The 282,274-nt window shown below is 52.0% G+C and overlaps 6 protein-coding genes and 2 non-coding genes across 27 annotated transcripts in view; 3 read left to right on the forward strand and 5 right to left on the reverse strand.

Moving 5' to 3' along the window:
• Positions 1 to 13,061: 13,061 nt before the first annotated feature.
• On the reverse strand, positions 13,062 to 28,257 carry LOC119063114 (cytochrome c oxidase assembly factor 8). 2 transcript variants are annotated; one of them, XM_037164269.2, is made up of 5 exons: positions 28,085 to 28,253; positions 20,338 to 20,535; positions 19,247 to 19,310; positions 16,203 to 16,293; positions 13,062 to 14,121 (listed from the first exon to the last, which is right to left on the reverse strand). In XM_037164269.2, exons 1-5 carry the CDS (start codon positions 28,205 to 28,207, stop codon positions 14,016 to 14,018), a joined length of 582 nt encoding a protein of 193 aa, XP_037020164.2. In that variant the 5' UTR covers positions 28,208 to 28,253; the 3' UTR covers positions 13,062 to 14,015. The 2 variants fall into 2 exon arrangements, with proteins under 2 accessions (XP_037020164.2, XP_037020165.2); XM_037164270.2 differs by lacking the exon at positions 13,062 to 14,121 and adding an exon at positions 14,133 to 16,109 and having other exon boundaries at positions 28,085 to 28,257.
• Positions 28,258 to 28,277: 20 nt separating this feature from the next.
• BAG5 (BAG cochaperone 5) lies at positions 28,278 to 31,581 on the forward strand. Of its 6 annotated transcripts, none has more exons than XM_037164262.2 (2): positions 28,278 to 28,593; positions 30,004 to 31,581. In XM_037164262.2, the coding sequence occupies exon 2, from the start codon at positions 30,032 to 30,034 to the stop codon at positions 31,373 to 31,375; it is 1,344 nt and encodes a 447-aa protein (XP_037020157.2). In that variant the 5' UTR covers positions 28,278 to 28,593; positions 30,004 to 30,031; the 3' UTR covers positions 31,376 to 31,581. The 6 variants fall into 6 exon arrangements, with proteins under 6 accessions (XP_037020157.2, XP_037020161.1, XP_037020158.1 ...); XM_037164266.2 differs by lacking the exon at positions 28,278 to 28,593 and adding an exon at positions 28,613 to 28,834; XM_037164263.2 differs by lacking the exon at positions 28,278 to 28,593 and adding an exon at positions 28,846 to 29,073.
• Positions 31,582 to 45,970: 14,389 nt separating this feature from the next.
• On the reverse strand, positions 45,971 to 170,685 carry MARK3 (microtubule affinity regulating kinase 3). 10 transcript variants are annotated; one of them, XM_037164233.2, is made up of 19 exons: positions 170,023 to 170,685; positions 144,863 to 145,054; positions 134,812 to 134,865; positions 112,675 to 112,723; positions 110,746 to 110,811; positions 105,832 to 105,902; positions 100,945 to 101,001; positions 97,746 to 97,982; positions 97,466 to 97,585; positions 97,121 to 97,220; positions 96,649 to 96,761; positions 95,735 to 95,888; positions 92,026 to 92,243; positions 88,276 to 88,379; positions 79,805 to 80,062; positions 71,057 to 71,186; positions 51,287 to 51,644; positions 48,818 to 49,084; positions 45,971 to 47,001 (listed from the first exon to the last, which is right to left on the reverse strand). In XM_037164233.2, the coding sequence occupies exons 1-19, from the start codon at positions 170,071 to 170,073 to the stop codon at positions 46,742 to 46,744; spliced, it is 2,859 nt and encodes a 952-aa protein (XP_037020128.2). In that variant the 5' UTR covers positions 170,074 to 170,685; the 3' UTR covers positions 45,971 to 46,741. The 10 variants fall into 10 exon arrangements, with proteins under 10 accessions (XP_037020128.2, XP_053521994.1, XP_037020135.1 ...); XM_053666019.1 differs by lacking the exon at positions 144,863 to 145,054; XM_053666020.1 differs by lacking the exons at positions 45,971 to 47,001; positions 48,818 to 49,084; positions 51,287 to 51,644; positions 71,057 to 71,186; positions 170,023 to 170,685 and adding exons at positions 71,761 to 72,302; positions 74,738 to 74,782; positions 76,102 to 76,128; positions 146,259 to 146,351.
• CKB (creatine kinase B) lies at positions 57,313 to 60,407 on the forward strand. The gene is made up of 8 exons (XM_037164243.2): positions 57,313 to 57,401; positions 57,716 to 57,920; positions 58,084 to 58,238; positions 58,306 to 58,438; positions 58,678 to 58,849; positions 59,428 to 59,551; positions 59,735 to 59,924; positions 60,012 to 60,407. Exons 2-8 carry the CDS (start codon positions 57,728 to 57,730, stop codon positions 60,188 to 60,190), a joined length of 1,146 nt encoding a protein of 381 aa, XP_037020138.1. The 5' UTR covers positions 57,313 to 57,401; positions 57,716 to 57,727; the 3' UTR covers positions 60,191 to 60,407.
• LOC119063126 (small Cajal body-specific RNA 11) lies at positions 104,506 to 104,644 on the forward strand. The gene has a single exon (XR_005085101.2). It is a non-coding gene; the product is annotated as a small Cajal body-specific RNA 11 (non-coding RNA).
• Positions 170,686 to 189,069: 18,384 nt separating the features above from the next.
• EIF5 (eukaryotic translation initiation factor 5) lies at positions 189,070 to 198,227 on the reverse strand. Of its 2 annotated transcripts, XM_037164260.2 has the most exons (12): positions 198,122 to 198,227; positions 197,794 to 197,987; positions 196,604 to 196,883; positions 196,414 to 196,495; positions 195,879 to 196,051; positions 195,445 to 195,556; positions 194,574 to 194,719; positions 194,186 to 194,344; positions 193,680 to 193,841; positions 193,193 to 193,357; positions 191,871 to 192,005; positions 189,070 to 191,281 (listed from the first exon to the last, which is right to left on the reverse strand). In XM_037164260.2, the coding sequence occupies exons 3-12, from the start codon at positions 196,673 to 196,675 to the stop codon at positions 191,192 to 191,194; spliced, it is 1,296 nt and encodes a 431-aa protein (XP_037020155.1). In that variant the 5' UTR covers positions 196,676 to 196,883; positions 197,794 to 197,987; positions 198,122 to 198,227; the 3' UTR covers positions 189,070 to 191,191. The 2 variants fall into 2 exon arrangements, with proteins under 2 accessions (XP_037020155.1, XP_037020156.1); XM_037164261.2 differs by lacking the exons at positions 197,794 to 197,987; positions 198,122 to 198,227 and adding an exon at positions 197,296 to 197,519.
• Positions 195,060 to 195,185, reverse strand: LOC119063125 (small nucleolar RNA SNORA28). Its single transcript, XR_005085100.1, has one exon. It is a non-coding gene; the product is annotated as a small nucleolar RNA SNORA28 (small nucleolar RNA).
• A 70,640-nt stretch (positions 198,228 to 268,867) lies between the features above and the next one.
• TNFAIP2 (TNF alpha induced protein 2) overlaps positions 268,868 to 282,274 on the reverse strand; it is a 14,597-nt gene continuing 1,190 nt past the window's right edge. For 2 of the 4 annotated variants that reach the window (XM_053666101.1, XM_037130318.2), the window contains exons 2-12: positions 280,356 to 280,623; positions 279,380 to 280,013; positions 277,353 to 277,467; positions 277,079 to 277,201; positions 276,859 to 276,959; positions 276,168 to 276,266; positions 275,517 to 275,628; positions 274,573 to 274,695; positions 274,171 to 274,326; positions 273,917 to 274,038; positions 268,868 to 270,522 (exon numbers count right to left, since the gene is read on the reverse strand). In XM_053666101.1, coding sequence (XP_053522076.1) covers positions 270,381 to 270,522; positions 273,917 to 274,038; positions 274,171 to 274,326; positions 274,573 to 274,695; positions 275,517 to 275,628; positions 276,168 to 276,266; positions 276,859 to 276,959; positions 277,079 to 277,201; positions 277,353 to 277,467; positions 279,380 to 280,013; positions 280,356 to 280,572 — 1,944 coding nt within the window. In that variant the 5' untranslated portion in view covers positions 280,573 to 280,623 and the 3' untranslated portion in view covers positions 268,868 to 270,380. Of the gene's footprint in view, positions 270,523 to 273,916; positions 274,039 to 274,170; positions 274,327 to 274,572; positions 274,696 to 275,516; positions 275,629 to 276,167; positions 276,267 to 276,858; positions 276,960 to 277,078; positions 277,202 to 277,352; positions 277,468 to 279,379; positions 280,014 to 280,355; positions 280,624 to 280,826; positions 280,981 to 281,043; positions 281,629 to 282,274 lie in introns of those variants that run through there. The other 2 variants (XM_037130320.2, XM_037130321.2) reach the window with 2 other exon arrangements.

Raw genomic sequence — 282,274 nt, forward strand, 5'->3', positions numbered from 1 at the left:
GCTCAACTGCAGGCAGCAAGGGCACAGGGGTCTCAGCAGTGGAAGAAAGAGGGTCACGTCCCTTCAAGGAATTGTGCAATATGGAAGAAAAAGTGCTGGGCTTCCCCTAACACGTGCGTGGGGACCGACCCGTGTCCGGTGCTCAGCTGTTGGAACAGGGTGGGCCCGGCTGGGAGGGGGTCCGAGAGGAGATCCTCACTGAAAGGGTGTCAGTGTGGCATGTGACACTGTGACAGAGAAAAGGAAGGGGCCTGGGGGCCTGCGACCAGGGACCTGTCCAGGGAGACTGACGTTCTGCACTGGGACTCTGCCCTCGACCTTTTATTATGAAAGTATTCAAACACACGGCAAAGTTGACGGCACGGACGCCCAGGCACCCACGCCGGCTCGGTCCCTCAACTCGTGAGTCCATCTGTTTCCTCTCTCATTGGGTGTGTTTTGAAGTTGCCAACATCAGTACACGTCACCCCCAGACACTTAGTTAGCATGCATGTCATTAACAGAGTTGAGTATTTGTTCATTTTTAGAAAAAATTCACACAATATGAAAGGCACACATCTTTTTTTCTTAAGTCTATTTTATTTATTATGCTGTTACAGTTGTCCCAGCTTTTCCCCCTTTACTCCCCTCCACCTGGTACCCCCAGTCCATCAGGCAATCCCAGCCCTTAGTTTCGATCCATGGGTCCTGCTTGAGTTCTTTGGCGTCTCCATTTCCTACCCTGTATGTTACAGCCCTCTGTCTATTCTGTACCTACCGATTTGTACTTAATCCCTGCACCTTCTCCCCCCACTCTCCTTCTTCCCCCTCCCCGCTGATACCCTTCCATGTGATCTCCATTTCTGTGATTCTGTTTCTGTTCTAATTGTTTGCATAGTTTGTATTTGTTTTTAGATTCAGTTGCGACAGTTGTGAATTTCCTGTCATTTTACTGTTCGTGGTTTTGATCTTTTCCTTAAATAAATCCCTTGAACATTTCATATAATAAGGGCTGAGTAGTGATGAACTCCTTTAGTTTTTTTCTTGTCTGGAAATTACTTTATCTGCCCTTCCATTCTAAAGGATAGCTTTGCTGGGTAGAGCAATCTTGGATATAGGTCCTTGCCTTTCAAGACTTCTAATACTTCCTTCCAGCCCCTTCTTGACTTCAAGGTCTCTTTTGAGCAATCAGCTGACAGTTTTATAGGAACTCCCTGTAAGTAACTAACTTCTTTTCTCATGCTACTTATTTTTTTAAAGATTTTATTTTATTTTTAGCCGGGGGGAATGAAAGGAGAGAGAAACATTGATGTGTAGTTGCCTCTTGTGCGCCCCCTACCCGGGACCTGGCCCGAAATCCAGACAAGTGACTGGGAATTGAATCGGTGACCCTTTGGTTCACAGTCCACATTCAATACACTGAACTACACCAGCCAGAGCTCATGCTGCTTTTAAGATTCTCTCTTAAGGGCTTCCGCCAAGACGGAGGCGTAGGTGGCAGCACTACCTTCTCACACAACCAAGTTTAAAAACAACAAAGTTTTAGCAACAAAAATGCAGCCAAACCACAGAAAATTGAACTACACGGAAGTCTGACAACAAGGAACCCTTCACCCAAACCAGTAAGAGGGGCAGAGCCAGCAGCACAGTGGAGTCGGGCAGGAAAGATCCACCAGACCGACCCGGGCACTCGACCCAGGTGCACCGGCAGCCGCGGGCCGATCCCAGGTGTGGAGAAGTGGGCGGACCCACTGAGGGCACAAGGTGGCGGACCCACTAAGGGCTGACCGCGGTCACACATTAGCGCATAGATAAACTGGTGAAGGAGGAAGCAGTGAGATGGACCGGACCTCGAAGGCCCCAGCAGCGGGAGGCAGCAGAGGGGACCGCCATTGTCCCTCTCTGACCCCGCCCCCACATACAGCGTCACAAACCAGCGACCTGGTGGCCCCGCCCTAGTGAACATCTAAGGCGCCTCTCCTCTTATGCAACAGGCACAAACAGATCAAAACATGGCTCAAGAAAAACTCAGAGCCCCAGAGCCGATAAATCTAACTGATGAAGAAATAGCCAAACTTTCAGATGCACAGATCAAAACACTCGTGATCAGGATCCTCACAGAACTGGTTGATTTTAGTCACAAATTAGAGGAACATATGGAAGCTAAACTAATTGAAATGAAGGGAAATACACAGGAAACCAATAGTAATGGAAAAAAAACTGGGACTCAAATCAAAGCAGTGGACCAGAAGGAGAAAAAAAAAATGACCAAACAGAAAAGGATGAAGAAACAAGAATTCAAAAAAATGAGGAGAGGCTTAGGAACCTCCAGGACATCTTTAAATGTTCCAACATCCAAATTATAGGGGTACCAGAAGGGGAAGAGGAACAGCCACGAGTGGAAAACTTATTTGAACAAATAATAAAGGAGAACTTCCCCAATCTGGCAAAGGAAATAGACTTCCAGGAAATCCAGGAAGCTCAGAGAGTCCCAAAGAAGTTGGACCCAAGAATAAAAACACCAAGGCACATCATCATTATACTGGCCAATATTAAAATGAAGGAGAGAATTCTAGAAGCAGCAAGACATAAGGGGACAGTCACCTACAAAGGAGTTCCTATCAGACTGTCAGCGGATTTCTCAAAAGAGACCTTCCAGGCAAGAAGGGGCTGGAAAGAAGTATTCTAAGTCATGAAAGCCAAAGACCTACATCCAAGATTGATCTATCCGCCAAAGCTTTCATTTAGAATGGAAGGGCAGATAAAGTGCTTCTCAGATAAGATCAAATGCAAGGAGTTCATCATCACCAAGCCCTTATTATATGAAATGTTAAAGGGATTTAACATTTAAGAAAAAGAAGATAAAGAATATGAACAGTGAAAGGACAGCAAACTCACAGTTATTAAGAACCACACCTAAAACAAAAGCAAACTAAGAGGACAGCTAGATCAGGAGCAGAACCATAGAAATGAAGATCACATGGAGGGTTAGCAACAGGGGAGTGGGAGGAGAAGGGGGGAGAAGGTACAGAAAAGTAGCATAGACAGTAGATAGAAAATAGATAGGGGGAGGGTGAGAATAGTAGGGGAAATATAGAATCTAAAGAACTTGAGACACATGGTCATAAACTAAAGGGGGAATGGTGGGGGAGGGGTGTGCAGGGTGAAGGGGAATGAGGGGGGAAATAGAACAACTGTAATGGCATAATTAATAAAATATATTTTTTAAAAAATTCTCTTTATCTTTAACCTTTGGAATTTTAATTGTGATGTGTCTTGCAGTGGGCCTCTTTGCATCCATCGTAATTGGGACTCTCTGTGCTTCCTGGACTTGTATGTCTATTTCCTACACCAAATTATACAAATTTTCTTTCACTGTTTTTTCAAATAGATTTCCAATTCTTGCTCTTCTTCTTCTCCTTCTGGCGCCCCTATGATGCAAATGCTGGACCTCTGAAAGTTGTTGCAGAGACTGCTTACACTATCCTCATTTTTCGGAATTCTTTTTTCTTCTTGTTGTTCTGATTGGTTGTTGTTTGCTTCCTTATATTCCAAATTGTTGACTAGATTCTTGGCTTTACCCACTGCACTGTTGTTTCCCTGTAAATTGTTTTTTATTTCAATTAGTAATTCCTTGGTTTCTAAAGAGTTCTTCTTTTTAAAGATTTTATTTATTTATTTTAGGGAAAGGGGAAAGGAGGGAGAAAGAGAGGGAGAGAAACATCAATGTGTGGCTGCCTCTCACACACCCCCTAATGGGGACCTGGCCCACAACCCAGGCATGTGCCCTGACTGGGAATCAAACTGGCGACCCTTTGGTTCACAGGCCAGCACTCAATCCACTGAGCCATTCAGCCAGAGCTGAACCCTTGGCTTCTGCCTGGATCTTTTTTATACTCTTGAGATCTTCACTAAGTTCCTTGAGTGTCCTTATGACCAGTGTTTTGAACTCTGCATCTGATAGGTTGACTATCTCCATTTCCTTTAGCTCTTTTTCTGGAGTTTTGATCTGTTCTTTCATCCGGGCCATGTTTCTTTGTCTCCTTGTTTTGGCGGCCTCCCTGTGTCTGTTTCTGTGTATTAGGCAGAGCTGCTTTGACTCCGTGTCTTGGTCGTGTGGCCTAATGTAGCAGGTGTCCTGTAGGGTCCAGTGGCACAGCCTCCCCGTCACCCAAGCTGGCTACTTGAGGTGCGCCCTTCACGTGGGCTGCATACACCTTCCTCTTGTAGTTGAGCCTTGGTTGCTGTTGGCAGATCAATAGGAGAAATTTACCCGGGCCAATCAGCTGCAAGGACTGGCTGTGACCACTGACCACTAACCACTGCCCTCCATGGAGGATCAGCCGTGCACGGGCAGGGTGGTGGTTCTCCAAAGTGGTTTGTTGCTGTCCACTGGGTGCACTGGCCCTGGGGTTTCCTGGGTGGTGCAGGCCAAGGTCAAGGTCAGCTCCCACCTGTGTTTTGCCTGGGGCCGCCCTGCCTGAGCTATAAAGCAATCTGAGATGGCTGCTACTTGTGCTGGGCTTGGAGATTCCCAGGTGAGCCAAACTGTGCATCCAGGCTGGCTGCTGCTAGTGCCAGGCCTGGGGTCACTGAGGCCAGCTGCTGCTTGTTTGAGAGGATTTAGGAAGGTAGGAAGCAGGAGCCAAGACCATCCATTCATTTGGAAAAGCAGCTTGGAAACTGGGTGGGGTGGAATCTGGGAATCTCCAAAGGGGATCACACAGTGTGAGCCAGGTTGCTGGAATCTCAGATATGATACCAACTTGCAGGCTCTGTGAGGGGAGGGTTTACTGAAGAGACAATGGCCTCTGCTTGCCTGGATGTCAGACACTTCAGTTCCTCCTGTATACCTTTGGGGCCTTTCAAGTTGCTCCCTGTGCTGGAGCCCAGAGGGAGTCCGTCTGAGCAGGTGAGTCCGTGTGCAGGTTCTTTAAGAGGAACTGCTTGGGGCTCCAGCAGTTCTTCTACCGACTCAACCCAGAGACAGAGAGTGGACTGGTCCCTCACCCATGTGTGATGGGTAAAAATTTGGAAGGAGCCCTGGCTGGTGTGGCTCAGTGGGCTGAGCGCCAGCCTGGGAACCAAAGGGTCACTGGTTTGATTCCCAGTCAGGGCACAGCCTGGGTTGTGGGCCAGGTCCCCAGTGGGGGCCGCGTGGGAGGAAACCACACAGTGACGTTCCTCTCCCTCTCCTTCTCTCCCTTCCCCTCTCTCTAAATAAATAAATAAAATATTAAAAAATATTTAAAAGAAAAATTCAGAAGCAATATCTTGGGATTGAGGAGTCCCAGCCCCAGACCGGGCCCCGCACCCCAGGGTTCCAGGCTGGGAAGAAAAACCCCCACAACCTCTGGCTTTAAAAACCAGCGGGGATTGTGGGGGTGCAAGAACCTGCCAGGGTTCACCACTTAAAGGACCCACACAAACTCCAGGGCAGCAGATGGGGGGAGCGCCAGTCACAGACAGGAGGTGGGTAAAGCGACTGGAGGCGGGGCGCGCACCGGCGCCCCCAGAGGCCAGGCAGTGGTGGCGTTCCCTCTGTGCCCCCCACACCAGCAGAGCCTCCGAGTGGCGAGGCGGGCTGCCCCGCCCTGCACAATTTATAGTTGCCTTTGCTACATTTAAGAAACAGATCAAAACCATGAACAATAAAATGGCAAAACTAGTTATCAACAATTGAATCTGAAAAACAAATGAAACAAACAAGAACAGAGACAGAATCATGGATATGGAGTGTTTTGATGGATGCCAGATGGACGGGGAGTTTGGGGGGATGGGGGAAGAGGTGGGGGAATTAAGAAGTACTGATAAGTCCTCACAGAACAGCCACGGGGATGTAAAGTACAGTATAGGGATGGAGTGGCCAAAGAACTTACACGTATGAACCATGAACATGAACAACAGTGGGGGCATTGCTTGAGGGAGTGGGGGTTACTGGGTGGAGCTGGGCAAAGGGGGAAAATCAGGACAACTGTAACAGCATAATCAATAAAATATAATAAAAAAATAAAAGCCAGTGAAAACGTGGAAAAAAATGAAAGTTAAAAAATGCTCCTGCCTGTGTAACTGACTGCTGTGCAGAGAACTCCATGTCCCAAGGCCAAGGTGTCTTGGCCGCCCCCGGTCAAGGGCTCAGACTTGTCCAAGGACACAGACAATGGCCACTTCAGACCAGCAGACAGACAGTTCTCCCGGTTTTGCACAAAACGAGCCACACAGGTGCCAGGTCTGCCGGGGTCAGCACCGGCCGCTCCCAGCCCTGGGCCACACCTACCTGGAGCCAGGTGCCACCCGCTCAGCTCAGGCGCCTGCGCAGCACCCGGTCTGCCCTGCTCTCTCCATAAGACCAGACTCCTCTCACCCCTGTCCTGAGTCTCCGGGGCCCAGACCCCACCTGAGTGCCTGTGGTAGCTCCTGCCCCTTCCTCCTGCCCACGGACCTCGGACCACAATCAGGTTCCTGAATAGAGTGGCTCTCAATCAAGGGGGGCCAACAGGGAGGGAGGAAGGAAGGGAGGAAGGGAGGGAGGGAGGGAGGGAGGGAGGGAGGGAGGGAGGGAGGAAGGAAGGAAGGAAGGAAGAGAGGAAGGAAGGAATCAGCCAGTCACAGGGGACAGTCCCCATCCGCCCAGGTGCTGGATGTTGCTGGTGCGGACAGAATCCTGGTCCTCGTCTGCTCCTCCCCGCGCTCTGCCCTGCTCCCTCGTGCAGCAGCCTGGGGTGAGGGCCTGGGGAGCTACTGCCAGGCCAATGCTGGCCTGGCTCACGGATGAGGCTTGTCAAACCTCCCTGGCCCTGTGTCCTGCCCACTTTTCTCCTGGACCTGCAGACACACCTGCCAGGTAGGAAGTGCCATTGTGGACCGTGGTCACACCAGAGATCTCCCGTGGCGGATCTCTTGGTCCCTCTGTGATCGGGTGGTTCACAGTCAGGTTTCGGTCACTCCGCCCCTCCTGCCAGAACTGCCTCCGTGTTGGCCCAGCCTGGACCACATGACTCCGGAGCTGCCCCTGAGAAAGGGCACCTGTGGGTGGGAGGCAGCCGAGGTGGACTTGGAGGGTCCCCCAGGAGCAGCAGACTCCCAGCCACTGGGACAGCCACTGGGCCACTGTGCAGGGGAGAGCCAGGCACGAGGAGACCGAGGCGCCGGCAGAGTGGCCACCTGCCCACAGGAAGGGCTCTGGGCCCCGCCAGCGTCCAGTCCCGACCGAGCACCGGGCTGTGCCAGGCTCAGCTCAGCTCCGCAGGACAAGATGCAGAAGGCAGGCCTGCCTGACTGAGGAAACGGATGCGAGGCTATGTCACCACCAGGGGCTGGAAGTGGAAAAAGCCAGCCTTCCGGACTCCGCAGGTCCACCCACCTCGACCGGGCCGCACCTGCCACCCCGTCTGCAGACACCGGGTGACCACAGGCCAACCTCGTCCCTCGGGTTGGCACAAAGCACCTCCCACCTGTTTCCCAGGCCCTGCCCATTTTACACAGGGGCAAACCGAGGCTGCACGGGTGGAACTGACGGCCGGGCCTCCCTCACCCAGACGAAGCCATCGGACTCCACCCCGGCACCCGCCTCACCGCAGTAAATTGGCCGGAGCTTCCCCCATCCTGGCTCTGGAGGGCGGATCCGGGAAGAGGCTCTCAGCAGGGCTCTGGGAAAGTTGCCTGCATCGATCCACTCTGCAGGCCGCTGATCCATCAGACGTGAATCTTGTTCTTTCCCAGGACGGCCCGCCGGCCCCATCTCACTCCACAGAGCACTCAGCTCCTCCCACTCTCCCAGCAGAGTGTCCCTGTGGCCTCGGGAACACGCCAGGGGGCTCACCTGCAGACACTTGCTCTCTCACCGTTCTGGGGCCCAGCAGTGGAGAAGCCAAGCTGTGGGCGGGGCTGACCCCCCAGTGGCTCCGAGCGCCTGTCCCAGCCTGTCCCCAGCGTCTAGTGGCTCCGAGAGTTCCTTGGCTTAAAGACCCGTGACGGCCCCCACGCCCACGAGGCCGTCCTTCCCTTTGAGTGAAGGGTCACCCTAACCCCAGGGTGACCTCACCATGGCATCCTAAACGTGGTTACCTCTGCAAGTCCCAGTTTCCAAAAGAGGTCACCACCCCAGGTTTGAGGGGTCAGGGTGTGGACACATCTTTCGGGAGCCGGTACGGCTGGTCCCTTCTGCGAACCAGCCGGTCCACCTGCTGCAGGGAGCAGATGGCAGGTGCCCTTTGTTTGCGGCAAATGACGCACTGAAGCCACACACACAGATGAACCACAGTTCCGTTCTCAAGGCCTGTGGACTCGGAGGGAGGAGGCATGAAACCGCCCTTGGCTTGGCCAGGCAGATGCTGTGCGGGGGTCCCCCAACACGGGCCAGTCACTGCCCCGCCTGTCCCTGCCCCCTTGTGCCTGGACACGGCAGCCCCCTGGGGCTGGAACCCACCCGGCAGCAGCCCAGCCCGAGGCGACCAATGTGAGCCCCCACGGCTTTGAACAGCCTGAGGAACTGAAGAAGGAAGGCGGTGAAAGGGCCTGTTAACACGCAGTCGGGTGTTCTGATGGCGAGCTGGTCTTCAGGTGCGTGTGCTGGGAAGCGGGGGCAGGAGGGGGTCCAGGGGAGGTGATAAGCCCAAAGGCCTGAACAGAAAGCATCTGGATGCCTGTCCACCTCGTCCCCTTCCCCAGAAACCCTGCCTGTACTTTTCCACCCGAGAGATGACTCAGGACAGAGGAGGACAGTAGCTAATGCGAATCAATAGGGAGGAGTTACAGATGTAGCTGGAAACAGCCCGAAGGTTTGGGAACATCAATCGATTCCTTTCACCAGCAGGAAAGAAATTCCTTTCCCCAGCGAGGCAAGCAGAATGGGAAAGCCGGGACCCTGCCCAGCACTCCAGGTGGGCACAGGCCCTGGGGGCACGAGACAGCAGGGTGGCCCTCGAGGGCCCGCGTCTGTCAGTCAGCCGCCGAGGGCAGTGCTCCGGAGTGTGTCTGTTCAGCGAGTGCAGGGCGAGGACCCAAGCTTCCTCGGGCTGCGGGGCCGCACCCTTGTCTGCAGTGGCCTTTGAGGCTCGGAGGGCTCCAGGGCAAGAGCCAACCTGGGACTCAGGGCCTGGTGGGCCACAGCTGGGAGGACCCGGGGACGTCACACTCCGGTCAGGAAAGCACAGGCGCCACATGACCCACTCACACGAGACCCTGGAGCAGACAGGTTCGGACACAGAGGCGGACAGTGGGGCTGGAGGCGGGGGGAGGGGAGCAGGGAGCTGGTTTGTGCCAGGGACAGCAGCTCAGTCTGGGAGGATGAGGACAGCCCAGGGAGAACAGTGGGAACGGCTGCACGGCCGTGCAAGGCTGCCTCATGCTGCCGAGCTGCAAACTCAGAAATGGCGGGATTAACGCACATCTTCACACACAGACACGCGCGCACGGTCGGTCTCCCATCCCTGCGGCCTCCGGGCCTCATAGTGTCCCCGAGGGGAGGCTCACCCACACGAGGAAGCAGGTCTCCCTGCAAGCCCTCCCCCAGCACCCACACCTCCTCCTCCCTTCACAGTGGACGGGCCCCTACTGGCAACCTGGGGACCCCCTGCACCGCCCATACTCAGGCACGGGTGTGCTCCCCTGGGAGGTGAGGGGTGCAGCCACTCGGGGCCCCGCGGGCACCCACGCTTTCCACAGGCTGGGAGGGCAGTGCCCTGGGGCCCTGGGCCACTCAACAGCCAGCGGACAGCAGAGTCCCCAGGACAGTGCCAGCCCATGCAAGGCCTGGCCAGCTTCTCTGGGGTACGGGCCCTGCGGACAGCGAGCTGCTGGCTGCAGGTGCCGGCACAGGGCTGAGGCATGGGGGGCCAGAAGGCAGCTGTGGGGGACGGGGCCCAGGAAGGGCCCACACGGTCGTCAGGGTCTCCACTCGGGAAAGCCTGGGCTTCGAAAGCCGGCTGTCCACCCAACGGGGTTCTTTTCTTTGTGACGCCAGCTAGAAACCGCTTTTGTGGACCAGCGCACACTGGATGGTGCTGCAGCGGGTCAGGAACGAGGGGCTTCTGCTGTCGGAGGTAAGAACATAAGCAACAAGGAGGCGTCCACGTCGCGGCCCGTGCCCAGCAGAGCAGGCGTCCAGGACACGCGGTACAAACAGGCACTCACAGGTTTTCACTTCCTTCTGTGCAGCTGGCCAGAGGGGGGAGGCCGGGGCCCGAGGGGGGCCCACGAGAAGCGAACCCCCAGGCAGACGCTGCTCCCACGGGCTCCCCAGCTACGGGATGAAGGATGGCCTGCTGACACTCACGAAACACTCCGGGCACAATGGAAACCCGATGGGGAGGCAGGAAGGCTTGTGTGCAGCTGAGCGATCGCTGGGAGACAGAACTCTGTGGAGTGACGGCCGAGAGGGCCCCCAGCTCACAGGACCCAGCAGCCCCGCCACTGGCCCAACTGTGGGAGGGAAGCACCCACAAGCCAAACGCCCGCCTCCCCAGGAAGGCCCGTTCTCCGGAGGGGAGCTGGTCCTCGCGCCTGCCCCCGCCTCCCTGTTCTGACCGATGCATCCTTAGAAACATCCTCGGAAGACGGTTACTTGCACTTTCCTTCCTGCCCCAGTCTCTGGAGTTGGCGGGGCGGGGGGGGGGGGGGTGTGCAGGCCCGGCTCCAGCGGAGGCCCGGGACACAGACCGCCGCTGCCCCTCAGAGGCTGGCAGGCGAAGCCGCACCCTGGGGGGCTGATGAGGAACCTTGGAGGCTGAGGCCATACAACCCGGCCTGGCATCAGAACGCAGGTCTCTCTGTGACCAGGTACAACTGTTTTCTTGGAACAGGTGGCCATGAGGCCACCGGCCCAGAGCCAGTGCGAACACTTGCGGAGGTGGACAACAGACCCCCAGCACTCTGTCCGTAACTCCCAAATCCACCATGTCCAACAGCTGGGGGCAGGCAGGAGGACACCGAAGGCTAGCCTCCTCCTCCTCCCTGGCTGTGTGGAGGCTCTGCTCCGACCCCCGGTGGGCCGGCTTCCATCGCCTTCCCGGCTGAGGCCTCCACACTCAGGGGCCAGCCCTGGAACGAGACCATCGGTCACTTCAGTCCAGCATTTGTGCAGAGCCTGTGCCTGGCAGCCACGGGCCCCTGCCAGGGCTTGGCCAGGTGTGTGCCACAACCCAGCAAGCCGAGACGCGGGCAGATGGCCAGCCCAGTCCCACTCGGTGTTGAGGGTACGGCAAAACACCGGCGGCCCGTGTCCTGAGCCAGCCACTGCACTGCTGATGGCCACACCCAGATTCTCCTTTTTTAAGTGAATAGGAGCAATTGAAAAACCAATGTCCACAAACCACAGCACCCAATACACAGGGAAGAGACTTGATTTCACCTTTTAGTTCGGAAAACACAAGCACTTGATTGTATCACGGAGGCTTCCTGGGGCAGCAGAGGACACGCGTGGCTGACGGCCTTGACTCTGTGATCACTCAGACGCCCCCAGAAACGCTTCGAGTGAGTGTGGCGGGGGCGGGGAGTCAGGCTGGAACAGCCCAGTACTTGGTGAGCTGGGTGTACAAATTCGAGGGTGGAAGTGCCCCCAATCACAATGTATTTGTGCTCGTTTGTGACAAAGCAGTACTTCCCACAAGCACGGGGTCTCGCAGGGTTAAGATCCCAAGAAGAAAATGGCACTGGCATCTGGGAATCCACTCAGCCCACCTGAGGGTCACCACGCAGCCAGCGCGGCCTCGGGCTAACGGTCCGGCGGGAAGCTGTTCTCACCCAAGGGCAGCGTGCAGGCCACTGGCGTCCAACGGCCCCGCGTCCCGACCCGAGGTGCTCAGACCCTCCGCCAGCCCCCAGGCGTGAGCGACAGGGCGGAGACGACCGAGAACGGCCGGAGCCTCGGTCCGTGCGGGCACCTCCAGGACTCGGAGCCCATCCGGCCGCCCAGGGCGCCGGGTCACCCACCGTGGGGCCCTGCCTCCGAACACAAAACGAACATTAGCTTTTTTTTGGATTTTATTTATTTTTTACAGGAACTAACATGAAGGGCACACGGACAACGACTAAGGGGGTGGAAATGAGCACGGGGGGGGGGGGCTGGGAAGGGAGTAAAAGAAATACTGTAGTTGAAAATAATTTTAAAAATAAATAAGTAAGAAACTAGGGAGCCTTGCAGAGAGAAAAAAAAGATTTTATTTTTTGAGAAAGGGGAAAGAAGGGAGAGAGTGGGAGAAATAACAATGTGTGCTTGCCTCTCTCTTGCCCCCTACTGGGGACCTGGCCTACAACCCAGACATGTATCCTGACTGGGAATCGAACCACGATCCTTTGGTTCACAGGCCAGCGCTCAATCCACTGGGCCGCGCCAGGCAGGGAAGCCACCCTTCAAAGTGTCCGTGGGCCCTGGACGGCAGCAGGTCTGTGGCCTCAGATCTGAGGGCTCTGGTGGGCGTGGCCTGGGACCCTAGGCCACACTGTCCCGCCCCCACCCCCCACCAGAAGGGAGACAGCCGCCTTCCCACTGTGAGGGCTGCTGTTCACGGCTCAGCTTCTGAGGAGCTCTAGCTGCTCCCGGCTGCCTGCCCACCCCCCACTGCCCTCGACCAGAACTCATTTGAGTGAGTTTCTGCCCCCTGCAACCTGCAGAGGCTGCTTCTAGGAGCCTCGGGGTCTAAGCAAGGAAGTTGGGAAGCTGCCGGGAAGGAAAGGGCCTCTGGCTCTGGTCGTGCGTCCTGCGATGAGCCCACGAGCCCAAGTGTCGGGGAGCAAGCGCTCTGGGTGCCGGCCCACAGCCTGGGCCACGAGGTCCCCGTGCCTCCGAGTGGGTCGGTACACCCAGGGTTGGCAAAGGCCCTCGTTCACACGCAGCACGTGGGTGTGCCGCCGTCCCAGGGGTCACAGACACATCGCACTCTGCACGCCCTCCCGCTGCCCGGCAGGTGGTGGCGTGAATCCCCTGAGACACCTTTAGTGTCGGAAACAGTGCAGCAGGCACACCTGCCCCACCAACTCGGAGTTCACTTTCCCGGAACGAACTTCCTTCCAAGTGACCGTGCACTTGGCTTTGCTGTGAGGAGGGAAAGTCGTTAAAACCTCTTAAGAATTGACGGGCAAAATGAATGAGAATCGACAGGACCAGAAGCAGCTATTTATTCCAGCGTCGCTTTACCCAAGGAGAGGACCACCTCAGTGACCTTGACAGCAGTCCGTGAACTGGAGGAGCTAACAGCAGGGATTAAAATCTAAGAAACAACTCCTGCCTCCCAGCCCACAGGGACCTTCCCCCTGCCGAGGCCACTGTCCCTCATCACTGGGCAGACATGGCGTCTGTCACGCGCGGTGGTGACAGGCCCAGGACCTGCAGCGAGTGGCAGCAGAGGGGGGAGAATTCACTGTTACTTCCGTGGAGCCGAGCTCCATGCTGCCTGGTGCGTGACCCCACTCCCTGGTGAACAGACACGCGTGCTCCTGGGCGCTGGGCCGACAAGCCTCCCACACCGCCAGGCACCGCCCTTACAGAGCACCCAGGGGTGACACACTCCCTCCGGTTCCTGCCATTTCTCCCTGGGTATCACCTTCGGTGGCTGAACTTCACAAACCACAGAAAAAAACCAGTCTTCCTACTCTGTTGCCTCATTTTGGAATAAAAGCTGTTTGCCAAGTAGCTTGGCAACTACCAGGCCACACACCTACCAAGAACACGCTTGCCAACGTGGCCCAGCTGCGGAGGCAGGTGTCCCCTCCTGTCACCGAGGGCAGGTGGCCCCACAGCAGCGTCCCAATCAGTGTTGTTTAAGGAGTCAAACTTTTCAGGTGACATTTTATTTAATGTCTTCGTTTCCTCTACCTCAAATTGGTATCGTAGCCCTTCTGCAGCCAAGAGCCGGCTGGGAGTCCAGGCAGGACGAGCCTTGTGGCCTGGGTGCACCAGGCCCCGCCTCCTCCCAGGGCGCCCTGTGGTGACGTGAGCCCAGGGCCCCAGGAGGAAGGGGTGGGACTCAGGGCACTCACAGGCTTTCAGGTCCCGCCGCAGCTTCTCGGGGAGGCCTGGGTGCCTCCCAGGGCGGGCACTACCCGCCGGCCGTCTTCTGCCCCAGGCCCAGCTTGTTCCACACACGCTGCAGCGCCACGCGGCCCATGAAGAAGGTGATGGCGAAGTTACGCCTGTACCAGCCCCTATGGGGAAGCAGGGCGGCACAGTCACCCGCTGGACGTGCCGCCAGCCTCGGGGCACTGGGACCCGGCGCCCTCCTTTCCCCCCTCGGGAAGCCACCCGCTGCACCGGAACGTCACCAGGCTGAGGAGGCCCCACCTGGGGGTGCCCGAGCCACACAGATCCCGCCGGCTGTACCATCACCGCTGGTTTTTGCTAAAAGGCTCCAGAAGCCCAGGGGCCTGGAGAGACTCAGTTACTGAGGTGGGGCCGCGGCCAGAGGCAGGGAGGCCTCTTCTGCAGCCTCCGCCTGGTGGGGTAGGAAGCCCTCCACGGGAGAACCACCCTGTGTTCCCGTCACTGACACTGCAGGTGGGAAGCGGTGCCCTGAACGAAGGAGCGAGGCAGCCAGGAGCCCTGGCTGGTGCAGCTCAGTGGACTGGGCGCCGGCCTGTGCACCGAGAGGTCGCTGGTTCAATCCCCAGTCAGGGCGCAGCCCGGCTTCGGGCCAGGCCCCCAGAGGAAGGGGAGCAAGGAGAGTGACTCTCACAAATCGATGTTTCTCTCCCTTCCCCTCTCTCTAAAAGTAAATAAATGAAACCTCTGGGGGTGGGGCAGAGAGAAAGGCTCCCAGGAAAGACAAATGAAGCCGCATCCCGCCGAGACCAACGTCCTCGCCTTCAGAAGAGATGCTGCTCCGCCCACACAGGCGACCTCACAGGACAGGGGCGGGGCCGGGGGCGGGGCAGGGGGCGTGGAGACGCAGCGCCTCCTGTGTCCACAGGGGGGCAGGACAGAGGCTCCAGTGCCGGGGACTGTGGCTGAGGCTGGTCCTGTCCCAAGTGCCACCCGGGAGGACGTGAGGTTCAGAGAACCCAGGAGGCACAGAACCGGGTCCCCCTGCCCCCACCCCCCAGCAGCTCAGAGTCACAAGCGAGGGCACCAGCACCTGTTGCCCTGGGGGGCTCACCTGACCTTGGCCACCAAGCTCTCAACTCAACACTGCCACCGCCCGTCCCAAGCTAACCTCCGGCATCAGGCCCATTTCACAGGGAAACACGCATGCAGAGTACGTCCCACCTTTCCTAGAGACGGCCACAGCGCCAGCACAGCACCTGACAGAGCCTGCAGCCGACCAGGGCCACCCAGGACCCCCCCCGCCCCCCGCACAGGCCCTCTGCCCGCAGTCACAGGGGAACCTCTTTCCCCACAATCCTAGTTATTTGTTGGAACTGAATCCTCTGTCCTGCAGAATTCCCCACCCTCGGGGGGCTGCAGCCTCAGACTGTCGTCCTGACACAGTCCTCCGTGAACCCCTCACCCCTCAACACGTCCTTTCACTGTCCTCCTGAGAACTGGTGTTCCGGAGGCTGGGGGGCCTGACTTGGCCCCCGTGGTGCTCGGCCCTCCGCCCGCACCTCAGAGACACGGCCCAGGGATCCCCGGGTGCAGGGCGGTCCGCTCCGAAGTCCCCGTCAGCTCCCCTGCCCGCGCGTCCCAGCAGCCACGAGGGAGGACCAGTGCCCAGGCCCATTTCCTCTGCGGGGACAGGTGGCTCTCTGGGCCCTGCACTCCTGCTCCAGCTTCTGCCTCTTCCAGAGGCCGTGCCCGTTGCTCGGCACAGGGACCCTGGACGGCCAGGTGCTCTCGGGTCCCCCCCACCTTCCTCCCTTTGTCAATCTTCAGAAGAGAGCTGACTGCCTCATGGTCCCCAGAGGTGCCCCCACGCCTGTCGGTGTCATCGTGGTTGCAGAGATGTTTCATATATTTCTCATCCACCGAGGGCAGTTTCTTCGGCAGCATCTCTGGCCTGAGGGAGCCCCGTGTGGGGCCACGTGGCCCCGGGGCCTCCTTGCTCTCAGACCCAAGAGTCCTGGGCTCCTCCGGGGCTGCCCCTCCCCCGAGCCAGCTCCGCTTGGAGGGGCGTCCAGGCACCGCAGGGCGGCCGGCCAGTCACTTTCAGCGTCGACCTTCTCTGAAAGTGCGAATCTGAGTTTACGGCGACTTCCACCTTCGGCATGAAGGTCATCAAATTCAGGTTAAAAAAATCCTACCCAGTACAGACACAGTACTACAACCTTTAGGAGAAAGAAAAAACACCTACCTGTTATAATACATATGCTTCTGAAAATTTTTACTTAAAAACTCCTTGTAAAAGTCAGCCATTTCTTCAGCACTCAATGTCAACTTTTGACCTGAAAATAAATGTCAACTTCAGCATTAATACTTAAGGGAAAGGAACCCACACAAGACTATCAATCTAACAAATGAGTGTAGGCCCTGGCTGGTGTAGCTCAGTGGATTGAGCTCAGGCTGCAAACCAAAGGGTCGCCGGTTCCATTCCCAGTCAGGGCACATGCCTGGGTTGCAGGCCAGGTCCCCAGTAGGGGCCACATAAGAGGCAACCTCATACTGATGTTTCTCTACCTCTCTTTCTCCTTCATTTTCCCTCTGGACAAAAATGAATAAAATCTTCTTTAAAAATTAAAAAAAAAAAAAAAAAGCTTACAAGGTTGCAGGACACCCAACTCTGTTTCTTTGTTTTTAAAGACTTTATCTATTTTTAGAGAGAGGGAAAGGGAGGGAGAAAGAGAGGGAGAGAAACATCAGTGTGTGGCTGCCTCTCATGTGGCCCCGACTGGGGACCTGCCCTACGACCCAAGCATGTGCCCTGACTGGGAATCGAACCGGTGACCCTTTGGTTCGCAGGCCAGCACTAAATCCACTGAGCCTCACCAGCCAGGGCCCAGCTGTGTTTCTACACACCAGCAATAAACAATTTGGAAACAAGGTTAAAAAAACAATTCTATTGACGAGAGCACCAGACAGAACAAAGGACTCGGGACTGATCTGAGAGGGAGCGGAGCCCGGCCCGCGGGCGGGGTGAGGCCCCACTCGTGGACCCGAGGACCCGCTGTGGCTGGTCTGCGGGCGGCGCAGCCCCAGGTCGGCACGTCCACTCCTCACAGGGGAGGCCCGGCCGCCCGGCCAACACCTCAAGTGACCAGGCAGACGGAGGCCGGGAGGAAAAGGAAAGACCTGCTGCCCGAGGAGCCACGGGAGCCCAGGGCCTCGGAAGGTGACGTCTCAGCTGGGTCCCCAAGAACGACCAGGGTCCCGCAAGGCACAGAATCGGGCAAAAACTATCAGGGGCTATGAACCGGCACAGGCCTAAGACGCAGGCAGGTGAACCGGTGGAGGGGCCGGCCGAGCCAGAGTGGGAGGCGGGCCCGAGGAAGGGCACCCGGGCCGCGGGCCCGAGGGCTTCAGTGCTGGGGAGCAGGGCATGGGGTGGACCTGGGTCCCCATGGTGCACCTCCTGAGGGGCAGCCGAGCCCCCGCTGGGCCGGCCCAGACACCCCACGTCCCAGCAGCAGGCAGGACAGCAGAGGCCCAGGTTCCGCACACAGGTCACAGTCTGATGCTGGCCATCAAGCAGAAGCACCGTGAACACCGGCCCACACCCCACACCTGTGCATGGCGCCGGGCGCTGCTGGGCCTCGGTGACAGGAAACAGGCCGCGCCCCTGGGAGGGCCAGACGCAGAGAACCAGGCCTGGCCGGCTCTGACTCACGGTGTACGACTCGGGGCCAGCAACTCCCTCCTGGTGGTCACAGCACCGTCCACCGGTGTGTGGTCACGTCTACACCTGCGCTCGGCTTTCTGTGAAGTCCAGCTGCCCTTCGCCTCGGCTGCACACCCCCACCAGCATGCTGTTCACACCTAACTCGTCTCCCGGACACGACAGTTTGGCCCTCAGCCCTCGGGTTTGCCAGGTGCCGTCCTTGCAAGCCCCCCAGGCCTCTGCTTCCAGGGCACGGCCTGACCCCTGGGGCCTCGGGCTGCCTCCTCACACTGGAGAGCAATGAACCGAGAGGGAAGCAGAGCAGGCTGAGCAGCGGGGTCAGAGGAACTGGGACAGGAGGGTGGGGGTCCCGGGTTCCCTCTGGGCCGCCAGGCTGGGGGTGCAGGGTCCTGGGTCGGAGCCACAGACAGGTCAGAGGGCATCCTCACCAGCACGCCGCTCCCCCAGAGAACGGTCAGCTTGGTCTGTTAGACTCTCTACAGCTGGGGGCTACGTGTCTGAACTTTTAATCCATAAACAACTGACTTTCAATAATTAGCTTTGACTTGTTTGGGGTATATTTGTATCACAGGGGACAGGAAACCAAGTGAGTTCTTCTGGACCAAAGTAACTGGTTTCTACCACGTCATTTACTGAACATACCCTCCCTGGAGTCTGCGGGCCCGACCCACTGTGTCCTCTGCCCACTGGGGGGGACAGCCTGCCCCCCACCTCCCCGTCCGGTCGCCATCAGACGGCTGATGACACCTCCCTCTCCCGCAGCCTCTCCTGCTTTACCCAGTGAACCTTTAACTCTCAGTGAACACCTTGCCCTCGGTAGGAACACCTTGACACCATGGACGGGACTCGAAACGCCCCCTCCCGCGCCACGAAGGGTGGTTTGTCTCCAAAGCAGCCCCCACAGACCCCACCTGACCCCGTCGACAGACTTAGGGGGCTGGCACCCTCCGACCTTGGCCCTGGTCCACGCGGGTTCGTGGCCCAGGCGGCTGGAGGCCTTGCTCCTCAGCTCGGCCAGAACAGCAGCCCAGGCGAGCTGAGAACCGCTGGGGCCGTCCTCGGGACCCGACCGCACAGGTCAGAGCCGAGGGCCTTGTACTCGACCACCGCAGCTCTCGTTAAATGACCCACCCTCACCCGTGAATGTAAAAGGAACAGCACCCACCTTGCGGGTCACTCGGAAAGGAAAACAGACACACAGGCGAAGGGCCCGGCACAGCTGGAACTGGAAGCTGAGCCGCCCCCCACCCCAACTCGAGGGGCCAGGCCAGCGACGGAGCCCAGCTCGGGGTCACTCCACGCCCCTGCCCTTCGCTCTAGAGGGGCCCGGGCGAGGCTGAGGAAGGGCCGGTGCCTTGGCCCAGGAACAGACTTGGCTTTTGGGGTCCATGGTTTTGGACTTCTCATCAGAAAGTTTTTTGGGGGAGGTCAGAAATGACCCAGGGTCACCAGAGGGGGGCGGGCAGACAGCTGTTGCACAGAGTGGGGGACCCTGACCGGCCCCTCCCGTTTTCACCGCCTCATGCAGTCACTCGCCCAAGAAACCGACCCAGTGGACTGACCTGACTTGGCTCTCAGTCCCGGGCCTTTAGCTCTCAGTCTCGAGTGGATAAACTCTTCTTTTTCCTGAAAGAAGACAACATGGAAGGGCCCTTCCGTCTCCCGCCTCTCCAGCCAGGACGCAGAGCTGTTGGGAGGCCCGGGCACGGGTTTCCGGGGAAACGGCCTCTCGAAGCCTCTGGTCCACCTTCTGAGTGGTCGCAGGTCTCCTGCTTGAGACGGGACTTGAAAGCGAGCTATCAGCACACTCTGGGGGCACTGTCCACGGAGCACAGGACGAGATGCGCCCGCCCCGCCCCACGCAGCCCACCGAGGCGGATGGACCTAGGAAACCTGGATGTGCTCCTGCTGGACGAGGGCAGCTGTGCTTGTTTCCCACGCAGCTTGTTCACGAGTGTGCTGCCGGGGGGTCTGCACACCCAGAAGGGACGAGCACACGCCACAGAAGCCCCATCTCAGGAACCTTGACGGCCGTGTTTTGGTTCTGCTTCTCCCTTCCCCTCCTCCAAAGTCTCAGGATTTGTGACCCCGTGACTGATTGATACGTTCTAGGTACAGCTACGTGTTGTTTTAAAAAGTATATGCAGCCCTGGCTGGTGTGGCTCAGTAAACTGAGCACCAGCCTGCAAACTGGAGAGTCGCAGGTTTGATCCCCAGTCAGGGCACACGCCTGGGTTGCAGGCTGGGTCCCCAGTAGGGGGTACATGTGAGGCAACCACACACTGATGTTTCGCTTCTTCCCTTTCTCCCTCCCCCTCTGCCTAAAAATAAATAAATACAATCTTTAAAAAAGGAAATCTCAGCCTTGACAAAAATAGTACAAAGCCCACCCATACATCTACACACGCACAGGCGTGTGGGGGAGGCCAGGCTGAGACACGGGCATCGACAGGTTCTTGGAAACCAGCAACACGCGACCATACCGGTTTTGCAGGTCGCCTGACATAAACAAGACTTAAATGCCCAGAGCGCGGAAGGAACCACGGGCTTTCCAAGAACCTGCGGTAACTGAGAGACAAAGCAAACACTGAAGACTTAGCGCCCCCAAGTGGCCGCCCGTGTCACTGCTCCTCCCCAGGGGACAGACCCTCACCTTAAGAAAGGTCACGTTCTGGTTCGCCCAGAACCGCTGGTTCCACTCCTGGGTTTCTTGTCTTAATTCTCTGAGCTTCTGTTCCGCTGCCGATTCGTCTTTGGGGATGTAAAAGTGGACGGGCCGCAGGTTGGAAAGCTTGTCTGGTGGTCCAATCCAGTCCCGGTGAGAATGGCTAGGGGGGCGGAACCCCGAGGCCTGCAAGGAAACGCACAGTCAGCCAGACGGACCTCCGGCGTCGGAACGCGCAGTCCGGGCCGACGGGAGGTCCTGGGGGGCGTCCTCCTCCTCCTGCAGGACTGTGACCAATGCGCACATTCCCACCACGGCAAAGGGATTCAACGCGTGCACCGGACCCTCAGCCCGGGCCTCGCACCACATGCAAAGGTGTCCTCCCGGCGGACCCCAGACCTGAGTGCGAGACCCGCTCTGTAAAACCTGGGAGCCGCAGGGGAAGACGGCACGATCTGGGGTGAAGCCCCGATTTTCTCAACACGAAAAACAGTCCAGGGGACTGGGCGGCGCCGGGAGGAGGTGTCCGCTCTCCAACGAACACAGCGAAGCCAGTGAGGACAACCCGCAGGCCGGGAGAAAACACCGGCCCCCCCCCCCCCCCCGCACGCAGTCCAGCACCCCGCCCCCCCGCCCCATGTCTTTATCCAAGGCAAGAGTTCTCACAAAAGCCTGTATGTGAGGCTTTCTTCATGACCACCCAAACCTGGGAGCAGCCCAACACCCCTCCTCCAGTAAGTGACGTGTGCGCATGAGCACACCGCCCGGCCACGGAGAGCCTCAGGCGGCCCAGGGAGGCAGGCGCACTGCGCCACGCAAGCAACCGCCATCCAGCGTCCGCGTGACCCTCCGCCAGTGAGGACGGAGGGGCTGGGCAGGTACAGAGGGATCTCCAGGGCCATGAAAATGTTCCACGGACTGTGGTGCGCATGTTTGTCAGGGTGAATTTTAGTGAATGGAAACTGGATTTCAACAAGCCTGATTTTTAAATTATTTTTTCAATTTTATTTATTTTTAGAGAGAGGAGGAGGGAAGACAGAGGAGAGAAGCATCAGTCGGTCACTTCTCATGAGCCTCCCAACCTGGGACCTGGCCCACAACCCAAGCATGTGCCCTAACTGGGAATTGAACCTGTGACCCCTTGGTTCACAGGCTGCTGCTCAGTCCACTGAGCCACACCAGCCAGGGCTGATACTAAAATTAAAAAGTTATTCAGTTAATCCAAGGACTGCCTTTCCATTGGTCTTTTGAAGGATCGATGTAACCGAAGTTCATAGGGGAACACACAACTCCAGTCGGAAGTCTCTACACCTGGTTTTCTAACAAGCAAGCCCTGCAGAGCACTGGGGGGACCAGGATTCTGCCCCGAGCCCTCCCTCCAGGAAGAACCCTCCCTCCACAGCACCAGACAGGGGCGAGCCGCGGACCCACACACAGCATGTGGAGGTCCCAAAACAACAGAGAACCAGGCACCAGTGAGGGCAGACCAGGTGGCTCCACCTATGTGACATTCTGGGACAAGTACCCAGACCAGCGGTTGCCTGGGGTGGGGAGAGGGGGCCTGGAGGCACCATCTTGATCTCACCGGGGTGGGGTCTGCAAAGATTCACACACCTGTCAGAACGCACCAAATGCACCCTCACAGCGGGTATATTCATTTTACTGCATATAAATCACACCTTGACAAAGACAATTAAATGCACATCATCTTCAAAATTTTGATTTAGATAAATGATTTGGTGGACAGAGATGTCAAGTTTACAGATATGCCAATTACTGACAAACTAGCCTCAGAACGCCCAGGAGTTCTGAGCGAGCCAGAATTCCCCACCGTCAGGAGTGCTGTGGCTCAGAGGGTCGAGTGCTGTCTGCAAACCCAAAGGGTCACCAGTTTGAACCCCAGTCAGGGCACACGCCTGGGTTGCGGGCCAGGTCCCCAGTAGGGGGTGTGTGAGAGGCAAGCACACACTGATGTTTCTCTCCCTCTCTTTCTGCCTCCCTTCCCCTCTGTCTGAAAGTAGATAAAACCCTTGAACGAACGAGTGCCCTTCCATAGCTGCTGGTCTTTGGTGAGTATCTGTTTCCGCTCCGCCCTTCCTGCAGACTCAACGTCACTGCAGGCCATCGCCACCTCGGTCTGGTAGCTCCGCAGGCCTCTCCCGGTGTCACTGAGAAGTAACACTGGGCCCCTAAGAGGCACAGCCCAAGTGGAAGGTTCCAGACGAAGGGCTGGCACAGCCACACGGGCAGGAAGGAGGGCACCCTCCCTGAGAGAGAGTGACAGGGCCCCTGGTGGCAGAGCCACTGCCCGCTCAGACCTGGAGCACCTCAGACCCGCAGGTCGGACCGGACCGGTCCAGTCGGCTCCGGGCTGAGCACCCCGTTCAAGAGGCGCAGGCAGGACTGGCCTCTGTGGGTCCGCACGTCACCATCCACCGTCAAAGAATGGCGTCCAATCACAGCTGCCTATTGGCTTGTGAAACGAAAAAAGAGCTTTTAGAAACCACTCTCTGCAACTTTTTCTGGACCTTCTCCCCCCAGGCCCTTCTCAGAAACTGAAGGCAATGCCCACAGAGGCCCCCAGCGGGCAGAGGCAGAGGTCCCGGCAGGGCAGGGCTCCTGCCCTGCACCCGCCCCCTAACAAGTCTGCTCTGCCAGCAGCAAGGAGCAGAAGGGAAGAGTTCCCCCCACCCCAACAGTGCTGATCACCTGGTTTCCACCTTCCCAGGCCGCCCCCAGCCCCCACCCCTCAAAGTTCCCCACCAGGAAGGGTTACAGGAGCCACCCCAGTGGTGCTGGCCTCTTCTGGCCTCTCCCAGCCTCTCCAGGCTCCCGGCAAGTCACCCGAGCAAGCATGACACCATCCTCCGCTTCCCTTACAAGCTGGGAGGGCTGTTCCTCTGGGCTCCCCACAAACATCTCGCCTGCCTCTGTTCCCCAAGAACTGCTATTTCAAAGGGACAAGGGACTTGTGGGACGAGGGAGAAAGTCCTTTGTAAAAGGAAACGTCGCTTTGAAGTGAATAATTACTGTAATTTACAGTTCTTGCAGCACAAGCTTCCCCAGAGGAGGGGACGGGAGGGGCCGGAAGACCTGCTGCGACCTGACAGCCCTGGCCTCCCCCCCCCATCCCCGGGCCCCATGGGTGGGGTGGTGCGTGCCCTCACCTGCCTGAGGGCCCCTGCAGGGCTGCGCCTGCGAGCAGAGCTTCCAGCATCTGTCCCTCCCTGTAACCTGCCAGCTTCTCCGGTGCAGCCACCAGCCGCCAGGCTCCAGCTCTCTGCTCCCCCATAGGCTCCAGAGGCCCGCAGCACACACCCACCCTGGGGCCTCCCCTTCCAGAAGCCAGGACTCAGGGTGGGGACCTGTCCCAGCACCCTCTTCCCCACAGGCTCCCAAGGACAGCATGCGGAGCACCTGAGTCCCAGCAACAGGCGAGGGTGAGAGGAGCGGGACCGGCAGCCGGAGTGTTCGAGGGCGTCCCTGGTCCCTGGTTCCCGTCTCGCCTCCTCTGAGAGGGGAGCCAAAAGCCCCCTTTTTCCTCTAGAGGGTTGGAGACGCCCAGACAAACCAGCACATCCGGGCAAAGGGCCGGCACCTCGGGACCAAGATGACTGGATACCAGGGGCGCAAGGCTGGTTTAACATCAGAAAAGCAATCAATCCCGATGGAGCAACACACCACCAAGGAGCAGTCTTCTCAGAAAAAGAAAAAAGTCGAGTATGAATGAGGATGAGGCTCCAGGACACAGCTGTCAATTCACAGGAGACGCATGGTCATGTTAAGTCACACCATGGGGACGGGACCAGAAAGATCCAGGTGGCAGGGACTTTGAATGGGCACATCACATCCTTTCCCTGCCCCAAATAAACTGCTTTTCTTTAAAAAAAAAAAAAAAGGAAAGGAAAGGGATGGAGTCAAAACCTAGACATTAAGAGAAATAAAAGCACATCAACCAATCATAACACGTAGACCTCCTTCCACCCTGACAAAAACAAACTGTAGAAGAAAACAGTCCTGCCCTGGCCAGTGCGGCTCAGCAGGTTGAGGGTCGCCTTGTACACCGAAAGGTCACTGGTTCGATTCCCGGTCAGGGCACAGGTCTGGGTTGTCAGTTTGATCCCCAGTTGGGACACATGTGGAGGCAACCGATCTATGTTTCTCTCACATTGATGCTTGTCTCTCTCTTAAATGAGAATAACATAATCCTTTAAAGAACAGCCATTCCTGACATTTCTGAGACAATCTAAAAAAACCCAAGCATTGCCATTTACTGGAGTTAAGGAATCATTATCATATTTTTAGGTGTGACAATGGTCTTCTGTTTACGTATCTTTTTTTAAGGCCTCATCTCTCAAAGGTACTGAAATAATTGCAGATGAAGTTCAATGTCTGATGACTGCCACTGAATTACCGGGGACCGGGGTGGGGTGCGGGATGGGGGTCAGGACGAGACGAACAGTGACCAACAGGCCAGTGTAGCAGTGGGTACTGGACACAGAGCGATGACGCCTTGTCTTTGTCGCTCTCCACACGCACTTTCAAAGGGTCCTGAGCACAGGAACCGAGTCAGTGAGCCAGGGTGATTCCGCGCGGAAAGAGAGGGGTGACTCGGGCCACTCCACTGGGTGAAGAAAAGCATTTGGTAAAGTCACCAAGGCCAACCGTGGGGGGCGGAGCTGCTGCTCACCACCTACCCGGCAAACCTCCGAAGACAGAATTGGGTGGAAAAGATCTTTTACTTAATGGCAAGTTTCTGCCTAAAACAGCTGGGTGACGACAGTTGGGGCAGAGAAGTCAGTCCAAGGACGCATCAGGAACAGCCGCTCAAAGATCTGCATCACAGCGCGTGCAGAGGTTCAGGTTCAGGAACCGAGACCATACGGGGAACAAACTCCCGCTCCCAGCGCTGGCTGCCGTCACCAGGGCTTTGGGAACAACGGCAAGCATCTGCCTCACAGCCGTCCCTCCAAGACACCCAGAGAGAAGCCACCCTGTCACCTCGGCCAGCACAGTCCAAGGTTGCGCCGGGAAGCCCTTCTCCCACCCAGGTGCTGTGAACGTGGGTGGCCAAGCAGGACTCGTCGCTGTCCAGCTCGGCATCTTTCAGGAGCCGCTGCCCCAGGCCGCAGCACAGGCTCCACTGGCCACCACTGACACCGCCCCCACAAAGGGGATGGAACCACCCGCCCTCCTGCGCCCTGGCGCTCAGTTTCAGAAGTCCTCTCCCAGAATTCCATGCGCCCCCAAGCCAGTGGGTGTGTCCGGCCCTCCAACCTACGAGGGCCAGTGTCCCTCTCCCAGCCGCCATGTTCAGCAAGGGGCCACGTCTCCAGTCACCCCTGCGCAGAGCAAATGCCTCCCCCACTTCCTAGGGCATGGGGGGCCCTGTTACAGCGACATGAGAACCCTGGGCTGAGAGAGCAGAAAACCGGGCGGGAGCTGGCCTCCACGGCACATCACCAGGCACGTCACCCGACCGCTCTGGGTTCTAAATTCCTCACCCTTATGACAATGGAGCGGAGCATGGTTTTTGAAGTCTTCCCCTCCAGCTTTAATTTTTTCAACTAACTGCTGAAACCCTTTGTACTAGCAATGCCACGTTAACTTTAATATCCCATGAGACCTCTCACTGGTGTCTCATCTACTTTGAGTTTCAACTTCCTCCTTAGAATGTTTATTCTACACTTCGGGGTTTGCAGAGCATTCTCTGTACTGAAAATCTAAGCAAACCATGAGATCAGACTTCCATTCTTTGTTACCTATAAGTGCTACCCGTCCACACAGAGGGCCAGCTTCTTTGTTCCTTCTGATGCAAAAATCACTAGAAGAAAAAGCTCATTCCCTCTCTTCTGGATGTAACCACCGCAAGCACACACACTTGCCGTGTGCAGATGTGACGATCTCGGGACAGGCACTCAGTCTCCCAGTCCCCGAGTTGCCTCACCTGTGAAACGGGGGTGGCAAGAGCAACGACTGCGTAAACTCTGAGGGGCCGTAAGTCAAACCACGTAGGACTCTCGGAACAGCACTTGCAGGCGCTCAATGAACATTAACCATCGCCACAAAGGCCAGCGAACCCAGCCCACTGGGGGAGTGTGAAAGGCAACCAACTGATTCGATGTTTTTAAATAAAAATAGATTATATTTATGTTTAGAGAGAAGGGAAGAGAGGGAGAAAGAAAGGGAGAGAAACACAAGCCCCCCAACTGGGGACCTGGCCCACACCAGGCATGTGCCCGACGGGGGATCAACCAGCGACCCCCCACTTCACAGGTGGGCGCTCAGTCCACTGAGCCACAGCAGCCAGGGCGCGCTGTGGTTTTCAGTCTTCTCCACGATCACGATGTGCAGACAAGTTAAACAATGACATTAAGCTACACAGATGAGGAGTCAGCAGGCAGGAAGCAGCTCAAGACCACTTCTTTGGAGCGCCCAAGCCCAGGTTCTGCGACACTTTCCTAGCAGGAACTAGAACCCGGCAGGAGGTACACAAAGATGGGACAGAAACGCAACACCAGCGGCCCCAGGTGAAAACGGCCTTTTTCTGCCCCTGCTGCATCTAGGATAAGGTGCCCCACCCAAAAAACATCACCGGTGCCATCGTCGTGCTGAAGCCGGGCAGGGTCTCTCGGGCAGGGTCTTTCGCACAGGTCGCCAACTCCACCTCCACAGGGCTGTGGCCCAACAGGTGCTCAGCACTGGACTGCCACAGCAGAGGGCAGAAGGGGGCCCTCCTGGGGGTCCGCACCCCTGGGGGGCGGTGCTGCCTGCCCCGCCAGAGCACTCCCAGTACCTGCTCAAAACCTCTCTGCGCCAGGAGTGGGGTGCTGGGTGGGGTGAGTGGGATGACAGCGTATGTGAATCGAGGTCAGAGCTGCCATCCTGTATCAGGGGCCCAGCCAGGGGCCCAGCCTCTGGGGGACCCGTTGCCCTGGTTAACTCCTCTAAACTGTCACCTAGACAGACTTCCAAAGCCACATTTACAAAAGAATGTTAGTAACAACAGACCAAAAGGCACGAAAACTCACAGGCAGACACATTTTCGAATTCTTCAAACAGGCTCTTTTGTCCCCTTATTTAATGACTGTTGCAACCAGGCTTTCCAGCCCCCCTCGTTAGCCCGTCAGCAAACCTGATGTTTGGGTGCTTTGTTTAACTATTCCATTAGTCAACACTTCACGTGGCTGCTGGAATAAAGGCCTCCGACTCCCCGAAACACAACATACTTCCCCGGAGAAGTGCAACTCACAGAACCTGCCTGCCGGACACAAGCCTTGGCGGCTCTCTGGTCAGGAATACACGCACGTGCGCGGTTTCCAAAGAAGAAAAAGGGGTCAGCGTGAAGTCCTACAAAATACGATGACGAAGTTTGCCAGCGCTTGAGGAAAAGCACTAACGGTCTTTTTCTTGATACTAAAAATCTCAACAAAATCAAAATACAAACAAACAAACAAAAAACGAGCTGTGCGCCTCACGAGTTCTTTAAGGAAGTCACCCTCGAGGAGGAACGAGGCACGTACCAACCGCCAGCTGGCCCTACGACAGCAGCAAGTCCATCACCTGCGCGGGCGCGTAGCCTCAGCTCCCCAGGCCAAGGGGCGGACCCCGGACCCCGGGGCTCAGCGGCGGCCGCCGCAGTAGGGCGCTCAGGTTGCCGGAGGCACAGGTGTTCCAGGGGCGCGGCCTGAGCGGGCACCCCTCCCGGCCCAACCCCTCCGGGAACCCCGCTCACCCGGCTGGGCGCCGCATCCCTGCACTCGGCGCCGCGCTCCGGGAGGAGCCGACAGCTGCTGCCGGCGAAGGCGCGGCTCAGAGGAGCGTGACGGCTCTTTCCCAAGGCCCGCCAGGCGGCCATGGCCCGCGTCCCCCACCAGCTCCCACAGCGCAGTCGCGACGGCGCGCCCGGCTGCCTTACGACGCGTCGCAAAGCCAGAGGGCGGGGAGCTGTGGGCCGACTGTGCTTGTTCCCCGTGTCGGATGGACTGCGGGGGCGGCGGGACGGCGTGGGCGACCCCGGCAGCCGCTTCTTAGCGGCGGCCACTCCAGGCTGCAGGACACGGCAACTAGAAGCGGACTCCGCGCGGAGCGCGACCTGACGGCGGAGGACGTTTTCCCAGGATCGTGGGCGTTTGGCCCGGGGCGGGGCTGCTGGGCGGGCGACTGTCGGAGCCACAGAGTCAGACGGAGTCGGCGGCGGTACGCGGGAAGGCGCAAGCGCGCGCGATGGCGCACGCGGCCCAGGTGAGCGCGGCGCGCCGGCAGCGCCAGCTTCCTCCTTCTCCGGCTGTGCGCACCCCCCACCCCAGGCGCGGACCCGGAGGACCGCTCCTGCCCGGCGCTCGCGGAGCTCAGTGCAGCCGAGGCCTCTGGATCAGCCGCGGGCGGGGCGGAGCCGGATCTCCGAGTGGGACTCGCATCTCCTCCCTCCTGCTCCATGGGCGGGCGGAACGCTGCCGCCCCCACCTCCGCGGGCCATTGTGAGGTCAGGCTGGAGAGCGCGTCCGGGGCCCGGGCGACACGCCCGGAGCGGCCGCCAGGGCTAGTACCTGCCACCGCCACCGCCGGCCCCTTCACCCGCTGCCCGGTTCAGACCTAGCCGGGAGGGGCGAGAGGGATGCAGCTTGGGGCCCAGGGCCGGTGCCGCACCCCGTAAAGGGCTGATCTTCCACCTCGCCACTCACCTACGGGAAGCCAAGACCAAACCAGTTAGCTCTCTTCTGGGTAAAGTGCCGGGCGGGAAGCGGAACGCGGAGGAAAGAAGGCGGGCAGCCTGCCCTTCGTGGCCTCCAAGAGGCGTGTTCGCGGCTCGGACACCCGCGAGGGACTGGTTTCCATCGATTATCTATTTCTTTCCAGTGAGCTGTTTCCTAGAAACCCAGGAGCATGACGGGAGGCTAGTGAACTCGTTATTTAGTTGTCACATTTTGGGGGGGAGGGGAGGGGAGCATGATAGGGCCGGGGAGGTACGAGGCTTCCAAAGCCCAAGATGGTGCCCTTTGGCATAACCCCGCGCCCTTCCCTCCCTAGGGAATTTCACATCCCGCGGGGAAGGTCTGTGAGGTGCTGGCAGGGTCGAGGGAACAGAGGACCCTGGAAACGGCCCTTCAGGGGCGTCTGGGAACTGCGGGTGTATGTTTCTCTTAGAATTACTTTTTCCGGAAACTCGGACATAGATAGCTTTTGGCCAGATGGAAGCCGAGATAGGCTGGTCAGCCTCGAAGGCCGCGGAGTGGCTAGTTTACATTCCACAAACCGGCCCTGCCAGTGCCGACCAGCAGTGTCCAGTGTTAGACTAAGGATGCCTGCGCCGTCCGGGCTGAGAGGTCAGACACGTTCAGGCCCCACGCAGCAAGAGCGCCCTACTGCTCCAGGGGCCCCTGGAGGGACTGGCGCACTGGGCCCGGAGCTGCAGCTCGCAGACCACAGTCACCCACTGGTCTGGGGCACCAGGCGGTGAGGGTTCTCAGGAGCAGGAGTCAGTGAGTCCCTTCTTCCTGCCCCTGTGCCCGCTGTTCCTGGACTGCAGTAGTGACCGGCCCTTTTGAACATAGCTTTTCAAAACAAGCATTTTAGAATCCATTAATTAATACGTGGCTGCCATTCGGCAGAGATTCTGTCGTGTAATAAGCTGTGGCTCTCGTCCTCTTTCAGTGCTTGTGAAACCGAACCCTCCCAAAGCATGGACATGGGAAACCAACACCCTTCCATCCACAGGCTGCAGGAAATCCAGAAGGAAGTGAAGAGTATGGAACAGCAAGTCGTCGGCTTCAGCGGCCTGCCAAATGACAAGAGTTACAAGAACTTGGAGAGGATGCTAATGAAACAGCTTTTTGAAATAGACTCTGTTGATACGGAGGGGAGAGGAGATGTCCAGCAAGCCCGGAAGAGGGCGGCTCAAGAGACAGAGCGGCTCCTCAAGGAGCTAGAGCAGAACGCAAGCCACCCGCACCGGATGGAAATACAGAACATCTTCCAAGAAGCCCAGTCCCTGGTGGAGGAGAAGATCGTGCCGTTCTACAGTGGCGGCACCTGTGAGACCGTGGAGTTTGAGGAAGGCATCCAGGACATCATTCTGCGGCTGACGCATGTGAAGACGGGTGGGAAGATTTCCTTGCGGAAGGCGCGGTACCACACCCTCGCCAAGATCTGTGCGGTGCAGGAGATCATCGAGGACTGCACGAGGAAGCAGGCATCCCTGCCGCTCCCCGAGGATGCGCACCCTTCAGTGGCCAGGATCAATGCGGTCATGTGCGAGGTGAATAAGGCCAGAGGCACCCTGATCGCACTGCTCATGGGCGTGAGCAGCGACGAGACCTGCAGGCATTTATCCTGCGTGCTCTCTGGGCTAACAGCGGACCTGGATGCTTTGGACGTTTGCGGGCGCACCGACGTCCGGAACTACCGAAGAGAGGTCGTGGAGGACATCAACAAGCTACTAAAGTACCTGGACCTAGAGGACGAGGCAGACGCCGCCCGCGCCTTTGACCTGGGGCAGAATCACTCCATCATAGAAATAGAAAAGGTCCTCACAAGAATGCGGGAAATTAAAAACGAGCTGCTGCAAGCCCAGAGCCCCCCTGAGCTGTACCTGAGCTCCAAGACAGAGCTGCAGGGCCTCATCGGCCAGCTGGACCAGGTGAGCTTGGAGAGGAACCCGTGCATCCGCGAGGCCAGGAGGAGAGCGGTGATCGCGGTACAGACGCTCATCACGCACATAGACCTGAAGGAGGCCCTGGAGAAGAGGAAGTCGTTCACGGGCGAGGAGCACCCGTCTCACAGAGCCGTCTGGAACATCCTGGGCCACCTGTCCGAGATCTTGGGGGAAGTGCTGTCCTTTGATGGGAACCGAACCGACAAGAACTACATCCGGCTGGAGGAACTGCTCACCAAGCAGCTGCTGGCCCTGGACGCCGTGGACCCGCAGGGCGAGGAGAAGTGCAAGGCCGCCCGCAAGCAGGCCGTGAAGCTGGCGCAGAGCATCCTCAGCTACCTGGACCTCAAGTCCGACGAGTGGGAGTACTGAGGCCGCCGGGCCCGCTTCCGGGTCTGCACTTTGCACAGGCGCGCGCGTGCGCGCGGGGCGCTTCCGGGTCGTCGGGCCTGCGTGTGACTGACGCGTGCATATTTCAGTCTCAGTATTTATGATTTAAGCAAATTATATTCAGTATCTGCTGCTTCCGATGTTGCAAAACAAATGTCATTACAGCACACTGATTTTTTTCATTTGGATTATCTGCATGTTGTGTTTTGTTTTTCCATCTGAAAATGGAATAGGGGCACCTTCTGTCATTTTTAACTAGGTTGTGCAGAAGCAAAAAAATGCATGTTCCAGAATCTGGAAACAGCCCCAGCGAGCAGGTGCCTTGGTGGGGGGGGGGGGTTGGTCATGTGCCAGCTCTGAGCCCCCAGCCGAGCTTCTGCACTTCGCCAGCCAGAGTGAAGCCCAGGGACTTCCTGTTTATAAAGCCCAACGGGTCCCGCCCAGTCAAACTGGGCGGGGCTGCTTTTTTCAGAATGGTCTGTTCTTTCACAAGGTTTGTCTGAAAAGTGTATTTCTCCCCATACTCTGCTTGGTGGGGGGGGGGCAGTTTTTTGTGCGTGTGACAGGAGAAATGATGAGAATCCATAGCAAAGAAACCTTTGAGACTGCTGTGCAGGGGACCAAACACCCACAACTTAGAACTACTTTCAAGTTGTTTTTTGTAAAAACTTAGTTTTCCTTAGTAACTCACAAGGATGGGAGCATTTTGATGAAGTCGAGGGACCTTGAGAAAAGGACCACCCTTCCATGAGGCGGGACCACGAGGACAGGACGAGTGGCCGGCATCCTGCATAGGTGGCATCTGACAGCTGCTTCCGCCATTCATGCTGTGCACGGGCGTGCTCATGAGCCATGGCCAGCCAGGTGGAGCGGGCGCCATCTGCAGCCGCAGGACCAGACCTGTGCTGCTGGTGAGGCTGTTGGCCATCAGCTTCTGGCACCTTCAGTGTAGCACTCCAGGGCCCAGGTTGGGGACAGGGCTCCGCATGCCTGCCGGGCCCCCTCTGCTCATGTGACTGGCTCGGGGCTTCTCCCCGGGTGGGAAAGAGCCAAGACAGCCTGTCAGTGTGTGGAGTTCTACTGCTGCTGCCACAGGGCACGTATTCCCGTAAGTTCTTCCTGAGGCCCCGGGTTGCCGGCGATGAACCTCGGAGTCCCCAGAAGTGCCTTGACAAGGCGATGCAGCCAGGGTCACACTTCCAGGCCACCCTTTCTGAGATTGCCTTTCACAGGGTGCCCACATTGCACTTCATCTTTGGAACTCCAGGCTTCTGTCACCTCTCAGTAATTTCGTAACTTCGTGCAAACAGCTAAATATAGGGCAGGTCGACGAACAGCCCCGTGTTTCCCCACCGCACCTTTTGTGAGGTGACAAAAGCGTGTCCCTGGGCAGACCACTCTGCATCTGCCTGGCCTTCCAAAGCCCTCACTGGTTCCTTCCTGCTAGCACAGGGGTTTGCTGGCCTGTCAAGGTCCCCAGGAAGGGAGCCCCTCCCATTTGCACACCCAGCTCCCAGCAACCGAGTGCGCTGTCTCAGTATGAGTTAATTGGCGGTTCACTTTGGCTAAAGTCACCGTGGGATCACTACTCTGGGTCGTAACTGGAGGGTCCGCACAAGCAGCTGAGCTGGGGCGCTGGGCCTTCCCTGTGAGGCACCCCAGGCACCTGCCTCAGCCGAACTTCAACTTCACAGCCGAAGGTCATGGGGCCCTGTCTCCTTCAGAAGCATCATTCTTCACTAACAGCTCTGCCTGCTGTTCATTTCTCAGGCTTCCTGCAGGCTGTGGAGAGCCGGCTCCCCAGGAGCGTGTGGGGGTGGGGTGTGGAACCCGGCCACTGTCCCCTGGCTGTACTGTGAGTCACCAGAACAGACCAGCCTTGAGGGTCGTCATGGTGTGGGGCTCCCGTGTGGTCTGTCCAAGTTCCTTGTACTACACTTTCCCATAATGAGCCCTCGTGACACATTCCTGACCCCCGTCCGTGCCGAGTCCTCTTTAAGTCGGGCTTCTCACGTGCTGTGCATTTGTGATCTGACGTGAGAACCTGTATTAGAAGTAAAACCTGCCCCCTAAGAATGCGTGGCCAGCCTTCGGCAGTGTCATCCATATTTGTGCAGAGCCCAGCTGAGGGTGTCTGCTCTTGCCCCGCCCCCATCGGCCCAGCCACAGCAGACAGCCTGTTGCCATCCGAAAAATAAACGCAATCAGCATTGTCAGCCAAGCTCACTTCCGTGCTCTGTTCCTCCGCAATGATTCCGCACGTTGAAGTTCCGCCGGTTTCCTCGGTTGATCCATCTGCCAATTTCCCCCTGGTTTTTAAGGGTCTAAACTGACCCTCTACATACGGTTTTTTTAAGCAAAGCTTTTCCGCTTTTGACTCATCGGGCACTTACAATAACTGGAGACATAGTCGCCATCGAATCTGGTGTGTGCCAAAGGCATGTCACTCCAGCATGTTGGTTCCTGTCCCCTCTGTACTGACCATGTTGCTATCCTAATAGTATGTCTTAAATATTCAGGATCATTCAGGAATGTACATGTTAGCATAACCTGAATTACTTAATGAAATTTTAAAACCCTTCAGCTGCCCTTTGTAGTGGAGATTGGGCGGGAGCCTGTGTCGATGAGTCCTCTGCCGCAGAGAGCGCCGAACCCCACCCAGCCCGGCTTCCACACGGGACCCCCGGCCACCAGCGCCTCCCGCGCAGTCCAGGCCCGGAACCCGTGAAGGCCCCTCATGGGCCTGCACAGCAGCAGACAGCTCGGGCCTAAGCCCCGCAGCCCCTGGGCTGGGGTCTGCCTGGCCCTGCTCTGTCTGCTGACACGGGGTCCTTCACACCCAAGGCAAAGGCTGTGGCCTCATGGAATCAATGCGGCCTGAGCTCCAAAGGGCAGGACCGCTTTTCACGGGAAGCAGAAAGGCTGCCTTGCACCAGCGTCTTTCTCTGCCCCGAGTCTGTCTTGAATTACAACTGGGAAGTGGGTCCTCCAGCTAGTCCTCATGGTGGGGGTGGTCTTGACCCAGCACCCCGGCCCCAGGCCCCTGGCTCCCTCCCTGTCTGACAAACACAATTTGCCTCCATCTTGTCCTCGTCCCAAGGTCATGGTGAGTGGCTGGGTCATCGGCAGAAGGACCTTTCGGCTCCTGAGCCCTACCCCACTGCTGTCCTCTCACAGTCAGGGCTCAGAGGCCAGCTGGGTCCGCCTGCCTCACTTCCCCGGGGAAGCCCTGGTTCCTGTCCCGCCCCCTCACCCCTGACCCAGCCACTCAAAGGAAGGGCAGGCGCTCTAGGACCCACAAGGCAATTGGGGCGGCCCTGCGATGGGGGGGCCACGTGGTCTGCAGAAAGTGTCCAGCCTGACTCTGCCGCCGGAGGGCAGGATGCCACGGGGCCACGTTGGCTGCGGGAGGAGCTTTGGGCGCCTGGGGAGGCAGAGTTGCTGGGCCAGAGACCCCCAGAACAGAGAGCCAGGGTCCGCTGGCCTTTGGAACCGGGCACTCCTGGGGGAGCCCCTCCCCCGGCCCGAGCAGCCCTAGCAAGCCTGGCCTGGTGACTTTGGCCCTGGATGTCGGCCAGGTGCTAGGCCTGTACCCCAGCGTCCCAGAGTACCCCAGGGAGTCCCTCCAGACGAGACCCCAAGAGGCTTGTCTGAGTTTCAGTGCGTTGGGGGGCCTGCCCGCCAGCGGGGAGAGGGCGGGCCCTCAGCACGAAGCACCTCCACCTTGAAGTCTCCAGGCTGGTTGCGCCCCGCCCGTCTGCAGGGTCTCCGAGCGGCCGCCAGGAGGCACCCACGGCCCGGCTTGGCGGAGCTCCGGGCGAGGAGTGCGCAGTTCGGAGCTGGCAGGCTGCCTACGCGCAGTTGTCGCGCCTGGGCCCCTGCCGGGCGCACCTGCTTCGCAAGGGTGGCCAGGTGGCCGCGGCGGTCTGGCTGCACCTCCTGCCCGGGAGCGGCGCGTGCGCTTCTGCTGGGCCGGCCCACAATCCGAAGTCCCTGTGAACCCTGTGGGTGTCACAGATTCCAATTCGCCCCTCCTGGCCCTGGTGTCCAGCAGGCCAGTCTCAGGCCCTGGCCAGCTCAGCCCACGTGGGGTGACAAGCATGGGCTGGGGCCGGGAGGTCTGGGCGCTGGGCCCCAACTCCAGGGAGCCTCATCCCCACCCCTGGGTAACTGACCCCCGACCTCACGCCCACACCAAATTCGACATCACTGCCAGTGCCACCGCCTGGAGTGCACCCGCAGGCTCTGTGGTGCTCTGGACTTAGACAGACCCTCTGGCTGACCATGCTCCGCCCCTGGGCCCCCTAGGGCTGCCATGTTTTGGGGTCTGGGGCAGCAGGGCTGAGAAAGTTAGGGAAGCTGGAGAGAAGGCAGGGCCCCAGCATGTGGGCAGCCTGGACCCTCGGGGCAGGAAGGCTGCTGTGGGCAGTGGGTGGGAGGCTGTGGCTGCCCTGCTGCTCCTGGGGCTCAAGGAGCCTGCCAGGTCCTGTCCTTCTCTGAGCCTCAGTGTCCCTCTAAGAGTCCTCCCAGGGCCCACCCCGGCCGACAGGGCCCCCACACTGTACAGAGGGGTCCACAGCGCCAGGACAGCTCAGGGGACAGCTGAGGTGCCCCTGACACGTCTGGAGGCCTCTGGAGGCTGGCCCCACACCGCCCCCGCAGCTGAGTGGGATGGGGGTGGGGTGGTGGCACTGGTGCCCATGGCTGAGCCTCCTCTCCTGGGGCCCAGCAGCGCAGCCCAGGGCACAGCTGGGGGGGGGGGCTCACCGCTGCTCTCCAGCAGCTCCCTCCCCAGTGCTCAGGCTCCACCCTTTGATATCAGTCTAGGGCCAGACTCGGGTGAGCCCCATGGTCACTCCCCACCAGCATGTCTCTGGGCCCCATCTGTGACGTGGGCAGCGAGCTTTGTGGTGAGACTGAGTTCAGTGAGATGCACAGGGAGCCTGGGGGTGGGGGTGGCAGCAGCCAGCGGGGCCCCCACCTCCTAGAGGGGAACCCTCACCTCTTCCCTGTAGGCCCGTGCGGACCCTAAACCCCAGGCCTGCAGAGCAGCCGCCTTCTCCCTGTAGTCAGCAAACAGACAAAGCAGCTGGGCGGTCCTGGCCCAGGCCTCTGAGGCCGGCTCCAGGCTGCACCTCCCCTCCCCCTGCTCTCCCTCCTCCGCCCCGGAGGGTGTCCGGGAAGCCCTCGGAGACACGAAATGCAGGGGCTCCTGCAGCTTCACCCAGCACCACATATGGTGTGCATGCATACTGTGCATGTGTGTGTGCACGTGTGAATGAATGTGTACGTGTGTTGTGTCTGCATGCACATGTATGTGTGCGTGTGGCAACGTGAAACGGACACGCCCTGCTGTGATGCCTGGCTAGCCTGTGGGTGGGCAAGGGGCCTGGGGGAGCGAAGGGCTGGGAGCCTGGGAGCAGCCCCCGATGGGGACGGGGCCAGCAGGGTGGGGGGGACGCCTGGCATGTGCTCAGGCGTCCTGGGAACGAGGCCCGGGAGGAAGCCCGCAGAGCAGCGCTGGCGGGGCCATAGCAACGCAGCACAGAGCCCTGGCCTACTTACTCCACACACACACACACACACACACACACACACACACACCCCTGCCCCCGGCCCGGCTCCCTGCTGTGGGCGGGGGGCAGGGCCTTTGGGCTTCTTTGGGCCCACATGCCCTGGCCTTTGGGGCTTAGTGTCCTGCAAGCTTGGGGCCTCCTCCTGGTCCCCTGCAACCCAGGTTGCTGGCCCAGGCCCCGGAGAGTGTTTCCTCAGTCGTAAAGGGGGTGCAGAGATGCCTGGCACCCAGCGGGCAGGCACCGTGGATGTCTCCAACCCCAGAAATCTTGGGGCTCTCTGTGCTGCTTGGGTGACTGCAAGCCTTGGAAGTCCCTGTAACCCACAGGGACCTGTGACCCAAAGGCCTCAGACCAAAGCCCCCAAGTCAGGACAGAGTCCGGTGGCAAGGGTGGCTGGTCACTGAGGACGGAGCCTGAGCCGACCGCACAGCCCCTCAAGAAACAGGGCCCACGGCAGGGGGCTCTTCACACAGGACACCCTCTCGCCTCTGTCATCGGCCTGGCCGGGGCTGGGAGACAACCACTCTGTGGAGGAGACCCCTTGGGCCCGACACTAAGGCCCCTGGGCTCACTGGGCCTGTCTCCCAGATGGACCTGGCCTGCCCGCGCGGACCAGCTCCCCACTCACTGCCTCCTCCTGCAGGAAGCCTGCCCGGCCCAGGGCCCCGGGGAGAGAGACCCTCGACTCCAGTGGGAGGCTGAGCAAGCCGCCGGACGGGACGGGTACATTTGTGGGGCAGCTCCAAGGTCTCTGGGGGACCTGTGATGTCCATGTGGCCCTGCTGCCACTGGCCGCCCGGGGCTGCCCCGACGGGGAGGGTCTAATGTGGGGTCACCTAGGTGCAGGCTCCCTGAGGAGGGAGGGCTGAGGGCCAGCAAGGCTGTGAGGACCCTTTGTGGAGCGCCGGGCCCTGGGGACGCACAGGAAGTCCTTAGCCCCATGGGTGGCTGTCACCTGACACCGTGCTCGATAACCAAATGTCTTCCTGCCTGCACCTGGGGAGCACACCGGGCTGCTGTGTGAGCTCAGGCCTGGGCTCCTGCTGGGCCTCGGGGTCCCCACGGGGACAGACTGGGGCGTCGGAGAGCCCGCTCCGCCAGCTGAGTCGCCCTCGCCTTGCCCAGCCCAACCCTGGAGCCCGGGGGTTGTGGCGACCCCCCCACATCTGTCCCCATTTCCCTCCAGAGGGTAGCGCCCGCCCTACACCCAACTGCTGGCTCCTTCACCGGCCAGGCCCTCTGCGCCCAGGGCCCATGTGAGGGACGCGTGAAGGAGTCGGGGTGTATGAATGAGTGGCCCAGGCAGGGGGAGGGGCAGCAGCCCCCGAGAGTGGGGGCTGGGGGTCACTGAGGTGCGTGTGTGCCCCCCCCCCACCAGACGCAGCTACCCACCCCTCCCCCTCCACAGCCCCCCCTAATTTATGCCGTGAGGGGGTGGCCACATGCTGGTCCCCCGAGTGGCAGTGGCTTTGTCCCCAAGCGGATTCCCAACGGCTGGCCGCCTTCGGGAAGAAAGGGCCCTTCTCTGGCGGGCGATGAGGTCACCGTCCACTGCTGGGCACACAAAGGCCCGGGCCCCCACCCCGCCCCGCTGGCAGCTGCCTCTTTGTCCTCCTTCTCCAGCCCAGGAGAAACCCTGGCCCCTTCCCCACAGTGGGAGGAGTGGGGGAGGGGACGGGCCACCCCCCTTTCTGGCCTTGCTCCTCATGAGTGACGGTCCCTGCTGAGGGGCAGACTGATCCCACACCAGAGCCTGCGTTGGGCCCAGGGCCCCCGTGAGGGCTCATCCCATGGGGGGGTCTGTGTGCAGTTGTCTGGGTACCCGGGGTAGGAAAGCAAGTGGGGGCCACGGGAAGGAGAAGGGGGGCTGCAGAGTCAGCTGCTGAAACTAGAGTCTGCCTGGACCCAGGACTCGTGTTCCTGTGCTCTGTGTGCCTGCGTGTCCCTGCCTGTGCTGCGGGGGCGGTGCTGGGGGCCTCGGCCAAGCCAGCTGCCCACCGGCTTTTCTCTGGGCCACTGTCTATGAATTGGGCAGCAGCACCCACTTTGTCGGGGGTTGAGAGTTCCGTGAGGTGTCCCCACGCACTTCTCCTTGCACGAGCCCAGCTGGGGCACGAGCCCTGTGGGTGCCCTGTTCCTCGGGGTTGGGGGCCTGAGGCTCAGGGAGGACAGGTCCTTTCCCCAAAGCCCCGGGCTGCAGCGGTGGGGCTGTGAGAAAGGCGCAGCCCCCCGCTTTCCTAACCTTCCCCCTGGAGCAGTCAGGCCAGCACCTGCCTCCGGCTGCAGGGCCCACGCTGGAACAGGCCAGCCCAGCGGGGGTCGGAGCCCCCAGGGCTGTAAGCCCTGCATTGGGGGACGGAGGGGGCGCAGCGGGGCCTGGGGGCTGTGCTGCTTCCCTGGCTGCACAGACCAGCACCTGCTGGCTCCGCCCCGGACGGAGTGGGTTTGGATACGTTCCTGGTGGAAAAGAACATGGAGTTTAGCTGGGACCCTGGGCACTGCGGTGAGGGTCCTCACCGTGGTGAGGTCAGAGACAGGCCTCGGGGGCGGGGGGATGCTCAGGGCTGTGGGGGTGCTTCGAACACCCCAGTGAGGGAGGCCTCGTCAGGGTAGGGGGCCATGGAAGGGGGCAGGGCAAAGGCCTGGTGACGGTCTGGGGGGGGCGGGAACGCCAGCCCTGAGCCCTCCCCCGCCAGCGGCCGCCCTGGCAGTCTTTCCGCAGAGCGAGGAAGTGGGGCACTGGTCCCAGACAAACAGGCCAGGCTGGACACGGAAGGCGCGGGGCTGGGGCCTGCGGGGCGGGGGTAGCGGAGGGCTGGAATCCCGCCCAACCTCCCCGCTCTGCCCGGCCCCTGAGAGCCCCGCGCTTTGCGCGGGAGTCGAGGGAGCTGGACGCAGCGAGGCCAGGCAGGCGGATAGGCCGTTGGGGAGGGCAGGGCCCCGGGTGTCCCAGGGTGGGGGCTGGGCAGCCTGGGCCCCTCCTCCCGGCCGAGACGCGGCTCCCTCCGCCTGCCTGCTGCCGGGAAGGGCCATTGTGCTGGTAGCCTAGCAACAAGCCTGGGTGGCCGCAGCCGGCCGCCCCCCACGTGGCATTCCGGGCACCACCCGCGCCCCGCCCGCCGCGTCCGCTGGTGCCGTCGGGCTCTGGGTCGGGTCCCCGGGCGGAGCCTGCGTTCGGCCGGGCGCCGTCCGTGCCCCACGCCCCTGCCTGATATGCCCTCTCCGCAGGCGGAAGAGCAGGCGCCGGAGGCAGCCTGGGGCCTGCGGGGCAGGGACTGGGAAGGGCGGCGGGCTCCGCGCCTGCCAGGCCGCGCCTGCCAGACCGCGCTGTCCGCGAGTTAAACGGCAGTGGACGGAGTTGGAGCTGTTTTTCGGAGGCGCTGGGCCAGGACAGCCTGCGGGGGTCGGCAGGGCAAGGGTGGCGACAGGGCTGCCAGGAGGGTCTGCAAAACGAAGACAGGGTGGCTGTCTGGAGTGCAGAGTCCAGAAGAGGGGCTGCCTCCCAAAACTGGGGTCCTGGGGGCACCTTGGAGGCCCGTCCTCCACTGAGGCCAACGCCCCCGAGTCGGTGGCCATCGTGCCTGGGGGAGCAGCGACTGGCCGGCTGACTGTTGCACCCGTGGAGGGCCAGGACAGGCCACCTGCCCCTCAGAACCTGCTGCCCCTCGTACCCAGCCAGAGAACCGGACACACCCGGCCCCGCCCCAGGGTGCCCGGTGCCCTAGCGGGGGGAGGCTGGAGAAGTGACCCCCCCGCCAGGCAGGGCAGGGATTTCTGACTGACTGCTTCCCCGAAGAGCCACTATTGCAGTGGCCTCGGGCATTTTCCCTTTGAGCAAGTCAACACCCTTCTACCCTTTAAAAGGTCACATAGGTGCTCCCAGGCCGCCTCTCTGCCCACCCGACGGGCCCTCAGCAAACCCATTCGTGTCTGTACTGTCCCAGGTTCTCGAAGAAAACATGTGGTGTGTGCTCAGATCAGGGCCCAGCACCTTGGCTTGCTCGAGACCTGGGTCCTGGGCACCTGTGAGATGGAGCCCCCCAGGGGACACAATGGCTCCTTGAGAGAGGGGCGGGGGGACCCCAGCAAAGGCCACCACCAAACGGAGGGGGTTTCAGTTCTGATGAACAACAGCACAGATAGTGCCGCAGGTTCCCAGAGTCCCGACCGAGCCGCTTGAGTTCATAAAGGTGTGTTTTGTTTCATGAAATCAAAGGAAGGAAAGAAGACACCTGAGAGGCTCTGGTCCCCCTGGCGGTGACCGCGGGGCTGCCCCACCCCCAGGCGCCAAATCAGCTGCTCTGGGGCAGAGAACCACATGTCACTGGGCAGCCAGGTGACCCATTTGCAGAGCCCGCCCGTCATGAATGTGCCTGTGGAGAAGGCTGAGGAGTGGGTCGGTCTGTCACCTGGAACAGTTCTGGGTTTGTAAAGATCAAAGAGCCCCAAACAGCTCCTGGGACAAGTGTGGCAGAGACGACGCCGCTGGGTGGGTGGTGGCCGCTACACTGTCGAAAGCATGGCTTTGGCATCCTGATGGGCCACTTGGTAGCAGTGTACCCAGGTGACAAGGTCAAGTGGGCTGCAAGGACCCGTGACATCACCCCCTCAGGCTACCTGGGGGGTAAGACATCAGGAAAGAGCAGCAGGGAATGACAGGGACACTCCTAACAGGCGGCAGCTGCTCCGGGCTTTCGAGTGGTGGAGATGGACACAGACCAGCTGACCAGGCCTTTCTCTGCTTCTCACTTTGATGCTCGAGCCCTCTGGGAGAATGCACTTAACATGCACTTTCTGATCAGGAGGTCTGGGAGGGGGCCCAGGTTCTGCCTCCTAAGTAGCCCCCTGGAAAGGGGGCACCGCCATCCAGGGACCCCACCCAAGTACAGCTCTCAGGTCCCTGGGAGGGAGAGAAGCCGGCAGGTGAGCTGTCCCATTACTGCGGCACCAAGAACCCTGTGCAGGGCGGGCACCTGGCAGCACCCAGCCGGGGTCACATCTGGGGCTGCACCGTGGGCCACGAGGGTGGCCAGCAGAGGCCTCAAGGCCAGGACAGAGAACCGCCTGCTGCCTGCCGCCGGCTTGGCAAACCGCGCACAGGGGAGGGTGCACTGTGATGTTGCTATGGAGACAGGAAGTGGGGGAGGCGGAGCTTTGGATCCTGTCAAAAGGCCAGAGCATCTCTTCTCCTCCGAACGCAAGTGTCTGAGGTCAGGCAGCCAGGGACCCGGCTCCACATTGAGTCCCAGGACGCAGGCTTTCTGTCCTGGGGCTCTGGACCCTCAGTCCTGCTGGCCGTGTGGGGCGGGCTGCCAGAAGGGTCCCAGGGCCGAGGGCAGGACCAACAGGGTTGCCCTGTGCCCAGCGCTGGGGCGGACCCACGGGAGACATTGTGGGGAGGGAAGGGCCGCAACTCCCCGTGTGGTCGGTGTGGGAAGGAGAGGCGGCCTGGCAACAGGGCTTCGGGTCCGGAGGGGGGGGGGGCCTCGGAGAGGCAGGCTGGCCCACTCCCACCACCGCCTCGATCTGCCCTCAGAGGAAGGAGCACGCAGGAGGGACTCAGAGGAGGGGGCCTGGGGTGTTGGAGGGCATGTGGAGGGCACATGGAGGGCAAGGTCGGAGGGGGGCGTTGGTGGGAGGGCGCTCCACCGTCCGGGCTGAGGCAGGCCAGCTCGCCTCACCTCCTGGGGCGCGACCCCACCTGGCCCATGTGTGGGGGCTGGTGGTCCCAGTGAGCCAGGCGGGCAGGACGGGGGGTGCCTGCCGGGCAGGGGCAGGAGAACAAAGGAAGCAGGAGGAGGGACGGAAGGACAGCGGTGAAACACACTCCCCTCCCTGTCCCTGTCTCCAACATGGGGACACTGTGCCCACTCCTGGCCTGCCCCTCTTTAAAGGGACAGATGTCGGGGAGGAAGCCGATTATCCTCAAAGGCTGGAGGCTGTGACCAGAACGCTTGGTTAGAGTGACCCAGTTCCGAGCTATTCTTGGCCTGGTGGGAGCTGAGTAATTCCCTCCGGCTGATGCCGCCCTCCGCAGGCAGCCTGACTTTGAAATGCCCTCAGCTGGGCACAGAGACGCAGCCCAGGGACGGCGGCCAGGCTGGCCGGCCGGCCGGGCCCTGCAGTCCCTTCCCTCCTGCTGGGGACCCGCTCTGCACCTCACTCGCTGCCACTGCGCCCCGCCCCTGTGCCTATGGCCACGGGCCCCGCCCTAAAACCTCAGGTCTCCCCAGGCCCTGCCTCGAGGTTGGGCCATGTGAGCAACGGCTTGAAAATGGCCCCATGACCGGCCTCACCCTTGGCGTGTGGAGAACATGAGAGGGTGTGCCCGACTCTCTGGAGGGGAACACTTCATCTCTATCCCCACTTGTGAACGGGCTTGGCTGAGGTCGGCCAAGAGCCGCCAGGCCACAGGCCCCAGAGGAGCCGGCGGCTGCCTCAGGCGTCTGAGATGATTTTCGGAAGTGGGGGGGGGGTGCTTGTTATGCAGCACGTCTGTGGGGAGGGCGCGCAGACGCAGAGCCCCGGGAGCTGTGGAGGTCAGCCACAGCGCCCCCCCCCGCAGCCGGAGGCTCCCCGTTCGTGGCTTTATTATGCAATTAACTAAACACAGTGACCAGATGACCTGCGTTTGCCAGAAGTCCCCACATCCGGTCCTCTCTCCCCATGAGCTATTCAAACACCCGAGGCAAAAAGCTATTCAAGTGCCTCAAAGCACAAAAGGCAGTGTCAGATGGACCCAGAAGCGGCCCCCAAATTCTGGCCTTGGAATCTGCTATGCAGAGTGAGGGGCTCCTGAGGAGCAGGTGGCAGCAGCCCCACTAAAGGTGACAACTGGGGACAGCCCGTGAGCACGCCTGTGACTGATGTGGCACTTCATCTCTCTCTGGCCCAACCCTGCCAGAGGGGAGCAGTGACCCAGGCAGGCCCAAGGCCCTCACTGGCTCACATCCTGCCCCCCCCCCCCAGGGCAGAGTGTGGCCTGGCTGTCACCCTCCTCTTGTGACTGCAGGGGCCACCTCCTGGTGAGGAGGCCTCCCTGACTGTCTGTAACCCCTCCAGGCCCAGGGCCCGACCCCTCCCCTGCGCTGCTCCCACCTGACTGCCTGGTCCCGGGGAGCCCCTCAGCCAAGGCTGCCCTGACCTGCCGGACCCAGGGTGCAGGGGCTCAGGCATTTAGGGTGCTCGTCTCACTCCCACTGCCCGAGTCCGGAGGACTAGGCACATCCAGACCCCAACAGCACACTTCCCCTGGAGTGCATCGGGAGCCCCGAGGGGAAACAAGGACATGATCTGGCTGGCAGTAAGCCTAATGGCCCCTGGGCAGGGCAGCCCTGGGCCCGGTGACCAGCCTGTGCTTCGTGGCCTTGCAAGCAGGGCAGGCGGCGGGGGCTTCTCCTGCTGGTCCGAGGTCTCTGCCGCCTGTCGGTCTCTGCCGCCTGCCTGCCCCGGCCTCCGAAGGCCTGCTCACCCTCTTCCACCGTCCACAATCCCCTCCGGGCCCTGCATAGCACCCTCTTCTGAGCCTACCTACGTGACAGCAGGAATCTCTCCCCGTTCTGGCCTGGGCCACACCCTAGGGGGACATGCTGGGCAGGGGCCTCTGATCTGGGAGGTCTGGGTGGGCGGGGGTGTGGCGGCCTGGACCCGTAGCGGAACCTCCTCTGGGCCTGTCTCCCCACCTGTGCAGTGGACTCGGGTGGGGTAGGAGCCCATCTGCCCACCAGCCAGAGGCAGCAGGCACGCGGCCTGGATGACAGACAGGCTCAGATCAGGGAGGACCAGCATCCAGCACCAGGGCTGAGGAAGACAGGCCAGGCTGGGTGGGGCTTCCTGGGGGAGGTGGCGGGAGCTGGTGTCCTGGACTTCAAGCCAGGCGCTGGGGTGGGACCCTGGCCTGGGGCCCCGAGGGCCCCAGAGAGTTGCACCACATGCCTCGGCTATTCAGCAGGGGCAGGGAGGGGGCGGGGCGGCACAGGGCAGGGTGTGGGGATTTCCAAGGGAAAACTGAGGGCCTCCGAGTGTCTGGACAGGCAGGGGAGTTGCCGGCTGAGTCCTTGCCCTGTGACCAGCCCCAGGGGGTTGATTCGGTGACTGGTGTGACAACTGGTCACTCACTGGCTCTGCCTCTCCGGGCATCAGGCTCCACCTGCAGAACTGGGTATAGCTGGGCCCCCTCCTCAGCCTGCAGGCTGGCAGCCCCGTGAGCCAGCCCGAGGCCTGTGGGTACAGAGCAGGATGCCCCTGCCCCGGAGTGGGCGGTGCGGAGACAAGGTTGAGAGGGGCCCTGAAGGGTGCACGGGGGGCCGGCCTGGTGCTCTGTAGGCCCTGGAAAGCCTGCCAGCAGCGGACACGCCGCAGGCCTCGCCCAAAGGCCAGGGCGAGGCCAAATCCCTCCTCCGTCCCCTAGGCCAGCCATTTGGTCCACGGTCAGGGCAGGCCCTGAAAGTGGGGGTGGGAGCCCTGGGGCAGGACTACTGGTTCCAGGGACTCTGAGAGACCCTGAGGGAACAAAAGTGGACAAAGGTCTTCCCAGGAGGCTGCACAGGGGAGGGGAGCAGGGAAGCCACCTAGCCTGGGGACACTGACACAGGGAGACGGGGCCTCCCGCAGGCCTGCCTCGCTTGGCACCTCTCCAAGGACCAACAACACCCCGGGGTGGCCGCGGGCCAGAGTAACAGGTCTTGGGGCCCGTCAGGGGACGCGGGAGGCAGCAGGGCACCCAGAGCTCTGGGGCCCAAGGGCCACACTCCACTTGCTCCCTTCTCCCTCACCCACCCCAGGGACAAGTGGCCCTTTTTGCAGCCTGATGGGGGTGGCCACACACTTGCTCCTTTGTTCCGGGTGGCTAAGACCTGGCCCTGCAGTCTGGAGCCCTGGGGCGCTTGTCGTGGGACCAGAGGACCAGCGGCAGGAGGGCTGTGCACACCAGGGTCCTGCCTGGGTGCGGCAATTGGGGCGGGGCTCTAGCCTCTTGGGACCCCAGAAACCAGTCGGCACGCAGGGCCACAGTGTTTATTTCTGCACCAGGCACAGTCAGGGCCAACCCCTCGCAGGCACCGTGCCCTGGGCTTCCCGGCCTATGTGGGGAGGCAGAGGCCCTTCATGCACAGTGGCGGGCAGGGACCCCAGCCCCACAGCACAGAGCAGGAGGGGGGGGGCACATGAGGCAGGTAGGCAGGGCCGCTCCTTGGACTGGAGGGAAGGCAGCCGCCCTCCCCCTCAGGAGCAGGTTGGGCAGCAGGGAGCGTAGCAGGGTCCCCTCTCCCTGGGCGCTGGGCCAGCCTGGCCCCGCCAGCACCTGGGATGGTGGCGGAGAGGCCAGGGCAGGGCTGACCCGGAGACGGGCTGGTCTACAGAACTGGTGTGGCAGCTGGGCCTTGGGGGTCTGGGGACCATGGCAGCACCAACCCCCCGCCCTCTTCCTTGAGTCTTTGCTCCCCCACCTCCCTCCCTGTGCGGGGCCACCTGGGAAGGGGTGAGACCTGGGCCCCACCACCCGCACCCCTGGGCTTCAGCACTTGGAAAACCTTATGGTCGTGGGGACTTCACATGGCAATGAGCAGGAGAGGAGACGGGGCAGAGGCCTCCCTCCCTGGGGACCGGAGGCCTGGGGCCGGCTACCCCCTTCAGCCACCTAGGAGGCCTCCAGCCCCCGCCCCGCCCCACCCCACTGCCCGTCGACACATGGGTGCGGCGGCGTCCACTGCCCACACAAGGTGGCCTGCGGCAGGCTGCGCCTTCCTGCCTGGGTCTCCTGGTGCGTAGCCCACTAGTCAGGGGTCTTGGTGGCAAAGGTCAGGTAGCCAGTGTGGCCCACCGCCTCCTTCATGGGCGTGCCGCTGCGGAAGGGGCCGGCGTCGGGGCCGGGGGCGGCCCCCAGGTCCGGCGCCGGCAGGCTGACTGTGCGCACGTTGTACAGCTGCGGCAGCACCTCCAGCGTGCTCAGCTCCAGGAAGCCTCGGGCCGCCAGCGCCTGGCACGTGCGCTGCACCTGCTCGATGCAGGGCGAGAAGGAGCAGAAGCGCCCACCTGCAGGGGGCGGGGCAGGGCGTCAGGGCAGGGAGCCTGCCAGCACCTGGCCTGCGGGGCGGCCTCCTCGGGACGGGTGTGTGTGGCCGGGAGGTGCACCCCTCCACCCTTCTAGGTGGGGGTGCTGGTGAAAAAACAAACCCAGTGAGAGTGAGGACAGTGGATGCTGGGCCAGGCCCTGGGGCTGGCAGTGGGCTCACTCAGCCACAGAGAGCTGGGGTCAGGGGTCAGGGCAAAAGCTGGGTTGGGGTCAGGTGGGGTCTTGACGTGGCAGCCGCAGGCATGCTGGGCCCACAACAGCTTTTGCCACACAGATCCCTCACCACGTGTCTCTAACCACACACGCAGGCACAGGCGGGGGCGGGGTGGGGGCACTGCCGTCACAGGGAAATTAGAGGCTGTCACCGGCTCCTAGAACTGGAGGTGCCTGCTCTGAGCTGGGCCCCAAGGCTGAGAGCGACGAAGTGGGGGTGCCCACCATGCCCCTCAGCCTTGTCCAGAGCCAGCCCAGGTCCCGACATTGGCAGGGAAAGTTTGGGACACCAGGGCAAGGAAGGGGTGTGACCCGGCAAGCCCTCGAGGGCCTGTGAGGTGAGGTCACCGCAGCCCTGACCCGCCAGGGATGCAGGGTGGTCTGGGCTCAGAGGAGGCCTGTGTAGCTGGACACCAGCCCAGAGAGGAGACGGTGTCACCCTCAAGAGGGGGGACCCTGCCCCTGTGTACCTTGCCAGGGAAACTGAGGCCCCAGCAGGCAAGGGTCTGAGGCTGCTGGCCAGCCCGAGGTCCAGAGAGGAGAAACCGCACCTCACTAGGCTGGGCTCGTGCAGCAGCGGGGGGGGGGGGGGCTGCTGGAAACTGCTGGGAGACGCCGGCCCCACGAGAGAGTGAGTCAAGAATCTCTGGGGCCAGAACAAGCAGATCCAGAGGGAAAAAGGGCCCAGAGCAGGGGCTGAAAGGGACAAGGAGGATGGGCACAGCAGACACACGGCACCACAGCCAGCGACCAGTGTGGGGTCTCAGCAGGGGGGAGTCTCAGTGCACAGCAGGGGGACGCTGGGCAGCCAGCTCTGGCCTCTCTGGAACTGGGACCTGCACCCGCCAGTGTCCACAGAGCAGTGGGCAGGGAGGGGCACTGGTATCAGGGCAAAGCTGGGGAGGGCGGAGATGCGGGGGAGTCAGGGCTACCCCTTCCCCGGCCCCCTCGGCAGAGCCCAGAGACCTGGGAGGCCAGAGCGAGCCTGAGACAGCTGGCAGGGGACCCGCTGGCCACTGCCTTGCTGTAGGAGCCACCGGGCATCTGCCTCTCCAAAGGGCAGCCCCTCCCCACCCCGCCTGAGTGCAGGCCCAGCTGCTGGGAGGGGGCTGCTGCCCGATCGGCTCCTTCTCCAGAAAAGGGAAAGACCCAGAGCCCAGCCAGTGCCTTGCTGGCTCCGAGCCCGCTTTCCGCCTCTGCACCAACTTCTTCCCTAAAAGGGGCCAGCTTGCCTGGCTCCTGGCTGGGGGGAGGGGCGACTCTGCAGGGAACTGCTGGGGTCAGGGGCTGACCTCTGGCCTCTGGCACACCCTGCTACACAGGGCTGCCTCCCCCACAGGAGGGGCTGCCACACTCCCCAGGGCTCCAGACATTCCCACCCAGCAGGCGCCCAGCTGGGGCCCCGTTCTCACATAACTGCTTCCTCTAGCCCCCACTGGCAGCCCCCACTGGCTCCCCCCGAGGCTGCCCAGCCAGCCCATGGGACCCCTTGCTCGGGCCCCATGCCGTGCGGCCAGGTCCGGCTCAGGGCCCAGGGCACGCCCCCTCCAGAATCCCACTCACCTTCAACCTTGAGGGCGTCCCAGGCGTGGCCCACGGCCTCCCAAGGCGACGGGATGTCCAGGAAGACAGCGTCAGCCTCGTGGCTCACGCCGAAGCCGCTTCGGCACACATCCTGGTTGTGAACAGTCACCCAGCGGCCCACGCGGTGCTCCTGGAACTCCTCCCGAGCCTTCTCTGCCCGCTGCTGGTGGAACTCCACCGTGTGCAGGTGGCCCGTGGGCGCGATGGTGCGGATGATGGCGTGGGACACGGAACCACTGCCAGTGCCTGGGGGACAGGACGGGTGTCGGGCAGGACTCCTGGGTCCACCCAGGAAACAACCCTGAGAGCCCCGAGTGACCCACAGAGAGCCCGCAGGGCCAGCCAGCCCTGGGTACCAGTGCCACCGCTCAGCCTGGCTGCCCTCTGGCCTTGGGCTGGGGTGGGCAAGCAGGAGTTGACCACGTGTCTGCCCTGCCCAGAACCAGCACGAGAGCAAACCCCACTGCGCGGACCTGGAGACTGGGTTCTGCCAGAGGCTGGGACTGGCCCAAGGCTCCACAGTGTCTGCTCAGAGCAAAGTGGCCTGGGTCTGTCCCATCGCCTTCCACACGGAGGCTCGTCCCCAAGTCTCTGAGCTCATGCCCACTCAGGCTGGTCCATCTCTCTGTCCCCCAGCCTCCTCTGCCCTTGCCTTGCTGCCCCTCCGGGCACCATGACACCAGCTTGTCACGGAGCTCCTCTCCTTGCCGCACAGCTGCCCCTCTGCTGGGCTCCCTGTCCTGCAGCGCCTGGCTGGGGCCTGGGTCCCCCACCCACCCCCTGACCTCCCCTCACCCTACAGCCGTAGCTGCCGCCTACTTCATGGCGACTCCCCAGAGCCACATTCCTCCACTTGACTCCTACCCAGCACCCCCTGCACACTCGCCACCTCCCTGCGACACCCAGAGCTCGGCACTGACAAGTGCATAGCTCAGTGCACAGCGCGGCCAGATTTGACGGCAAGTCCACTCCCTGCCAAGCCTTCCCCAACCCCACCCACCACACCCACTGCTCAGCAGACGCTGTGAGGCGCCCTAGACTCTCTCCTCTCCCACCCACATCTGATCCACCAGGAACTTCTTCCACATCTCTCTGGGACCCACGACTTGTCTTGTCCCCACCTGCCTGCCAAGTCCGCCTGGGCCCCTCCCTCCTGACTCTGCAATCGCCCCCACAGCCCCATCGGACCAGGCTGGCTCTCTCCGCACAACCCGGCCGAGTTCCCTCTCCACGAGGAGTGGAGTCAGACTCCTAATGATGCTCTGAGCCCGGGCCGCTCCCTCCCCGGCCTCGAGGCTCCCTCCTGCCATGCTGGCCTCTGTGTGCCCCTCACCAGGGGCCTCCATGTGCTTCCCCTCAGGGTGACATTCACCTTTGGCTCTTGACAGATACCTCCTCCTTCTCATCTCCAATTCAGTGTCCCTCTGCAGACAGGTCTCCCCTGACCGCCAGAGCTGCAGGGACCCTGCTCTGAGTGCCCCAAACGCACAACCCTGTCTCCCGAGCCTCAAGCAGAAACAGTCCCACCGAGAAGCAGAAATCGGGTCTGTCTTGTCCAGGGCTGTGCCTCCGGTCCCTAGAGGAGAGCCAGCGCACCAGAGGGGCCCAGAGCGTGCCCACTGACTGTAGGCGCAGCAGGGGATGGGCTGGAACCGCCTGTGCTCTGCTGCCCACCTGCCACCGGCACCCTGGGCCCTCATGCTGAGGACTTGGCCTGTGCCCAGCCCACCCACTCCTGGCCCAAAGCCTCGGCCTGCGTCTGACTCTTTCCCGTTTGAAGTGTTTGGCTGGGCAGCAAGGACCATCCAACCATCCACATGGAGAGAATGCGGTCCAGAGAGGGACAGGGTGGCCGCTGGCCCTTGGAAAGCTGGCAGCAGTGGCGCTGGGGACTCCTCGCGACTCCTGACCCCAGCTGTCTGCCCATAAGGAACATCTGGGAAGCTGGGGCGACTAAGCCTGGGCTGTTCTTGGCCAGGCTGCAGCGTCCACCCTCGACCATCCCAGTGCCTGGGCTCCGTGACACTGGCACTGGTTGGGGATGTGCATGGGGCAGGCTCCCCGTGCACCCTGAGCACCTCCAAGTAGCCCTGGCCTGGGGCCCCCTCTCGCAGCAGTCTGTGACACTGGGCCAGCCACCCTCTGCCTGCATCACAGGGCTAGGGAATGGCGGTCAGCACCAAGCAACACAGTGGCCCCAGCCAGGGTCACCTCGTTCGGACCCATCCTTGGTCAGATCCCATCGACTCTCAGATTACAGCGCCAGCCACCTGACCGGCTTCCTTAATTCTGCCCTCCGTCCCTGCAGTGAGCTCCCCAAAATAGTCCCGTTAAAACAGAGACCGAGTAGCATGCCTGTCTTCAGGAAGGGCCTGCTGGACCTTGCCCGAACACTGGGGCTGACCTCCGCCTTCCTGTCAACTTCCAAGGCAGCACCGAGGAACTCACCGGACTCACAGACCACAGAGCCGGGCCGCAGCTCCAGCATCATGGTGAGCAGGGCGATGTCTGTGGAGTAGAGGATCTGGGTGCGGTGCGGCAGGTTCAGTGTCCAGAGCTCAGGCGTGGGGTGCAGCACGTATACCCAGCCGCCTCGGCCACAGGTCACCTTGGAGCCAAAAGGGCGGCCGATGAGGTCCACTGAGTGCCGCAGGACACCGTGCCGGGTTTGGGTCTGTGCCCCACGCTGCACTCGCACCGCCATCATTGCCCCGTGGCCCAGCGACAAGATGGCCGTGTCGCCCTCTTTGATCAGCTCTTCGTAAGCCACGAAGCTCATGGTGCTGCTGTCCGGTGGTGCCGAGGCCTTGGGAGGAGGTAGAGGGTCATGAGCATGTGGAGGAGCCGGGAGGCGGGATGTGCCTGGTGGCTCTCAGATCCTGAGCCATGGGGTGGGGGTGGGGTGGCTGGCTCAAGCCCTGGCTCAGTCCACCTGGGGAGCCTAGTAGGGCTGAACAGGATCGGCATTTGAAGCCCTTCTTGGTCTGGGTCATGAGGCACAAGCCATCAGCCCAAATCACAGATGGAGAGATGGGGGTCAGGCAACAGCAAGATTTCCCATAAAGTCAGGACCTGACGCCCTCATCGCCCTTCTCCTGGGGCCTGGCACCCATTCTCCGGTCGTGAGAAGCCACCTCGGCTCCAGGTTAGATTCAAAAGAAAACTCCTCACCCCAACCTCCCCCAAGGCGGGCTTCTGGGCGGATGGTGGCAGGGGGATGCAGGAGAGGCGAGGGGTGGGGACGTCTGGCGGACTTAAAACTGATGCACCGGCCCGACCCGTGCAGAGGGGGAGCAGGCCAGGCTAAGCTTGCACCGGGCTGGGAGGCTGAGGGACGCACCAGGTCCGCCGGGCGCCCCCGGCCCGCACACAGCCGCGTGGCCCCCCGGAGTCCCACCTGCACTGCCTGACCAACTACAGCCGGGGAGGCTCCGCACGTGGCTGGGGTACCGCGGCTGCAGCTCTTCCGCCTCCGGCGCGGCGCCTACTGATGACGTCACGGCGCCTCGCCGCGCGCGGGCCCCCCCCCCCCCCAGGTCGCAGGCGTGCTTTTCCTGAGTTGACACTAGCCGCTGGGAGAGCCTCTTGGAGAGCCGCAGGACATCCCACGATCTCCAGAGCCGACCGCCGCAGCTGCGACCAGGCAGGGACCTGGGCAGCCCTGCAGCCAAGGGCCAGCCGGCCGGCCCGCCGCCTGCTGCCCCCAGGAGGACCCTTTTCGTGGACGCTTTGTCACTGCAAAACACTCTACAACACCCCTGACTGGGCTCCGGGGTGCCTTCCAGAACATGGAAGAGGGTCGCAGGGCAGAGGGTCGTCCCAGAAGGCTTTGGCTGGGGTCAGCGAGGCCGCAGGAGATTAGGGGTTTGGCGGCGTCTGCGAAGTGGCTTCCTCCCAGGCCTGTCCCGCAGGGCCACAGCCTCGGAGGGCGAAAGCTGCTTACCGGAGGAAGGCGGCGCTGGGTTCCCTTAGGGCCCAGGGTGCAAGGAGAGCTGGATGAACTGGGACCTGGGCGCATTGTGGGCTCAGTGGGGATGGAGCCGGGGGCTGGGGGAGGGGCAGAAAAAGGGAAGGTGAGGCTCTCCTGAGTATCTCAGCAAGGCGGATTCCTAGCTGGCTCCTGTGGGAAGTGAGGGGCGGAGTGCAGGGAGAGGGGCCCCAGACTGTCTGCCTGGGGCACTCAGCTTTCTGCAGCCAGAGCTTGTCCTGTTAGCCCTGGGACTGGAGACCTCGATTAGAGAAGCGCCAGTCCACCCCGCTATCCTGGGGCTTAGCCTGCAACCTTAACTCAGGGCCAGTTAGCAATGACCCTAGACCACACTTTGAAGGCCCAGCTGCTCCAGCCTGGTAAAATGGGAGTGGCCAGGCCTCTGCAGAGCCAGCCCCTCCCCTGGGGCCAGGACTGGCCAGTCTGTGGCCCTTGCCATGGGTGCCTGGGAGTCCATGGTGGAGACCCAGGTGCCTTACCTCAGCCTTTCTGTGCCCTTGGCCCAGCTGGGCCTGGGTCTGGGAGCCCCGGGGTCAGAAGGTGAGAGGCTTTCGGTGCCTCCTGCCCTCTGTGGGTTCATGTACCTGTGGGGCCAGCACTCCGGCCACCAGATGCCTGGGTGGCTGTAGCATGGCCTCCCTGCCGCCTGCTCTCAACATGTGCGACAACCCAGCCCTATCCACACCTCTGTAACCTCTGTTCCAGGAGACTCGGCTTCACCCAGCCCCCCCCCTCAGGTGACACTGGGCCTGAACCACCCCTAATTGCTCCCTGGGGAGATCTTGATTTTCCACTTCTCTAGGTGCGGGGTTCCTCTTTTCCCGGCCGCTCAGCTGTGGTGTGGAGCCCAGGCAGGGCGCCCATGAAGTCTAAATTAGGGCTGCATGACTGCGCAGTGGTTTCCTGAGGTTCCAACTTCCCATTTTGGCAGTTACTGGCTGACCAGCTCCTCTGTTGCCCCCTCCTCCAGGTAGCCTTCCAGAGCTGCCCATCTGCACTGGCCTCCCCCAGGCCTCAGCTGATTGCCCAGGGCCCAGTTTGTGTCTTGGGACTCCCCTAACAGTGACTGATGCCACATGAGCCCCGCGGAGTGTCACTGCCTGGACTCCTGTCCGCAGCCCTGTGAGGGGCCACTTTACAGATGGAGAACTAAGGCTCAGGGAGGTTGAGTCATTTCCTAAGGTCACACAGTCAATGTGGCCAAAGTGGAATTGGGATTTAAAGCCAGTAAACCTGGCCCTGGCTGGCATGGGTGTTGTCCCACAAATGAAGCCGCTGGTCCAATTCCTGGTCAGAGCACGAGCCCGGGAGGCAGGCCTCGTTTCTCTCCCTGTCTCCTTGCCCTCTCTCTAAGTAATAAGTAAAACCTTAAAAACAAAAAACAAACACCAGTAAATTTGGCTGCAGAGGACGAATGGAGGATTTGAAGGAAAGTGGAAACAAGCAAGAGGAAACGGTCAAGGTCACCCTGGAGGAAAAGGAGAAGCTCAGGATGCCCATGGGGTGGCTGCCCTGCCCACATCCCTGGCAGGGGTCATGTGACATGAGGACCCTCCTCTCTGGCCAGCCCAGCCTAGCACTGTGCTTGGGGACTTCAAGGCAGCCCCGCCCTCCTGACCACAGCCAGCTTCCCCTCCGGGTCTGCAGAGCTCAGGGCAGGGCAGAAGGAGGAAGCAGCAGCTGCCTCTGACTCCAAGGGTGGCCCCCGGTCCCCAGCCCGGCCCTTGCACCTAGCCCACCTCTGCCAGCCCTGCTGAGTGGCGGATGAAAGGCCAGGGACTCCTTTGAGGCTCCCCTCCCTCTCCAGGGCAGGTGTGATTTCTGAGGACCGTAAACTGGCCAGGTGATGTCACCCAGCTTCTCTCCTAGACGCCACCAAACCAGCTTCTGCGGGCCCCGGGGAAAATGGAGGGTCCGGATGGCAGCCAGGCCAGCCAGAAGCACCCTTCCGGCACCGGCCCCTGGCTGCCCTGCTCTGGGACCACCCTGGCTCCCAGACAGCCACTGCCTGGGACGGGGCCTCACCAGGACATTCGGGTCTACATGCCTCAAAGGCCTCCTCCGCTTCCTGCATCGTAGCTGTTGACCACCGTTGCTGTCAGTCTGAGTACAGCCCCGGTTGGCCTGCCAGAGGTCTGCAGGGTGGGCCCGGGCAGGTTACCCCAGGGCCAGCCACTCCAGGGCCTGCGGTAACCTGAGAGATCGCTGCACCTCTGACCTGGCCCCCGTCACCACTTTCTGATCTCCCCTTTGCTTATTTGTAAAACAGGGACAAAACACCCACCTCGGAAGGCTGAGGAGAGTGCCAGGACCCAGGCAGGACATCCCCAGGGCCCGACCTTGGCCAGGGCAGCCCCAGGCCTCCGGACCCTCCTCTCCAGTGTGGACCTTCCCTCTCCCCAGCCCCCAACACGGCCAGGTCCTCGGTGGCCTGAAGGTGGGGGTGGAGGGGCGGCCTTCTGAGAAGCCCAGAGGCTGAAGACAAAGAGGAAGCTCTGAGTGACCGCCCCTGTTGGGGTCTGAAAGTCAAGTCAGTCCCAGGAGCCAGCAGCTCCGGTTCCCAGAAACAGAAACTTGAGCCCATCAGGCCTTCGGGGGTGGGGAGGGTGGCCGCAGACATTTCTAAAATTGGGGGAAAGGGCTGCGGGGGCACAGACTGCAGGGATTCATGGCTTAAAGGCACCTGCTGTTCCACTAGCCTGGACCATTTGCCTTTTTACAAAAAAAAAAAAAAAAAAGGGGGGGTAAAGAAAACCCAAAATGCTGACTGGGGACAGGCCAAAGCCTGCCAAGGAGCGGGGGTCAGGGGGAGAGAGCCAGGAGTGCCCTCTGCGGTCACCACAGGGACAGCGAACAAGACTCCACACCCTTTGCTGCCCACACGGGCAGGGGAGGGATGTGCCGGCCGACCCACCGGGCTCCCCGGCCCTGCCCGCTGCTCCCAGCCCCGCCATCTCCTCCCACTGGTGTGTCGTTCCCTGGGCTGCGTGCAGGCCCACTGTGCGCTCACCCTGCTGCAGGCAGCGCTCACTCCCGGTGCAGGCCCAGGAGGGTTTTGTTACATATGCATGCAGATAAGGGCTCTCCTTTCTTGCTTTATTCTCAGAGCTACGTATGGTGGACAGGAACCACAGAAGCGATGTGGTTCCTTTTTTTAATTTTTTGAACCCCCAACCTTTTGGTGCAGGAAATGGTGATCCTCAACCAACTGAGCCACCCAAGGGACACTTTTTAAAAACAGCTGTATAGTATCCCACACTAGGAGCAGGCTTCCCTGCCCCTGGCTGGTGTCCAGGCGATGGGCATCGGGTCATGTCTGTGCTGTTTTGTGCGAGTGTTTTCCGGTGTGCATCTGTCTGTCTGCAGAGAGACTCGAGGCTAGATGCTTTCTACAGGCTGAATTCCTAGAAGTGGGATCACAGGGTCATGGAGTGCAGACATTCTAAATTCCAATAGATACTGCCAAATCACTTTCCAAAAAGGATGTAGCAATCCACAGTGGCGGATGCCTGCCCCCCCCCCCCATCCACCCACAGCCAGCACTGGCTGCTGTCAATCTCTCTCAGTTTGGATAATCTGGGCGTGTTGGGGGGAGTGGAAGGTGGAGTCTTGTCGTTTACATTTGTGTGATTCTTACTTTCAGTGGTTTTCAAATCTCACACATACTTACTGTTTGTTTGTGTTTCCTCGAGGTTTTGCTAGCCAGCGTCTGGGCTGACTGCCTTTGGGGGCGGGGTGGTGAGGTTGAACGTGTCCCCTGAGGAGAGGGCCCTGGGCGGGGGTCTGCAGACTGAGACTGAGCACTCACCAGCAGCCTCTCTGGGCGGCAAATACCAGCAGAAGCACGGCCCGGGGAACTCTGGCTCGGACTCCCAAGAGCTCTCAGGGACTTGCCCAAGGTCAAGGCATCATGGGTGCCTGGGGCTGGGCCACAGCCAGACTGCGCCTCTGGTTGCCTTTCACTCTGCACCAAGATCGCCCAGGAGATGCCTGCGGGCACCTTGAAGAAGGTCGGCTTCTGGGAACCAGTTGGGGTGTGAGGAGGGGGGTGGGGTCAGGAACTGCTGCGGCAGCCCAGGACGCTCTAGCCCGCCCCCCGCACCCCCCCCCCCCCGCCGCCGTGGGGACTGGCGGGAGGAGCGAAGTGGGGGAATCCAGGATGTAGAACAGCCCGAGAATCCTTAAGTCCTCAAGTGCCCGGTGGCTCTCCTGCCTCAGTTTCCCGCCCAGAGGCGGGCCAGGGAGAACTCCAGGATGTCCAGGGGGTTGAGGTTCCTACCACGGGGTCCAGAGGCTGGCGACTGGTGGGGTAGGCGGACTGTGCTGGGTCCCGAATAGCGGGGTCCTTAAGGTGGGTGGCCAGGGGGGGGTTGGTCTGGGGCGACGGGCGGCGGACAAAGGGGCGACACCACCCTGCAGCGCGGGCCAATGGAATGAATGGGCTATAAATAGCGGCCAATGGGCGGCCTGCGTTGGGTCCCTTAAGAGCCCCGGGAGCGCCGAGCAGCCGCTGTTCTCCTGCGCCGCTCCAGAGCTGTGGAAGGAACGAGCGCTCCTTGCACCACTGGTCGCCGGGTGAGTGGGCCCGAGGACCGGGACCGCAGCTGCGTTGGGTGCCCGGGCGGGGGCGTGGTGCACAGACGGGCGTGGGGACCGCGACATCATGCGCTTTGGGCACGACAGGGGTGGGGGGCCGGCCGGAGTGGATGCGCCCGCAGGGCCGGGGTCCTGGGCGGTGCAGTTGCCCCCTGCGCGTGCGCCGCGGACCACACTGGCCTTGGACGCGCGTCCTGGGTTGATTGGGGGCCAGGGCCGCGGGGCGCTGGTGGTCTGCAGGTCCTTGGGAGGCCTGGTGAGCCGGGCCCTGCTGATGCCAGCGTCTCCCGCAGCCCGCCGCCGCCATGCCCTTCTCCAACAGCCACAACGCGCTGAAGCTGCGCTTCCCGGCGGAGGACGAGTTCCCCGACCTCAGCAGCCACAACAACCACATGGCCAAGGTGCTGACCCCTGAGCTGTACGCCGAGCTGCGCGCCAAGAGCACGCCGAGCGGCTTCACACTGGACGACGTCATCCAGACTGGAGTGGACAACCCGGGTACGGGCGGCCCAGCCCCGGGGCCAGGGTGCCAGCGCCTCACCCGCAGGACGTCCCCGGGGCCGGGGTCTCCGCGCCCCTTCTCTGTGCGCAGCTGCATCGTGTTCAGCGGTTGACTCAGGCCTGGCAGTGACGTCACTGTCCCCGTTCTGCCCCCCCCCAGGCCACCCGTACATCATGACCGTGGGCTGCGTGGCGGGCGACGAGGAGTCGTACGAGGTGTTCAAGGACCTCTTCGACCCCATCATCGAGGACCGACATGGCGGCTACAAGCCGAGTGACGAGCACAAGACCGACCTCAACCCTGACAATCTGCAGGTGCGGGGCGGCCCGGGGGCGGGTTGGGCTGGGGGTGTCCCGGCGCTCACCTCCACTCCACCCGCAGGGCGGCGATGACCTGGACCCCAACTACGTGCTGAGCTCGCGGGTGCGCACCGGCCGGAGCATCCGCGGCTTCTGCCTTCCGCCGCACTGCAGCCGCGGGGAGCGCCGCGCCATCGAGAAGCTCGCCGTGGAAGGTAGGGGTCCCCGCCCCGGGCTCCTGCCTTGTTTACCGGTCACCCGAACCGCCGCGCGCCCTTATCTGCAAACGCGGTCCGGTTTCCCAAGGGACTGATAGCGGCGTGGAGCCCAGCGAGGTCACCACCTCGGACCGCCGCCAGGAGCGCGTGGACTAGGCTTCCCACAGGGCTGGGCGCACGCGGGGAGGTGGCGGGCGCGTGCCGGCGGCGGGACCCCTGAGCGAGCCTCTCCGCAGCCCTGTCCAGCCTGGAGGGCGACCTGGCCGGCAGGTACTTCGCGCTCCGGAGCATGACCGAGGCGGAGCAGCAGCAGCTCATCGACGACCACTTCCTCTTCGACAAGCCCGTGTCGCCCCTGCTGCTGGCCTCGGGCATGGCCCGGGACTGGCCGGACGCCCGCGGCATCTGGTGCGTGCCCTCCCCACCCTCCTCGGGCCTCCCCTCCCCCCTGCTCCGCCCGCGCTCGCCGACGCCTCTGAGGAAGAGGGAGGGGCCGCGCTTCTGGGGCCTGTGGGTGCGGCCCAGGCCTCCTCGCAGGTGACCTTGAACGCCCAAGTGAGCGCACGGCGCGGCTGGTGGAGGCCGCCTCCTCTGGATCTTGGAGGTGGGGGACAGATCGTGCTGGCTTCTCCTTTCCACCCGCCTCTTGGGACCTGGAGCTTCTTGTTTTCCTTCTCACCCGCTTCCTGACCCCTCCTCCGGGACTCTGTCAGGTGCTGGATGACGCAGCCGCCTGCCAGTGGGGGTGGGGAGGCTTACAGCCTCCTGCCTGCCTTCACCTCCTAGGTGGGCACCCTGCCCCCCTCAGCGGCCACCCCCAGGAACATGACTGGCAGGTCAGGGGCAGCTCAGGGCTTTCTGAACCCTTCCCAAGGCATCCTGGTCTCCCTACTGGGCCCCCCCAAAGAACACCTCAGAGACTTGTGAGACTCCTTAGGCCTGGGGACCCCCTGGAGTGTTCCTCTGTGATGTGCCTCCTCCCCCAGGCATAACGACAACAAGACCTTCCTGGTGTGGATCAACGAGGAGGACCACCTGCGGGTCATCTCCATGCAGAAGGGGGGCAACATGAAGGAAGTGTTCACCCGCTTCTGCAACGGCCTCACCCAGGTCGGGCGGGGCCCCCCCGCTGCACTGGAGCTGGCACGACTTGGGCTTCGGGGGGCTTCGGGGGCCTTCGGTGCCGGGGAGAGGGCAGGGCCAGGCCCCTGAGTTCAGGCCCAGCTGGTCCCTCAGGGGAGGGGTGTCTCCCTGCACAGGCCTCGCCTCTCACACCGTCTTCTCCACCTCCAGATTGAAACGCTCTTCAAGTCTAAGAACTTCGAGTTCATGTGGAACCCTCACCTGGGCTACATCCTCACCTGCCCGTCCAACCTGGGCACAGGGCTGCGGGCAGGTGTGCACATCAAGCTGCCCCACCTGGGCAAGCACGAGAAGTTCCCGGAAGTGCTCAAGAGGCTGCGGCTCCAGAAGCGAGGCACAGGTGCGTAGGGCAGGGTCCGCCAGCAGTTCCCTCCCCCTGGGGTGGCACCGCTTCAGCCCTGCCTACCGGGTTGGGTTGTCTCCCCAGGGGGCGTGGACACCGCCGCTGTGGGCGGGGTCTTTGACATCTCCAATGCCGACCGCCTGGGCTTCTCCGAGGTGGAGCTGGTGCAGATGGTGGTGGACGGCGTGAAGCTGCTCATCGAGATGGAGCAGCGGCTGGAGCAGGGCCAGGCCATCGATGACCTCGTGCCTGCCCAGAAGTGAAGGCCCGGCCCACACCTGCCACGGCCACCAGCCCTGCTGCTTCCTAACTTATTGCCCGGGCAGTGCCCACCACGCGCCCCGAGGCTCGCCGCCTGGCGGCTGAGCCCTTAGCCTCGCTGTAGAGACTTCTGTCGCCCTTGGTAGAGTTTATTTTTGTGATGGCTGAGATGTTGCTGACGCTGAAATAAACTAGGGTTTTGGTCTGCCCAAAATCTGCCCTTTCTGCCTCGTTCTCTGTAGGATGAAACAGTGAGCAGCAGGCGGTCACCCTGCTGTGTCTGTTCAGGGCCAGGCCATCCTGTCCACCTGGCTGCCCTGCAGGCCTGGGGTTGGGGCACAAAGCGAGGGAGGAGCTCCGGGGTGGCAGAGCCCCAACCTGAGCATCTAAGAGCATCTGGGCCTGGGTGGAGCTTGACACTTTGCTCAGCCCCATCTGTGGAGTGGGGGCAGTGCGGATGCTGCGAGGAGGGGAGCAGGAGCCCACAAATCTCCCCCCAATACGCCATCCCATCCCCCCCCCAACACCTACTCTCTGCTCCATTCTCTCCTCTTGGGCTGAACTGGCCCCACTGTGGTCCCAGGCCCAGCCCTCCAGTTCCTTCCAGGAAGCCCTGGAGCCCTTAAGTCTCCCTCCTCCTTGGAGCAGCCCCCCCTTTTTACTAGTTTTTACATTTTATTTATTGATTTGAAACATAAATATCAATTTCTTGTTCCACTTATTCATGCATTCACTGGTTGATGCTTGTATGTGTGCTGACCAGGAATTGAACCCGCAACCTTGGTGTATCAGGGCAATGCTCTAACCAACTGAGCCACCCATCCAGGGCACAAACTCCTCTCTAGGAGCCTCAGGTGCCCCAGCCCCTTGGCCTCCCACAGTAGGTGCCACCACAGGGTCCACAGGATGCCTGGCCAGGAGGAGGACTGGGGCTGTCTAGCCATGCCCCAACCGCCACAGTCCCTGACGGGTCTCTTACTCGGGCCCCCGCACCCTGGGCCCCCTGAGGGACGGCCAGGGCTTGGGGAGCAAGAGGTGGGTCTGGTCAGTGAGCCAGGGCCCAGGCTGCTCCTTCTCTAAGCCTTCAGCCCTGAGAACAGTCTCTGCTGCCACCTGCTGGCCAGGGCCGCCTGCTACATCCCCGCCCCCTCCAGGGTCTGTAGTTCCCCAACTCCTTGAGCTTGGTCTGGGCAGACCTCACCCTCCCAAGGTTACGCACACCCTGTCCTGGGCTGGGCAGTCTTGCCCACTGAGGATGGTGGGCGCTCCTTACCTGAGTCAGGTGGGAGTCGGGCAACTTGCCAACCCAGGCTCTGGGGCTCAGGACAGGTGGGGCTGTGGGGGCAGCAGTGGAGCCAGAGTTGCCAGGGTGTCTGGACACAGGCCCGAGGGCTGGCCCAGTCTGAGGGGCCCATGTGGGCGGTGCCCAGGAGCCTTTGCAAGTGGACACCTGGTGGGGCGGGCCCCCTGGTGCACAGGGCTGGCAGGGAGGGGCACTCTGCACCCACACTTTGGGCCCTGGGCTACGCAGCCAGGAAGGGTCAGGCCAGGGGCACGGTCAGACAGGGCTCCCGTTCCTTGGCCTCAGTGTCCCCGGCCAGGGGGGCTGGAAGGCACTGCATGCAGAAGGCAGGAGCAGCAGTGGGACACCCTCCTCAGCCAGTCTCACCATAAGGCTGCCGTTAAGGCTCTGCTGTGCAATGACCACACAGGAACCAGGAGGTTCCCGGCCCATGTGTCTCTGCCCCTCCTCGAGGAGAGGGGCGATGGGCATCTGGTGGCCTGTCCGGGCCGGCACATGGCGTCTCACTGCCTGCACTGTCAGACTGGGCACTCCTCTCTGCGAGGGCCGGGGGTGGCAGGGCCGAGCTCAGCATTTCCCAGGCAGGGAAGCCACTCCAGCCGCCTCCCCCGGGGTTGGAGTGGCGGAGCCCTGCCCTCTCCACAGGGCCCTCCGGGACCTGGTCAAGCCGGCTCACTGCAGCAGGGGCTGCCTCAGGCTCCGCCACGCCTGGCTGGACCCCAGGGCTGCCCTGCTGGGCCTCTGCCTTCGCCCTGCTGTGGGAGCGCACTCTCTTGGGCTGCCTTACCCCTCCAGGCAAGGCCTGTGCTCAGCAGTCCACATACAGACCTCTGGCTGGGGCCCCACAACCTTCCCTTTCCTCTGGACTCCAGAGACCTTTAAAACAGGGGGGAGTTTCATTTTCCTTGAGATTATGGTCGGACACAGGAAGCCTAAGGAACACTACATACACTACAGAGGGAACACACTTGGCTCATTCACTGTCTTGGGTGGAGGACACCGGCCAGCCACACTGGCGGCGTTCAGACCAGGCACTGCTGCTGTGGCTGGGAAAGGAGCCCACTGCCTGGTCCCACAGCTGTGGCCCCAAGGACATCCGGGCAGGACTACTCTGTGGGGGCTCACCGCCGGCCCTCAACTTCTAGATGCCAGCAGCGTGGGGACCAAGACTGCCCCTGCCAACACTCACTGCCCTACAGGAACAGTTAAGAGATACAATTACTCAGAACAGGGGAGAACGGGTCGGGACTGCCAACTGAGAGGGGGGGGTCACACACCCAGGACACCTCCCCCGACGTGCTGCCAGGCAGGCACCCACAGCAGTGTGCAAAGCTCCGCGAGAGCGCGGCCCACGTGCTTCGGGAAGCTGACTCGGAAGTCGGTTACAAAACAGCCTGTCCTCGGATCCCACACGGAACATGTATGGAAAAACCCAGGCACAGCAGTGAGCTGTAGGTGGTGAGCTGACAGGTGACTTCCTTCTTTAAAGTACTTCCAAACTCCCCACAAGGAACATGCATTAGTTACATAAGCCGAGCCGAATTCTTTTAAGTGTCTTTTTAAAAAGTGCCCCCATGTGTCACATTTGTGGGAGACCACTGAGGCTGTTGCCACCCCTTGTCTGCTCTGCTCGAAAGACCACCACCCTGTGGTGGAAACTGGGAACGGGGAAACTGAGGCTCAGAAGAGGAGAGCGGGCAGGCTGACCGCTGGTCCCGAGCCTGGGCTCTCCCGCTGCCCCAACACGCCCCGCAGCGCCCCGGCCCCGGGCGTGCAGAGCTGCTGCTCTGGGCAGGAGCTGAAGAGGCGGCGGTTGCCTGACGGTTCCTCATTCTGCATTTCTATTTGGAGCACCCAGCTGACACCAAAGCCTCCTACAGCACCCTGGGGGCTGCACCCTGGCCTACCAGGCTCCTGAGTTAATCTCCTTCCCCACAAGTAACAAAGGGATACAATCTTTTTTTAAGATTTAATTTATTTGTCTTTAGAGGGGAAGGAGAGAGGGAGAGAAACATCAACGTACCCTGCTGGGAACTGGCCTGCAGGGAACTTGCTTGCAACCCAGGCATGTGCCCTGACTGGGAATCGAACTGCGATACTCTGGTTCGCAGACCTGTGCTCAATCCACTAAGCTACACCAGCCAGGGCGGGAGACAATCTTTTGATGACAGGAAGTCCTGTTTCTGGCTGAGGTTTTCAGGAGCAAGGGACAGCATCTCAGCCGGGAGAGGCGAGGCTCCACAGAGAGCTGTCTGCTGTGCCCTCGGGCGGGCTGGGCCCAGAGGACGTGCGCAGCACGAGGACTCCTATCCTCGCGCTGCCCTGAGCCTGTCTCTGTAGGTGCGGTTCTGCTCGGTCTCAGAGGTCCTGACTTCCACTCACTTCTCAGAGCTGGGGCTTGTCAGAGGTGAAGGCCTGACTTCAATAAATAACTGAAGACCCAGAAAAGCTACACACTCTCTCCAGCCCCTCCCACTTCTGATGAATCCGTGTAGCCAGTCGCTGGCCACGCAGGAATCACCTACCTACCCTTCTGCTTCCCTAACAAAACCTGCTCCTGAGCCTCCTCCTGGCCTGCAGCCACCCAGCAGGAGCAGCAGGTTTCCAAGGCCATCACCGTGGGACAAAACATCCCTGTGGCTGTCTTAGGATGATAACACAAAGGCCCTCAGCTTGGTGCACACGAACAACGGCCAGCACTCCTGACTCGGGGGCTGGGACTGGGGCTGGGACCCCACTCTGCCATCACTAACCCTCCTGGAAGGGTGGGGCCCAGCTAGGTGCTTGCTCAGGGTCCTGCAGGGCTTGCAGGTGCAACTGTCCAGGAATTTAGTCAGAACCGAGACCAACGGCTGCAGAAACGGCGTGCCCTCAGGCACCCGCCACGTCCATGTTCAGTCAGGGTGGCACACGCTGGGCCTGTGCCTGATGGAGGTGGTGGCACCACCTTCAGGCCTTTGCCGTTTCGGTCTAACCTGGGGCTCCCTCCTGCATGTCTCTCTCTGCTGTCCGCACTCTGCCCTGCCCACCCAAAGCCCAAGGCCCACCTTTGCTACCCACCTGCCCCAGCCCTCCTCCTGGGGAAAACCTCTCCCTCCCCCACCGTGCTCCTTGGGAGGGACGCTCTGTCACGCTGCCCAGTCATGTCACTGCGTCCCTGGGGTCTTGGTCTCTGAGAGTGCGGACTGAGGCTCAGGCTCCGGGTCTTCCCCCACTCATCTGGTCCCAGCCCACTGGTCTGCTTCGGTTACTGGTACACGCGGTCTGTGTTAACATACATACACGCTCAGATTATTCCAGAAATACATAAACTGCTCAGCACTTCGAATGCTTTTCAGCTCCAGGAAGAAATTAATAAAGGCTTTATGTGGTCACCCACACTTGGAACTGCTGACACCGTGCGTGAGGGGCCACCTGCACTGCTGCACAAAAGTCACCTCGGCAGCACCTGTCTCAGTGGGGGGCCTCCTCCTCCTCACTCCTCCTGGAGACCAGCCTCAAGGACACAGGATGACACCACTCTCTTCTCCAGTCCAATTCCAGGGTTTCAGTACCCCTTACTAATGACACAACGGTGAGCCACGCAGCCCGGCCACGCACCTGCACACTGAGAGACCCCAGGACAGGGTGTGCAGCAGGCCCTCTGGGGGGGGGGGCAGGACTCCCACCACTACTGCAGGCCAAGTGCTTCAGGACAAGCCCATCAGGATTCTGCAGAACAGAGTACGTTGAGAGGAGACCCAGGGACAAGGGACAGGGTGGCAGAGGAGAGAGGCCAGCTGAGCTGGGGCTGAGGGTGAGAACCCCTGGGACGGGGAGCAGCAGGTACGGCTGAGCGGGGTGCTGAGGTGCCAGAAGCTGCCTGAGGGCCCAGCAGAGGAACCTGCCCCACGGCACCCGGAGTGCACAGTATGCTCGGGCCTGGGGGCGCGCAGTCCCGGTGCCTTATGAAACGAACATGACACGTGTGCTATTTCCCAGCTTATTTCCATGCAAAACATGCCTGCTTTGACAAGGGACCGCATCTCTGCCGCCTGCTGGCACTCCCTCGGGGGGGCAGGGCAGAGGCAAGTTGGTGCAAAGCTCACTCTGGAAGGAGCCAGCGTGCCAGGTGCCCCACACCAAAACGCTTCCTTTCTGGTCCCCAGGGACCTGGCTTCCCACCCAGGGCAGTGGTGTCTGTTTTGGTCTGGGGGCGGCAGAGGTCCACCCCGAAACCTCCTGGGTCACTCCCGAGGGGTGGGTTGGGCCCAAGCCCCCTTCACAGAACAGAGGTGTGCTGTCGGAGACACACCGCACTGGGAGACAAGACAGAGCCTGCCCTGGACGGCACCGGCCTGTCTGGCCCAGTCGCTGCCCTCCGCATCTGCTCCTCCCCCGCTCAGATGTTCATCTGTACGTGCCAAACCCACCCAGACCTGCTTGCTGCTCAGCCTTGAGCCCTGACATTCCTGCACCCAGCATGGGCCGCACCAGGTTCCAAGACCGTACCTGTGCTGCTGTCTTGTGAGAAAGAGCTTCTAGAAGACAGGGCTCTACCTGGTTTGTTTCTGGATTCCCACGGCTCAGCACAGGGCCCTCTGGAGCAGCTGCTGCTCCACCCTAGCCTGCCCCAAATACATACGTGGGTGAATGAATGGAGGACAATGATGAAAGTCTTCAGGTCTCTTCCTGAAACACCTGAGAACTGGGCTTGACTTGGAGAAGCAACCCTCAGGGATGGAACAGTGTTTATCTCCAAACACCCGAGTCTCGCTCGACCGGAGCGCAGAAGGCGCCACCAGGGTGGGACAGCCGGCACTCCTGCCCAGCTACTGAACCCCCCCCACCCACCGGAGGGATGGATTCTAGATGCTTAAAATAACACGGAGAGGTGGGCTAAACGGGTGGGAGGAACAGCGTGAGCAGGAAATACGAAAGGCACAGGCTGGGGGAAGAGCCGAAGTCTGATCCCCTCTCTTCTCAGTGATGCCCCACGCCGGCCCCTATTCATCATCCCGCAGGGCGTGAAGGTGCCCCACCATGGCCAGAAGCCACAGCAACTGAGTGTCTGGGGATCTGGAAAAAGATGAGAACCTCAGAGCTTGTAACCAATCGGCCCCATCACACAAACAGCAGCAAGAACACAGATGCAGCCGCCCAGTCACGAAACCAAAGCTGATGGCAACCGAAGGGCACACTGTGGCCCCCGTTTCTCGGCCTTCACCCTCAGAGGCCCAGACCCAAGATCTTAGCAGGCACTGGTCTAGTCTCCACCCCCCGGTGACCCCTGAGGACCAGCTTCCCTACATCCTCAAACTAGGACTCCTGCTCAGCAGACCTCCCTGAGGGACTGGAGCCCAAGACATGGCGTCCAGAGGCGAAAGCCACTGTTAACACCATGACTCTCACCCTGACGCTAAGTCCCAGGTTGAAACCCAAACACACTGACAGTGTGACTCCGTGGTAAGGGACACAGATGAAGGCACTGAGCCAAGTCTTTTAACGCCGGTTCCTGTCTGATGGCAAATGTCATCTGAGGCAGGGCCCACTCCTGTGCCCACCCATAGCACCCGCCTGAGCTGAAGGACACAGGGCGGCATCAGCTGTGCAGGGGAAGAGGGGCGTCTGGACCCTCGGAACCCCACTCTGTGGGTTCCTTGGTGCACCCCAAGCCTCGGCTGTCATGCAGGAAGGGCATGACGGCTGCCAGAGCCACCAGGACCTCAGAACTGATCTGACAGAAGCCACTAAAGCTGCCTGGTGCTTCTGAGGCCTCTCTTGCCTGTGCTTTATTACGTTTGAATACTTACTTTGTACTATGTACCAGGTACTACCCTGGGTACCTGGGATATAGATGGGAAAAGGGATGAGGATCTTTGCCTTGTGGGGCTGACGTTCTAGTAAGGGTGGGAGGCACACACGAGACAAGTCTGTGACGGGTGCTGGCCGCTAGTGCCATAGGAGGGCTGGGACTGTCGAAAACCAGGCCAGAGCAGGCCTCTCTCGGGAGACATGGGCCACGCCTGCAGGGGCGGAGGGCGCAGTCCACCTTCTCTGGGCCCTGCCCGTGCTCTTATACCAGCTCACCGCTCTTCCTGCCCCCTGGGGATGCCGAAAGGCATGGGGTCAAGGAAGGTAGTGGCACAGGCTGTCAACTTTTTAACAGCAGGCTCTGTGGGAGACCAGTGCCCTGTGCTTAGGGAACTGTGGGGTTTCCTTCTCCGCCTGGGCTGGAAGGGCAGAGTCCAGAGTCTGAGCCCGCTGCCCTAGGGCTCAGTGCCTCCCCCAGCTGGGAGCGAGCGGTGGGGCAGGGAGGGGGACAGCCTGTGGTCCTGCACCTGTGTGAGTAGCTGTCCTCACCAATACCTGCCGGGTGCCCTGCCCTGCACCTGCTGTCTGCTGGACCCTGCCGACACCCCAGAGGGAGATGTGACTACCATGCTGACTTTCTACGGGAAACCAGGCTGCCTGGGTGAAGGGTGTACACCTCAACCATGAGGCCGCACTGCCCGAGGCACCTTTAGACAGGGCTCTGCCCTCTGGGTGGACTGAGTCCTCTAAGAGGCTCTGCTTTGGAAGGAAACCCAGCCTGTGCCAGCCTTTGTGTCCACACAGACCCAGCTGCAGGGACCCAAGGGGCAGGCCCAGCAGCTCTGCTCCTCCGGGCACACTGCCTGGCACGAATCACCCACTCTGCTCTCGACTCTCCTCTCTGACACGCTGGCTGAAGAAAGGCCTCAGCCCCACCCACCCCACTCTCCTTGTCCCCAACCTTCCCCATCTACTCTCCCCCGCTGCTCCTCCTCATCCTGTCATCTCCCTTTCCTGGGGACACAAGACGGCTCCAAGGCCCGGCCCGAGCTCTTCCTGACCCGAGGACCGCAATGCTGCCAAGACACTCTTCACCCTGAATCCCATCTGAACCCATCTGCTATACTGCCACCACCTCTGAGGAAGTGTCACCTCTGCCTGGTTTCCAGTGCCTCAGAGCGGCAAACCAGAGACCACCGACAACACCGCTGGGCTCAGTCCTTCTCCCTGAACACAAGGACGCCTAGGTCTCCCTCGCAGGGAGTCAGACCTGGGTCCCTCTGTACATTGTCAGGACACCTGAAAGACGCGTCATTTGCTTCACAAGACTCCCTTCAAGGCCAACCATTTTACCCCCATGAAATGATCTCATGGTAGATTACCAATTTAAAAACCCCAAACCCTGAATCAATAACCACCAATAACAAACCCCCACCAAAGCACAGTTGTAAGCGTTGACCCAGGCCCGTCCTGACCCCTGGCTGCCCACACACGTCCCAGTGCTCCTGCGGGCTGCACAGACCAGGGGACGGCCGCAGGCCCCTGTGCTTCCCGAGCTCACTGCGCCTCACTCACTGAGCAGGAACTGCCCGACAGGGGTCTCGGGGGAGGTTTCCACAGCAGCAGCACCTCGCTCCTAATGCACACGCGGGAAGGCTTTCCTCTGAAACTCCGCTGCTTGCCAGGCTTCGGGAGAGACCTCCTCTGTGCCGCAACCGCAGCCGCCCTTCCTTCCGCACGTCCTCCGCGTCTCAGCAGCTCTCTGCGTGGGTCTCCAGGTGCAGAGACCAGGACAGTCCGGGAGCCTGTATGCCACTTGGGATCGGTGCCTCGGGTCCTCGTGTGCTGACCCCAACCAGAGGCAAGTCAGCACAGCTGAAACTTGCACCTGGATTCTGGAGCAGGACAGCACTCTGCGGGTGGGGTACGTGACACCAGCAGTGCTGCCGGCCAGGTCCCTCTCACCTCACCTCACCTCACCTCGATTCCAGGGAAGTGAACAAGGGAAAAGTGGGGCCTTGTCTTTGCTGCTTAAATGACTTTTAAACACTCTAGAATATTCCTTTTCAAAATTCACTGTATACAGAGAAGGCAGCATCTAGAGGAAGGGCTGGGCCCCTGAGGAATGGGGGAGAGTTCACGTTTCATCCTCAGTCCAGGAAACACCCTGCTGCCTCTCAAGTCCAATCCTCACCGGTCAGTAATAAAGCCCTTGGCTGTCTGACTGCCTCCGACGACGCCTCTGGATGGACCTTGTCTCTCAGACATGCCAGTCACTCACGAGATCAGGGCCGTATCGGAATGCAGACAATGACAGAGAACCACACCAACTTTTCTTTTGCACGGTGGCCACTTCATCAGGGCATGTGGTGACCTAACTTCTCTTAAAGGAGTTTCACTCACAGTGTTCACTTTGTCCTTGAGGACATGAGCAAGGAAAGCAATCTGACATGTGTCCCAGGTGCACAGACAGGAAGAGCAGGCTGCAGCCACACCTGTGCTGGGCAGAGCTCAGCCGCATCTTGCAGCGTCTGCAGGGAAACCAGCACAGGGGCCCAGGCACGGGGAGCTCAGTCAGAGAAGCCCGTCGGGAGGGGACCTATTTATTTACGTAACACAGAAGGTTCGAAATGTTCTGGTAAGGTGAAAATGACACGCTCCACACTTGGTCAAAGAGCACTCCCCCCACCCCCCGGGCTCCACTTCCCTCCCTGGATGCCTGTCCACAGGGTGCTCGGGCTCAGGGCGGGTCCTCTTCGCTTCTCCAGAGAACCTCCTTCCCAGCTTTCAACAGGAAGCAGCCAGACCCTGGCCCTCCAGGGTCTCTCCAGTCTCCACCTGGTGTGACCACCTGCCCTCCTCCCCCACCCGGCCTAAACCTCTCCACAGCAATCTGCCCTGACCCACCCCACGCCGCATTCTTTTTCCTGGTCACACCAGAAATTGAACAGTAGTCCTTGTCCTTTTCTCACTCACCTGTATCTAACCCCAGAGCAAATGCATTCGACTCTTATTTTGAAACATACCAGGAACCCACCCACCATCCCACCAGGGTGTCACCTCCTAATTACCGCCAAGAGCCTCCAAACCTGCTGGGCTCTCTCTGCTCCCAACAAGGAAGTCGTAACACAGCTGCTATCGTGGTCCCGTGCTGGAAACTCCCACTGGCCCACGTCGCACGAGGCCCACACATGCGCAGGGAATGGCCTACAAGGCCCAGGTGGGGTCTGATGGCGTTGCCTGCTGCTCCACTCCAGCAGGCTGGCGTGCAGCGGCCTCACACCTCTGCTGGGGGCTTCCCTTGAAGTCCCATGTCCACTCAAGCACCCCACCCCACCTCTCACTCTATTGAACACAGCACCTGTCCGAGCCCTAGGACCTCTGGAATGCCTTACCCTGTGCTGTGATTCTGCTCATGGCTTTTACCACTTTGTTCCACAGTAGGGACTTCACTTCTGACTGCTGATGGACTGCCATCCTAGTAGAACATAAGCTTTAAGAGATTAGGGATCTCTGTTTGTGGATGTGTCCCAAACACAGGACAGTGCCCTGTGGTGGCAGATGTAAGTGTCGTGATTGAGTGCTTGTGAAGAGTTTCCTACTGTGTGACCAACAAGTCACCCAGACCAGCGACTGTGACAGCTCCCCAGTGAGTGTAAAGCATGAGACTGACTGATGAGCTCGTCACCCCTTAGACAACCAGAGGGGGGCTGGGAAAAAGCTCTTGGTCGAGTTCGTGTAACAGTTCACAGAAAACAAGAAAAGTACATACTTCACAGAGAAGAAATCCAGAGCCGTCCAGACCCACTCTGCACACGGACACGTGGAGTCGCTCGAGGGTGTCAGCCCCTCCTGACACCCTCCTCCGCGGGTACCAGGGGGCCGTCTTCTCCCTTTGTGGCCTTTGGGGAAAAAGGATGCTCGTAATCACAAGATGTCAGGGTCCCCGCTAAGGACACAGTGACCCCAGGCCTCATACACTTTCCCACTGCTTCTGTTCAACTTGCAGGTGAAGGCAAAAACAGGTGCTTTTAGTCTCTACCTTAATCTGAATCTTAAATACAGCACTAGGAGACAATGCGAGGTTTTACTGAGAAAAAGTGAATTTTTAATTATCTTGTGAATCTACTTATAAAAACACAAGCAATGTTCACAACTATAAATTTAAACCTTTCGCACTAAAAAAACACGAAACAACAAACACAAAACCACAGGCATGAACTGTAAACCTGTATTCATTATCAACTAGTCTTAAGGTTAATTCTTAGTAGTAGTTCAGTATTTTCCTCCTTGGCAATTTTAACGTTTTAGCACCAAATGATCTCTCACAGAGGTCCTGCGAACAACTCCGGCTGCCAGGGCAGGGAGAGGCTTCTGTATGCACTACCCCCTCACGGCCCATGCGCGCCCACAGAGGCACATGGAGGTGGGGGTCACCCGCTGACCGTCCGGGCACTGGAAATGAGACAGAGGGCACACGTGTCACACAGCTTTAATGTAGTGCATTCGCAGGAAAAGGCCAGCTCGCGCTCCCTGGCGTGCTCTCGTCCTCGTGTTTAATATCATGATTTAGAAGATGCAGACGTTATTGCCTAAATATTATTCTATACATTTCCATCAGTGTTCAAGAAAACTGTAGACGGCTACTTTAATTTACACCATAATTACTGGGTTACAGCTTTAGCTCATTGGCAATTTTGGAAGCAATATTTTTGAAAGCTATGGATGTCCCTGATATCCGCTTGAACCGGACCCCGTTCAGAGAGAGTCTTGGCAGCTTGCACACCTCCATCTCCCACTGCACGAGGTTCTCGGCGTGCCCATCCCCGTGGACACAGAAGAGTAGGAAGCGCTCTCTCTGCTCATAGTCGCAGTTGTTGGCGTCCAGGACTTTGCGGATTTCCCGCATCATGTCATTGGGGTCCATAGAACTAGTGGTTTTCATGCTCCAGGTAAAGCGCAGGGAACGAGGTTTTGCTTCTTTGTTTTCATCCTTTTGTTCAGCAGATACGTTGCGACTGAAACGCACAGTGGCAGGTTTATTTTTATTTGCACAGGAAAGCCAGCCCTTTCTACTCTAGCTACTGCACGATCGATTCTTCTACAATGTGAGAATCGATGCCCACACTTTTCCTGCACAGGCTCACGTGTGGTTATCTGCTCCTTTTCTAAGAAGTATTCATCCACTTGCTTCCCCCAAAATCATAAAACCACATGATGCAGAAAATCTACCTGGCTGTAAAATCTCTACCAGTCATTGTAGAGACTAAAGTAAAATTACAGACTTACTGAGATTTACTAAAATAAAAAAAAAAAAAGTTTATTTCCCTGGCTGGTGTGGCTCAGGTTCCCAGTTGAGGGTGTGTGAGAGGCAACCAATTGATGTATATCTCACACATCAGTGTCTCTCCCTTTCTCCCTCCCTTCTCCTCTAAAAATGAATAAATATAATATATGAAAAAAATCATTCGTTAAATCAGGCAAAGCAGAGAATGGCAGGGGGGGACGGGGGACAGTGCATGCGCTGAGCCCAGCTCGTCTACCATGTTCCTCTTTAACTCCCACAGCCTCCGCTGCTAACCGTCATTCTGAGTAACTGGTGGGCTGGCACAGTTCAAACTACTTTTCCTGCAAAGGGTTCCAGAGGCTGAGTGCACAGCTGGGTAGGGGGTGGGCCACTCTCTCAACCCCCTCTACCCACACCTCAGCATTTTTCCTTCTCTTTATTTTGCTAATTTAAACATCTAGTTTCAGTTTAAAAGAATTCTTAGATGACACTGTCTTACCACTGAAACAGAAAAATGAAATTGAAGGCATGTTTGCTGCTGAGCACCAAAGCAACCCAACTGAATGCGAACTATGGACTCACAGAGTACAAACTGGGGTCCCCACACCTGCGAGGTGCTGTTACAGGGAGGGCCCAGGCACGGTCTCTCAGGGGTCTGGAGAACAGGCCTCTACTACCTCAGCCTGAGGCATTTGATTGTTACTGACACAAACTGTTGTGGACATTCCCTGTGTGTCTATGTGGAAGCCTCAGTTAGGACAGTGAATACCTAACACTCTTATGCATGAAGAACACCCAGCATGGGGTATTTAATACACTTAATCTTCTGGCAAATTCATCAGAGTTGAGGGTAGGCCAGTTTTGCTGTGAATACAGCTCTCCCTGTTGCCAACCTGCCAGCAGAACATTCCACTGCATTCACACCCATCAAAATTGGTTGGAGGCTTCCTATGTATGAGATGCTGTGTCAGATACTGAATAGACTATAAAAATGAGCAAAAGCTCTCAAACAAATTTGGGGTTGGGGGAGAGAGGCCTGCCATGCCAGGAAGCAGCAGTTGCACAGGGAAGGTGTGGGGCAGCAACAGCTGGAGGGTCATGGGAAAGAGGCTGGGCCCGCCTCATGGAAGGAGTGCCAAGGAAAGGCAGGATGGAGAGGCAGAGAATCCTGTCTGCAGCGGGGCATCTGGGAGGAGCTCTGAAGAGCTCCTAGATTTCAACAACATCACAGAGGTGGGGCAGGAGTCCCTGTGCTCGTGCACAGGGAGCATGGGCAGAGGCCAGGGGACTCCGAAGGCACAGAATGTTTGGGGCTATCACAGACTGCCTGGGGGCACGTGTGCCCACTGTAGTCACCACACCCAGAGGCAGGGCCTATCATTCCTTTCTGATCGTGGATGGGGAACAAAGTTGAGTCTGGAATCGAGTGGACTGCTGCCCCGCGCTCAACCCAGCACTCCGCCCGCACTGGCAGGTGTTGCTGAGGCCACACAGGGCCTCACAGGACATGGTGGGTCAAACAATGGGGCCACTGCTGGTTTCCACTCAGTCATATAATCAGAGCTGTGAGACCAGGAAGGGAGCAGGATGGATCAGTGTAGACCTGAAACGGCATGTGGCAACTACTACGAAGAGGGACAAAGGGAGGGACCGACTACAGACATGGAGTCCTGAGCCCAGCTGGCGATGCCCTGTCCAAGTCTGATGAATGACAGCTATACAAAATTTAAAGGCAAAACGCTCAGCTACATAATCATTCCTTTAAAAGTCTAATTTGAAATATGAAAATCCTACTCATTATTCTGCTTTCATGACTTGAGATTAGAACTATGCTAGAAGTCATCAAGGTGTCCAGAACAATCCCACCAACTCCCAGACCTCAGTTTGGGTCATTAGGGCCCAGGCCTGGGACGTGTGTTTTAACACCCAGAGGCCCAGGTAAAGCCCAGGTCAGGCAGCACTGGGAGGCTCCTCCCTGGTGCCCTCCTGTGGCGCCAGGGAGTGGTGCAGCACTGGCCCAGCCCAAGGGTGGCAACGGGGACAGTGGTGGCACTTGTGTGTCCCAACTAAAGAGTACGTACCCACCCAGCAACCAAGACAGCAGGAAAAAGCATCCCTGCTACCATTCTTTAATATAAAATATAGTTAAAAAATCGATTCCCTCACCTGGAGCCCTCATATCTCCCGTTCCTCTCATATTCAGTCGGAAGCCTCAAGGAACAGAAGGCAGAAGCAGAGAAGTGGGAGAGAGAAAAGAGATCTTACACAGCAGCACATGATGCCGGCACAAACACAACACCGCAACCCCGACAAACCCCAGGTCATCGGTGAGTTCAGGACTCTCCCCCCTCTGTGGGGACCCAGCCAGCACCCCTCCTCTCCAGGTCCGTGGGCTGAACTGGCAGTGGGCTGCACACCGGCTTCCCTGGCTGCGGGCTCCTGGCCTTCGGCTGGAGGTGTCCTTCTGACCCTTTAAATTGCTCCCCCAAGTGCACTGGGCTTCCACAAAAAGGAACTGGGTTTAGCTGAACTCAGTGACAAAATTTTCTGCCCAAGGAAAACCAGGCGACTGGGAAGATCAATTCAGAACCACCATGGACCAGGACCAGTGTTCCCCTTGGGAAGAAAGCAGTCTTTCTCAGGGTGGCCAAGGACTTGGGTCAGCAAAGCCTCTCAGAGGCCTGCCGGTTTCGCCAGCCAGGGAGACTGCAGGCTGGCCGGGAGGCCGAGGCCCAGCGTGGCCCAGCGGTAGCGTTTCTGCCTTGCCTGTGTGCACTCCAAGGTAGTGAGCAACGGTTTTGGTCTCTTGACTGTCAGCATCAAAAAACAGTCACCTAGTAGGAATGCCATTTATTACAGTAAATGCTTTAATTAAAAACGAGACATGGTTTCTTCGGTGGTTGGTGGAAACAGGCTTTGGATAGAATACTATTTACTCTTCAATTCTAAAAACATTCAGACATTTCTGCCATGTGGCTGCCCAAATCCAAACCCAATGAGGCCATGAGGTTTGAACATCACGCTTGTCTTCAGCATAAGAATATTAGCTCGTCTTCCTGTCACTGTGAAGCCTTTTGTTAATTCAGTGCCCCATGGAGTGGAAATGGACAGTGCACACACCACCACTTACCTCTGCCCACTGAGGCTAACCATGAATGTGCATTAATGTTACTGCACGTCCATTCCTCAAACAGAAGCATGCTGAGTGTTATTAGTGTGAAGACAGAATTACGGGATGCTGAATAGCTCTACCAAAGACAGACGGTGCGCAGCGCATGCGCAGGCCTCTTGTTACACGTGTGCCACAGCGCTTTCAAAAAGCCTGACAGAGTTAAGCTATTTCTCTCCAGTTTCTTTTCGAAGAAATAAGTATTTAGTTCTCAGCAGAATTTAGTTTTTTTAAGTAAAAAAATACAACAACAAACAAAAAACAAACAACAACGAGAGGGCTAGAAAGCCATACCTGATGTTAATTGCAGGAGCCATTTTGAGGTGAGGATTAAAAAAAAATGTGTATAAATAAATCCTACCTTTTGATAAACCTGAATGACATGTTTCTAAAAGAAATTAAGCCAAAAAAAATTAACAAAAATGACTTTGCACAAATGAAATATAAACTCTTGTCAATTATAGATCTTTGTCAATAGAGAAAGAAAAACAACAAAGAAAACAGGGTCCCTCTTCTGTCCAATGAACAATGAAACAGGGACATTTGTTGAGAAAGTAAAGTTATCACAGGTAAGTGAGTATATAATCTTGAGCAGAAATCTGTAAAACCTGCACTGGCAAGCAAACACTGAGCACTGCGTAGTGGCGTCAGCTGTACCAAAACTTGTGTATGGCTCTATTAAGGATCTATTAAGATAAGAAAGTCAACAACTTGTTTTAAATAATGACTTAAGTAATTTGCAATAAACTAATAACATTTGTCAATTTCTTCAGAATATCTTATGAACAAAATTTCACATTCTTATACAGAAACTTTAAATGCTTGTTATAAAATATTTAACCATTAAAATCATTACTTCAGGAGGATGGTTTAAACATTAACAGCGGTTATAAATTACTTTTTAACAAAAAATAAGTCACTAGGGCTTAAAATAAGCAGGCTTGTGTTTTAGATATGGAAATGAATGAAAATTACATGACAAGGTAACAGTAGGGGTTCACTTTTATGTTTCAGAAATAAACTGGAAAAGTGGTATTTAACAGAGGTGACTGCTTGTTAAAAATTTCAGGACGATGTTTAGGGTGTACTGAACAGAACTGGACCACGGAAATCTGAACCTACGGGTCAGGCTGGTCAGGCTTGTGTGACCATACTGTGAGCACTCCCAAGCAAGAGTGACCTGAACCTGTCAAACTATCTCTAACCCCAGTTGCGTTCCTGAACAGAGGAGGCACGTGTATGTATTTGCTGACTTACTGAATTAATGAACCCCTGGGTTTATTTTTTTGTAATCTGGGATAACTTTGGCATTGCTCGAGATACTGACCAATTAAAAAAATCTCTAACTACTCTGAGTGAACACCAACCACTTCACAATCAGATTAAATATGGTACATAGCAAGGAGAGAAAGGTCACACATTGAGAACATTTTATAAATACTTAAGCACTACATAAAGGCAGTGTCATTCAAAAGATTGTTTTAGCTGAAAATTGATTAAAAGGTTTTAAAACACATTTTCACTTCCAAGTTTTCTGCCTGAAGAAAGTCAGGGTACAGGACAGGGACCACAGGACTGCTTCTCCAACCTCTCCTTCCCCTGACCCTTGCAGGGTAAAGAGCGGGCCCCCATAGGCCCCCGAAGTGGTGGGCCCACAGCTCTCCCAACCCCTCAGCCCGCGGGGCAGCACTACGAGCAGCCCTAGTCCCTGCCCACCACCCCGGGTGGTCTCCCTTGCAGATCCTGAGTGCCAGCGCCTAAGCTTTTCGGGCGCTGCAACCGCCACACCACACTCAGTCAGGGGAGGACCAGAAGCTGACACTGATGACAGTGGCAACGACGACTGTTATTAGGAAGAAACTGACTACATCTAAGGACACACGAAGGGTGCTCCATATGCTACAGTACCCTAAGTACTGCAGACCTCAGCCTGCAAACATGCACAAACAGAAGACCAGATAGAAGACCTATCTGAAAAATGTGGGGGTGGAAAACATAAAATAAAATGATCCACCCCTGGAATTTTTCAAACAAGCAGCCCAAATCTCCAATTTCAATACAGATACAAGAAATAAATTTAATTAGGACAGGAGGGCAAGGGCTCCTGCCCACGACAGTGCTTCAGCGTTTCCTGTGGGCGCGCCATGGAGGGGCTTCGGGGGCCTTTTCTGGAGTCACAGGCACGGCTCAGCACTCACTTGTTCATATGCCCTCATCTCTCTGAACCTCATCCCCAGGTTCTCCCACGAAACTGGGGAGCACCTACTCCCAGGGTAGGCTGTGCAGATTAAATGAGTGGGTGAGAACGTGTGTGTTCACACATGTAAAACGAGCGTTATCTATACCTACAGACACTCTATAGACCTCTACTGATCTTAGCCCATAGCTAGCACTCAGTAAATGGTAACTGATACTATTTTTACCAGTGATAAAGATGAGTATTAAGATGACAAAAAAAAAAAAGAGCGCAAAGGAGACAAATAAATTCAAGGATTTTAATGAGGAGCCCACTACAGAAGAAGCGCAGGGACACCAAGCTGACTGCTGCGACTAGCCCTCAGCCAGACCTGGCTGCTGTCCCCCCTCTGTGCTCAGGGCTCAGCGGGAGAAGCACCAGTGAGAGTAGGCAGGGTCAGGGAGGTGAGCAGCCAGGTGACTGACACCCGGGCTTCACCTTCCACCCACGTGTCAGAGGCAGTCTCCATTTCAGCCTCGTCCCTGTGGAAGGCGCTGGGGGACAGGACGGCCTGGGTTAGGTAGTGGGGTGACACTGAAAGGAAAAAGTGAGTTAGTCTGCAGGTTGCCAGAACTCCTTGGACTGAATTCTAAGACTGGCAAGACCCTAAGACACCTGCTCTTGTGCCCAATCTGGAGCAAGGTGTCTCAGCAAAAGGACCAAGAAGAGAGCAAAGGGGCCAGAGTGGAACCTTCTAATGCTCTGGCCTCTAGCTGATGCCACTGGACATCAGAAGTCGCCCCTAATCTGGTATTCAACGTCCTGACAACACACACACCCTCTGGGGACACGGTTTAACGTGGCCCATCTAAGTTTTAGATGACTGATCTAAAATAAAGTTGCTGAAGGGATTAAGGAGACTGCTAAGTGGTATTTAGCTCACAGGTTAAGAAAGGAAGGTGGCACTACCTGAGCGGCAGGCTGAGGGGCCTGAAGGAGCACAGAGCCGGAGCCGGAGGGCGTCAGCCATCTAGACGCCAGGAAGGTGCCCCACCGTGCTATGAGCGACACACACGATGAACGAGAGGCCGGTGAGCAGAGACCTGCAGGCCCCTGAGACACACCGGTAGGCTCCCTCTGAGTCTCCTCTGGGAACCCTGAGTCCTCAGATTTCCTGGATGAGGTCCTGGCTAACGGTGCCTTTGACTACTTGCTTCTGGTACAAAGTGGCACATTTTCTTTATCCTCTTCTAGCAGCCAATGTTTCTAGGCTTTTGCAACCTCTAGCTAGATCATGGAAATAAAGTAAAATAACTCAAGGGCCCCAGAGAGATTTCAGAGATTTCCCAAGACCCCAAATAACAGCCTACTGGACACATGAAGGATTTTATACAAAACCAGATACTAGTTTCTTCCTGAGAATAAACCAGGGATTTAATCTCCATAACTATACCATTTAAGAAAGTTATCTAGTTTTCACTATCACTTAGATCAACAAAGAGCATAATTTCACAATTCAGACTCTAAGAAACTTAGTGCATCTCAGTAACGACGAAATGAAATGAGGGAGAGGAAAAGCGTCCTCCTTGGCGAACGTTAGGGCGCAGAGCGCCAGCCCTGCCTGACTTGGGTTGGGGCTCTGCTACACCCCAGTGATCTCTGCAGACAAATGTGTGATACAAAGGAACGGAGATTAAAAGCCACCACCTCCCACGTGCTGGAGAACTTCCACTGAGATTTCTCTGCTAAAAGGTTTTAAAGTCTAGTTAGATATAGAAACCAGAAAAGCACAAGCTAAAGACAAAATAAACAGTAGCCAGGCAGTGGCTTCACACATAGAGAAGATGTCTCCTTCTGTTCCCAACAACCAGTTCTACCTGGCACTTACCTCCGTGTGAGTTTTGAGGTTAATTTACTGAAAAGATTAGTGGAGCCTCGGCTTCGAGTCTGGGACAATGGTGTGGCTTCATGGGACAGGCTGGGTGAGGCAGGCGGGCCGTTGTACGTGGCAGTCCGCCGTTCCCGGGGTTGGCCGTGGAAAGTGCTGCGACTGGCTGTGCCTCTGGGGAAGCGGATCCGATCGGGGGTGGCCGCACTGCTAATACTGTGAGTGGAGGCGACTGGAGTTCTCTGGTCAGGAACAGTGCTACGGGGTCAGAAAATACGGAGCCTTACAGCCTTGTTCACCACATCCCATCTTTGTGGCAAACATGCACATAAAAATTTACAGTCACAATATACCTTTGATATAGAGTAGAGAAAATCAGTTTTAATAAATCCAGACCTGAGGGGTATTTCACAGAACTCAGGAGCAAAAGGTAAGTTAAATGGGGAAGTGAACCAGAAGAATCATATATAATGAACCAAAGCCTCCTGGCATTTAAGGGGACAGCAAACATAGTTCCAAGGACAAGATAATGCAGTTCTAGGACACAGAACAGCTTGAAACTCAAGCGTTTTTCCTTTGCTCCCTCTCAGATTGCTCCTGTGCAGAGAACCTTGCCAATACAAAAGAAATAAAAGTCTGTGCCAGTGAAGTGGAAGAACAGGAAACTGGAAAGTTTTGGAAGCATACATGTGGCAAAACTTTTGTAAAGCTCCGCACGCTGGAAGCCACCTAGAGAGGAGGGGCTCTCACTCTCTCCGTACGTAGTACGCAGAGGCACAAAGACACACACAGACGACCCAGGACACCACCGGACAGGAGGTGCAGAAGTAAAACCACCCACAGGAAGGACACTTTGTGGACAACTTTACCGAAACCTTGCACTATAAAATCCATAGCACAAAATCAAGCAGTCAGTACACTTTAGTGCCGCAAGGAATGTGCATGTTTCTTACACAACCTTGATGTTATCTCTTGCACTGTTTACTGGAGGTAACATCACCTCGGGGTGCCCAGAGGCTGACCTGGACATCGACTTCTGATGTCTCAGCGGACAGATGGGAGGTGTGGTACAGATTTAGGAGGGGCTAGCTGCGTAGGTGGACATTTCTGTCAGGCTGGGAGGGGTGTGGGTTCAGGCAGAGGCAGAAGCAACAGTATGATGGGCCAGTGATGAAAGAGCAACCCGTGGTTTAAGGCACACACCTTCCTCCCCACACCATCTCATTTCTGTCAAAACCCAAAATCTCTTGGACTGGTTTTAGGGATTCTGGAGTAACGGCTAACTTGTAGCTGTTTTTCCAAACAGTAGTTTTAAAAGTTTATTAGCTTTAAAGAAAACACCTTACATGTTTGGATACTGATGTGAGGGGACAGTGATTTCTGAGCTACACATAACAGGAAGCCTCTCCTGAAAGACAGGTGCCCGCGCACGAGCTGGCAGCGTCAGTCTGGGACGTGAACACGCCGCGGTCCAGACCAGCTCCCACAGCACAGTGACAGTAAGATCACAGGCACAGGAACCAAGTGTTACTAACCCTCGTTATGCTGTTTAAGTAGAGCTGAGAATCTTCCCACTCAACAGACTTCTTCAAAAACAAGTCCAAATTCCTAAGGGGTCAAAGGAGCCCATTTTTCAAGGTGGCATTAACGAGCAAATGAACCATTTATAGACTGACAGACAAAAGTGGCCTCACACCAGCAGCTGCAGGACAAAACCAGGACCTCGACGTCTGCTTTTGTCCTGGTTTAGTCCTGCTTCAATTCCAGCTCAGTCATCATGTCCTTGGCCGCGTCTCTGCGTTAAGGATAATCAGGATGCAGCATCCTGGCCATCCTTTTTCAGTATCTGAAACCCAGGGACCACCAGGTTCTGTCCCTCCCACCCCACCATCCACAGCAGCCCTGTCCACTGCTCCACTCTCCCCCAAGGACCCCTGGCCTTCACCCATACACCTTCCAACCTGTCTGCTGAATAGCTGTGAGCTGCCTCAAATACAGGCTGGACCTCATCCCTCATAACCTTTCAAAAAGCACAGTCTTTAGGATGAGGCTCCAACTCCTCGCCCTGGCACCCAGGTCGCATCCTCAGGTACTCACAGCCTGGATCCTGCCACATCTCCAGGCTCTGCCTTCTAAGTCACTTCCTGGGACTCTCCCTGGTCCTCCTGACACTATGTAACCCCCTGGTCACGCATCACCTCGAAACACGGGCATAGGAGATCTGGGCCCAGGAGGCTGATGTCTACTTTCACTCTGTTCAGTGCACGTGGTACACACACCCGTTGCTCCCCACCAGTGTTGCAGGATCCCCCCATCCCTGCTTGGCGCCCTGAAAGCCAGACCTGCACTCCCTCCCACCAAGGCGCCCGTTTGTGAGCAGAGGGCCCCAGCCGGAGCAGGTGCCCTGGAAGCACTCTCCTACCTGAGAAGGCACGTCACTGCAATGAGCCACTGGAGTTCTGACAGCCCCAGTATGAGGGAGACGGGCCTTTGTAACAAATGCTCAGGAAGGCCTGCTATTCCCTGAACTTCTGTTTGAGAATTCTGCCCTTGAACTTGGGAGAGTGGCTCTACCAGTGTCATAGAACTACTAAAAAAAAATGCCTTGGAAAAATAAAACAGATCCAGTTTTGGGTTTTTGCCACTTAGCACCCACTCTTTCCTTGTGGCAATACCACCTGAATCCTGCTTTGAGGGGGAAGGCTTCTGGCCCCTGGATGTTGCTGGCTCCACTCCAGACATTCCCAGCCCCTCTGGCCAGTGACAGGCACAGAGCCAGATCAACAGGGACGAAGGAGACACCCCATGCTCCTGTCTGAGCACAGCTGAGTGTGGGAAGATGGCAAATCTGCTGCTGCGGTGCCAAGCAGGGCCCACGACAGAGGAAGCAGAACAGAATAAGGAGTTGCACCTGGCTCTACTCTTAGGCTTTCCAGTTTTAGGAACTCGCAGATGCCTTGTTTCATTTTAGCTTTTTTGTACAAGGCTCTGTTACTTGCCACCCAACCGACTCAACAGTTTGAAGGAATGTTTGCTTGTTCCCAATATACACATACAGACATACATCAACATATGTACATATGACTTAATTTTATTTTTAACAAGTCACAGATAAATTCATCTCTTTGGGCTCTGCCATCTGTGGAGTCAACACATTTTACCCCCCTGCCAGCTGCTGACACTTGGCTAAACTGAGAGCTGGGATCAATGGACACATTAAAGTAGTCAGGGCAAGAAGGGGAGGTAGGAGTTATTTGGCTTTTTCCCTGGAGAATATACGTGGTCCAAAGCCTCTGGGGAAGAAACAGGCTTTTGGTCAGGTACCGAGCAAGCCCGTGCTCCAGCTATTTCCGAGGCACGGGGCCAGGGAATGAACAGTGCAGGCAAGGTCTACACTTGGCAGCGAAAAGGACCCTTGTTAGAGACCTTCCCCAAAAAAGAAGTGTAAATTGTATTTTCATGATAAATTACTGTTTTTGACATACTAATCTTGAAGGCAATTAAGTGAATGATTTCTTTCTTTCTAAAAAAGATTTTATTTATTTTAGAGAAAGGTGAAGGAAGGGAGACAGAGAGGAAGAAAAACATCAGTGTGCGGTTGCCTCCCACATGGCCCCCACTGGGGACTTGGCCTGCAAACCAGGCATGTGTCCTGGGAATGTGTTCAACTGGGAATCGAACTAGTGACCCTTTGGTTCCCAGCCCATGCTCAATCCACTGAGCTACAGCAGCCAGGGCAAGCAAATTATTTCTTTAGAAATTTAATCCACGTTGTACCACAAAGCAAGCAAAAAAACAAGTAATAATAAATGGATGTGTTTTTCTGATTTCTACAGTAGGCCTAACACTTTGACTTAGACAACAGTACACCCAGTAAATGCTTGCTAAATTTTAAGTTTATACAATTGAACTCACGACAATTCTATTCACAACTGACAACCCCAACACCACAAGGAGCCGCACAGTGCACAGATCCACTGGGCTGGTTGTTGTGAACGCCGGACGGCACCTTCCCCGCACCTGGGTCACGGCCGGCTGGGGTGCGCGGGGGGCACCAGTCAGTGCTGTAAGCACACTGCTGTTCCTCTCCCTCTCTCCCCCCCTTTCCCTCTCTAAAAATAAATAATTTAAAAACCTTAAAACAAACAAAAAAACCTTCCCTCAGAAAGAATATTAAAAATAATGGTTCTATTTTGTAGGCTAGCCCAAAAAACCTACAGAAGCAAGACATGACCACATGACATTGCTAGTAGTTCTGGGTCTATGAAGGACCATTTTTTAAACTTTAATAGAAATAACAATGTGTTTCTTAAAATTCAAATTGCATGAAGTTCCTGTCACTCCTCCTAGGTGCTCTGTATTTTATGTCTGATTTTATTTTTAATTTTAAACTCTAACCCACTGAAGGTTACTAGTGGATAAGTATTTTCAATTTGCTTGACATGACATCTATCCCATTCTGATATGAAATGTTTTGGTTGCTGACTCAAAGCATAGGAGTGACTGAGCAAAAGAAGAATTAAAATATATAACCCAAAAGATACACATGGTAACTGTGATCAAGCATTCTCTGCTCAGCCCGTCCCTGTGACATGATGCAGGACAAGTGCATAAATGCACAAAACACCAGAGCAGCTGGATAATTATAAAATTGATGTATGATATCAAATACTACAACTTCTGTGGCAAGGGTCTGTCGTGCTCTGTTACAATGAGTGACACCACACTAGTTCTTTGGGGGCCCTCCAACAAAGACACTTGAAACAGCCCCCTGGGGCTGTCCCAGCACACGAGGGCAGGACAGCGTGTCCTGCTGTGTGTGTTTGCTGTGTGTGCACACGCGCGTGTGGTCATCGATACCACTGAACTGAGAGACTGTGCATAGTCAGTGTAAACTAAGAAAACCCTTTTCATTTACACGTGGACAGTTCATTGCCAACCGTGAGACACTTGCTGAGCACAGTGTCGGTCGGTGCTGCGTGGTGGGAGACCCCTGTGAACCCACGGGACCCTGACAGAACGATGATGCAGAGAAGACCTGACTCCACCTCCTCACGCCTGGTTTACACGGACTCTTTTTTAATTTTTAAGATTTTATTTATTTGCCCTGGCTGCTGGGGCTCAGTGGATTGAGCAGTGGCCTGTGAACCAGAGGGTCACTGGTTCAATTCCCAGTCAGGGCACATGCCTGGGTTGTGGGCCAGGTCCCCAGGAGGGGGCGTGTGAGGGGCAACCACACACTGATGTTTCTCTCCCTCTCTTTTTCCTTCCGTTCCCCTCTCTCTGAAAATAAATAAAATCTTTAAAAAATATTTTACTTATTTATTTTCAGAGGGAAGGGAGAAAGAGAAGAAAAGAAACACTGATTGGCTGCCCGCAACTGGGGGCCTGGCTGCAACCCAAGCATGTGCCTTGGCCAGGAATTGAACCGGCAACCTTTTGATTTGCAGGCTGATGCTAAACCCACTGAGCCACAGCAGCCAGGGCTACACTGACTCAGTGCTGGAACGTGCCACCACTGACAGACCAACAGCTGAAGGTCAATCATCACACCATGGGTACAGCGAGAGCAGGCTGACTTCAGCATGCCTGGTTTCAAAATGACAGTCTTCAACATTTCTCACGTGACTTGTGCTAAAGCAACAATGCACTACATACTGTCTCCCCACTAGACACCAATGATCTCGCTTTATTTTTCAAACAGTAAAGCTGATAAAACAGAAAGGTTGCACTAGTAAGAATCAATAAATAAAATTAATTTAAAAATGAAAATAAGCTATATTAAATCATATTGCGTTGGCAAGGGAAATACATTTGGTGAGGATTTAAAACATCATTCCATGTTCAAAGCAGAATGTTGAAGACAGCTGAAGAAGAAAGAGCTTGTCTCAGATATGCGATTCCCTTTGGTTTAAATTTCCATACAGTTTTTATCAGCTACCATCGTTCCCATGTCGGAATTCTGTACACATACTCACACATAAGAAAAAAGCCCTATATATTCAAGGCTAAAATTGGGGATCATCGTCCTTTCAGGTGTTAGCAGAGACCCAGGCATTCTGGAGCTCACCAGTATTTCAGTCAAGGAGTGAGATGTCCATGTGGGAGAAGAACAAGTGAAAATCTGCCAAAAAGTCATTTGTGTGCCGAGAAGGTTTGGTGCGTCTAATTTCTGACTCATGCATCTATTCTAAGGGTGAGAAAGTTGTCACATTTACTTACTGCCTTACCTAAAAGTAAAAAATAGGACCACTAGAGTTTGGCACTCAAACCTCCAATAATTTTCCACATTACTGGAAACCCACTTTCAATTCATTCGTGAGAGAGAAAAGGACAGTCCAGATGCTATGAACACTATGGGCCCCATCTTGTGTGGTGTGGTGCTGAGGCTCTGTCTGGTTACAGACAGCACTTTCAGGAGCAAGGAGGCCCCATCAGGATGAGGAAGAGTCAGCCCCCGCGAGGACAGGATCTGCAGGCAGAAAAGACAGGCGATGACTCCAGTGACATTCAAGAATTACTAGAACCAGTTCCAGAGTGGAGTGCATCGCTGTAGGAAAGGGGAGTTTAGGGCACATGCACAAATACAAATGGGGGCGGGTCCTGGTCCTGACGGCCTCTTAGAGAGTCTGACTAAACCTCAGAGAGTTGTGTACTCTCGGTTTCAAAAGAAGTCTGATACACTGTTCAACAATTTAGAAGAATTATAAAAAGAGGAAGGGCCTAAAACATTTTCCTAGTCCCACAGACGAAAATCTGTAACATTTTAGAAACTTCTAATTAAGTCTTTCACTGACATCATCTATTAAATCAATCTGAACTAGAAGAAATTTAATAGATTTGAGAATGTAACTGTGATAAAATCTACCAGAACAGACTATTATTAAGAAATAAATATATGAATCAGGACTTACAAGCTATCTAGCCTAGTTGCTATATGTTATTAATAGAGTTTAATCATGAGGAAAAAGACAATGTTCTAACAAGCACACACACACACACACACACACACACACACATGAATCAGAAGAGAATACAGCCCTGACAGGTGTGGCTCAGTGGTTTGAGTGCTGGCCTGTGAAGCAAAGGGTCACCGGTTCAATTCCCAGTCAGGGCACATGCGTGGGTTGTGGGCCAGGTCCCCAGTTGGGGGAGCACAAGAGGCAACCCGCACATTGATGTTTCTCTCTCTCTTTCTCCCCACTTCCCCCTCTCTCCAAAATTAAAACATTTTTTAAAAATTAAGAAAACATAAGAGAACACTGGAATGTCAATATCCCTGGAAACTGAGCGAACACGTGCACGGCCTTACACAACAGGCGTTTGCCCCCACACCGACGCAGAGCTGGGTCTGTGGGAGAGAAGGCGAAACGCAGCAGTGTGGGCTGAAGGATGACGGGACGGGGGAAGAGGGGCCTCTGCTCGGATGCCCACGGCAACCAGCGATCACACATTTTATGTGACACGTGACATCCAACAGAGAGAAAACTTACAGTGCAATTTTGAAAAGTGTATTTCAGGGAAAAAAGAAAGAACCCATTTCGATGCCAGACGTGGGAACGTGACACGACCAGCAACGTCCGAGTTAAGGGGTCGGGGACAATGCAGGCAGTGCAGACAGTGCAAACTGATTTTCTCCATTTCTGCCCCACAAACTTCCCCGCCTGCCTCACTGAATTTAGTCTATGTGTCACTGTTCCAACAAGAAAGAAGAAAACCCACACGGCCTGAGAACTGTGTTGTGCAGAGACGACGTTTAACTGCTCTACAAACTCATCCTCCTCGCCCCCCCAAACCAACCCTGCGCCCCGGTCTCCAGACCCTCTCCTCCCACTGTCCTGGCTCGGCCCTATTTTGTAACCCGGGAAGCTGTGCGACAATGCTCCCCTCACTGACACGTTACTGGGTATTTTAGGTTGCAGTGGCCCACGTGCACTGGCCTCTCCACCAGATTACAGTAGTTCGGAAGACGGCACGCTCCAGTTCTGTGATTCTCCAGGGGTCTCTTCTCAGGCGGAGAGCATGCTAATATTTGTCCCCCTGGCCCCTTGGGCACATTGCGACATGGAGCTGTGGGCTCAACCACCCTTCTTGTGCTCTGCCTGCTCCAGGTCCTTCTCTTCCTACCTTTCAGCCTTGATCAAGCAACTAATGTGCACAACACAGTTCTGACTTCACTATTTTACGATTAACTATAGCTGACCATCTACCTCCTCTGGGGAAGCTCACTGGTTAACTCAACCCCTTTAATCATCACACACAGCTGGCTGGCCAGAGGATAAACTCTGGACAATGAGAAGAATTTGCAATTCTAGTATTTTACTAAAAATTCATACTCAAAATGAACTTACCGTTAACAGACTACTTACCATTATTATTTGAATTTTAATTATAAAAACTGAGAAGTAAACAACATGCTTCCATTTCTCTTGGGAAAAACAGAGTTCTTGCCAACAGGGCAAGGCTCCTACCTGTTTTCTTTGCCATTCTGAACGACTGAGTGCCTGTCAGCTGTAGTTCTTTCACTGCAAACGTAGGTATTTCGCCGTGTCATCCCACCAGATGCTGTGTTACTCTATTAAAAAAAAAAGAGCATTTTAGTCTTATACTATTTAGTAAGAGTACTACAATGAGAAAAAAATAACTCGCCTACGTAAACACGAGCACTCAGTCCCTAAGGAAGCCTGCACTAACACATCCACAGCACTGGCCAGAGAGGCAGAGGCAGCAGCGCCCCCTCCTCCAGGCAGAGGACAGCAGGGCGGCCCAGTGGCTGGGAAAGGCTGACCACAGTGATCCACACGGAAGTAACTCGAGGGTTACCTAAAGCAGGGACATGGAGAGATCCACTATTTAAAAACTTATACTTTTGAAATACAAAATTAAAAAGTATTATGAATGTACAAATGAAATACGATACACACAGATGTCCAGTTAAAACTATGAAACTATTAGGAAAAACACAGGGGTGAACGGATCCGCACAGTCCTGCACTTAGCAGGAGAGTCACAGACACGGCTCGCAAAAAGCAGGAGTAACAACAACGAACTGGTAAGGTCTTTATCGAAATCAGAAACCTGCGCATCAGAAGATGGAGGCATAGGTGGAAACACTGCTTCCTCACACAACCAACTTTAAATACAACAAAGTTTTAGCAACAAAAACACAGCCAAACCATAGAAAATTGAACTATACGGAAGTCTGACAATAACAAACCTTTCAGCCAGACCACTAAGAGGGGGGCAAGGCCAGCAGTGGAGCAGGGTTGGGCAGGAAAGATCCACCAGACCGACCCAGGTGCACAACCCAACTGCGCAGGCAGCCACGGGCCGATCCCAGGTGTGGAGTAGCAGCGGGCGAACCCACTGAGGGCGCAAGGTGGTGGTCCCACTGAGGGGTGATCTCGGTCACACATTTGCATGCAGATAAACTGGTGAAGAAGCTAGCAGTGAGACGGACCACACAGCACCGCCCCCCCGCCATGCAGCAAGCAGTTCCCCCAGAAAGGGAACTGCCATTGTCCCTCTCTGACCCTGTCCCCACATACAGTGTCACAAACCGGCGATCTGGGTGGCCCCGCCCTGGTGAACAACTAAGGCTCTGCTCCTCATACATAATGGGCATGAACAGATCAAAACATGGCTCAAGAACAACTCAGAGCCTCAGAGCCGATAAATCTAAGTGATGAAGAAATAGCCAAACTTTCAGATGCACAGTTCAAAACACTGGTGATCAGGATGCTCACAGAACTGGTTGATTTTAGTCACAAATTAGACAAATATATGAAGGCGAAACGAATTGAAATGAATGAAAATACACAGGAAACCAATAGTAATGGAAAGGAAACTGGGACTCAAATCAATCATAGAAATGAACATCACATGGAGCATTAGCAACAGGGGAGTGGGAGGAGGAGAAGGGGGAAAAAGATACAGAGACTAAGTAGCATAGATGGTAGGTAGAAAATAGGGGGGAGGGCAAGAATAGTAGGGGAAATATAGAATCTAAAGAACTTGTGACACATGGACATTAACTGAAGGGGGGATCGGGGGGCGTGGTTGTGTAGGGTGGAGGGGAATGAAGTGGGGGAAATGGGACAACTGTAATGGCATAATCAATAAAACATTAAAAATAAATTAAAAAAATAAAGTGTTAATTCAATGGTTTTCATTAGATACACAGTTGTGGCACCATTCCCACAATTGCTATTAGAATATTTTCATGACCTCAAGAAGAAATACTGTAACCTTTAGCTCCACCACCCTAATCCTCCATTCCTTCAAGCCCTGGGTAACCACTAATGTATATTTTGTCCCTATAGATTTGCCCATTCTAGACATTTCATATATTATAAATGGAATCACATAATAAATATGTGGTCTTTTGTGTAAGAAAAGAAAAAGGAATGTGAAAAGAACCTGAAGCACCAGAGAAAATTTTGCAAATCATGTATGTGATAAAGGCTAAATATCCAGACTAGACAAGAAATCTTAAAACTCAACCACAAAATGACAAACAACCCAATTTAGAAATGGGCAAAGGACTTGAATAGATAGTTCTCCCAAGAAGGCATGTAAGTGGCTAAGAAGCAGATGGAAAGGTGCTGAAGAGCACTGGTCACTAAGGAAATGCAAGTCAAAACCACAGTGAGGTACCACTTCCCACCATTAGGGGGGCCCTAAAAACCCGAAGATGACCACTGGCAAGGATGTGGGCAAGAGGGACTCTCACTATGACAGGAATGCACAATGGTGGGACCTCTGTGGGAGACTACTAGGCAGTGCCTCAAAAGAGGTAGATAGAGAAGAATTAACTTGATGAGCCTGCAATTTCATCCCTAGGTATAAACTCAAGAGAAATGAAAACCAAGTCCATGTAGAAATCTGCACCAGAGAGACTGGGTGGTTGTCCTACACTGTGAACATACTAGATGCCACTGAACAGCATGCTTCAAAACGGTTACGTACATGTTACGTAAATTTCGCATCAATTTTTTAAGAACTAATACTTTCAGACCTAAGAAGCAAGGAATGAAAGTTGTAACTAAGGAATTCTACCAGATAAGAACAATTTTTACACAAAGATAAAAGCAGCCACCTTTAACACAATGCGAGCAGACCACGTACGGAACTCCCAAAACTATGGGAGAAATTACAGTAACATTACCTTTTCCCTTTATGGACAATCACATACAGGCGACTGATAATGAGTGGATGTGTTTTCAAAAGGGCGGTGTGCAGACGAGCAAGGGACAGAGCTCCGAAGGCACAGAACGGGGTTTCTACCATCCTCTGGTAACTGTCACCAAAAGCTGGAAGCTGAATTTAACTTGCAGGGCTAAAGAATGACATTCCAATTTTACGGCATTAGGAAGCCAAAAAAAAAAAAAAAAGTCTTAACATACAGGGTCTGCCAAGACAAAGCCCAAGGTCAGAGGCTGAGCGGACAAAAACCCTCCGGCTCTGTTATGTGCCCCCACCCTAGAGGGCACAGACAAGACTCCCTAAGGGAGCAGCAGAGCCCCACCTGGCCTTCGCTGCAGGGTTTGTCTGGGGCACAGGAGGGCTGAGCCCCTGTTCAGGTTGTAGGGGAGAGTGTGATCCTTAAGACTGCTCACGCTCTGCGACTTCTTTCTGAAAATCACGTTAGGAGTGCTAGAGTGCATTACTACATTCGACCGAATAGGCCACATTTCAACAAATGGAAAAGTGTCTGAAGCTGAACAAATTCTATTCATTTTAACAAATACAATTTATAAACCAGGAGATTTCGTTAAGGGCAGGGATTAAGAGGTAGATTCAGGTCCGCAGTGTAATTTTAGGCAGTCACCTTTCTTCATCTTCTTCACCTTAAAATTTAGTTAATGCATGAAAAAGAACCTAGCGTGGTCCCTGGCACACAGTAAAGAGGCAGTTGAAACTCTTCACTGTTGAGCACTCTGAACGTGCAGCACGAATCCCCATCCCAGGCCCACAGGCAGTCAGAGCCCTAGTGCCCTGAGTGTGTGGCCACCTGTCCGTGCTGCCATCAACTGGTTTGTCAGGTTGTGAGGTCTTTCCACCTTGCAGCCTCTGACACAGCCTAAAGCTCAGCAAGTGTTTGGGGGATATCCAGACACTGCCTTGGACAGTGGGGTCTGATGTCATCAAATGGGCAGGAGAGCACATGGTAGCCTCTTGTCCTACAACCCACAGGTGGCTCTAGAAGTCAACGGGACTTACGCTGGGGATAGCAGAGCTGGTCTTGCGCTCAGGAATGTCTGCCTTGTTGGGATTGCTCGCATTCCCAAGCATGGGGCTGGCAGGCGCAATCCCCTTCCCTCCAGCCGCACTGCTGCCCGACCTCCGGGAGGGAGCACTGTCTTCTTTGAGGTCACTGTCTGCCGTGCTGGTCTGACTCCTTTTTGGATACGCCACGACTGCAGGGATAGCTGGCCCAGCTAAAATAAAGAGATCACTCTTTAAAAATCAGAATATACTTTCATATTTCATTCTGTGAAAACATATTTTATAAAATGACCCGAGATTGCTATCAAAAAAAAAAAAAAAAAAAAGGACAGTGAAATCCTCTAAGATGTTTCCCATTTATGCATAATGTTCACCCTGTGTAATAAAATCAATTTTGGAATTTCACTTACTAGACCCCAGCTTTCATGTAAATGTTTAACAATGTTTACTAACAGGGTCTGCAGTAGCCTCTTCAGGGCCAGTTACTGCACAGGTAACTAACCACAGTAACGTGAGACACACAGCACTGAGAACGAACTGCCTCACCCGGCACAAGCTGAGAACACGAGAGTGTTATGCTAATGGTTATCTTTCTCCACATCACCACCAGAGCTGTCTAATTGACACTGAACTTTTAGTGTTACTACTGATCTGCTCTGAAACTTTTGTTACCATATTTCTATTTAGAAAACATAGAATCTTTTAAGCTTTAAGACTGCATATGGAAACAGACATTGATAAGACACTGACCTCGTTCATCAGGACGCCCACTCTCCTTGCATCACATCTGTGTACTTCTACACACTTCAATCCCATGTGCTGAGCCATGTGACCAGTGGCAGTCAAGACAGAACACTGCCACCTCAAGAGTCTTGTGGTCTGTTTTCCCAGCCACCTACCGTCCACCCCACTCCTACCCTAAACCCTGTACCACTAACCTGGTCTCCATCGCTAATTCAGTTATTTCAAGAACTTACGTGAATGGAATCAACTCTATGTAACCCTTCAAGATTTTTTTCACCACCCAGCACAACACCGCTGAGACTCCCGCGTGTTGTGTCCACAGTCCGGCCCCTTTAATGTGGAGCGGTGTTCCACAGAATGAATGCATCACACCGAAGTCTGACTTTTTATGAAGTCAAGTTTGTCATGTTTTCTTTCATGGGTTTTAGTGTTTGCAGCCATAGTTAGAAAGGCCTTTTCTAGTCTAAGGTAAAAAAATAAATTATCTCCCATTTTCTTTCATTATACCTGCAGTCTTGTATTTTCATATTCGTATCTTCCTTCCCGTTGGAATCTACCCTTGTACAAGATGTGAGAAATGAATGCAAATTTATTTTTCTCGGTAACTACCAAACTGCCCAGTATCCCAACACCATTTACTGCTGAAAAAACGATGATTCTTTATCTTTTATTATTATCATTTTTTAAAAAAGATTTTATTTATTTATCTTTAGAGGGGATGGGGAGGAGAGGGGGAGAGAAGTATCAATGTGCCTCTTGTGCGTCCCCTGCTGGGAACTGGCCCACAACCCAGGCATGTGTTCTTAACTGGGAATCGAACCGTGATCCTTTGGTTTGCAGGCCCGCACTCAATCCACTGAGCTACACCAGCCAGGGCCTTTATCTTTTTCTTTAAACAAAACAAAGAACCCTTTGAAAATCTGATGACTATCACCCTTCCCAGAAAAATATTTGCACACGCACAGGTGCTTCACACGTGGGTCCCAAGTTAAGAGCCACAGACACCAATGAAGTTGGGGCTGTGCAGAAGCGGGCAGATGAGAGGCGATGGGAGCCCGGCAACAGGCCCGTCGGTCTGCACTGGGTCTCAGTGCGCATGTGTCGTCACCACACTGGCTTTCAGGACCTAAAGGAACACTGTTCCTTTAGCACTGAACGAACAGTGCAACATAATTAAATCTTCCCTTTGCTGAACACTACCTTCTCCCCCATAAAAATTAAAAAAAGAATTTGGAATTGTGCCAACGACTATGTGTAGATGGATTTCTAGAAATGTTATTTTCTGAATTTCTTTTGACTATTACAGGACCCAAGAAGGAAGAAAACTGATGATTATGAAAAGACTACTCCAAGAGGAAACACACATTAGTGGACAGTCACAGGAGCACGACTGGAAGTCCTGGGTCTATCCTAGGTGTTCCTACATCTAAGTGACCCTCCTAAGGGACTCGGTAAGCTTTCTTGGCCTGTTTCCCTGTCGATAAAAAGGCAATTTGGTGAGCATATGACACCATGTCTAAAGTTCTTTTTAATTCTAAGATTTTCTGAGCTGGGGAAAAGAGGTATTCCTAAAGTAGATGGAATCCACATGCTTAAGGAAGAATGAATTTATTAAAAGAGACACTGGATATATGAGAGAACTCCATTAACGGCGCTCCCCCAGGACTTAGGAACAATTCCTTTTACTTATTTACCCTTTGCCTGAGGAAACATTTATTCATTTTAGAGCAAGAGGCAGGGAGGGAGAGACAAACACCCACCGGCCGCGTCGCGCATGCGGGGCACGAGTCCCACAGGGAACTGAACCCACATCTAGGCGTGTACCCTGACTGGGAGTGGAACCTACAATCTTTGGTATACAGGACAACATGCAAACCAACCACGCCACGCCAGCCAGGGTAGGAACAAGTCCCTTTTAATTGGATGGCTTGGAGCAATATGTAGGTATTTTTCTAATTGCCCTGCAGTGCAGAGGCCTTGAAAACCCTTCCTATTAGCAACTGATATGAACAGAGAAGAGAGAGAGGCCCAGATGAACACTTGGTCTACAACTGCCACAAGCACAGGGCCCGGAGCCAGGCCAGGGTCCAAGGTCTCAGTTCTCCCCCGGACAGCGTCCGCACAGGCAGTTCACTGACAGAATCTGTACAATGTGCTGCTTCAGCCCAAACCACATAGACAGATGGCATCAGCAGGAGGACAACTGGGAACTGAGCTAAGTGTCATCACTTCTGGTACAAAACTAAAGCTGTCCACACCTGGACTGCTCTGTGCAGTTCTAAGTGCCAGCTCTCAAGGTGAAAAAATGGAGGTGGACTATGTCCAGAGAAGGAAAGTGGAATGACCAAGAGAGAGATGGATGTTCTGCGTGAGGATGTGTTTTTTAAGTTAGGACCAGGCCAGCATAGGGTTGGTCCCTGAGCCCTACAACGCTGGACTTACATTAGACACACCAACAACGAGAGTGGGGCTGAGAGTGACACGGGTCAAGCCGTAAATCAAGGAAGGGAAAACCAGGGTGCTCTGCGTTGTTCAGTGTTGCGCCATCCAATGCGGCAGCCACTGTCCAGACACAGCTGTGTAAATCCAATGAACTGAAAATCGTTTCCTCGGTTCAAGTGCTCATCAGCCACGTGTGGCTAGTGGCTGATGTCCTGGACAGCAAAGACGTGGTTCAGTTCCAGCCCAGCAGAAGTTCTACCAGACATCCGAGACGGGGGGAGAACGAGCTGAGAAGGAGAGGCTGAAGCGGGGGTCATGGAGCACGAGTGGGGTAGGGCCCACCCAGCCAGGCCTCGCCTTCAAAGGCCACGAAGGCGCTGAGGAGCCGAGGCCCTGAGACGGCCTCGCCAGCAGCCAGAGGACACGGAAGTCGAGCCCAGTCTGGCCCTGGGAGGCCCTGCGCCATGTGAGGAGGAAGGAGCCGCCCAGAGAGCACTGGGGAACAGTCCGGACTTACCGTGGTCACTGTACCGCCGCTGCTTCTGGCTTGAAGAGATACTTCGCTGCACCTTGTGGTGCGGGGACTGGCCGGTGCTGTTGTTGAGGTCACTGCTCGGCCTCACCTTCGCGAGTGACAGGTTGCTGCTGGAGCTGGAGTCGCTGGCGTCCAGCTGAGAGCAAACAAGAAAGACGGAGGGAACCACACACTGAACCAAGTGGTTTAACAGGAAACTGAATCTCTCAGAACACACCAACCAAACTCCCGACAGTTCCCTTCCAAAGAAGCCACAGCACCACGTACAAAGATGGCGACCCCCGTGGGCCCAGGCAGCAGTGCTGCTGTGACTGCTGGGGGCGGCGGGGGGTGGGGTGGATGGACACCAGAGAGGACAGGAGGGTCTTCTCGGCTTCTTGAATCAACCTAAACACTCCAATCACTGCATCTGATACTTTACCTCATTTCTCTCTCTTTTTTAAAAGATTTTATTCATTTATCTTTAGAGGGGAAGGGAAGGAGAGAGGGAGAGAAACATCAGTGTGTGGTTGCTTCCCGTGTGTCCCCCGCTGGGAACTGGCCTGCAGGCCTGCAACCCAGGCATGTGCCCTGACTGGGAATCGAACCATGATCCCACAGTTCGCCGCAGGCCTGGGCTCAATCCACTGAGCTACACCAGCCAGGGCTTTACCTCATTTCTAAACTATGCATAGCTATAGGTTAACTTAGGAAAACCAAGTCTGTGACAGTATCACCATTAAGGTTACTATCCTAACATACGGGTAATAAGAGTCAAGATTTATTTGTGGATACACTAAAAAATAATATAGCAAGTGTTACACACGCTTAAAAAAATAAAACCTAAGCCAACAGTTTATGTAAACTGGTAATTTACATAAAGAATATTTCCGTTTTTTTCCTCTGATTACTCTTACCTCTGAAGATTTTCTTCCCAACAACAAATATGTAGCTGTGATTTCATCATATTTCATTTTACTAAGAGATTCTTGAATTTCTTCTTGGGAATATCCCATTCCCACCATAATATCTAAAAGAAGGGCATAATATAAGTTCACGTGTTTTGTTGGGTAAGAAACCACTGTATTACAGAACTTAAAAAATTCCTTTATTTGACCCAAAAGATCACACATTTTTCAGTTTGCAGGCTGGCAGTGAATCCACTGAGCCACACTAGCCAGGGCTTAGATCACACATTTTTCAAACACAAATAGGCAGTTGGCTTATTTGTGAGTTACTGAGTGCTACATCACAAGGGACTACACATAAGTTCCTAAACGTGACAAAACAGCTAAGCGGACTCACATAACTTAGGCTCAACTTTCCAAGACTTCATTTGTAGGCGTTCGAGTCAAAACAGAAATGTGCATGTGCACCCAGAGTGGTTACCTATTCTTTTCTGGTCTGAGATGTCTAGTTCTGGTTCAACAAATGGTTTAAGTTCATCCTCCTCATGGCCTGCATTGATCCACCGGTCCTTCATGATTTGCTGAAAGGTGAACTATTCATTAGTAGCAGAAAATAGTCTGATAATCACGGTATTTAGGGAAATTTACTTTCAACATTTCATTAATTACAGCTCAAAGGGTAACTTAAAAAAAATGTTTTTAATGTCTCAATTCCCACTGTAAAAGCCCTGGGATAGTTTTCAATATGCTACATAAACCACTCCAAGTTCTAAAAATACTTTACAGAGCCTCCAAAGTAGTTCCTTATTTTCACTCATGCAATTACCTCCAGAGTGCCTCGCTTCACTGGGTTCAGCACCAGGAAGCGTTTGAGGAGGTTCTCGCAGTCTGTGGACATGTAGAAAGGGATTCTGTACTTCCCTCGCAGCACCCTCTCTCTCAGCTCCTTTGGAGAGGCGGGGGGAAGAGAGAGCTAGTGAGTCAACTTCGAGATTACAGAAGAGCCCCACGGCCCCTTCAGGACATAACATGAAACTATTCACACTCGCGGTTTTATAAAATTCTGGCAGCTTTCTGAAGGACCTGGATGTGACCGCTTCTCATACCTTCAGGTTCTGCCCGTCGAAGGGCAGCGACCCGCTGACCAGCGTGTACAGAATGACGCCGAGGCTCCACACGTCCACCTCCGGCCCATCGTACTTCTTGCCCTGGAAGAGTTCCGGGGCTGCGTATGGAGGGCTGCCACAGAACGTGTCCAGTTTGTTGCCCACAGTAAATTCATTGCTAAAACCAAAGTCAGCTATTTTAATGTTCATATCAGCATCTAACAACAGATTTTCAGCCTAGAGGGAAAACATCAAGAAAAATAAAATTTAACCAACATAGAGAATTAACACTGTGACAGATTTAGACACTTCATAAAAGTCTTTTGCAATGATATATTAATACATCTTAACGAATAAGAAAACATTATTTCCAGAAAAAGATGAAGATAAATCAGAATCTCAATTTTTAACCTTAATAACCAATAAAATATGAGGTACCAATGAATTCTAGCACTAATTTAGTGAACAAATGCTCCATGAAAAAAACAAAAACAAAAAACCCCAAACACTTTAAAATAGTTTTTCCAATTAGGATAGTAAGAGGCTTTTAAAAAATGAGTATTTGCTTTAAACAGACGGCTATCTTCCATAAAACACCACATAGCTGTGTAAGGGCGATTATAAGGGAGGGGAGATTTCTAAACCTCACTCAAGACACAGATCGGTGAGTTCAATCATTTCAACAAACATCACCTGTGGCAGTTACATACCAGGCGTTATGTCAACGCCTGGATCTAAAATGATAAACGAGGGTCTCTGCCCTCCAGAAGCTCATGGTTTCAAAGGGGAGAAGCAGAAACGTAAGTGGCTACACTCCGGACACGAGTGCTGCGACAGAGGTGGTGTGGGGAGCTGTGGGCCAGCTCTGGAAGGGCAGGGTTCCCAGAGCGGGTGGAGTTGAAGCTGCTACCTAGAGATTTAGTTGACAGCAGTGGGTACGCTGGTGAGAGATGAGACATATTTCAAGCAGAACAAACAGTCTGAAAACCCAGAAGGTAAGAGAGAACGTCTTGCTCAAGAAACAGACAGCCCTGACTGGCCTGGCTTGGTTGAGTGTCATCCCACCAATGGCATGGTCACCAGCTCAATGCTCGGTCAGGGCACATGCCTGTGCTTCAAGATCAGACACTGGTTGGAGGTGAATGAGAGAGGCAACTAATCTATGTTTCTCATCCTTTCTCCCTCCCTTCCCCTCTAATAATAAATAAATATTTTATTTTTTAAAGATTTTATTTATTTATTTTTAGAGGGGGGAAGGGAGGAAGAGACTGAGAGAAACATCTATGTGTTGTTGCCTCTTGTGCACCCCCTACTGAGGACCTGGCCTGCAATCCAGGCATGTGCCCTGACTGGGAATGAAAACTGGCCATCCCTTGGTTCATAGGCCAGTGCTCAATCCACTGAGCCACACACGCCATCAACAAATTTTTTAAAAACCTTTTTAAGCCCTGGCTGGTGTAGCTCAGTGGATTGAGCGTGGGCCTGCGAACCAGAGGATCACGGTTTGATTCCCAGTCAGGGCACATACCTGGGTTGCAGGCTAGTTCCCTGCAGGGGAAGCACTAGAGGCAACCATACATTGATGTTAAAAAAAAAAAAAAAAAAGAAAAAAAATCTTTTTAAAATAAATAAATAAATTAATTTTTTTAAAAGAAAGAAACAGAGATAGGGCCCTAGTCTGGTAGCTCAGTTGGTTAGAGCATTGTCCCGATACACTAAGTGTGTGGGTTGGCTCCCTGGTCAGGACACATACAAGAATCAACCAATGAGAGCGTAAGTGGAATAACAAATCAAATTTCTCCCTCGCCTCCAAATCAAGTGAACAAAAACAAGGATAGTATGTGGGAGACAAATAGAGGCGAGAGAGGTGGCTGGGGACAGGGCCACAGTTAACTCACTCAGGGCCAGCACAGCAGAGTGACTAACAGGAAGTTTCAGTGGCCAACCTCAGGGCAACGGGAAGCCACTGCAAAATTTGTGCAGGAAAACAACAATCTTATTTGTATTTGTTTGGGTTGTAGTGTGGGAAACACATGGGAGGGAGAGACAACACAGGAAACCGGGGAGACCAGGTGAGACGCTAGCATGGTCATCAAGTCCAAGACGCTGGTGGTTGAACCAGGACAGTGGGCATGGGTACAGAAAAGAGCACAGTCAGGAGACCTTTAGGGGACAGTAGCAAAAGCACTGGGGACTGAGTAGATGGGAGAGCAAAGGAGACAAGAGGTCCTGAGACAAGAAATGAATGTTCAGTTTAAACAGGAAGAGCTTCATGCTGTGAACCTGTGAAGCCCAAGGTACCCGAGGATGCTTAGGTGAAAGTGTTCTTTTGTGAGCTGGACACTGGGCGAGTGCTCTGACTCAGCAATGGACTCGGGTGACGAACATGCAGGCAGCCACTGCAGTTACTAGAGCGGATGCTGAGTGCAGCGAGGGTGGGAGCAGAGAAGAACCAGAGAGCCAATGACAATCATGTGAGAACCAGTTAGGGGAGCACGGAGGCAGTGTTCAGGGAAAGACGGCCATGAGAGGGAGGAGGCCAGGGCAGGTCTGGAAGGGTGTTGGTGAAGGACGGTGCAGACTCACGCAGCTTCGGTGGACGCTGCTGGTGAGGGTGCAACTGAGAGCAGGAAAGCGTGCCAGGAGACACACAGAGCACAGCAGCACCTAGGGGGAGATGGGACCCAGACACAGAAGCACCCTGTCCTGTGACAAGATGACAGTTCTGAGAGGTGAAGGGTGGGTCGGATGCAGCTATGTGAGGACCTGCTAGGAAACTGAGGCAATTTCTGCTTGCTGTTTTCATTTTCTCTGTGAAACAGAAAACCTTACCCTAGGCCAAGAGTGAGGGCAGAGTGGACTGTGAAGGACGTCTCAAAATGCCACTGCTGTTGACGGAGAGAAACAGAAAGGGGGCCAGGGGCACGGAGGAGGCTGTCCGGGTGGGAGCGTGGAGGCCCCCATCTGTCTGCTGGTGTGATGGTTTTTCTCCAGAAACCAACTACAAGCCACGTTGACTGTGATGTAAAATACTTCTAACAAACTCATTTTCATTTCTAATGCTCTTCACTGTAAGTGGATTAAGAGTCAATTACTACAGGACTTATTTGAACACACGTAAAAGCAGTCTACCCATGCCTCCTGTGTCATGGCAGCGTGGACAGCTATGCACAGTCCCCTGGGAAGGTGCCGGGCTCACCTTGAGGTCTCTGTGAACGATCCGCTTCTGGTGGCAGTACTGGACTGCAGACACTATCTGGACAGGAGAGACGCCACATTAACAGTCATCACTGGTGCAGAGCCGTAAATGAGATGAAAACGAGTCACTTTTGTTCACATGTGCTAAATACTCAGTGAGCACCTGAGTGTCTGTGTGGATCTCCCAACGTCATTTTCTCAGGCTCTGAACTTCTTAATTTGAAGAAGTTCGGGGGGGGGGGGTTGGTAAAAAGAGGCGGGTGCAGGTGTCCTTCTTGCTCTTTCTAGTTTAACTGGAATGGCCACCTCTTGTGGGGCCCTATCCCTTAATACGCAGTATTTTTGAGGATCTGGGTAAACCCAGCTGTCCCCTGGTCTGAGACCAGATGGCTCTGGGGCAAACTTACCAGGTCCCTGTCATCAACTATAAACCAAACTGGCAGTTCTAGACTGGCCATGGCCAGCTGTTCACCCAGGTTGGTTCTCCCGTTAATTACTATGCTTCCCAGCAACCTGCTCCCTATAACACTCTCTTCCTTTTGGCTGACATGGGTTCAAGGACAGCTAAAGTTACTTCCCTTCTCAGAGGATCAGTTTCTTCTTTCTTAAAAGTAGAAGAATAAATTATGTACATGAACTACAAACCATGAAAATGATTGCTGCTCTCTCAGTAAGGACCCTCCCACTCTTGGCAGATGGTATGCTTGCAGTTGGTTTTTCATTAGTCCTATGGTTAACACTGTGAAACAATTGTTTTGAGGAAATTTCACATTTACTAGTAATTCAAAAGTCTCTTTTTCTAATTATAAAAGTTTATATGCCCATTATAGAAATTTTAAGGAATACAGAAAAGTTTATATAAATACATTCTGGCATTACCACCAAACAGAGAAAACATCTCTTATTTTGGTGTATTTGCTTCTAGTCTTTTTCTTTTTGAAAAAAAATTTTTTTAATTGATTTGTAGAGAAAGGAGGAAAGGAGAGAGAAAGAAAGGGAGAGAAACATCAATGTATGAGAGAAACATCAATCAGTTAGTTGCCTCTCATGCGCCCCCAACTGGGGACTTGTCCTGCAACCCAGGCTTGTGCTCTGATGGTGGACCAAACCCATCCCTATGTTTCCCGGTGCATACACACACACACACACACACACAGAGCTGGGGTTATAATGAAAATACCACTTGTTTCTCCAGTTCAGATCATTATCAAATTTGAACTGGAGGCCACGTGTACTCACCTACACTAGACATCGAAACTCAGAGGGCTGTTCTGTCAGGTGCGGTTTTGGTTTGGAATAAGCAGCAAGGAGAACCTGGGCTGTGTCAAGGTGGGGGAGCACCAAGCCAGGGTCTCCCTCAGCAGACTTCAGCTCAGGACGAAGTGACTATTCAGGAGGCCTGACCGCCCCCAGCTGACCAGGTCCCCAGCCCCAGGGCCAGCGTGTGGGGCTCAGAGCAGCTGGCACCTGAAATGCTGTTTCTGTGTTGTCAGCAGGGGCACTGGGAACGGAAACAACTTTGTTTTCCCAAAGTCACAGGCTTGCTGCCTAGAACACAGGTAACTTTGATCACACTTCCGCCTGATCTAATTTTCTCTCAGATTTCCCCCTCATACTGGTATTTCTCTAGTAGGTTGTTTCCGCATTCTGCTTTTGAATCAGATTTAACAATTTCCTTCACTTTCCTCAAGGAGATTAAAGAATTTTCTTTTTACCTCCAAAGAGCTCAGAACTAAAATAATGCCACAATAATGTGAAAATATTCAATTAATTATTGCCTTTTTTTGGCATTCTGCTTTCAAGCTAGAAGCAGTTACTTCCAAAGAAGGCTGAGAACCCAGGTGTTTCCCAGGTCAGAATGGAAAGGCAAGCCCAATTCACTTCTGGTCACATGAGACAGGACAGAAGCAGTAGGGCCTCCAACCCACCAAGATAGGAGAAGAGACAAGGCAGGACCAGGAGTCTAGTGTCTCTCTTTCAAAGAACAAGAGCTCAGCCAAAAACCGTGTAAGCAGTAACTAGAATGAGAGTGGTGAGGAAGGGGGAAAAGGAAAACCCATCTGCCAATGACTGTGGGAAGAAGGGCTCATTTTTGACAGCAAACAATTATGCACAGTGGACTTTGTATGTGGTGTACCTTCTGCTTTGTCATAAAAAGAAAAGCTTTTTTATCTATCAAAGGAAGGGTGACTTATGAACATTTGGGGAGCATGGCAATGAGAAACAGAGAAACGCAGGAACAGCACCATCACGCCCGACCCTCCCAGGATTGAATGAGCCATCTTACGGAACTAGTGTGGCAAGGAGACAGGGTGACAGGCGCTGTTAAGTGCTGTATACCAAGTCACTAGCTGTCAAAGCACAGAGACTACCATTCCTGAATGTACAGAGCAAGAGCAGAGTGAACTGTTTGGACACTTCTGATAATTCAATGTGGGGTCAGGACGAGCCCTGACAACACTGAGGTAGTGGGGTGCAATGGAAACAGCCTCAGAGGGGCTGGACGTCTAAAACCACAACTTGGATAAGGACCCCCATCTGGACAATGGTATGAGCAGGACCCCCGCCCCTGGTGGCCTAGCACTCACTGTTCGACCACCCACTGCTCAAGCTCAGCGGCACCTCAGGTCAGGCTCTCAGCCTTGCCAGACACATGCTGCCACTGCAGCCCCACGCTTGAGACCGACACCTGGCTCTCCACCCGTGGACACCGCCAGTGACCAGGACAGGACACCAGATGCTCGCTCTGCTCGCTTCTGTCGCGTGAGCTCTCTCTCTCTCCACGTAACCTGCACATGACTCTACTGGCTCACCGGGGAGGTCTCCCCCCATGAACTGGCACGGTCGCGGTGTGTGTGAGTGACCTGTTCCAGGGATGCCCCCTGCTCACCACACTGGACCAGTTAAGGTGCCCCAAGGACAGCCTCAGAATTCCGGTTAGTAAATGTCTAAGTCCTTCTGACAAGCCAGGTCCCACCAGGGGAATGGGAACAGACGGCAGAAAAGAGAGTTAAAGGTCTAAGTGCTAAAGGCCCCGCAGGGCGGGTCCAGGCCCAGGGCCGTCACCGCTGCCAGCCTCCTCCTCAGTCAGTAAAACCACAGTCCGCTAATGTCCGCAAGTCGGAAACTTTCATCTGAGTGAGAAGAGAAGTTTTATGAGGAAAAAAGATCTTGACTTTAGGTGGTCAATTTATAAAAAATAAGAGTACAGCTATGGAAAGGACCAAACAGACTTGTCTTGTAATAAAGAAAAACTGGAGTTTCCTTCCATGGGCCACAGGATAAAGTAAAAGAACTGAGAAAAACTGCGTAATTCACCAATCATAACTTCCTCTTTTATAACTAGAACTGAGGATCAGAGAAGTTAAATGGGCGCCAAAATTTAGCTTCAACTTTCATACTTAATAGATTAAAGTACCATTAGTATTTTTTAAACTTTTAAAATTAAATTTGAGGAACAGCAAAAGTTAAGAAACTCGTAAGCAAGTCCTTAACTATAAACTCTAGACTAAGCAAATCGAGAGGCAAATGTTAAGAGAAATCTTGAAAATCAGCTAACACTGCGTCCTGGCCTATGCTTTCTCCGCCCGCCTGTGCCCAGGGTAACAGGGGAGTCCGGCAGGACACACAGCAACCTCCCTCTCAGTCCAGGAGGGCCGTCCCGAGTACAGGGCTGGCTCTTGAAGGCATGTGAGGGCAATGAGAAAGAAAAAGAAAAAAAAAAGAAAATCAGCCAAAACTGCCTCTTCAGTTACTGTCTGTATCTCTATCTCGACAACCTTATTATCAGTGAATAAAACAAAAAATTTAAAGTTCTGAGAAAAATGAAGCTATTCTGCCACTTAATTAAGAAAACTTACAATTATGGGAATACAGAGTCAATTTTAAAAGGAATCGAGTACCTGCTCCTTCCCTTCCTCTAAATCAAGGGTGAGCCACCCTGGCCTGCAGGTCCACCCTGGTCCACCACTTGTTTTGGTGGAGGAAGCTTTGTTGGGGACCAACGGTGAGAGCATCGGTGAGAGCATGGGTGGCCTACAGCTGCATGCCCCCCACCCTCAGAGCTGACTTGTTGCCACAGAGACTGTATGGCCCACAAGGCCTAAAACATTTACTGTGTGGCCCTTCATAGAAAGAGCTTGTTGATTCTTAGCCTCAAAATAGCACAACGTAACAATTAAAAATTTGAGTTTCAGAGTCACAGGATCTGGGACTGAATCAATGGAAGGTTTACTTGCCAGACAACAAATTTGGGGTAAATTATTTAATCTGCTTCTGCCTTGGTTTCCTTATTTTTAGCAAATAGGCATAATACTCCTTAACTCACAAGGCTGCTGCAAGAATTATATTAATGTAGGTAAAGCACCCATTCCAGGGTCTGCAGGTAATGACCAATCAATAAACTATAATTATTATTAATAAAGATAGTTAAATCACCTTTATGCTGAAAACCTGCGTCTCTTTAAAGACCAGCATAAAGACAAAACAAGGAGGTTAAGTAGTTATTTAACAGAGTCAGTTCTGTTTGGTTTTGGCTTCTGTAAGACAAAACTAATAATGAATTTTGGGACTCTAGCATTCTCATTGCTAAAAACTTGAAGATGATTATGAAAGAATCTAGTTTTTTTTTAAGACTCAACTGTCAAAAACTAAGGGTAACAGTGAGACTGAAATGACAACTGCAAGCCCAGAAAGAGCCCAAGGACAGCTCCACGGCAGCGCTTCAGGCACCAGAGGCACTTCATGTGTCTGTGCTGAACCGAACGGCCCAGCCCTGCTCCACCCTATGGGCCCTGTAACCATTCATGTGGGAAAACACTTGTTTGTTTCAGGGTTCAAGTTAGATAACTTTATCAAATTAATAAACTAAAGGTACATAAATCCATACCTGTCTAAATTTAGCTCTTGCTTCTTTTTCCTTCATTCTTCCATGTGCAACCAAATAGTCAAACACTTCACCTATAATTGAGAGAAATAAAAGTAAGCAAAAGTCCTACTTCTGAGCATTAATTTCCCATAAATTGATGTTTCATTTTTAGCAATGCCTTAATTTTTATTTTTAAATATAGGTATGAAGATAAACAGAAGTATGTGGAATTTATACTAAGTTAGCCTTAAGTGTACTGCGGGCAAAGTTCATCAACAAAATCTTGAAGCTACAGAAAAGCCTTGAAATTAAATTCTCAGGTTTAAATTATACAACTTTTATTTTAAAGATTATGTTTTAATATAAACTTGGCAATAAAAATTGAGAGTTAAACTGGGTAAGTTATTTGTGTTAAAAGAGGATGTCTTCACTGTAGGATTATGACAAAGCAGCATTTCCTGGATATATTCATTCATTCCACAAGTACTTATTGAGTACCTACTGACTGCCAGGTACTGTCCCAGGCTCTAGAGAAACAGAGCTGTGAATAAAGCAAGTCACTTTCCTCTTGGCATTTACATTCTAGTGGGAGAGACAGGTAACAACAAACAGACAAAAGAATACACAGTATGTCAAATGACGAGAAGTGCTATAGAGAAAACAATGGGGAAAGGAACAGGCAGTGTGTCTGTGTGTGCAAGCATGTTGCCGACTGCTGAGAGCACACAGCAAGGGAGGTGGCAGATGGGCACAGGCATGGGTAGGAAGGGCGAAGGCCTGAAGGGTCCAGTGGGCTTTGGTAGGGACCCGGGCACAGCTTATTCTGGGCCCTGACCCTCTCCCCATCCAGCAGCCAGAGTGATCCTTGTAAGAGGTCATTTTATAGTCTCTCTTCTCCCACTGACAAAGTCCAAGTTTGTCAACATAATTTTAAAATACTTTCATACATGCAAATACAATAGAAACCTCTGAAGAGATTTAGGAACCATAAAGTCATACTCACAATTACTAAGTTGTCAATTAGGAATTCAACCCAGATATCTTTTCCCTTTACTAAAAATGTACTTAGCACTCAGACTAGGCAGCTAACCTGAAAACCTCTCAAGGCTATCTGTTGGAGAAACAACAGCAAACAGGTCAGTGACCTGACAGCTAATGGAAGGACACTGAACAGGGCAGTGCAGAAAGGCCTTGGGTGCAGGTTCAAGTCCTGCCACTACTGATGAAACTGTTGGCACAGAACACCTTTCAAGGATTTAGTTTCATCTACAAAAATTAGGATGACTTCTGAGATTCCTTCCAATTCTAGTAAGTCTAATGATTCTACTAAACTGAAACATATCAGGCTTGGGAGAAGTAGGTAGTAAATTTAAACAAACTTTAGTTATTCAAAATGGCAAACACAAACAATCACAGAAAGAGATGTCCCGGAGACCTAGAGTGCTATGCTGAGGTGGTCAGAACAAACAGCCTAGGCCAACAGACCACCACGGGCGCTTTAACAATGCTCCTCGAGGGAGGGCCCTCTTAGCAAGTCCCTGAGAAACTCGGAGATGTGTACGGCACTTACCAGGCTGCACTGCCCATGAGAGGCCCTGGCTAGACTGACCCCTCCTTTCTTTCCCAAAGCCCATCCTCTTTCTACTAAAACTGGATGTTACCCTGACGGGTGTGGCTCAGTGGACTGGATGTCATCCTGCAAAAGGAATGGTCGATGGTTCGATTCCAGTCAGGGCGAATGCCTGGGCTGTGAGCTAGGGTGTGTTAGAGGCAACTGATTGATGTTTCTCTCACACATCAATGTTTCCCTCGCTTCCTTTCTCCCTCCCTTCCTCTAAAATAAAGAAATAAAGTCTTTAAAAAAAGCTGAATGCTTCTCAGATGTTTTTGTCTTGCCCTATGTAAGAGCAACCCCTACAACCTGGTGCCTAAACTAGATGGACACAGAAAGCCATGATCAAATAACACAACCAGGAGGGGCATGTGGTGCCAGAAGGCTGCGCTCCACACCTGGCAAAGGGACTGCAGTGAGATGTCCCAGACTCTACTTGTCAAGGGTGCGAGCCTGGCCACATCATGGAGTCACTGTGACGGTCAAGGAGAGATCAGGTTAGAGAAGGAGGGCGTTTGTGCACTGCATAGGCTACGCAGATGAAAAGGTAATGAACTTCACTCCGGAAGATGAGTAGAAGGTATAGGACTCCATACAGATTTTTGTTCTGCAATTAACCTCCAGCTCTTCCTACTACTATTCAGTTGGAAAATCCCAACCAAATTTTCCAACCACATTTAAAACAAATCATACAATTAATAACAAATCAGGAGTATGAATAAGTGGTATCAGAGGCATGCCTACTAGAACTTATTCTCGCTCTCAGCAGGCTTCTTATTTTTTATTTAATAGTAAACTCACTACAATGAGGCTGTGATTCAACTTTCTGTTTTACAACCTGGATCAAAGTGCTCACGATAAAATAAAACTCCAACCCAAACAATTTAAGCTATAGAGTCAGAGTATGTTCCTAGGAGTTTATCATTCCATAAATCCAGTTCAATTCTTGTTTGTTGAGAATCTGCCAGACACTGTGCTAGAGGTAGGAAACAAAAAAATAAGCAGCAAAGCTTCTGAGCTCCACAGACCAACTCACACATGGTTCAAAAACTACAAGCCTACCCCAACCTCAACCCTACATTGAGAATCTTCGTAAAAGACAACAGCCATATACAAGGTCTGTCTGGAAAAAGCCCAGCCATTGTTAATATAATGAGAACAGTCTACACAAGTTTTTTGGATGTAACCTGGCAGCCACGGAGAGTGGACTAGAATGCTCATGTGTGAACAATGACGACTTCACTGACTAGTCAGTGGGGGTGGTAGATGGCACTGAGTGAGCATGTGCACCGTGCGGCCACTGCATTCAAAACGACTGAGTGAGCAGAGCAACGAATCCACGTCAAATTTTGCTTTAAGCCTGAACACTATTCCGTAGAAACTACTGGGATGATTTGGAGGCTTTCAGAGATCATGATATGAGTGCAGCGCAAATACAAGCGGGACACATGCTTCAGAGACGATCGAGAACCTGTTGAAAGTGATCCACACTCTGGAAGGCCTGCGACAAGCAGATCACCTAAGACTGTTGAACGTGGACGGGCTGCAGTCGACAAAGATCGGCGGCCGACAGTGTGAGGACTGGAAGTGGAGCTGGGGGTTCCAGAAATGACTGTGTCCGGGATTCTGACGCAAGGTCCTGGCATGAAACGTTTTGTGGCAAAATTCATTCTGTGGCTTCTGCTACCAGAGCAGAAGGAACATCAGGCTGCAGTTCCCAACGACTTGATTCAGACGGCTACCAATGAACTGGTTTCCTCAAGAAGGTCATGACTGGAGTTGACCACGGGTCTGCGGTGCGTATGACCAGGACGGGAAGGCCCAGCCATCCCAATGGAAGTCAGTCACCTGGTTCTCCATGCCCAAAGAAGGTGTAGCAAAGTTGCAACAAGGTCAGGACCATGTTAACTGTGTTTTCTGGTTGGGAAGGTGTTGTCCATCAAGAGTCTGCTCGCCCCTCCTGACCAAACAATTAATAAGCAGCACTACCTGTGATCTTCGTCAGTTGAGAGGTGCAATACGATGAAAATGGCCGCAGCCGTGGGTGACCGGTGATTGGCAGCTTCATCACAACAACCCGCTCATTCATGCATCACGTCTCGTGCAGAGTTTTCTGGTGAAACATCAAGTCACCCAGGTGACCCAGCCCTCCTACAGCCCAGATTTGGTGCCCTGCAACTTCTGCCTTTCCCCAAAACTAAAATCACCTTTGAAAGGGAAGAGATTTCAGACCATCAGTGAGATTCAGGAAGATACGACGGGGCTGCTGATGGTGATTCCAACTAAGCATTTTACAGTGTTCTGAACAGTGGGAGTGACACTGGGTGAACTGTGTGAGGTCCCAAGGTGCCTCTGTTGAAGGGAACTGAGGCATCATTGTCCTGTATACAATGTTTCTCAAACCTTGTATTTTCTTCGAAAAGTGCCTCTGTTTTTAATATTACATTGCTGGATACTTTCTGGATAGACCTTGTTTATTCATATCAAAAAATGTCAACATTTATATAAACTTGAAGGCAAATAATTACTAGTCCTTAATCTTTGAGGAAAATCTAACCATACGCAGTAGAACCACTATATCTGGCCTTGGGAAAAATGGATACCTTTAACATTACAATCTGATACAGAGAAACAATCCAACATGCAGTACATAATTATTTCAAACAGACTAATGTAGTGTTACATTTAGAACAAACAAAATGTGGCATGCATATGTACTCATACCATACATATAATAATGGAATATTATACAGCCTTAAAAAGGAAGGAAATCCTGTCCGATGGTACAATATGGATAAACCTTCAGGACATTATGCTAAGTGACACAGGCAGTCAAAAGGATAAACATTGTATGATTCCACTCATATAAGGTCCCTAGGGTGGTTAAATTCTTAGAGAGAAAGAGAGAGCAGAAGGTTGGTTATCAGGGGCTGGGGGGCGGGGCAGGTTGTGTTTACTGTGGACAGAGCTATAGTTTTTCAAGATGAAGAGAGTTTTGTGGATACGTGGCGGTGACACTCAAACAATTTGTATTACTTAATGACACTGAACTATCCAAAAGATAAAAGTTAGTTAAAATGCTAACTTTTATCTTATGGATATTTTAGTACAATGAAAGAATCCAAGTATTTAGATACTGTCAATTAAAAATGCTAATAGTGAAACAACAGCAACCTACAAAATGCTAACAGTCAGCTTTTCTGATTCTCCTCTTATTGTATTATGATTGTGGGTATTAAAGAACCCTTAACAACTACCTGAATGGACAGTAGGGATGTGTACTCTTCTAAAGGGAAGAAAGAAAAACAACACCAATATCTTACCTCCACTTGCATACTCCATGATAAGGTAGAGTGTTTTGTCAGTTTCGATGACTTCAAATAACTTCACTGGTCAAGGTAAAAGGATAGAGGAGAAAAAGTAACAAATGTTTGTATGCATATACCATGTACATATAAACTGTAACTATACAAAGTAACCTTTTCTGTTTAAGATTTTAATGGCTGGCCCTCTAAAAACTGCTTTTAGGAAAGTTATCAGATATTTCAAGAACAGAAAAGAGCTGGTAAAGCATGGAATCCCATTAAAATGATGATTTCTGGGTTCTGGGACCGTGGAAGCGTGCACTCAGCAGTCCAGAAAAATGTGTCCGGCCCCATCCCTCTGTCACTGTCTGGTACGGCCACATTGGCTCGCTGCCCTCCCAGCAGCCTTTGCACCTTAGGAAAAGCATTCTTATTTCCCATTCGAACTGCAGGGACTGCTCAGACCTACTCTACTCCTGCAAGTTCGTTCACTTGTTGTTCTGGCTTTAAGGATATATATAATTCCACTTGAGACTTTTGTTGCTTGGGAAACATTACAATTCCCCCCAAAAAAGGTTGTTTCGTTACTATTCTGAAGACAGAGATGGAAAGAAGAAGAGGGGATTGTACTATAATTAACTGAAAATAATTATTTTCAATGGGTCAGTGTAACTTTGCTGTAACAGTTCCTGTTACAGACAGAAATAATATCCCTGTTACTGCTAATTCATAAAACTATACAACAATCGATCAAATATATACATTTTAAAATAAAACTGAAATTTCTAAAGCTATCAAATCACTATTTCGCATTCTACTTTATTTTGGTAATACATGCTTTAAAATTGGATTTACCACAGGAAGGAAAGGGTAGTCATCTTTTATATTTTGGGCTATTTACTAATGCTTTAACACAGAGTATTAGATCAAATAAAGTGCCCAATGCAGAATTTAATATATCTCTCTTGAACTGATAAAACTATCATATTTCTAAGATGATATATGTTCAAGCTGTTAAGAAAAAATCACTGAAAAAATTTAAGACATATATGCTAATAAACCATCAACATATAAATAAAACCTTTCTAAAAACCCCAATGCAAATATTAGCTCTCCTGGAAAAACTATTTTAAAACTATTTAAAGAAATTTAAAATTTTAGACATTTACATCTATCATCAAAGATGTCATTTAGTAATAAGCAGAGAAAACGCCTGTAAGGGTATATATAACTTATGTAATTAAAAAATAAATATGTTTGAGTTAGCTAGTTCTAGGCAATAGTAAGAAAGTATTTTTAGGTGAAAAGTTAGAATTTGAAATCCAGAATTGGCTGGCTAACCCCAAAGGTTAAAATAAAGTGAAGAAAGATTTTCTTTCCATTATTAAATTCCTTGTTATTTTTCTTTTCCACATATTTTACTGATTTTAAGATGAATATTTTTTTCACATTTTAAAATACCACTGATAATGGGATGATGGCTTGGTAGCACTGTTATTTCTTGGTGGTTCATAAAATAATGTTTTTTAAATAATGGTAGCTTAGACTGGATGAAACGGCTTCTCTCCTGTGGCTCCATTCTCTTCTTGTGCCTCAGGAATAGGATAGGCTATTAATAGGATAGCCTTAATATCAAATATTACCTCTCTTACTTCCTAGAAGTGATTTTGATAATGAACTAATACAACTGTCTTAAGAGCTACATCACTTTCGAAGTAATATTTTTAGATTGTAGGAGCTATCACTGTGTAAAGAAGATGTTATACTATTTTTAACTAAGTTTTAACCCATTATTAGTAATTTCAAAAATTTAATACATATGATGAACAATCTGTATATATATTTTATTAAATGTGTACCTACCTCTCCTGGAATACAAGTTTAGCCTTATGACATACTTTCAAGAATGCATTTAGACCCAGAAGTATTTAAGAAAGCAAAAAGTACCTATGTTTGGATGATTTAAAATCTTCATTATTCGTACTTCTCTGAAGAGCTAAAAAACAAACACACAACCCCCCCCCCCGGCACAGGTTACTACATGTCATATTCCACTTTTGCAATATAAGTTTACATCTTGATTTTGAGAACTGATTCGATGATAATGTTTGGTAGTCCACACTAGGGCTGATATAAAGTCCAGTGTAACTATGAAGTAGCTTTATAACCCAATACCACATTCTTCGATTTTACCTTGTCGAAGAAGCAGAGGTCCCAGGAGAACAATAACACAATCTGAACTCTATTTTGTAACCTGGAACATTTAAGATCTAACCTGGGGTTCTAATTCTGCAAATCAAAACTTCTATACTCCCAATAATCTACCTCCTGAGTGTATCAGATTTATAATTCCAACTAATTCGATGAGAAGATTTTGATAAAAGCAACAGGAAATCCTCACTGGAGGTAGGTAATTTAGCATGGGAGCTGTGAGAGACTTACACTAGTGGCTCTAATCAGTACTGCCTCATGTGTTCACACTTTGGTACTGGCTGTGTGCCTTGCTTTGGCCAATGGGACATTATCAAATTCAAAGCAAGCAGAGGCTGGGTAAAATGCATGCGCAGCAGGGCTTGCTTTCTTGGAATGATGTCACCGTGATGTGAAGAAGATGGTCTAGCCTCTGAGGATGAAAGACTGTACACAGAAGAGACCCATTGTTCCAGCTGAGCGCAGCCCCCACCAACTCACCACCTGAATGCTGCCAAACAAGTAAACCCAGGGGAGACTGCGAGAAAGCAGAGCTGCCCAGCCACCACATAGAAGGAGGAGAAACAGTAACTGCTGCTGCATGAACTCATAGTTTGAGTTCAGAGGTGGATCACAGCGTTATGACCCAGGCTCATATGAGATGGTCTCAGAACATAGCGGAAATTTAGAGTCCATCTCATCCAACCCTCTTGCAAATAGGCGGAAACCAGAAAAAGAGAGGACAAGACCTTCCAAAGCACTAGCTCTGGAGTCTCCATGGGGAGTCTGGCCAGAACCAGGTCTCCCATACCCCACACATTATAGCCTTCTGGAGACGAGGGCTGGGAAGAGCACTGGTGGACTAGACAGAAGGAAAGCTGGCAAGACATCACAAGGCACTCACTGTCCTCGTCCTTCCCCACCATTTCTAATCCAGAAGTGTGCCAGCAGCTACCAACTGAGGGTAGAGAGAGAGACATAGATGCAGTTGACCTACAAACTGAGCTCAGCGCTCAGAAACATGGGTAACACTGAACGGACTTTCTGTCTGGAACACCACACCACCTCTGAAGGCAGGATCGCGTTTTTCGGCAACAGAAACCCCGCCAGGTACTACTGTGGTCACTCCCCACCTTTATGTCCTGAGATGAGAAGACAGTCTCCCTGACAACCACTCAGGTTTGAGTTTTCCCTGTTCTCCCCTCTGCTCAGCTAACTCAGAAATCCTCTTTTCCAACCTGTCAGAGTTGAATGTGCACCTACCACGTGGTTCTCCCCATTATTTCCACAACTGCTGAGTTAGAGGAGCTCCAGGTCGGACACCACACCAACACAGCTCAGGACACTGCATGCAGAACAGAGCCAGGGCCATGGCCGCCTCTGGTCTCCCTACCACTCAGCTCAGCCCCGGGCCTCCACACCCTCCATTCCTCTCAGGCATCAGCAAACACCAAGCTCCTTCCTTCCTGAGAGTCATTTCTCCTTCTCATCCTTCCAGTCTCAGGCAGATTCTCTGAAAACCATGTCCATGTAGGTCTCCTGCGTTTTATAGCATCCTTCCCTAGAATGTTGTTCCAGATGTGATGGTACTTTTCCCGTTTACTGTCACCTCACCATCCACTGGGAGCACATCTGCCTCCTCCAACTGTGGTGCAGCTGAAGCCGAGCCTGGCACACAGCAGGGACTCACATGCCTGACAAATACCAAGAACTGGAGTGTGAGCTGCTCCCCTGGCGTGCACTGCTAATGGCCACACTGCTCCTTGCCGACCTGTCACAGTTCTGCTGGCAGAAGAGCAGGCCAAGAGAACAACAATCATTTTTAAAATTGCCACTAGTAGCACAGCACTGAAACAAAGTAACTATAACCAAACAGCTGAAAAAGATGGACTATTACTGGAGTTCAAGGGACAGGGAGCTCACACGTTCGTTAGCGGCACCATGGAGGTATTTAGACTTATGCAGGACCTAAAAAAAGATGTCCACAGTTGAAAAGGGGTTATGTATGCTCTGTTTATGTGGGCAAAGATATGGAGGTGAGACCAATGAGAACTATTTAAGAAAGCCCAAGTGACCCATCTGGTAGAGCAGTATGTTTCCAAAGTGTGGACCCCAGGCCACCTACATCAGGATCACTAGGGTAAACTAATGGCGCAAACTGCAGGTTTCTAAGCCCCTCCTGTCACTAGATCTGAAATGGGCCTCGAGAACCTTACTTTTCAACAAAGTAAAGTGCGGTAGTTTTTAAGTATGTCCACAGACTCCTTAGCAAACCTCCTCTCAAAAGGAAGAACTGAATCTCTCTCTGAGTGTAGGGCACTTAGTGATGCTCTGCTAAGGAATGGAGTAAGGCAGAAACAGTGGGGGAAAGGGAAGGCACTCAGGAGAGTGACCTGGACAATAAAAGGTGCTGTGATCTGAGAGCCTCCCGCTCTCACAGATCAATGGCTTTCATCAGGAGGACACTGAGCTCTTAGAGGGACAGGCCCAGATGGCAAGGAGGCCTAGTGCTCACAGCAGATGAGCAACTGTAATCTCTTGACAGCAGCCAGGTGAGAGAACCATTTGGAAGTGACCCACCAGCCCCAACCAAGCCTTCAGATGCCTGCAGCTGTGGCTCTTACCCAAAAGCATCTGAGTCAGAACAGTGCAGCTAAGTCACTCCCAAACATGACTCAGAGATAGCAAGATAACATAAAGTTTTGTCTAAGTTGCTAAGTTTTGGAGTAATTTGTTAGAGAGCAGTAGATAACACACTCAACACACAAAAATTGGAGAATCCCTGAGTTACAGCAGAAGTCACACCAAGGGATGAGCTGTGAAAACACACAGGGAAGATGCTGGGAGCAGGAGTACGGCCTTCACGGTGCAGACAGAGAGTGCTGTGGGAGACTCCCCAGCAGGGCAGTGTCTGGATATTACCAAAACAACTAGCAGAATCATGCATCAGGTAGAAACAAGTGAATAAACTCTACATCAGGGGTGTCAAACTCATTTTCACCAGGGGCCACATCAGCCTTGCAGTTGCCTTCAAAGGGCCGAATGTAACTTCAACTCCTTACAGTCCTAAAATTATTCCAGCCCTTTGAAGGGAACCGAGAGGTTGATGTGGCCCCTGGTGAAAATGAGTTTGACACCCTTGCTCTACACCAAGTCAGTTAATGGTAGGGGGCGGGGAAGGGTGGGAGGGAAGCAAGAAGCTGGCAGTTATCACGTGCCTACTGTGGCTGAAGCCCAGAGCCAGATGCTTCACATCTATGATCACGTCTAACTTACGTCTCCCAACTCTGTCAGGTGACTAATCTCCAGCACCCAGGAAAGGATGACTGAGAGTTAAGTAATTTGTCCAAGGGCTCCCCCTAGCTAGGAGCTGCCAGAGCCAGGACTTGGAGTTGTCTGACTCCACTGTCCACATGCATCCCAGGATTCCACTCAGACACCTTCAACATTTACAAGGAAATTAACCAACAGATTACAAGCTGCCAATACAGAAAACTTCAGAGCAACAGGTGGGCTGGCACAGAACTTTAAAACAAAGTCAACAATTTTCATATAAGAGATAAAAATCCAAGGGATTTCAGATCAACTGTGAACCTGATGGTTTAGGATAATTAACTTTGGACAAAAATAATTTATTGAGAAGAAAACATGAAGTTTAAAAGTCCCTACTAGGACTGTAAAAACACTGTTTAAATCTTGTTATTGTAAAAGAACATTTAAGACAGATTCACCTATTTCTACTATCTTAATTCAACTTATTTTTCTACACCTGCTTTCAATCTTATGTAGACACTAGCTGTGAAAAGTAATGGAAATGAGCCCTGGCTGGTGTAGCTCAGTGGACTGAGCTCAGGCCTGCAAACCAGACAATCGTGGTTCGATTCCCAGTCAGGGCACATACTGGGGTTGCAGGCCGGTTCCCTGCAGGCCAGTTCCCAGCAGGAGACGCACAAAAGAAAACCATACATTGATGTTTCTCTCCCTCTCTCTTTCCCTTCCCTTCTAAAGGTAAATAAATAAATAATTTTTTAAAAAGTCATGGAAGTGGACTTCCGCCAAGATGGAGGCATAGGTGGATGTGCCGTGCCTTCTCCCACAACCAAGATTAGAGAAAACTAAATATTAGCAACAGAAAACACAGCCAGAACACGGAAAATTGAACTTTTCGGAAGTCCGTTAACAACAAATTCTTCAGCCTGACCGGTAAGGGGCGAAACCAGCGGCTGGCGGAGCAGGGTTGCACAGGAGGACTCGGCCAGACACACTCAGGCCCGCGGAATCCAGACGCAGGGTCAGACCTAGTGAGCGACCCAGCGAGCAACCAGGCGAGCGACCTCGGGGGAGACAGCCGGGCCGGGGCTGCGTGTTGACTGAGGTCGCGCATTTGTGCGAGGGTGGACAGGCGAGGAAGTGGGCGGTTGGACCAGGCCGGCAGGTCCCCACGGCAAGCGGCAGTGGAGGGCGCCGCCATTTCCCTGCTCTGACCCCACCTCCACATACAGCGTCATAACCCAGCAACTCTGAGTGGCCCGGCCCAGGTGAACCACCTAAGGCACTGCTCCTCCGCACCCAGCTGTGAGAAGCGGCAGAGGGGGTCGCCATTTCCCCGCTCTGGCCACGCCCCCACATATAGCGTCACAACCCAGCGACCTGGGAATCCAAGCCGCCGCTTCTCACACTTAAAGGGCCCGAACAGACCAAGAATGGCGCAGGAGGATCTCAGAGCCCCAGAAATAAATCTAAGCGATGAAGAAATAGCAAAACTCACAGACGCACAGTTTAAAAAATTGGTGATCAGGATCCTCACAGAACTGGTTGATTATACGGACAAATTAGACAAATATATGAAGGCGAAACTCATTGAAATGAATGGAATTGCACAGGACACCAATAGCAATGAAAAGGAAACTGGGACTCAAATCAATGGAGTGGATCAGAAGAAAGCAAATAATGGCCAAACAAAAAGAGTCAAGAAGCAAGAATTCAAAGAAATGAGGAGAGTCTTAGGAACCTCCAGGACATCTTTAAACGCTCCAACATCCGAATTATAGGGGTACCAGAAGGGGGAAAGGCACAGCCACCAGTGGAAAACTTATTTGAACAAATAATAAAGGAGAATTTCCCCAATCTGGCAAAGGAAATAGACTTCCAGGAAATCCAGGAAGCTCAGAGAGTCCCAAAGAAGTTGGACCCAAGAAGGAACACACCAAGGCACATCATAATTACATTAGCCAAGATTCAAATGAAGGAGAGAATCCTAGAAGCAGCAAGAGCTAAGGGGACAGTCACCTACAAAGGAGTCCCCATCAGACTGTCAGCGGATTTCTCAAAAGAGACCTTACAGGCAAGAAGGGGCTGGAAAGAGGTATTCCAAGTCATGAAATCTAAAGACCTACAACCAAGATTGCTCTATCCAGCAAAACTTTCATTTAAAATGGAAGGACAGATAAGGTGCTTCTCAGATAAGATCAAATTCAAGGAGTTCATCATCACCAAGCCCTTATTATAGGAAATGTTAAAGGGACTTATCTAAGAAAAAGAAGTTAAAGAAACATGAACAGTGAAAGGACAACAAACTCACAGTTATTAACAACCACACCTAAAACGAAAGCAAACAAAAAGGACAGCTAGATCAGGAGTGGAAACATAGAAATGAAGATCTCAAGGAGGGTTAGCAACAGGGGAGTGGGAGGAGGAGAAGGGGGGAGAAGGTACAGAAAATAAGTAGTCTAGACAGTAGATAGAAAATAGATGGGGGGGCAAGAATAGCATGGGAAATATAGAATCTAAAGGACTTGAGACACATGGTCATAAACTAAAGGGGGGGTGATGGTGGGGATGGGGGGTAGGGTGGAGGGGAATAAAGGGGGAATAGAACAACTGTAACAGCATAATCAATAAAAAAAGTAAATAGTTAAAAAAAATAATAAAAATAAAAAGTCATGGAAGTGCATGAAGTGACAACCTGCACCCTCCACACACCATCACATCCCCCTGTCCTCTAGGAACTGGTGCACAGGAGCAGGACAAACAAACATCCTGCAAGAGACAAGTTCAGAATCCTGGTGACCAGAACACCAAGAACACTAACAATACCACACCACAGAGTAAACCAGTGTCTCAGGAGCCAGAACGAGGGAGGTACAGGAGCTTTCTCTGGAAAATGAAAATTTTACAAAACAGTATAAAAATGAGCTGAGCATATGCCCTGCCTGGTGTGGTCCTGTGGACTAAGCACCAGCCTGTGAACCAAAGGTTCAGTGGTTGGATTCCCTGGTCAGGACACACGCCTGGGTTGTGGGCCAGGTCCCCAGTAGGGGGCGCAGGAGAGGCAACCACACATTGATGTTTCCCTCTCTTTCCCCCTCCCTTTCCCTCTGTGTAAAAACGAATAAATAAAATCTTGAAAAAAAATGAACTGAGCATATAACAGAGGGCATGGGGAAGGGGTGAGGGGGTTACAGACACAAAAGAGTGACTGATCGATAAATCTCCATGACGAAGTACCCCCTTCTCCAGACAGAGAGGTATGAGACAGAAGGGACAGGCCCGAATGCAGAGAGCCTGAAGGACAAGACGAATGATTACTTACCTGCAGGCAGTACTGGAAGGAAGAAAATGACCATCCTCATCTTTAATAGGAAATAGCTGCATTATAAATTCAAGGTTAACAAACAAAGAGCAGCAGCCTTGCATGAAAAGGGGGAGACACAATCAAGAAATATTCAGAGGGGGGAAGGGAGTACAGGCCAAGTGGACGCTGACACACGCCTGTGGAGATGGGTGCGGGGCAGGCCGAGCCTGGGCAGTTGAGTAAGGACAGTGAACGCACAACTTGTATTTGGTAATTGGGTCTGAAGCTCGGGACAGAAATCTGGGCTAGAGATTACCAGTATAGAGGTGCCATCCTCAAAGGAAATGGCACAGCCTAAATGTACAAAAGGAAAGACAGAACCACCAAGAGACAAACACTTTAGAGTGAAGAGTCCACAATGCAGTCAGAACAGGCAGGGAGAGAATGAAGTACAGCCACTGGAGCCCCGCAGACCAACCTATGGGCTCAGGAATCTGTTTGTAAACAGTTCTCAGATCCTGGAGCACCTCTGGTTGCTTCCTGAACAAGGAAGGATGCCACGCCTGCCTTCCCTCGTCATTGTACGGAAATCTGTCCCTTTGTCTCGATGACCACACCAGTCACCACACCTCTGCTGAATGGAAAGCATACAAGACCCTCTCAGACAAACCAGGGGAGAGAGGCTGGGCAAAGCTCAGGGTTCATGGAGAAAAAAACTGTCAAGAAAATGCACTGGTGTAAAAGAAGAAAAAATATGTATCTTTGGTTCTCTACACAAAGAAATATCTCTGGAAGGACTGACAGAAACTGATGCCACCAACTATCCCAATGGCAGGGACTTAGGTGGCTGGAAGTCAAGGGACAGGTGAATACTTCCTTCTGCATTTCTTAGTGGCCTTTGAACCTTGACTTACATAATTGCATTACCTATCTCCCTTTCTCAATTAATCTGAATTTTAAGAAAAGGGGTTGAGAATAAATAAAAGTAGGATGTTTTTGGCTAAAAGAGAAATTCCTAAATAAGAAAAAGTAGCTGAACCCTGGCTGGTGTGGCTCAGTGGATTGAGAACGGGCCTGCAAACCAAAATATTGAGGTTCGATTCCCTATCAGGGCACATGCCTGGGTTGCAGGCTAGATCCCAGCAGGGGCCAGTTCCCAGCAGGGGATACACCAGAAGCAACCACACCTTGATATTTTTCTCCTTCTCTCCTTTCCTTACCTTCTAAAGATAAAAAAAAAGGCCCTGGCTGGTGTAGCTCAGTGGATTGAGCGCGGGCCTGTGAACCAGGCAATCGAGGTTCGATTCCTAGTCAGGGCACATGCTAGGGTTGCAGGCCGGTTCCCTGCAGGCCAGTTCCCAGCAGAGGACGCATGAAAGGCAACCATACATTGAGGTTTCTCTCCCTCTCTCCTTCCCTTCCCCTCTAAAGATAAACAAATTAAAAATCTTAAAAAAATAAAGATAAAAAAATTTTTTTAAGTAGCTGAAAATCAGTGTATTTTGGTAACTATGCAAGAAGTGAGGTTATTCCTTCACATCATGTGAGTCAAAGCTGCTGGGGGTGAAAGGTTAGCAAATCTCCCAGGGCATACAAGGGTTTCAAACCAAGCAAATATGGGAACCAGAACAGTAAGGCAAAAGTTAAGGCATAATAGAGATTATCCTCACTCTCAGAACCACCTTAACACGAAAATAAAGAACAGACTAGGAAAGCTGACAAATGCTAGGAGAATACAATAACTAACAGCATCATTAAAGATCATTTGTTCACAATGAGCCAGAAACAGCGACCTCGCCCACCCAGAGAAAACTGCCTGCAGACGTGTGGAGGCGGGACTTGTGCAGATGTGCGGCAATGTGCTTAACTAGAACTTTACTGATACCGTGTAAGTTAGCGCTAAAGTTTTGCTATTATAACATTACAGTGATCACCCTTGTATACACATCCCCGCAACTGTATTGGCAGAGTAGATGCCCAGAAATCAATTGGGGACAGAGAGACAAGGGCATACGTGATTTTAAAACTTTTGTTCTACTACATTACTCTAAAACTAAAATTTATTCTATAGTCAAAATTACGAGATTTTCCGTTTCTCTGCACTTCTGTCAACACTATGGACTGTCGGTTTTTTACAGATCTGATTGGTATCTTTTAGGGTGGTGAACACTTTTACTTGAATATTCATTATCTGTTCTATTAACTGCCTAGTGCATCTTCTGGTGATTTTTATTACATTATATACTCCTGTTTCTTATTAATTTACAAGACCTTTTTATAAACACTTGATTCTTAAGTGAAAGGGTCAGGGGTGCTGACCCCCTGCAGAGTCAGAAATCCACATGTAACTCTTGACTCCCCCCAAACTTAGGTGTCCCACAGTATCTGTGGAGGACTGGTTCCAGGACCCCTGTGAATACGAAGTCCATTTTATAAAATGGTGTAGATCAATATATACAGTGAGCCACTGGCATCTGCAGACCCCCAACTGCAGGTGGGAAAGAGTATAGTTATTTATCAAAAAGAAATAACACATAGAAATGAACCCACACAGTTCAAACCTGTGTTATTCAGGGGTAAACTGCAAGAGAAAACAAGACCTTCGTCTACCACAGCTGACAATGTTGGGTACTAATCCAAAACCACTAGGCCCCCCTTTCTTTACTGCCTTTGCAGGAGCTATGCTTTCAACTTCGTTATTTCATCTACTGTTCACCTATACATTTCTAAAAAGCTTGAATATACTGCCCTGGCTGGTGTGGCTCAGCCTACAAACCACAGGGTCGCCGGTTAGAATGGTCACAGCACATTCCTAGGTTGCAGGCCAGGTCCCCAGTAGGGGGCGCACAAGAGGCAACCACACATTGATGTTTGTCTCCCTCTCTCTAAAAATAAATAAAATCTTTAAAATATTAAAAAAGGAGTCAGACTATTTGTCTCTCTCCTACCCTCAATCCTTGTTCACAAGGGCAAGCACTTTCAGAACTGGTTTTTGCTGCCTTACTTCTTAACAGCACATTTGTGAGGCTCCTCTTCAATGACTTTTTAACCCTGTCCCTGGGCTATTTATTTTGTTAACATGGGCAGTTATGATTTGGCTTTCACATCCTGTCCTCCAATCGATATCCCTTACTTCCTTCCTCCTAATAAGTTATCACGATGTTTGTCTAAATTACTCATTTACACTATATAAATATTACTTATAACCATGTTAGAAATGTATTTCCATTCATTTTATTTATTTTTAAATGGTTTTTGCCCCAGCCAGGTAGCTCAGTTGGTTAGAGCGTCTTCCCCATACGCCAAGGTTGCGGGTTTGATCCCTGGTCAGGGTACATACAAGAATCAACCAATGAGTGCATCAATAAGTAGAACAACAAATCAATGTTTTCCTCTGTCTCTCCCCTAACCCCCTTCGTCTCTCTCTAAAATCAATAAATTAGAAATATTTTAAACCACATTTAGCCCTGGCTGGTGTAGCTCAGTGGATTGAGTGCCGGCCTCCGAAACATCCATGTTTCTCTTCCTCTCTTCCCCTCTAAGAATAATTAAATAAAATCTTTTTAAAAAATTTACATGTTCTTTTATTTCCTTGGAGATAATACCTGGCTCGGTTATTTTGTTAAACTTCCTATGTACCTGTCACTTTACTAATTTATCCTTAAAATTTCTGACAGACATGTAAATCTCCTCTCAAATATTTTCAAATAATTAACTTTTTCCCCCTTGTATCAACTGACACTCATATTCTAACGGTCTTGGTTCTGTCCTCAAGGTCCACTGTGTTAGATTTTCTCTCCTGGACTCTTTGCTTATCTCTCTTAATATTCTCTCTTGTTGTTAGTGAAATGTAACCCGCAGACAGCGCCTGAGGAAGGAGCTGTTGCCTAACTCAGAATGTTCTGATTTCATCTTCAAATCTGATTGACAGCTTGCTGGGTAAAGAATTCTAGGTGAACACTGTTTCCTCTCAGAAAATCCACCCCCCCAGTTTTAAAGAGATATAACTGACATATAATATTATGTAAGCTCCACATTTATAATGTGGTAATTTGATACACATATATTTTGTAAGATCTACCATAATAAGGTGAGTTAGCACATCCTTCACCTTACAAATTACCATTCTGTTGTTACTGTTACAGTGAGGACATTTAAAATCTACTCTCACAGCAGCCTTCAAGCATACAATACAGATTGTTAACTACCACCACCCGCACTGTTCCTTAGGTCCCAGACCTCACCCGTCTTCTGTCTGTACCCTTTAACCACCGCCTGTCTTCCCCATCCCCAATCCACCTGGCAACCACCTGTTTTTATGAGTTCAGTCTATTAAGATTCTACATGTACATAAATGATATGTAGTATTATCTTTCTTTGACTTAACTTAGAATAATGCCCTCAAGTCCATCCATGTTGTGGCAAACAGCAGGATTTCCTTTTTTTTTTTTAATGGCTGAATAATATTCCAGTGGAGGAGCATGTTTTTTTCAAGGTAGATATTATTCATTTCCCTTTGATGGTATTTCTTTCTTTCTTTCTTTCTTTCTTTCTTTCTTTCTTTCTTTCTTTCTTTCTTTCTTTCTTTCTTTCTTTCTTTTTACTGAATTTATTGGAGTGACATTGGTTGATAAAATTACCCAGGTTTCAGGTGTACAATTCTACAATAGGTCATCTGTATACTGTATTGTGGGTTCAACACCCAAAGTCAAGTCTCATTCCATCACCACTTATCCCCCCTTTACCCTCTTCTACCACCCAGAAATTTTTTATTTCTGCAAATGGATCCATGGTATGCTCTAAGTTTAACCAATTTAAAATATTTGGTTCTTTAGTAACTCTTTAAAATAGCACAATGAATAACTGGTACAATTAAAAATAAAGTGTAATACTATCAATTCTCAATTTACTCTAAATAACAAGCTCATTAATTCCTGCCAAAAAGAAAATAAGTCTGACAACAAATTTAAAAGTTTCCCATAAGGTGGCAGCAACACGGAATCAGGATTTTATTCCATTTCTATTACTGCTTTTGAAATCTCACAATAAAGAAATACACATCCATTTTTATTCTCCCTACGTCAAACACACAGAATCAAGAAGGGCCACGTTTGCTTTCACTTCCCGCAGTCTGTTCCTGTCAGCTGACCAGAGCCATCACGCGCAAGTGAGTGCAGAGGCCAGACTGTCAGCAACAGCCAGGACCCCCTAACCGACCACTTCTGTTAAAGGCCTAGACTGTTAGCCTGCTGCAAGTCAACAGGAAAAGAGGGAGGTATCAGGACAGGAAAAGATGAACCAAGTTGTTCAATGAAAATGATTTGTGCCTCGCCTGATGGAGAAGGGGAAGGAAAGCAATGAAAACCCTGGGCATGGAGTTATTCCCAGGAGAGCTGGAGAGAGCAGGAAACAGTCAGCAGTGACAGCAGTCTGAGACTTAGGACACTGGGGAGGTTAGCTTCAGGAAGGGAAAAGAAATCACAAACTTTGAGGGGAACCCAAGAAAGTCTAGGAGCCATTCTCCCCTGGGCTGCGCACTGGGGGTCCCTCAGCCTCACCCTAGAGCCGTCAAACCAGGACCTCTGGGGGTTGTGCGGTGGGCATTTTGAAGAAACCATGTTTTTTCGTTTTTTAAACTCCACAGATAATTCTAATGCACAGCAAGGGTAGAAAATGACTGGTTTAAGGAGGCTGAAGCAAAAAGTGCCCCAAATAACCCAGGGTGGTGGCAGTAATTTCATCCTAGACCACATGTAAAGCATGAGCTGGTCCTCTCTGACCTCAAATTACATAGTTCCCTGATCTGCTGCCCTATGACTAAAATTCACTGAGATGCCAAAAAAAGGCCACCACTATTACAGAGCTCTAAGCATTAACAGTGGCTCTAAAACAAACACCAGCTTAAAAAAGAAAAAAGACAGAGTAGAATTTCTTTATTAAAAAATCTGATAAAAGGAATCTAGAGTCAATCATGCTTCAGTAATCATTCAGCAATCTACTGTATATTTACCATAGACATCAATTTGATGTCTAGTCTTCTTTTAAAATACAGGGATTTCCCTTTCTCTCTTGCTTCTAGAAGTATGGACTTCAGAATGGCACTTGAACCTCACTAAAAAAATGCCTTACTATTAGGCCAGCAGGATCTACTAAAGGACGGATTATCCACCAAAGGCCCTTGTTGGATATTGTAAGTAGATAAATTAATCCTCATCCAATTTATGTAGCATTGAACTAGAAGTAATAGCTCATATAAAGACTCATTATTCAAAAATACCCCCACAGCCCTGGCTGGTGTGGCTCAGTGGATTGAGCATGGGCTTCGAACCAGAGGGTTGCTGGTTCGGTTCCCAGTTGGGGCATGTGCCTGGGTTTCAGGCCAGGCCCCAGTATGGGGAACGTGAGGAGCAACCACATATTGATAGTTCTTTCCTCTTCTTTCTCCTTTTCTTCCCCTCTCTCTAGAAATAAATAAATAAAATCTTTTAAAAAAATACCCCAACAGACTGGAATTACTGCAGAAAACCAATAGTTCTTTAGCAGTTCTTACCTGAATCAAATAAATTCAGGTAAGGGGGGGGGGAAATGACAGTTGGCATGAAACAAAGCAGGCCTGTGTTGAGGGCAATTCCTGTGACTGACCCAAGAGGCTGAGTATTTACTAGGGAGATGGAACCAAGAAGACCCAAAATAAACTGGCTATATTTAGAGTAGTAGATTTAAACTCTGTAGCTCCATATGGCAGAATAGAGAACAGTGTTGTTGAAGTTTCTAGAAGATGGAGGCCAGAGCAAATGAAAAAGAAGAGCCTGAAAACCAGAGCATCTGACACTGGAACAAGACGGAAGAGCAAGAAGCAGCATTCATACCTGCATATGTTTAAAGCTGGCTAATGAGCCAATTATCATAAAGGTGCATTTCTTAAAATCAATTATTTCGCCCTGGCTGGTGCAGCTCAGTGGATGGAGAACTGGTCTGTGAACCAAAAGGTCACAGGTTTGATTCCCAGTCAGGGATCATGCCTGGGTTGTGGGCCACGTTGTCCCCAGTAGGGGGCACGTAAGAGGCAAGCACACATTGATGTTTCTCTCCCTCTTTCTCCTTCCCTTCTCTCTAAAAGAAAAATAAATTATTTTAATAAATCAATTATTTCACTGCATATTATAAATTTCTTGTTTTTAATTAAGTGGTTCCAGTGTAAGAAAGATATTATGATATAAATGGTGTCACAGTATGGTGACAATTAAGTTTCTGCCAGTGAGCAGACTAACAAAATCTCAGTAATAAGGACCCTGGGGAAGGTTAGGGAATCCCTGAAAAGTTCTTTACAGAGATGACTGTTCTTTAAAAGGGCTGTGGCTTTCAATGCTCCTGGCCGGGCCAAGACAAAACCTCTAGCTCTTATCTGTCCAGCACATATTCGTCCAGCACACGGCCCTGGCTGCCCCCACACCCCACAGGCCACTGCCACCCCTCAGGCTACGTGTGCACCAACACCGAGAACCCCCACATCAACACTGCAGTAAGAGCTACAGAGGGTCTTCCCATTCTTTGTCCCTTGGTGAAAAATATTTATATCCTTCAAGGAAGAAGTAAAATTTACAGCAACCACATGGGCTCACTGAGAGTCCACCGCCCTAGGCATCTCTTCATCTGGCTGTCAATCTGGACAGCCGTTACTATACTTTGTGATAAATCAGTAATCAAGTGAGTATATAGGTTTTCTTGAGTCCTGTGAGCCAAGAAGAGGGTCATTAGAACCCACACTTTGCAGCTGGTCGGTCAGAAGCACAGACACCTGAAGGGGACGGCCGTGTTGTGGGACTGAAGCCCTTACCTGTGGAATCTAACTCTACTCTGGGTAAATCGTGTCACAATTCAGTTGAACTTTCAGACACCCTGCCGGAGTCAGAAAATTGCCTGTTAGAGTGGGGAAGCCTCCACACATGTGCTGGCACTGGGTTTGGTCTGGGAACCCTTTTCAGATGTCCACTGCATAGCAAGAACTTCATTTGGCTCAGTGTTGTATCCACAGTGCTTAGGACAGTGTCTGGCATACAGCAGGTGTTTAATAAGAAGTGTCTGCTAAATGAATGAGTGAATAAACCATCAAACCTGCATAAAAACATGGCTTACGCAATTTTTGGAAGAAATGGTGGGGTACAAAGTACTTGGAATAGTCCTGCAAGCTTGCAACTATTAGACACTTTCTTTATAGCTAATAGAAAGGAAAGCCTCAGGCTTGTTCCCATCCAAATTTTCATAAAGCCTGAATGAGGGAAGCTTAACTAATCAGAGTAAGTGGCATAACAGGATGCAGACAGCCTGTATTTCAGAGGCACAGACCGATACCTGTATCCGTGCTCCATCTCTCACTGACTGAGAAGTGGCTACACCCACTTCTCGGTCTGTCCCCTCACTGGAAAACCAACATGGCAGTAAGATTCAGGTAACAGAGCCTGAAGAAGAAGAGAGACCTATCAGAGCAGCTACCTGGAAAAGCTTACGGCCTGCATGTGAGAGCATGGGAGGCGCAGGCTGGCACTAAGGACAGTGAATCCCTACGCGCTAACAGCGCTCAGCACCAGCGCTCCGCCCTCTGACTGTGGCGAACGGTGTCACTGAGAACTCAGCAACGCCTGAGTTACTGCTAACTACACCTACTGAAGAATGACTGCCCAAGCACCCATCACTTACTAGTTAGGTGACTTTGCGCAGGTGAATTTATCTCCTTAGCATCTATTTCCTGAATAACAGAACTTTACAACCTCGTGAAACTGAAAACATTAAATGACTATTAAGAATCAGTTCTGTTCCCCCCAAATTCACATGCTGAAGCCCAAACCCAGAAGGCAAGATTGGAATTGACTAGATTTGGATGAGGTCATGAGGGCAGGTCTTCATGATGGGCTCAGTGCCCTTCTCAGTGGAAACACCAGGGTGAGCTCGAGGGCACCAGGCTGTGCAGTCCCGAGCCCGAGCCCGAGCCCGAGCCCCAGCCCGAGCCCGAGCCCCAGCCCCAGCCCCAGCCCCAGCCCCAGCCCCAGCAGGGGCAGCAGTGGGAGGAGAGCTCTCACCAGAACCCACTGCTGGGTCCTGACCTGGGACTACTCAGCCTTTGCAACTATGTGAAACAAACACCTATGGCTTCAGCCAGCCCATCTGTGGCAGTTTGTTACAGCAGCTTGAAAAACTAATATAATGAGTAGGTCTGGGTAATACACTTGAAACCATGATTAGCATGTAATAAATGCTAGAATATTACTTGTTATCAGAAGTAGTCTAAAATGGAGACAACTGTACTTGAACAACGATAAAAAGAAAGTAGTCTATGGCACTTCAACCCTACAAAAGAGACCTAGTCAGAACCTACTATTCAGTTCCTAAGCTCTACTTATTTCCTGTGAGGGAAAAATTGTAAACAAAAACATCCCCCACCCCGTAAAACCAAGCAAACAAAAACCTAATTTTCCACAGGATGCACAATAATGGCAAATACCTCAACCTTGCCATGTGCCAGATACTGTTCTCAGCTCTTTCAAGACACTTTGAATGTTAATTTATTTCATTCTCTCAACAGCCCTTAGGAGGTAGTTATTATTCTCACCTTACAAATAAAAAAACTAAGACCCTGCCCTAGCTGGTATGGCTCAGTGGACTGAATGCCAGCCTGTGAACCAAAGGATCTCTGGTTTGATTCCCAGCCAGGGCACATGCCTAGGTTGTAGGTCAGGTCCCCAGTAAGGGGGACATGAGAGAGGCAACCACACGTTGATGTTTTTCTCCCTCTCTTTCTCTCACCCTTTCCCTCCCTAAAAATAAAAAGTAAAAATAAAAAATAAAAATAAACAACTAAGACCCGGGGAGGTTAAGTGCCTTGCCACAGCAAGGATGGGCGGAAGCCTGGCTTTGAATCCATGCAGCCTGGCTTTACCATGTTCCTACACTACTTATACTTCCTCTCTTTATGTTAAAGGTCTACTTACTCCAAGACTGAAGAGAATGTTAGTAACTTTAAGTTGGGCTACACTTAGTGTACTGGCACATCTTACTAAAGTCCAGTATTTTTTAAAAGGTAATCCACATTAAAAAAAAAAGAGCTATAGCTTACTTCTTAATGACAAACTCAAATTTAATAAAACAAGACCCAGCAAGATTACCTGGGTCTCTTTAGCTTTGAGCTAAAGCTAAAAATGACTTTAAAAACATCAGGAAGAAGACTAACGTATTATTCATGCTATTTTAAAAAAATCAGAGTTATACAACATTACAAAGCTCTTTAAAGGCTGATCAAAAAGACACTGATGAACAGAAAATTTCCAACGAAGAAAAATACAGGGTCCAGCAGAAGTAACACCTGCTTCAGTGTGGTTGGTAGGGCAATAATATGAGTGTACTAACTGATAGTTTTAATTTGAACATTTCACCGAAAATGTGATATGGTATGCTTAAGTGTGATATTGTTATGTTACAGAATTATATGCTTATGACTTTATAATAAAAGATTTTGCACTAAAAGGGGGTGTTGTTTGTACCAGACCCTGTATAACTCTCACTAGAATCTCATATTATTAAATCAATGTGTGAGCCTAAGTATCATCAACACTTTGCAATGGATGTGATTTTAACATTTGTTCAAACACTGCCTGAATAAGCCAGTCCGTATTTTTGGGTAGTTACCATACAAAAAAATTATATATTGTTGATGCCAGAATGTTCCTGAAAGTGACTGTTGGCTTTTAAAGTAGTGTTCCAAGCTCCAGGGCTTAACATTACAATACAAACAGAGCATGTTCCACAGGAGGCACAGGCTGGCACTAATGATGGTGAATTCCTACGTGGTGAATCCCTGGCTGACGTGGCTCAGTGGAGTGAGTGACAGCCTGGGATCCAAAAGGTCACAATGGTTTGGTTCCCAGTCAGGACACATGCCTGGTTTATGGGCCAGGTCCCCAGTTGAGTGTGTGAGAGAAACAACCACACATGGGTGTTTCTTTTTCTCTCTTTCTCCCTCCCTTCCCCCATCTCTAAAAATAAATAAATAAAATATTTCAGTAAAATGCTTCTAATTTGTAAGAAAAGAATACACAACAAATGTTGGAGAGGTTGTGGGGAAAAGGGGTCTCTAGTTCACTGTTGGTGGGAATGCAGACTGGTACAACCACTATGGAAAACAGTATGGAATTTTCTAAGAAAACTAAAAATGGACCTGCCTTATGATCCACCAATTCCATTGCTGGGACTATATCCTAAGAACCCTAAAACACCAATCCAAAAGAACCTATACACCCCAATGTTCATAGCAGCACAATTTATAATATCCAAGAGCTGGAAGCAACCTAGGTGCCCGTCAGTAAATGAATGGATCCCAAAACTATGGTACATTTACGCAATGGAATTCTACGCAGCAGAAAGAAAGAAGGAGCTCCTACCCTTTGCAACGGCATGTATGGAACTGGGAAGCATTATGCTGAGTGAAATAAGCCAGGCAGTGAAAGACAAATACCATATGCTCTCACCTTTAACAGGAAGCTAAACAACAAAAAAACCAAGCAAGCAAAATAAAAACGACACTGAAATCGAGAAGAGGGGGACAGGACTGGAGGGGAGAGGGGAGGGAATTTCAGGGGAAAAAAGGAAAGGATTTATAGGAACTAGTATAAAGGACACATGGACAACAACTAAGGGGGGTGGAAAGGGGAGAGAGGTGGGAGACACAGGGGGGGTGGGCTGGGATGGGAGTAAAAGACAGAATACTGTAACTTCCGCCAAGATGGAGGCATAGGTGGAAGCACTTCGCCTTCTCACACAACCAAGTTTAAAAACAACAAAATTGCAGCCAAACCATAGAAAATTGAAATACACAGAAGTCTGACAACAACGAATTCTTCAGCCAAACTGGTAAGAGGGGCAGAGCCAGCAGCAGAGAGGGGTTGGGCAGGAAAGATCCACTGGACCCGGGCGCGTGACGCAGGTGCGCCAGTAGCTGTGGGCGGATCCCAGGTGTGGAGTAGTGGGCGGACCCACTGAGGGCTCACCACGGTCACACATTCGCGTGCAGATAAACCAGTGAAGGAGCTAGCGGTGGTGAGACGGACCAAGCAGGCCCCAGCAGCGGGAAGTGGCAGAGAGAACAGCTATTGTCCCTCTCTGACCCCACCCCTACATACAGCCTCACAAACCAGCGACCTGGGTGGCCCCGCCCTGGTGAACAACTAAGGCTCCCCTCCTCATATGTAACAGGCACAAACAGATCAAAACATAGCTCAAGAACAACTCAGAGCCCCATAGCCGATAAATCTAACTGATGAAGAAATAGCCAAACTTTCAGATGCATAGTTCAAAACACTGGTGATCAGGATACTCACAGAACTGGTTGATTTTAGTCACAAATTAGAGGAACATAAGGAAGCTAAACTCATTGAAATGAAGGGAAATACACAGGAAACCAATAGTAATGGAAAGGAAACTGGGACTCAAATCAAAGCAGTGGACCAGAAAGAGGAAAAAAATGACCAAACAGAAAAGGATGAAGAAACAAGAATTCAAATACATGAGGAGAGGCTTAGGAACCTCCAGGACATCTTTAAACGTTCCAACACCCGAATTATAGGGGTACCAGAAGGGGAAGAGGAACAGCCACAAGTGGAAAACTTATTTGAACAAATAATAAAGGAGAACTTCCCCAATCTGGCAAAGGAAATAGACTTCCAGGAAATCCAGGAAGCTCAGAGAGTCCCAAAGAAGTTGGACCCAAGAAGGAACACACCAAGGCACATCATCATTACATTAGCCAAGATTCAAATGAAGGAGAGAATCCTAGAAGCAGCAAGAGCTAAGGGGACAGTCACCTACAAAAGAGTTCCCACCAGACTGTCAGCTGATTTCTCAAAAGAGACTTTACAGGCAAGAAGGGGCTGGAAAGAAGTATTCCAAGTCATGAAATCCTAAGACCTACAACCAAGATTGCTCTATCCAGCAAAGCTTTCATTTAGAATGGAAGGACAGATAAAGTGCTTCTCAGAGAAGATCAAATTCAAGGAGTTCATCATCACCAAGCCCTTATTATATGAAATGTTAAAGGGACTTACTTACCTAAGAAAAAGAAGATAAAAAAGATGAACAGTGAAAGGACAGCAAACTCAGTTATTAAGAACCACACCTAAAACAAAAGCAAACTAAGAGGACAGCTAAATCAGGAACAGAACCATAGAAATGAAGATCACATGGAGGGTTAGCAACAGGGGAGTGAGAGGAGGAGAAGGGGGGAGAAGGTACAGAAAATAAGTAGCATAGACGGTAGGTAGAAAATAGATGGGGAGGGCAAGAATAGTAGGGGAAATATAGAATCTAAAGAATTTGAGACACGTGGTCATAAACTAAAGGGAGGAATGGTGGGGGAGGGGATATGCAGGGTGGAGGGGAATGAAGGGGAAAATAGAACAACTGTAATGGCATAATTAATAAAATATATTTAAAAAAGACAGAATACTGTAGTTGAAAATAATAAAATTTAAAAAATTTAAAAAAGAAAAGAATACAAATTTATACACCTAATTTTTTCACTTTATTTTTTATTTTTTTTTTACTTAATTTTATTTTTTTAATTTTTTAAAAGATTTTATTTGTTTATCTTTAGAGGGGAAGAGAAGGAGAGAGGGAGAGAAACATCAATGTATAGTTTCCTCTCATGCATCCCCTGCTAGGATCTGGCCTGCAACCCAGGCATGTGCCCTGACTGGGAATCGAACCGTGATCTATTAGTTCATAGGTCCACGCTCAATCCACTGAGCAACCAGCCAGGGCAAGCTGGCTGTACGGTAGGTCTCTGTGGCTGGTTCATACTGGAACTACTTGACAGACAACCTCGAAGTCTCATCTATCACATTATGTGCCAAAATTAACACTGATGCAAACTGCATAATCATACTATTGGGTTAACAGACAACCTACCTGATAATAATATGACAAACAATAATTTTTAATAATAATAAAATAGAACAGCAATGAAAATCTAAGGCTAGCCCTACTTTAGCTCAGCTGGTTAGATCATCATCCTGATACACCAAGGTTGTGGGTTCAGGGCCCAGTCAGGGCAACCAATAAATGCGTAACTAAGTGAGACAACAAGTCAATGTCTGTCTGTCTGTCTTACTCAAATCAATTAAAAAAAAACCAAACCAACAAAAAAACCTATGGCCAAAAATAATGAAAATAAAAGCAATTAAGGAAGAAGGAAAAATTACAACCAGCCCAAGAAAATATTATGATAAAATTCTTCCTAGAAAACTGCTAGGATTGCCTTCAAGGATACTTTAACAATGGAGGATTTGCAATATCATTTGAATACTGACTTTGAATCCTCAGTAAACTTCTTTACATGCTAATTTCCACACAATGATGTTTCTCCCTCCCTTCCAAATAAATAAAATCTTTAAAGATCATTAGTCATTTACAGATGCACCAGAGAAATACCTACGCTAAGGCCTTACCTGAGCAATGAAATCTCCCCCACAGGCCCGTCACCAGGGGATTTGAAAAGACCCAGATGATTCTCACATACAGGGGTTTAAGAACTCCTGACTTACATTAGGTGATAAGAATGACAATAGTGCATTACAAATGTGTTTTTTTTTCCCAACTACCACTCAGTTTTCCATTTGTATGAATTAACCAGTACTCCTTAATTCAACCTAGTGTGACAATTTATGAAGCCAAAATACTGACCTTAAAGATCTTAGTATTCACTAGATGGAGTACAATGCTAAGACTGATTACATGAAAATACGCTGTTCTGTCTTTTTAAAAAAGACTTTATTTATTTATTTTTAGAGAGAGAGGAAGGGAAGGAGAAAGAGAGGGAGAGAAACATGTGCGAGATCGATTGGCTGCCTCTCACACACTGCCAACTGGGGACCTGGCCTGCAACCCAGGCATGTGCCCTGACCGGGTATCAAACCTGCGACTTTCCAGTCTGCAGTCTGGCACTTGATCCACTGAGCTACACCAGCCCGGGTTGTTCTGTCTTATTTTTTTAAACTCTATTCTAATCATTACTTAGAACATTCAATTTAAAAGCATAGCCTTCTGTTTGCTATTAAGAGCATTAAAAAGCATTATTTTCAACTGAAAAAAAATCCAACAACACTATAGCACTACATTTATATAATACTACACTTAAGGTGCATGCTTCTGAGGAATATAAAGCTTTACTGTACTAAACATAATAAATAAAAAATAACAGTATTTAAGAGGCAAATTATATGGCAATTAACACTGAAAATCATTTTAAAAAGTACTGGATACCTGACCAACCTTACCTTTTGTAGACTTGTTGGATTCAACTGAGTTTTGTCTATTATTTTTATTGCAACCTAGAAAAAAATAAATAAAAATTTATGGATTTTAAGAACTTGATAATTACAAACTAGTAAATTTTGTAAATGCCCAGACACGTGGTATTGTTAAAAAGCAAGTAAACCTCAAACCTAAAACTCAAGTACTTTAAATAGTATTTTATATTTTATAATTGAAAAGAGGGGCTTTGTGCAAATAAGAGTAGTATTATAACATTTTATATGAAGATACCTGTAGACATAGGGCAATATTATCTCCCACAAACCAAAAAATAAAATGAGAGATTAAACAATGAAAACACTTCTAAAAACATCACACTGCAGCAAATCTATCTATTCACTATCTACTGACCCTTTAACCACATCTGATTCTGAGACCCAAGGGCAAGAAGCACAGTTTCGATAGGTTTATAGCTCAGAATGTCCCCTGGAGTGTTTTGCATACAGTGGGAACTTGGTAATTGAGTACATATATGAACAAATACATAAATGTTGAATCTACAAACCTTAAAAGCCTTTTATTTTCAAAAAGATAGAAGAGATATATGCACCCCTATGTTCACTGTGGCATTATTTACAATAGTGAAAATATGGAAGCGATCTAGTTGTCCATCAGTAGATGAATGGGTTAAGACGTGATTACTTACACACCCACACACCCACACACACACACACAGAATATTACTCGGCAATAAAAAGAGTGAAATTTGTAACAGCATAGATGGAGCTATAAGATATCACACTAAATAGAGATGAGTCAGACAGAGAAAGACAAATACTATAAATTTCACTACGTGGAATTAAAAAAAAACAAAACAAATAAACAACAAATGAAAACAAAACCAGATTCCTAGAAACAAAGAACTGATGGTTGCTGGGGTGAGGGGTTGGTGGGAAATGCAGGGGTGGGTGGAAAAAATTAAGGAAAATACAGTCGATAACAGTGCAATAAGTGTACCAGACTTAGTGTGCTATTCACATTATCAGGTACATAAATGTAGAATCACTACATTGTACACCTGTACGCCAACTATAGTTTAATTTTTTAAAAAAGACAGAAAAGTCCTTAGGCAGTTAAAGAAAGAAAAGGGACTAATTCCAGACTAATCTGTAGACTGAGTGAAACATATACAGAGGCAAAAAACTGGGTCAAAAGGAGTGAGTGTACCCTAAACAGTCTAAAAACAAGCCACTCGGAAACTCCCAAAAGAACCCCAAACCCTGTAATTTCTAGTTACATGCACTTCTTATCTTTAAAAAAAGCAAAGAAAAACAAAACAAAACAAAAACAAAACCAGCTTTGCTCACACTTAATCAGTGAGTCCAGACCCGAATCCTCTCCTGGTTGGTCTGTCCATTCTCTCTCATAAAAGTGATTTCCAGAAACTACAAACACCCGGAATGGGGAGACAGAGTGCCAAAAGAGGACCGAAGGAAACTGGAACTAAGAGAAAGGCTCCGCTGTGAACTGGGGGACGTAAGTGAGTAGGCTCCGCACTGGGGCCCAGGCTTGCTTCCTGCTACGCGTGCACTTGGCAGCTCCAGTAAGAAGGGCAGGGAAGGAAGAGGCTGCAGCCAACGCTTGAGGAAAGAAGGCACTCACAGAGTCTGTATGTCAACGGTTCTCAAACATTTCAGTCCCCTTGCCACTCTGAAGAGTACTGATGACACCAAATGTCAGTTGTACCTATTGATATTTATCCTATTACAAATGAAAACTGAACAAGTGTAAAAACAAGTGAACAATTCATTCCAAAATAATAATATCCAACAAATGGCGCTGGGAAAAACTGGATAACCATGTATTTCATACATGCAGAAGTATGAAAATGGACTTTTACCTAACACCATATAAAAAAATTAGCTCAAAGAGGATCAATGACCTTAAATGTAAGGCCTAAAACTGACATTCTTAGAAGAAAACAGGGCAAAAGCTTCATGACATCGGATGTGGCAATGATCACTTGGATATGACACCAAACTGCATCAAAAGGCAACATGCAACACTTTATCATGGCTCCTCAGAGGCAGTCGGCTGCTTTGGGATACAGCTGACCACTCCTCTCTCAGACACTGCCTGCCAGAAACTCCCTGAAGTGGATAATAAACCCAAACTTTGTACCTTTTATGAGAAGCGTATGGCCGAAGAAGTTGCTGTTGATGCTCTGGATGAAGAATGGAAGGGTTATGTGGTTCATATCAGTGGTGGAAATGACGAATAAGGTTTCCCCACACAGCAGGGTGTCTTGACCCATAGCTACATCCACCTGCTACTAAGGGGTACTCCTGTTACAGACCAAGGAAGGCTAAAGAGAAAAAGCGCAAATCTGTTCGGGCTTGCATTGTAGACACCAATCTTAGTGTTCTCAACCTTGTTACTGTGGGGGGCAGGGGGGAGGAAAGAAAGGTATTCCTGGTCTCAGTGATACCACCCTCCCTCACTGCCTGGGGCCTGAAAGAGCGAGCAGAACTGACAACCTTTCAATTTCTAAGGAAGATGATACCCACCGATACGTGGTGAGGAAACCCCTGCACCAGGAAGGTAAGAAACCTCAAGCCAAAGCACCCAAGATTCGGCATCTTGTCACCCCACGTACCCTTCAACACAAACATCAGCTTATTGCTCTGAAGAAATAGTAAGAAGAAAAATAAGGAAGAGGCCACAGAACATGCTAAATTTCTGGCTAAGAAGATGAAGGAGGCCCCAAGAAAGCACCAGGAACAGACTGCCAAGAGACATAGGCTGTCCTCCCTCCAAGTTTCCACCTCTGAGTCTGAATCCAGTTAGAAATGAGATCTTTAAGGGTGAAAAGTACATAAGATCAGACATCAAAAAAAATAAATAAATACAGCCCTGGCTGCTGTGGCTCAGTGGATTGAGTGCTGGCCTGTGAACCAAGGGTCACTGGTTCGATTCCCAATCAAGGCACGTGTATGGGGTGCAGGCCAGGTTCCCCCACTAGGCGGCACACACAAGAGGCGACCACACATTGATGCTTCTCTCCCTCCCTCTCTGTCTAAAAATAAATATTTTTTTAAAAAAGATAACATCAACAGAGTCAAAAGACAACCCACAGAATGGGAGAAAAATATTTGCAAATCATACATCTGATAGAAGATTAATATCCAGAATATATACAGAACTTCTAAAACTTCAACAACAACAAAAACTCAATTCAAAAATGGGTAAAGGACTTCAAGAGACATTTCTCCAAAGATACACAGAGGCCAATAAGCACATGGAAAAGATGCTCAACATCACTTGTCATTCGGGAAATTCAAATCAAAGCTAGAAAACAGCACTGCACAAGAAACTACCAAGAATCGATCAATTCACAAAGTAAGGCTTGGTGAGGATGCACTGTTGGTAAGAATGCAAAAATAATATAGCCTCTGTAGAAAACAGTGCAAAGTTCCTAAAAATATTTTTAAAAGAATCAGCATCTGACCTAGAAATTCCAGGGTACATACCTGTAACATTTCAGCGAAATTCTCACACACCCTTCTGTATTCAATTTGTTGTGATATCACACATCACACAGCCTTTGGAAAATTCTACTTTACACGTGTGAGAATGGAAAAAGCAAACAGTATTATAAAAACTGTATTACGAAAATTGTATTACAGTATTACAAAAATTGTTTCCACTTTGCAGGCCTACCAAAACAGTCTCAGTAAACCCACAGAGTCCCCATGCTTACTTCGAGACCGGCTGCACTGTTCATATTAACGCTTAAAAAAAATGCTTAACTTGGTCTAAAGCCTCCATCTGCCAAAGCAGAGGGACTACAGGAAGGGAAACGCTGCAGTACAGCACCCGGGGAACCCAGTCCTGCAGTGGAAGGAACCACCACCCCTCATCCCTGCCTGGGGGATGCAAAATCAGAATCGGAGCAGGAGCAGAGTGTGTGCAGCTGAAAAAAGCAAAGTCAGGATTCTAATTCTGTATTTGGAAAACATAATTATCTTGATGGAAACTATACAAATAAAGTGAGAGGAAATACTGGCTGCTGGACTATGCCAATAATGGCCTACCTGGGACTGTCTCAAACAGGGAGAAGACACCTTGTCCACTGTCACAGCCCTCACACACAACGTGTGCATGGGCAGCACTCAGCTGACCCAAGGTCTAGACCACTTATACCTGTAATGGCATAAACCTTGGAGATGGAGATGAAACAGTGAGGAAATAAGGTTTTGGTATTTTAACAGATACCAAGGTAGTTTAAAAAATGGTATCACTTCAAAGTTGAATGACTGTTTTTTAAACTTTACTTTCATAAGTGATTTTAGGTGGAACACTTGGACCTCCCAAATTCCACAGAAACCCCAAAGAAATGCTGTGCTTTTCTGGCCATCACTCTGTTTTCTTCCTCCTTCTCATGGCCAGATACATCCAACATGCTGCCTTTCTAGTTCCTTTCTCCTCTGATCTCCTGGGACCTGGTTCCTTCTCATGACTGGACTCTTGATCACTGGTTTCTTCTGGTTCTGCTCAATACCTGCCTTCTATTCTAAGGAGTCTGTTCTGATTCTCTTATACACTTTCATTTTCAAGTAGTGCTATTCAATTAGTACCTAAAGCAAAAACAGGAGCTCAAATATGTTGTGCTCAACTAAATCAAACTGGAGAAGTCATTTTATCAAAAGCAATTGTCCTCAAAGTGTAACACTCATTTAACATGGTGTGTGTGTGTGTGTGTGTGTGTGTGTGTGTGTGTGTGTGTCACTAAAGTCTGAGGAGGAAGTTCCTAATCCCCTCTTCCTTCCAGCTCCCTGTCGGATGACTCAACTACCAAAATAACCTTGGCCCAGAGCTGGAGCCTGGAGGACAGCTCAGACCTAGGTCACCAAACAGGAGGCAACTGTTTGGTGCAACACTGCCTCGGGAAGATGGAGACTGGAGAGAAGACCACCCACCCATTCCCAAGTTTGTGGAGGGTTTTTTTGCAAGGGGTGGGCAATGCAGGAGAGAAAGTATATACAACAAAAGAGTGCTCACTAGGTAAGGAAAGAGGAGTGTCCCTGCCACTTGCGTGAAGTTCTGGGAAATTCCACTGATTTACCCTAATGTCAAGAAGCACAGTGGAAAATCACAGAATAAGAATAAAGAGAACTCGGACTTCCGCCAAGATGGAGGCATAGGTGGAAGCACTGTGCCTTCTCACACAACCAAGTTTAAAAACAACAAAGTTTTAGCAACAAAAACGCAGCCAAAACCACAGAAAATTAAACTATACCAAAGTCTGACAACAAGGAACCCTTCACCCAAACCAGTAAGAGGGGCAGAGCCAGCAGCAGAGAGGGGTTGGGCAGGAAAGATCCACCGGACCCAGGCGCGTGACGCAGGTGCGCCAGCAGCTGTGGGCGGATCCCAGGTGTGGAGAAGAGGGTGGACCCACTGAGGGCTGACCGTGGTCACACATTCGCGCACAGATAAACCAGTGAAGGAGGGAGCAGTGAGACAGACCATGCAGGCCCCAGTGGCGGGAAGTGGCAGAGGGGATCACCACTGTCCCTTTCCGACCCCGCGGGCACCTACAGCGTCACAAACCAGCGACCTGGTGGCCTCTCTCTGACCTGGGTGGCCCCCACATACAGTGTCACAAAACAGCAACCTGGGTGGCCCTGCCCTGGTGAATATCTAAGGCTCCTCGTACGAAATAGGCACAAACAGATGAAAACATGGCTCAAGAGCCCCAGAGCCGATAAATCTAACTGATGAAGAAATAGCCAAACTTTCAGATGCATAGTTCAAAACACTGGTGATCAGAATACTCACAGAACTGGTTGATTTTAGTCACAAATTAGAGGAACATAAGGAAGCTAAACTCATTGAAATGAAGGGAAATACACAGGAAACCAATAGTAATGGAAAGGAAACTGGGACTCAAATCAAAGCAGTGGACCAGAAAGAGGAAAAAAATGACCAAACAGAAAAGGATGAAGAAACAAGAATTCAAATACATGAGGAGAGGCTTAGGAACCTCCAGGACATCTTTAAACGTTCCAACACCCGAATTATAGGGGTACCAGAAGGGGAAGAGGAACAGCCACAAGTGGAAAACTTATTTGAACAAATAATAAAGGAGAACTTCCCCAATCTGGCAAAGGAAATAGACTTCCAGGAAATCCAGGAAGCTCAGAGAGTCCCAAAGAAGTTGGACCCAAGAAAGAACACACGAAGGCACATCATCATTACATTAGCCAAGATGAAAATGAAAGAGAGAATCCTAGAAGCAGCAAGAGATAAGGGGACAGTCACCTACAAAAGAGTTCCCATCAGACTGTCAGCTGATTTCTCAAAAGAGACCTTACAGGCAAGAAGGGGCTGGAAAGAAGTATTCCAAGTCATGAAATCCTAAGACCTACAACCAAGATTGCTCTATCCAGCAAAGCTTTCATTTAGAATGGAAGGACAGATAAAGTGCTTCTCAGATAAAATCAAATTCAAGGAGTTCATCATCACCAAGCCCTTATTATATGAAATGTTAAAGGGACTTACTTACCTAAGAAAAAGAAGATAAAAAAGATGAACAGTGAAAGGACAGCAAACTCAGTTATTAAGAACCACACCTAAAACAAAAGCAAACTAAGAGGACAGCTAAATCAGGAACAGAACCGTAGAAATGAAGATCACATGGAGGGTTAGCAACAGGGGAGTGAGAGGAGGAGAAGGGGGGAGAAGGTACAGAAAATAAGTAGCATAGATGGTAGGTAGAAAATAGATAGGGGGGAGGGCAAGAATAGTAGGAGAAATACAGAATCTAAAAAACTTGAGATACATGGTCATAAACTAAAGGGGGAGAACGGTGGGGTTGGGGGTGTGCAGGGTGGAGGAGAATGAAGGGGGGAATAGAACAATTGTAATGGCATAATCAATAAAATATATTTAAAAAAAGAATAAAGAGAACTCATGCATGACAAGGGCTTCCCTCACAACATTCCTCAACCCAAAGGGACCTAGAAGCCCACAGCACACACCCTCTGGAGGAAAATCCTATCTTCCACTTTCTGGCAATTCCCTACTAGTCAAAATATCCTAACATGCATCTCCAGACAGCTGTTAAGGCATCCACCATGACTGAAAGAGCAGATGAGAAGATCCCAAGTCCTTTAGGACACAGTGGCCTATTCCTTGGCTTGGGCTAAAATAACAAAAAGCATTGGGCAGCTTAAACAGAGGAAATGTATCCCCCACAGTCTGGGGGGCTGGGAGGCTGAGATCAGGGTGCCAGCATGGTCAGTTCCTGTTGAGGACTCTCCTCTGAGCTTGCACATGGCAGCCTTCTTACTGTGTCCTCACATGGTGGAGACAGAAAGCTCTTTCTTGTTTGTCTCTTATAAGGACACAAACCCTACTGGATCAGAACCTATACTTATAACCTGATTTAACCCAATTACTTCCATAAAGGCCCTATTCTCCAAAACTGTTATATTGGGGGCTAAGTCTTTTTTAAAAATATTTTATTTATTTATCTTTAAAGGGTAAAGGAAGGAGAGAGGGAGAGAAATATCAATGTATGGTTGCCTCTCGTGCATCCCCTGCTGGGAACTGGCCTGCAACCCAGGCGCGTGCCCTAACTGGGAATCGAACCCTGGTTGTTTGGTTCATAGGCCCACGCTCAATCCACTGAGCTACACCAGCCAGGGTGGGGGTTAAGTCTTCAACTTATGAATTTTGGGGGACACAATTCAGCCCTTGCAATAAAGACCAAGCCAAACAACTAAAACGGGTAGTACAAAATAAAACTTCCAATGAAAAACCTAACCATACACAACACGGAATAATGTCACAAGCATTATGGAATAAATACAGTGGAATAAAAAAAGTGGAATAAAACAGGCAGGCACAAAATATGTACTGAACGATTTCATTAGTATAGTGTTCAAAAAAACAACTCTGGTGTTAGAAGGCAAGAGAATGGTTACCTTGAGGAGGAAGAACCGTTAAGTGATTAAAGGAGGTAGAAGGAGGGCTTCTGGGTCCAAATCATGGCCCACTTTTTCCCTGGGTCATAGCACTGCAAACACAATTACTCTGTGATCTTTCATCAAGCTATACTCGCATACATGGTGATTTTAAGCACTTTTCTAGGATGTGTTATACATCAATAAAGGCTTTATTTAAAAAAAAAGTCAACGATGACTTTAAAAACCATAATGAACCCTGCCCAGGTAGCTCAGTTAGTTGGAACATCGTTCCAATGCATAAGTACAAATACAAACAAATTTAGCCACTGACTAGTCAGATGCAAGCACTTCTGGAGACAGAACCGACTAGACGGCCCCAGTCAGTTGGTGAGGGTGCTGTCCCAATACACCTAGGTTGCGGGTTTGATCTCCAGTCAGAGCACATTCAAGAATCAACCAATGAATGCATAAAGTGGAAAAACAAATCGATGTCTCTCCCTCCCAATCTCTCTAAAACCACCCCCCCCAAAAAAAAAGGAAAAGAAAAGAGAACCTACTAGATATAAAGCCAGTAGGCCAGGCTCCAGCCATGTGAGTGAAGCAAAGGGGAACAGGGCTGTCTGCCCACTCCTCTTCTCACCCACCCCTCTCCGCCCACACAAGGATATTGGCAGAATAACCACCTGGGACTGGTGGAAACCAAATTCAGAAGTTTTCTTCTTTAGTTCAGAAAGCTTTGATCAAGAACAAGAAAAACTCTACCCACTCTTTGCTGTTCACTGATTCCCAAAACAGTCCAGGCATTACAACAAGGAGTCCTAACCAGGAATGTGTCACTAAAATTGACGTGAAATTTGAAGAAGGAAGTCTTTAGTTGTGCCAGAAGATGAGGACATTTGTAGGGCACATGGCAGCGAACAGAGGCTGCCGGCTGGCAGGAACGACAGGCCCAGCCCCGCCCCAGCAGCCCTGGGCGTGACGAGCTGCCGGTCAGTCCCTCGGCAGACCTGTAACACCATCTTGGCATGTGCGCCAGGAGGATCTGGGACAAGAAAAGCATTTCTTTATAAAGCTTCCCTCAAAAGTATAATTCCAGTCAGACCACAATACCAAGTACCTGATATGTGCCAAACACTGACGCCTACCCTACAGACTAGAGGGGGAAAACAAGTAAACAAGTAACTTCAATAAATAAAAAACTTATTATCTAAGGAAATATGAGGATTTTTTTAGAAAGGTTTTATTTTTAGAGCGAGGTAAAGGGAAAGAGATGGAAACATGGATCAGTTGGGGCCTCTTGCAGGCTCCCAACTGGGACTGAACCCACACCCAAGCCTGTGCCCTTACTGGGAATTGAACCAGTGACCTTTTTCTTTGCAGTAATCAATGCCTAACCAACTGAGGCGCACCAGTCAGGGCAGGAAATACCAGGATTTTTAACATGAATCCCATGCCTGGGAAAGAGAGTCCGACAACTACTTCCCAGGAATGATATTGACCACAAAAGCCTGCAATGTGTTTCAGGCAGAGGAACAAACAAAAATCTAAATGCAAGAAACAAAGCACGATGTATACTGCCTGGGTAGAAAATGAGGAGACAGTTAATTTAGTAGTTTTGATAGAAGTATTTCTGATAACTACATAAAGTGCTTGAGCAGAAAGCCGGTTATCACAAGGCAGAAAAGTACATGCCATCGTCCACAACAACCCATCAAACATAAGCCATGAGAAGAGTACTTTGGGAAGATAAAGAAACTTCGTGAGTATAAACCCATTTAAAAAAACAGCACTAGTGATTTGCAAGTATCATGAGCTCATACATGAAGTTGAAAACAATTTTTACTATGGTAGCAGATACTATGAAAAAAGAACAAAACACTACCCATTTTTAAAGGCAAAAGATAACTCAAACAATCAAAGTAATATTTACAACATTTAAAGGAATGAGAAAGCAAAAGAATCACCAGATAATTAATGCTTATTTAAAAATGTTTAATTAGCTTAGAAATGAGCCCAAATCTATACATTCTCTTCCTGTTCCTCTCACATGGAGCTAAAAAGAACAAATGTAGTAACAGAAATTAGCATAATTCTCATTTACCTCTCTGCCTGTAAGGATGTGTCTTGCCAATTTCACTTTTGCAAAATTCCCTTTGCCGATTGTTTTCAACAGTCTGTAGTTTCCGATGTGAGGCTGTTCATCTGCACAGGAAGCTATAGAGTTTCTACACCGAGCTCCAGAGCGCCCAGTGCGAGAGGTCACTTCTTGCCGCCCATCTCCATGTGACGTGTGCTACAATACAACACACAACAAAGGTAAGGATGTGAGAACACACGGCACCCTATGGAACTGTAACGGTCTCTAGCTGAAAAAAAAAACAAAACATTACTGCTTTAATTTTAATCCTAGAGCATCTAACACTTTGAAGAAAGTTGCCCACAAGATAGAAATTTACAAGGAAAACAAGGGTGCTGAGAGGAAAAATACTCAGCACCAAATATTGCAGTTTGGCTAGGTACTTGAAGAGAGATCTTTATATACCCAGCGGTAACATGACACAGAAGCAACAAGCCTGCCAGCAGTCATTAGAAACCCAGCTTTTCCGTGTGCTATTAAATGCTTTGGCATACAGGACCCTATGCCACACCCTTGTGAAAGAGACACCATGCTAACATCACCTTCCCAGAGGAGGGGACTTCTGTGATTGACGCACGGCCACATCACTAGTGAGAGAAATCCAGAGAGAATCTGGATTCCCAATTTCCTTCTATACTATGCTGCTAACAATAATTCAAAACAATGTATTTAAATAAAGAGCCAGACTGTATGACCCTTGTGTGTTTTTTTTAATTGCTTATTCTATCACAGTTGCCCTGATTTTCCCCCCTTTGCCCCCTCCTCCACCCAGAACCACACACTCCCTCAGAAATCCCTAAACTGTTGTTCATGTTCATGGTTCATACATGTAAGTTCTTTGGCCACTCCATCCCTATATTGTACTTTACATCCCCGTGGCTGCTCTGTGAGGACTTATCAGTACTTCTTAATTCCCTCACTTGTTCAACCATTCCCCAACACTCCCCTCCCATCTGGTAACCATCAAAATATTCTCTGTATCCATGATTCTGTCTCCGTTCTAGTTTGCTTAGTTTGTTTTTCAGATTCATTGCTGATAATTTTTTTGGGGGGTGCCATTTTGCTGTTCATGGTTTCGATCTTTTTCTTAAGTTACTCCCTTTAAAATTTCATATAGCCCTGGCTAGTATAGCTCAGTGGACTGAGCCTGGGCTGGTGAACCAGAGGATCATGGTTCTATTCCCAGTCAGGGCACATGCCTGGGTTGCAGGCCAGTTCCCAGCAGGGGACACATGAGAGGCAACCACCGTACACTGATATTTCTCTCCCCCTCTCCTTTCCCTCTAAAGATAAATAAATAAAAAATACGTAAAAAAAGAAAATGGAAAACTAATACATTTTAATTAAAAATTTTTTTCACCTGGCTGGTGTAGCTCAGTGGATTGAGCGCGGGCCTGCGAACCAGAGTATCGCGGTTCGATTCCCAGTCAGGGCACATGCCTGGGTTGCAGGCCAGTTCCCAGCAGAGGACGCATGAGAGGCAACCATACATTGATACTTCTCTCCCACTCTTTCTACTTCCCTTCCCCTCTCTCGAAAAATAAATAAATAAAATATTTAAAAAAATTTTTTTTTCATATAATAATGGTGATGATGAACTCCTTTCGCCTTTTCTTGTTTGGGAACCCCTTTATCTGCCCTTTGATTCTAAATGACTGCTTTGCTGGGTAGAGCAATCTTGGTTGTAGGTCCCTGCTTTTTATTACTTTGAATATTTCTTGCCAATCCCTTTCAGCCCGCAAGTTTCTTTTGCAAAATCAGCTGAGAGTCTTACGGAAATTCCCCTGGAAGCAAATAACTTCTCTTACTGCCTGTAAGATTCTCTCTTAATCTTTAAACTTTGACATTTTAATTATGATGTGTCTTGGAGTGGGCCTCTTCGCATCCATCTTGTTTGGGACTCTCTGTGCTTCCTAGACTTGTATATCTAGTTCCTTCAAACTAGTAAATTTTTCTTTCACTGTTTTTTTCCAATAGATTTCCAATTCTTGTTCTTTCTTCTTCTCCTTCTGGCACCCATATGATGCAAATGCTGGACCTCTGAAAGTTGTCCCAGAGACTGCTTACACTGTCCTCATTTTTTGGAATTCTTTTTTCTTCTTGTTGTTCTGATTGGTTGTTGTTTACTTCCTTTTTTAAAATATCACTTTTTCCCATTTATTTTTTAAAAATTTTATTGATTATGCCATTATAGTTGTTCTACTTCCTCCCCTTCATTCCCCTCTACCCTGAACACCCCTCCCCCACCATTTCCCCCCTTTAGTTTATGACCACGTGTCTCAAGTTCTTTAGATTCTATATTTCCCATACTGTTCTTGCCCCCCCCCCATCTATTTTCTATCTACTGTCTATGCTACTTATTTTCTGTACCTTCTCCCCCCTTCTCCTCCTCCCACTCCCCTGTTGCTAACCCTCCATGAGATCTTCGTTTCTATGGTTCAGCTCCTGATCTAGCTGTCCTCTTAGTTTGCTTTTGTTTTAGGTGTGGTTCTTAATAACTGTGAGTTTGCTGTCCTTTCACTGTTCATCTTTTTTATCTTCTTTTTCTTAGGTAAGTAAGTCCCTTTAACATTTCATATAATAAGGGCTTGGTGATGATGAACTCCTTGAATTTGATCTTCTCTGAGAAGCACTTTATCTGTCCTTCCATTCTAAATGAAAGCTTTGCTGGATAGAGCAATCTTGGTTGTAGGTCTTAGGATTTCATGACTTGGAATACTTCTTTCCAGCCCCTTCTTGCCTGTAAAGTCTCTTTTGAGAAATCAGCTGACAGTCTGGTGGGAACTCTTTTGTAGGTGACTGTCCCCTTAGCTCTTGCTGCTTCTAGGATTCTCTCCTTCATTTGAATCTTGGCTAATGTAATGATGATGTGCCTTCATGTGTTCCTTCTTGGGTCCAACTTCTTTGGGACTCTCTGAGCTTCCTGGATTTCCTGGAAGTCTATTTCCTTTGCCAGATTGGGGAAGTTCTCCTTTATTATTTGTTCAAATAAGTTTTCCACTTGTGGCTGTTCCTCTTCCCCTTCTGGTACCCCTATAATTCAGATGTTGGAGCGTTTAAAGATGTCCTGGAGGTTCCTAAGCCTCTCCTCATTTATTTGCATTCTTGTTTCTTCATTGTTTTCAGTTTGGTCACTTTTTCTTCCTTCTGGTCCACTTGATTGATTTGAGTCCCAGTTTCCTTTCTATTACCATTGGTTCCCTGTGCATTTTGCTTCATTTCACTTAGTGAAGCCTTCATTTTTTCATCTAATTTGTGACTAAAATCAACCAGTTCTGTGAGCATCCTGATCACCAGTGTCTTGAATTGTGCATCCGATAGGTTGGCTATCTCTTGGTTGCTTAGAAGTATTGGCTCTGGGGCTTTGAGCTGTTCTTCTTCTTTTTTTTTTTTTTAATTTTATTTAGTTACTTTTCAAGTACTTTTTTTTTTTATCTATTTCTCCCATCCCACCCCACCCCCCCGCCCAGTCTCCCCCCTCCCTCCCATTCCCCCCCCCAGTCCTCATCCCTGTGTCCTTCATACTTGTTCCCCAAAATCCCTCCCCCTTTTTCCCCTTAAGTTCCCTTCCCTCTCCCCTCTGGTTGCTGCCCTGAGCTGTTCTTCTTGAGCCATAACGATCTGGTCCCGCCTGTTATGTATGAGGGGCAGAGCCTTAGGTGTTCACCAGGGTGGAGCCGCTCAGATTGCTGGGTTGTGACACTGTATGTGGGGGTGGGATCAAAGAGGGGCAATAGCGGTCCCCTCAGCTGCTTCCTGCCGCTGGGGCCTGCATGGTCCACCTCACTGCTCGTTCCTTCGCTGGTTTATCTGTGCGCGAATGTTTGACTGCGGTCAGCCTGCTGCCTTGTGCCCTCAAATTGGGTCTGCCTGGTGCAACCCCACGCCTGGGATCCGCCAACCACTGCCCACGCGCCTAGGTCAGTCTGACCGAGTTTTCCTGCGCAATCCCGCTCCTCCAGTCGCTGGCTCTGCCCCTCTTACTGGTTTGGCTGAAGGGTTCCTTGTTGTCCGACTTTGGTATAGTTCAATTTTCTGCGTTTTGGCTGTGTTTTTTGTTATTAAAATTTTGTTGTCTTTAAACTTGGTTGTGCGAGAAGGCATAGTGTTTCCACCTACGCCTCCATCTTGGCGGAAGTCTGTTTACTTCCTTATATTCCAAATTGTTGACTAGATTCTTGGCTTCATCTGCTCTACTGTTATTTCCCTGTAAATTGTTTTTTATTTCAATTAGTAAATCCTTCATTCTGACTGGATCTTTTTTTATGCTGCTGAGGTCCTCACTAAGTTCCTTGAGCATCCTTATGACCCATGTTTGTTTCTGTGTATTAGGCAGAGCTGCTTTGACTCCGTGTCTTGGTCATGTGGCCTAATGTAGCAGGTGTCCTGTAGGGTCCAGTGGCACAGCCTCCCCTGTCACCCAAGCTGGCTACTTGAGGTGTGCTCTTCCCGTGGGCTGCATACACCTTCCTCTTGTAGTTGAGTCTTGGTTGCTGTTGGCAGATCAATGGGAGAAGTTTACCCGGGCCAATCAGCTGCAAGGACTGGCTGTGACCACTGACCACCAACCACCGCCCTCCATGGAGGATCAGCCATGCAGGGGCAAGGTGGTGGTTCTCCAAAGTGGTTTGTTGCTGTCCACTGGGTGCACTGGCCCTGGGGTTTCCTGGGTGGTGCAGGCCAAAGTCAAGGTCAGCTCCCACCTGTGTTTTGCCTGGGGCCACCCTGCCTGAGCTATAAAGCAATCTGAGATGGCTGCTACTTGTGCTGGGCTTGGAGATTCCCAGGTGAGCCAAACTGTGCATCCAGGCTGGCTGCTGCTAGTGCCAGGCCTGGGGTCACTGAGGCCAGCTGCTGCTTGTTTGAGAGGATTTAGGCTGTTGTGAAGCAAGAGCCAAGACCATCCATTCATTTGGAAAAGCAGCTTGGAACCTGGGTAGGGTGGAGTCTGGGAATCTCCAAAGGGGATCACATAGTGTGAGTCAGGTTGCTGGAGTCTCAGATATGATACCAACTTGCAGGCTCTGTGAGGGGAGGGTTTACTGAAGAGACAATGGCCTCTGCTTGCCTGGATGTCAGATACTTCAGTTCCTCCTGTATACCTTTGGGGCCTTTCAAGTTGCTCCCTGGTGCTGGAGCTCAGAGGGAGTCAGTCTGAGCAGGTGAGTCCGTGTGCAGGTTCTTTAAGAGAAACTGCTTGGGGCTCCAGCAGTTTCTTCTACTGAGTCAATTTCCACTGATTTTTAAGCCCGTAAGTTGTGGGGACTTATCTTCCTGGCACTGGAACCCTGGGCGGGGTGCCTGGTATGGGGCTGGGACTCCTCACTCCTGAGATATCCCCCCCGAAATTTTATCCACCACAGATGCGTGAAGGACCAGTCCATTCTGCACCTGCGCCCCTCCTACCAGTCTGGATGAATGTGGTTTCTTTAATTCCATAGTTGCCAGACTTCCATTCCACTTGATTTCTGACATTTCTGAGTGACAGTTGTTCTATATTTTAGTTGCAATTTTGGTGTGGTTGTGCAAAGAAATGAGCCATGTCTACCTACTCTTCATATTGACCAGAAGATAATATTTGTTGAACAGATGAATCAAGTAGTATACTCTGTAAAGGTAAAAGAAATCATATATGTCTATAAGTGTGCTGAACATCAAAGTACTCGAGTTACAAACACCAGCACAATTCTGCAGGGACAAGCATCAGTTCCAGTGCTCCCTTCTTCCCAGCATGTGCTCAGCGGACAGACGCCTGCCCCACCACCTCCCTCTCACAGCTGCCAGCTCCTGCTCAAGCAAGGCGTCTCCCTCTCCCAGTGCTCACACAGATGCTTCCAATCTGCTTCCTTCTTTCTCACTTTCTGTCCAGGAAAATGCCCCTTCTTTCTAATGTTCTCTCCCTACCAAGAGGTCAAAACAAGCCTGATTGTAGCTGATAAACATCAGAAACTACTTTCTAATATGTTAATATCAAGTAAAACAAAAACCAAGTGTTTTAAAGTAAAAGCTTAGGAATTTGTGCCATAAACTTCTGATGTCCTCAAAAATATCCTTTTCAAGGGAAACAACCATCTGGGAAAATATATTTGCAAATGATACCTCAGACAAGGTTTTGATCTCCAAAACATATAAAGAACTCACAAGATTCAACTCCAGAAGACAAATAATCCAGTTAAAAAATGGGCAAAGGACCTGAACAGACACTTCTCCAAGGAGACATACAGGCCATCACAGAGATGCAAAACAAACCAAAATGAGATACCACTTCACAGCTGTCAGAATGGCCATCACAGCCAAGTCAACAAACTGGTGCTGACTGTGCTAGTTTAAGGTTGTGGAGAAGAGAGCCCTAGTTCCCTTTCCCACTGTTGGTGGGAATGCAGACTGGGGCAGCATTGTGGAAAACTATGGAGTTTCCTCAGAAAACTGAAAATGAAACTGCCTTTTGACCCAGCAATTCTATTGCTGGAACTATACCCTAAGAATCCTGAAACACCAATTCAAAAGAACCTATGCACCCCAATGTTCATAGCAGCACAATTTACAATAGCCAAGTGCTGGAAGCAACCTAAGTGCCCAACAGTAAATGAGTGGATCAAAAAACTGTGGTACGTTTACACGATGGAATACTACACAGCAGAAAGAAAGAAGGAGCTCCTAGCCTTCTTTTTCAACAGCATAGATGCAAATAGAGAGAGCATTATGCTAAGTGAAAAATAAGCCAGGTGGCGAAAGAGAAATGCCATATGTATGATCTCACCTTTAAGTAGAACCTAATTATCAAAACAAACAGGCAAGCAAAATATAACCAGAGATATTGAAATTAAGAACTGACAGTAACCAGAGGGGAGGTGGGAGGGAATAATGTTGGGAATAGAGGGAAGGTTGTCAAGGAACATGTATAAAGAACATATGGACAAAGCCAAAGTGGGGTAGAATGGAAAGTGGGGATGGCTGGGGTGGGGGAAAGTACAAGGTAGAGGGGAATGGAGATAACTGAACTTGAACAATAATAAATGAATGAATGATACTGTAAGGGAAAAAATATCCTTTTCAGAATTGCCATGTTAATCTCCATCTACTTTCTCACATTCATCTATTTTTCCCTGACATGTCAGGTTCTGAGATAGGTTTTTTTCTGTTTTACTCAATTATCGCATAATACTACAAAAAATGATGTCTACGTTTTTATTGTACATATATGTTTAGGTAGTAAAACAGGATTTTACAAACTAGTTATAAATCTAAAGCTTGTAACATTGTTTCTGTAACAAAAAGGATTCTAATTTCCAAATCAGAATTTAGAAGAAATGGCCTATCTATAAATGAGGTCTTGCTGATCAAAGAAAAGACTAAAGCAAGCCCTAGCCAGGTAGTGCAGTTGGTTAGAGCATTTTCCCAATCTGCCAACATTGTGGGTTTGCTCCTCACTCAGGGCACATATAAGAAACAACCAATGAATGCGTAACACAGTGGAACAAAATCGATGTTTCTGTCTCTCTCAAACCAATCAGTAACAAAAAAATTAAAAAAGAAAAGATTAAAGCACCAACTAAGTTACAACACTAAGCTTTACAGAAAGCTGGTTTTCCTGTTGTACACAAGACATAATATTGTAAATGCAATTTCGTAGATCAGTTGGAGTATGGCTTTAAAAGAAAATTGGTGACCATTTTAAGATATGCATTTCTTAAAATTATGTATGTATGTATGTATGTATGTATGTATTTATTTAGGAAGGGAAGGAAAAAGAAAGAAGAGAAAGGTCCAGTGAGAGAGAAACATCAATCGGTTGCTTCTCAAACAGGCCCTGACTTGAGGGCTGAACTCATGACCCAGGTATATGTCCTGACCAGAAATACAACCCAGTGACCTTTCGCTTTGCAGGACGACACCCCACGAACCGAGTGAGCCCAGTCAGGGCTCATGTTTATTTCCAAACTAGATTTAAGTTTATTAAAAACTAGACAGTAATTTATTGTTCTTTTGATTCTAGAATAATAATTGGCACATAACAGGTATTTAATAAGTATCAGAATAACTAAATAAATATCAAAGCACTAATCACTGTGGTGTTCAGATGGTTAAATTAAGAAATTTCTGGCCCTGGCTGGTGTAGCTCAGTGGATTGAGCATGGGCCTGTGAACCAAACAACCACGGTTTGATTCCCAGTCAGGGCACATGCCTGGGTTGCAGGCCAGGTCCCCAGTGGGGGCCGCACGAGAGACAACCATACACTGATATTTCTCTCCTTCTCCCCCTCTAAAGATAAATAAATAAAATCTAAAAAAAAAATTTTTTTCTCAGGCCCTGACTGGTGTAGCTCAGTAGATTGAGTGCAGGCCTGTGAACCAAAGTGTTGCTGGTTTGATTCCCAGTCAGGGCACATACCTGGGTCGCAGGCCATATCCCCAGTAGAGGGTGTGTAAGAGGCAACCACACACTGATGTTTCACTTACCCCCTTTCTCACTTCCTTCCCCTCGCTCTAAAAATAAATAACTAAAATCTTTTTAAAAAAGAGCTCTGGCTGGTGTAGCTCAGTGGATTGAGTGCGGGCCCGTGAAGCAAATGATCACCGGTTCAATTCCCAGTCAGGGCACATGCCTGAGTTGCAGGTCAGGTCCCCAGTAGGGGACACATGAGAGGCAACCACACATTGATGTTTCTTTCCCACTCTTTCTCCTTCCCTTCCCCTCTCTCTGAAAATAAGTAAATAAAATTAAAAATTTTTTCTATCACTTGAATTTTTTCCTTCTATGCAACTCATTCAAATATTGATCCAGTGATAACACAAAATCCCTAACCCCAGGAGGTACATGTGTCAAGTGGTTTTACTATTTAGGCAATGAAAATAGCAAAATTCTACTACTATCCAAAATTTTAGTTAAAAAAGCTTTTGTACATTTCTGATTTACATATTTTATAAATTCTGCTTTCTATATATTTTTTAAGTTTTCCAGAGAACACTTAAATAGACAAAATAGTTACTTCTGTGAAAATCAACTACCTTTTATGTACAGACAAATATTACAATTAAAATTCATAGGCACCCAAAGTTCGTATTTTGCCTATTCCCTAATCTATAATAAAAGACTAACTCTGTCAGTTACATGTAACTTCCGGGAGGACCCAGATTTTTGTGTTTTGTTCATTACCAGCTATTCCCAAAATCGAAACAGAGCCCGACACACAGTAGCTGTGAAATGCACTGCTGCTGTGTGACTATGAAAGGAGTTCAAGGCCCTCTCTGATCCATACCACCCGCTATTCTCTAGTGCAATACTGGTTCCCTAGTTCAAGTGCCTTTTCTTCTCTTCAAACCTAAGAAAACCCTACTCGTTATTCTCTTATGTTTGGATAATTTGTCGGCCAATGTAGGAAGCCTCCAGCACTCTCTCTGCAGCCCATCAGAATTTCCTCCTTCTCCTGCGGGCTGGCAGGCTGTCTGCCTGTACCTGCATCTCCAGCACACCACTCTGTTGCCAGTACTATTTATTACCCACCAGACTGGCTCTTGTGCAGAGTTCCTGGAGGATGACACCGACTGCAGGGAGAAACGCCTTCTCCTCACCTGAGGTCAGGCACAACAGAATGCCTAAATTTGGCTAATGAGATACATGTGAAAGTGACATGTTGTTCCCATGCTGAGGCATTTAATTGCCAATGCTTAACTCCACCCGTCTTCTGCTCTTCTGAGCTCTGAGCACTGTCCAAAGACAGAGGCCACAGGACCAAATCAGTCTAGACAAGATCCTTTTTCATGGAGCCAATGAGCCCCCAAGCAAACCTGGTGTAAACAAGGGTTTTTTACTGTGCTAGGTCACTAGATTTCAGTCGCATGTAATATCACAGCGTAACCCTGCCTAACCTAATACATACTTATGCAAATAAATAATCATGATGCAAAGCAAAATGAAACCTGAATTGCCCCATCAGATTATAAATTCATACAACAGAATGAAATAGCTGATGTTTATTAAATTGTAATAGGGTTAAACTTAGTATATTTAATTTGATGTTTCCTTACATAAAGTCCATAAATTTAAAGATCTAATGTACTTAAAAAACTCTTTCAAAACAGAAGCAAATTAAATTGCTGTTTGCTTCTACATGGCCTTCATTTTTTTCCATGTACACACCACTGGCCCTAAATAAGAAAAAGTTTCCTATTCCTATATCATAGCACTCAATGCCAATACTAAACTTTTTAAACTAATTTTGAATTCTTGTACCCTTAATCAATTATTTCACACATGAGATTTTTTTCTTCCTAAAAAGCCAATGAACAACCTGAGGACACAACAATGTTACATAATTCTTCTGTAGTCATTTTACAATATCTTGTGGCAGCACTAAGCATGTAAGAAATACTGAAATGCCGAATTTAATTCCTAAAGATATAAAGGAGTCTCAGTCCATCTCCCTCCCATGAAATGGAGTCAGTGCCATTTCATCCACCATGGAAACTAGAACATGTACACTGCTACAGAAAATAATGCAGAAAAAGACAAAGATGGGAGATTAACAAATTCACAAAGTATTCATTTTCAAGTTAAAACTTTTCTTTAGTGAAAAACATTTAAGTTACCAATATTATTAGGGAATAAAGAAAATGTTATAGCTATCGAATCGACATCCATTCCTTCCTTCATTTCCAAGTGACGCTGGATAAGTACATCCAGCTGGGAGGTAACGTGGCCAGCTAAGTTCTTATTTTCCCAAACTTCCCTGCAGCTAGAAGTAGTGTATGGCTTAGTTCTGGCCAGTCCTCATCAGTGAACATCTACTAGAAGGTTCTGGGGGAAAAAAAGACAAAAATATATATATTTTTAAAACCACCAGCTCAAATAGTATTGAACTGCTGAATCAAAACTAGAAACTATAGATTTCTTTTGTGAGTAAAACAAACCCCTACTTAGGCTGTATTGCTCTCAGCGAAAGCACTACTGTTACAGGGCTCATGGCCATATCAATACTAATGTAAGAAGCAATAAGAAAATAAATGAGATATATACTCCATTTTGTGTTATACATATTAGCTCATAAAAACAACTGTCCACATCTACAGCCATAGAATATAAAACATCACAACCAGAAGGTATAAATGAGAGTGTATGCCTTAGACACACACAAAACTATTATTGACATAATAAATAAGGTTCCAGGTTTGCTCTTGTAGCTATCTGGTAAGGCACTGAACTGAAATGTAGTCTTACTTAAGAAATCAAGTGTAAAAGTTTACAATAACTTTATACTATGTCTCAATTCTTCTAGAACAGAGCTTGCTTGGTCCCTTCCTTAAAACACAAGACATGTGCCCAAATATCCTTTCTAATCCTAAAAATAACAAGCTACCTCTTCAACACATGGGCAGTTTTTCAAACATTGGGGGGAAAAAATCTACAAAGCCAAATTGTTTCAATAAAGGGCTGATCCCCAAGTATTTTGTAATTTAGAGATAATATCAGATTCCACTTTTCAAAGAAGCTGAGCCATTATTTCATTCACTGCAGAAAAAAATATGATAAGATTCAACAATTTGTGCTTTAAAAACCTCTTAGCAAACTAGGAACAGAATAAAACTTCCTTAATTTGATAAAAACCATAGACCATAAACTTTCGGCAAATATTACACTAAATGGAGAAACTTCAGAATCATTTAAGATCAGAAACAAGAAGCTGCTTAACATAACACTAGAGGTATGACCAATACTTTAAGGTAAGAAAGTTTTCAGATGTAAGTTCAAAGGAAAGAGATTAAAATGTCATTATTTCTAGATGATATTATCTACCCACAAAGCAAAAGAATCAGAAATACCATTGAAACTCATGAGACAGCTTAGCAAGGTACAAGATCAACCTATAATATTCCTCCATACCAGTAATGACCTACCACAAAAATTAATTAGAAGTAACCATTCATAATATAGTAGTCCCCTCTTATCCAGTTTCACTTCCTACAGATTTAGTAGTCATGGTTCCACAAATATATAACTCATAAATTACAAACCATTGCCCTGGCTGGTATGGCTCAGTGGATTGAACGCCAGCCTGTGAACTGCTGCCAGTAAGATTCCCAGTAGGGCACATGCCTAGGTTGTAGGCCAGGTCTTCAGTTGGGGAAATGTGAGAAGCAACCAACCAATGTATCTCTCACCCATTAACGTTTCTCTCCCTCTCTCCAAAGTAAATGAATAAATCTTTTAAAAAAAACTTACTAAAAAATAAATGAATGTCAGACCGTGTACCACTGTGAGCAGCGGCATGATGAAATCGTGCACCATCTCCACCACCCGCTGTGTTCCACCCAGGATGTGCATCGCCCCTCTGCCCAGAGTCTCCACGCTGTGTGCGCTGCTGGTGCAGTTAGTAGCTGCCTCGATTATCAACTACTGCAGGGCTCAAGTCACCCTATTATTACTCCACTGAACATACAAACGATAAGAAAGTGAAACAGCCTTATTGCTGATATAAAGTTTTAGTGGTCTGGATAAAAGCACAAACCAGTCACAAGATTCCTTTAGGCCAAAGCCTAATCCAGAGCAAGGTCCTAACTCTCCTAAATTCCGTGAAGGCTCAGAAAGGTGAGGAGATTGTAGAAGAAAAGTTTGAAGCCAGCAGAGGTTGGTGATGAGGTTTAAGGAAACGAGCCATCTCTGTAACACAAAAGCACAAGGTGAAGCACAAGTGCTGAAGTACACAGAGGCTACAGCAAGTCCTCCAGAAGATCTAGCTAAGGTAATTCATGAAGGTGGCTACAACAGATTTTCAGCATAGATGAAACTGCCTTTTATTGGAAGAAGATGCCATCTAGGGTTTTCCTACACAGGGAGGAGAGTCAAAGCCTGGCCTCAAAGCCTGAAAGGACAAGCTGACTCTCTTGTAAGGTGTTAATCCAGCTGGTGAATTTAAACCAATGCTCACTTACCACTTCAAAAATCCTAGGACTCTTATGAATGATGCTAAATCTACTCTGCCTGTGCGCCCTAAGTGGGACAACAAAGCTGGTGACAGCACATCTGTTTACAACCAGGTTTCCTGAATATTTTAAGCCCACTGGTGAGACTAGTTCTCAGGCAGGGGAAAAAAGATTCCTTTCAAAATGTTACTGCTCACTGACAATCCACTCGGTCACCCAAGAGCTCTGATGGAGATGTACAAAGAGATTAATGTTGTTTTCATGCCTGCTAACGCAATATCCAATCTATAACCCACAGATCAAGAAGTAGAAGTAATTTTACTCTCAAATCTTATTATGTAAGAAATACATTTTGTGGGCTACAGCTGCCATAAGTAGTTCCTCTGATGGATCTGGGCAAATAAATTAAAAACCTTCTGGAAAGGATTCAAAATACTAAATATCATTACAAACATTTGTGATCTATGGGAAGAGGTCAAAATATCAACACTAACAGAAGTCTGGAAGAAGTTGATTCTAATCCTCATGGATGACTTTGAGGGCTTCAAGATCTCCATGGAGGAAGTAAATACAGATGTGATGAAAATAATAGAAGAACTAGAACCGGAACCTAAAGATGTAACAGAACTGCTGCAATCTCATGATCAAACTTGATTAAATAAAGAGTAGCTTCTTATGGATGAGCAAAGAAAGTAGCATGTAAAGTTTTTTTTTTAAGATTTTATTTATTTTTAGAGAGAGGGCAAGGGAGGGAGAAAGAGGGAGAAAAACACCAATTGGTTGACTCTCTGCCTAGGAATTGAACAGTCCACCTTTGGGTTCATAGGCCGGCACTCAATCACTGAGCCACACCCGCAAGGGCAGAAAGTGTTATCTTGAGATGGAAGGTACTCCTGGTGAAGATGCTGTGACGACCGCTGAAATGACAACAAAGGTTTTAGAACATGACAAACTTAGTCGATAAAGCAGGGCAGGGTTTGAGAAGACTGACTCCAACTTTGAAATTTTATTGTGGGTAAAATACAAACAAACAGCACTGCTACGCAAAGAAATCATTTATGAAAGGAAGAGTTCGTCAATGTGGCAAACTTCACTGCTGTCTTAATTTGAAGAAACTGCCACAACCACCACTGTGATCAGTCTACAGCCATCAACATTGAGGCAAGACTCCCCACCAAAGAAAGATTACATTTGCTGAAGGCTCAAATGAAGGTTAGCTTTTTTACAATAAAGTATTTTTGAATTAAGGTGTGCACGCTGTTTTAGACATAATGCTATTGCACACTCGGCAGACAGTACAGTGTAAACATAACTTTGGTGTGTGCTAGGAAAACAAAGAACTCACCTGACTCAATCCACATGGCTCACGTCACTACCATGCTGGACTGTGATGGTAGGAACCAGATCTATGCTACCTCTAAGGGATGTCTCTAGAGTACAGTAAGATATTTTCAGAGAAGCAGACCACGTTTACTTCACTTTTATTTCATTTTATGGTCAGTCCTTTATTTGTGGGTTCTGTACTATCTAGTTAGATCAAGCTAACAATGAGGTCTCATATAACACCTTAATTAGACTGGCAAAAAATTAGAAAACTAGATAATTCTAAATGTGAGTGGTAGATGCACAACAGAGTGATATGCAGCAGTTACAAGCAACAGATTAGATACGTAGATGAGACATATGCAACATTTACATAAAGTACCAAATATACATATTGTAAGAACACGGAGATATATACACATGACAACATATTAAAAAAGTCAGAATGGTAAGGGATAAGGGAAATGACATATGGGAATTAACAAAAATAAATGAAACAAAAAATGGCCTCTTATTTACCAACAATAATGTGACTTGTTGCACAGTTTAAATACAAAGGGAAACTATCACTGCTCATACCCATAAATTCAGTCAAATTGGTTTCACTTTTAATAAAATACTTTTATTAGTATAGCAGGTGAACTATCATAATTAACTGAAAAACAAGTAAATTGAAAAACAATTTACTTGTCTAATCCACATAAGAACTACAAGGAATACATTGTGTTTAAATAAAACTTTGACTTAGTAGCTTTTCACCAGTTAACTGTATGCTAAGCACCTATTACGTGCTGAGCACTACAAGGGGATAAAAAAGAAGAGTGGTGCCACACCTTTAGGTCACTCACCATCTAGCTGGGGAGGTAACGTGGGGAACAGTAACCGCACTGCGAGAAAATCTGAGGGAATACTCTACGTGCTGCCTCTGACAAACGCAACATGAGCTACATATGTATTTTTTAACTTTCTAGTAGCAACACTAAAAAAAAACCAAGATAAATTAATTTCAGTTACTTCAATATATCCCCAAATATTTCAATATATAAAATACAAAGATTAAGATGTTACACTTTGTTTTCAAATTATCTTTGAAATCTAGTATAAATTTCATACTTACAAAACATTCTAATTCAGACTAGGCACATTTAAAGCACTCAGCAGCCACACGTGACTGGTAGCTATTGTGCTGGTAACACAGTAGGCATTCAGAGGATATGACCACGTGTGTGAGAGATAAAAAAAAAGGTGTCCTAGAGGTGAAGAGACAGAGCCTTTGAAAAGTAAGTAGTAGAGTTATTTTGGGAAATAAAGGTCATTTCAAGCCGGTACTAGGCACAAGGAAAGCTAAGAAAGTTTGGGGGACAAGAAGATCTCCCTTAACTTACACGACTAGCCAGTTTTATCTCTCACAACTTATTTCATTCGTGTGATACTAACACTTAAAAAAAAGCTTTAGTTCCTCAATATCATGATTTCTGACAATTTTTTATCTTTATATTCTTGAGGAGGCCATCTTTCTGCCTTTTTCTCACCTACAATCCCCAACCCTTAGCTTAGTTAATTCCCACACTAAAATCCCTGACTATAAGCTTCTTGAGGGCAAGAACCATCTCATTTTTGTATTCTGACTCTAGTAGACCTGGCACCAGGAGGTATGAAATTGCTGGGTAAACAAATAGCCAAGCAGAATTGTCTGGCTAGAGTATTAAGTTTATACAGGTGAGCAGTCAGAAGAAACAAAGCCAGAAAAGTGGGTCAAGAACTTTGAATACTAGGCCCTGGCTGGGTAGCTCAGTTGTTTAGAGCATCATTCCAACATGCCAAGTTTGCAGGTTCAATCCCTTGTCAGAACACATACAAGAATCAACCAATGAATGCATAAATTAAGTGCAACAACAAATCAGTGTTTCTCACTCTTCCTTTCTCTCTCTAAAAATCAATCAAAAATATATTCTAAGAAAAAACTTTGAATACTAAACCAAAAATTTTAGATTGTCCAGTTTTATAGAGTGATGCTATAAAAGCTATACAAATTAATATTAAGAGGAAATCAGACTGCCCCCATTCCCATCTCTGGTCTGGCCAGTTTGGACAGGAGGAAAAGCTGTAGCGGCCAGGAAGTCCAGGTTTGCAAAGGTTCCCTGGAAGTCTTGGCCCTCAGGCATCCTGCACGCACCCAGCACACATGCAGCACACACCTGCCCTGCAGCCACAACGCCCGCCGGAGAGGAAAGTCAGCTTCAGTGAGGGGGCGGAGAAGGAGGAGCCCAACAGGAGATCCCCGAGGCTTGTCAGCTAAACCTGCTCCTGCAAAAGAGGCTTCAAAGCCAAAAAAGGCGGCAGGAAAGGATAAATCGGCAAAAAAGTGCAAAGGAAAGGAAAAACAGGAGAAAAGAGAAAACAGGTTGAAGCGGCTAACCAGGAACCTAAGAAAGATCTACCTGCAGAAAATGGAGAAAATAAAAATGAGGAGGGTCAGGCCTCAAATGAAGCAGGAGAAAAAAGAAGCCAAGTCTGATTATCATGTATCATGACTTATCAGTGATCCCTTCTTGTACAATTCAGAGGACTATTTTTATCAACTATTTTGTGAATGCAAGTTTTTTAGTAGCTCTAGAAACATTTTTAAGAAGAAGGGAAATCGGCCCTGGCTGGTGTAGCTCAGTGGATTGAGTGTGGGCCTGTGAAGCAAAGGATCACGATTCGATTCCCGGTCAGGGCACATACATGCCTGGGTTGCAGGCCAGTTCCCAGTGGGGGACACATGAGAGGCAACCACACACTGATGTTTCTCTCCCTCTCTTTCTCCTTCCCTTCCCCTCTCTCTGAAAATAAATAAAATATTTTTTTTAAAAAAAGAAGAAGGGAAATCTACCTCATCCCACCTGTTTAAGTGTAAGTGATTTTTTAAAGAGGTGAAATCATTTGCTGGTTGTTTATTTTTTTGGTACAACCAGAAAACAGTGGGATACTGAATATGGAAGGCTTTGTCTTAGGTGTCAGCTAAACATTCCACAGATGGGGGTATTTTATATATCCTATAATACAAAGCATACTAAATGGCAATTTGGAGTCAGTTGTGCATTTACTATATCTTGAACATTTTTAATTACTTCTCCTCTCATGGTTTAGGTAGAACTGTTTCCTAAAGAAAACCGCTCCTTAATCTCAGATACCCCTGTCAGAATTTTGTGCACTCTGTAACATCTTTGTTGTGGTAGTCCAGTTTTCCTAGCAACACTGTTAATGTGCTGTGAAGGAGTGAAAATTTGATTATGTAGTATGTACGATATTAAATTATAAATTAGTCAGGCTTTGATGTAACCAAAGAACCCAAAGGTCACCAGTTCAATTCCCAGTCAGGGCACATGCCTGGGTTGTGGGCCTGGTTCCCAGTTGGGGGCCCACAAGAGGCAACCACACACTGATGTTTTTCTTCCTCTTTCTCCCTCCCTTCCCCTCTCTAAAACTAACTAAATAAAACTTTTTTAAAAAAAAAGAGTCTTGGCTGAGCCCAGCCTTCTAACCATACCGGCTGCCAAGGTACCAGATATATGAGTGAAAAAGTCAAGAACGTGAACCTTCCAACCCAACTGTTCATATCCCCTCTTTCAAAATCCCCCAAAGTCCCAGACAGAGGAACAGAAATAAGCCATCCCTGCTGGAATCTGTGAGCGTAATAAAATGGTTGTTGTTTTACACTACTACTAAGTTGTGGAATGGTTTGTTCCATAGCAACTGTAAGTAGAAAAACCATTTAATAAGCAGGAAATAAATGTTAAGAACTTAACTAAATTAACAGAAATGAGAAAAATGCTGAGCCCTAGCTGGTGTATCTCAGTGGACTGAATGTGGACCAAAGGACCGTCAGTTGGATTACCTACCAATCAGGACACATGCCTGGACTGCGAGCCAGACCTCCCATTGGGGGAGTGGGAGAAGCAGCCACACACGGACGTTTCTCTCCCTCTCTTGCTCCTTCCCTTCCCTTCTCTTTAAAAATAAATAAATAAATAAAATCTTTAAAAAAGAAAAAAATTGGAATACATTACCATGGTTCTTTATCACTGAGTATCTCTAACAGTGAAATGGTATCCTTCTTTTAAGAGAAGAAAACATAAACTCCTTCAGTCCACTGCACTAGTGAAGCTCACACATACCTGCCTATGGGCAGGCGCACCAGGGCAGGCCCTAGGTCAGCAAGGGCAAGTGAAGTAGGACACGGAAAGAGGCGGGGCTGGCATGTGTACAGAAAGCCATCAAAACACCTCAATGCCTCAATAACAAACGCTGCTTGCCCCAATTTAAATTATTCTTCTGGATAAATATTAAGTCTAAGGGCAAAAGGCTGAGCTAGGAAATGGTTCTAGGTCTACTTCTACCCAGGATTCTCATTCTACTGTAGAATCTGCTATTGTAGTCAATGAAGTAATAAAGGTACTGGCTGCCCTGGCTGGTTCCCAGCAGGAGGCACTCAAGAGGTAACCCCACATCGATGTTTCTCTCCCTCACTCCTTCCCTCCCCTTCTCTCTAATAAATAAACAAACAAACAAACAAATAAATAAATAAAATCTTTTAAAAAAAAAGGTGCTGACTGTATGCATAAAGAATAGGGTTATGCCCTGGCTGGTGTGGCTCAGTGGATTGAGCATGGACTATGAACCACAGGGTTGCTGGTTCGATTTCCGATCAGGGCACAAGCCTGGGTTATGGGCCAGGTCCCCAGTGGGGGCCACATGAGAAGCAACCGCATATTGATGTTTCTCTCCCTTTCTTTCTCCTTCCCTTCCCCTCTAAAAATAAAATAAATATATTTTTAAAAAGAATAGGGTTACATAAAATTCTGGAATTAAAAATCTTTGGGTTCATCTTATTCAAATTTCATACAAATTCTACCAATACATATTTTCATGTAAAATGTTCGTAACACAAACCCACAATATTTAACTTCCACCCCAAAGTGACTGCCTATTAGCAAGAAATACAAACAAAAGAGCTGCTCTGTTCAAGTTTCAACTTCGAAGGCCCAGACTCCATGTGATCAACAGAAACGATGCTTTACCTGGTCTGCATAAGACTATGTAAGACTATCCACTGCTGAGCAGCTCGGGGGGGGCTCAAGTTCAGTGCTAGGAATTTTAGTTTGAAGAAAAAGTTTGGACCCCTCCCCCCAAAGAGCCCCTTTCTTCCAGGGCCCTCCCAATTAGGATATACACAGGTACACACAGGTCAGCACAAACGCCTCTTACTACTTGCAGACCAACTCCACGCACATGCTTTAAATTCTTGTGTAAGACAACATTCAAACTGGGAGATTCCCAGGGAAGAGATGTTTTCTCCTTCAGGTTTAATCTGACAGTTTAAAATGGACGTAAAGACAAGTGAATTTCTGCTTTAGTCCTCTCAGTGGACTTCATCAGGAGATTGCTGCATTCTCTAACCTTATTCCAGTTTGGGAACAAATTCCAGATAAAATTTGACTACATACAGAATTCTCTTTGAAACAAAAGATAAAAGGCCCTGGCTGTTGTAGCTCAGTGGACTGACTGTGGGCCTGCAAAACAAAGGGTCACCAGTTCGATTCCCAGTCAAGGCACATGCCTGGGTTGTAGGCCAGGTCCCCAGTGGGGGCCGAACGAGAGGCAACCTCACGTTAATGTTTCTCTCCCTCTCTTTCTCCCTGCCTTCCCCTCTCTTTAAAAATAAATAAAGTCTTTTTTTTAAAGGATAACAGGTACTATTTTATATTAAACTGTGTAAGTCTCCTGTAAGTAATTACAATATAATCATGTGCTACATCAATAATCAAAATAATATTCTACTCACTATAAATTTTCACCTTCACCTAATTTATGAACAGAAGAAATTAAAATAACCCTCAAATTGAAGTCTGTAAGATATTTTCCCAAACACTTTAACCAAATAAAAAACATTAATTCTGCTCTGGCTGGTGTGGCTCAGCAAATTGAGTGCTGACCTGCAAACCAAAGGGTGACTGATTTGATTCCCAGTCAGGGTACATGCCTGGGTTGCGGGCCAGGTCCCCAGTGGAGGCCGCATGAGAGGCAACCTCACGTTAATGTTTCTCTCCTTCTCTTTCTCCTTCCCTTTCCCTCTGTCTAAAAATAAATAAATAAAGTCTTTAAAAATTTTTAATTCTTCACACCAACTTGTATAAAGACTCAAACAGCTTGAGTCAAACTGATAATTGTATAAGTTAAAAAGCAGATTAGCCCTGGCTGGTGTAGCTCAGTGGATTGAGCGTGGGCCTGTGAACCAAAAGACGTGGTTCAATTCCCAGTCAGGGCACATGCCTGGGTTGCAGGCCAGTTCCCAGCAGGGGACACACGAGAGGCAACCATACATTGATATTTCTCTCCCTCACTCCTTCCCTTCCCCTCTCAAGATAAATAAATAAGATCTTTAAAAAAAAAAGAGCAGATTAAATGAGATCATATCACACATCTTTAATGAGATACTATATAAAGTACTTTGCACTACTGCCTGATGTCCAGTAAGCATAATAAGGGTGAATATTTTTATTGTCCACAACCACACTTTCTTACAAAGAACCAATTTTTAAAACTCACAGAACCAGAAAATTTTACTGAATCTATTGGAAACCTCCCATCTATAGCCACAATATAAGTTACAGGAATGTAAGTTTAACTGGAAAACCTTCACTGAACACTAAAGCAATGATTTGTATTTTCTGTTTATTTTTTATTTTTATTTATTGATTTTAGAGAGAGAAAGGGAGGTACAGAGAGAAACATCAATTTTGTGGTTCTACCCATTCGTGCATTCACTGATTGATTCTTGTATGTGCCCTGACTGGGGATTGAACCTGCAACCTGGGCATAGAGGAACAATGCTCTAACCAACTGAGCCACCTGGCCAGGGCAAGACAGTGATTCTTAAAGTGGGATCCCTGGACCTGCAGCATCTATGTAACCTGAAACTTGTGAAAAATAAAAACTCAAGGGCTGAACAGTAGAATCAATGTCTGGAGGCCCTCCAGGTGATTCTGGAGTTTGCTCCAGTTTGAGAGCTTAGCTCAGGCTGCTCTGATGTACAGGAACTATAGAACTTGTCCTAAAGAACAAGAGCAATACAGTGCCTAGGTATATCCTCTATGGCGCAGTGTCACGCACACAGTAGGTACTCAAATTTGAATAGGATAATAATAATATCATATACCCAATAGTTGGCTACACAATAACACCATCAGTTTATCTAGTTCACAGAGGTAAGAAATTCTGATGACTGTTTGCATTAACTAAGTACATGGTGCACACACACACCAACAGCTGTTAAGTTCACTGGCAAAGCCTTGAGGTACTTTGGCAAATAACCAGGCTTACAAAGTGCCATAAGCTTTGAAACTTCAGTGAAATACATGTTTCTACTTTTACCAGTATACAAACAGGATTTGTCCATGGCTCTATACCAAGTCAATAGTAGAACATACATGAAAATGCACACTTTTGAAATTTATTTATTTATTTATTTTTAGAGAGAGGAGAAGGGAGGGAGAAAGAAAGGGAGAGAAACATCAGTGTGTGGTTGCCTCTCATGAGCCCCCACCCACCCACCCAGGGACCTGGCCTGCAACCCAGGCATGTACCCTGACTGGGAATTGAACTGGCAACCCTTTGGTTTGCATCCTGCACTCAATCCACTGAGCTACACTAGCCATGGCTTAAAATGCACACTTTTTATTTAATTAAATGAGTATCTTAATTCACATACTATCCAACTATAATAGATGGATCCGAGATGGATTCTAATTTCAACGAGGTGTTTACAAAGTAGACAATTGAGGAAACTTCAACACTGACTGGATATCCCATATTAAGAAATTATGATAAAAGGCTTACTTTTTTTTTTTTTAGAAAAAAAAGCTTTATTTCTTCTAAAAGCTTTAGAATGAAATGATAAAAGGTACTGAATTTGCCTCTAGAGGCGAGAACAAGTGAAATTAAGACTGGCTATTAATGCTGTTGAGCGTATGGGGGACTAACTACACACCAGGTTTCTCAATCCTGGCACTACTGACCTTCTGGGTCAGAGTTTTTCATTGGGGAAAAGGGGCACTGTCCGGAGCACTGTAAAATGTCAGCAGCCTTCCTGGTCAGCAGCAACCCTGTTCACTTGTGACAACCAAAAACGTCTCCAGACACTGTCAAACCTCCGTCCACTGGAGGACGAAACTGTCCCTGGCTGACAACTTATTAAAATTCTCTTATTCACTTGAAATTTTCAACAAGACTTTTTTTTTGTCTTATTTTAATCATACTCTGTATTGGTACAACTACATCTCTGTAGGTGAATAATCTTTTACATAGTATTTTTGGAAATCGCCTGATACACAAAAAGCAAAGGAGACTGAGCTAGACAACTGGAACCTAGTACAGGTTCTGCTACTAGTCAGTGGTCACAAGCACCTCCCATCACCTGTCTGAGCCTCAGCATTTTATTATGTCCGATTATCTGACTAGTGCTTTGAGTTATAAAATGTTTTATATACCCATCAGCTAAAAGTAGATATTCACATTTGGAAATAAATGAAAACACACTAGACAAGAACAGAAAAAGTTCTCATAGCAAATTACCTACCTTTTATTATTTCTGACCAACAGGCAACATTCTTATCAAAATATATGTAATTATTTAAACTTTAAATAGCCCTGGCTGGTGTGACTCAGTGGACTGAGTGCTGGCCTGTGAACCAAAGGGTCGCCTGTTCAATTCCCAGTCAGGGCACATGCCTGGGTTGTGGGCCAGGTTCCCTGTGTGGGTGCAAGCAAGAGGCAACCACACGCACACTGATGTTTCTCTGCCTCTCTTTCTCCTTCCTTCCCCTCTCTAAAAATAAATCAAATCTTTAAAAAAATAAAATAAAATTTAAATAAATTTGCCACAACATGGATGGATCTTGAGAGTATTATGGTAAGTGAAATAAGACAGAAAAGGACAAGAATCCTATGACTTCACTCACATGGGGCAGAAAACAAAAAGCAACAAATGAACAAGCAAAAGAAACTCACTCATAGAAATAGACAGCAGAACAGGTGGTCACCAGAGGTGAAGGGGGTGAGGGGAGAACCCAGAGGGTAAAGGGGATCAACTATTTGGTGATGGAAGGAGTCTAGGCTTCCGGAGGTGAGCACGCAGGAGAGCGTACAGCATCCCGAAGTTTATGTAATGTTATCAACCAGTGATACCTGAGTACACTTAATTAAATATTTAAATAAAATCTGCAAGGTAAGCAAAATGGAAACTCTTTTGCTGGTCTAGCCATAATAACTAAAATGCCCATCAACTGGCGAATGGATCTTTAAAAACTGGTACATCCAAACAATGAACCACCAAAACACACACACACACACACACACACACGAATCAACCTCAAAAGAAGTATTCAAAGTGAGAGATGCCAGACACGAGATTACATACTGACTCCAAGTGTTTAACATTCTAGGAAAGGTGCGAACTGTAGGGACAAAGAACAGTTGCCAGGGCCTGAGGAAACAGGGAGAGGGGCTCTCCCTGCGAAGGGCCACAAGGGGCCTGTCTGGGCAGCGGAAATGTTCTGCCTTGACCGTGCTGGTGGCTACATGGCTACACAGCTGTCACAACTCACGCAGCTGCGGGAAGGGCGGACGCCCCATCGCAATGGCCCTGACTGCGCGCAGCTAAGGACCTGCTCAGCAGACGGAGATCGCCCATTCCCGTTCCACTCTCCCCCCCACTCGGGGGGCAGGCAACTGACCGGGGCAGCAGTGCGGTAACGGTGGGCAAACAGTCTGGGGTCTGCCGGACCTGCAACGCCGACACACGCGCACCGCCCAGAACAACCCACACGGAGGTAAAAACGGAGCGGCGCGCGGTACACCAGCGCAGGGCGCCCGCGAACCTCTGACGGGAACGCGGTGGTCGCTGCGACCTCAGACGCGCTCCCAGGGGAGAAGGGCTCTGTCCACACCTCACGTCGTCTGTAAAGAACGGCACGAAACTGCGAGCGAGCAGTTCACGACGAACAGGTTCACAGGCGACGCGCAGGTCACAACGTAACTCGGTGACCCACCAGAAACCGGGGTGAAACCGGGGTGCGGACACGCCCGAGAGACCTCCTCACTGGCACACGCCCGCCGCGGCATCTGGCTTCGGGTCACTCAGGGGTGCGGAGCACTTCTCCGAGTCGAAGCCCACGGCCCGGGGAGTCCGCGCGCCGCCCCCCGCCCCGTGGAAGTGCCGCGGGCCCCTGACTCGCCGCGGGCCCGAGCCGCAACTCTCGCCGAGCGAGCGCACTCGGGCGCGGGACGCTTCGGGGCCCTGCGGCCGAGCGGCGGAAGCCCCGGGCGGCCGGAGCGACCGAGCGCGCTCTGCAGGCTCCCGAGTGGTGCTGGGCCCCCAGCCCGCCCCGTCTCGGGACGCGACGGAGACGCTGCGGACAGGCGAGCGAGGGCGCTCTCCCCGGAAGCCCCGCGAAGTTCCCCCGCGAGCCCTCCTCCGGGCCGTCGGAGAGCCCCGCGCAGCGTCCACGCCTCCCCGGGGCGGTCGCTACGACGGGCTGTCACTCCCCGAAGCGCCGGGCCGGCCTCCCCGCGCCCCCGAGCCCCCGGGCCCGGCCGGCTCCTTTCGGGCGGCCCCGCCGACGCGCTCTCTCCCCGCAGCCCATTCAGGGCGCCCCGCCCCGAAAAGCGCCGCCGCCGCAGGGACCGGCGCGTGACCACCGGCCCCCGGACACACCGCGTCGCGCGCGACCGCGGAGCCACTTCCCGGGTCCTCCCAGGAAGCGGACCGCCCGCCGGGCCTGTCCACCGTCCTCGGGCCGCTGCGGGCGGGGAAGCAGCGGGAACGCCGCGTTACTTACGTTCTCGGTGTCCCGCTCATTCACCGTGGGCAACGGAGTCCTCGTGGACATTTTCCTTCACTTCACTTGTGCACGACGCGAGGGGAAACAAAACGGCACGGCCGCGGAGGCCGGCGACGGCGTCGTCGAGGGGCCGGCGGTTCTGGAGCGGCGCCGCGGGAGGGGCTCCCCTCCCCCACGGCCGTCTAGATCCCGGGCCGGGCCCGGGCCGTCCCCCGGCGGGTCCCGGGGCTCATGCTCCCCGGCCCCGGCGGCCGCGCCAGGGGCCCGCGGGCGGCGGTGGCGGGGCCGGGCCGGCGGCGGCGGGCTGCGGGTCGGCCCGCCCGCGTCCCCGCGCCTCAGGGCGCCCCGCGGGCCCGGACCCCCTCGCCTCCTCCTCCGCCCGCCGCTCCGCGGGTTTCAGCGCCCGGGCCCCCACACAGCGTCGCCGGTGGCCCCTGAAGAGAAGGCGGAGGAGGATGTGCGAGAGGTAGAGCGCAAGACAGGCCGCCGCGGGCTGCGGGCGCCGACCATGGAGGGGGCTGCGGAGACGGCGCCTGCGCCCGGCTGCTCCTCTCCCTCCCGCCTGCTCCCCGCCTCAGCCTCCGCCTGGTGGCCGCCGCCGCCGCCGCCGCTCCCGGCACCTCAGAGCCTCACGGACCCAAGATGGCCGCCCGACGGCTTCCTCTGCTGCCTCCGGTGACGGAAGTGACGAAACCGCCCCTCCCGGAGTTCGGCCAATCGGCGCGGCCGAGGAAGCCGGACCCGCTGCTGTTGCTAGGGGCGACTTGGTCCTGTCCCCGGCCCAGGGGGCGGCTCCCGAGGCTGGGAACTGGTGGCGGGTGTTGGCCGGTGCCCCGGCCCGCGGGGGCAGCGGTTCCCAGCGTCCAGAGTGCGCTGGCATCCCCAAAAGAGCCGGCAAACGGCCCTGGGCAGCAGCCCGAGCCCCATTGCTGGGTTGGCATTAACAATGCTGATCGAGTGCCTGCTCTGGGCAAAAGCTGAGGTCGCGTCCGCCGGACCGCGCTGCACAGAATCGAGTCACCGCAGCACTCACAGAGCCAGGGAAGAGGGTGGTGCCGAGCTCCTGCATCATAACGGGAGTCGAGGACTCAGTCACCCTTCCTGCCCGGCTCTGGGTAGCTGGGCTGGGCTCGGCATCCTGCCCTCGAGGAGCTCGCTGTCATGAGGAAGACGGACCCGCACCCGGTTAAATGCCAAACGGACGGAAGAGTGCTAAAAAGAGAGTTGGCGGGGGCGGGGTTGGGGGACAAGGCAATGCTCTATAAACTACCCCCCACACACACACATACACACGCACACCGGTTCCTAAATGCCGCAGGGGATTTCTAATACACCAGCGTATAGCTGCTGGAGGACTGGAAGCATCCCCGGTCCCAGCCTGGGACTGAGCTCAGTGGACGCTTGCAATCTGAGACCCTGGAAATGCTTCCTCCTCTGGAACCGTGGCTTGTCCACTCTCCTCTGCGTGTGCCCTGTGGTTGTGCCCAGAGCTTGGCCAGCGGGGGATGGCATCACTGGTGCAGGGTTCTCAGGAAGGAGATCGGTGTGGGTTGGAGTAACATGAACTGTTATGGAGAGACTGCCTTGTGGTTCCATTACACTTGTTAACCTCCGTTAAGCCTCAGTGTAACCCTATAGGATGGAAAGGCACACCTGGACATCTGAAGTCCAAACAGGGTACAGTGACTTGACCAAAGTACCCAGGTTGTTTAACTGTGGAGCTGGGATTTAAACCCACATATCCTAAAACTTCCCTACCAGATAAGTCTTCGTAATGGGTATGTGCTGCTTTTCCTTTTTCTAGTATTGTTCTTTCCTCTTTTGTCCCCTAGCAGGTGAACTGTATTGCTATGTCTGGGACACTTCCTGCTCTGTAAAACACATATGTCTTTCCACACCAGAACCACCCCCAGAGAGGACATGCTCCCAACTTAAAAACATGTGAGGACTAAGGTGCAGGAGGGCTTCCATCTCACCCTCTCTGGCAAGTGCTCACCAGTCCAAGGGCAGCCTTATAAATTGTTATTGGGGACCCTGGCCTGGTAGTTCAATGGGTTGGACCATCACCCCAATATGCCAGGGTTTCGGGTTCAATCGGCAGTTAAGGGAAGGGCACAGACAAGAAGCAACCAATGAGTGCACAACTAAGTGGTGCAGGGGTGGGTCAGGGAAGGTTCCTGAAGTGAGGTGGTTGTGCCGAGTCTGAAGGCATGAACAGAGTTAGCCAGGTGAGGAGGGATGGAGGGCAACAAATTGACATTTCTGTCTCTCCACCCTCACTCTCTCTAAAATTAAAAATTTTAAATATACATTTTTAATTTATTATTTATTTATCTTTAGAGGAGAAGGGAAGGAGAGAGGGAGAAAAACATCAATGTATGGTTGCCTCTCGTGTGTCCCCCACCACCGGGAACTGGCCCACAACCCAGGCACGTGCCCCGACTGGGAATCACAAGATCCTCCGGTTTGAAGCCCACCTGCTCAATCCACTGAGCTACAGCAGCCAGGGCTAAAATTAAATTTTTTTAATCTTATTGTCTTTCTCCCTATTGGCCAAGCATAAATGGTTGAATTCTTATTAGTTAAATGTGTGTGTCATACATTTCAACTGAAACGGGGGAAGCACAAGATTTTGGGAGCCCCAGCAGGGGCATTTGGCCCGACTTGGGGTGGGTCAGGGAGGGTTCCTGAAGTGAGGTGGTTGTGCCGAGTCTGAAGGCATGAACAGAGTTATCCAGGTGAGGAGGGATGGAGGGCAATGCAAGCGGACGGATGGCTTGTACAGGGATGCAGAGGGCAAGGTGAACCTGGAGGGGCAGGCAGGAGCCAGGCCAGGTTTGGCTACAGCTTGGCACTTGGTACTGCATCCCAAAGACAGGAGTGTCAAGTAGGTCACTGGAAAACACCCACAGGACCCATAAAAGGGTGTCAGCTTTGGGCAGGACTGGGTGTTAGGTTTCCGCCCGAATGGTTTCTAACTGAAGCCACACGTTAAATGAGTCAGTGAATGCCAAAAGGTAGGAAATTAAGCTGACACATCTCCACTCAAGGTGCTTCTGGTTCTCATACAGGCGAAAACTAAAGAAACACTTTTGAAATTTTCATTGCACTTATATCAAATGACATGTTACTATAAAGAGCCAAGATTGGGAGGCAAGGTATGTGTGTTACATGAAAAAAAAAAAAAAAAAAAGGAGGAGCAGAAGGAGAAAAAGAAGAAAAGAAAATGCCAAGTACTGTTCTATCTGAAGGACCCTCTATGGCTCTGAATTATGTCCACCTACAGACCTATTTGTCTGGAAGGAATGGAAGGGCAAAATCTGGAAATCATTCTTGGATGCCTTCTGTCCTTTTTCATATTGCTTGTTTCTTATTGTCCTGTTAAAATTGGTTCTATCTCAGGCTCCTGAAACTGAAGAGACATAACTAAACATGCCAAGCTGAGTGTGTGCATAAGTATGCTCTGTCATGTCAAGAAGAAAGATGGGCCGGAGAGGGCAGAAGCTGAAGACAACGCAGCCCTACCCTTGCTGTGACAGGACAGAAGAGGGACCGAGCCTCACAGAGGCCAAGTGCTTGTCTGAAGTGACACACACAGTTAGCAACAGAGCTGGCGTGGGGCCCTGACCTCCTCAGCCCCAGACCTGTGCCCAGGGCATTCCTAACCGGGGCCATTGTACAGGGCGGCCAGACTGCACCTTGGAGCCCAAGCTCTTGGCGTCTTGTCCAGTCTGCACAGGGCTGGCCACTGCACCAAAAGACCCACAAGCACAACACCCTTGTCAGGGAACTACAGGGACACAGCAGCCATTCTTCAGTGTGTGTATCTGTGTGCTGTTGTGTAACTTATGGGGAACAGAGAGAGCGGGCACCGAACCAAAGCCACCGAGACGGAGAAGAGAAGGGATGTAATAACTGAGGACCTGGGGGCATCAGGCCTGAGGGCAGTGAAGAATCTGGGCAGGGCCCAGTGTGTCCCCAAGCAGGCCACAGAAGCTTGGAGGCTCTAGGAAATGTGAAGTCTGCTCCAGACTCCACCCTCTAACTCTTCTGCAACATGCGGAGGACACAGCTCCCAGCTTGTCCCCTCCACGGGCATCCCAGCCTTGCCCTCCCTCAACTGTCTGTGGGCCTGAGAAAGCCCAATGGCCGGCCTGGCTTCCCTTGTACATTCCCGGCCTCTCCTGCAGTGTGTGCGTTCCCATTTCACAGATGACAAAACTGATACTCCTAAAGGTTCATATGTTTGCTGAGCTCCCCCAGCCGGTAAATGCTGACACCGGCAGTGGCCACAGGCCCACAGCTGCACCTTCTGTACCCTGGGGTCCGGGTACAGGTCTGTGTGGGGTCTGGAGAGTGTCTGAGCCAACCAGCAAGGTGGGTCTCCTGTCTCAGATCACACTTCCAGCACCAGCTGACCCTAGGCACCAGGGGGCTCAAGGAGACTTAAGAATCTGGTACCCCCGAATCTGGGCAGTGAGAAAATGAAACTGAATGACGAGTGACTGACTTACCCATTGAAGCTGGGAAAAGCCTCAGAGTGCTCAAGTGGTCGACCTCTCAAACTGACCAGGAGGAAGCTGAGGCTGGGGACATGACAGGGACAGAGGTACTGAAGAGGCCTGGCATCATTTCCAGCTCTGACGATGCAGGAATTTGAAAGGCCACCAGGGCAGGGTGCCAGCTGGGTCTCAGTGGTCGGAATCCCACCAGCCACATCCACAGAGCAGGGATTGTGGCTTCTCCGTGGGGAACAGGGTGCAGCGTCTCCATGGCGCCCCACGGCATCATCCTCCCCTGGTCTCAGCACATCAGTTTCCTACGGCCACGGTGACAAATGACCATAGACTGTGGCTTAAAACAACCTACATTTATTCTTATCGTCTGGAGGTCAGAGACTGAAATCAAGGGGTCGGCGGTGCCACATCCCTCTGGGAGTTTAGGGGAGCGTCTGTCCCCGCCCGCTTCCAGTCTCTGGTGGCAGCATCACTTCCCTCTCCAGTCACATCACGACACGACCCCTTCTTCTGTCTGTGTAATTGTCTGACTTCCCTCTGTCTTTCCTTTGTAAGGACACCTATGGCGCTTCGGGCCCACTCAGATTATCCAGGGTAGCCTCTGCATCTCAAGAGCCTTAAAGAATCACATCTACCCCAGCAGGTGTGGCGCAGGGGATTGAGCGTGGGCTGCAAACTACAGGGTTGCCAGTTTGATTCCCAGTCAGAGCACATGCCTGGGTTGCAGGCCAGGTCCCCAGTGGGGGCCACATGAGAGGCAACCACACACTGATGTTTCTCTTTCTCTCTTTTTCCCTCCCTTCCCCTCTCTCTAAAAATAAATAAAGAAAATCTTTTAAAAAAATAATCATACCCAGCCCTGGCTGGTGTAGCTCAGTGGATTGGGCACAGGTCTGTGCCCAGCAAAGGGTTGCCGGTTCGATTCCCAGTCAGGGCACATGCCTGGGTTGCGGGCCGGGTCCCCAGTGGGGGACACATAAGGGACAGCCACACATTAGTGTTTCTCTCCCACTCTTTCCCTTTCCCTCTCTCTAAAAAATAAATAAGTAAAATATTTTTTTAAAAATAATCACATCTGCAAGATCTCCATCTGCAAGGTCACGTTCACAGATTCCAGGGACAGGACCTGATGTCTCTTGGGGGCCATTGTTCAGCCCACTATACTCGGGCTTATTGGGTCCAACTAACTCGCCCAACTAACTTGCCACCAACCTGAAGTGACAAGATGACCAAGGAAGTCTGGCCATTGCGTATGGGCAGTTTATATTGGCTATTTTTGTGGTTTTGAAGGAAAGGAGAATAATTCTTCACTTGCTGGTAATACACTTAATTTTCTCTTGAAGTTAGTGCACTTGGGCATAATTAATGGCTGACCCACCCCCTTTCTGTCCCTCATTAAGGACCCCGTGTGGGAAGATGACGGCCTGCCCTGGCCCCTGGCTGTCTGAGTGGCCTGACCCAAGACCCTCCCTGCCCTCCCTGCCGGTCACAGTGATTTGGACGGCTCATCGTGTCCCCCAGCACACATCAGCTGGGGGAGCAGCTGCCATGACGGCACTTGGAAAATATTTGCAGCCAGTATAATTCCAGGTCAAAGATGAGGGTGGAACTGAAGGAGGGTAAACCCTCAAAGGTCTAGCCTCCCATCCTGATAAATCTCTGCCCTCACGTGGACTGCTCAGGAGCAGCGCGGGGCGGGACGGCCAGGAGCCTGTGAGTTGTCACAACAAGCTCCTGTTCCGGTGGGTGCAGCCTCAGACGTGAGCTGTCCAGGGCTGGCCTTCTGAGTCAGCCCTGAATCCCACCTACATGCCCTCCCCGCAGGGCTGCTGGGCTCAAAGCCTCCTTTGACAAAGAGGGCAGGGCACGGATGACTCGGAGTGCGTAATGTGTCTAAGCTCAGATGAATAACTGATGTGCTTCCGTATTAATAAGCAGGAGCCAGATTCTGTAGCCAGGGAAGCCCAAGAGAGACTCTGTTAAGTCAAACTCTCTAATGTGGACCTAAGGCAGGGTGAGCAAACATACAAACAACAAAACTTCCCTAGAAAACAGAAACTTATACACATTTACACACACCCAGATAATTTGTAGGTCAAAGAAATCAAGAAGGAAAATGTAGAAATGAATGGTAATGAAAATTTTACTCATCAAAACTTGTGGGATACAATGAAAATGGCATGTATACAGAAAATTATAATCTTTATTTTAAATAAGAAAAAAGAGCCCTGACTGGTGTAGCACAGTGGATTGAGCAAGGGCCTGCGAACCGCAGGATCGAGGTTCGGTTCCCAGCCAGGGCACATGCCTGGGTTGCAGGCCGGTTCCCTGCAGGCCAGTTCCCAGCAGGGGACACACAAAAGGCAACCATACATGGATGTTTCTCTCCCTCTCTCCTTCCCCCCTTCCCCTCTAAAGATAAATAAATAAAATCTTAAAAGAAAAAAAAAGAGGAGCCAAAATTTAATGAGCTATGTGTTAATATTACGTAGTTAGAAAAAAACACCGTATATCCAAAGAAAATAAAAAAGGGGAAAATGAAAGCAGAAATTTATTATACTGTTACAGTTGTCCCTATTTCCCCCTTTGCCCCGCCCTCCACCCCGCACCCCCAGTCCCTCAGGCAATCCCCACACCACTGTTCCTGTCCATGGTTCATACATGTAAGTCCTTTGGCCACTCCATCTCCTGTGCCGCACTGTGCATCCCCGTGGCTGTTCTGCTAGTACCTATTTGTACTTCTTAATCCCCTCCCCTCTCCCCCCATTCCCCAACACCCCTCCCATCTGGCATCCATCAAAACACTCTCCGTATCCATGATTTTGTCTCTGTTCTTATTTGCTTAGTTTGTTTTTTAGATAGATTTGTATTTTTGCCATTTTATCATTCATAGTTTTGATATTTTTTCCTAGAATAAGTCCTCTTAACATTTCATATAATAGTGGTTTGGTGATGATGAACTCTTTTAGTCTTTTCTTGTCTGGGAAACTCTTTATCTGCCCTTTGATTCTAAATGACAGCTTTGCTGCGTAGAGCAATCCTGGCTGTAGGTCCCTGCTTTTTATTACTTTGAATATTCCTTGCCAATCCCTTTCAGCCCGCAAAGTTTCCTTTACCAAATCAGCTGAGAGGCTTATGGAAATTCCCCTGGAGGCAACTAACTTCTTTTCTCTTACTGCCTGTAAGATTCTCTCTTTATCTTTAAACTTTCACATTTTAATTATGATGTAACTTGGAGTGGGCCTCTTTGCATCCATCTTGTTTGGGACTCTCTGTGCTTCCTGGACTTACATGTCTATTTCCTTCACCAAAGTAAGGAAGTTTTCTTTCATTATTTTTTCAAATAGGTTTCCGATTTCTTATTCTCCTTCTCCTTCTGGCACCCCTGTGATGTGAGTGTTGGACCTCTTGAAGCTGACACAGAGACTGCTTATACTCTCCTTTTTTTGAGCTCTTTTGTCTTCTTGTTGTTTCTTGCTTCCTTTTTTAAAAATATCATTTATTCATTTTTAGAGAGAGGGAAGGGAGGGAGAGAAACATCAATATGTGGTTGTCTCTCATGTGGCCCCCGCTGGGGACCCAGCCTACAACCCTACCTGGGAATTGAACCAACGAGCCTTTGGTTAGAAGCCCGTGCTCGGTCCACTGAGCTACACCAGCCAGGGCTATTTCTTGCTTCCTTATGTATCAAATCATTGATTTCATTCTCAGCTCCATCCGCTCTACTGTTGTCTATCTGTAAATTGTTATTTCAGTTAGTGTATCTTTCATTTCTGACTGGACCTTTTTTATGCTGTTGAGATCCTCACTAAGTTCCTTGAGTGTCCTTATGACCTTATGACCCGTGTTTTTACTCTGCATCTGAGAGATGGCTTTTCTTCATTTCCTTTAGCTCTTTTTCTGGAATTTTGATCTGTTCTTTCATTCGAGCCACATTTCTTTGTTTCCTCATTTCGGCTGTGGGCTATGTATACCCACCCTTGTAGTTAAGCCTTGACAGCTGTCAGCAGGTTAGTGGAAGGGATCTACCCAGGCCAGTCAGCTGGGAGGACTGACTGTGACCTTTCTGGAGGATCAGCTATGCAGGGGCAGGGTGGTGGTGCTCTGATATGGTCTGGAGCTGTCCACTGGATATGCAGCTTCTAGGACTTCCCACGTGGTACAGGCCAAGGTCTGCCCCCACCTGTGTTCTGCCCACAGCTGCCCTGCACGAGCTGTGAAGCAATCTGAGATGGCTGCTATTTGTGCTGAGCTTGGAGATTCCCAAGCAAATCCAAGCTATGAATCTAGGCTGGCTGCTGTTACTGCTGGGCTTGTGGACACTTTGTAAGAAGTGTGAGGGCTGGAGGCTTATGGAGTCCAGCTGGATTTAGGAAGTTGTGAAGCATGAGCCAAGACCAGCCATTCATATGGAGAAGTCACGGTTGACAGCTTGGGTGGGCTTGTAAATTAGGTGGGCCTGGGGTCTGGGAATCTCCAGGGAGGGACAAACTGTGTTAGCCAGGTTGATGGAGTCTTGGATACGGCACCAGACTGCAGGCTCTGTGGCTCTGTGGTCCTGTGGGGGTAGGGTTCAGAAAAGGGACAGTGGCCTCTGCCCACCTTTCTGTCTGGGAGAAAGCTGTCCCCAGGCTCCCACCTTGACACCAAACTCTACAGTCCCTCCGTTTGCCACTGGTGCCTCTGAGCTGCTCCTCCGCTGCTCGAGCTGAGGGGGAGCAGGTCCGAGTGAGTCCGTGTGCAGGCTCTTTCAGGGGGACTGCGTGGGGCTCCAGAAGTCTCTTCCACTGACTCAATCCCCACTGGATTTTACAACCAGAAGTCTGGGGACTTATCTTCCTGGCACTGGACCCCTAGGCTGGGGGCCCTCTTTTGAGGGCTGGGACTCCTCACTCCCAAGATACCCCCTCCCAAATTTTTATACACCACACGTGGGTCTGGGACCAGCCTGTTCTGCGTTTCTGTCCCTCATAGCAATCTGAATGGATGTGGTTTAATTTTATAATTTTTAAAAATAGTTTATTGATTATGCCATTACAGTTACCCCATTTCCTCCACTTCATTCGCTTCCACCCTGCACACCCCCTCCCCCCAATCCCCCCCTTTAGTTCATGTCCATGTGTCACAAATTATTTAGCTTCTACGTTTCCCACAGTACTCTTGCACTCCCCCTATTTTCTACCTACCGTCTATGCTACTTATTCTCTGTACCTTCTCCCCCCTTGTCCTCTTCCCACTCCCCTGTTGCTAATCCTCCATGTGATCTCCATTTCTATGGCTCCACTCCTGATCTGTCTGCTTAGTCTGCTTTTGTTTTAGGTGTGGTTATTAATAACTGTGAGCTTGCTGTCCTTTCACTGCTCATATTTTTTTATCTTCTTTCTCTTAGATAAGTCCCTTTAACATTTCATATAATAAGGGCTTGGTGATGATGAACTCCTTGAATTTGATCTTCTCTGAGAAGCACTTTATCTGTCCTTTCATTCTAAATGAAAGCTTTGCTGGATAGAGCAATCTTGGTTGTAGGTCTTAGGATTTCATGACTTGGAATACTTCTTCCCAGCCCCTTCTTGCCTGTAAAGTATCTTTTGAGAAATCAGCTGACAGTCTGATGGGAACTCCTTTGTAGGTGGCTGTCCCCTTATCTCTTGCTGCTTCTAGGATTCTCTCTTTCATTTTCATCTTGGCTAATGTAATGATGATGTGCCTTGGTGTGTTCATTCTTGGGTCCAAATTCTTTGGGACTCTCTGAGCTTCCTGGATTTCCTGGAAGTCTATTTCCTTTGCCAGATTGGGGAAGTTCTCCTTTATTATTTGTTGAAATAAGTTTTCCACTTGTTGCTGTTCCTCTTCCCCTTCTGGTACTCCTATAATTTGGACGTTGGAACATTTAAAGATGTCCTGGAGGTTCCTAAGCCTCTCCTAATTATTTTGAATTCTTGTTTCTTCATTCTTTTCTGTTTGGTCGTTTTTTAATCCTTCCTTCTGGTCCACTTGATTGATTTTAGTCCCAGTTTTCTTTCCATCATTATTGATTCCCTGTGCATTTTGCTTCTTTTTTTCATCTAATTTGTGACTAAAATCAACCAGTTCTGAGCATCCTGCTCACCAGTGTTTTGAACTGTGCATCTGATAGGTCGGCTAACTCTTGGTTGCTTAAAAACATTGACTCTGAGGTTTTGAGCCGTAATGTTTTGGTCTGTTAGTGCCTGTTACGTATGAGGATTGGAGCCTAGGCATTCCCCAAGGTGGGGCAACCCAAGTCGCTGGGTTGTGACGCTGTATATGGGGGTAGGGTTAGAGGGAGCAATGGCGTTTTTTTCCTTTCTCTCTCCGGTTTCGGTCCCCTCTGCTGCTTCCCTCAAGCAAATTGGGCCCTTCTGGTGCTGATTCTTGGCTGTGTGGGCTTGTGTATGTTCTAGTCCCCCAAGGGACTCTCCTGTGAGGCTGGGAGCCTCTCTCAGCACCTCAACCCCTGAAAGTTTTTCCCATTGGTGGTTTTAGGCTTTATTTCCTGTTACTGGAGCCCCGGGTTGCTAGGTCTTTCTCACTGACCGGTTTTTAAATCCACCTGGTTTATCTGCGCTCAAATGTGTGTCCGTGGTCAGCCAGCTGCCTTGTGAGCTTTACGGGATTTTTGTTCCTGCGCTCATCTGGGTCACCAACCACTGCCTTTTCCTGCCGGGACTCCTCTCAGATGGCTACCAACTCCGCCTTATCAATCTGAATGAGTGGATCGCTGTTGTAGGTCTTCAGTACAGTTCAATTTTCTGTCCTTTTTGGTTCTGTTTTTGTTTCTAAATCTTTGTTGTCTTTAAATTTGGTTGTGTGACTAGGTACAGTATTTCCACCTACACCTCCATCTTGGCCAGAAGTCTCTAATTTTAAAATTTAACCATAGAATTTATCCATAGTTGTCAGAATTCCATTCAACTTGATTTCCGACCATTTTGAGTGATGGTTGTTCAATATTTTAGCTGTAACACTGATGTGGTTGTGCCAGGAGGTAAGCCATTTTTACCTATGCAGCCATCTTGTCTGGAAGTCCCCCATCATCCTTTCTTAAGTTCACTGATTTTTTTCTTCTGCCTTTGATTCCCTCTGAAATTTTCATTTCAGTTATTGCACCTTCAGCTCCAGAATTTCCTTTGGGGTGGTTTTTTAAGTCTTCATTGACATTTCCATTTTTCTCCAGATGTTGTTTTCTTGACTTTCTCTACATCTTTCATTCTTTAAGTATTTTTAAGGTGGTTGTTTTAGCCCTGGCTGCTGTAGCTCAGTGGATTGAGCACGGGCCTGGGAACCAAACAACCATGGTGTGATTCCCAGTCAGGGCACATGCCTGGGTTGCAGGCCAGTTCCCAGCAGGGGATGCACAAGAGGCAACCAAACATTGATATTTCTCTCCCTCTCTCCTTCCCTTCCCCTCTAAAGATAAAGAAAATCTTTTTAAAAATAAAAATAGCCCTAGCTGGTGTATCTCGGTGGATTGAGCGAGGGCCTGCGAACCAGACTATCGCGGTTCGATTCCCAGTCAGGGCACATGCCTGGGTTGCAGACCAGTTCCCTGCAGGCCAGTTCCCAGCAGGGGACACACGAAAGGCAACCATACATTGATGTTTCTCTTCCTCTCTCCTTCCCTTCCCCTCTAAAGATAAATAAATAAAATATTTAAAAAATAAAAATAAAATCTTCAAAGGGTTGCCGGTTCATTTCCCAGTGAAGGCACATGCCTGGGTTAGGGGCCAGGTCCCTGGTTGGGGGCTCGTGAGAGAAACCGGTTGATGTATCTCTCACACGTCGATGTTTCTGTTCTCTTTCTCCCTCCCTTCCAACCCCTCTAAAAATAATTAGTCTTTTTTAAAAGATGGTTTTAAAGTCTATGAAATCTGCTATCATATCATTTTTAGGGACAGTTTCTGTTTATTTTTTTAATGAATTATACTTTCCCATTACATTGCATCCCTTGTAATTTTTTCATTTTGTTCTACACTGGATATTTGACTATAATGTGTTAACCCTGGAAGTCAGATTCTCCCTTTTCCTCAGGGCAGTTGGGTTTTATGTTTTGTAACTAATTTTTATAGGCTGTCTTTGTGGCAAGGGTCAGCCTGAGGTGTAAACTTAAGGTCTTTTCACATCTTTTCTGGGCCTTTGCCTGTCCCTGGGCATGCGTGGTTTCTTATTTCTCTTGTCCATCCAGTTGCTTTTGAACATCCTAGTCTTGAGTGTGGCCCCCAAAAGGTGAACGTGAAAAGACACGAAGAGGAAGGATGTAGGGCACCATGACTTTAAATCTCCTGGAAGTCACTTCAGCCTGTGGAGGAGGAAGGGCTTGCAACACCGGGGAGTGGTGAAGAGACCACGGTTTCCCCCTCTTCATCTACACTGTTGTCAGAAGCAGCAATGTCAGCAAAAGGCACAGACCCCTGGTATCTGGAGGACAGGTCTTCATGGCCCACACTAGTTCCTAAACGCTGTGCCCTTGTTGCTCCAGTTGCACATGCGCACAGCTGCTTGCCACAAGGCCGGGGATGGACAATGGGTAGCTGCTGATGTGCCAGAGTCTGAATTAACCAAAGTGAACTGCAACTCTATTGTCCAAGAAAGTTGAAAGCCTCTGATAGACTCGAGTTCCCAAATACTGACATGAGACAGATCCTGCCAGGGCAACTGTTGGTGGGGAGACAGATTCCTGGTAACTCCTACTCTTCCCAGAATCCTTTGAAAGTTTATCCCTTTACAAATGTTTCAATACAGTTTTGGGATTGGTGTCTGTTTGGATTCAATCCACAATCCTTGCCAGAAGTCACAATTACTGGTATGTTGTTTTCCTAAATTTCAATATAACTTTTGATATACACATGGACATTCCTGGTTGTCTTTTTTCATCGCTTTTTTTCCCTCTAAATCTATCACTTCTACAAATACTTGAGTTATTTAATATAATGTACCTGATGAGTACCTAAAGTTGGGGATAATAATCTAAACCTGTCATCTTTTAACTTCTGGTGGTTTGTCCTTATGTTTGCTAATTTTCTATTAACAGACTTATTTCTATCTAACAAAACAGGAGCCTGGTAAACTCATAGTTTGTTGAACTCATATCCTGTTGGATAGGTAGGCGATAAGGCGGGAGGCCTACTTCAGCAGGGCGCCAGGGCGATCCCAAATGGGGTCTGCTCCAGACCCCCAGGCTCATCCCCCAGTACTTCACAGAAGGCCCAGTGCTGAGTCCCTGCACCTCAGTGCTGACTCGGGTTTTCACTTTCAGGGACCCCAGTCTTTCAGTTTGCTTGCACCACACTGGTCTGTCTTCATTCAAGTTTAAGTTCCTGTCTTCTCTATTCGCCTATCACATTTCCCATTGATAAAAAAGAGTACTGCTGAGTAAAGCAACACGTTAAAAGTATCCTGGCCTGTGAACTGAAAGGTCACAAGTTCGATTCCCAGTCAGGGCACATGCCTGGGTTGTGGGCCAGGTTTCCAGTGGAGGGTGTGTGAGAGGCAACTAATTGATGCGTATCTCACACATTGATGTTTCTCTTCCTCTTTTTCCCTCCCTTTTCCTCTAAAAATGAATAAATAAAATCTTTTACAAGCATATTTGAATTAATTTTTGTAGAAACAAACCAATTTTTAGTGGTTGGGCCTTCTGAGCCAAGAGTTCAACACACACCTCAAATGGAGTCTACAATATTCAGTTTTTACACAAACCTTCTTTTTCAAAGATTTCATTTACTTTTTAGAGAGAGGGGCAGGGGAGGAGACAAACACCTGTGTGTGAGAGACACTGAACAATCGCCTGCCACATGCCTGCCACCTGGGGACCTTGGCCTGCAACCCAGGCATGTGCTCTGACTGGGAATGGAACCCGTGACCTTTGGGTTTGCCTAACCCACTGAGCCAACTGAACCATGGTTGAACCACCTCCAACCGATACTTCTTTCACAAGTTGATGTTCTCTCCCTTTCTCCCTCCCTTCCCTCTTTTCTAAAAATAAAAATAAAATTTATCCACCTGCCTACCCACCAACATACCTAGTCATTTACCCGTCCACCCACCCACAGATCTCTCCACCTCTAATCTATCCGGGCACTTGGCGATCTCCTGGGTACCTCCTCCATATGCAAGCCCGGTTTTGGGAACTTGGGGTGCAGATAAGCCCCATCTGTCCCCACCCTTGGAGATGCCGGCCAATGGGGAAGCAGCAGAAACTCCCCAGAAGCAGACTCTGCTGTTGCCTTGACAGAGGCCCCCAGAGCAGGACTCCCAGCTTGGTGCTCATACCCTGCCGCCTCCTGGACCACTCCGCCTGGATATGCCAAAGGCTCCTGACACCCACCAGGTCCCGAAGCCGAATCATCTTCCCTTCATGCGGACTGTCCCTCTGATGTCCTTTGTGTTGTGCAGTCTGGTCACCACAGCCTGACCTCCCTTCCCACAAAGGGCTCCCTGTGCATCTGCCTGGCTCCTCTGTTTGTGGCTCCCTGTGGCCCGGAGGGTGTTGTCTCAGTGACTCCACAGCAGACCCCCGGGGAAACCCTTCCTGATGGCCTCTCGAGGGAACCTGAATCACAGCCGCGCCCAGCCCCCCTCAGTCAGGGATCTCTGAGGGCGCCCACAAGGCAAACTGTGCCTCTCCTATCAACCAAGACCCTTGTGGCAGGGCCGGTGTCACTGCCCTCTTGCCTCCCACACAGGGCAATGGATCCCAGAGTGGCTGCTCATGGAAGGGTGGGTGTCACTTGCTTTGGTCGACTGGTTATGAGGCTGAGCACATGTCCTCAGGAACTGCTCATCAGGGAGGAAACAGGTTCCAGGGATGGCCGCTTGTCCTAGATGTCTCCAAGTGCCAAGGGTTCTGCTGCCCCAATCACAAACCCCTTATCGTAAGGCAAACCTTGGCAACCACGTTTCAAATCCCTCGCTAACGCCCTCCCCCCTTAGCCACAGTCCTAAGGAGCTGCCCGTGGAGCTCCTGGAGGCGGGAAGCCACCTGACGGGGATACTGAGTGCCAGTGGAGACACAGACACACCCTCCCAGGGAACTGGAACTGGAACTCTGGCCGTCAGGAAGCAGGAAGAAAGGCTTGACAGACACGGGACCGGATGCAGGACCAAGAGAAAGCCAAATCCCAAAGTCGAGCGTCGTCATGGAGGGCCAGGAAGGGTATGGGCCGTGGGAAGTAGAGACCCACAGAGCAGCAGACAGGCAAGCAGTGCCAAAAGGATGCTTTTGGCCCACATTCCTGGAGCCCTAGTTAGCGCATGTGTCCACAAGGCTGTACCTGCTATACCCAGGTCCTCTCAAGGCCAGGTTACCATCTTCCTCCTCCAATGGGCTCCACAACTTAGGGTTACTTCCCATCGTCTTAAGAACTTAAGACTAACACGTGAGGCCCACGTCATACTGGATGATGCTTTCTTTCACTGCCTGCATTCCCCAACCCCAAACTGCAGAGGGCTGTCCCTGGTCCGGAAACCAGAACACTGTGAATGTATCCTCAGGCCCTGAACCTCCAGGGACACCCTCCTGGGTACTGACCTTCACCCAAACCAACAGGAGATACAAGAAGGAAGGTTCCATTAACCCCGAATGCACAAGAGTCTGTTGCCTGTGGGAACAGGGAAATGAGCTTGCCAGTCCCTCCAGCCCAGAACACTGCGCCCTCCCAGCAGCCAAGCCTGCCTGGGGGCCCTAACCTTTCCAGAGTGAAGTGCATCCTTGTCTGACCGGTGTGGCCCTCAGTACAGCTGCTGTCAGTCAGGGGATGCCCCACCCCTCCTGAGCCCCCCCCCCCCCCCCCCCCCAGCAGCAGGGCAATGTGAACGTTTGACTGTTCCTGCAGCTTGCAAGACTTATGCAGTCCAGTCTCAGGCCCAGGGATGAGGTCCTGCTGCCCCCTTCCCGCTACCCACTGCACTCACTGCTGGGTTTAATTTACAGACACGCCCCCTCCCACCTCACACTCCCACCCTGGGGCAAATTCCAGCTCTTATATGAGGTGCTGCCTCTTTCATAAAGCTGCCCGCAAAGTCCCCAATTTCTTTCCTTTATAGTTCCACTCCTCCACCTGTGCCTGCTTTGGTCTGGGATTCCCTGCAGGCCGGGGACAAAGGGCAAATGCAAGCTCACCCAGACTGTGGAAGACCAGCAGCTCAGGGAACGGGGTGCGTGTGCATGCCCTGCTCCTCTGGGACCCAGTTTCTCAGCCTGACAATGGCTGTTGCACCCTGCTCCAGCCTCCTCAGTTGCAGTTTCCCTCAAGAACATGCTGGGATGCCTAAGAGCTGCTATCCCACGTCCCAACTAAGGATCAGAAAGGCCTTCCTATTGCCACAGAACCAAGTGTTAACACAGGTAGAAGCCCCAGGGTGCAGCCCCCACATGGGTGTGCTGTTGGACCTTGAGCCAGTCCAGTCCAGTCTCCTCCTCTGGGCTTTTCTTCCCCATTTAGTGTTACCAAATCCCTGTGCCACCAGTCACACGGTGTGCTTTGGAAGCCTGCCTTCCCTGTACATTAGGACCCAGGGACCAGACTCAGCCCTGCCTTACCCATTGGCCTTGCACCTATCAGTCCTCCTCATCTGGGGACAAAACATCTCCAGCACCAGCTCACTGCCTCAGGGGGCTGGTGTAACTCTTCAGCCCACTCTGTTGCACAAGCCAAGGGCAGGGCTGGCTACTAATCTGGGTACTACTTGCTGCTGTTATGATACTTTAGTAAGGGTCAGTGGCTGTCCTTTGTCCCTGCCCTGGCCTGATTATTACTGCAGAATGAGCACTGTTCATGCCAACCAACTCTGGCACATTAGGTTAGGGCTGCGTGAAGCACGAACTGTGCCACCCCGAAACTGTTCCCCAGGCAAGAGAGCGTTTTCCTTTAAGCTGCCTGCTGCCCATCAAGCCTGAGCCCTAGCCAAGATGACTGGAGGCCCCAGCATGCCGCCTGCCCTTCCAGACAGAACTGTTCTGCCTCACTGCCCCAGCCTGGCAGCTTCTCCCCCAATGGCAGCGTTAGGGGGTTGAGGTGTTGTACACAGGGTTACCATTCCTGTTGGGCAGGCCTGGAAGACAGTCTTCCAGTTTCACAGGGAGGCCCTGGCCAGAGCCCAGTTCAGTTTCCCTTAAAGAGCACTCACTGGATGGACGACGAAACAGCGGGCACTTGGGGCAACTCAGAGCCTGACATCTGCTTTGAGATCCCAGCAAAGAATTAAACTTTTCTGGAGCCGTCATTCCCACATCCTAGCACACAGAAATGGTTCATATTCCTGGCAGTGACCCAGAGGTGAGATTCCTCAGGACTTCTGTTGGCCAGGAGCCAAGGCAAGAGCACGGAGCCCCACTGCAGAGAACACACGCTCCTGCATTCCTGTGCATCTAGGTGCACAACAGCAGACCCCGGAGGCCACCTACAAGCCAGCCAGACAACTGGCAAGTCCCCTGTCTGCTCTTAGGAGTCGAGGTAGGGGAAGTAATACCGGGGACAGAGGAGACTGTCTTTCCTCTTGGGAAAAACAGAACATACCACATCACAGTTGGAGAAGGCAGAGACAATGTGCAATGGTTCCTGGCATGGAGCTCCTGAAACTCTGGAGTGGTCAGACGGGCCCGAGTCGGACCCAAGTGACAGTGCAGACTGAGTTAACTGGGCCTTTCTGGATTATGCCTGAAAACTGGCCGAGCATGCTACAGCCATTAGGAAGAATCCACTACATAAGAATCGATTGCAGAGCTGTAGTCTCAGAACTACAGAACTTAAGTCTCACTCGTGGTTTAAGTAGATTCCATCAGAATACCTTTCCGGATTTGCCACTCTCCTGGGAAGTCAGCTTCATTTTGGAGTGACCTCTGGGCAGACGGCTCTAAGCCAGTGTTTGGTGTGCTGCAGTTAACAGCAGGCAGAGGTCAATCCCCACACACCGGGAGCACTGATTAGAGAACACTTTTCTACCTTCAAACCTTCAGAACCCCAAGTGACACCTTCTAAGTTCATCTACTTCAGAAAAGACTGGCTTAGAGGGCAATCTCCCCCCATTTTCCTCCTTTTCAACTACAGATATATGTTATATCCAGTTGCATAACTACAGGGAGACCTTGTTTTTACCACGCTTCACAGATGTTATGTTACAAATTTAAGGCAAGACCACTGACCGGCAAAATGATTACACAACTTGCTTTATTAGGGCGGTCTTGAACCAAACCTGCAGTCTCTCAGGTATGCCTCTGTATACGTGATGCCTGAATTTCCTAGTAAGCACCCATAAAGGTTCCATAAAATCAGATTAAGGCAGACCTTTGTAGTCTATAATCAATACAAGTTGCACAATAGGAACGCAAACCCAGAAAAACCACTGAACCCAGGTAATAAGCAACATCTGTTTTGTGAGTAGGGCTAGCAACTGCAGAAGGCAAAGTTCAACACAAATCCAAAGCAACAGCTACAAAACATGGCTGACTCCAATACTCCAGTATCTTAGGAAAACAGGTTAATTTTAACATTAAAGGAGAGACAAAATATAATTTTAATATTGTTTTAATCAAGTAATGTAGCTGTTTGAAACAGGAAACTTTAAGACAGTTGAATGGAACAAAGTGAAGGATTACTCTATGAGGATAGCCTCTGTGAATAAAATTCTTACGTGGATTTAAATCTATTGGAAATTTGGCACCAGACTGAACACAGGTCTAAGTCAAAGTTTTCTTTAATGTTTAGAAGCCCTGAACAGCCTTTCCTTCAGATTAAAAAAAAAAAAAAAAAAGGAAATCAACTTCTATAACAGAACCTCATTAGCTTGCCACTATGTATATTGAACACAACTTGACCCAGGCCACCAACATCTCCTGTAGAATTTCAAATAATGAGAGCAAACTGGCCTGTGGCAAACAGTTTAGAACCTAGGTGAGATGAGAATTTGCAAAAACCTCTTTTCTTTGGTGTGACAAAGCACATTCCCTCCAGGTATACAGCTTCTGCTTCACTCTCATCAAAATTGATCAAAAGACAGCTGGAGACCAATTCATACCTCTCCAGTAAAATCACTAGATTTTAATTTCTTAAAATACCAAGCTAACAAGGTTTTATTGTATCAAATGTTTGTATAATTTCAATGTGAAAAATTTTTACATACATTTGTTAAGGTCTCATTATAATCTGAGATTGATCACAAACAGAGGTGAATGATGTAAGCCTGTGCCCCAAATTAAAACTACCCCCCCATGGTTCTTGATTTCCACAGTGCACTTTTAATGAAAAGGAATAAATGAAACAATTTTTTACTTTGAAAATGATTTCTAAGATATGGCCAGAATCTATTACAAGTAAGTTCAGATCAGCTAATTGGGCAGAATTCAAAAGGAAGCTATTTCTAAATCTAAAGCTCAGGATGGGCTGGGCCAAGCCCTAGTCACCTGTATTCAGTGGCCATCACCAAGACTCCATGAGTGTCTGATTATATTCAATGTGAAACAAAAGACACCCCAAGTCTCCCACCAAACTATAGGCTGACTTAGAAGTACAATTTTAGTTTTCTTTTTAAATAAGACATTTTGTAAAATAATTATAATAATCAAGTTTGAGACATAGCAACACTTACTTCGGCAAGATAGCAACAAAAACCTACGTGTTCAAATGTAAGACATTAAAGAATAAGCCCCAGGATTGGGAAAAACCCACACTGAACAAAAATACACAATATGTCTAAACACTTTGAAATTGTAATTTAAACCATTAAGCATAAAAGTTGAAAAAGTATGGTTTTTGCTAGGGATTAAGTGCACTCTTTACTTCTTCCCCCAAATAAAATCATAGAATTTACTGTTTAATCATATCCCAAAGCTGAGAGTTTTCTCTCAGCACAAAGCAACAGCCACATACACATAAAACACTTATTTATTAATGGAGTAACTCCCCTGGCTCATCCAACTTGCAATGCACATGACTTCAAAGACTACAATTTGGGGCAAGCATATGCAAACCAGAAAAAAAAAATATTTTTTTTTCAAGTTTTAAAAACCTGCTCTTAAAATTTATAGGACACTGAGGTCCTTCTCTCTTAGTAAGATAAAGGTGTCGCACTGTCCACCCTGGCAGGTAAGAATGTACATTACCAGATGCCAATTTGAGGGACTCGAGATTAGAAAGTCCTGTATTTCTTAATAGCTGAATAAGGTAATTACAAGTAAGTGTATGTTTACATTCTGCTAGAGACCTCTTTACCGTCTCAGCACCTAGCAGTTTCTAACAGGCTCCAAGAACTCTATCCAGTTAAATGATAGTACAATGCTTTTTAAAGGAGCTAATTGTTTCAGCTTAAGTCATTCAGAGCCAAAAAATCCTAAGAATGACTGAAATCAAATATTTTTATAACTGTATAAATGTGATCCAAATGTGTCCACCACTAATTTTTCAAAAAGAAACATGCTATAAATAAGCAAACTACATCTGCTCACTGATATGTGTATGGACTCCCGAGATATCTTGTTGGGCTTAATTACAGACCACTCACGGCAACACATTTTTTAGCAGAAAGTGTAGCATGATGTTAAGCCTTTTAAGCTTTTGCACATACATGTTGCACTTCTGGCTGATGATGCAGAAAGATTCTCAGCATTACAGTTAAGCTGGGCTGCACCCACCCCTTTAAATGGCATCAATATCAATGTCATCGTCCTTGTTATCAGACTTCACAGCTTCAACTTTCGGCACATTGGCAGTCTTCGAATACACCACCTAACAAAACAAAAAACTTTTTAAGTTGCATGCACACCTTTATGTCAGTGGTAAAACGAAGAAAAATTAGCCCTGGCCAAATAGCTCAGTTGGGTACAGCATTGTCCCAATACACCAGGGTTGTGGGTTTAATTCCTAGTCAGGGCACATAAGTGGAACAACAAATCAATGTTCCTCATCCTAAAAAAAAATCAATAGATGTTTTAAACTAAAAAACAAAAACAACCCCCCCCCCCAAAAAAACCCAAACCCCCCAACACACACACAAAAAACAAACACAACCCATTTAGATGCAGCCATCACTTTTGCAAAAAACAAAATCCCCAACGACAACAAAACCCCTTTTAACAGTATGTTGTTAATTTTTATAGCACCTCTAATACGTAACCAGCATCATTTCAATAAACCTTACGTTCGAAATTCAGATATTTACTTGGAATCATGTCTGAGGATATTATTTTCACTACCCTTTTATTAAGGACCATCTTCCAAATCACTGAGACAGCGTTTTATTGCCTGAATCGCCTAGGTTGGCCATTCTCAAATGCCCATCACTGGCACCAAATTTAATCCTTCCCTCAGTACTTACCTCAATGTTCTCATCTTCATCTTCTTCTTCACCACCAGAGGATTCCTCCTCTGCTTCCTTCAACCACTTTATAAATGGTTCTGCTTTGACACGAATCTCTTTGGCAAGTTCTTTTGAGACATATTTCTTTGAGGCCTAAAAAACATTAGAAACAATTTTTAATGTGAAAAGTTAAAAAAATAATAATTTGAAGCCCTGGCTGGTGTAGCTCAGTGGATTGAGCACGGGCCTGCGAACCAGACAGTCGCGGTTCGATTCCCAGTCAGGGCACATGCCTGGGTTGCAGGCCAGTTCCTTGCAGGCCAATTCCCAGCAGGGGACGCATGAAAGGCAACCATAGATTGATGTTTCTCTCCCTCTCCCCTTCCCTTCCCCTCTAAAGATAAATAAATAAAATCTTAAAAAAAAAATAATAATTTGAGTTCTTTGTACAGTTGCTCAAACTGAGCTCTTTGAGGAAACTGGATCATAATTTTTTTTTAAAAGATTTTTTTTGGGGGGGAGAAAGAATAAGGGAGGGAGAAAGAGAGGGAGAGAAAACACTGATGTGAGAGAGAAACGTCTGTGGGTTGCCACTCAAATGTGCTTAAATGGGGACCTGGCCTGGGAACTGAACTGTCGACGCTCTGGTTAGCAGGCCCCCTCTCAGTCCACTGAGCCACACCAGCCAGGGCCACCATATAACCTTGAATCCTCACCAGAATTATTTCCATTCCACAAAAAAATTGTTGAAGAATCTACAGTTTCTTGTTATTACTAGCAAGCCGCCAGCCATGGTGGGAAATCCCCTACAAGTTACATTAGTCAGGCACACCAACTGCCCTCTGTTTGTTTAAAGATTTTATTTATTTTTTAGAGAGTGAGAAAGGAAAAGAGAAGGAGAGAAACATCAATGTGTGGTTGCCCCTCACATGCCCCCAACTGGGGACCTGGCCTGCAACCCAGGCACGTGCCCTGACTGGAAATCAAACTAGTGACCCTTTGGTCCGTTGGCCCTACACCAGCCAGGGCAACTGTATATTTTTAAAAGATTCTACTTACTTATTTTGGAAGAAGGGAAGGGAGAAAATGAGAGAGAAAAACATCAATTGCCTCCCACACGCCCAACTAGGGACCTGGCCCACAACTCAGGACGGCCATGCCCTGATGGAGAACTGAACCTGCTGACCTTTTGGTTCATAACCTGTACTCAATCCACTGAACCACACCGGCTAGCACACAACTGTGCTTTCATGTAGAGAGTAGCTATTACAAGTTACTTACTCCAAAAAACAAAAATCCCAAATCTTTTGATCTTTAAGAGCCCTTTATCTATTCCCTACCTTCTCCGACCAGCTGATGATGACCTCTTCCTCCAGAAGGTCCGCGTCGTACATCTCCTTTAAGATATGTGGGATCTTGGAGACGAGCTGAGCTTGATGCATTGCCACCACACACTCCAAACCATGAAGAAGGTACCGCTGAGCTTTTTTGTTGTTGTGACAGAACTGCAAAGAGATTTTATCTCTGTATTAACAAGCTTGTACAGATGTCCTAAGCTGACCATTATAATATGCATATATTTTCAATGCCTTGGGGTTGTTCCTTAAAGTTACAGCCCCACAAAAATGGTTCAAAAAGGCTGACACACAAGAAGTTCAGCATTACTTTATCTATAAGAGACCATGTGCAGCCTTCACATTCTGCCATGCCTGTAAGGTAAGTCAGTCACCTCTGTTTTCAGGATGACAAAGAACAAATGGGAAAGAGAAGGTAATGTTTCCAAGGTCACACAGCTGTAATCTCATTTATGAATCGGAAATTGCTTACTCGTAGAAAATGGCGCCTGTATTTCTTAATCTGTTCTCTAATCTTCTCATTAAAAAGAACTTCTGTCAAAACAAGAGGGCCCATAGCTTTTACATCTAGTCTTTCTGCTTCGGCAACAATTTCTTTGTCAGAGGAGTCAATAATGCCCTCTTCTTTCTTTTTCTGCAAATAAAAGGAAGCATTTTGGTGAAATGGAGTCACATTTTGCTGTAGACATACCTGTTAGTTCCCCACTCTCATGAATGTCTCCCCTAGTTGGACAGTTATAAGATTTCCAAATGATCAACAACTGCCAAAAGTACTGGCTGGAAACTGTATTTGAACAAACAAACAAAAAGTAAAAGGAAGCCTTGCATTCAAATATTTAAAAAAAAAAAAAAAAGCATGAAAAAGTTACTTGCCAACTATCTGCTCAAAGTAATAAACATCTAACAAACACCTGAGCTTGGATTGAAGCTGATTTTATTGATCACCTCGGTTGAAGCAAATGTTTACCAAACGTTTACCTTAACAAAATCAAACAGGATGTTGACCCGTTCTTCAATAGTCCTTTCCAAATCATCACTGAGTGTCAGAACTTTTGCGTGGTCACTGATTTCATCCATCCTGCGTCTTTGAGCTTCCTCAGTTGTGTCCTCCCCCCAGTCATCATCTTCTTCTTCCTCCTGTTTCAAGGGCAAAGTGCTTGGTGAAACGCCTTAAAAACGTAAAAGGTGTTTCTGATTTCTAGTCAAGCAAATAACACCAAGTGCATTTTCCACTAAAAATTGGATTCACCTAAATTCAATCACTTGCACCTGGAACCCAACATGCTGTTTCGGTATTTCTGCTCACTGTAACCAAACATACTGTACACAGCCCTGACACCTCCCACACCATCAGCCATGCACTTACGTCAGCATGTGGAGGGGGACTCATTTCACTTGGCGGCGGTGGTGGTGGCGGCGTCTCACTGCTGGACACGGAGCCATTCTCCTTGTCTTTGCCCTTCCTGTTTTTCTTTTCCTTCTCTTTCTTTCCTGCAGCACTATCACTATTCTCTATGGGGAAACAACAGAGAGAACTTTAGTACCCAGCTCATTTTGTACCTCATTTCCTGTCGTGAACATTTAAAGCCCTCCTCTCAGAAAACCAAACACGGTGCTACCTAAAATTCCAAGAGGATTCATAGACCAAATTCGTTTACTGTATTTCATTAAAGAAACTTAGGTTAAGAATGGGAAGTCCCAAATATTAATGGCATTAACTTTGGGTAAGAGTAACATGAAAAGACGACTCCGAAGACCCAAAAGTGAAGGTTGGCATTCATGACCCTCTCCTATCATTCATGAACTTGACTGAAGGGCACAGCACAACTGCCCTTCAACCATCAGCTGGAACACTGTCTAAGTCTGTATAACGGCTTGTCCCATGGAGAAGAGAGTGCCGGAATAGGTTAGACTCTGTTGCTATAGCAAGCTCAAATTGTGTCAGATGGTTTCAATCATCTGCCACAGAGTGTTGCTTGCAATGCCCTAAAGTGACTTAAGGTTACTGAGCTAAGCACACCCGTTTATAAAAGAGTATTTCAGGAGAGCCTTTGTGATGACCCACCGCAATTTGCTTTACAACACCTAATTCACTCATCTTAAGAACATACATCTTCACTAAAACGTCAAGAGAATCATAAATTCCTTATATTCGTTTTATAACAACAATGAAACTTCCATTTCCAAAAATCAGCTACTCTACGGAAAAATCTTACAAGTTCACCAAGACGACTCACCCGGCGGGTTTTTGAGAATGAACGTGCAGAGTTTATGGTGTGTGTCAAGCATGCCTCGGTAACCACAGGCTTTACAAGAATTACCTATCGTTTGCTTCTTTGGATTGACATGCTGCCAAAAAAAGGTAAAAAAAAAAAAAAAAAAGTATGTCATCCATAACACATGGTAGGAATTCTGCAAGAACAAGGGTGAAAATGACCAACAGAAGACATCTAACTGAAACACCACCTTAACACACAAAAGTGTTTCTCTAGAAGTGATCTACTTAAAAAAGAAAAAAAAAAGTCAGTATGTAAACATCTTCAAAATCTTTATTCCCAACTGAGTGTGCTCTGCCTTGTCAAGAACGTTACTTGGAGCTACCAAGGACTGATCACAAAAGCAGGTACGAAACTCCGTTTCTTCCGCTAACAAGAACCCCCAAGGCACTCACCAGCTCCGTTTCAGGGTTCTCACACTCAGGACAGAGAACGAATTTCTTGATGAAACCATCCAACATGTCTTGCAGCTTATTCGCCTCATGAGATCCATTGACAATGTAACGGTCATTCTTAACATCAAACTGGGTCTGTGCTCCCAGCTCACAACCAAAATATTTGGTGGGATCTATTTAGGAAAAAGGAAGTTTAACCACAGTTAACTAAATTAATCTTCATCTACTCAGACATGTTTATACAATTATCCTCTATACAATTGGGGGGAGGGGATTAAAAAAATGTGTTGCCGGGCCAGGTAGCTCTCCCTCCCATTCTCTAGTTTCAACAGAAACATGTCCTCAGGTGAGAAAACAATGTAAAAAAGTTGCCTGGGTAATTTTCTGTGCTAATGGCAACTAATGTATCGGTTGGTCTGAAACCCAAGGTCTCACTTGACCCTCAGGCTAAGCAGCACGCAACCCACCCGATTGGCAGACGGCCACGACTGAGCAACACTCTGCCCTGCCGACTTCTCCAAGAGGCGTTACTTACACGTTGGAGGCCGATTAAGCGCCTTTGCAACGTCAACCATGTTGACTATAACTGTCTTGATTCCATTTCCTTTGCCCTCAACCTACAGGAAATAAGAATTTAATTTTTCACTGTCTACCCCAGAGGCAATCTTTCACAAATCCACGAGAAAGGCCTAGGACCTGCTGCCGAAACGATGATGAGTTGTTACCTTGGCAATCAGACGGGGCATCTTGTAGCGATAGAACTGGTCTGACACGCTGCGGTTGACGTTGACAGACATTTTGGCTTATTAGTAGCTTTATCAATAAGATGAAGAGCTCTTTGATTGCAACTTTTTGGTATCTTCTGTCTGGAGAAGAAGGGATGACATAAACGACTGCAAGAGTTCTCGGTCTCTGACATGAAAAAGTTTTCGCCACTGAGGCTGTAAGCTCCTTGCTTGTACGCTATGTTTTCCCAATACAGGTACCAATGGCTGCGCAACAGCTCTGAAAGAGACAGGGAGAGAACACACATGCCCCCCATTTAACTCGGCTCCGTAGGGAGTGCCCGCGCCCACTCCCCGTAACCACGCCCGGAGTCCTGAGGTCAGAAGGCACCCGCGTTCCCGTGGACACGGGCGTTCCCGGACACCGGACCCCGCAGCAACGGAAACGGCCTCCGCGGGCCTCGGGTGAGACCGGCCCCGCGCCGCCGGGCTGCCGTGCGACCCCGCCCGACTGGGTCGCGGGGAGCCCGCCCCGCTGGGACCGGCAGCGACCAGCCCGACTTCCAGCGCCGAGGAGGAAGGGACCCGAAACGCCGTCCCCCAATCCCGGTGCGCCCCTCCTTCCCCCTCGGCCCCCGTTTGGGGACGCGGGACCTGTTCTTCCTGCCTCGCCCCGCCGCTCTGATGCTTACTTCAAAGAAACAGTCCCACCACACCTCGGACACGCAGCCCCAGCACGAGCGCGCCCGGCGCGAGGCCGCGCCCGGGCCCCGATCTCCGGGCCCCGCTCCGCTCGAAGAGTCGCTGGACCCCCGCGACCGCCGTCGCTCGCCGGACGCCGCGGAGCCGCGACGTGGCGAGGCCTCTCCCGGGCGGCGGGTGGCCCCGGCCGCGGCCCGCTCGTCCGAGCGCCGGGCCGCGGCAGCGCGGGGCCGGGGAATCGAAACCGGCGGCGGGGCGCCCGGCGCCGCCCCCGCCCCGCCCCGCGCCATGACTCACAAATGCAGCACGGAGGCCGGGCTACGGCCGCGCGGCGCGCTCCCGCGGGGCGGGGTGCGGAGGGGCGGGGACGCGGGCCCGCGGAGGGGGCGCCCGCCGCCCGAACTGCGCCACACACGCCGGGTCACGCGGCGCGCCGCCATCTTGTGCGGCCGCCATCTCCCCGCCGGCCCGCTCCGCCCGCGACTCACCGTTTTCGTCAAATAAAGACATAAACCCAACGCTGCTCGCCCGGGACTGGGATGAAGTGAGGCGCGCGTGAACCCGAGTCCGAGGAGGGGCGGCGGAGAAGAGCAGCGGCCGGGCAGGCGCCGGCGAGCAGCGGGGAGGGGCTGTCCCAGCGACGTCCGGGGTCCACACCCTTCAGCGCCCGGGGCCTGGCGACCTGCGGCGGAGAGATGGCGCCGTGAGCCACGGGCGTCGGGGCGCCTTCCCCGCCAGCCAGCGGCCCGCGGGGATCGCGGGGGCGGGGAAGGCTGGGGAGGGGGCGCGGGGCCGCCAGCTCACCGCCGGACTCACCTCTGGAATGTTCTCGCTCTGACTGAACAACGCCGCCGCCGCGCTCAAGCTACCCTCGACCCCGGTGCCCGCCCCCCGCGCCAGGCAGCACAGCCCATTGGAGGGAGGTCCTCCGGAGCTCGCTTGTCATTGGCCTCCACCCCGCGTCAATCGCACCCTTCCCCGCCCCTTCTGCTTTCGGAGGCTTCGCTCGCCGTCTCACCCGGCCCCCAGCCCCGGGTCCCTGCTTCCTTCACCTGCCCTCCCCACCCCCGCGTTTCCCAGAGGCCTTCGCGGCCTCGCGAGAGAGGAAGCGCCGCGGAGTTGGTGGGGGCTCGGCCGCGCTTTGTCGGTTTGGCCGGTGGGGGGAAGATGGCGGTTGAGTCCCTGTCCTATTGGCGTGTGACGGTCCGAGTTCTCGCGGCGGATGCGCTGCCTTGTGTGTGTGTGTGGGGGGGGGGGTTAGCGCTCTCCTTTCCGTCCCCTGGGGTTGTCCGCTCTACGGGAAGTTTTATCTCCTTCCTCCCTAGTCCTGGGCACCGACAGGGTGAAGTTTGGAGGCCCTTTAACCTTCCGGGCTCGGGTCTGCCTGGCCGCGGCGACCGTGACCTGCCCAGTCCTCCTAACTGAGTCTTCGTGAGGCCGCTTCTTCCCCGGAGCCTGGCCCACACACCTGATTAGGTGGGTTGACTGTTCCTGCAGTCGCTTCACCAGTTTATAAGTTGTGATTTATGGGCAAAGTATAACCCAAAGCAAGTGTTCCCATTCACCTGAACATGAGTGCGATTTAGAAAGAGCCTCCTATTTTAGTTCTCGTGATTACCGAAACTCCCGTTCATTGAACAGTTTTGTGTAAGAGATTCCCGTTGCGACAGTAAAAAGTCAACAGTCCATCCTGAAATTTGAAAACGCGCTCCACTGTGAAACAAGAGCCAGATAACAGAGCCGCTGGCCTCGTGTCCAGGGTGCCCGGGTCTGGATAAAATAAGGCTGCGGAGGGCAGCATGAAGTGGGCAAGGGACTGCCGGCTCCAGCACACCAATGCAGTTTGAATGGAGGTTAGAATGGAAAGATAGAGTGGTTTATTAAGTTCAAGACTACTCTTCCATGATTTAGAAGCTTTAAAAACCATTTTAAAATTGGCAGCGTTAGTGGGGAGAGTAAGTGAAAGGGAGGTCTAGAATTGAGAGAAGGCGCGCAGAACGCTTCCTGAGGCCAGGGTCCAGTCCACGAGCTGCAAAGGAGGGTCCCAGAAACGTTGTCTCCGGTTCACCTCCGAGCATGACTTAGCGGTATTGAAACAGTTGAGTTTTTGCATGACCGCATGCAACCGCATGCAAATGACATTATTTTAGAAACTCTGTTGGAAAATACGAGTATGAAACTAGTTTAAGGTAAGAGGCCTGCCTCAGAAAAGGTTTTAAATAACCAAATACAAATTAATTAGGGTTTTTTTTTGTATGGTTAATGGCCTCATATTTAATTTTATTTTAAAAGTTTGTACTGTCCTGGCTGGTGTGGCTCAGTATTGAGTGCTGGCCTGTGAACCAAAAGGTTGTCCCTTCGATTCCCAGCCAGGGCACATGCCTGGGTTGTGGGCAGGTCCCCAGTAGAGGGCGCATGAAAGGCAACCACACATTGGTGTTTCTCTCCCTCTCAGTCTAAAAACATACAATCTTAAAAAACAAAAAACCCCAAGCATTTTGCCCCAGATCATGTACCTGTGAAGGGACAGAGCTAGACCTTAGACCCAGGTCTGTGTGATCCCAAAGTCTGTTCCCTTAACCCCATGTGCCAGAGCCTCTCCAGGTAAATAAATATAAACACAAAGCTAGGCAATCTCCCTAGATGACCTCGTTTAGTAATGATCATGTGAAGGGGTGCTGTCAAACCCATTTTACAGGGGAGGAAAGAGACTCGGGAAGGTTAAGTAATTGTCCCAGAGTCACCTGCATGATAAATGGTGGACAGCGTTTGAACTCCTGCTTGTTTGACGCCAAGTTCATTGCACAATTCCACCTGCCTTTTCTGGGTTCTCCACCTCACCTGGCTGCATTATTTCCTCCAGGCAGGTGCTCACAGTTTGCTAAATAATGAGCACGTGGTGCTTATGAAATCCTTTGCGAAGGAGTTCCTGAATTATGCATTGGAGTGCATGCCCTGAACAGCAGACATAAATAGTAGCTGAAAGGGTAGATTAGTAAACCGGCTGTACGATTGTTTACACATGGGTGTCTATGAGTCTGCTGAGTGTGAAGTCGCCGCCTTGAGCAACAACAAGTCTGAGTGGATGGAGGCTCTTGTGCTTCTGAGATGCGGGCCACTGGGGGGCCAAGGCATTGTCCTCTGTGACACTTCTCTCAGCTTTCTCAGACCTTCACTGTGTTTCCCAGCTGCACACTGTGCCCCGGCTGCTGTGGCTCAGTGGGTTGGGAGCTGGCCTTTAAATGAAAGGGTCACCGGTTGGATTCCCAGTCAGGGCACACGCCTGGGTTGTGGGCCAGGTCCCTGGTGGTGGGGTACGCAACAGGCAACCGTACACTGCTGTCTCTCTCAAAGTAAATAAATAAAAAATTTTGAAAGAAAAGTAGTTTAAAAAAAATCCAAAGCTGCGCATTGTCAGCCACGCAGTCCCTGGCTCCTGCACTTGAGGAGGAGCTATGGGGATGAGCGGTGTCCTTCTAGTCGCTCTGGCCGGTCAGCGGGTGCGCAGCGCAGAAACTGGAAGGTGGGGGCGGGAGGGAAGGCTATCTGGTGTGCACAGAGGCGGGGGCGGGCGGGGGCTCCTTGAGGGCTCGTGTGCTGCACCGTGGTAATCTAAGCCGCCGTGTCAGGAAAGGTTTCTGAATTGCTAGGCAGCGAGGATCCAGGCCCCACCTACCACACAGGCCCTACCCGGGGAGGCCACACGTAAACAAACCCGGTGGACACCCACAAAGGCATGCCCCCTCCGTGGCATCTCTGAGCCTCTGGGCAGGATGTCTCCCCATCTTCATGACCCCCACTCCACTGGCATTCGTGGAACTTGATGGCAGTTGCCTGTTTACTTGTCTGCCTTCCTCATTAGGCTAAACATGCAGGCTGGGGACTTGCCCTTGAGAACAAAGGAATATGAACTTTGAAAAAGAGTGGGTCCTTCAGCTTCTAAGGGGACAGGGGCAGGAGCAGAGGCATCTGAGGGAGCGGTGAAGCCCCCCCACATTCCTCCTCCATCGCCTATACAATTGCTACCAAACTCCACCTCTCAACGTCTGGGGAAGAGAAAAAAGTGGCGGAGCTGCACGGGGGCCGCGGAGAGCAGGCCCTCTTCGTGGAGGGGCTGTGCGTTGGTCTCGCAGGGGCCACGTGCAAAACCCAGTACAGGAGATTGATCTTGCCGCTCGCTCTGCACTGGCCTCGGGTCCTTCAGGGAATTCCGGTGTGTGACTGCCGGGCCAGACCCTTCCCTTCGTGACTTGAGCGGCATTGGTCCCACGCAGCCCAGCCCGCTGGCTGGTGGACCTGTGTGCGCACAAGACGGCGGAAGAGGCTGGGACTCCGGCTCCTGTCGGGACCTCCACTGACAAACCTGTGTGAAAGCGCGTCTTCACATGTTCCCAATCTCTGCCCCACGTGTCCTCACCCCCAGGACGTGTCCCCACCAAGGGCAGTGAGCCCACTGGTCGCTGGCGGGCTGTGGGCTGTGCCGGAGCACCCACCGTGCCAGGCAACAGGGCTCGTCACCTCCTCAGCTGAGTCATTGACCACTCTGGGCAGCACCACCACTGGGGCGTGTGTTTGAGTCCAGATACCTGTGGCTGCATTCTGGGCTCGCTCCTCCCTCCCTCACCTTCCTTCCTCCCTCACCTTCCTTCCTCCCTCACCTTCCTTCCTCCCTCACCTTCCTTCCTCCCTCACCTCCCTCCCTCACCTCCCTCCCTGCCTTTCTTTTGCTAATAGATCCCAGGTGCCCCAACTGCTGCCAGTCCCGGGACCCGCACTTGGCCTTCAAGCCAGGGCCCGTGGCTTTGGGACCCACACCCCCTCTGCCTTTCACCGCAGTCTCAGGAGCTCCCTTCCGAGATGTTCCGGGGCCTCCTTCCGGCAGTTTGCGGTGGAAATGAGCGAGGAGAAGCAAAGTCCACATCCTGGTGACCATGCCCCTCCGGTGGGACCCAGGCCTACACTGATGTGGTGGCACTGGCTGTCGGGGACCCTGCACTGTGCTGATCTCGCCCGTTAGAATTATGGTAATGGTTTCGATGACACAGCGCCAGGCCAAAGGCCTGTCACCGAGTCCTCTCTTCGGCATCCTGACCTCAGGGAGGTGGTGAGTGTGCACGTCGTCCCCCTCCTCCCATGGGCGGGGAAACCCCCGGCTCAGAGAGAGGGTTTATCTCCAGGTTGGGGTCAGGCGTCCTGCGGAGGCCTCAAGGGCTTTTCCCGCCGGAGGGCCCGGCTGTGCCGCTGGGGCCATCCGGGTTGGAGAATGCTGCCTGTCTTCCTCCTGTGGGGTCTCGATGGCTCTGGTCTCTTTCTCAGGCACGTCTGAGAGGAGGCGGGATCCCGGGGCTGAAGACACATTTCCCTTTCGCCACTGATTTCCACCCACTGGCCTCTGTGGCCTGAGCCGGACGCTAGAGACGCTCATTGGCTGGCGGACGTGCTGCGTCTGCTCACACCCTAATTTCTTCTGTGAGCCAAGATTTAAGGGCTTGGGAGATTTCACCGAAAAATCCGAATTTCTGCTTTCTCAGTATATCAGAGGCCCTGGCACTCAGGGACACGTCCCTATGAGGTAGCTCTTCTGGGAGCAAGGCTCCTGTGGCTCAGAGCCTGAGGTGGGGTGTGAGTGGCCACCTCCACCCCCACCCAGGTGGGCGTGCACACCCACACCTGCACGGGAACACTCACCTGGCCACCGCCCGCCTCCACTCTGGGCTGTTCTTCACTCATCTGCTTGCTTGTTGGTTCACTCAGCAAACAAACACCACCCGAACCCCTCTGCTAGGTCTAGGGAATTTAACATTTAAGACACTGTATTAATTTCCTGTGGCTTGTCTAACAAAGTATCACAAATGCCTGGTTTGAAACAATAGAGGTTTATTCTCTTCTAGTTCTGGAGGCCAAAAGTTCAAAATCAAGGTGTTGGCAGGGCCAGCCTCGGCCTCACTCCTGGCTCTGGATCCTCCAGCTGGTGGACTCGAAGCAGCGGCAGGCCGAGCTCTGCCCCAGTCCCGTGACGCCCTCCCCGTGTCCGGCCTTCGCGTGGGTTCTCCTCTGCGTGCTCGCTGGTCCCTGTGTCTCTTCTCTGCTCTCCTTAGGAGAAGGCCAGACAGTGAGTTTAGGGCCTGTCCTAGTCCCCCGTCCAGTGTGACGTCACCTTAGCTCACCTCCCCCCCAAAGGCGCCGTTTCGGAAGGTTGCCTTCAACCTTTTTCTTGGGGGTGCAGTTGAACTCACAACAGACATTTCAAAACACAAAACCCCTCAAACAACCCCAAATTTAAAACATGGCCACTCGGGGAGACAAGACTCCTAAAATGTCAGCAAGAGCCCCTTGAGGAATCTCGGTTGTGGGGTGTGCGCCAATGCGCTCAGACCCCCGAACAACCCTCCGCCGGGCCGGAGTCACCCCCGGAGCAGAGCGCAGCGTGGCGGCAGGACCGAGCGAGCTCGTGCTGGGGAAGCTCAGGGAGTGGCTGGCCCCTTTGGTCACGTTCTCCCCCCTGCGACAGGGGCTTCAGGGAGCCACCCCTCACCTTGGCCACCCATGGTTAAGAGAGGGGGGGTACTGCCCTCCCTGCCCCCCACGCTAAGGTGAGCCAGGCTGCCCGGCGACCTGCCAGGCAGGGCGCGTGCAGGGGCTTCAGGTGTGATGGGCAGAAGGTCTGGTCGCCTTTGTGACCCGCAGGGTGGCCTCTCTAAACTGCCACTCGACTGAGATTTAGTCCGCACTCCGGGCAGCCTCCCCTCTGTCTCTGTCACAGCCTCAGTGGAAGCGGAGCCACCCGGAAACCACACGCCCTGGACGCCCCTTATTTTGTGAGGCTGATCTAAGTAAACTCGGTGGACACCAGATGCAATTTTGAGAACTCTGGGCTAAAGGATGGATTCGTTTTGAGTTTCCTTGGATTAGGCGAGAGGTGTTTTTGTTTTTAAAGACTTTATTTATGTATTTATTTTTAGAGAGGGGAAGGGAGGGAGAAAGAGAGGGAGAGAAACATCAGTGTGTGGTTGCCTCTTAAGCACCCCCTACTGGGGACCTAGCCCACAACCCGGGTATGTGACCTGACTGGGAATTGAACCAGCGACCCTTTGCTTCACAGGTTGGCACTCAATCCACTGAGCCCCACCGGCCAGGGCTGGGTGAGACATTTCTCCCCTACGCAGTCGAGCCCCCTTTGAGGTTCCTGCCGGGACATTCTGTGCGGCTGTGCTGGGGAAGCCCAGCTCCACAGCCCTGAGCACAGGCCGAGCCCAGGGCTGTGCAGCTCTTACGTTGGCAGCTTTCGCTCAGAACGAAGTCTTTCCGCCTGGCCACTCGCACGCCATCTTCTTTTGCTAGATCTTTATGAGGTGTTGTGAAAATTTTTCTTTAAATAATTATCTCTAGAGGGGAAGGAAAGGAGAGAGGGAAAGAAACATCAATGTGTGGTTGCCTCTCATTTGTTCCCTGCTGGGAACTGGCCTGCAACCCAGGCACGTGCCCCGACTGGGAATCGAACCTCGGTCCTTTGTTCGCAGGCCCACGTTCAGTCCACTAAGCTACACCAGCCAGGGCTGTTAGCTACTTTTAACACACATTTTTCCTGCCTTAAAACCACAGACAGAGCTTAAAGCCGTAATTGGCTTCTTTCACTGAGCGTGATGTCTTCAAGGCCCCTCCAACTTGCTCTGTGAAAGAAGCCAGTCAGTCACGAAAGGACGAATACTGTGTAAGTCCACCTACGTGCAGTTGCTGGAACAGGCAGAGTCCCAGAGACAGAAAGCAGAAAAGTGGGGTTGGGAGCTGGGGGAGGGGTGGGGGTGTCAGTGTTTAAGGGGCAGAGTTGCAGTTTGGGAACATGGGACTGGCCGTCCTGTAGATAAATGGTGGTGGTGGTGGCTTCACAGCGATGTCCGTTCCCCGAGGCCACTGAAGCACTTAAAAAAGTGTCTAAAAGGGGCCCCGGCTGGGCAGCTCAGCTGGTTCAGGCACCACAACGTTCAACACACCACGGTGGCAGGTTCGATCCTGGGTCAGGGCACGCACAGGAACAAACCCATGAATGCACAAATTAAAAATGCAAAAAATCGATGTTTTTCCTTTTCTCTCTCTCTCTCTCTCTAAAAGTCATTAAAAATGATTAAAATGGCAAATTTTATGTTAGGTACATTTTACCACAAAAAAGAATAAAACCCTGCAATAACCCAAGTGACTATATCTGAATATACAAAAAATGATCATAGATATATAAAAATTCACATTCCTGAGATTAGATATGATGAACATCACAAATATTTCTGTCATTTATATACATATATGAAACTTGTTTCCTGTTTCTTTTAGGTTTTTATTTATTGATTTTAGAGAGAGAGTGAGTGAAGCATCGATTTGTTGCTTCACTTACTGATGCATTTACTGGTTGACACTCGTGTGTGCTCTGACTGGGGATCGAACCCACAACCTTGGCATATCAGGATGATGCTGTAACCCACTGAGCTACTCAGCCAGGGCACTTGTTTCCTGTTTTGTGCTTTCCTGTATTTTTCTTTTTTTTAAATTTTATTTATTTTTATTTATTTATCTTTAGAAGGGAAGGGAAGGAGAGAGGGAGAGAATATCAATGTATGGTTGCTTCTCGTGCATCCCCTGATGGGAACTGGCCTGCAACCCAGGCATGTGCTCAGACTGGGAATCAAACCGCGATCTTTTGGTTCGAAGGCCCATGCTCAGTCCACTGAGCTACACCAGCAGGGTGCTTTTCTGTATTTTTCAAGTGAAAAAGTTTTTGACAAATATATTTAGAGTTCTGAGACATTAACTGCGACTTTGAGCTAGTCTTTTTAGCATTTTGAGCTATTATTGTTCTGTTAAATAGGAATGATAAGTCTATGAGGTCACCAAAGGGGAAAAATCGATTTCAGGACATGAGATTTACTCAGCAACACAAGTAGAGACCAAAGTAAACTGAAAACACCTGTCACTAGCATTTAGGTGGCCATGAGATCAAGTGCAATGTCAGAAATTCCTTAGCCTTGCAGAGCAAGAGTTGTAAACCCAAGTCCTTAGGGGCCAGGCAGGTGGGAGCGGAGTATGAGGCAGTGAGGCAAGGTGGGGACTGTGGCAAACTGGAGAGCCCTGTGTGAAGGCATTTTCATTGAATTTAAAAAGAAAAAACAGAACAAGTCCATGCAGGCCAGACTGAACATGAAGGGGTTGTGTCTGGCCCAGGGCTGATAGTTTGCAATTTCTGCTCCGGAAGGAGAGAGACTGAGGACCGGGAGGGCCCTTGCGGCCTTTCCGGCCCGAGCCGCAGCTGTCCGGAAGGGAGGCGGGACCAGTCTGGGATCAGGTCTCAGGTCCATTTCGGGTCTCTCTCCCACCTTTACTGCTGTCTAGAGACATTTCCCCCCCACAGATATCACTCCGAGCTTGAGTTGGAGTCTCCTTTAGCATAAATAAACATTGGGGGATTTAATCTTATTATCTAGATCAAGTCAGTCCATAGTACTTTTATATTTCAATAACAGCTGCCACTTCCCAACAAAGTCCAACACTCAATGTTGAGCAGAAATTTTGATGTGAATACTATGTGCCTAGTAGCTTTTGAAAACTGCAATTATTTATATTTGCTTCTTTTTATATTTATTGAGTGAGTTTAGAGAGCGAGGAAGGGAGAGAGAAAGAAACATCAATTTGTTGTTGACTGATTGATTCATCTATTGGTTGATTCACATGCCCCCTACTGAGAACCCCTGGCCCACAACCCAGGCATGTGTTCCAGCTGGGAATCGAACCAGCGACCCTTTGGCTCACAGGCCAGCACTCAGTCCACTGAGCCACACCAGCCAGGGCTCATTGGTTGATTCTTGTCTGTGGCCTGACTGGGGATCAAACCCACAACCGTGGTGCATTGGGACGGTGCTCTAACCCACTGAGCTCCCTGGCCAGGCCTGTGTTTGCTTCTTTGTAGTAAGACACCAGAGGAATTTAGTTGTGAGCATGTTCACATGTCCGGTCCTTCTGGCTTTCTCTGAGAGTTAACAGACCTTGAGAAAGATGGGGTTTGTCTGAAAGTTAGGTCATTTTCGGAGAACTCTGACCCGAGGGCGTGAACGGGCAGGCTTGGAATGAGTGCGGCCCCTGTAGCTGTGTCTGTGCTTGGCCCCCACTTTTTGGAGGAGGACAAGAACGAAATGCCTTCAGGGCCCTCCCTGCGTGATCTGGGGGGCCATGTGCATTCCCCACACCCCCACAAGTGACATCTCTGTTTTCCCGCACACACAGCCCCTCCCTGCCGCTGACGGTGTGCGAGGCTGGGCCGTGTCTCACCCTGGGGGGACCGCCTTGCCTGGCTGTCAGAGGGCCCTTCTCCGGGCAGTGTGCTCAGGGGCGGCTTTCAGCAGACTTGACTGTGGCAGGCACCTGTGAGACCCGCCCGCTCGGCCTGCAGGACAGGGCAGACTGCTCGCTCAGGAGCTCAGCGACAGAGTCCACCGGGCCTCTTCACCAGACCACCGGGGGACCGTCCCGGTCTGTCAACTGTGGCAATTCTAGTAAGTGTAGACTAGTATCTTCCTGTGATTTCAGTGCACACTTCCTTAATAGCTGAGGACTTTTGTCCATCTTTTCATACGCTTCTCTACCATTTGTATAACTTCTTTGGAGATGTGTCTATTTAAATCTGTTGACCATTTCAAAAATTGTGGTGTTTTCTCACCGAGTTTCAAGAGTTTGTTGACCTTAAAGAAATAGCTGGAGCCCTGGCTACTGTGTGGCTCAGTGGATTGAGCACCAGCCTGTGAACCAAAAGGTCTGGAGTTTGATTCCCAGTCAGGGCATGAGCCTGAATTGTGGGCCAGGTCCCCAGGAGGGGGCACACCAGAGATTTATTTATTTATTTAAAATAAAGAAATAAAATCTTTTAAAAAATAGCTTGATATTTCTCCAGCAAAATGGGTTATTCTGGAACAACAAAGAAACCTAATTGGGTACATAGACCCAATGGTGAACCAGGCGGCAAGCCCAGAGAACAAGGGAGAGGAATGTTCTTTTATAGAGGAAAGACTGGGTGCCAAGGGGCTGTTGTAAACTGAGAGTCCATTGGAGGAAACTGGGAGTTGGAAGTCTCAAGGCATCTCATTGGCTGAGTGGTTACCAGGGGGAGGAGAGGACCCTCCTTCTCCCTGGAGTGACAGAGCAGAGCCAGCTCTTTGGGGAGATGGATGGTGCCTGGTAAGGTGTGAGGTGCCCCTGTGTACCCTCAGGTTTCTGTCTGTTACTTTTCACAAGTTCTTTATGCATTCTGGATAACATTTATTTTATTTTTGTTTTATTTTGTTTGCTTTCAGAGTTGGTGTCAGATAAGGAAGGACTGTTTCATTCCGGGAAGTTTTATTTTGTTATTCCTTCCTCGCCGCTCTATTTTCTTCCTCTGAAACCTGTGTCCATCTGTCCCCTCTCATCCCCTGTTGAACGCAGGTGCTCCCTGCTGCCCGGGACGTTGCTGGTGAGTGAAGCGGCACACGTCCCGCCCTGGTCCTGGTTGGGGGAGTCTGGCTCTGCATGACACAGTCTAATCCACCCGCTGGTTCTCTCTTCTGCTCCAGGTGCTCGTGGCTGTGGAAGAAAGCAGAGCAGGATGACGGGCGGGAAGCCCGTGTCGGGAGTGGTCGGGGCCATCTCCCCAGGAGAGGAGGTAAAGGTCTGCAGGCCCCACTGGCAGGTCTGGGGAGAGCGTGGAGAGGAGGGAACCTCAGCACCTGTGGGCGGAGGCCAGTCTGGCTGGAGTGCAGCACAGGGCAGGGGCGTGGGGGAGGCTGGGCAGAGGGCCGGGCAGGCAAGCACTCTGGCTTCAAGTTGGAGGGGACAGAAGCGGGGGTGTCAGACTATGGGGGCAAGAAGCCTTTGCAATGCTCAGGTGAGGGATGCCGGGGGCAGTGGGGGTATTGGGGGATGAGGCAGCTGGTTTCTGTGTCAGTCTGAGTCTCCATGAGATCAAATGTTTCATGGTGGGAAACGGCCGTGGGAGGGAAGGTGAGGAGGGAGGTGGGGAGGGCTGGACCTGCTGGGATGGACGGTCACTCGGGTGTGACTCTGAGGGAAGACGGGCAGCACCCCAGAGGCTGGGCAGCCTAAGGAAGGTCTGCCGTGGCCCCCGTGGAATCCTCTAGGCAGAACCAGCCGGCAGAGCAGCCCTGTCTCCCAGGATGGCACCTGCCTTCCTCCCTGGGTGTAGTAGGCTCCTGGCTGGGAGCAGCAGCCTGGAGAACTCGGTCCTCCCTGCAGCTGGGGGTCTGCATTTTGGTGGTCGACACATTGCCCTGGGCACAACTGGCCTGGACCTGTCCCCTCACTCCACCTCCATGATTCCAGAGGCGAAGGTCAAGGGGAAGAGTGACTCTAACTGTTTGTCACTGGTTCCTCTGCTCCTCATGCTCACGTCCTTTGCTTTGGGGGGTCAAGCCCTATTTGAAGGGTACTGGGGTTAAAAGGAAAAGCGATTCTATTGCTGGCATGTGGGTTCCAGCAGAGAGAGAGGATGGAAAATCAGGTCACAAGATCTAAGAAGGAATGTAGGTTAATTAAAGTTTAAAACACAGACCTTTCTGCAGTGGTTCCGTGAGTCAGCATCCAGCTTGGGGAAGGCGGGACAAGACGTGTGCCTCTGGTGGGTCCTGCCTGGGGCCACGGCCTCTGGGTGGTGCTGGCACCATCGTCCTGAGGGAGACAGGGGCCCAAGTTTGCTTTCATGCCCGTGCGCTGTTAAGCACCGTCTACATTCACCCCTGTACATGCTCGACTGCCTGGGAAACGCCCTAATTCAAGCTGGGAATCTGGGTCAGCTGTTTGCAGGAATAGTATTTGCTGAATGAAGCTGGCAGTGCGAATAGCGGGTGGCTTCTTAGGGGGCAGAGGGGCGGGAGCCGTGAGCCCATCCTGGGACCTCGGCTCCGTGTGGCTGTCGCTTCTCTCCAGGTGTTGACCTGAGTGCCGGAACCTCTTGTGCTGCACGGGAAGGCAGCACAGTGTGCTCCTGGGAGGGTTCCCCTGTCCGCGGGTGGGGGGGCTGCGGGTGCCCAGGGCGCAGGTGGCGTGGGGGCGCCTGCGGCACTTCTGGCCCGCACCCGCCCTGTCGGCAGCTCCCACCAAGGCTTTGTTGGAGCCTGGCTGGGGTGTCTCTGCCGTGGTTGTGGGTGAGGGGGCGCCACAGCCAGGGGTCCTGCCTTCAGGGTCCTGCTGGGCTCCGTTCGTGTCTCCCAGGCTCCGAGACCCCCAGTGTCCCAGACTGTGTTTGCCTTGTCTAATTTAAGCTTTCAGCATCCATGATGTGGGCTGAATTGTAACCCCTCCCGCAATGAACAGGTCGAAGCCCCTGCCCCCAGTATCTCAGAATGTGACCTTATTTGCAGAATGACTGTTGACAGATGTAATCAAGTTAGGAAGAAGCCACTAGGGTGGGCCCAGATCCAGCATCACTGGTGTCCTTATAAGAGGAGATTGGGACACAGACACTCACAGAGGGACGACCGTGTGAGGACACGGGGGGAGGACCGTGGCGGTCTGCAAGCCGAGGGCAGAGGCTTGTAAGAGAAACCCCAGTTTCCCTTCCCCGTCCTGCCTCGTGAGGACACAGTGACAGGACAGCTGTCCGTGAACCAGGAAGGGGACCTCACCAGACACCGAATCTGCCAGGGCCTTGACCGTGGACGGCCAGTCTCCAGAACTGTGCAAAGCGAATTCCTGTTGCTCGGAGCATACTCGTTAGAGCAGCCTGAACTGAGACGGGTGAGTGGGGCCTGGAGGCCGGAGTGTCCACTTTCGGCGTCTCTGCGCCACACGGCAGAAGAGTGGTCTTGGGCCACACGTTAAATACACTGTGACACATGATCACAAAAAAATCTCATAATGCTTTCAGTAAATTTGCAGTTTTGTGGTGGGCCGCATTCGCAGCCATCCCGGGCCGCATGTGGACGCCCCTGGCCAGGAGGGGGCAGCCACCCCCTCTGCCTGCAATGCGGGGCTTTGGCCGCTGAGGCCGGGATGGCCGGTCCCGCCCGTGACCCTTCACCCCAAGATGGGAGAAGCAGAAAGCAAACGGGAGAGAAGAAATCTCCTCTTCCTCCCCCTCGGATCCGGGCTCCTTCAAACTCTTTAGGAAGAAACAGTAAGAAACCAGCTGACGATGGAGAAACGTTGTTTGCAGAGTCCCCTACCGACATGCGCAGTATCAAATCGGTGGCATCATTCCTGGGCCCTGTTCACAGGGAGAAAGTCTGACCCAGTATACCTTCAGTGAGCACCCAAAAATCTGAATTTTGGTTTTTCTTGGCACATTCAGAGCCAGTCTCTTCTGACTGCTGACAGCGCCTATCTCAGAGTTTGGGGTCCCAGGTCTCCAGCCCCTCGGTGGATCCTCTGAGACCTCGACACAGGTGGGCAGCCGTCCTTCCTCTGAGATGCCAGGCCAACCCTTAGGGGACTCCTCCCCAAGCTGCCCAGGTCCCCTCAGCAGCAGATCCGGGCGCCATCCTCTATGCGGCAGCCATGACTCAGGCCTGTGAGCTGCTAGGTTCTGGTAACCCCGAGCCCGTCTTGTGCCTGTGAATTGTAGGGCCCCAGCCACTCCTGCCTTTGCCATCCAGTGTCAGCCTTTTTTTTTTTTTTTAAAGATTTTATTTATTTTTAGAGAGAGGGGAAGGGTGGGAGAAAGGGAGAGAAACATCAGTGTGCAAGAGAACCATCAATCAGTTGCCTCCTGTACATGCCCCCAGTTGGGGACTGAACCCGCAACCCAGGCATGTGCCCTGACTGGGAATTAAACCAGAGACCTTCACGGTTTGCCAGACGACACTCAGCCCATTGAGCCACACCAGCCGGAGCTCCAGTGTCAGCCTTAACATAGCTTTGGGCTGCTCCTGCCCTTCACACCTGCTCCACCAATTCCACACAAGTCTGCTCCGTGGAAAGGCATGGTGTGGCATGTGCTTCCTGTCTCAGAACTGTCCCCTGGGAGTCAGTGAACGACCCCCCGGCACCGGCTCCGTGGGGAGCAATCCAAAGCGATCCAACCAGCGTGAAGAGCAGGTGGAAATCCCTTAAAGCAGAAACCCCCCGGAAACGTTTGAGAGGCAGCAAAGAGCAAGCGCACTGGGGTGGCCCAAAGTGAGTGAGAAGCAAGTATTTGGAGATGTGGGGAGGGGCCAGGTCATCCATGGCCCTGTAACTTCTGGAACAGTAGGCAATACCCTGCAGCTTTGTGCACCGGGAGCCCATGACTCACCAGCAGATGGTGATGTTGGGTCAGGATTGCGACCAGCATTTTGAGAAACTAAGGGTGCCCTACGGTTGCCAGGTAAAATACAGGACACCCAGTGCAGTTTGAATTTTAGATAGAGAACAAATAACTTTTTAAAATAAAAATCCTGGAAAAAGTTAATGGTCTATAATAACTTATTTTATTTAACAGTCTGGGAAGTTCGCAGCCATCAGCAGGTGCAGCTGGGAATTCAGGCGTCTGCGAGGAGCTGTGGGTGCAGCCAACCTTGCACATGAAAGACACGCATACTGTCAATGGCACCTGTGAGGGGACCTCTCTAAAGGACTTCATCGGTTTCATTCTCAGGAAACCGACCCGGGCCACTCAACATGGCTTTTATCGTTCCTGAGGTTAGTGCTTGTCCCCTCTCTCAACAAACTCATGACTGTCTGAAGATACCACCTTGACCTACATCAGGGCCTGCACGGCCGCCGCGGGTTCTCGCTTCTGCATTCATTATGTCCTTACGAAATTCTGCTTTGCCTCCACAGGAAGTTAAGCAGTTTCCGGTCAGCGCCGTGGCCATGGCACTGATCCCCGCACCCTGCCACAGCCCCCATCCAGGGCCGCCCCCACCCCAGAAAGAACGGAAAACTTTTTAAAAATATTTTATTTATTTATCTTTAGGGGAAAGAGATGGAGATAGGGAGAGAAACATCAATGTGTGGTTGCCTCTCATGAGTCCCCTGCTGGGACTGGCCCGCAACCCAGGCATGTGCCCTGGCTGGGAATCAAACCACAATTCTCTGGTTCGCAGGCCCACGCTCAATCCACTGAGCTACACCAACCAGGGCAACAAATAACCATAAACACATTTGTAGGCATACAGACATAACTAAAAAAAAGTCTGTTAAGAACCTGAGATGCGGATTTAACCAGAATCCTGTGTTTCCATCGCTAAAGTGGGCAACCCTGAGTCACGCGGGAGAGAAGGCACCAGAAGGGCCGGTGCTGGGTCAACAAATGCCGCTCACTCTGTACCCGGGGGCGGGCACAGGGCCACGCCTGAAACGCATGCTCCGTGGGTTTTCGGGAACACGTGCACACCGCTCTCTGCGGCGGCTGTGAGTGTTCAGTGTGAGACGCCCACAGAGGTGTCAGTGGCGCTGGCGTGGGAGGCGGGGTGCCCTGGGGTACCTGTTCTCTGCCATTCTGTGTTTTTAGAGAATATTTAGAACTCAGAGTCTTCAAATGCTTATTGAAATATTACTCAGAAAATGTCCTCTGTCAATCAGAGTCTCGCCTCTCTTCTGAGTGGAAGTCCTCAGTCCCCCTCTCTGGGCTTCTTTACCTGGGCGCAGGTGCTGCCAGGTGGGCCGGGTGCCGAAGGCCAAAGGCCACTTCCACCATGGCCAGTAGGTGGCGACAGCGGCTGTGATCTCTGCAGAGAGAACTGTTAAGAGCCAACCTGTTAGGCTTCCCAGCCCAGAGAACTTGCTTCCCATGGGTCATCTCCTTTATCCAGCTGCCACCCCCGCCCCCCTCCCCACCCCCACCCTGCCTCAACCCTAGACCCTGTGCTCTTCTCAGGCCGATTCTACGGCCAGGAGTAAAAAAGCCCCAGGTGTTCTGGAACCGCCTGTGAACTGTGCTGGTGAGTGTGGGACCCGACCACAGGCCCACCAAGCCAGAGAAGCTCCTGCCACAGGTGTGGCTCCAGGACAATCCCCCAGGAGGGCGGCTGAGGCCACACTTGTCAGAAGTGCGCACGGCCAGATCGGAGCCTCAGGGCTGTGATCAGTGACCAACAGCTGAGAGGCGGTCCCCAGGACCTGCAGCCCTCCGTGTGCAGCCCGTCTGAGTCACGTCTCCCCACCCCTGGCCCTTCAGGTGCCTCTGTGCACGCTGCTTCCTTTCCACCCAGCCTGCTCCTTTCCCTGCTCTCGTCTGTGTTATTCTCTGCTGTCCCTTACCCGATCACCGCAGGGAGCAGAACTCTTCACAGGCCAGCGAGAAAATCAAAGCAGCAGTCTGTGTGAAAAACCTGTCTCACTGGCTGCAACCTTTGTCTCGTTACAATGTAGCCTGCTGAACCAGGCGCCTGACTCATGCAGCGGACGGCGGGCCTTTGGGGAGACCCTGGGCAGAGGTGAGGAAGAGAAGGTTGGGTGCCATGGGGCAGGCATCGGGCCGCTTCGTCCTTGTCTTGAGGGCCAAGGACAACCTTTCAGAGGAAGTGACCTTCGGACCAGACTGAAGAGGGGCAGGAAAGTGAGGGAGCAGGGAGGGCAGGAGCAGCTGAAGCCCGAGGCATCAGATGCCATGTGTCGGGCACACAGGGGAGCACGGCAGGCGGAGGGATGGGATGGGCCGGAAAGGCAGTCAAGGCTCCAAGGTCCCCCGATGATGATGACATCGGGGCCCCAGGCACAGCCCAGGGAGGAGGCCTCGGGGTCTGAGGCACTGGGAGAATTTGAGGCTTGGGATAAGCTTCTGGTGGGTCCTCAAAGGCCTTCAGAGCAGAGGGGGGAACCGCTCCAGGCTGCAAGCACAGGGCTCAGACGTGCAGGCAGGAAAGCAAACCCACGTGGGATGGAGGCGGTGGCTCCGGCCCGCCCAGAGAAGCAGCTGTCAGGGCCTGCTTCTGGGCCCGGACGGCTGTGTAAGAGGCTGGACATGTGACGGAGACATGGGCGTTGGCTGTCTCCAGTGTGTTTGGGTCGAGGGCAAATACTTGAGCCTCTTCTCATGGTTTCCGAGAAGCCCCGGAGTTAGAGTAAGAGAGCTTTCTGAAAGTAAAACCGCTTCCTCCCCGGAGGGAACGGCCCCTCTGGGGAGCCCCTGGGGCCTGGCTTCTCTCCGGCCTGGCAGGCCTGCCTTGGCGTCTGAATCAGCATTGCCCCCGCCCTGGGGGGGCCCGGCCTGGGGTCTGTCAGTGCACAGGCGCCTTGCGGTGCCGGGACAAGGACTGGCAGGGAGGGAGGCGCCAAGCCCAGCGGGTCCCCCCCCTTATCTCCCACGGCCAGGCCGGGGCTGCCAGTGCTCTGTGCTCAGTGCCCTGAGGCTCTGTGGCCTGGGAGGTGGCTGCTTGCCTGTGCCACAGGCTCCAGACCCTGGGATCGCGGCCAGGCTCCCAGACCCAGGCATGACGCCAAAGTCCCACCACCCCAGTGCACTAGTGATGGGCGCTGTCCCACGACTTGGTGACACCCATTGTGGGCTCTTAGAGAATTGCGAGTGGAGTGCTGATATCCACCAGCCACCCTGTGGGGCTGCCGAAGGTGGGCCCCGGTCACCTGGACGCACCACGAGTGCTCACATCAGGCGCTGGACGTGGGGAGACCCCTCCAGACTCAGCGTCATATGGCTTCTGGATCGTGCTCACAAAAGGACACCTGGGTCCCGGGAGCATCCCCCACATTGCACTGCAGAGCAGCTGCCTGGAGGCTGCCTGTGTTCTAGCACCTTCTAGCTGTGGGGCCACAGGGCCCTCTGTTGCCTGGCCCGGCCTCAGTTCCTCGTCTGTAAATGAGTGCCTGACCCCTCGGGTGGGGTGAGCAGTACGGTGAGAACACTGAGCCTGGGGAAACCGCGTCGCAACCCTGCGCACGGGTCGTGCTGTGTGTTCGGGGCGGTACCCCAACCTGGCAGGCTGGGGGCGCTCTGTGAGCTCGGCGCCTCTTAGTGACCCCAGACGTGACCCCAGACATACGCATGTTTCCATCTCCCTAAGCGGGAAGTTGTGGACGCGGGGAGTGGCGTCCTGGGAAACCGGGACACGGCCCCACAACTAGAGGACCACTGTAGAACGCTGCACTGGGTCCTTAACGACGGACAAGGCAGAGGGGGGTCCTCGTGCTGAGCCCAGGACGGCCGGTCAATGGGGTTAGGGAGGGGTGAAGGTGTGTGAGACAGTTGGGGGGACAGTGAGTGTTTCAGGGACTTCGGGGAGAGGGAGAAGGCTGGTGCTCATGGCGTGTGGGCGGATAGACTGCCCCTGAGTGTCCACAGTCTGGCCCTGAGCCTGCGACTGTGTGTAGGTTCCGTGGCCAAGGGGAGCTAAGGTCACAGGTGGAATTCAGATGGTGATCAGTTGACCTTCATGTCGGGAGCAGAGCCCCGAGCGTCCAGTGCTCCTGAGGTCAGCACAGGGTCCTCTGCCGTGGAAGAGGGAGGCTGAGTGGGGGCCAGAGCGAAGTGGTGCGGGGTGTTGCTGGTCCGGAGCTGCGAGGGCGGGGCTGTGAGCCGGGGTGGGATGCATCTGGAAGGTGGGACAGCAGGAAGTGGATCGTCCCCCAGGGCTGCCAGAGGAGTCAGCCAGAGAGACTCGTGCCAGACCTCCGGCCTCCAGAACCGTGGGACAGCAAGTCTGTGTGGCCTAGGCCACTGCGTTTGTGGTGACTTGTTACAACAGCGACAGGAAGCTCACGTGGGCTGTGCGGGGTCCTGGGCCAGGCTGGGTTGGTGGGTGGAGACTGCAGTCCGGGTGGAGGCAGATCTGAGTTGGCACAGCCTGCACGTGGGAGGAGGCAGCTCCCAGCAGAGCGGAGCGGAGGCTCCGTCCAGGAGCCACAGCTGGAGGACGCGGCTGCGCACACAGAAGAGGGCAACACACGTCCCTGCTTCGCACCACCCTGCAGAGCGGAGCCCACTGCAGAGTCTGGGCGGGGCTGCGGGTGACCCCTGGCCCTGGAGCCCTGCCAGGAAGTCTTTCCCGGGGTCAGCCACCCCACGGCCAGTGGGTGCTTCCAAGGCGAGAGAAGCTTTCAGAATGAGAATGGGGAAATGCCACTGCCAGCGGTAAAGGCGCTAGAGCTAAGGAGTGGAAGCAGGGACTTGAACAGATGCGTGGTTGCCCGTGTTCATGGCGGTATTATTCGCAGTGGCTAAGAGGTGGCAGCTACCTGTGTCCACTGATGGTCACAGCACACACCTGGGTAGAGGGCCAGGCCCCCAGTTAGGGCCCCCTGAGATGCAACTTATTGATATTTCTCTTGCACATCAATGTTTCTCTCTCTTTCTCCTTCCTTTCCCCCTCTCTAAAAAATAAATAAGGCCTTTTTTTTATTTAATTTTTTTCTTTACTTTTTAGAGAGAGGGGGAAGGAGGGAGAAAGAGGGGTAGAGATGTATAAATGTGTGGTTACCTCTTGTGCACCCACTCCTGGGGACCCAGCCCACAACCCTAGCATGTGCCATGACTGGGAATCGAACCAACAACCTTTTGGTTCACAGGCCAGTGCTCAATCCACTGAGCCACACCAGTGAGGACATAAATAAAATCTTAAAAAATAAAGCTGGAGACAATGAAACAAAGAAGGGCTTAGCAAGCAGCAGCAGCAGGAGAGCCTTGGCTGGACTGCCTTACTTCATGGGAAGTCAGCAAAGGGGAGCCTTGGGCACAGGTTCCGGGGGTTAGCCTGGGACAAGCTGCCGGCAGCTTATTGCCCTAAGTTTAGGCATGTCTTCTTCACAGGAGACACATGCCTGTGAAGAAAAAAGTGGTGGTGGGGGGGTAAGAAGAAAGAAAAGGGAATGGTGTGGGCTGCTCCCCAAACTTGTAGGTGTTACAGGCAAAGCCACATGGCAACTGTATGGCTTGGCTTCTGTACCCAGAGAAGCTGACTAAAGCTCAATCTGAAGATTCCTTGTGAAATCCAGCAAAGCAGATTTCAAAGAGCCTATGTGATTAATTGCTGTTCTTGTGTTATGCAAATAATCAGGCAAAATTGAAACTACACTCAATGCAATCTCCTTGAAAAATGAGGGTAATTGTAGGGAGAGAAATTGTGTTTCAATAGAAATTGCAAAGCTCAATTGTTCCCCACAAACTAAATTGAATCCTAATTTTTCTAGTTTTCTTCCAAGCTAATGTTTCATATTTTTCTCCCATTCTTTGACTTGAAATTATTGAGAACTACTATGCAGTGTAAGCCATACAGAATTTACCTGAACACCTCATGAGATCACCAGAGATGTTTAATTGCAGACAGGGAGCATCTATCAGATCATCATTGCTTAATTTCATTCCAGCAAAAGCCTTACCTTTGCAAAAGCCTTGTATTTGGGACACTTCTCAACGGATAGTCTTGAAGACTCAGAAACTGGTTTATGATTTGCTATGTCCATTAACCTTTGTGCTCTTTCTGTTTTTGCAGTGTGTGCCTATGACCTTATTCACATGGTTGCTTGTTTACACAATATACGCCACACTCTAGAAGCCCTTCTGCATTGCCACCTCCTGAAGTGAGACATGATGGTTTGGCTGAATGGACTTGTCAGGACTAGATGGTTGTGTTGGTTACAACAATTCCGTATGAAGATGATGATGCTTTGGGACCCCAGCCTACCCCTGCTTTGGAAGAAGCAGTTAAAGCCTCTCTATTCCAGTCTCAGATCCTGTTCCCCTGCCTCTCTTGGGTCAGACAGGAGGAGACTTCCCTGCGTTATGCAGGCAGGGACCAGGGCTCTTGTCAACAGGAAGCAGTTGCTCAAGAGAGACCCTCCTCCCTCATCACCCCTAAACGATTTTAGGGATGGAAATCGCTGAGGGGGCACTGAGACAGGATAGTGGAAAGCTTGAAAAATTCCCTGGTGAATAGAACAGGGAATCTGAGACAGAGAGCCCAACACAATGGCCGAGCAATTTATAGCCGGCTGCAAAACTGGGTCCTGGATCAGGGGGCAAAACTGGGTGGCCTCTTCTCCCTGGCCTTTCCGCCCCGGACACGACATCCAGGCCTCAGTTGTGTTTCAGCTCCAAGCCCAGAAAAGCAGCAAAACCAGGTGGTGATTCCGGAACCAGCTGCAGTGACCAATGACTCCCTGCCCTGCCACTGACCAATCGGAGGAGACGATGACCCTAAAAGGGCACACCTGGAGAACAGATGCATCGTCTGCTGCAACCTCCCCTGGGACCTCCCCTAGAATTCCTTCCTGAAAGAGAGAGAGAAAAGCCTCAAGACAAAGGCCCCAGCGCGCACTCGCCCTCTGGGGAGCAGCCTGCGCCACCCTCTTTCTCTTCTTCTCCCCCACTTCCGTCTTCACAGGCTGTGTCTCCTGAACTCTGAGGCAGTGGGCAGCTAAGCTCTCCCCTTAAACCTGTCCCCAAAGTCCCCTGTTCTCTGACTCCCCAGTGAGCGACAGGCTCTCCTGTTGCTTCTCCCCTGTGTCACTGTCCCAGCTCTAATAAATGTTCCCTCACAGTCACCTGGACTCCCGTTGGGGAATCTTTCATGCACAAAGTCAGGAAGCCACACCCTGCAGCGGGCCGAGGCAGACCTGCTCAGGGCCAGGCCCCTTGTCTGGTGACAGGTCTGATCCTGGGTGGGGTGAGTGGGGCAGGGGCTTGGGGGCCCAGCAGGGGTCCAGCTGCCCTGAGTGGACAGTGCATTGCAGGCCTGAGTGCCGGATCTGGGCTCTAGGCCGGCGACTCTCAAGTCTTTCCACCTCAGGGCCCTTTACTCTCGGTTACTGCACAAGGAGCTGTACCTGCCTAGTGACTGCGACCGAATGGGAAATTAACAGCGAGACGTGTATTAGTTCCTTTACAAGCTTCTCATTAAAATCACAGTAATTCATTGAAATGGAAATCTGGGATCCATTAAACAACTATAAACAAAGTAAATGATAGTGTATTATGTATGCATGAACAAATAGGTTTAAAAATAAATTAGTATTTACATAAAATAGTATTCATTTAGAATTACACATTCACTTTAAAACAATGATGCATGCATAATGATTTTTAAACGGAAAAATAAGTGTTCAGCCAAAACAACATGCCACTGCAGACTGGCCGTCAAAGCAGATACAGGACTCGGCCGTGACCTTGGAGCCAGGGACATTAGCGACAGTGATGCCGCAGTGTTCAGTTTGCTGTTTTTGTTTCAGAGACTGCTGGCCGTGGGAACACAGCCCTGGCAGCTGCTGGCAGGGGATGGGCAGGACCAAGTGGCCCTCTGCTTGTGGGACTGGGCCCCTTTCTCTGTCTGGGGGACAGGGGAGGGAGTTGTGGCTGCTGTCACTTGCACAGGCGCATCATCAGCTCTGTGGCATCCCTGACAAGCTTTGGAATGTCCCTGACTGCCACCACTTTTGCAGATGAGGAAGGAGACCAGGGCTCAGGGGGGCAGAGTGACTTCTGTGGAGTCACCCTGTTCTTCAGTGCTGGTGTGGGACCAACCTGGGACTGTCCCCACCCCTCAGGCTCTGTGAGGGTTCCGTTGTCTCCTGTGCTGAGTGCTCTGTAGGGTGCCCCCAAGTCCACCAGAGGGAGCCAGAGTCCAGGCTTCAGCCAAAAGCCTCTCAGCAGCAGCCCCTCCCCACAGTCTCCCCAGGACCCCCTTCAGGGAAATCCCAACTCTGGTCCCAGGGACCCTGCAGCCCTGCCAGCCCAGATAACTGGGTGGCGTGGAGTTAGGCCAGAGTAGGGGAATGGGTGTCCCCGCAGCAGTGACAAGTTTGCTTGGGGGCCCTTCACTGCGGGCAAATTCTGAGAGTGCTCCTCCAGCAGCTGACCTTGGAGTGCAGGCACTGCCTCAGGCACCCGACACGCTTCTCGATCAAATGAGAAACTGAAATCTAATGTTTTTAAAGATTTTACTTATTGATTTTAGATAGAGGGGAAGGGACGGAGGAAGAGGGGGAGAGAAACATCAATCCGTTGCGTCTCGCACGGTCCCCAACCAGGGGCCTGGCCTGCAGCCCAGGCGTGCGCCCTGACCTTTCCGTTTGCAGGACCACACTCAACCCACCGAGCCACACTGGTCAGGGCTCAAAATGAATTTTTATCTGCATAAGCTGCCTACCTTAGTCGAGGGAAAACGCACGCCTGCAGTGATGTTATGGAGGGTCTGGCGTTACACTTGCCCTTACGGGAGGTGATACTAGAGTGACTGACGGACGGATCCCCTCGAAATCAACAAAGAAACAAAAATCAAAAGTCTCCCATCGCAGGGATGCCCAGCCAGGCTTCAGTTCTCAGCAGGGGCAGGAGGGGGTAAGTCTCTGGCTCTGTTGCCTTCAGGTTCTCCATCCTGGCTTCTGTCCTTCTGTCCATGGGGCTGGGTGACCCCTGTGGGTCCCTCACTGACCTTGAGAATTGGTAGTGAGGCCAACCAAGCAGGTGACTTCCCCAAAGAGTCCATTTATCAGATGTGCCTCTGGAAATATTCTCTCCAAGTCCATGGCTTGTCCTCTGATTTGCTTGACACTGTCTTTCCTGAAGCAGGAGTTTCATTTTTAATGAGGTCCAGTGCATCAGTGACTTCTTCCATGGGTCATGGTTTTAGGGTTGTCTCCAAAAAGTTGTCACCACCCCCCAGGCCACCCGGGTTTTCTCCTGTGTTAACTTCCAAGAGTTTTACAGTTGTGCATTTTATACTTAGGCTTGAGATCCATTTTGAGTTAATTTTTGTAGAGAGTGTAAAATGCGCATCCAGATTTTCTTTTTCTTTTTTTTTTGGGGGGGGGGGCTGTCCAGTTGCTCCAGCACCGTTTGTAGAAAAGCCTGTCTCCGCTCCATTGTGTTGCCGTCACCCCTCGGTCAGAATTCGCTGATCATGGTCCTGTGAGCCTATTTCTGGGTCCTCCACGCTGTTCTATAAAGCCATTTGCCTGTTCCTTCACCAACATCACTCTGTATCAATTAGCGTAGCTGCATAGAGATGACCCTCCTCACCGCGGTTTTGTGGGCAGTTTCTGCCACCACCAGGTGTTGGGTTTGTCAGGTGCTTTTCCTGCCGGGTCCTGTGCATTTTCCTTTTGGTCTGTTGACATGGCGGATTCCACTGATGGGTTTTCAAGTGTTGAACCAGCCTTGCACTGGGGATGAGCCCCACTTGGTTGTGGTGTGTAATTCTTTCACACATCGTTGGATTCGATTTGCTCCTATTTTGTTGGGGATTTTTGCATCTGTGTTCAATGAGAGATGTTGGTCTGTGGTCTTCTTTTCTTGTAATGTCTTTGTCTGGCTTTGGTATCAGAATAATGCTGGCCTCATAAGATGAGTTAGAAAATATTCCCTCTGATTCTGTCTCCTGAAAGAGATTGTAGAGCATTGGTATAATTTCTTCCTCACCTGTTTGGTAGAATTCTCCAGGGAACCCATCTGGGCCTGGTGCCTTTTGTTTTTGAAGGATATTCATTATTGGTTCAATTTCTGTAGTAGATGTAAGTAAATTCCAATAGTCTGTTTCTTCTTGTGTGGGTTTTGACAGATTGTGTCATTCAAGAAATTGGTTCCATTTAGGTTAATTCAATCCTTAAAAAAGATAATTTTAAAAAACCCAGTGTAATTCACTATTATATCTGTTTCCTGTGGGAAGGCTGCCTGGCTGTAGACATTCACACCCAGTTCCTCCCTCCCCTCTGTCCTCTGCGTGACTTTCTGCTCCTTGGTCACGTGCTCAGTGCTCATACCATGCTGACACCCAGAGTAGGACGGGCGTAGGGCCCAGGCAGTCAACTCAGGGCCACTAGATGCGGAACCAGCCCCAGCCGGGCAGTTCAGTCAATTGGAACGTCTTCCTGTAACCAAGAGGTTGCAGGTTCTGTTCCTGGTCAGGGCACATGCTTAGCTGCAGCTTGGGTCCTGGTGGGGCATGCACAGGAGGCAACAGATCGATGTTTTTTTCTCTCCCTCCTGCCCCTTCCACGCTCTCCAAATTCGATAAATCTGTGCTGCCTGGTGTGGCTCATTGGGCTGAGTGCTGGCCTGCCAGCTGAAAGGCTGTTGGTTCGATTCCTAATCAGGGCACATGCCTGCGTTGCCAGCTGAGTCCCCCGTGGGAGGCTTGTGAGAGGCAGTGGATGGATGGCCTCATAAGATGAGTTAGCCATAAGATGGCCTCTCTCACACATCGCACATTGATGTTTCTCTCCCTTTCTTCCTCCCATCCCCTGCCTCTAAAATAAATAAATATCTTAAATTTTTATTTATTTTTATTTTTATTTTTTAATTTTTATTTTATTGATTGTGCCATTACAGTTGTTCTATTTTCCCCTTTCATTTCCCTCCACCCTGCACCCCCCCCCCCATCATTCCCCCCTTTAGTTTATGACCACGTGTCACGAGTTCTTTAGATTCTACATTTCCCATACTATTCTCGTCCTCCCCCTATTTTCTACCTACCATCTATACTAATTTTCTGTACCTTCTCCCCCCTTCTCCTCTCACTCCCCTGTTGCTAACCCTCCATGTGATCTTCATTTTGATGGTTCACTCCTGATCTAGCTGTCCTCTTAGTTTGCTTTTGTTTTAGGTGTGGTTGTTAATAACTGTGAGTTTGCTGTCCTTTCACTGTTCATCTTTTTTATCTTCTTTTTCTTAGGTAAGTAAGTCCCTTTAACATTTCATATAATAAGGGCTTCGTGATGATGAAGTCCTTGAATTTGGTCTTATTTGAAAAGCACTTTATCTGCCCTTCCAATCTAAATGAAAGCTTTGCTGGATAGAGCAATCTTGGTTGTAGGTCTTTGGATTTCATGACTTGGAATACCTCTTTCCAGCCCCTTCTTGCCTGTAAGGTCTCTTTTGAGAAATCAGCTGACAGTCTGATGGGAACTCCTTTGTAGGTGACTGTCCCCTTATCTCTTGCTGCTTCTAGGATTCTTTCATTTTAATCTTGGCTAATGTAATTATGATGTGCCTTGGTGTGGTCCTTCTTGGGTCCAACTTCTTTGGGACTCTCTGAGCTTCCTGGATTTCCTGGAAGTCTATTTCCTTTGCCAGATTGGGAAAATTCTCCTTTATTATTTGTTGAAATGTTTTCCACTTGTTGCTGCTCCTCTTCCCCTTCTGGTACCCCTATAATTTGGATGTTGGAGTGTTTAAAGATGTCCTGGAGGTTCCTAAGCTTCTCATTTTTTCAAATTCTTGTTTCTTCAATCTTTTCTGGTTGGTCATTTTTTCCTCCTTCTGGTCCACTCCATTGATTTTAGTCCCAGTTTCCTTTCCATTACTGTTGGTTTCCTGTGCATTGCCATTCATTTCAATTAGTTTAGCCTTCATATGTTCCTCTAATTTGTGACTAAAATCAACCAGTTCTGTGAGCATCCTGATCACCAGTGCTTTGAACTGTGCATCTGATAGGTTGGCTATTTCTTTGTCACTTAGATTTATGGGCTCTGGGGCTTTGAGATCTTCTTGAGCCATTTTTGGTCTGTTTGCGCCCATTAAGTGTGAGGAGTGAAGCCTTAGGGGCGGGGCAGGGCGGGGCAGGGTCGCTGGGTTGTGACGCTGCATGTGGGGGCGGGGTCAGAGCCAGGAAATGGCGGCCGTGTCTGCTGTCTCCCAGTTGCTGGGACCTGCTCACTGCAGTCTCACTGCCCACTCCCTTGCCGGTCTATCTGAGCAGGAATGCACCAGCACAGTCAAACCACCGCCCTTCACCCTCGCTGGATCCGCCGGTCGCTCACTGGGTGGCTCACTAGGTCGCTCACTAGGTCGCTCACTGGGTCTGCCCTTTGCAACCCCACGCCTGGGATCCTCGCGCCTGAGTCCGTCTGACCGGGTTTTCCTGTGCAACCCTGCTCCGCCAGCTGCTGGTTTCGCCCCTCTTACCGGTCAGGCTGAAGAATTTGTTGTTATCAGACTTCCGAAAAGTTCAATTTTCTGTGTTCTGGCTGTGTTTTATGTTGCTAATATTTAGTTGTCTCTAAATTTGGTTGTGTGAGAAAGCACGGGGTCTCCACCTATGCCTTCATCTTGGCAGAAGTCCTCCATCTTAAAATTTTTAAAATTCAGTAAACGTTTTCTTGGTGAGAATTTAAAATACATTTTAAAAGATGCGGAACCAGGAAGACCAGGTGTGGAGGGCCCACAGACCGAGACACCTGTGCAGACTGTACCCAAGCCAGGGTGCTGCCCCACCGCGAGGGGGCGCGCTGCCACGGGAGAGCCCAGGCCAGGGTCGCGATCTGGTCTCTACTGCCGTCTGGGGCAGTTTCTGGGTCCACATTCCCTAAACGTCCTCAAGCGCCTGCCCGGAACTACGGGGCCAATGGCCAGCGGCCAGCGCTGGTCCCTGCCCACATAGAGGTCACTGCGAAAGAGCGCTCGGCAGTGCAGGGTGGGCTTGCCACTGGGTTTCCGCCCACAGGGTGGACGGCCCCACCGGGAGCCACGGACACGAGGCAGCAGCCAGGAGCACACTGGAGCCTCTTCCTCCTCCCCAGGCTCAGGCCCAGGCTGGATGAGGGTGCGGTGGAGGCCCCCCGGGGAGGAGGGTCCCGGGAGACGCCGCCAGGCTGTGGGCCGGGTGGGCTGGGGGCGCCAGGTCCGTGAAAGTCAGGCACCGGTGAAACAACTTCTCAGTGGCGGAGGAACCTGGGACTGCGCTGACCCGGGGGAAGGAGCGGGACGGGGCTTCCGGGCGGTCGCATGGGCTCGCGTTGTAGCACGGTTTCCAGCTGTGCATTGACGATTTGGAGATAATTCTGCGGGCGTGCTACGCTTCACTTAAACATTCTTAAGGAATGGCTCTGCGTAGAAACGGCTCCTTACTCAGATGCTGTGAGAGGCCTTGGACCAGCTAGACGCACTAAGGGCCCGGGGCTGACAGCAGATGCCCGGCCCCTGGGCGCCTCCTCTTCCTCCGAGCGCCCATCCCACACCCACCCCCCACCTCACCAGGGCCTGGGAGCAGCTGGCCCAGTTCCACCCTAGATTGCTCAGCATGATTTTTTCATCAAATTACTGGAAAACAGGCCCTCTTTCCCTGCTCACAGTGCCTTATTTAGCAACGGCAGCGCACGAATTTGTCCCTCCGCGTGGACTGGCAACGAATAAAAGAAAAACAAAGAACGTCTGCCTTCATCTCAGCGACTAGGGACCCATCGGTCGTGGCAGACACCAGAAGGACATAGCAAACCGCCATTCCGGGAACTCGGCCGACAGGCTGCGAACGCATTTCCGGTGGGCAGTTTGGCTCTGGGAGTAATTACTAACAGGAGTCTTCCAGGGCTCTGGGTCCAAAGCCAAGTGAAGTGGTTACTTTAAACTAAAAAAAAAAAAAAAAAAAAAAAAAAAGCAAGAAAAATATTTGGAAACCACTTAGATGCAGAGTTCACTAGATGAGGGAAAATCAAACCCTCAGGCCCTGGCCAGGTGGGTCAGTTGGTTGGAGGTTGTGGGTTTGCTCCCTGGCCAGGGTCCACGTGCAGAGGCAACTGATCACGTTTCTCTCTCACAGATGTTTCTCCTCCTCTCTCTAAAGTTGATAAGCATATCCTTGGGTGAGTATTAAGTAAATAAAGTTGTACCCAGTCGCCTTTTAAAAAAGGAAAAAGAAAGACCAAACTATCAAGGGTGGTGAGATGGGGCGTGTCCCGGATAACCGGAGCGAAATGACAGAGGCCCGGCCTCCACTCTACCCAGTGCTCCCGGCTGCTCCAAAGCCCTGCAGTTTGAGACGAGTCCCCGGGCTGGAAGCAGGTTTGCGAGGGGAAGCGACCTGTCGCCGGAGGAGAAGCCAGGTCCGCTCTGGCCACCGTTTCAGTTTATAAACACATTTGGAAGGAAGCGAGGCCTGCTGCGAAGTGGCCGCTGACTCACGAGGGAAGCGGATTCTGGTGTTTTACGTCATTCTGTGCTTCAAGACAGCTGGTCTACCCACGATGAGAAGACGACAGGCCACGGCTGGGTCACAGGGCCTGCAGGGGTGACTCCAGAACCACAGGCACCCACACCACTGGGAGCCCGTGAGGCCCCACCTGGGCCCCCCTCCAGAGCACCCGACACTCGTGGGAAAGGAAAGAGCCCTCCTGGGCAGGGCCTGGGATCCACAGAGTCAGGAGCAGACTGCAAGGCAGACAAACCCTGTCGAATCAGGAGGGGCAGGCCCACTGCTTTAGTCAGACAGCGGGACAGCACAGGGGCACCCCCTGAACAAAGCCCCTGCAGGCCTGGAGGTATAGGTAGGAGGCTGGAGGGGCCTGGGTGCCAGCCCGGCCCAGCACTTTGGCCAGCTGCCCGGCCCTCACCAGCCCTTCCCCTGCTTCCCCTGCCCCTCCCCCCACCTGCCTGGGCCTCCCAGCTGGACTCACTCACCCGGCCACCTGAGGATGCACCCTGCCCCTGCCTGGGTCCAATCCTGGCTCTTACAGGGGAATGTGTAGCACCTGAGGCTGGGCTCAGAGCTCCCCAGGGGCTGGCTGTGCCGCCTGACCAAAGGACTAGACCTCGCTGGGCCTAGCTCTGTGCCGCTCAGGGTGCCCTGGGGCGCCAGGCCCAGAAGTCTCCTCCTGGAGTTGCCTTATCATCTCAGATTTGAAGAAGCCCCAGGTCTCAGCTTCCCAGAGCAAGGTCAGCAAGCCCCTCCCCACAGAGACCAGGAGGAGGCCTGGCCAGCACTGTGAGGCCAGGACAAGCCTGCCACACCTCCACCGCCCGCCTCGCCCCATTTCTGACTCTCCCCCGCTCGCCTGTTGGTCTCTGTCCTTTTCCTTCAGAGAAGCCACGGTGGGGCCCAGAGCAGAAGGCCCTCTGCTCCACCCTGCTCTCTCCCAGCCCTGGGCCCTGAGCCCAGCAAAAGCTGCCCTGGGTCTAGGCAGGGGCAGGGCTGGGAGGGCTCTGGGAGCCAGTCCCCAGGTGGCAGGGTCTGCGGCCAGGCCCACTGCAGTGGCAAGGGGGGCTGGCACCCGAGGGCAGGAGAACCCGTTTGTGGGGAGGGGCCACCCCAAAATGGGGTGGGAGCAAGCTCTGACTGCTTGAATCCTTTCTCTTGCTCTGTCGGGGGCCTGGCAGGCTTAGCTAGATCTGCTGTGTCTTGGTGTCTCCATTTCTGTCACCTGCCAAACAGGTGAGCCAGGCTGACTTCCTGAAGCCAGCTCCCTCCCTCATTGCACAGACCCAGGCATGCGAGACCCCTCTGCTGTGACGTCTGCGATTGCAGGGGTCCTCCGTTCTGGCCACCCATTAGAATCAGCTGGGAAGCTCTGGAACCACCTGCTCCCGCTGACTCGGGCTGCCCGGAGCCGATGGCTGTCACGGTGGTAACGGCGGAGATGCCCAGTGCCCGGCTTCCTGAGACATCTCATTTAGTAAATTCAGAAGAATTTGCAAATGTCTGACGTTCAGTCAGCCCTCGGAGTCGGTGGTGACCCAGCTGCAGGGCAGCTCACAGCTTTCTGCCCACGAAACAGCCACGGCCATGACCGAAACCCAAGGCCGAGTCACGGACTTCTGACACCGCAGACCTATTTAGGGGGTTATGCCGTCAAACAGCAGCTTGGCCTGTTTTGTCGTTTTCACGATGTTTCAACAGCTGGAACATCGCTCCAGTGGAGAAGCACTTTGTTGCGTAAAACTGCTTTCTAAGGAAAAGGAAAGACAACACGCTCAACAGGACATTTGCAGACATGACCTTGTCCCGAGGTGACTGTCATCCCGGGAACAACTGAGGTGTGAAGGTGACACGCAGGGACATGTGCAGCAGAGGTGCCACCGAATGATTACCACAGAAAAACAGGGCTAGAAATCTAACGAAAATCATTTGCTCTCAGTGGATGTGCAGAAGCACCACACAACGCCCGTCCCGGAGGCCGGCCGAGGTCACCCGTGTTCGTAAGCAGCACACGGAGCGTGCAGTGCCGCCCGCGGGCTCCAGGCCTGTGGGGAGGCCAAAGGGACGGCCCCTCGGTGGCACACTCTGCAGTCTCGTCGTCATCACACACCCTAAGTCCGAGGCATGCCACAGCCTGAATCGGATGAGACCGGTGACGTTCGGCATCCAGCGGAACCGGGGCAGTGTGACTGTGGCGGTGTCCTTCCAGGCTGCCACCCAAGTGCCGAGGCACCTGGGCCATGGGTGGGAATCCATGCAGAGACCCCCCTTTCAGTCACAGGATGACTCCACATTAGTCTGTCCTCAGAGGCACTTGGTAGGTGGGCAGGGCTAAGCTTAAGTGTTAAAAATATAAGCACGGAAACTAGTATGAAAATCAATTTTAAAGTCACTCTGCATTTAGCCATTCCCACGAGTGTTAGGCAGGACAGGGAGCAAACGGAGGCAGGGAGGGAGGCACGCCTCACCCACTAACTCAGCGGCTGTGAGCCTGGTCGGGTCAGATTGCCAGGTGCTTGGAAATCGCAAGAAAAACCGCGGTAGTGAAGGAGGAGGGGAGCCCTTGAAGTACTGTGTGTATCGTTTCCACTAGCTGGGAAAGAAAGCCCTTGAAACTGTGCGTTCATCCCCAGGTCTGGAGAGGGGAGGAGGGGAACCCAGAAGCTGGCTACCAGCATGAGACCCCCCAAAATCCCGATGGTCAGGCAACAGGCCAGCTGGGTGCCCGTCTGCAGCTCAGTGCTCCACTGTGTTTCATAAGTAAACCTGCTCTCTCAGTTCCACGGGGCGTGCTGCCTCTCACTTGCATTCATCTCTTGTGAGCTGAGACAGGAACCCGGGGGCGGGGCGGGGATCCCCCTGATTTGGCGTCAAAAGCGCAAGTGGGAAACTCTCGGAAACTGGGCTGAGGGCCCTCTTCTCCGGCGTCAGGGGATCTGGGAGTCCAAGGCTGGACCTGGTGGTTCTGCACCCCAAGGGCCCATCCTGGGGAAGCTGCAAGGGCGACCTGAAGGAGCCGCAGCTGTCACCACCTCCAACTACCTGCTCACACACCTGGGCCAGCCCCAGGCTGTGACCTCCAGGACCGAACCCGTCCCCGCGGCCCTCCCCGACGCCCGGGCGCTTGCACCGGAGCCTGAGCGTGGAGCCCCCGCGGCCGTAGGCAGCGCAGGGACGTGGCAGAGCCTCGTGGCAGCTCTGGGAGGGGGCGACTCGCGCGGAGACGAGTCACCACCGAGTGGTGTCCAGGCACCCTGCCATGACGCGCGCCTGGGCACCCGCTGGAGGACTCACCGGTGCTGGGTCAGAGAGGCGCCGGGGACACCGTCCCGTGGCGAGGCAGCGCGGGATGGGGACGCGTGGGCGCCTCCTTTCCCGCAGAGGCAAAGGAAACGCGCGGCGAGGCACTACTGGTCCACGGGAAGGGAAGGTTCCGGTGGGGGCGTCGGGACGCCCAATGCGCCGCGGATTCTGCCCGGGCGCGGACCCTTCCCCGCCCTACCTGCGCCCCTCCCGCCCTGGCTCCCAGGGCTTCGGAATACTGAGTTGCTTCTTCGCGGCGGGGGGGGGGGGGGGGTACCCAAAGCCAGACTGGGTCGCAGGCCCGGGGCCACGGGGGGTGGGAGAAGGTGTCGGAGAAGGAAGGCCCAGGCCGCAGGGCGGAGGAAGGCGACCCAGAGGGTGAGCCGGGCCGGGCGAGTGGCCCAGGCGACGCTGCACCGGGCGGCGGATTCAGGGCGGGTGGGGGCTCCAGAGGCGCTACAGCGCTTCCGGGCCCCTTGCCCCCTCCAGCAGGGAAGTCCCAGAAGGTGTCTGGATGCGCACAAGACTTGGGGTCTAGCTTTGGCTTGGGGACAGCTGCCCCGCGGGGAGCCCTTAATTACCGCTGATTGACTGACGGATTGAAGGGAGGATGGAGCGTTAGGAGTCAGCTCCTCCCCTGGGCCCTGGGTTTCCAGCAAGCCTGTGCCCCCACCACCCCGCCCTGTCTTCTCCTGCTGCCTTCACCCTGAGGCAGACCGGAACTTCCCAAGGGCTGGCAGGCCCACGCAGGCCCCGGGCATCAGGTTGGTTTCTGGGGTCCCCCATGACCTCTTTCCGAAAACCCAGCTCCCTGAGAGCCTCTGGGACAGGGGTCCTGTCGGTGCTGATGTCCCCCGCCCCCCCCCCCCCCGTGCCCGCCCCTTTCACCAGCTCCCTGGTGGAAATTGCTGCAAAAAACTCCAGGGCCACACACAAGGCGACTCACACTGCGGCTCAGACAGAGCTTCCTTGAACACGCCCTTGAACATGTCCCTGAACCGCAGTCCCAGCAGCTTCAGTCTGTTCTCCTTGCACCTAGTCGTTCCAAGCCCTGGGGTGAGGCGTTCTGAGTACCTGTACAGGGTGAAGTGGTGTCGATGGCAGCTTTCCACCGACTTGGCCAAGAAGTGCTCACCTGGGGCAGTGATGGTGGGGGAGGCAGGAAGCCTCAGGCGAGGGCCAGCTCTGCCCCCCAGCTCCCTGCCAGGGCTCCCACAGGAGAGGCCTCTGAGTTCCTCAGGTCTGGTCGAGGCAGAACTCTGGTGAGGGCAGTAACGGGAGGCTGCTGGGGTCTCCAGTCTGAAGCTGGAGCTTACGTCCACGGGACAGGTGGCCGGGAAGGGAGATGTCTGAGCAGCTGCAGCCCCCAGAGCCTGTGGCATCGGAGGGACCCCCCCAAGCCTGCACCAAAGCCTCAGACCAGTTCAAGGCTCCCAGGCACCATGAGGCCAAGGGAATGAGACCAGGCCAGGGGCCAGGGGACACCAGGACCCCGCTGTGAAGTCCGCATGCCCCTGAGGCGTTCTGCAACAGGGCTTTGGGGTGCCACAGGCTCGACTCGTGGTCACAGCTCCATCAGGGCCCGGAAAAAGGCAATGTACCAGGACACAGGAGGGTCTGCCGCAGAAAGGCAAGCGTCATTCAAGCTCTCAGCACAGTTGGTTTCTCATTCCTAAAATTCAGGGGTTTTTCAAAACAAAAAATTCAGCACGAACACCGTGGGACTTACGGGACAACAGGGCTGGGGCGGGACACTCAGAAGGCGCAGTGACACATTGAAAATGGATAGGAACCTTAAAAAGGACAGCAGCGTTGTGCCTGTTGAATTGTTTTTAAAACAGACTTAACTGCTGCAATGAGTACGGCCCTTTATCTGAACCGGCCTGAAGCCGGCGTGCGGAAGGAAACTCGGGAAAGGCTGCAGCCCTGTGATTGAGCCGGCCGAGAGGTCGGGGGGCGTGTCGGCCCACAGCACCCGGTCACCGGGTAGCCGGGGGTTGGGGGGGGTGTCTCTGTGTGTTCTGTGCGTCCCCTCCTGCCTCGGTCCTGCTAGTAGGGTCTTCTGTGATCACCTAGTGTTTCCCAGAGGCGAAATCTCACAAAATGCAAATGTCACGTTATGTTCGATTTCCCCCTTAGTTGTCCGAGTGCCGTGGAAAACAATTCCCATTGCAAACCAAGCATTACAGCTGCAGTGCAGCGCCTACCACACGCTGCTGACTCAGCAGTGAGCATGCGCCGTCTCTGCCCTCGTGGGCGTTATGTCCTAACGAGGGAAAACGGTAAACACAGAACTGATGTGTGGTATAGTTTGTGTCTCCCCCAAAATCCATGCACTGACACCTAATCCCCAAAGCGATGGGGTCAGGAGGTGGGGCCTTTGGGAGGTGATGAGGTCATGGGGGGGCCTTCCTGAGTGGGATTAGTGCCCTTAGGAGAGAGGCCCCAGATTGCTCCCTGGTCAAGTGGGGACACAGTGAGAAGACAACTGTCTGTGGACCAGGAACCCAGGCCCTCAGCAGACACTGAATCTACCAGGCCTTGACCTTGGACTTCCCAGCTTCCAGAGCTGTGACAGGAGGTGTTTTTAAGTGCCCAGGCTCTGAAATTCTGTTACGGCAGCTCGGGCTGGGACTCGCAGCAGGCCAGTAAGCGGTGGGTTTGTGGTAGGTGCAACTGTAGACTCCGAAACGCTGTACGTTGAATTCGTGGCCTCTTACAGGTCATCAGTGTGTTCAATTCCTGGCACCGCTGTTAACCACGTCCCACAGCCTGGTCAATGAAAATAGGCTGCTTGCTCCCAAGATCATGTCCCTTCCCATAGATTCTGCTTTAGGAGGGACCTCAAATTAAGAGTTAGTACCAGGAGTGGCCCTGGGAAGAGAACTTCAGGGTAGGGTTCCGAGGTTGCACACCCTCCAGACCCCATCGGAAGGACATTACTGCCAGTGGTGAGCAAGCAGGTGACACACCTCAGCCTGTGACAGTCACCTGACTCGCCAGGTGTGAGTGAGGATGCAGAACAGCTGGAAGCTGACGCGTGGGTTTACAAGGTGGGGGGAACGTTAATTGCATTAAAGGTGATAGTAATTAGGACTGTGGGGTTGTCTGAGTTTCATTAACGGCTTTAAAAGCCTAAAAAAAAAGGCATTAATGACAGGCTCAGATGAACCAACTATCAATTTAAGGTGCGGCTGGAGAGTGGGCAGCCTCGTGGCTGCGTGAGGGCCCTCGTCCCCTGCAGGCCCCGTGGTGAGATGAAAGTCGGGCCCTGGACCATGGAGCAGCTGAGTGGTGTCGCTTCCCACCCTTTTCGGCTGCATCTGACCTGCTGTTCACCTCTCGGCAGGGTTCCTGTTAACGCAAATAGAGAAGTATCATGTCCACTTCTAGAATACTCTTTTCTGTGGGTGGGGGAATCTCAAGTTAGTCGACCACACTTTACAGACTTTCATTTGTTGCTGTTGTGTTTGAGATCGTGCTTTATTCCTTTAAACAAATAAAGCAGTTATGCTGCACGTCTGATGGCCCCCGATGTCTGCAGTTTTCTGGGTGCGTTTTCCTTGTCTGGTGTCTCCAGGGGCTCCCCCCGAGGCTGCTTTCCTCTGTGGGTGTCGTGACTGTTCAGCAGTGAGGTACCTGTGTCCCCTCAAAGTTATTTGTGGGAAGTTGTTGAAACCTGGACTGAACTCTCACTTCTGCAGAGGATGTTTGCAGTCGCTGGTTTTTAAAATAGATTTTTAGTTTCGTTACTTTGCAGTCAGAGACTGTTTTGTAAGATTTCTCTGTTTAGAAGTCATCTGTTGTGTTCGAGGGCAAATAAACAGTGCACATGAAGGGCGGTCTATGCACCGATCACAGGAAAGCACGTTCTGTGGTTGACTACACACCCCGACTGACGGAGGTGCTGCCACAGGGCTGGAAACCCAGGCTCCGTCGGTGTCGGAGCGAGGGGTCCGTGGCACCCCCAGCGCAGGGCAAGCACGGGTGTCTCACCTGCAGCCAGGCTGTGGGCCCCCTGAGGCCCTGAGGCACCTGCTTGTCCCTGAGACAGAGGGCGGCAGTTCCCCCAGGCAGACAACCAGGGACTCGTGCCCAGACCCTACGGCCCCGACCCCCCAGCCTTTTACCTGGGAGCTCAGGGAACAGCATGAAGGTTCTGCAGCCGGAGAGGCACTGCGGGCGGGGGAGTCAGACCAAGGAGCCCCTCTGCGAGGAGGGTGACCCCGCAGCCCCTCCCCAGTCTCCCCCAGTGGCTGCACAGCCCTCCATGGTGAAAGCAAAAGCCGGCGGGTGTGGTTGGGGAGCTGGGTGGTCACTCCGTTCTCCTCGGTAGGCAGGCCAGCGAGGGTTTGTGTGGAGCAGTGAAATGTGGTTTACGTTTCTTATGGGCTCTGATCAGCAACGAGAGGGGGTGCAGGGGGCCAGAGCAAAGGCCAGGGCACGAGGGACCTGGGGCCTCAGGCACAGAAGGGGACCAGGGGTCCCTTGACATCCGTCCCCTGCAGCCGCCTCACAGGCTTCCCCTTTCTGGGGTCCTCCCTGCGGCTGGGACAGGGGCCTCAGCCGTGCAGCCAGTCAGGCCTGACCTTGAGCAAGGCCGGCCTGGCTCCCCGCCACCCCGCTGGATCAGAAACTGTGGGGAAAGCCTGCGTTTCCCGAGTTGACGTGGAAGGGTCAGGTTACCTCCTGGGCAGCAGAACGAGGGGCTCTTCTGGGGGGGGAGGAGGGTTGGGCAGGGACGGAGGGAGGGACCAGGCTAGCCGTCGAGGGGCTCTTCTGGGGGGGGAGGGTTGGGCAGGGACGGAGGGAGGGACCAGGCTAGCCGTCCAGGGGCCAGGGACATGGAGCCTCCCTCCGGACCAGGGTGGGCAGTTAGGCACTGGGGACGGGCGGGGGGTGAGTGAGCTCGGAGTGCGGGGTGCGAGCCCTGCTGTGCACCTCCCGCACGACCTCTACTCGCCCACCAGCCCCCGCAATTCTCTGGGGTCCTCCCACCGCTCTGTCCGACCAAAGCTCGGCGCAGGGCCACGACCCGCCAAGGGCTACCGGGCGGTGCTGCTCGAGGGTGCGTTTGTAGGCAAGACGTCGCTGGCCACGCAGTTGGCCTGCGGGTGCCTCCCCGCGCAGCACGAGCCGTGGGTGGAGGAGCTCTTCGGCAAGGCGGCAAGGCGATCGAGGTGAAGGTGTCTCCCGTGCTTCCGGACGCGGTGGGCGCCGAGCACCAGGTCGCCCTCAAGGGCGTCTGCATCAGGAACAGCGACGGCTTCGTGGTGCTGCACGGCGTGTGCACCACCGCCTAGTTCCAGGTGCTGCGGCTGCTGCGGGAGCGTGTGGGCCGCCTGCGAGGGCCCCAGGCCTTGCCGCTCGTGCTCGTGGGCACCAAGGCTGGCCTGGACGTGGAGCGCCAGGTACTGACGGCTCGGGGCCGTGCTCTGACCTGTTCCTGGAGGTGACGGCCAAGAGCAAACCGATGGTGGACCAGGTGTTCACGCAGGTGGTGCGCAGACGGAGGCCCCGGCCCTGGCCCCGCCCGAGCAGGGGGTCCAGGCCGAACCCACAAATGCCCAGGATAGTGGCCGTCGGAGAGATTCATAGGCTAATAGCGACTGTGCCTTTTTAATGTTCGTCTATCTTCGTGCCTTTCCAAGCTCAGAATCCCGGCTCCGCTTCTTTTAAAAGAAAGTCAGGCAGGCGTCAACAAGTGCTGTATTTGTTGTAAAGTGGATTGTTTCCACGTGTGACTCACTCAGATCTGCGCTTCTCAGTCTTCCGAAAGCTTTGCAACTCTGCCTCCAACCGTGCCTTAGGAAAACAAAAATCGAATATTTCCCCCGTTTGGAGGGAGTACTTACCCTTTTCTTCAAGTCGAATTTGTTGCAGGATTAAAAGAAAATAATCAACAGCTTCAAATGTCACCCTCGGACATTTGAAATTGATGGAGGAACATGAACTAGAGTGTACGCCTTGGACTCAGTGAGGTTTGGATGTAAGCCCTGAATTGCAGCAGTAATATTTTCCTGTGTTTCTAAAGATAGTTATGCCAGGGCTGGGTCAGAAAGGGTTCCTGTGCCCCCGCGGGGGAGGCAGCCGTCCTCACACACACGGAGCTCAGCTGGGCCTCCCCTTCTGCAACCCACAGCCAGTCCCTTTCTGCATCTGTAAATTCAGTGACGATAAAAGGACTTTAAAAGTTGACCGTTTTTAATATTTGCCTTTTGGGTTCTTAAAGCTGCAGCAGGTTGAGTTTCTACACACAGTCTTTTTGGTTTTCAAGAAACGAGGGTCCCCAGACGGTGCCTCGAGTCCCTGGGTGTTTTCGCGGAAACGCTTCCAGCACTGGTGGCTTACTTGTCACTGGGCTGAGCGGGACGTGCTGAGTCCGGGTCCCTGTGCAGGGGGACAAGGACCCGGACACTGGCCGGCGTAGAAGCAAGACACCTACACTCTTTCTGCCCAGTCTTCACATGACCACACAAGAGGCTTTTCTTGTGTTGGTGTAAAAATACTGTTTTTTAATGAAAAAAAATGTGCCTTTGAGAGGAGTTGCTTGTGCTCGTTTGCACAAAGGGACAATTTTACGTCGTCCACTGCAACCATTTTCTCAAATTTAATTAAACTCTTCACCACTGGATCGTCTTTCTAAAATAAACAAGGAAGCTCAACACTGCACCTGGGACCCGAAATGGTTCCTTTTGCTACAGGAAAGTTATCTGTACCACTGGCGGTCACTCAAGGCTCTGGGAGTTTTATTTATATTGTACGTGATGTCTGAAGAGAAAGGGTTTTATCTTATCGCTGAAAGTCCGCGCAGGGTCCAGCGGAGTAAGGTCTGCCTGAGTGTGGTCGGGAGGGTGGTGGCGTGAGTGGACTAACTCACAGTTTTAATGTGAGCATTACACCTAAAGTGGCATAGGGTAGACAAAAAACTGTACTCAAAAAATAACTAAATAAAATTTAAAATAAAATAAAATAAAATAAAATGTATGAAAAAAGAAAAAAGCGTCCTAGGGTGTGCTCGAGTGTGGTGATATCGTTATGTCACAGAATTACATGCGTATTATTTTGTAAAAAAAGATTTCACAATAAAAGGGGGCATCATTTGTGCTGGACCCCATATATTTTATTTATATATTATTTTTATTTTGTAAATATACTTTTTATTGATTATGCCATTACATTTGTTCTATTTCCCCTTCATTCCCCCCACCCTGCACACCCCTCCCCCACCATTCCCCCTTTAGTTTATGTCCACGTGTCTCAAGTTCTTTAGATTCTATATTTCCCCTACTATTCTTCCCCTCCCCCCTATTTTCTATCTACCGTCTATGCTACTTATTTTCTGTACCTTCTCCCCCCTTCTCCTCCTCCCACTCCCCTGTTGCTAACCCTCCATGTGATCTCCATTTCTATGGTTCTGCTCCTGATCTAGCTGTCCTCTTAGTTTGCTTTTGTTTTAGGTGTGGTTCTTAATAACTGTGAGTTTGCTGTCCTTTCACTGTTCATCTTTTTTATCTTCTTTCTCTTAGATAAGTCCCTTTAACATTTCATATAATAAGGGCTTGGTGATGATGAATCAACTCCTTGGATTTGATCTTATCTGAGGAGCACTTTCTCTGCCCTTCCATTCTAAATGAAAGCTTTGGATAGAGCAATCTTGGTTGTAGGTCTTTGCCTTTCATGACTTGGAATACTTCTTTCCAGCCCCTTCTTGCCTGGAAGGTCTCTTTTGAGAAATCAGCTGACAGTCTGGTGGGAACTCCTTTGTAGGTAATTGTCCCCTTATCTCTTACTGCTTCTAGGATTCTCTCCTTCATTTTAATCTTGGCTAATATAATGATGATGTGCCTTGGTGTGTTTCTTCTTGGGTCCAAATTCTTTGGGACTCTCTGAGCTTCTTGGATTTCCTGGAAGTCTGTTTCCTTTGCCAGATTGGGGAAATTCTCCTTTATTATTTGTTCAAATAAGTTTTCCACTTGTGGCTGTTCCTCTTCCCCTTCTGGTACCCCTATAATTCAGATGTTAGAATCTTTAAAGACGTCCTGGAGGTTTCTAAGCCTCTCCTCATTTTTTTTGAATTCTTGTTTTTTTATTTTCTGTTTAGTTGTTTCTTTCTTCCTTTCTGGTCCACTCCATTGATTTGAGTACCAGTTTCCTTTCCATTACTATTGGTTTCCTGTGTATTTCCCTTCATTTCAATGAGTTTAGCTTCCATATGTTCCTCTAATTTGTGACTAAAATCAACCAGGTTCTGTGAGCATCCTGATCACCAGTGTTTTGAACTGTGCATCTGATAGGTTGGCTAACTCTTGGTCACTTAGAAGTATTGGCTCTGGGGCTTTGAGCTGTTCTTCTTGAGCCATAATATTTTGTTCTGTTTGCACCTGTTATGTATGAGGGGCGGAGCCTTAGGTGTTCACTGGGGCGGGGCCACCCAGGTTGCTGGTTTGTGACACTATATGTGGGGGCGGGACCAGGGAGGGACAATGGCGTTTGTTCTGCCCTCTCTCAGATTTTGGTCCCCTCTGCTGCTTCTTGCAAACAAATTGGACCCTTCTGGTGCTGGTTCCCAGGTGTGTGGGCCTGTGTACCCTCCAGGCCCCTGTGGGTCTCTCCAACAAACTCTCTGTGAGCCTGGGAGCCTCTCCCAGCACTTTGACCCCTGAAAGTTTTTCCAGTTGGTGCTTTTAGGCTTTAATTCCCGTTGCTGGGGCCCTGGTTTACGCACTCTGTCTCACTGCTCTTTTTTTTTTCTTTGCCTGTTTTATCTGCACATGAATGTGTGACCACGGTCAGCCAGCTGCCTTGCGCCCTCACTGGGTCTGCCTGGTGCCACCCCACGTCTGGGATCCGCCAATTGCCATCTGCTCTCCTGGGTCAGTCTGGCCACCTTTTCCTGTGACCTGCTCCGCCAGACGCTGACTTTGCCTCTCTTACCAGTCTGGCTGAATGGTTCGTTATTGTCGCACTTTGGTACAGTTCAATTTTCTCTCTATTTTGGCTGTGTTCTGGTTTCTAAATATTTGTTGTTCATAAACTTGGTTGTGCGAGGAGGTACAGTGTTCCATGTACAGTGTTCCAGATGGAGCCTCCATCTTGGCCGGAAGTCCCTGGACCCCATATATTTTAGATGCCGACAGTGCCTGAAGTTCGCCACAGGAGAGGGGAGGGCTGGGACGACGCCTGTTTCTTATTCTCCCCCCAGCTCATGGGGGCGGGGGGTTGAAACAAGGCTACCTCACTCCCCTCTCAGGCCCTTGTCTCCTGGGCTCGTTGCACCTGGCAGTGCCTCCCCACGCCCCCTTCTCCCCCCTCTGGGACCATCCTTTCTTAAGGGGACATTTCAAACACGAAGGAGAGGAGGGGCTGTGGGTTGGGGGTGGGGGAAGCGCCTCCTGGCCTCAGCTCTTTCGTCCAAAACTGCCCCTTCCTCCCGCTGGCCCGCAGACAGAAATCCAAGGCTGTCCGCAGCCGGCTGGCCTGGGTGTGGGGCTGTGCAGAGAAAGCACCTGCAGGGGGCCCAGCGTCTGTCCGCCCTGTCCCGGCACTGAGAGCCGGGGGACCCCTCCCCCAGCCCCGGCCACCCCACCCTGCCTGCCCTGCCTTTCTGACAGCCACCCTGCTGTGCTGAGGCCTCAGGAAGGTCTTGTGTCCCTCTGGATATTGGGCTTAATCCCAGAAAAAGTTTACAAATGGCCACTTCCCCCTTTAGGATCCTGGGAGCACCTTGGCCACCCCCACTCAGATCCAGCTTTCAGATCAGAGGCCAGGGCTGTTCCCTCCTGGCTGGCTGTTCATCAGCCCGACGGCGACCAGGCCCGTGGGCTCTGCCCTGTGGCCGCGGGGCCTGTGTGGGACCCCTTCTGGAGCGCATGTGCACACACAGATACACACAGAACGAAAACCCTCCACCCTGGGGTTTCTTTCTGTCCTGACGGCACCAGTCTCTAAGTCCTGTATGTCACACACAAGTCGCCCGCAGTTCCTCTGGAGTCTAGTGGGTCCTAAATGGCCCTCCAGTGAACTTGCAAGCAGCAAACATGACCGAGTGTCAGGGGGCTGACACACCTGGACGCCCTGTGCCCAGGTGCGACGGGCCCATGAGACCGTGGCAGGGCAACTGGTTAGCTAGCCTGGGATGCTGCCATCTCAAGCCACTGGCAGTCCCACACGGGACTGCAGGCCTGTGTGTGCTCCGCAGAACTGGGAACCAGACTGAGTGGTCATGCTGTTCCCATGCCCACCAGCAGGGCGGCGCCTCTGATGCCCCAATCCTCAGGCTATGGGCAGATGTTTTTCTGGCTCATGCGTTGTGGCTTTGATTTGCGTTGTTCAGACTGCTGGTTTTGTGGAGAGTTCTTTTGGAGGGTTTTAAATGACAATTTCCTCTTCTGTGAAATGCCTGCCCACTCTGCCAACTCTGTCTTTTGCATTTCTTAGTGTCTTGCTGTCTCTGTGGTGGGCAGCTCGGAGGCCTCCGAGCTGCCCCCGCTGCCCCTGCCTCCGCCTTGTGTGACTCCCCCCTCAAGGGTGCGCAGGCCAAGGGACTCTCTTCTAGGAACACCACACGACCCATTGCCAAGCCCCGATCCCTGTGTTGCTCCCCCGTCAGAGCCCTGGCTCTGGGGGAACAGCTGCCGGGCTGTGGGATTGGAGGAGGCTGCTCCCCTCAGCAGAGCAGAACGAGGGGTCAGGCGCAGAGGGTCACCGGGGTGCAGAGCAAGGGGCAAAACCACGAGCCCTTGCATGGCCTCTCCCGTAAGCACTTACTCCTGGAGGCGACACCTAGGCTGAGCTGGGTTCCAGGCCCAGGGAAGCCGCTAAACCAGACCCAGCGTTGCCGCCGAGGCTTCAGCGCCGGCCGATCAGTGGAGACCACCAGGGGGCGCACCTGGAGAGCTGAGTCTATCGAGACCACCCTGAGACGGAGTGAGAGCCCTCAGGACCAGGTTGTGGAGCTGCGTGCTTCTCCCGCTTTGTCTCCCCAGGCGGGTGCCTCTGTCTGTCTGTCTGTCTGACTGTCTCTTTCTCTCCTAAGCTCCAAGGCCCCTTCTTTTGCGGTCACTGGCTTCCCGAGCCCATTTCTCCCGCTGCTCACCCCTCCCTCTGAGACTTTCCAAATAAACCAAGAGCTTCTCAGCCAGAACGCAGGAACCGAGCCGAGGGCAGCGCCTGGCGCCGCCAGCCAGACGGCGCTCGTTGCATCCGAGGCCTCTCCCTCCTCGTAGGCAGCTGTCCCTCCTGCGTCTCCTTGTGTCTCCCCTCTCCGCGTGTCCTTGTCCCAATCTCCTCTTAGAAATGCTCCAGCTGCGTCCGGGTAGGGCCCGCCTTCACGTCCATGTTTAAGTCAGTTGCCTCTGTGAAGACCCCATCTCCGAATGCAGACACGGTGCCAGGGGAAAGGGGTCAGGCGCAGAAGAGAACGTAATGTGCGATTCTGTTTACCGGAAGTTCAGAATCAGGCCGAGTTAACCGGTGACGGCAGAGGTCACAAGCAGGCCGGCTGCGCTGGACATGTGGGCGGTGGGGTCAGGGAACTGTCCGCGTCATGGTCTGCTCGTTTCAGTTCCACAGATGTCATGCTGCACTCAGGACTTGTGTCCCCCCCCCCCCCGCCCCGAACAGAGGTTCTATCTCAGTGTATTTGCCCACATCTTCCACGAGATGTATTTGCAAGAGTGACGTGGTGGTTTTAGTTTAAAATGTCAATGTTAAAATTCTAGCAATGTCCCAGAAATGACATCCTTAGCAACAATTTAAACTTGCATTTTAAAAAGTTGTATGTTCATACCCTGGCTGGTGTGGCTCAGTGCATTGAGTGCTGGCCTGCGAACCAAGGGGTTCACAGGTTCAATTCCTAGTCAGGGCACATGCCTGGGTTGCAGGCCAGGTCCCCAGTAGGGGACACATAAGAGGCAACCACACACTGATGTTTCTCTCCCACTCTTTCTCCATCCCTTCCCCTCTCTAAAAATAAGTCAATAAAATATTTTAAAAATAAATAAAAAGTTGTATGTTCACATAAAAAAGCGTGAGACAGTACACAGATCTCAAGATTGTTTCTGTGAGGACTTGAGCAGAAAGTGCTGTCCTTCCCACGCTTTTCCATGGACTGCTTTTCGGCGTCACTGGTGTTGAGGAGCTTCCACTCCAGGACTCCCCTGCAGTGACGGCTGGGTCATAAATCCCTAACTCAAGGAGTAACAGGTCACCAGGAAAGGGACAGGGATGTGCCCAGGACAGGGACCTTGCTCTTGCCACCACCAGGGGGCGGAATCAGCCCTGGGGAAGAGAAGCTTCCAGATCGGGTACCAGACAAGGTCTGCAGGCCCCCAGAGTCCCCCACAAAACCTAGGTGGCCTGCGTCCCAGGGAACCTGCTCTCTGAAGGCTCCCCGGGGAAAGGGGGTTCTCCAAACCCCCAGAGCTTCCTCTATGGCCTTGGTTTCTGTCGCCCCACAGCAAGGCGGAGGGCCCACAGCCCCTCGCGGTCCCAGGACCACTGCTTGACTGAGCCCTGCCTTGTGGTGCCCCGCGCCGTCCTCAGAGGTGTCTGCCCCGTGGCTGGTGGCCTTTCCCAGGATGTGGGGGTGAGTGTTGGCCTTTGGGGGACCCTGGGCCCCAAATGCTGCAGTATCTGAGTACATAGGGAAGGCTGGGCAGTGGGACCCTATGTCCTGACCCCCAGGACCAAGGCATCTAAGGGGTGAGTAGCCAGACAGAGTGGATGCCGGATGGACATTATCAGGACAGCTTCCTGTTCAAGTTAATCTAGAAGTTCATGAGCAGCTAACCCTTGCCAATGATTCTGGAACAATCCTTGGATTGCTTTAGAAAAAATAACAGTTCCCCTTTCTCCTGTTCTTCCAAATGCCCCCTCTGTACAACATGGTGGGGGCTGCAGTGCTCTTGCCCTGGGAAGGGGGAAGCAGAAGTGTTGGGGGGAGCGGAGGCAGAGCCCCACCTTTGCCCCTCATGGCGCTGCGGGGGGACCACGCACACAGGGCTGGTCTCCATTCCCACGGAGCTGGGTGCAGGTCAGTGCAACATGAGGCCGTGGGAGGGAGGGCTGACCGCAGCCTTTCCTGTGGGGGCTCTGCCCCCAACCACACCAAACCGCTCTTAGCAGGGTGACAGCAGGGACAGCAGGGCGAGATTTTACTGCCCAGCCTCGGGGTCCCCAACTGGCCCCCCGGCTGCGCTCTGAGAATCTCCAGGCCAGGGTCCGGCCCTGGCCTTTCGGGAAAGGAAGAGGCGGCCCTGCCCCACTGCCGTCCCCCAACCCAGGCCCCTGTCCTTGACCTGGACTGAACTCCTTGGGAATATCCGGCAGGACCGACCAATTCGTGGGTGGGAGTCCCAGCCGCACCTCGGTCCCTCCCTCCACCGCATCACACAAAGCCAGTGTGACAAGTCCCATTTTCAAGGAAAGTCCTGGGCATCCTTTTCTTTACGTTACGGACTTTAATTCTGTTTCATTGTTTTCTAGTTCAAAATCCCTTCGTTGGAGAGAATGTCTGAATTAAATAAAATATCAAAAAAAGAAATTTAAACTCACAACCGCAACAGACTGAGGCACTACAGTAGACATGGGTGGGTCTTAAAACGCCTTTCCCTGTCCTGTTTGTACAGAATACTCAGCTTTCTTTCCAAAAATCCGAACAGAGAAGAGCCCCGCCCCCCACAGATTTTAAGGACTCCGAGAACAGGCTGGGCCGGCCCTCCCACCGGCCCTGCAGCCCTCGCAGCTCCCACAGGCCAAGGCCACAGCAGCGCCGGGCACAAGCCCAAGTGTCCTCGTGTGGTGATCCGGCTCCGCACGCTGCTCTGCAAATTCGCGTCTTCCACGTGACACCCTGTTGTGGGCACCTGGCCCAGCGGCCCACCTACTGTGCGCCTGGACCCTCTTTGGAATGTGCACATTGTCATGTGACCCGCAACGGCCTCTTCCTCTTTTGCCGGGTATTTTGGGATTTTCCAGTTTTCCACACAATGCGAATCCTCACGGACATATGACATGTGTCTGTCCCGTCATTTCTGGCACACACACTCCCAACAGACACGACTGCTACCTCAGAGACCTCATGTAACATGAGCCAAGGCTCTTGGCCTCTGCGTTAAGATACGACACCCAGCAGAGAGGCAGACCAGGCCCTGCCCGGTGCTTGTGCTGTTCGCGGATCCAGAAATGGGGGTCTGGGACCAGGCCAGGGTGGCCGTTACTGAGTGAGACCAGCAAGCCAAGCAGAGCTCCAGGTTGTCTGAAGCTACCTTCCAAAGCCGTGGCAACACATTTTAAAGTCTTTGAAAGATTGTCTAAGATCCTTCTCTTTGTTTTTTTAAAGATTTTATTTATTTTTTAGAGAGAGGGGGAGGGAGGGAGAAAGAGAGGGAGAGAAACATCAGTGTGTGGTTCCTCTCACGCACCCTCCACTGGGGACCTGGCCCGCAACCGGGGCTTGTGCCCTGACTGGGAATCGAACTGGCAACCCTTCGGTATGCAGACCGGCGCTCGGTCCACTGAGCCCCAACAGCCAGGGCAAGCTTGCTCAGTTTTCATAGGCGTGTGGACTTGTGGTACTGTCAGAACGCTGAAGGTAGTGAACGTATCCGTCACCACCCAAAGTGGGCCTGTGGCCCTCGGTCACCACCTCCCCTCGTCCAGGCACCCACTCACCTGCTCTCACAGCTCGATCAGTTCACATTTGCTAATGGCAAGGCTGGCGGCCATCCTGCTCTCACCCAGGGCTCTGGGGGGAAGGTGAGCACAGCCCCTGTGCAGGGCCCTCCGCCCACCTGCCCACCCCTGCGAACCAGCCAGGAACCCTCTAGGAACGGGCCCTTAGCTATGTGCTAACATCCCCGCACCAGGAGCAGGTGCCCGGCTGCCCACTTCAACTGCAGCTGCCAATATCGGAAACTCCCTGGACGTCAGCGGACGCCCCGGACAATGGAGTACTATGCAGCTGCGAACGAGCAGAGGGAAGTTCTCTGTGTTCCGCTGCGGGAGTGGCTCCAAGATACAATGTAAAGGGGAAGCATGTGTCCACAGCAGTGGGTGGCATGGGTGTCCCTTCCCTATTTGGGGGCATTCATTACAGTCATGACCCCAACCTTGCCTCTCTTATCTCCCCTCCATCCCTCGCCCCAGTTGGGTGGAGGTATTAAGTGTCTTTTCCTGTTTTTACCTGTTGAATTTGTTCTGCTTTTGTCCTTGTCTCTGGGTGGGGAAATCTGTCCGAGATAAGCACCGCTGCCCACCTCCAGGGGGCGTGTCTGCCCAACAACAGTGGTGCAAGCATCTGACCCTGCGGGGCTTGCAGGGGAAAAGCGCCATTCTGCACATGCGTTTGTTCTGCTTGTTTTAGCGCGTTGGCGATAGTCCCATCTGCACCTGCCTGTCTGTCTCAGGTTGCATCCAGGTAGGTAATTTTATTCCCCCAACAGCGTGGTTGCATGGCAACAGTTGTATACATGCTATGCATGAGTAATTCAAGGCATGTGTGTATGTTTTGCCTGGTAAAGGGCACATAATGTAAAATTTACCGTCTTAATCGTCAGTGTTAGTTAAGGGGCATTGAGTACCATCACGTGGCTGTGCGCGCAGTGCCACCCTCCACCCTGTCGTTCCTCTCACTTTGTAAACAAACTGCGCCTTGGAAGAGTCACTGCCCACCCTCCCCACCCCCCTCCCCAGCACCCACCCCATCCCACCTTGAGTCTTTATGGTTTTAACGACTCTAAGTACTGAGCCTAAGCGGAACCTTATCGTATTTCTCTTTTTGTGGTTGGCTTATTTCACTTAGCAGAATGTTCTCAAGTTGCATCCATGTTGTAGCGGCCGTCAGAATTTCCTTCCTTTTAAAAAATGTGTCTTGATTTTGAAGAAACAGGAAGGAAGAGAGGGAGGGAGAAAGAGAGAAACGTTGATTCATTGTTCCATTTACTTTACACTCATTGGTTGCCCTCCTCTGTGCCCTGAGCCTGGAAGAACTTGCAACCTTGACCCCAAACCTGGTGGGGTCAATGCTCTAACCAACGGAGCTAAATGGCCAGGGCCTTTCCTTCCTTTTCTTTTTATGACTGCATAATGAACTCCGTTTCAGTCCAGTGGAATTCCATTTCGTTTTGTTTGTGTGTACACACATTTTGCTTGCCCGCCCATCCATTGAGGGGCATGTGAGTTTTTTCCGTGTTTCAGCAGTTGTGAATAGTGCCAGTGTGAACGTGGGTGTGCCTCTCCGAGACCCTCTTTCGCTTCTTTTGGGGATTCACTCAGAAGTGGAATTGCTGGACCATGTGTTGTCACTGCTTTAAATTTCCTGAGGAACCCACACTGTTTTCCACAGCGGCCGCACTGCGCCACGTTCCCACCAGCGGTGCTCCGAGTCCTCCCCTTCCTCCCAACACTTTTGCAAAACGAATAATAGCCATTGAATGGGTGTGAGGTGGCATTTCATCGTAGCTTCAGTTTGCATTTCCCTGGTGATTATGAAGCATCTTTTCTTGTGTTCCGTGGCCATTCCCATTTTTTTCCCCTGGAGAAATGTCTGTTCAAGTCTTTTGCTCATTTTGAATCATGTAGTTTTTGTTGCCGTGGTTGCTGATGTGTAGAAATTCTCTAAATGCTCTGAATATTGATCCGTCGTCAGATGTGTGGTTGGCAGGTATTCTCTTCCGTGCTGTGGGTGGCAGTTTTACTCTGAAGACAGTGTCCTTTGCTGCACAAATTTAAATGTTTTTCAGAAAGTCCAATTTGTCTATTTTTTCTTTTGTTACCTATGCCTGGCTGTCACAACCAGGAAGTCGTCGCCAAACACAGTGCTGTGAAGCCTTTGAACTACGTTTTCTCCTAAGACTTTTATAGTCTTTGGTCTATCACTTAGTTCCTTGGTCAATTTTGAGTTATTTTTTGTACATAGTACTGGGGATAGGCCTAGTTTCATTCTTCTGCATTTCCCAGTGCCGTTTGTTGACATGACTGCTCTTCCCCATTGAATGGTTTTGGGCCTTCATCAAAAATCCTTTGACCCTGTGTGTGAGGGTTTAGGGCTTGGCTCCTCATTCTATTCCCCCGGCCTCTGTCCGTCTAGGCCGAAACAGCACGGTTTGATCACTATAGCCTTGTAATAGTTCTGAAACCAGGACGTGCGAGTCCTCCAGGTTTATTCTTTTTCAAGATGGTTTTGGCTCCTTGTGGTCCCTTGAGATTCTGTGTGACTTCTGGAATGAATTTTTCTGTGCCACAAGTGATGTCATTGGGATTTTGACAGAAGTCGCACTGCGTCTGCAGAGTGCTTTGGGTGGTGTTGGCATTTTAAAGACTCTTCCCGCCCATGAGCCCAGACCCGTCCCTTTGTCTGTCTTGCACTGTTTTCAGCTATGTTTTGTTCTTTGTACTGCCCCAGTTTTCCACCACCGTGATAACGTGAGTTCTTCAGTATTTTTCCATGCGCTGTAAGTCATTTTGTTTTTGTAATTTTCTTTTCGGGTCATTTATTGTGCGTGGGTAACGGTGCAGCTGACTTGTGCACGTGAACCTTGTATCCTGCCGCTTTGCTGAGCTCATTTATAACGTCTAGTAGCTTTTCTGTGGAGTCTTCAGGGTTTTCTATGTATAAAGATCATATCATCTGCAAGGAGAGGTCGTTTTACTTCTTCTCCAATTTGGAAGCACTTTATTTCTTTTTATTGCCTGATTGCTGTGGTTAGGATTTCCAGTACTGTGTTGAGTAGCAGTGGGGAAAGCAGGCATCCTTGCTTTGTTCCTGATCTTAGAGGTTTTCCTAAGAAAGCTTTTGCTTTCCATTTTTCACCATGAAGTATGAGTCCTGGTGTGGCTCAGTGGATTGAGTGTCAGCCTGTGAACCAGAGGGTCACTGGTTTGATTCCCAGTCAGGGCCCATGCCTGGATTATAGGCCAGGTCCCCAGTAGGGGGTGCATGAGAGGCAACCACACACTGGTGTCTCTTTCCTTCCTTTCCCCTTCTCTAAAAATAAATAAAATCTTTTTTTTTTAAATTATGCCCTGACTGGTGTGGCTCTGTGGAATGAACACCAGTCTGCGAAGCAAATGTCACTAGTTCCATTCTCAGTCAGGGCACGTTCCTGGGTTGTGGGCCAGGTCCCTCCCTGGTTGGGGGCATGTGAGAGGCGACCTCTCGATGTCTGTCTCCCACATCGATGCTTTTCTCCCTCTCTGTCTCGCTCCCTTCCTCTCTCTCTAAAGTAAGTAAATAAAGTCTTTAAGGAGCAGTGTCATGTCTGCTGTGGGCTTTTCATGTGTGGCTTTTATTCCGCGGCGGTAGTTTCCTGGGACTCCTGGTGTGTCGAGTGTTTAATCACGAAGGAGTGATGAATGTTGTCAAGAGCTTCTTCCCCGTCAGTCGAGATGATCACGCAGTTTTTCACTTTCGCTCTATCGCTGTTACACTGATTTTCATACGCGGACACGTCCTTGCCCTCCCGAGGGAAGGCCCACTTGGCCGTGGCGTAGGATCCTTTCTCTGTGCTGCTGACTTTGGTTCGCTAGTGTTTCGCTGAGGATTTTAGCATCATTGTTGATGAGAGACACTGGTGTGTAGTTTTCTTTTCTCGTAGCGTAGTCTTCAGGCTGTCTTCATGGGATGAGTTCAGAAGGGTTCCTTCCGCTTCCATTTTTTGGAAAAGTTTGAGAACGATTTGTATTCTTTTTTTTCCCTTAATCCTCATATAAGGATATTATTTTTAGTGATGAGAGAGAGAGAGAGAGAAAGAAATATATATAGAGAGAGATGTGAGAGAGAAACATCTATTAGTTGCCCCCTACACACACATATCGTATATGCCTCCCCTTCCCCCTCCAACCTACCCAGCTATGTGCCCTGACCAGGGATTGTACCCGCAACCTTTTGGGCATACCGGACAGTGCTCCAAGCAGCTGACCCACCGGCCAGGGCAGTGTTCGTTCTCCCGCAGATGTTTGGCGGAATTCACCAGCGGCCATCAGGCCCAGGACTTTCTTCGTTGGGAGACTAGGTTGCTGAGTCCACCTCCTTAGTAGCCGTAGATCTGTTCAAACGGTTTGTTTCTTTGTGGTTTGGTCCTGGTAGGTTTGTGCTGGTAGTCATTTACTCATTTCATGTAGGTTATCCAATTTTTTGGTGTACAGTGTTCATGCTGTTCTCTTATAATCCTTTTTGTTTCTGTAGAATCAGTAGTACTGTCCCCGCTGTAATTTCCGGTTTACCAATTTGAATCTTCCTTTTTTCTTAGTTCAACTAGCTAAAGGTTGTGGGGATGACTTTGCCCTCAAGTCCCCCCATCCGCCATGGATGAAAGTAAACACTACCAAGACATGATCTGCTTGGGGAGGAGAGGTGGCCAGTTTCTCAAAGGAAAAATGCCAGGAGCCCCTCTCTCCAGGGGCTTTTATTGGGTTGTAATACACAGGAATACAGGGCAACAAGGATCAAACAGATAACATTTCAAAGAAATCTGAGGGCTGCTCTCTTCCGCCAAGATGGAGGTATAGGTGGATGTGCTGTGCCTTCTCACACAACCAAGTTTAGGGACAACTAAATATTAGCACCAGAGAACACAACCAGAACACGGAAAATTGAACTTTTCGGAAGTCCGTTAACAACAAATTCTTCAGCCCGACCGGTAAGGGGCGAAACCGGCGTCTCGTGAGGAGTTGCACGGGGAGGGCTCCGGTCGGACGGACCCAGGCACGGAGTCCAGACGCGCGAATCCAGACGCACGGGTTCCAGGCCCAGGGTTGGACCTAGTGAGCGACCGAGCGACCCACCGGGTGAGCGACTGCTGAGGAGACGGTGGGGAGGCGGTGCTGCGTGTTGACTGCGATTGCCTGTCTGCGGGCGAGCAGATGGGCGAGGGAGTGGGCGCTTGGACCAGCCACGGCGGGTAAAGGGCGCCGCCATTTCCCCGCTCTGACCACGCCCCCACATACAGCGTCACAACCAAGCGACCTGGGACTCCAAGGCGCCGCTTCTCACATTTAAAGGGCCAGAACAGACCAAAAATGTCGCAGGAAGACCTCAAAGCCCCAGAGATAAATCTAAGCGACGAAGAAATAGCAAAACTCTCAGACGCACAGTTTAAAACACTGGTCATCAGGATCCTAACAGATCTGGTTGACTATAGCCACAAATTAGAGAAACATATGAAGGCTAAACTAAGGGAAATTAATGGAATTCCACAGGAAACCCATAGAGATGAAAAGGAAACTGGGACTCAAATCAATGGAGTGGTCCAGAAGAAAGCGAATAATGGCCAAACAGAAAAGAGTCAAGGAGCAAGAATTCAAAGAAATGAGGAGAGTCTTAGGAACCTCCAGGACATCTTTAAACGCTCCAATATCCAAATTATAGGGGTACCAGAAGGGGGAAAGACACAACCACCAGTGGAAAAATTATTTGAACAAACAATAAAAGAAAATTTCCCCAATCTGGCAAAGGAAATAGACTTCCAAGAAATCCAAGAAGCTCAGAGAGTACCAAAAAAGTTGGACTCAAGAAGAAACACACCAAGGCATATCATAATTACATTAGCCAAAATTAAAATGAAGGAGAGAATCCTAGAAGCAGCAAGAGCTAAGGGGACAATCACCTACAAAGGAGTCCCCATCAGACTGTCAGCAGATTTCTCAAAAGAGACCTTACAGGCAAGAAGGGGCTGGAAAGAAATATTCCAAGTCATGAAATCTAAAGACCTACAACCAAGATTGCTCTATCCAGCAAAACTTTCATTTAGAATGGAAGGACAGATAAGGTGCTTCTCAGATAAGATCAAATTCAAGGAGTTCATCATCACCAAGCCCTTATTATATGAAATGTTAAAGGGACTTATCTAAGAAAAAAGAAGTTAAAGAAACATGAACAGTGAAAGAACAACAAGCGCACAGTTATTAACAACCACACCTAAAACGAAAGCAAACTAAAAGAACAGCTAGATCAGGAGTGGAAACATAGAAATGAAGATCTCAAGGAGGGTTAGCAACAGGGGAGTGGGAGGAGGAGATGGGGGAGAAGGTACAGAAAATAAGTAGCATAGACAGTAGATAGAAAATAGATGGGGGGGCAAGAATAGCATGGGAAATATAGAACCTAAAGGACTTGAGACACATGGACATAAACTAAAGGGGGGTAATGGTGGGGATGGGGGGGCAGGGGTGGAGGGGAATGAAGGGGGGAATAGAACAACTGTAACAGCATAATCAATTTAAAAAAATAAATTTAATAAAAAAAAAAAGAAATCTGAGGGCTTAGTCTGAGTCAGAGTCTGTCTGGAAGGGAGTTTTACAGAAACTTTAGGGTTTCCTGCTTGTACCCTTAACATATGAATGAAAGCACTCTTAACAAAGCAGGTTTCACAGGGTTTTTTAGGAATTCTTTGTGATGCCAAATTTCTCCCCGGGATCTGCTTTTGCAAGGCAAGGAGCTGCACCCTTCCCCATCAGGCTCTCAGGCTTAAGTGGATTAGAGCCAGGAAGTACTTCTCCCAGAGGACATGGGGACTCAGGCTGTGTCACATAGCTGGGGGGCAAGGGTCCATCACTCCCTCTTTGTAGCAGCCCCCAAGTCCTTCCTTGAGGGCCTCCCAAGTGATCAAGTCTGGCTTAGGTTGCCCCTCCTCTGAGGGGTCTTACCGTCTCTGACTTCCGACCAAGCTTTGGGGGCAGGAGGAGGACACTGAGGCAGCATTTGCTACCAAAGATAAGCCTTTGTCTCCTGTGGCTCCCATTCCAGAGGTCGCTCACTCATCCTTAGCCACGGGGGGGCAGTTACAATTCCTGAAACCCGGCAGAGCGGTTCCCAACAAAAGTTTTCTCAGTTGTGTTGCTTTTTGGGAAAAACCAGCTTTCAGTTTCATTGATTTTTGTCTCTTGTCTTTATGTTCCCTTTGTACTGATTTCTGCTCCAGTCTTCATTACACCCTCCCTTCCGGCAGTTTCACATTCAGTTTGTTCTTTTCCTCGTTCCTTTAGTTTTAAAGTTCGGTTGTTGATGACGTTCACTCCTGTTTCTTAATGTAAGCCTGTGCAGCTATGAACCTCCCCGGGCACCGCTTTGCCGAAAGTTTTCGGTGTGTTGCATTGTCAATTTCATTCATCTCTAAGTAGTGAATATTCTCTAATTTCCCTTGTCTTTTTTTTCTTTGTTCCATTGGTTGTTTAACAGTATACTGTTTCATTTCCACAATTCTGTGAATTTCCTAGTTTTGGACATTTGATGTTTGTCTTTGAGAATCTATCGAGACCTAATCAGTGGCTTCGCGTCAGGTCCATCCTGGAAAAGGTCCCACATGCGCTTCCGAAGAGGGTGTCTGCCGCCTTGGCAGCGCGCGGTGTCCGCGTCTGTCGGGGTTCGCGGCCCGCTGTGGTGTCTGAGTCCGCCTCACTCATCTCCGTCCCGCGGCCCCCGCACTGTGCTGAGTGGGGTGCGGACGTCTTCGACTTGACGGAAGGACCTGCCCGAGTCTCCCGTTCCTGCTGTTGCTTCAGAGGCTTGCACAGTCTGTCCTTAGGTGAGTACATGTTTTGTAGTGGTTGCATCTTCTTGCTGCATTAAAACTTTAATTAGTATATAACGTCTGTCTTTGTTTATTGATTTTAATGAAAGTTATTGGGGTGACACTGGTTAGTGGGGTCGCACAGGGTTCCAGTGGACATTCCCATGATGCCGGATCTGGATACCACACTGTGCGCCCACCCCCTGGGGGGCGATCGCTCTCCTGTCTCCGGATGTTGGGCCCCTCCCACCCCCTTCCCTCTGGCAACCCCCATGTTGCTGTCTGTGTCCATGGGTTTCAGTTTTATATCCCACATATGAGTGAGATCACGTGGTTCTTAGCTTTTTCTGACCAACTTGTCAGAATAATGTTTTCAAGGTCCGTCCATGCCGTCGCAAACATTTCATCTTTTCTTGTGGCTGAGTAGTACGTATTCCATAGTGTATGTCATGAGCCAGAGTCTTTGCCCAGTCCTCTACCGAGGGGCACTTTTAGTCATTAAAAGCTCGTCTTGTCTGATCTCTATTTGTGCGGAACATCTTTTTCCAACCTTTTACTTCAGCCAGTTTATGTTTTCGATCTCCAGTGAGCCCCTTGTGGACGGTCTATACTTGGATCCTGCTTTAATCTAGTCTACCAATCTCTTGTCTCTTCATTGGAGAGTTTAACCCATTTACACTTAAAGTAGTTACCGATAAGGAGAGACTTAATTCCGTCACTGTGCTGTTTTTTCGTACTGTCCTTTGTGATTAGTTGATTTGGGGGACAGTTAAATATTTAAATTCCTCTCTAATACCCCTTTTTAAAAATAATTTATTTTTTAAAAGATTTTACTTATTTATTTTTAGAGAGAGGGGAAGGGAGGAAGAAAGAGAGGGAGAGAAACATCAGTTTGCAACTTCTCACACACTCCCAACCAAGGTCCCAGCCTGCAAGCCAGGCAGGTGCCCTGACCAGCAATGGAACTGGTGACCTTGTGGTTTGTAGTCTGGAGCTTAGTCCACTGAGCCACCCAGCCAGGCCTCTAATTTCCTTTTGTGTCTACTCTATAGTTATTTTCTTTGTGGTTACCATGGGGATTATTACATTTAACACCCTAACATCATGACACCCCAATTTAAATCTGCACCGGCCTAACTCCACTGACTCTCCTTTGCGGCGCTACCCCACCCTTGTGGTCACGTCTGTAGCCATTGCCGTTGTGTGGTCCCAGCCCTTGGGTGGTGACCCTCTCAGCTCGGAGCGACGGAGGCGCTGGCCTGGGTCCACTAAGCGGTGGGAGTTGCAGCTGGGCTGGCCCTCGAGGTTTGCAGGGTGCATTTCAGCAGAACACCCTCAGGGAACTCGAGGAATCCGGAATCCGCTTTATTATTCACGGTCTGGGGGGCACCCCTCCCCCGGGGGCCACACCGCGAGTTTGGGAGGAGAGGGCAGGGACGTGGGCCGGGGGCTCTGCCCTCACGGGGGTCTGACGGTGCGGTGTCTGAGGTTTTGCGGGGCCACTTTTAGTGCCTGATTTGAAGCATATGAGTGGGAATTAGGCTGTGGGAGGGTGGAGGTAGGGTCCCTGAAAGGATCCATTTTCTAGGTTTCCCAGGGTTTTCTGAAAAGGGAACTTCGTGGGCGTGGGCGGCTCGGTTCCTCTGTCATTTTGCTGGTGACTGTGTCATGTGTCTGTTCAAAATGGGTCTCTTTATAAAGCTTAATGTCAAGCCCTTACACTACATTTGTGTTCTCAACAACATTGAGTAATAATAATTCCTTTTTAAGTAGGTTCTTAAAATACTCAACCCAGGACAAGCTTGTATTGATTTTGTAGAAGAAAGAAGGGGGGGGGAGAGAGAGAGAGAAACATTGATCAGTTTCCTCCCATAAGAGTCCTGACCGGGGATCGAACCCACAACCTTTCGGTGTTCGGGACGACATTCCAACCAATGGAGCAGGCTGGCCAGGACTAGACCAATCATTCCATTGAATACATTGGTCTCTTTATGTAGAAAACAAGATTTGGAATCATACTCCAAAGTGATAGTAATACTAGCTTTTACACTACCAATTATTTTCTTCAAATGCTTTGGTCAGGCAGAAAACAAGCAAAAGTGCAGCCACAAACCCCTGGTACAATAACGCCAGCGTTTATAGTCGTCCGAGTATTTCTCTTTCCTGAGGTCTTCATTTTCCCTATGGCTTCGAGTGACTGTCCAGTGTTCTCTCGTTGTATCTTGTAGGACTTCCTGGAGCCTTCTGGGCAGGACAAGTCCACAGGTCAGAGTTTCTCAATTCTTTGTTTATCTGGGAATGTGCCCTTTTCCCCCTCACTCTTGAAGGTCAGCTTTGCCAGATAGAAGATCTTGGCCGGCAGGTTCCTATTCTTCAGCGTTATGGACATGTGCCCCCACTTGCTGTCTTTCGGCCTCCAGAAGTTCCGATGAGAAAGAGGCTCATGACCTTCTGGAGGGGCCCTTGAGTGGGATGACTCACTGTTCTCTTGCTGTTTCCAGGCCGCTGAGTGCGTCTTTTAGGAGTTTGATTGTAGTGCGTCTCAGCGCGCCGCTGTCCGAATGTTATCTTACTTGGAGTTTGCTGAGCTTCTTGGATGTTTGTATCATGTCTTTCACCAGACTTGGGAAGCTTTCAGCCATTCTGTCTTCACATAATCTCTCTGCCCCTTTCTCTCTCTCTTCCCCTTCGGATGCTCACGATATGTGTATTGGTTCCCTCGATGGTCTGTGCAGCGCCCACTGGTTTTCACAGCCAGAAGTCACGGGGTTTACCTTTCTGGCTCTGGAACCCTGGGCTGAGTGGTCTGGCCTGGGGCTGGGATCGCTCTCCCCCTAGGTGTCCCTACCTATTTTTTCTCTTTGTTTTTAAATTATATTTTATTGATTGTGCTATTAGAGTTGTCCTGATTTTTCTCCTTCTGGCCCCCTCCATCCAGCACACCCACTCCCTCAGGTAGTCCCTCCCTCAGGTCATGTTCATGGGTCATGTGTGTTAGTTCTTTGACTTCTCCATTTTTTTTAACATTTCATATAATAATGGAATATTATTATTATATAATAATATGCTTGGTGATGATGAACTCCTTTAGTTTTTTCTTGTCTGGGAAGCTCTTTATCTGCCCTTCGATTCTAAATAACAGCTTTGCTGGGTAGGGCACTCTTGGCTGTAGGTCCCTGCTTTTCATCACTTTGAATATTTCTTGCCAGTCCCTGATTGCCTGCAAAGTTTCTTTTGAGAAATCAGCTGATAGTCTTATGGACGTTCCCCTGGAGATAACTAACTTCTTGTCTCTAGTTGCTTGTAAGATTCTCTCTTTATCTTTAACCTTTGATATTTTAATTATGATGTGACTTGGAGTGGACTTCCTTGTTTGGGACTCTCTGTGCTTCCTGGACTTGCATGTCTATTTCCTTCACCAAATTAGGGACATTTTCTTTATTTTTTCAGATAGAATTTCTCGCTCTTTCACTTCTCCTTCTGGCACCCCTGTGATGTGGATGTTGGACCTCCTGAGGTTGTCCCAGAGGCTGCTTACCCTGTCCTCATTTCTTTGGATTCTTTTTCTTTGTTGTTCTGATCAGGTGTTTTTTTTCTTCCTTATGAGCCAAATCATGATGTGATTCTTGGTTTCATCCATTCTACTGTTGTTTCCATGTAAATTGCTCTTGTTTTTTTAGGTATTTTATTTATTTATTTTTAGAGAGAGAGGGAGAGAAACATCAGTGTGTGGTTGCCTCTTACATGGCCCCCACTGGGGACCTGGCTCACAACCCAATGCCTGACTGGGAATCGAACCAGGGACCCTTTGATTTGCAGGCTGGCACTCAGTCCACTAAGTCACACCAGCCAGGAGCCTGTAAATTGTTCTTTATTTCAGTTAGTGAATCCTTCATTTCTGCCTGGATCTTTTTTATACTCTTGAGATCTTCACTAAGTTCCTTGAGTGTCCTTATGACCAGTGTTTTGAACTCTGCATCTGATAGGTTGACTATCTCCATTTCCTTTAGCTCTTTTTCTGGAGTTTTGATCTGTTCTTTCATCTGGGCCATGTTTCTTTGTCTCCTTGTTTTGGCGGCCTCCCTGTGTCTGTTTCTGTGTATTAGGCAGAGCTGCTTTGACTCCGTGTCTTGGTCGTGTGGCCTAATGTAGTAGGTGTCCTGTAGGGTCCAGTGGCACAGCCTCCCAAGCTGTCACCCAAGCTGGCTACTTGAGGTGCGCCCTTCACGTGGGCTGCATACACCTTCCTCTTGTAGTTGAGTCTTGGTTGCTGTTGGCAGATCAATGGGAGAAGTTTACCCGGGCCAATCAGCTGCAGGGACTGGCTGTGACCACTGACCACCAACCACGGCCCTCCATGGAGGATCAGCTGTGCAGGGGCAGGGTGGTGGTTCTCCAAAGTGGTTTGTTGCTGTCCACTGGGTGCACTGGCCCTGGGGTTTCCTGGGTGGTGCACGCCAAAGTCAAGGTCAGCTCCCACCTGTGTTTTGCCTGGGGCCGCCCTGCCTGAGCTATAAAGCAATCTGAGATGGCTGCTACTTGTGCTGGGCTTGGAGATTCCCAGGTGAGCCAAACTGTGCATCCAGGCTGGCTGCTGCCAGTGCCAGGCCTGGGCTCACTGAGGCCAGCTGCTGCTTGTTTGAGAGGATTTAGGCTGTTGTGAAGCAAGAGCCAAGACCGTCCATTCATATGGAAAAGCAGCTTAAGTGGGCCCCTAAATTGGATGGGGCCGAGCCTCTGGCGATCTCCAAGGCGGGTCAAACAGTGTTAGCCAGGCTGCTGGGGTCTCAGCTACCGCACCAGCTTGCAGGCTGTGTCCCTCTTGATTTTCATCCCCCGTGAGTGAGTGTGGGTCGTCGGCCCTGTGGCTGCACCGCTCTGCACCGCACCGCTCTCTGCCCTTCTTGGCTTGTCTCCGCCACTCCTCCCCTCCTACCCGTCTGGATGAATGTGGCTTCTTCAAATCCTTGGTTGTTGGACGTCCTCCACAGAGCTCGATTTTCTGACAGTTCTGGGCGTTATTGGTTATGAGAGCTATATGTCATTCTCTCTGTGGTTGCATGAGGAGGTGAAGAGTGTCTACCTTCGTGCCCCCATCTTGACGGGACGCCCCGTTTTACCCAGTTTGAAACGCGCAGTTTGGCAGCATCAAGTACATTCGTGTTGTTGTGTGGTCATCACCACCGTCCGTCTCCAGAACTTTCTCACCTCGTGAAAACAAATCTCTGTCCCCCTTACACAGTAACTCTCTGCCCTGACCAGCGGGGCTCTGTGGGCAGGTGTTGTCCTGCAGACGGAAAGGTTTCCGGCTGGATTCCCTGCTGGAGCACACGCCTGGGTTTCGGTTTCGTTCCCCAGGGCGTGTGTGAGAGGCAACTGACTGATATTTCTCTCTCATGTTGGTGTTTTTCTTCCTCTCTTTCTCCCTCCATTCTCTCCCCTCTTAACATTTTTTTAAAAAACCCTCTCCATTCCCTCCTCCCCACATCCCCCCCCACCGCCACCCCCCTTTCCTCTTCCCATCTCTAAGGTCCTTTTTTTAGAAACACGGACCATAAAGTGTCTAAGGTCCTTTTTTTAATCTAAAGTTTCCACAACACATCACACGGGCCCGTCACTTTGAAGACATCATGCTGGTTACATCTGATAAATTGGAAGTAGCAAGTGCTTCACACACCTTCATGAGACATGCGTGAGGTAGAAGGTGGGAGATAATGCCCCAAATTTAGGCGCCTGTGGTTCCTACATTTTGGGGAATTGTTTACTCTGGAGAATTTTTAAATACCTCCTCCAAAGTGAAAGGTGAATTGTTGGGAACCTTACACCTGGCTTCTAGCTAAAAACATTGCATTGATTACAGGAACCTGTGCGCTCCACAAAGCCAATCGGCTACAGGCACATGAGGTGTCCACGAGTACCAGTTGCACCCAAGTAATCAATTGGCGGGCCCTTCTTTGTCTCAAGCTAGCCAATAGCAAGCAACCTAATCTCCTTCCTCTCCCTCCCCCTATATATATATATACCCAGTTCGGAAAAATAAAGTTTGCAGCTTGATCAGAATCTTTTGTCTTGCTGCCATTCTTCGCGCCTCTTGTCCCCCCAACTCATTTGTTCTAGGTAGGTGGTCGAGCCCCAGTTGATTGCTCCATGGGCGGAGCAGTGAATTGCCACCGCCCTTACCATCTACCATGAGAGGAGGGGCCGGTGCACAGCAGGCCTCTTTGGATTTGGGGAGTGCCGTTGTTCAGTGCGCTGCACTGTGACCTCCGCGGGGTCACCTGTGGGGAGCCCGTTTTGGAAGGAGAGCTGGGCCGGGGGAGGCTGTGCAGGTTCAGGCACCAGCCCCTCTACCACGTGGGCCCAGCAGACCCAGTGGCGCTCAGAACACCCAGGACTGGCCTCGTGGGAAGACCCCCGCCCCAGCCCAGGGTTGGGAGCAGCTCTGGGCTCTCCTCTGCAGATGAGCGTTTTCTTTCTGAGGAGCTGCTTCTGGCTCTCACCTGGGAGTTGCGGGAGACACGGTGACCGCTGGGCCTGAGTCTGGCGCCGTGAGCTCCTTGTGGTTGGGCCACCTGGCCGTGGGTTAGGTGTGCGCTGCAGCAGCCCAGCACCAGGTGGAGGCGGCGTGTGGGCCGAGCCGGGCAGGCCTGGGGCGCACGGGTGATTTGCCAGGAAGACGGCTCAGGCCCCTTCGACACCGACTGCTGGTGCGGCACTTCCCTCCCTCAGAGCCTCTGGCTCCCGGGCTGTCAGGCAGGAAAAGGTCAGAGAGTTGACAGATGGGGCTGCGTGATATGCTCCTGAAAGTGGACAGATGCAGCCTCTCTCAGAGTGACCCCGAAGGACAGTGATGAAGAGACATCCCCGGATGCAGAGCTGAGCGACACCTTTATTTGTCCACTGTGTCTAGAGAGAGTGGCCAGTGAGACAGATCTGTGCTAGTTTAGGCAGTTGCGCCCTGGCTGGCGTGACTCAGTGGACTGAGCACCGGCCTGTGAAGCAATGGGTTGCTGGTTCGATTCCCAGTCAGGGCACAAGCCTGGGTTGTAGGCCAGGTCCCCAGTAGGGGCGCTCGAGAAGCAACCACACATTCATGTTTCCCTCTCTTTCTCCCTCCTTTCCTCTCTCTAAAAATAAATAAATAAAATATTTTAAAAAATAAATAAGAATAGACAGTTGCTAACAGTTTGGCTGGGTGGTTAGCGACTTGGGAAAAGCAGAACTGAGAGAAAATGGGGGGAAGTGGGCTCAGACACGCATCTGTGGGCTGCGGGGACGCCGCTCCAGGCGCGGCCTCGCGGGCGGAGAAGGATGCTCTGCAGAGACGGCTGGTGGCCCTGTCCGTGTCTGCGGGGGGCTTCTGTAGCCGAATACCGCAGTGGTTTCGGATGGCAGGAAGGAACATCTCCCGGTTCTAGGGGCTAGCTGCGGGGCGGGGGCGGGGGGGAGGAGCTGGGGGGGGCGTTGTGCTTCTCTGGGCCGCTGCAGTCCCCCAGGAAGACTGTGGCGTGTCTCGGCTTATCCGCATCGCCCCAGTCTCTGCCTCCATCATTATGTGTCATTCTCCCCGTGCATGTCTGTCTCTAAGTGTCCCCTTTCCATGAGGACATCGTCACAGTTAATTAGGACCCACCCTTATGACCTCATTTTAACTTGACTGCTGCGAAGATCCCAGCTCCAAACAAGGCCGAGTTCTTAGGCCTGGGCGGTAGGGCTTCTGTATGAATTTTGGGGGCACATACGCTGACCCGTAACAGCCTCTTTCCCGTCACCCCAGTGCTTTCTCAGTGAGCCCACCCACAAAGTGGTTTTGGTGACAGGGGTGGGCTGCATGTGGGCTCAGGAACATGGACCTCTCTGCCCAGGCCGCTCTGGCTCCTGCCAAGTGTCTCCTCTGACGTCGGCAGAGACGGGCGCTCGGCTGCCGTTGACCCCACCTCCGGGGGAGCGGCTCACACCCGATGGCGGGTTGGTTACATGGGACTCTTGCATCCCGGAGGGGCAGGGGGCAGCCTCCCTGGACAAGGTCATTCTGGAGGTGGGCTTGGCCTCCTTACCCATAATGCCTCGGTTGCGGCCACAGGTCACAGACCCTCAGAAGGCCTTGTCTGTCACCACGGTGCTCCCCACGGCATGGCTTCCGACCAGGAATTCACTGCACTGCCCAGGAGGCGTGGCAGTGTGGGCTCAGAGCCACGGCAGTCACCTTGCGGCCCATCTCAGGAAGTGAGTGGCTGACGGGGAGGCCGGGGACTCACCCTGCATTTGGTTACAGTGCATTTGGTTACACTTCCCGGCTGGGGAACAGCGTCCAGGAAAGGCTGGGCTGTGCCGGGATCCCGACCCGCGGTTCCGGTTCTGCCACAGCCAATGCATGGGCCGGGAAGTGGGGAGGGGGTGGGGGTGGGGGTGGGGCCTCCCACTTACACCCAGCCTTGGGCTCAGCTAATGTCGGGGTGCCCGTCCCCGAGGACGAATGTCGATCAGGGACACACTGCTGTCCCTGGGTTGGAAGACCATGCTGCCGCCTGGCCGCTTCGGGCTCGTTGCCAGGGGCCTAAGAAGGGATTGCTCTAGTGGCCGAGCGGCCGGGTATGGTCACGCAGCAGAAGCTGTTGCGGCACATTGAGGACAAGAGGCCAGGGATTCCCTGCAGCTCCGCTGGAGGCTCTGGGGACCCACAGAGAGGCCACATGGTGGAGGACCCAGGCCCTGCGGGGATGGGGGTTCGGCCCCCCCACTAGCAGAGGTTCTGGCTGAGGTGGGGGAAGCCAGGGTGAGTGGGGGGGTGGTAGGAGGGAGCTGCAGGTGGTGGGCGTGGCCTGCGGGCCACCCACACACAGGGGCCGGCCCACTCCCCTGGCCCAGACGCTTTCCTCTCCTCTCTCCTTCACGTTTCTCTGCGATTCGCTGGAGGTGAGTGTCCAGTTCTGTTGTCAAGTAACAGAATATTCTGCGGCCGGGACGACAGGCAGAGTAAGGAATGCAGCCAGCGATGGGTGCAGTCTTTGGGGCCCTGGGGGGCAGCAGGGAGGGGTCTCTCTTTGTAGGAAGGGTAGAGGTGTCGTGCTTAGTGGTGTTTTTATGAAAGGTTACATGTGTGTTGAAGGCCGCATCTGGAAGCTGACATAGATGTGAACCTACTGCCTCTCACCTCCAAACTCACCTTTCCTCCTGATGGGGGGTCCTGGAACTTCTCTCCCCGACTCCCCGAGTGCCACATCCACAGTTGGATCCCTTCCTTGACAAAGTCAGGAGGGGAGGTCCAAGACTTCAAAGAAGCATTTTCCAACCTGGTGGACGTGGCATGGAGGGCATGTTTACCCCCCCGAGTCAATTTTAGACATATCTAAAACGCAGAATAAGAACAGGCCCCCTGCGACAGCCTCACCAAGGCAGACAGCCAAGTTCCTGTTCAGACCAAGAAGCATAGCAACAGTAACTGCAAAAGCCAACGAATCCGAAATCGCTTGCCAGCTACAATAGTATAAAAGCTTCAGCCTTACTTTCAATAAAGGTCTTCAGAGCATCACCTGCCTTGAGCTGCGTAGTTGCCTGATTTCCGCACCGACTCCTACCTTCACCTCGAGGGGACCCTTAGACCCGCTGCGGCTGGACCGTGGCACCCGAGGGCAGAGTGTGACGTCAGCCACGCTAGCAGAGGGCGTTGGAGGGACAACACAGGAAGACAGGATTCTCAGCTGTCTCTGGGCTGGCCACCCAGGACATCCACCTCGGACGGCTTCCTCGCCTCCCCCGGGGGTGGCTTTCCAGCAATTTCTGCGGGCAGAGCACCTCCGTGGCCTGGGCCAGGGCTGCCACCCCTCCGGGGTCCGGTGGGGCCTGAATCCCAGTTGCCGGTTCAGACCGGGGGCCCTTCCAGACTCCTCCGCCTCAGCCCCAGCGTCTGCTGCACCTGTGTTCTCAGTTCTCTTCATCCTGCAGTGGCCGGTCCCTTTCAACTCCAGTCTAGTCACTCGGTCAGTTATTTATCTATTTAATGTAGAGTAACTGAAACTTCCATATTTTAAAGAAAGGTTTTATTTATTTTTAGAGAGTAGGGAAACATCGATTGGTTGCCTCTCTCAGGCCCCAACTGGGGACCTGCCCACAACCCAGACATGTGCCCCGACTGGGAATCGAACCAGCAACCCTGAGTGACCCAAAGGCGGAGTGAGAAGGCTGCTCAGCTGCAAATGTGTGATGACCAAGGAAGGACCCTCAAGGGCAGAGCCACAGATCAGAGCACCATGGGTTCCCTCCTTCCTGGGTCACCCCGATGCTGCCCTCCCGGGTGAGGCTCCTTGCAGCCTGACCCACCCGCTGCATCTGAGGGCTCCCTCTGGCGCGGGGCAGGGGCAGGGGCAGCGGCCAGGCCGAGCAGAGGCCACACATGCTGGCGGGCCCGCCTTCTCCCTTTCCTCACTGGACTTCTCAGAGGATGTGAGCCCCTGTCCACTGTCCCCTCCCCTGCTCCGTCAGCCTTCTTGGAGGCTTCAGTGTCTACACCCTGCCTCCCGGTACCTGCAACCCTCAGGTCCTGACACCGCCTCACACTCACTCAGGGTCACACTCGCTCATGATTGCACCTGCTGTGTCCCCACAGGAAATGCAGCCCTTCCAGGACCTCAGTGGTGAAGTCCCCTGCGTGGGAGCCTCCGGTCCCTGCACCGACTCACCCTGGTGGTGCCCCAGCAGTTAGTTGTCCACTCCCCTCCTGCCACCCAGGTCCTCTACTGTGACCTCGCCCGAGTGACTCACGCCCTGGCTGTTCTCCTGCCCTGGCACGGCCTCCTGACCAAAACCATGTCCTTGGTGAGTCCCAACTCTGGGACTCCAGGCCGGCATCTGGAGCTGAACTGGGCTGAGACCCACTTCCAACGGGCGCTGGACATGGCTCGATGGCCCCACCTGAACCTGAGGCCTCGCCTTGCACCTGCAGGGACACCTGCTTCTCAGTGAAATGTGAGATTGTGAGCTGTCAGTATGTGACACGTTCCCACGGCTCAACAATAAACACCTAGAACAGGCTGTGCCCTTGCCCACCTGTGTGTACGCCCACCTGCAGTGACCACTGCTACTTCCTGGAGCGTTCTCCGGGCCGCCTGACGCTCGCCTGGGTGAGCACAAACGTCACTTTTCCACTCCATTTTACCTGATGGCAGCACCCCCCAACCCTGGCCTGCACCCTGCTTCCCTGCCCTGAACGTGACCTGTGGAGCCACTCCCGCAGCAGAACACAGAGAACTTCCCTCTGCTCGTTTGCAGCTGCATAGTACTCCATTGTCCGGGGCGTCCGCTGACGTCCAGGGAGTTTCCGATATTGGCAGCTGCAGTCGAAGTGGGCAGCCGGGCACCTGCGCCTGGTGCGGGGATGTTAGCACAGCGCTAAGGCCCGTTCCTAGAGGGTTCCTGGCTGGTTCGCAGGGGTGGGCAGGTGGGCGGAGGGCCCTGCACAGGGGCTGTGCTCACCTTCCCCCCAGAGCCCTGGGTGAGAGCAGGGTGGCTGTCCACTGGGTTTGGGGAGTCTAATGAGCCACAGCCGCCTTCTGCAGAACTCTGGGACTTAGCCCCTTAATTTCTCCCCCAGGGCCTCTCCCCCCTCCTCCCAGGCCATCCTGTCAGAAAGTCGTGCCCCAGGTGCTCCCCACCCTGGCTGGGCCCCCCCACAGAGGGATTGGGGTCTCTGGGACGGCTCGGGGAATTGCTGTTCCCTCGCCCCTGCCTTGGAGCCGGCCTCCTCTCCCGACACATCACCAGTTACGGTATCGGTCCCCGGGCAACCCCAGCCCCTGACACCGCCTCCTGGGCTGCCCACTGCCCCCTGTTCTCCAGGCAGCCGCCAGAAGGGTCTTTCCAAGTCCTAATCATATGCTTTCTCAGACCCAAATCACCTTTTTGGAATCCTCCCGTGCTTTTTCTTTACGGCTTCAGTGAACCCCCTCCTCCCCCTCGGCGGAGGCCCTGAGAGCCTAGCCCGCCCCCAGCCCCAGGTCTCGCTCCCCAACCCAGGAACCCTTCCGGGTCCTGTCCTGCCTGTGCCCAGGTGCATCCTCCCTGCACCGTTCCTTCCAGTCCGGGGTCCCCAGCCACTGTCCCCTCCACAGGGAGCACTCCCTGTGGCCACAGCGCTGCCCCCAGCAACTCTGCTGCCTTACCCCCCGCCCTCGCCCTGGTCTCCCCGCTGCAGTGAAGCTGGGCTAGCACTTCCGGGTGTAAATCTGATACAGGGTGCAGCCAGAGGGCCCCCCCAAAAAACAGATTTGGAATGGTGTCCAGAATTCAAAGTGTATAGAAATATTGGAGAGACATATAAGATGTCCTCACCGCCCCCCCCCCCCCAGGGGGAAGGGATGAATGGAGCCAGGCCATTGAGAGCTGTTTTGCATGGCAACAGTTTTGGAGCTAACCTCTGGAGGAATGGTTATTTAACATATCTATAACCTTTAACTGGTTTCATAGATTTGTTAAATAAGTGTGGCCAAGTTTGGAGCCAAAGAGGAGAGAGAAGGTGGTGGCAGGGACTCAAGATGGGAACGAGGGGCTGCTCTCCTGAGTGAGAAGGCCTGGGAGAGAGAGCCACGCGGTTTCAGCAGAGTGAGGACCCCCTCTTGGTGAGGTGAAAGAGGGAGCCACGTGGTTTTGGCAGGGTGTGGACCCCCTCTTTCCCAGGTGAAAGGGAAGAACCACGCAGCTTTGCCAGAATGGAGATCCCTGCAGCCAGGTGAAGAAGACAGCCACATGCTTTTGGTGGAGTGCGGACTCCTGCAGCTTTGGTAGAAGAGGCCCACGCGGCTTTGGGGTGCCCCCTTTGGCTGCGGGGCCTGAAAAGCAAGAGAGACTTTGACTGGAACTGGGTACAAAGGACTCTTGCCAGTGGACCATGAGAGGGTACCACAGTACTTTGGATTAACTCAAGATCCTGCACAGTGACACAGCTGACGGTGCCAGCGGTCTGCAACACAGATATGTGCTCTTTTCCTGATTTACGGTACCCGGAGTTGGGACAGTGGGAGAAGGGAGTGCTGTGTGGGTGTAGGTGTACAACCTAAAGGACTTTGATATTTTAGTGGTGGCATTAGGCCTGAATAGCATTAAATAAATATTTTGTTTCCTTTTCACAAATCTCTGGCATTAAGAGATGTCTTTCCAATTGGCGGCGGACAGAAGGGCCCAGTAGATTTTAGTATTTTGTTTTTGGGAGGGGCCCCTGTTGTATAGCAGTTTTGGGCATCCCCAGGTGGGCCAAATATTGTACTGCCCCTCCCTCGGACCACCTCCTCTTGTTCAGTAACAAATCCACCCTCTCAAGTCCATTCACATCTACCCCCATTTAAAATGATGACATAAGAAGTGTCCAAACCTGCACCAATTTTTAAAATCCTCACCTAAAGACATTCTTATTGATTTTAGAGAGAGGAGAAGGGAGGGAGAAAGAGAGAGAAACGTCGACTGGTTGCCTACCATATGCAACCAACCAGACACACCTGCAGCCCAGGCACGAGCCCTGACTGGGGCTCAAACCTGCAGCCTTTTGTTCTGCCGGACCAGCCAGCTGAGACACACCTGTCAGGCCTGTAAGAATTTTTATGCGTTTATTTGAGCCAGACTGATGGCAGCTGCCGGGAAGCAGAATCTCAGCAGACTGAGAAAACGTTCCCAAGAATGGCGATTTTGCGCCCAATTCTGTACATTAGAATCGAAGGAGGAGACATAAGGGGGCGTAACAAGAGTCCACGGGTGGTAGATGAGGGGGCAGGAGAAAGCGAAGTGGGGAATCTCCGGGGTTGGATGAGGAGCGAAGCAGACAGACCGGCCCTTCCTCTGCGTGGGTGGGTCCAGGACAGGGGGCACTCACAGCCCACGGTGGTGGGGGGGACCAGGGTGGGCTCCGGGTGCAGGCCAGTGAGCCCTGGGGGCTGGGAGAGGGGACCAGGCTGACGTTTCAAAGGTCTGGTCCCCTCTTCTCAGTCATCAAGGCCTCAGAAACCACCATGAGGTTCTGGTCACCATCCAGTAGTCCTGTAACAGGGCACAGCCAAGGGGGGCCCTAAAAAGGGGTTTGGAGTGGGGTCCAGAACTCAAGATGTCCAGGAAATGTTAGGAAGACATATAAGATGTCCCGGCCCCTCACACACACACAGGTGTGAGTTGGGGAAGGGACAAATGGAGCAGGGCCATTGAGAGCTGTTTTGCATAGCAACAGGTTTGCAGCTAACCTCTGGCATGGTCATTTAACATATCTATAACCTTTAACTGGTTTCATAGATATGTTAAACAGCTGTGGCCATGCTCTGAGCCAGGGGGATGGGAGTGACTTCCACCCAAGATGTAACTGGGGCAGGTCCCCTGAGTTACAGCACCTGCGTGAGAGCTTGGAGTTGATTGGCTCCACACCGTGGGGCCACGCCTGCCCAGACTCACAATGGCAGCCCAGTAAACTTGGAATAATACAGGAGTGCTGGCAAGTGTAGCCAATTGTAGGAGGGGTCGGAAATGGGGCTGCAAAGGAGGACTGGCTCAGGGATTTAAATGCAGACTCGGCAGCCATTGGGGAGTGAACCACGCACTTTCAGCTAGAGTGGGGACCCCCGCAGCTGGGGGTAGAGAGAATCACCATGCAGCTTCAGCAGAGAATCGCCACTTGGCTTTGCCAGAGTGGCGACCCTCCCCTCCCCGCAGCTCTGGTGGAGGGAAGAACCGTGCGGTTTTGGCCAGAATACAGACCCCTGCAGCTTTGTAGAGGAGGCCCACATGGCTTTGGGGTGCTCCCTTTGGCCACGTGGCCTGGGAAGCAGGAGAGACCTTGCCTGGAAAAATGGGTACAAAGAACTCTTGCCAGTAGACCATGAGAAGATGCCACATGGCTTTGGATTAATTGGAGATCCTGCCTGGACGGTGACACAGCTGATGGTGCCAGTGGCGTGGAAACATGGACATGTGCTCTTTTCCTTGAGTTACGGTCCCCTGAATTAAGGCAAGGGAGAAGGGAGTGCTGTGCACTGTGTGCATAGGTGGCTATCCTAAAGGACTTTGATATTTTAATGAAGACGTTAGGTCACTATTTTAAGTCTGTATAGCTTTAAATAAACCTTTCCTTTCCTTTTCACAAATCGCTGACATTGAGAGACGTCTTTCCTCTGGCAGTGGACAGACGAGCCCAGTAGGTGGTCTAGACGGTATTAGTATACCATCCTTGGGAGGAGTCCCTGTTGTTCCGTGACAGTTTTTGGCATCCCTGGGGGGGCCAGATATTGCCCCCCCTTGGACCTCTGTTCTGTAACAGTCCCAAACCAAAATCTTCAGGTCCGTTGGCTGCAGAAAGAGTTCTGGTCAAACCTAAGGTAACATCTGGGCCTGCACTGTGTTTTCAGCTCCAGACAGACCCACCAAGCTGCAACCTTGAGAAACCAGACGCAGCTCCGCCAGGGCTGACGTCAGCCGTAGGGGGCGGGGCCTGGCCTCCTGGGACCCGTCTTTTTAATACGCTTGCAATGCCCGCAATGCCCGCACTGCTGTGGCTGCAAACTGCCGTTCATGTGTTACTGGGCTTCGACGTGTGGCTGCACACGGGCCCCTGCAGTCTGGGAACACCTTCCCCAGGTGAGCTGGGGCCCCTCCCTGCAGCTTATGGGGCTCTCCTGTTCACGGATGTGGCCTTCAAGGTCAATTCCAGCAACAGAAGGGTACGTTCCTACTGTGGCCCTACATGCCGCGCTGCAATTGCTGTCCAGCGTCCTCCCCCAATGTCCCCAGAAAGGGAGCGCAGACAGGCCCTTCCCAAGTCCCTGCTCATCGGTGAGAAGGGGAGGGCAGTGCCGTGGGGCTGGACCCACTGGAGACTTGACACGGAGTGGGGAGAACAGGCCTTTCCAGGCGCCAGGAGCCTGAGGGAGCCGCCGACACCCGCCCCCCACTCCCCAGAGGAATCACACCACAGCCGCTTCTGAAGGCAGTTTTATATCAAGCTGTAAGAACCTGGATCCTGTCCTGGATCCAGTACACACCTACGAAAGAGGTATTATCAAAAATAACATTAGTAACATCAAACAAGCTAACTCTACAAATGTACAAAGGCTCTTGTGCACCATCGACACGGGCCAGGTCCTGGCCAAGTACCTGGAAAGGGGGCAGGCGGCCCCCTGTGGCCCCTGAGTCTGAACCACCCTGGATGCAGAGAGGGTCCCTGGGGTGGGCAGAGGCCAGGAGGGCAGCTAACCCATCTTCCAGGGGAAGGACAAGGTGTCACAGGGCAGGGGGCAGATGGAGGCCACGGTGAGCAAACCCATGGCTCCCACAGACGCCGCGTCCTTCTCTCTGGCACCTGTGACTGTCAGGCTCCACGTGACGTGAGGGGAGTGGAGGTGGCGGGTGGAGTTGGGATTGCTAATCCGCTGATGTGACCAACGGAGAGGGTCCCGGGCCACCTGGGTGGGCCAAGGGTGATGAGAAGGGTCCTTAACGTGGACGAGGGAGGCAGGGGAGAAATGCTAGGGTGGGACAAGACTCTGGAATGGGGGGTGTGTGAGCCAAGATTTGGGGGAAGGTGGTCTCACAGCTGCAAGAGGCTAGGGAGCCCTCCCCTAGAGCCTGGGGAGGGACAGTGTACCCAGTGCTGGACAGTGTACCCAGTGCTGGATGCGAGCAGACCTGCACTGGCCTTCAGAACTGAAAACAAGTCTTGCTTTAAGCTGCTACATTTGTGGAAATTTGTTACAGCAGCAGGAGGAAACTAACACAGGGAAAGGGGTCAGAGGTCAAGCTTGCCCCACTCTGGGCCTGCACGGGGGTGCAGGCTGAGCCCTAGAAGACCCCGGAGGCCTCCTCTGGGGCCCCCCTCAGGGTGTGCCCATGGGCAATGGGAGAGACCAGGGTCTGAGCTAAAGGGGTCCCGGTGCAATCTGGAGGAGGGCTTGGGTGCTGGTGGGAACCCAGCATTCTGGGGAACTCCCCTTTCCGGGCCCCAGTAGGAGCTCCTCTTCCCCTTCTCGCTCTTCCAGCTGCCTTCTGTCCTGCCGACTTGCCTCGCCGAGCTGGCTCATCAGAGCCCTGGCGAAGGGGGCTCGGTAGGCAGGGCAGGGTCTCAGGGGTCTTTTCAGACTGGGAAATGCCCCACTGACAGGAGGGGGCCTGGGATTGCTGAGCCCTGGCCTCTCTCCCACCTTCAGCACACACACAAGCAATTGTCCCTTCTCAGGTGCGGCCTCTTTGGCTCCTCCCACTGTGGGAGCCTCTCAGTGGGTGCTCCTGCCCCTCAGGGCTGGTAACAGAACGAGGCCTGTCCAGTTCCACTGCCCGGGGGCCTGCGCCTTGGCCAGGGCCGAGCAGACGCAGCAGCAGAGGGCAGGGGGCCCGTGAGGGGCTGTGAAGCTGGTGCTGGTGCTGGTCTGAACTGCCCCCAAGGGGGGTGTGTTCGACGCTTGCTGAGTGCTCACAGGAGGTCAGGCCGCAGGAAAGCTAACCAACGTTTATCAGTGAAAACAGGGACTTGAAGGGCCCCTGTGCCCCGGCGCTGACGTCCAGGATGCTCCGGATGCTTTTGACCTCGCTGTTGGACAGGTTCCCCTTGATGGCCAAGATGGCGCTCAGGTGGCCTTTGCTGGCGAGGAGAACGTCCCGTCAGTCCAGCCCGGTCACCAACGCCCCTGCTCACACCCCGTCCCAGTTCCCCAGGCTCCTGGCCTGAGCGTGGTGCCCTGTGGCCAGCTCCCTGCCCACGTGGGGCTGTGCTGGCCTCCCCCTGAGCTCGGCAGCAGTGGCCACCTGTCTGTCCCTACAGCACAGCAAGCTCCCGCCTGTCGCTGGCCCTGGACTGGCTGTTCCTCCACACACTCTTCAGATGACCCGCTCTTCTCACTCCATAGGTCTCAGCTGAAAGGTCACCTCCCCCGGGGCCTCTCCCATCTCTCAAGTCAGCACCTGCTGTGCCAGAATAATCTTTGCCACCTGGAATTGTATTCCTGTGCCTGATTACCTCGTTACCGCCACCCTTCCATGGACGATAGCTCCCTGGGGAAGAACTGAGACCTGGTCTGTCTTGTATTTCATGGCATCCCAGGAGGTGCCTGGGAGAAAGGCTGGCATCTAGCAGACCACTCAGTGATTACTGGTGGGAGATGGGCAGAGGGGTGGGTGGGGGAGTTGATGGGTGAAGGTGGATGATGGGTGGATGGCGGATAGATGCATGGACAGGTGGATGGGTAGGTGAGTGGGGGTGGATGATATATAAACACATGGATGGGTGGATGGCTGTGGGTGGATGAATGAGAGATGAGTGGGTAGATAGCTGGATGGGTGCAGGGATGGGTGAGTGGAAGGATGGCTGGATGGGTAGACATGTGGATGGGTGGGTAAGCACAAGGAGAACCCCCCAAAACCAGAATTATCTTCTGGAGGGCAGGCCCCTTGCCCTATAGGCTTCCCCTGCTAGATGAGTGATCTAGGAACCCATCTGTATCAGTGCACCAGCTGGTGGTGTTGTGAGAGGTTGTGTTGTGCTTCAGTGAATTTTTTAAAAGATTCTTTCAACACATTTGCCCATTTCAGGATGGGTGACTCACGAGTGCACCTGCCCACACCACGCCAAATGTTCAAGAGCTTTTGACCAAAGACAGCATGAGCCCCCTGTCCCTCTCTCCCTATTCCCCTGATTTCGCCCCAAGAGACCTTTTTGTTTCTCTGGATGAAAAAAGTTCTCACAGGGAAACGTTTTGCTGATGGGGAAGAGGTGAAACAAAAAATGGCAGAAGCACTAAAAGGCATCAAAATCGACACCTTCGACAAACCAGCAACCTAAGTGGCCCCTCTCTGACCACGCCCCCACATACAGTGTCACAAACCAGCGAGCTGGGTGGCCCCACCCTGGTAAACAACTAAGGCTCCGCTCCTCATACCTAACGGGCACGAACAGATCAAAACATGGCTCAAGAACAACTCAGAGCCCCAGAGCCAATAAATCTAAGCGATGAAGAAATAGCCAAACTTTCAGATGCACAGTTCAAAACACTGGTGATCAGGATACTCACAGAACTGGTTGATTTTAGTCACAAATTAGAGGAACATATGAAGGCTAAACTAATTGAAATGAAGGTAAATACACAGGAAACCAATAGTAATGAAAGGAAACTGGGACTCAAATCAAAGGAGTGGACCAGAAGGAAGAAAAAAATGACCAAACAGAAAAGGATGAAGAAACAAGAATTCAAAAAAATGAGGAGAGGCTTAGGAACCTTCAGGACATCTTTAAATGCTCCAACATCCAAATTATAGGGGTACCAGAAGGGGAAGAGGAACAGTCACGAGTGGAAACCTTATTTGAACAAATAATAAAAGAGAACTTCCCCAATCTGGCAAAGGAAATAGACTTCCAGGAAATCCAGGAAGCTCAGAGAGTCCCAAAGAAGTTGGACTCAAGAAGGAATACACCAAGGCACATCATAATTATATTAGCCAAGATTAAAATGAAGGAGAGAATCCTAGAAGCAGCAAGAGATAAGGGGACAGTCACCTACAAAGGAGTTCCCATCAGACTGTCAGCTGATTTCTCAAGAGAGACCTTACAGGCAAGAAGGGGTTGGAAAGAAGTATTCCAAGTCATGAAATCCAAAGGCCTACAACCAAGATTGCTCTGTCCAGCAAAGCTTTCATTTAGAATGGAAGGGCAGTTAAAGTACTTCTCAGATAAGATCAAATTCAAGGAGTTCATCATCACCAAGCCCTATTATATGAAATGTTAAAGGGACTTACCTAAGAAAAAGAAGACAAAAAATATGAACAGTGAAAGGACAGCAAACTCACAGTTATTAAGAACCACACCTAAAACAAAAGCAAACTAAGAGGACAGCTAGATCAGGAGCAGAACCATAGAAATGGAGATCACATGGAGGGTTAGCAACAGGGGAGTGGGAGGAGGAGAAGGGGGGAGAAGGTACAGAAAATAAGTAGCATAGACGGTAGGTAGAAAATAGATAGGGGGAGGGCAAGAATAGTAGGGGAGATATAGAATCTAAAGAACTTGAGACACGTGGTCATAAACTAAGGAGGGGATGGTGGGGGAGGGGGTATGAAGGGTGGAGGGAAATGAAGGGAGGAATAGAACAAACGTAATGGCATCATTAATAAAATATGTTAAAAGAACAAACAAAAATTTACACATTCAAAAAACTGTTCTGAGCAGTGGGAAAAAGTCTCAATTGATGTACTGCATCAAATGGAGAGTATTTTGAAGGTGGCTGAAGTTGACACATGTAAGAATCCACAAGTTTTAATAAATAGGTTCCGGTTTTTCGGGGTCCACCCTCTCCTATCGCTGGAGAGCCACATAAGCACCCGCCCTGGTGCTCAGACAGGGAGGTGGGGAGGTGGTGCTGGTGCGAGAAATGATGGGGGAGGAGAGGAAAGTGGGGGGCCAGGCGGGCGAGCACGGCGGGTCGGCAGGCGGGTCAGCTAAGCTGTCACTACAGTCCAAGGCCCACTCGGGCACCCCCTCCGTGTCACAGGGCCCAGCCCAGAGATGCCATTCCCTCGGCTCACAAGCCCCCAGGCAACCGAGGCTGAGCTACAGAACAGGGGCCGGGGCTCAGGTCCACGTCCTCGAGGACTCTAGGCTGACGGTGGACCCCAGCCCATCACCGACTCGCCGTGGCCTCCAGCGAGTTCCTGGTCTCTCTAGCCCCAGTCTCCCTTTCGGGGGGCACAGCACCACAAAGGCCAACAGTCGAGCCAGACGCCACACTCAGCTCTGCCACTGACAGGCTGCGTCCCCACACACGCGTGTCTGTGGCTCCCCAGGCCTCAGGGGTCGGCCTCGTGGGGCTACAGAGAGGACCCAACCAGTGAGCTGCACTGCAGGACCCTCTTGCGCAGCCGGCGCAGCCAGGACGAGCTCCAGGCACCCTGACGGCGGACCGCTGCCTCACCGGGCTGCGTCTGACCACGGTGGGGGCTGGCAGGGCCGTGCCGACTGCCCAGGTCATGTGGTGCTCTGTCCTTACCTGAAGTCAGGGTACAAGGTGGCATACGTGGCCACCTCCATCTTGATGGCATTGGGGTCTTGCAGGCGAATGACTTCCGCAAGTGTGGGCAGGGCTTGGTGCAGCCAGGCTGCTGGGGAGCCCTGCAAACACAGGCCGAGTTGGAGGGAGGCTGCCTCTTCTGCAGGGGCCTGAGAGGCTCAGGCCAGACCTCACAGAGTTGGGAGAGGCCCCAAGGGGTAGGGAGATGCCCACCCTAGGCGGCTGGGGCTTACACTCTCAGTGCAGAAGCGCTGGATGAAGTTGGCATTGGCCAAGACCTGCCCTGCTAGTTGCCTCTGCTGCTCTGCAGTCTTGAGCACCAGGCGCCGTTTGCTGAGCTGCACGATGTATTCCTTCACCAGGTGCCGGTGGACGAGCTCCATGAGCTCCTGTGCAGGCCAACAGGCAGAGTCGTGTGAGCCAGGCCCTGACGGGAAGCTCACCACCTCCCTTGGAGCCTCGAAGCTGGGAGTCCAGGGAGGGGAGGATGGCAGAGCAAAGGAGTGCGCACAGGTGTGCACATGTGCGCGTGTCCGTGGGGGTGTGCATACACCTGTGTTAGCACGCGTGCTCAGGCTGCAGCCCCTGCCAGGCCCAGTCCCCGGCCCCTGGCCCCCGGCCCAGGGCCTCCTCACCTCCCGGAAACAGTCTCGCAGCCCCAGGAACTCAGGCAGGGCGTTCTCCACCCTGTGGACAATGTTCTCCATGGTCTGCTCCGCGGCTGCCCAGCGGCTATGTGAGAACCTCTTGAACAGGGGCTGGGACCGGAGAGAGGGCGGATGTCTGGCCCCGCCCTGCAGGGGAAGGGCTGTGGGGCAGACTCACACGCACGCACGCACGCAGACATGCACACTGCCTCTTGGGGCCAGCACAGGCTGGGGGCTCTGGGACTGCCGGGGAACCAGGGCAGAGCTTGGCTCACAGGCGGGGTCTGTGTAGCCTTCTCCAAGGTCAACCAGCTGTGGCTCCTTAGAAGCCAAAACCATCTGCTGTCCTGAGGTTTCTTCCACCACCCACGCCTTTAAATAAATAAATTCTTGCATAAACCAGGCCCCTGCTTTACTGATGCCAAGTCCTTGGGGTCATGGTCTAAACTTCACCACCACCAGGCCACCCATGGCCTCCGACTCTGGTCGCTGGGGACAGGGTGGGCCCCATGGAGGGCAGGCAGGGGACCCCTCCCGTTTTGTTCCAGGGACCCTGCCTCCCCCTCTGCTAAAGGAACCAGGGGCTTTCTGTGGGTTTTCCGGCTCCAGCAGGGGCCGCCGGTGGCTGCCAAGGCTCTGAGCATTACCGCTGGCAGTGAGGCTCAGGGAGGGGCTGGGGGTGAGGGAGGCAAACTGGGTGCAAACGTGGGGACTGGGCTGAGTCTAGTGTGGGGTCCCCTGAAACTCTTCTGTGCCCTCCCAGCCCTGGGCAGCCCCTTCTGAGGCCAAGCCCCAGGCCGACCCGGTGGGAGCAAGTTCAACGCCTCCATGGCCTCAACCCTGTGCACCACCAGCCTCCACAGGCCAGTCTTGGCCTCTGCCCTTCCTGCCACCACCGTCACATCCCCAGCCCTGGGCACAGCCGGGGTTACCTGCAGGCTGTCCACCAGGCTCTGGAGCAGCGTGTCGAAGCCGTGACCCTTGAGCTCATGCAGGTGGCCCAGGAGGTCTTGGGACGTCTGCCAGTTCTGCTCCACGAACGTCCTGGAAGGCCAGGGAGGCAGGGAGGTCACGCCGGCCCTGCCCAGCCTACAGCCCACACCCAGAGAGCCCAGGGCAAATCTTCCTCAACCACCTTGTCACTCTGGAACCCTCCTCAGGTCTCCATTCCCCGCAGGAGCAAGTCCAAGTCACCCAACCCATACTCCGTAAGTGGGGCCCAGCCTGCTCACGGCCCCCCAACACACACCCAGGCCACACCCTCTGCTAGCTGGGGGCCTGGCTCAGCCTCCGCACACCTCAGTACGCTTCCCAGCTGACGGGCACAGTCACTGCAGCCACCTCACGGGGCTGCTCGAAGGATAAAGCCGCTGGGGAGACCCTCGGCTGGCCTGCTTGGCTGGATCTGCCACGCCTCAGCGCTCCCTGCTGCTCAGGCCCCCCTGCTTTCTCTCCCCACAGGCCTCGCTCATTTCAGTTCCACGTCAGCGCTAAGCTGCTCCCCTCCGCTGCCCAGCCACCCCTTCTCTCCTCCTCGGGCCCCTCCACTCCCACACTCTGTCCCGGGCCCTCATCCCCCTCACCGCAAGGACCAGCAGCTGTTGATGTTGGCCATGACGTTGGCCCTGTAATGTGTCAGCTGTCTGCACCTCTCCAGAAACTCGTCAAAGGCTCGCTGGTAGCTGGTGAAATCAGAAGGGGGACTTGCGGGACCAGCACGGACACTGGGGTGACATCAGCCTCCCCGGGCTTACAGGGTGCTTTTCCCAAAGATGGACCCCAACAGCCCAGCGCGCTGGCCCCTAAGCATCATGGGACTGACTTTGCCTCCCGTGGGGCCAGGCCCTGCAGAGCTCCTGAACAGGGGGCTGGGCCAGCTCTGCTGGGCTCCCCCATCCACCCATGGCCCCCTCTACAGCTGGGAGACTGGAGGGGCCCTGGGCGGATGGGGGAGTCCTCAGAGGTCCACAGGAGGCAGACAAGAGAACTGTGGGATGGAGACTGGAAGTGCCCCCAGAAGGCAAGGCCGGGGTCTCAGGCCCGGTGAGGTACCCTCTTTGCAGCTGGAGGCCGATCTGCTGGGAGCCTTGCTGAGGAGAGTGGAGGCACCCGCGCTCAGCCGGCTGGTGCAGGGGGCCAGGACTCCTGGTCCTGGTGACAGGCACCGTAGGGGCTGGGAGCGGCCCGGATCCGGCCTGGATCCCCACACCGAGCTCAGGGACCCGTGTGCATTCCCGTGTGTGCACACACACACAAACACACACACTCACTCACCTCCTCAGAAAGGCAGCCAGCTCCACCCGCAGCAGGCGCTTTATCTGCGTGCCCAGGTCATCTGTGATGCTCTCGGCCTTGGCCTGGCTCTGAGAGATGATCTGCAGGGGTGGGTGTGAGCTGAGCAGGGACCCCCACTAGGGCTGGGGGAGGGGAGGGGACACTCGGGCACAAGGCGGTGGGCTCAGAGGCGGGCCCTGTGTGCAGCGGGCGGTGCTACCTGGATGATGTCGATGGCCAGTTCGCTGTGGCAGTGGCCATCCAGCTGCTGGGGGGCCACGTCCTGGGCCCAGTGCCGTGACTCCAGGTTCAGGGCCCGGGCCATCAGCTCCTTCGCACTGGTCTGTGGCGGGGAGGGTCAGGGTAGCAGGAAGCCCATCGCCCTGCCCACATGGAAGTCCCCGTCGAGCTCTCTGCCCATTCCTGTCCATCCCCAGACGCCCCTCTGTCCCCTTCCTGCCCCTCCCCGTCCCTGGTGCTGCTGCCAGACTTACCACCTCGTTGGATAGGAACGTGGCCTCCAGCAGCCGGATCTGCCGGGGCGGCAGCAGGCTCCCCAGCTCGACCCCCTGCAGCTGGCCGGCAAGCTTAGGGCTGTTGATGATGTCGCTGCGGGCAGTGGGGGCAGTGTGAGAAAAGTGGCCCCCCAGCCCCCCCGCTTAGGCCAGAGCTCTCCTCCTTGGCCTGTCTCAGTGGTCCCTTCAATGCATGGTCTGCCCCCCACTGTCTCCCCATCCCTGCTTCTCCAGCTCAGATGGTGCATCCTCCATCTGCTCGGTTGGGTCCAGGCGAAAACCTTGGAATCTTCGCGTCTCCTACTTTCTCACCCTCCATCCACTCAGGCTCCAAAACGTCTCCCCCGCCAATCGGCCCCTGGCTGAGTGCCCAGCCGCCTGCGCCTCCTACCCGCTCATTGCAGGGGTCCCGTCCCAGGCCCCCCTGCTTCCATCCTGGTCCCTGATGGCGGACAGCTGTCCACCGGGCAGGCAGGGCCTGTTCACTGCCGCTGCCTGAAAGTCTGATCTTCCCTCTCACACGTGAAACCCAACCCCCTGTGGCTGCAGCCACTGGTCTCCGCCTCTGTCCCACCCGTCCCCTCACCCCGCTTCCCTGCCAGGCCAGGCCTGCTCCACCAGAGGCTGGGCCAGTGCAAGCAGGAAGGACTCCGCGGAGGCGCAGGCGGCTCCACTCGCCCCTCTGGCTCCTCTGCAGGGTCCCGGCCCCCCAGGGACGGCCCAGCCCTGGCACTTCCTCGGGCCTTTGTGTGCCAGGAGGTTCAGGAGTGGCTCTCTCTCTGCCCCTTTCGAAGCCTGGACACCATGTCCCTTCGCTCCCTGCACTTCCGGCCACACAGGCCTCCACGAGGCCTCCCTGACCTCCCCTCCTCAGGGCTCCGTGCCCAGCTGCCCTGTTTGCTGCTGGGCTGACCCCCGTGGGCCCCAGGCTCAAAGCCTCCCTGGCCCTGGGACCGGGTGGCTTACTGGCAGTGGTTTGCGTGCCCAGCATTTCCTGGTGAGTCAGGCAGGACAAGCAAGGAGGAACCGGCTCCCGGCTGGCCCGCCTCCCCCCCTTCCCCCGCAGCCCCTGCTCTAGGCCGCTCCCCTGTGCCCTGCTGACCCCTCGCCCACCACGCCCCTGGGCCCTTCCTCTGGGCCTTGCTGCAGGCTGAGCACAACCTGAGCCCCTCAGACACGGCTCACACTGTCTACGCCACCAGGCTTCCTTTCCACTCGGGGCTGGGCCAGCCCTTAAGGATCCCCCGGCTTCTCGAGCTGGGCACGTCCACGCTCAGGCCCTCTCCACCCAGCCGGCGCTCAGAGATCCATGGAGTCTGGGTAAATCGGGGAGCACCTGAGGCTGTGCCCACCGCTACCAGGTCCCACCCGAGGAGATGCGGGCCTGTGCACCAGTGTCCAGCTTGCTGTGGGCAACCCTGCCCAACAAGGATCTTTCCAAGGGGCCCCGCGGCCCGCCCAGCCCTGGTCTGGGAGCTGCCTGGGAGGGCCCCACAGCCTGCGGATGAACCCAAACACTGACGAGCTCCCCACAGCTCCCAGAGTGCCTCCCAGCTCCACTTCAGGCCCTGGAAGGGACTCCCTCTGCCCAAAGCACCACCCTCCTCCCCTGCTGACTCCCTTCCTTCCGTTCGCCCGGGAATGGCCCTGGGCAGGGACACCCCTGGCTCCAGGCAGAATCCTCCTTGGAGATCCTTGAGGCCGGCTCACTGGCCTGACCCCGCACAAAGTCCCTGCCCTGGGCTCCCCTGTCCTGGCCTCCTCTGCCACGGCCTTCCTGCTCTGGATTGTCCTTGTCTTTCCCACCCCCCTGCCAGTTCATGAATGAGTGAAGTCCCTGCACCTCTGTGTCCCCAAATGCAGAATGTGGTTGAGGCCCTGGAAATTAGGGAGCCCAAGCGCCAAGCGGACCCAGCGAAGGACTCTGCCTGCACTGACCTGACTGAACCCGCTCCCTGCCCAGGGTGACAGCGCCTCCTGCCGCAAGGCCCCTCCCTGCCACTCACTTGGGGTAGAGGTTCTGCACCCAGACCAGCAGCAAGTAGGTGTCACGCTCCAACAGCTCAAACTGCGCCATGGCCGTCAGCTGGGCGGCGAAGTGCTGGTGGTAGCTCTCGGCGTAGGCCGCCACGACGCCGAACTCCGCGGGGAACAGTGGCTTCAGCCGCTCCACCACGGCCTCCAGGTCCTCCTTCAACGTGCGGCCCATATGCAGGAAGGCGCGCTCGGCCTCCGAGCGGCCCTCGGCGTCCGCGGCCGGCGGCCGTTCCAGGCGCTCCTGGGCTTCCTGCGCCACGCCGCGCCGCCACAGCTGCAGCCAGCGCCGGGGTCGCGTGGGCGCCAGCGCCGAGGGCCCGGGCCCCGCGGCCTCCACGCGCCGGTCCTCGCGCTCCTGCTCCGCCAACACGGCCAGCGCCTGGCGCAGCCGCTCGGGCGCCGCCTCCAGCGGCCGGCGCAGCAGGCCGAGCACCTGGTCGCGCAGCAGCACGTACAGCGCCTCCACTTTGCTCTGGCGGCGCACCAAGTCCTCCTCGCTCACGCCGCCCGTCGCCGCCAACGCCGCCAGCTCGCGCTCCAGCAGCAGCAGCGGCGCCGCCGCCTCCAGCCGCCCGAGCTCCAGGTCCACCTTGAGTTCCTCCACTGCGAGGACCGGACAGCGCGTTAGCGTGGCCAGGCACAGGTAGGGTGCCGGCGGGGACACCTCCACTCCCATGAGAGCCCGAAGGGCGAAGCCATGCGCCCAGAGAGGCCCTTCGGTGTCCCAGACGGGACGGAAGCCCCCATATGCCTTCCACCCAACCACCAAGACTAGGCAGGAGGTGCAGGTAGAAGCCAGGAGGGGCGACACCTCCAAGCCCAGGGCGCCTGCCCTCTCTGGGTCCTGGGTCAGTGGGCCAGCCGCTCAGGGAGCCCCAGCAGTGTCAGGTCCTGGCCAGCTCTGACATGGAACCCCAGCCCCAGGAGGAACCCCAGCCTACCTACCCGTGGGCAGTAGGTCCCTGCTCCTGGGCCTGGACTCAGGCTTGCCCTCTGCCTTGGCAGCGCTGGGCTGGCCCTTCTTCTTCCTCCCTTTGGTGAAGATGCTGAACATGTTGGCCAGGCCTTTTGGCTTCTTCTTCAGAGCCTCTTGCTCGCCCCTCTCTGGGGCTCCCTTGGATTCCTGGGGTGGCACCAGGTACTCAGAAGAGGCCTCTGACATGGAAGAAGGTCATCATCTTCAGCGTCACGCTTGCTCGGGCCTGCAGGTGGGCTAGGGAGGGGGGATGAAAGCGTGAGCAGTTGCAGTGCACAGGCCTGGTGGCAGCCCTGTGCGCTTGACCAGTTGCCACCGGCAGGCCCCCCAAGGCTCTGGCCTCCAGGCCCCCCGTGGGCGCCAACGGCTCGCTCGCTCCCTGGACCCTGGCTTCTCTGTGCCCACAGCTCCTCTCCCCTTCCGGGCCCTCCCAGAATTACCGGAGCAGGGAGGAAGCTGGGGTGCCAAGCCTGCCAGACAGACAGGCTTTCGCTTCGTTGGGAAGATGATCCTTTGACAGCCCACCCTCTGGGCAGGGGCTGCAGGGCACGAGGACACCCCCGACCCCCAGAGCAAGGGCTGCAGTCCCACTGTGCAGAGTCAGAACAGAGGTCGGGGGAGTTCCACGGCAGAGACCGGCCCAGGCACACCCCCTACCTCGGCCGCTCTCCTCTGCTCATGTCTGGCTGTGGGGCCCCAAAGGGACGCTGCGAGCAGAAACAGGTCTGGTCCTGCTGGGACCGTGAGGCAAGCAGATCCTGACCCCCAGCACGGCCTTGGGGTTCGGTCTACAGAAAGCATGGCACCCCTTAAACTCCAGTGGGTGGGAAAGGACTTCAGAGAGCCTTTCGCACGCTGAGTGGGGACAAGGGCTGCCTGAAGTCACAGAGTGACCTGGACAGGAGCACAGGCTTCCTGGCTCCTGCTTCTCCCTGGCAGCTCCGGAAAGGGGAGTCTCCAGCATCACCACAGGCTCCCACTCTCTCTGCCCCTCCTGGGTGCCCACCCCGGCTCTTCCTCACTCCCAGCGGGGAGGGGTGTGATTTTCCTCATCTCACGAAACCAACTCAGGGAGGCTTCACAGGCCCTGTGGTCGACCCCTTGGGCTTGAGACTCATCCCTCTACCTCTGCGTCCCCCACCGCCCAGCCAGCTGCATTCAGACAGGCAGGACCATCTCGTGCCCAGCATCACCCTCCAAACACCTTGACCATTATCGGAGCAAGGCCAGGTCTGGGGGAGGGGAACAGGGCTGACCCCAAGGGAGCAGGCGGGGCCAGGCCTGCCTGGCGACTGGGGGGGGACACATAATCACAGTGCCTGCTCTGCCACCCAACAGCAAACACGCCAGGCCATCACGCCTGCAACACGGCGACTTTGATCCACCCCTGCAACGGACCTGCTGATGGATAAGCCGCCGTCGGGAAGGAGAACCTGAAGTGTGTGGGGGGAGGTGCCCTTGTCCCAGTCGCAGAGCAGGTGGCGGTGAGCGGGGCTCAGCTCAGGCAGGCAGACTCCGCGGAGCCCCTGCTGACTCCCCCCCCCCGCCCACCCCCTCTCAGGGGCTGGGGAAGCCTGAGTTGTTCCTGCTCCCATGGGCTTTACGGGACACCTGGGCAGGGTCCTAGCGTTGCTGCCCCTGCCACTTGGTCTGGCAGTTCCTCTCCAGAACCAAGCGGGTGTGCTCTAGGAAGCCCCCAAACCAAGGTCCCTTGGCAAGAGGCCAATGGGTGCTTCTGCCTGCCACCCACCGCCCCCGGGTCCTCTCCCATTCCACCCCGTTTTTATGCTGTGCACCTATAGGAGCTGGTCAGGTCAGCTGCCTGGGCTGCTCAGTGCCACCCTGGGGGCCTGGTCCCCCTGCTGCAGTAAAGGAGAGGGCCATCCTG

Source organism: Artibeus jamaicensis, unplaced genomic scaffold (genome assembly GCF_021234435.1).
Source record: "Artibeus jamaicensis isolate MK-2021 breed Jamaican fruit bat unplaced genomic scaffold, CSHL_Jam_final contig_444, whole genome shotgun sequence".
Taxonomy (NCBI): domain Eukaryota; kingdom Metazoa; phylum Chordata; class Mammalia; order Chiroptera; family Phyllostomidae; genus Artibeus; species Artibeus jamaicensis.

Coding starts and splice junctions, on each gene's coding strand:
- LOC119063114 (XM_037164269.2), bottom strand. CDS start 28,207: ATGGCCGCCTGGCGGGCCTTGGGAAAGAGCCGTCACGCTCCTCTGAGC. Junction 20,536..28,084: donor GGGATGCGGCGCCCAGCCGG/GTGAGCGGGGTT, acceptor GTTTCCTTGCAG/GCCTCGGGGTTCCGCCCCCC. Junction 14,122..16,202: donor AAGCATATGTATTATAACAG/GTAGGTGTTTTT, acceptor GCTTCCCCATAG/GGGCTGGTACAGGCGTAACT.
- BAG5 (XM_037164262.2), top strand. CDS start 30,032: ATGGACATGGGAAACCAACACCCTTCCATCCACAGGCTGCAGGAAATC.
- CKB (XM_037164243.2), top strand. CDS start 57,728: ATGCCCTTCTCCAACAGCCACAACGCGCTGAAGCTGCGCTTCCCGGCG. Junction 57,921..58,083: donor GACTGGAGTGGACAACCCGG/GTACGGGCGGCC, acceptor GCCCCCCCCCAG/GCCACCCGTACATCATGACC. Junction 58,439..58,677: donor CGAGAAGCTCGCCGTGGAAG/GTAGGGGTCCCC, acceptor GCCTCTCCGCAG/CCCTGTCCAGCCTGGAGGGC.
- MARK3 (XM_037164233.2), bottom strand. CDS start 170,073: ATGTCCACGAGGACTCCGTTGCCCACGGTGAATGAGCGGGACACCGAG. Junction 145,055..170,022: donor ATGAGCGGGACACCGAGAAC/GTAAGTAACGCG, acceptor GTTGTATTGTAG/CACACGTCACATGGAGATGG. Junction 49,085..51,286: donor CTCTGTGGTCTGTGAGTCCG/GTGAGTTCCTCG, acceptor CCTGTCCCCCAG/GCACTGGCAGTGGTTCCGTG.
- EIF5 (XM_037164260.2), bottom strand. CDS start 196,675: ATGTCTGTCAACGTCAACCGCAGCGTGTCAGACCAGTTCTATCGCTAC. Junction 194,345..194,573: donor GTCCCCCTCCACATGCTGAC/GTAAGTGCATGG, acceptor CCCTTGAAACAG/GAGGAAGAAGAAGATGATGA. Junction 193,842..194,185: donor TCCTGTTTGATTTTGTTAAG/GTAAACGTTTGG, acceptor TTTTATTTGCAG/AAAAAGAAAGAAGAGGGCAT.